Source organism: Danio aesculapii, chromosome 9 (assembly GCF_903798145.1).
Source record: "Danio aesculapii chromosome 9, fDanAes4.1, whole genome shotgun sequence".
In the NCBI taxonomy this organism is placed as follows: domain Eukaryota; kingdom Metazoa; phylum Chordata; class Actinopteri; order Cypriniformes; family Danionidae; genus Danio; species Danio aesculapii.
In genome coordinates this window covers 39,408,468-39,696,825 of record NC_079443.1, presented here as the reverse complement: position 1 = coordinate 39,696,825, position 288,358 = coordinate 39,408,468, and the positions used below count along the sequence as shown (strand labels likewise).

Sequence of the window (288,358 nt, the reverse complement as noted above, 5' to 3'; positions counted from 1 at the left end):
CATAAAGTGGGTTTGCTCTCGTTTACACCAGTTATTTTTTTACAGAGGTTACGTCTTTTTGGAGTTAATAAGAAGCTTATGATGTTGTTTTATAAAGCTGTTCTTGAAAGCATTGTTAGATAGGATTTGATTTGTTTATTTTGAACAGAAATAATATACATAAAAATTCTTTAACAAAAAAATACATTTCAACATGGTCGAAATGGAGCGGGATGAAGCACAAGCTTAATATGGTACCACAATGTGGTTTAGCAACCTATTTGTACAGTGTAAATCTAAGTTGATGCATCTCTTAAAGACCTAAAGAGAATTGGATTATTCTGAATAATCAAACTCATTTTTTGTTTCCTCATTAATAACTGCTTCTCTCTGGTCCCTAAGTGTGGGTTGAACAGATGTAAGAAATCATTTGAACCAGTTTCAGTGGGTTTAATTAACAAGAGTTTACCTTAATTAGCATTATAGTTATTGTAACTACTGTATTTTGTATTTTTATTCATTTATTTCCTTTTGTTTAGCCAGGAGATTTCACATTGAGATGGTACCGTCTCTTCCTCCAGTGAGATCTGGTCAAGAAGGCAGACAGCACATAAAGTTTCACATTAAAATAAATAAATAAATAAATCACAAAAAAAACAATATCGCAAAATTACAAAATCACCATTTGTAAAAAGGTCAGATCATAAGATCAGATCAGATCAGATCATAAACAACAATTACCAGTATCCTTTAAGACGCTGTACAGAAGATGTTTAAAAGTACTCAGAAGTGTGTCAAGATTAAGCTGATTTTGTAGGGCATTCCAAGCCCTAGGAGCATAAAAGGAAAAAGCATGCTTGCCAAGTTCTGACAATACCCTTGGGACTGTTAAATGAATACAGGAACCAAATTTAGTGTGTTGGTCATTTATGTGAAATGTTAGCAAATTAGAAAGATAGGATGGTAGTTTACCTTAAAGAGCCTTTAAAGTAATTAAGTACAAATGTAATTTTCTCTTTTGATATAAAGATAACCAATCTAAGGAATCGTGCAAAATACAGTGATGCGTCCGTTAGTCTGCACCTGAGACAAAGCGTATTGCTGCATGATAAACTGAATCTAGTTTTCTAAGTAGAGTAGCGGCTTCATGCATATATAGACGATCACCATAATCAATTATTAAATTATTTTATTGTAATAAAAATTACAAATTACAAAAATAATTCACATTTTTAAAAATACATTACAAAAAGAATCCAAAAAGACCAACTGTAATATTTCACAACAATGCTCATTTGCTAGATGCTTGAATAAACTTTTAAATACACTATTATTGTGAGAAACACCAAAGTTTTAAAACTATTTATGTTGAGTGATCAAGAAATAAATAATCATTAATAATTCATAAATTATCTATAATGTCAATAATTTCCAGTGTTCAGCAAATCTTTTTAAAATTACATTATAGTCGACGCCAGTGGTGTAGGGGTTAGTGCGTCGGCACATGCACTCCGGTGCTCGCGGCGACCAGAGTTCGATTCCCCTCTTCCACTCTCTCTGCTCCCCACACTTTCCTGTCAATACTTTCTACTGTCCTATCAATTAAAGGTGAAAACCCCCCAAAAATTATTACATTATATATGTATATATACAGTTGAAGTCAGAATTATTAGCCCCCCTGTTTATTTTTAACGGAGAGAATATTTTTTCAACACATTTCTAAACATAATAGTTTTAATAACTCATTTCTAATAACTGATTTATTTCATCTTTGCCATGATGACAGTAAATAATATTTAACTAGATATTTTTCAAGACACTTCTATACAGCTTAAAGTGACATTTAAAGGCTTAACTGGGTTAATTAGGTTAACTAGGCAGGTTAGGGTAATTAGGCAAGTTATTGTATTATGACCGTTTATTCTGTAGACAGTTGAAAAAATATATAGCTTACAGGGCTTATAATTTTGACCCTTAAAATGTTTTTTACAAAATTAAAAACGGCTTTTATTCTAGCCGAAATAAAAAAATAAGACTTTCTCCAGAAGAAAAAAATATTATCAGACATACTGTGAAAATTTCCTTGCTCTGTTAAACATAATTTGGGAAATATTTAAAAAATAAAAAAAATAAAGGTGGGCTTATAATCCTCAACTGTATATGAGTATTTGCACTAACTTAGATTATTCAACAAGTGTATATATTGTGTAATACATTTCTAATTCTACTAGGCTGTCATTTAATTGTAATAATTAAATAAAAATATATATTTATATTCTACTATATTTTCACCGATCTACAAAAACATTTAACAGTAAAATAAAGAGGTCCTATTTTACCCTTTTTAAAAGAAGTAATACAATTCTCGGATGTCCACAGAATACTTAAACCACTAAACATAACATCTGTAGGATTAAGAGGACATTTTTTTATCATGCTCAAACAGCAACATTTCCCACTTAAAGAATAAAAAAGACAGCACTCACTGAAGGGATAGTTCACCTAAAAATGAAATTGTACACACCATTTTCTCACCCTCAAGTGGTTCCAAACTTTTCTGCGTTTCTTGTTTTTGCTAAACACAAAATAAAACATTTTGAAGAATGTTAGAAACCATTGACTTTCTAACAAATACTATGACATTCAATGGTTACCGGTTTCAAACATTTTTCAAAATACCTTCTTTTGTATTCAACAGAAGAAAGAAACTCAAACTGGTTTGTGACAAGTGAAGGGAGAGTAAATAATGACAGGATTATCAGTTTAGGTCTGTAATATAATTAATTTCAAACTAAAATGTATAAATAAACTGCTATATTTTTTATACGAGAGGACTGCACCTTTTTCGTCATCAGTTTTAGCTAGTGATCTCTACCTCAGTGAGAAACAAATAGAAGATCTTGTCCTCGGCTAGGACTGGATGTGAAGCCACTCGCAGCAGGAAGTTCTCTAGTCCTACCCGACGCCTCTCCACAAAGTCAGGATCCATGTTATCTGCCGACAGCTTGTGCCAAACAAATTCCGCCTGTTGCACAAAGTATGAAGTTTCAGCATATGAATGCAAATCACATTTACAAGCGGCAGCGGCCAAAGCATCTTGTTTGCATACCCGTTTTTCAGGCAAAGGAGGAACCACCACAAATGGATAAGTGACTAACAAATAGTTCCTAAGGAGCTCAAACTCGCTGTAACGCCTCCAGAGAGAATCTGGGACAGGACTGGTGCCTTCTGATGCAGCATCCACCGGTCTGAAACACAGAGATTAAATCAGTCAGTCAGAAATTAAATGAAAAGGACTAGTAATGCCTTGCTATCTAGTCAAGAGATAATCTCATTTCGAACTAAACTATTGTATTTTAAGAATACAATGCTAAGCAAGATCAGATTGTGTACGATTTTTATGATTGCTTTAAGGTTATTTTTCTTTTTTCTTACTTGGTGAGGTTTAAAGTTAGTTTTTTCAGGGTTTCTGCAGGTTTCACCAAGTCAAATTTAAGACCTTTTAAGACCATTATGAATGAAATTTCAGACTTATAAAGAGCAAAGGCCTAAGGATGTTTTTTACTTGCCCCACACATAAATGCATGGAGAACTTTTAAACAAATGTTTTTACAAGAATGTAAGGAAGATATTTAAACCATTTTGATAAAAAGAGTTAATAAATTTTACTTTTGTTAAACTTTTTTTTTCTATATGGATTGTTAGTTGTACCAATTAAGTAGCTTTACATGGACAAAGACAAATTAACACAATTTTAATTGTATTTAAGACATACAACACCATTTTTCAGTGAATACAAGACTTTTTAGGGCCTACATTTTAGTTTTTAATTAAGATATTTTAAGACCCCATGGACACCCTGTTTTTACCTGCAAATTTAGCTCAACTAAATTCAGAGACTTTAGTTTACCCAAACTAGAGAACTGGACTAGAGAGCTTCCTGCTGTGAGTGGCTTCACATACAGTAAGACCAGCTTTGTATTTTTAAGACTTTATATTAGCTGTAATAACTTGTTTTAAATTTGCCCATTAAAAAATGCCCAACCTTAGAATATATTTATTCACTAAACTACAGTTATGGTATGTTTTATTGCAGTAAGCTTAAAGCAGCAGGTTATAATTTTGCATTGCAACTACTGTCAAGACTTTTGAATTAAAACATTTGAATGAAAAAAAAATGTGGACAATACATGCAAAAAAAAAAAAACTAACATTGCAATATCAGTTTTTTTCTGCAATTTACATTGAGGAGTATAATTTCACAAGACTTAACTTCAGTAAATATATTTGGAAAAAAAAAATCCAAATTTTACTTTGACTAGAATTTTGTAGGTGAGTGCATCTTCAAAAAAATACACAATATTATCCAGAAATATATGAAATAAACAAATTAAAGCATGGATGAAAACAACAGAAGTACGCTAAAAATAAAATAAACAACACAATATGGTTTTTGGTGGAGTTTAACAGTACTGCAACTTAACAGCATTCAAATTTAAAAACACATTAAAAATAAAAATATATATATATTTCACACTTTGGAACTAGGGAAAAGTTTCCAATCAGATTATGTGCTCTGAACTTTGCGATATTAATGCTGAAACGATATATACAGTATTGTGCAGCCCTAATGTGCATGTATCTGTGATCCTGTTTTAACTCGAACAGTAATCTTGCTTTAAATTTAAATGCTTTGGTTCATTTTAAAATTCATCTAATGTCAATTCTCAAATGAAGAGGAATAATTCTCCTGCTTAGCAAATCTAGTTTCAAGACCATTAACACAAAATAAGACAATAAAGCTCTTTAAAAAGCAATTAAGAAGCTAGTAGTGAGATAATAATAATAATACTTTTAAGACTTTCCTTTCTTTACTAAAGCCTAGGTAAATTTTCTTATTGTGTATAATTATCTTACTGCACTGGCAGATAATTTGATCATTTGCAATCAAATTATGTGCTCTGAACTCTACATTAATTGATTTTCACATTACGATATCAATGCTGAAACGATATATACAGTATTGTGCAGCGCTAATATGCATGTATCTGTGATCCTGTTTGGCTCATTTTAAGACACATCTAATGACAACTCTTAAATGAAAAGGAATTCCTGTTTAGCAAATCTAGTTTCAAGACTATTCACACAAAATAAGACAATCAAACTGTTTAAAAAGGAATTAACAAGCTAGTTGTGAGATAATAAGACTAAATACAATGCTAGGAATAAGTGTTATAATACTTATTTCAAGACTTTCTTTTCCTTACTAAAGCCTATAAGTTTTCTTATTGTGTATAATTATCTTTCTGCACTGACAGATAATTTGACTCATTTCTATGCTGTATCTTCCTAAATAGTTCATTTCTCATATTATAGATGGTTATTGTTTTTTCGCAGTGTGGTACATAGTTTAAACAGTAAATACACTTTTATCTTGAAATGTGGGCTCGACTAACAGTTAAAGCTAATTTCTAAATAAACCCAATCTGAAATAAACATAGCGGAGATCTGCGGTTTCAAGTTGCGGTTCTAGCTAATGGAAAGAGTCATTTTAAGGGCCTTTTCCAACTCATGCCAAGGGTTTAACAGTGCTGGTTGAATTCCCAGTGCATGAAGTTCTGAGTGCTGCTAATTTAGGAGCATTACTCCACTAAATCACACTGCAGTGCAGGAGCATGCATGTGAACTCTCAAACATTAATTAAACATCTCTGCGGGGTCAGCACTCAGCGCTTATTGTGCAATAATAAGATATTCCATTACTTTTTTCTCCAATGAGTTTCAATGACTTTTCCAGCCATGACTTTTTTAGTTAGTTAGTTAGTTAGTTAACTTTATTTGTCCTTCGTAGGGAAGTTTTACACTCTCAGAGACATCTGACATTTTGCATTTGGCATTTCTATAAATAAGACTTATAAAAAACATGGTACCCCTACTCTAAATAAATATCCAGTCTACTAGCCATAAACTGCTACTGAGAGAAATTAAAGGAATTAAAATTAGAGGAATTAAAAAACTTAATTGCTTGAGGTATAAATGATCATTCCATCCTATTCCTTATACATCTGGGAACACAATATCGAAGACCTGATGGTAACAATTGGAAAGTGTATGATAAAGGATGTCTGTCATCATTGACAATCATCATAGCCTTATTTAGTACTCTTTCTTTGTATATACTATCAATGGTCTTCAGTTTTATTCCCAACAACTTACTGGCTCTTGCTACCACCTTCCCCAGTCACCTCTTCTGGGCCTTTCCAAAGCATTGCAATACTTTTGAAAAAGGAATATAAAACATGATCAACAATGTGCTGTCAACATTAAAAGACAATAGATTCTTTAAGTACAAAGTTTTTAGTGGTATACAGTAGTCAGTCAACATTTAAAGTGGATTACAAACTTCATCAAAGTGGTCCTAAAACTTTCGAAGAACACTCATGCTTTTCTTACTGTAGATCCACTTCAAATGCTGACTACACTGTAAAAACAATGTTTCCGAATTTTGTGAATCACAAGTGTTTTGTGTTTCTTTACGGTTGTGAATTGCATTATGGTAGCTTGATCTCTGCTCTATCAACTTTTAATGTTGAAAATTCAACTCTACAATTTAACAAAGTGACTTTTATTGGCATTTTAGTAGTTAAAATAATGTATAAAAATAATATATATAGAAAAAATTGTCTGTTAAATGACAGAAAAAGTACTGGCAGCTTATTACAAGGTTTTTGTACTGTAATATATAACAATACATCACTTAAACTATTAAAAACGTTGATAAAAGTCACATTTTTGTTCTTTTTAAGATTAGATTAGATTTAACTTTATTGCCATTACACATGTACAAGTACAAAGCAACGAAATGCAGTTTAGGTCTAACCAGGAGTGCAATAGCAGCAAGTGCAGCATATAGGTACAAGTTCCATCTATCCAATCATTCACCACCTTCTTAAAAATAAATTAGCTTTCTGTTCTGATCTCAAGCTTCGGCAACTAATGAGAAAGCACCAATCAGAGGCCTCATTTTTAAGATGTCATCATGTACTGTAGACTTCTTGCAAAGTATTTTACAGTATTTTGAAACTACAAAAATATAAGACACTAACGTATTTTGATACAAAATATAAAGCCATTTTCATCAACCCTATCAAATACAAATTACTATTTTGTATTTGAAATACATGTATCATAAATACTGCCCATCCCTGCCTACAGTATATGCAAGATTTTTCTATTGTGTTTTTTTTTTTTTCATTTTTTTAGGACACTTGTATCTCCAACAGAAAAGATATCCCACGATTCTGTTTGAAATTGTAAAGAAATCTGTGTTTTTGAAATAAAGAGAGCAGAAGTCAATGATTCTTTTGAAATATTTAACCTAACATGTTTACTGCTAAACATATTTTAAATGTTTCTAAAATAAAATATATTGTGTTTCAAGGGGGAAAAGTTTTTGTTTTTTACCCAGACATTTCAAAAAAAATATATATTTTAGAGCAGTAAATCACAATACCGTGAAGCTGTGATATTTTTATCCAAGGTTATCATACCGTCAGAATCTTATACCAGCCCATGCTTTATATAAATATTGTTTGACTCTCTGGAAAACCATAAAGAACTGTTTATTTACTTTTTTTGTTGCTCTATTGTAATTATTCTTGCAATATTATTTTTTATACATGATTCAAACCCTTACAAAATCAACCCAACCAAACTAAATGAATGATTTTTCACAAATAGAGCTATTCAAGCCATCTGATGAAATTGTATTCATATTGCAACACTGTACAAAATGGCCGTGATTTCAACGGTAAAAAAACTGTAAAAATGCTACAGTACAAATCCGTAACCTGGTTAACGGTATATTTCCTTAATATATACGCTGAATAACCGTAAATTGACTTACCCAGAATTCCCTGTATGGCACATCACTTTTTATGCTTTTTGTTGACATTATTATGGATCTTTTTAGTTGTTTCCCCATCAGTTATGTATATTAGAGATTTATGTTACATCTAATGTTGATAAACACTGTTTATTTCATGACTTTAATTTTATGCGTGTTACCATACTGCTGTTTAGTAGCTGTGTGAATGACACTGAGCACCTTCTATATATTGATACACTTTTCTGCTTGTGGGAAAAGTTGATTGTGATGAGCATTGGTTTATTATGTAACTTCGTCATCACCACCTGCATATGGGTGTGCTAACATGTCTAACTGTGTAACAAAAGATGTGTAGATATTGGTAATTCAAAATACAGACATATTACCTCTATAAATTAATAAAATACGGTAGTTTACAGTAAAAATTAGAAATTACTTTTACGGTTTGTACTGTATTTTTAACAGTAAAGTACTGGCAACCTCAGCTGCCGCAACAAAACAAAATATCGCAATGTCAAATTTTTCCAATATTGTGCAGCCCCATAAGAGATACAGAGAACGACATGGGGGAAACACTGGAAGAAAAAAAAACAAATGGGGAGACTCTGAAATAAGAGCCTAACTTCCCGAGGCCTCCAAGGAAGAAACAGGAGTACATAATGTGCTCCACGCTAATAATCCATGATGAAATCAAAGCAAAAGAAAGGTGCCTATTGGCTGGAAGGCATTCTCCACTCAGACTGTACAACTTCCCCCAAGATCAGTGGCACCAAACTACTCTCTAAAGCCCAGTGTGTGCGTGTAGAGTAAGCCTTCCACATGCACCTTTCAAAAAACATCTGCTTCCTTTTATGGGAATGAGCAACAATACAGCACTGTTGAGATATCTCTGCATTCACAGCTTCAGGAAATTTTATGCTAATGCAAGCATACCGTTATGTTAAGGTTAGGGATTGATCTTGTATGCTGATCCTAAAACTCGTCACGTACTGTTTGTGCTACACAAATGAACGGTCTCTCAAATCCCTAGGCCTGTTAGCAGAGGCATGCTATTAACTTTTCCAAGCAATCAAACTTGTGATTTGCCTTGTGGGACAATAAAACATGCAAATAAAACCAGAGCCATGGAGAGCATAATATCTTTGCAATGACCCAAAACACTCTAACAACCACAGCGAGGGTTAAAAACTGCAGAGGATAGTGCTAGCAACAACAAGGTCAAGGGTTCAGTTCCCAAGGGATGCATGACATGGATCTTACATGCAATATAAGGCCTCTGTGGTGAAAACTCGAGTCCGCCCCTGCAATAGAGTCTGCTTAGGACCCCAAGGGATCGCCAGTGCCTGATCAAAAGCTATTATCATGATACCTTGTTGTGTGGCTAATTAGAGCCGTGTTAGCTCGTTGTAGCTAACGGTATATGTATGATCATGTTAGCACATACTGTAGGCCAACTGGGCTAACTAAATGATGTGAAAGATAAATGCTCATTTTCATAACCAATGGCTTTAATTATACATCAGTATATGAAAGGGTCAATGAAAGGGTAACACTTATAAATATCATTATAATAGTGAAATGAAATGGTCAAGTGATTAGACAGAATTACCTGTATAATCAGCCGCTACTAACTATAACCATTACAACTTTAGTGAAACAATAGGATGACACAAGGGTCCAATAGGCAGACCTAATTCTCAGGGGGGAACACATGGTTTTAAGGGTGCTTTCACGCTTGGTTTGAATGCCTGGTCCGAACCCCAAGTTCCCCCCTTGGCTGGTTTGTGTTCACATTGTCTTTTTTCCTTCTGAACCCTGGTACACTTGCATCATCAAGCTTCAGTTTTGTGTACAGCTATTGCTAGGTGACGGCCACGAAAGCAAAGTGCCAAAATGGAGACATACGCATATCACGGGCATTCTGCTTTTACTGAATCTTTTGGTTTTGTTATCAACATTATATAGAGAGCCACTGAGAGCGTCTATCTGCCGCAAAAAAAATATTTAAAACGTTCAGAACATCACGCGATGTCTGCAGAAGTCGTTTTTGGTGGAGACAAGCAGACATCATCACTGTTTGCACTGGGTCAGTCCCGCCTGTCACCAAGGTACTGTAGGTGACACGCAGACACACACAGATGACCGTTATGAAAACTAACATTTGTTGTACAGTTGGCGTTTCACTTATTTTTTACTTACATTATTTAGTACTATTGCATTCATATCTGAAGTGAACTGTACCAGAGTTCACACGAACCCTACCCCAGACCACCTCTTTCAGGCAGACTCGGGTGCACACCTGAGTTCAGAAGAAACGTTCACACTAGCTAAACATACCGTACTCTGACATCAAACGAACCCAGGTGCAGACCAAAATTGCTAGTGTGAAAGCACCCTAAGATTTATTTGTCAATCCACTAACAAGTGTGCTGTAAAAGATATTCGTAAATTAGCAGTTTTTCGTATTTTGTGATTCATGTTTATATATTAATTAATATTAATATATTAATAGATAGATTAATTTTCCGTTTATTTGTGCTTTGGAAATTCATTATGAGACCTAAATCCTTCTTCCAACAAAAGTGACTTTTATTAACATTTTTAATAGTTCAGAGTGATATTGGTCTTGTATATTACAGTACAACAAACTTAATAAACTGCCAGTACATTTTCGGTTATTTTGTAGACTTATGTTTCTACAGGTATATTGACTCATTCATTCATTCATTCTTCCTTCAGCTCAGTCCCTTATTTATCAGGGGTCGCCACATCGGAATGAACCGCCAACTATTCCAGCATATGTTTTATGCAACGGATACCCATCTAGCCACAACCCAGTACTGGGAAACAACCATACACTCATTCACACACGCACAGACACGCACAACGGCCAATTTAGTTAATCAAATTCTCTTATAGCGCATGTCTTTGGACTTGTGTGGGAAACCGGAGCACAAGGGTGGAACTTGAGCTCCAAGTGGGCTGTACAAACCTGGAGTTTTTATTTATTTAATGTCTTGTACAAGACACGGAGTCCAATATTGTGCTTTATGAATGTCTACACCTACCCCAACCTCACAGTAAACTGTTGTGTTTTATTAACGTCTACACCTACTCCAACCTCACAGTAACCTGTTGTGTTTTATTAACATCTACACCTACTCCAACCTCACAGTAACCTGATGTGCTCCACGTACACCACCTAAACCCAACCTACTTGCGATGCAATCCCTCCCACTTGGAGGTCTCTGGGCTGCAGCGATACCTACTCCACACAGAAATGCCAACTGGCCCAGCCAGGACTCGAACCAGCGACCTTCTTGCTGTGATGTGGCAGTGCCAACCATTGAGCTGCCCTCTACAGGTATATATTGTTTCTCATACATTATACAATTTCAAACTTTTAAAATGTCAATACAAGTCACTTTGTTCAACTGTAGAGTTAAACTTTTAACATCATACGTCGACAGAGCAGAGATCAACATCCAATAATGCAACTAAAATCAGTAAATACATGGAAAACATTTGTGAATTACAAAATACTGAAACTGATACTGAAACAGATTTTTTTTACAGTGATGATGCTACATAAAGTTTCCAAAATAGTTTAAGCCTTTCCAAAGGTAGCTAGAAATGCCAACACAATCTCACGGCAATTCGTAACTTTTTGATTTAGTGGCTAATTCGTACGAATTTGTACGATCTAATTCGTACAATTTAGTACGATCTGCTCATCCCCCAATGACGATTGGGTTTAGGGGTGGGGTTAGGTGCCACGCCTCCTTTTTGAATCGTACAATTTCGCACAACTGAACTCGTACAAATTCGTGTGAATTAGCCACTAAACTGACAAAACGTAAAATATCTTCGTTTTCTCGTGAGATCAGGCTGGAAATGCACAGGGTTCCCACTAAGCCAAATGTCAAACTCCCTGACTAAAAGCTGATTTTTCATGAACTATCTTTATTTTTTAATAACAGTGAACTACACTGTTCCTATTTACTGTGACCTTTTATGTGAAGCTGCTTTGACACAATCTACATTGTATAAGCGCTATACAAATAAAAGTGAATTGAATTGAATTTTTCATGTAAGAGTGGGGCGATCATTGTAACTTAAATGAGATCTCCGGTCTACCATTCCTTTTTAAATGCTGCTATGCATTTGGTTATGCTGCTTGGTGTTGTAAACTGTAATTTTCTTATCACATTATTTTAACGTTCTGACATAATCACGTTGGTTTAAAGTGCAAGCAGTTTGACCATTTGTTATGCCTATTCATTTACCCACAGGCAAATGCATTGTAGTCTACCACAATCGCAGAAAACAGTCATTTTTTTCACATCCCAAAATAAGGTGACTAATGAACAGAAAAACAGGCGGCTGTTGTGTTTGGCTCTGAGCAGACAAAAAACAGTGTAGTATTTTAACAAGTACAGCCTGCTGACTAAATTTGACTTAAGGGATTGCTGGTTGACAAGGGGGAAAGAATGAAATGGCACTGAAAAGCAGAGCAACCACAATAAACACGTGAAATACTGTGATAAAAAAATACAGTTTGATGAATGGAAAGTAAAATTTAAAACAACAAACAAGAATCCCTGATATCTAAATATGAAATTCTCTGACTTTCAATGTCTGAAATAGACCTTCTAAAATCCCATGATATTCCAGAAATTCCATGACCCATGGCAACCCTAAATGCATAATAATACCTGGTGTAGATGTAACAGTATGAAAAAATCATATCATTATTTTAGTGACCAGAATTATCATGTTTATCAGTATTATCATGGTTTTTAATGCCATGAAAAAGTTCAAAAATAAATGTCACACTCACTTAAGGCTTTTCACCAGGTTTTGTATCTGAAACAACCAAATTTGCAGCTTTATAGCTAAATATCTTGACATGAATGCCTGCATCTTTTATTTGTATAATTATGTTTGTATTATTGTACATTTCTTTGTGCTTTTATATGTACTGTACATTTCAATTCTCTATTCAAGGTATTGTTTGTTTTACCTGTACTTGGAAAACTACCTCACGTGCTTTGTGATGTGATGAAAATATCTTATTTGGATTTTTCTGATTATTTGATTTGCAATTGAATTTTGTAAAGTCAAGCTTCAGCTCATTATTCTCAATAATGTGCAGCACACACTTTAAAAGAAGGAAGTACAACATACTTTAAATTTATTGATTGTCTATATAAACATGCATTTGCATTACAGCTTTTTCCAATTAGCTGAATCACAACATTACAGAATTTCCGGTGAGTTTTCAAAATCACAATAATCAATCACGGTTTTAATAAGAATGAAAATTTGATATGAAAACGGTAATCGTGACTAGGCCTGTCACAATAATCAACATCAACTTATCGAACACATGAACATGACCTCAATCATTTTTAGTGATGCAATATATATAGACCATACATAAAAACCAATGTCAGCAACATTTTAGCTGGAGGTGTCAGTATGGTTAGGAAAACACTAGTATTTTATTTACTATAAAGTATTACAGTATTTAGTCTAAAATGACTTAGTTTGTTATTAAAATAATTACAATTACTATAATTATATAAAATATTCTTAAGAATAAAATCTTATGTGTTCTTTGAAAGAGTGTACTTGCACTATGATGCTCTTATATTGTCATGTATTATTGAATGAGTGACATAATATGGTCTTGAAATGACAATAATATTGTTTATCATGATAAATTGTGGTGCAATAAATCATACAACAACAAAAAATTGATGTCAAGACCGTCCTGATTGTGACAACACTACTCATTTATTATCCTTCGGCTTAGTCCCTGATTTATCAGAAGTTGAAGATGATGATGAACTGCCAATTACTCTGGCATATGTTTTACGCAGCGGATGCTCTTCCAGCCACAACCCAGAACCATGCTTGGGAACACCTATACACACTCTCATTCGCGCACACACTCTTTCACTAGCCAATTTATTTCATCCAAATCATGTCAACACTACCCTGCACTCTCAGAAAAAAATGGTACAATGTTGTACCAAATAAGGTACAAACCCTTGTCACTGGGGCAGTACCTTTTTATGGAACAGAATTGTACCTTAAGACAAAGAAACAAATGTGTACCATTGCAGTTTGTACCCTCATGGACATGATTTGTACCATGGGAAACCAAAATGTACCTTTGGTTTTTAAAACCTGCAGATACAATATTGTACATTCCTAAAAGGTTCAAATCTGACCTATGAAGGTATCACTACAGTGACAAAACACTTTGAACCTTAACAGTGTCAAATGTGTTCCTTCAAGAACTATTAAAAGGCATTTAGCTACTGTATATCCAAAATGTGTCAATTTATTTTCAGTAAATATAAAACATCAAATACATTATTTAAACAATGTCTTTAAAGTTTTATTGTGTAAATGTTTATTTTCCATTTACAATAAGAATAAAAAATACTTTAACATAAATCAAAAGATCTATTTTTGTTAAACATTTAACACTTTTCACAAAAATGTTACAGAAATACATTCTCCCATCTACAATATAAAACTTTTATTCCTCTAATTTTCACACAATACCTTTGTAATCAGTAAAAAGTTAATTTTATTTACTTTCATTTTAAAACAGAAATAGAATTATGCAAAAGTATTGTAACGAGATATGCACAATGTTTAGTTAGTTTTACAAATCTAAAATGTCTGCATGAACACTTTGCATATGCAGGACTTTTGCCAGCTCACGTGCCTAGTGGAAAGCAAACGCCAAAAGGTGCAGATATCAAAAATAAAAATGTATTTAGCAGAAAATGCTTACCAAATGTTTATTAAAAATGCCTTAAATGTTTAGTTTACAATACATATAGTTTTATGTTTTACCAGTTGTTTTGTATTATAGAACTTTATAATTATTGTATCTGAGTTTCATAAAATCACTTTGCCTATCCAGTAACATTTATTTTCATAGATATTGTAATAAAGGAGTTGTTCAACACTTAAGTACCTTTATGTAAACAATTGTGTACCTTTATTTCAGTTGTACCATAAAAGGCATAGAACAGTATCATAAGAGGTCTTTTCTGTACCATATAAGGTACAACTTTTACAAAAGTACAAAAGCTGTTCTGCAAGGAACATTATTCTTACCACTGTGTACCTTTTTTCTAAGAGTGTGGTGTAAAATTGTCTGCCAAATATATAAATGTACAATACAAAAACACAAAAATACAAAGCTTTGATAACCAGCCATGACACTCGAACAACATGGTACAGTAGCAACTATAGAAAAGAGTTTTTAATTGAGAAAAAGCAACAAAAAAATGTTGCTGGGTGCTTTTTTCAGTTACAAGACGGCACCAAAAGCAAGTTTGAAAATGTCTTGGTTCCAGACAGTGATTTTATGATGTTGACCACTAAATACTGTTTGGAATCATGTGATAATATGTTAGTGCACTCTGGCCAGCATGCGTGTTTGGCCCTGCTGAAAACACAGACAAAGCACATCTGCCTAAAGCGCTGACACAACACTCTCACCAGAATGACACGTCCCATTTTCCAACGCAAAAGCTCGGGCAGGATGACAGAGAGGGGTGAAACAGAGAGGTGAAAGTGACACTTCTGCTGCTTGTCACTTCCTTTGCAGTGGGATACTTCTGTTTAGTTTTTATTTGATGTAGAAAGAAGATTTTAACTTGACAGATCCAAACACAGGAAGAAAAGGTCTAGTGTAAACATTCGAGTATGAAGTTGACTAAAAGAGAGGAAATCCGATGGTCTCTAGCAGGACGATTAGTAGTTACTTTTCATTTTCTTCTTTTTTTTTTGGTGATTCAATATTCAATATTAGAAGGAAATATTTACAATCTGCTTTCCAATATAACACTATAAAAATATTGCTGCCTTAAATTTTTTAGTTGAATCAAATTAACTTTTCTAGTCATCTCAACATACATCAATCAAGCTGACTAAAAATATTAAAAGTTAATCTTTGGATAACTTTTGAACCTGATTAACTTGCTAAAGCAACATAAAACTTTTTTTTGTCTTGACTCTTTGTCATTAAATATTTATAAAGTACAATCAGAATTTGACAACAAAAGCAGATAATAAGCAATATGAGCTAGGGATGCACCGATCCCAATACTTGGATCGGATATTGATTCGATACCACATATTTTTGCTGGATTGGGTATCAGCCAGCTGGTACCAACCCAAATCTGATCTTGCCTGTGTGCTATATTCTGTGTAATTTATAAGCCTACAAAAGCCATGAAGGTAGCCTATTATAAGGCACTAGAAAGTTGTTATGTAGGCCTACTATATCCCAAATGTTCCGAACCCATTCAATAGTTTAATATGAAGAACAGATGAATATAGTTAAATTCAGAATATAAAGTGGTTAAATTCATGTTCACTTCAGCACTTCCGCTGCGTCTGACAATTATTCTCCATTGATTTACAACTCAGGCTGCGTGTCGCGCTTGTTTATTACAACACGAAAAACTCTCTAAGACTATTTGTTCCTGTTAATATAAGTAATCAATGGAGAAATGCATCTAGTTTTGCATTAAATGGCTTCATTTTGACCTGCAACAAGGAGTTCATTGCTTTTCTAAATCATGTTGTGCTGTGTCTGTTAGATCAGCAGATCGCACTCACAATACTGGAGTACGGAGGGTTATTACCTGCTTTTCACACACAAAGTAAGCCTACCTGACATTTTAAATGTAAAAAGGCTACTCTGAAACCGTGAATATTTCAATGCAATTTTATTTCAATTATTATATTATTTAACAGACCAGTTTGTGTTTTAATTAGGGTCAATAGTGGAAGCCTATTACAGATTCCAAAGAAATATTTTAATATTAAAAAAAGGAAACATAAGCTGGACCACAACAGATTAATGTCATAATGAATGCTCAAATAATGTAGCCTATTTTACAGTGAGCATCATTTGTAGTTAGATTGTGCTGCCTGTAGGCCTATGACTGTTATTTTTACTAATAAAGATATATTGTTTTTATCACCAGAACTATAGAAGCTGTATTATGCTTATAATAATTAGCATAAAAAATAAAATAAAAAAATAAATTTAAAAGAAATAATAATAAAAAATAAATTTAAAAAAAGAGCACAGTATGGGGATCGGATCTGTATCGGTCGATACTCAGAATTTTGGTATCAGGATCAGATCGGTTCCCCCCCCAAAAAAGGTAGCGGTGTATCCCTAATAAGAGCAAATAAATGCAATAATACACAACAAATAAGTAAATAAATAAACAATTTAAAAAGGAAAATAATTCAAAAATAAATAAATAAAAATAGAAATAAACAAACTAATAAAAAAAAACACACCATCTTATACCATCAATATTAGTGACTAAATAGTCAAAAGTTAAACAGTCACAACATCTGGAGAAGCACACCGCAGTAAAACCCTTTAACGAATTACTAATAATTTAAAAGTACAAACACCATAGATTCTGAGCTGGTACGGTGGGCTGTTACTGTTTTATTTTGTAAGTGTGAGCAGTTTATTTCCACATTAGTCAATGTGTAAACTTGCTTAAGCTATGGTAGATCATCCATATTCACAAAAATGTATGTTATAACAAAGTATAAACTATAGTCTTTGGTTATAATCAATCTTCTGCTGTTGTTACAGACTATAATATATTTACATATACATAAACCTTCATTATCATGTCAGGATAGGAATAGATGCAATATTTGTGACATGGTTGGGTTTATATTTCTACTGCTCTCCCTGAAAGAATGAGTATGTAGTAAACACTTGCATCTAGTATTAGTTAAATGACAGCTTAAATGATATGTCAATAAAAATTCCATACTCATGATAATTTTTTGGGTGGTTAATGCACACAAAATTATTCACATAAGAGAAGTTTGATGATTTACTGGAAGATTTATTGCTCAAGATTAACTGATTAAAAAAAATATAAATACTTAAATGATATTGGACTTGCTAAGCACCTTTCAATCAGTAATTATAGTAAAGATTTTAACTAAATTAACTTAATTGCAGAACAGCTGAAATTATTATTGTACTGTATTTAACATATGGTGTTGTACTGTATTTTTTTTACCATGTATATGGAGCGAACTTCCATTTTATGCTAACATGCAGCGACTACTGTAGAGAATGCTCATTTATGGTCCTACTTTATATTAAGTGTACTTAACTAATATGTTCTTGCATTAAAAAATAAATACAATGTACTTTATGTGTTTATAATGTATTGAAGAATACTTCTGGTGCTATTGAGGTGGCATATGGGTAGGGACAGGTTTGGTGGTATAGGTATGTTTAAGGGTGGTTATGGTGTAAGGGATAGATCAACAGTGTAATTATAAACGTAATTACAGAAATTAATTACAGATGTAATTACATGCATGTATTTAATCAAGCATAAGTACAATGTAGAAACATGCATTTATACAATAAGTACATTTTAACGAATTATTAATTTCAGTGCAAGTACATATTAGTAAGGTCACTTAATATAAAGTAGGACCTTATTAGTAAACATGCACCCTGACAACCTAAGGAGAAAGTGAAAAAACTTGCAAACAAAGTCATTTGTGTTCCAAAAGTGTTCTTGGAGCTTCATATGATTACAATTGAACCACTGAAGTTGACAGTGTTTTCGTTTTTTTTTTCTGGACTCTGAACTGAGGATTCGAGAGCTCGGATTTCATCTAAAATATTTTCAGAAGTTGAGTTCAGAAGATTAACGAAGGTCTCAGGGGATTGGAATGAGATGAGGATGAGTAATTAATAAACAAATGTTCATTTCTGGGTGAACTACTCCTTTAAATGTGAGTAACAACTGAAGTGAAACCTCCTACCTCGTTTCTATAAGATACACTGTATAAGTCTCCTGCATGTTGACTGCATTCTTCCCAGTCCTCTTCTCTGCTTCAGCCACACTGATCTCCATCTTCTTCAGAAGACTTGTCCCTTTTTCAACCATCTGCAAATGTGGGTCCAGAAAAATCACAGTTTTGAACATGTATGTTATCACTGCAGCATGTCAACACACAGGCACAGATTTTTTTAGAAGCACGCTCAGCATTATTGGAAGATAACGGATTTCTCTCCTTTGTTGACACATTTCTGGGTTAAACAGGAAATTTTACTTTAGACATATGGAAGGGCTCATCTTTTTTTAAATAAAAGTAGCCAGGGCGACGCAGTGGCACAATGGGTAGCACATTCGCCTCACAGCAAGAAGGCCGCTGGTTCTAGCCTCGGCTGAGTCAGTTGGCGTTTCTGTGAGGAGTTTGCATGTTCTCCCCGTGTTCGTGTAGGTGTTCTCCAGGTGCTCCGGTTTCCCCCACAAGTCCAAAGACATGTGGTATAGGTGAATTGGGTAAGCTAAATTGTGCGTAGTGTATGTGTGTGTGAATGAGTGTGAATGGGTTAGGCATGGGTCGGTATAAGATTCTGACAGTATAATAAACTTGGATAAAAATATCACGGTTTCACAGTATCAAGGTTTTGTGAATACTACACAAAAATATCTTCTTTTAAATGTCTGAGTAAAAAATAAAAACTTTTTCCCCTTTGAAAACAATATATTTATTTTTTTGAAGATTTATAATATTTTGTAACAGTAAACATGCCAGCCTAAAAATAATTAAAATGAGTTGACTTCTGCTGTCTTCATTAGTTTCAAAAACACAGACTTCACTACAATTTAACAGCATCGCTGGATATTTTTTCTGCTGGAGATATTGTTGTCCTAAAAAAAAAAAAAAAAAAAAAAAAAAGGTGGTATACCTTGAAAACGGTTATCATGCCATGCCTAGTATGGGTGTTTCCCAGTGATGGGTTGCGGCTGGATGGGCATCATCTGCGTAAAACATGTGCTCGATAAGTTGGCGGTTCATTCCGCTGTGGTGACCCCGGATTTGTAAAGGAACTAACCCGAAACAAAATTGAATGAATTAATAAAATTAGCCAATAGTTTTTCATTGACTGGATTAGGATGTACTAGAGAGAACAAATCTTCTAGTTGTAAAAGTTATCCTAAAATAATGTGCCCTTCAGAAGTATTCACGTTCGAGTACTAGTGGTGGAGACAGTACTGAAAAATCATACTCAAGTAAAATTACTATTACTTGCCCAAAAACGTAGTGCGAGTAAAAGTATCTGTTGTAAATATTACTCTAAGTATGAGTAAAAAGTAGACAAAAGTTAAGTACTCAAGAGTAGTGAGTATCATGCTGTAAAAAGCTGATGTGTTTACATGTAGCATGTGCATGTGTGTAAACGTAACATTCTGTGGTGCATTTAGTTATTGCCCAGCAGGCACACAACATCATAAGACAATGTTATTTTGATGTCAACACCGACATTGATATTTGGTTGTTTTTAGGTTGTGTTGGAAAGTGACCAAAATCCTACGTCGAGCCAACATCTTAAACCAACATCATATTCACGTCTGCTGACATTTATACGTCAGGTATGGCAACCAATATTTAACGTCTGATAGACGTCATAGTGGTAACTTCCACACAACTTTAAGTTGTAGCATCATTAGACATTGGTTGGACATTGGCGTCAACCCAATTTTTATTTCAACAAAAATACAATGTCCCCACAACATTAGACAACGTCAATCTGATGTCATGTTGACGTCTTGTGCCGGCTAAGTGTTTAAGGCCATTTCGGTCATCATACAGTAAACATCCGTGATCTTCTCATCAGTGACATGCATCTAAACAGTCTCTGGATCAATGCATGTAAAGGTTTTGGACATCTTCTTGGACACTTTTAATGCTTCCAAATAGTTTGCAGTATTTATAAAGAACATGTCTTGAGGTAGTTCAGTATGATGCAATTCATCTTCTATGCGTGATTTGATTGGACAGGAATCACATGACTGATTTTTCTAATCCTCACAGACAAGAAAAAATAAAGAAGTGACTGCAGTTTGAAGGGAAGTAGTGGAGTAAAAGTACCGATACAGCACTAAAAAATGTACTCAAGGAAAAGTACACATTTTTAAAACTACTTAGTAAATTACAGTTCCTGAGGAAAACTACTCAATTACAGTAGTTGGAGAGTATTTGTAATTTGTTACTTTACACCACTGTCAGTTATATAGCATAATACTAAATGTTTTCCACATGCTCTGCTATGATTATGAGATAAACACTTTTAATAAACACAGGCAATAAGTTAATGAAAGAGTGAATCATTTTCAGTTCCATGACAGGTGATTTTAGGTGTAGTGATGGATACAGGATCATAATTTATAGAGGTAAACCTGGTTTTACATTTGCACATTCGTTCGTGACAACCTCCCTACATTGTTTACCATGGTACTTTGAATAATCGGTCAAATCACATGCAAGTATGACTTTGAAACAACATTAGCACTGTTTATTTGACTTTGAACAACATTGTGCTTTAATGGTTGTTGGCTGACAATACAATTTCAGTAATTAGAATTAGCAAAGAATACTTTTCTGAAATTATATTATTGAGGAGAAAGTCAGAATGTGCCAATATAAAACCAAATTTACCTCAATTTATTTTAAGAACACTGTTGTAATTATTTCATTTCTAAATACTACTTTAATACTGGAAAATACTAAAGACTTTGTACCGTGTTTCAATAATCAACAATAAAATCTAAAAATTTATTTGGAGCAGTGAAAAGATTGGCTAACGCATAGACTATATCAGGGGCTCCCAAACTTTTAAGCCCGCAACCCCCATAATAACAATGCCAGTGACTTGCAACCCCCAAATTCCTGAGAGATGGTCACAAATATACAAACGTTGCACACACAACAATAGGCCTATATAATACTCGAGCATACTGACAACACAAAAGTGTGAAACAGTCTAACAGTCATAGGCTACAGTATAATTGACATTTATTAATTTGTTTAATTTAAAATTAACATCACCTAATGAGACTGGTGGGCACAATGTTTTCAGCACAAGTCTATTCTTGGTTTAATTTTGCCACTCTGAGATCATTCTCAATGTTCAGTAGTGGCCTGTATTTATTTTTAATGTGTTTGATTGCCATAAAGGTGTCAGAAAGTTTACCATGGTGCTATAAAATCAATCTGCTGGATCTGACGCTATTGCGGTGTTGTTGATCTAACTTAAAAACACAATCCTATGAAAAAAATGAAAAGCTGGTGGCTATTTATGTGCATGTTGTCGCTTTTTATGTAACTATTAACTACAGTTTTTACCTTCTGCGGGTTATGGATTAAATATGGTAATTCTAATAGCTTAATAAAATGTATTTGTTTTTTTTTTTTTTGTTTGTATTTGTATTTGTTTTTCTGTTATTGTCCCGCAACCCCCACTTTAACCACTGGACTATATAACCTATAGCTACAGACTTGACCATGTTAAAAGCTTTGGGCTGACACACACATCAGATGAGTGTGTGAGATACTGGGTGTTTACAAACTACGTGGCAAAGGTTTGACAGCATTTAGAAACGCGACTTTCTGCTTACCGTGCTTAATATACAGCCATAATTCAAATAATTCTGAAACACTATAACAAAAAACAACAACACACACGTAACTAGTATAAAATGATCTTAAAATCTAATGATATCTTAGTAGTACTGCTATTGCCATTCATGAGCCAAAACAAAACACTGGGGTGCCGTTCAGATCACGAGCTCATCCGCGCAACATCCACAAAACAGCGCGATATCGGCCACGCAGTTTAAAGAGATTCAGCTACAGGTTTTACCGTGTTCTTTAAGTTGTTCTGCGACTCAGAAGGAGTCAGATCTGTGTTTCCAATCACCGCTATATCCTCGCTTCCTGAATCCGCCATGGTTTACCGTCTCGCGCTTGCGCGTTGCCCACTTTCACCGTTTTCGCTGAGCCCGTGCGCGTGCACGCGTCTGTGACATACAGTTAATCATTAAGAATATAAATACATGAAAAAAAGTGTTATGCTAGCTGATCAGGCCATGGGAAGATGTGAATTAGTGGATTTTTCCACACTTAATAATTTATTTAAAATTAAGTGGTAAAGACGTTTTTAAACAAACCAACATCATGTTATATTTTTATAATTATATGTGTAGCTCGGTTGGAGGTTTAGATTTTTTGTTGCGCTGTAATTTTGACATCTCTAAAATACCATTGAGCTTATCTAGTTTTCACAAGCAAGCTTTAATATGTTGTTCCCTTACATATAATTATAATTTTCTCATTTCATTCATTTTCGGCTTAGTCCCATGGGGCACCACAGCGGAATGAACCGCCAACTTATCCAGCATATGTTTTATGCCGCAACCCATGGGAAACATCCATACACACTCATACACTAAGGTCAATTTTAGCATACGCAATTCACCTGTACCACATGTCTTTGGACTGTGGGGGAAACCGGAGGACCCGGAGGAAACCCACGCGAACACTGGAGAACATACAACTCCGCACAGAAATGCCAACTGACCCAGCCGAGGCTCGAACCAGCGACCTTCTTGCTGTGAGGCGAACATGCTACCCACTGCGCCACCTATAATTAATAGATTTATATTGAATATTAACAAAAAAAATGTGATATAAAAATAAATCTCTTTTTTGAATAACTGGTTTAATAAAAATATACTTTTAGTTAGTGAGCTCTTAGATGACTGTGGTGTCTCTTTCTCATATGAAAAATGTATGTATTAGTTTTCTTTTCCATTTTTCCCCAACATGCCATTGTTTTGGTGCAATCCCTGGTTGTGCTATACCTTTAGTCAAATCTGGCCCCAAAGGCTCTTTAGATTCTTTTATTTTTGACAACACAAACCTTTTTGTTGACCAAAGTCTTCTCAGTTCTATGTCAAACAAATGTATTCGTTTGGTTATTAATAGTTCTCGGATCTCTTTACATGCACGGGTTTTTGGAATAATGTATTAGATGACATTGATTGAGAACAGTTTTGGTTTCTTCGGAAAAAAAAAAATCTTTTTATCTAATAAAGCTGTTGAAGTCTCAATCAAAATCATTCATAATTGCTACCAAACTAGCTCAGCTTACTAACAATATTTCATTTTGTACTCAATATGACGAAACACGAAATCTTTTATTTTGGGAGTGTATTTACTGAAGAGTGTTTTGGGTTGACTTTTCCAATTTCATTAGAAAATTCTTATTTCCACATGTTTGCATTTCCCCAAAAAGTGTATTCTTTAGTTAACCTCTGAATGTAGATCCTTCTCATTGTAAATTTATAATTAATTTATCGATTTTTGGCAAAATTTACATCCATAAATGTACATTTTCAAAACAAAAAAAAAACACCCTTGTTTTTTCATTTTCAGAAAGGTCTTTGGTTTATATGTGAACTCTTTAAGAAATGCTAACAACTATATTGCATGTAAAACCTAAACTTGTAAATCATTTAAACTTGTTTAATTTGCTGGAATTTTATTTATGTTTCTTTTTGTCTCTTTGTACCTTTGTAAATGTTCTTTCTTGCATAATAAAAAAACATGAAAAACACATGAAAATATTAAACTTATTTAACTTTTAAATAAAAAATATACATTTGACTTCTTCAAATAATGTGCAGCAAACTTTATATAAACTAAAAGACTATCTCTTCATGATTTCAGCCACTTGTTATTTGGTTTGTATCACACCAAGTTAAATTTGAATACATTTTTGCATAATTTACATTTAAACACAATATTTGAAAGAAAGAAAAAATGAATTTAAGAAAGAAAAAAGAAAAAAAGGAAAGAAAAAAAGAAAACAATTAATTAAAAAAAGAAAGAAAGAAAGAAAGAAAGAAAGAAAGAACTGAGCTAATTTGTTGATAGATTGCACAAACATTTGAGTACCCGCTGGACTGTATAGCCCGTTGTTCTCTCTGTATACAGTATATTGTGAATCGTGCATTGATAAATGTGAGTTCCTGGGCGGATCCGCTCTCTCACACATCTGGATTAAAAACATCTGGGTCCGCCTACACGGAACTCAGTCACACACACAGAGAGAGAGAGACCCGAACTCTCTCACAGATGAGTTTATCTGGGTCTTTGACACGAGCAGATAAAGAAAATAAGGGCATTACTTCAGTAGTTGTGGATCTTCGGAGGACTGTGTGATATTATGGGTCTGTGGACTCGAACATCTGCTCTTCTGTGCTGCTTCTGTCGTGAGTAAATCCCCACTTCTCTCGATCTGCTTTCATTGTCTGGAGGCTCCACGCATCAGAGCTTTGTCTTTGTGCGCAAAACTTCTTGTGAAACTGATAAGAGAGTTAGTTTAAACAGCACTCACACACATTTGATTTAACTGTAGATGGAAATGGGCACACATAACCGAGTTTTGCATCTAGTTATTCACTGAGAGAGAAATAGATGCATGTGTTGACATTTACAGTGAATTCTATGGCACAGCATTAAAAACAGTTGCTTGGGGTTTTTAAAATACTGCAAATACATTAAATCAAGTTAAATACGTTCAACAAGTAAGTTCAAATGTGTTTGATTTACATGAATAATACAATTTTGTAGTTTTACTATTATGTGCTAGTTGAAAACTCACCCAAAACAATGGTTTTGTCTTCTGACTGTCCTAAATTCATAAAAGTTTTCCTGCACATTTCTTCAAAAGCTTTGACTGATACACTACCTTAGTCAATAATATGTTTAAATAGGAATATTATATGACTGTATAATTAATTTGAAATATTATATATGTACAGTAAATAAAATTTACATTAAAATAAGTATAAATTTTATGTACACTACCAAAACTTTGGGGTCAGTTTTTTTTTTCAAAAGGATTCTGTTTATCAAGGCGGCATGTATTAAAATGTAAAAAAAAAAAAAAAAAAAAAAAAAGGTTAAATATTTATTAAATAACTGCTTTCTTATTGTATTTAGTTTCAAATTAAATTATTTATTCATTCATTATTCCTTTTATTACTATTACCATTATTAATATAAATAATATAAATATAAACAAAATAATAATAATTAATATTAGAGTGATTTCTGAAGGATCATGTGACTCTGAAGACTGGAGTATTGAAGCTGAAAATTTATCTTTAAAATCACTGGGATAAATTATTAAATTAAATTGTAAATCACTATCAACTTTCATAGTGCAATACCATTTCACAATTTGTACTCTATTTTTTTGATTAAATAAATGCAGCCTTGCTGAGCAGGATAAGCTTACATTAAAACATTTAGAAATCGTACGGACCCCAAACTTTTGACCGGTAGTGAACAGTGAATATAAATTGCAAAAAATAATATAGAAATTTAATACTTGAAAAAATGATTTATTTTTTGTAAATTCTTATTTTTTTTTCTTCATACTGAAAATAAATACCAATATTAATAAAAAATGGATACACTGGCGGAAAAACATATTATCTCTATATTTTATAAACATTTCTGCTTATACTTCATTAATTTTATAGATGTTTTTGAAAACTTTATAACACAAATCAATGCACCGATAAACCCAAAACACAGGTAAAATATATCTGTTAAACTTTTACCTATCATCAGTGTTTGGGAAAGTTACTTTTGAAAGTAATGCTTTACGATATTGAGTTACTCTCAAAAAAAGTAACTAGTTGTAGGGCTGGGCGATTTGGTCTAAAATCTAAATCTCGATTAATTAAACATTGTGATGTTGGTGTGCGGGTATACGAAGGCTGCGCAGGACCATACTTGGCAGAAGTATAATATCAGAATAATATAGTAAGTATAAATTAGCTTTGACAAAGCTGGGTCACGTGACTCCACACATGGTAGGGAAAGTAAATGAAAAAAATTGACCTGGAAAAATTAAATGGATTATAGAGTCTGAATATCGATTTCGATTACTATTCGATTAATCGCCCAGCCCCAACGAGTTGCGTTACTTAGTTACTTTTTATGGTAAATAATGCACTACATTACTTTTGAGTTACTTTTTATTGAGTTTTACTTTTTATGAGTTACTTTTTATAGGCTTGATCTCCTTCAGAACTTGATTTCTGTCTCTTTTTTTTTAAATAGAGCAGTTCTGCAACTAACAACGCACTGTATAATCTTCATTTACCTTTAAAAACACGTTAAATATATATATATATACATATATATTTTAGGATAATGTTATCTAAGAACTTCCCGACCGTGATACATGGTGTATATACAAATTAATGAGAGTTGAGAGTTTAAAGCAATGTGTTTGCTACTTTTGTACTATTTGTCTTAAATAAATCATTGAGACAATCCCCTTTTCCTTTTCTTCGTTGCGTTCAGAATAATGAACACATTCTCTCCTTGACTGCATGATTTTTTGTGACTAATTTGATTTCAGCAATTTATTTTTTAAAGCTAATTAACTAAACTAAAAATTAACTCACGTTACATTTTCAAAAAAGTAACTCAAATATTATTACTCATTTTTTAAAAGTAATGCGTTACTTGTTACTTAGAAAGGTATTATTATTACATAACTCAAGTTACTTGTAATACGTTACCCACAACACTGCATATCATATTCATATTATTAGGAGGGCAGAAATGGCTTCTGTGGTGACCAAGAGAATTATTCAGAATTATTAGCCCCCCTTTAAATTTTTCTTTTTTTGTTAAACATCATTTGGCAAATATTTAAAAAGAGCAAGGACATTTTCACAGTATGTCTGATAATATTTTTTTCTTCTGGAGAAAGTCTTATTTGTTTTATTTCGGCTAGAATAAAAGCAGTTTAAATTTTTTTAAACACCATTTTAAGGTTCAAATTATTAGACCCTTTAAGCGTTTTTTTTTTCTACAGAAAAAAAACATAATTATACAATAACTTGCCTAATTACCATAACCTGACTAGTTAACCTAACAAACCTAGTTAAGCCTTTAAATGTCACTTTAAGCTGTATAGAAGTGTCTTGAAAAATATCTAGTCAAATATTATTTACTGTCATCATGGCAAAGATAAAATAAATCAGTTATTAGAAATGAGTTATTAAAACTATTATTGTAGAAATGTGTTGAAAAAAATCTTGAAATTTGTGGAACAAATAAATAGGGGGCCTAATAATTCAGGGGGGCTAATAATTCTGTCTTTAACTGTATATAAAAATACCATCAAATCTATCATATTCATTGTGTTAAGGAAAGAAAATCTTTTCCTTCTCAAACTCACAGCTACAATATAAACCGCAGTTGAACGCAGTTGCTTTTTAACAGTTTAGATCAGTACTATGCTATGAAACTCTGCACCAAACATACTCTTAATTAAAAACAGAATCTCCACAAAAGATGCCACACACTATAACCAAAAAGAAAAAAAACTACGCTAGGAAAGTTCCATCAAGGAAACCAAATCTTGAAAACCCAAATGATCTTTGCCCGGCATAGAGGCCTCCTTAAATGCTTTGGGTGTGTGTGTGTATAGCAGCTCCACTTACAACAACAGTTATGAAATATTACCATGTGGGTGGAGAGAAGCAAACCATCACCTCTCTCAGTCTCACTTATCATTTCACATCTAATGTCTAAAAAAACAGCTGGAAAATATGTGACGACACAGAGACACTGTACATAATAACACACAACAGACACGCATCTTGAATCCCTTGATGCTTCTCTGCTTTGTCATCACAATCGGCCACAATGGCAATATTGTAATGACTTAAACAGAGGGTGCGATGCTGAACGGGGCTAACCCAACACCAGTGACCTCTCGCTGGACACAGACGCTCCTTTTTCTTCTTTGTTTGGCCAAGAAGTTGTTCTTGAGGGCCTGGGTTTGCATGGTACCCGTGGAGGAGAGACATCTTGTTTTGAACTACGATAAATGGTCGATTCTTATTATTTGGCTTGAGATAATAGAAGATTTCATTGGCAATGACGAGAGGTTGCATCTTCTCTGACCTCAACAAAGAAATGGCACTCTTGGAGTCATGGTCAGCTTTAAAAAACAGCAACATCTGTTTGTCATGAATGCCACAGTTATGCCGGTGCTGCGTTCACTGTACTGTTATGCATTTAATATCAGGAAATGCTTTCAGGGATCAAGCTGAGTTTAAAAGAAATTGAAAAAAACCTGGAAATCTGCCACCCAGTGGGGTGGTTTGATTATTGCATACATGGGGCCCCCAAAAATGCTTTTGGCGTATAAAGAGATATGGGAGAAAGAACAAATATATTAGTCCGTTTTGTAAAGGCTTTTTTTTGTGGGTCAGTATATATAATTTTAGTACTAGAAACTTGATAAATTACATTAACATTGCAATTGCATTGCATATGATTTTAAATCAGAATTATTAAACCCCCTTTGAATTTTTTTAAATTTTTTAAATATTTCCCAAATGATGTTTAACAGAGCATGGAAATTTTTACAGTATGTCTGATAATATTTTTTCTTCTAGAGAAAGTCTTATGTGTTTTATTTCGACTAGAATAAAAGCAGTTTTTATTTTTTTTAAAAAACATTTTAAGGTCAAAATTATTAGCCCCTTTAAGCTATATTTTTTCGACTGTCTACAGAATAACAATAACTTGCCTAATTATCCTAACCTGCCTATTTAACCTAATTAACCTAGTTAAGCCTTTAAATGTCACAAGCTGTATAGAAGTGTATTAAAAATATCTGTCATCATGGCAAAGATAAAATTATAAAACTATTATGTTTAGAAATGTGTTGGAAAAAAAATCTTCTCTCCGCTAAACAGAAATTGGGGGGAAAAAATAAACAGGGGGGCTAATAATTCTGACTTCAACTGTATACAGTGTATATATACATACATACATACCATACATACATACATACGTGTGTGTGTGTGTGTGTGTGTGTGTGTGTGTGTGTGTGTGTGTGTGTGTGTGTGTGTGTGTGTGTGTGTGTGTGTGTGTGTGTTATATACTGTATATATTTAGTGCTGGGCAAAGATTAAGAGTTTTGTTTCAATACACTGTAATATATTTGTGTGTGTACATGGATATTTAAATGTATATATAATTTACTCAAATATATGCATGCCTGTGTGTATTTGTACATAATAAATATTCACAGCACTTAAACTGTCAAAACAAGCTTTTATTTTGGATGTGATGTGATTAATCACACTAAATTTTTGCCCAGCTATGCAGGTGTGTGGAAAAAATAGCATAAATAAAAAAATGCTGCATTATATGTATGATTATTTTTAGTATATTATTCATTTAAATAGTTATATTTTATTTAAATAGTAAGTGTATATATAAAAACAAAATGCAGAATAGTATGTTATGCATTATCATTTTATTAAGTATGTTTTTGTTGTATAATATAAAATAATATATTATTAAAATTATATTTCTGTTATACAGTATATATAAATATGTGCCAAATGTATACAATATACAGAATATATATATATATATATATATATATATATATATATATATATATATATATATATATATATATATATATATATATATATATATATATATATATATATATATATATATATATATATATATATATATATATATTTATTTTTTTATTTATTTATTTATTTATTACTGTTGTAGAGGCATCTGTATAAATCTGTTTAATCATGTAAATGTTGATAACCAATTAACATATTATTACAATGTAAAAATGTGAGTAAACCCATTGTAACTGATAAGTTAACATTTTATAATTTTTATAAATATGTTCATAGTTCATTAACTTAATTTAAGGCAGCAGGTTTACTAATTTTTATAGGTAAAGTCAATTAATCATTTTAAAAGCAACAGGTTTACTCACTTATTTTAAGTAAAGTCATCTAATAATTTTTTACAGTGCACTTACCATTTTACACTCTCAGAAATAAAAGGTACAAGAGCTGTCACTGTGGTGGTACCTTTTCAAAAGGTACACATTTGGAGAAGGGTCTGTATTGGTACCTTAAAAGTGCAGTATATATTAGCAGAGTTGGGGAAAGTTACTTTTGAAAGTAATGCATTACAATATTGAGTTACTCCCCCAAAAAGTAATGCATTATGTTACTTTTGAGTTACTTTTGCATTACTATTCATTACCTGATTGAGGCTTGAGCTCTTTCAGAACTTGTTCTTTTTTAAAAGAGTAGCTCTGGAATTAACAGCACAATCTACACCTTCATTTACCTTTAAAAAACACATATAAAATATATATGTTATCTGAGAACTTCCTGACCCCAGAGCTATACATGCCGTATACAGATAATTTCAAGTTTAAAATAAAATGTTATCCATTTCTCGGTAAATATAGGTGTGTTTTGGTGCATTTAAATGAAACAGCTTTATTAAACAGATATATTTATTTAAATAATATTTTAGTCACCAGACATATTTAGAAATCGAAAGACAATACAAATAAATTCAAGCTAAATATTAAAAAAAAAAATATTACAACCTACAAAATTTCAACTTTTTTTTTTTTTTTTGCTTCTCTTGATTTTTTGTCTTTTTAAAATTTGGAATTACTAGTTTTTAGACCGTTATCATAAGTTATTTTGTGATATTAGCTGCAGATTTGGCTTCAGTACTGACTAATCTAATATATATATGCACAAATATAATATTGTATAGCTTCCCTATTAAAAATATTTGTATTTTTAGGCTACCTAAAAATTTCAAGAGGTACACTTTTCGTACATTAATATGTAGTCTTGAGGTATTGATAAAGGCCGTTTAGTTACAAATGTGTTAGGTACCACCCCAGTGACAGCTCTTGTACCATTATTTCTGAGTGTACTTCTACTTATATTGTGCAAAATACTTGGCACAACCTTTCCGTCATTATGTTTTTGAATTACAAATAAGGAACAAGAAGGGAAACTTGCCTGAGCACAAAGCAAATAATTGCAGTCCAGCATCTCCTGTAAACTCACAGCTATTGCTTTCCACATAATCTCAGAGGGGTTGAGCTTCAAAACTTGGCCGCTTTTTGCACTTCTGGCTTTAATTTATTTCTGGAGTGCTTGCTGCAGAGTTTAATTACTTTGAAAGTTTATAGAAGCAGGGCTTTTGTGCTTAGCCTTAAGTTTTCTCTCTCTCTCTCTTTCTGTGTGTCTGTTGTATATTTTGATGGTTGGCATCAGTGGACATCTGGAAGTCTGTGTAAAAGATCTCTGCTCTTTCTTTCGATGCTGTTTACTGTACGGTCGCTGGCGGAACGGCTCCCACCCCTCATCTGCTTTTTATAAACAATTAATATTGTCGTGACGCGGTCGTATCAGGACAGAGGAGAAGGAATTCAGGCTTATCCCACTAAACCACAGGAACTCCTGACACTCTCATGAATACACATGCTTTCAGTGATCTGTGCACCAAAGCAAACACACATACACACATGCGCACAGACACACACCAGGCCATACACTGCATTCATCCAAATCCAATTAGAGATTTATGAACTCCAGCTGGGTCACGTAGCATGAAGATTTGCTCTTAAGCATCGTCTTGATTGCAGCTGTCATTACAGCTTTCATTTGTATAACTTTGCTCTGCAGTCATCAGTAAAAATGTCTTTTGTTATTTGTGTTCTTCATTGTTTTTCTTGCGTGTTCCAAGGGCATCATCTAAAGGTTTTAATATAGGATTTTGTAATATATGATCATGCATCTTGTGCATTTTTTATTACCTCTGTCTTATATTAACTATATTATTTGGAAGTACATCGGCTTCATTATTCTAGGGTTAAACTTTAGGTTAAATTCTACCCCTCCATTTCCTCTAAATGTAACAAATGTGAATTTGCGGAAGGCTCTTTAGGACATCTTTTTTGGTCATGCCCAAAACTTTTTGAGTTTTGGAGCGAAATTTTCAACTTCTACTCTGAGGCTTATTCTTGTGACCTTGCCCCTGATCCAGCAATCGCTGTTTTTGGTTGGTCTGACTCACTTCGTGGGTTTAGTCATCAAATTAAAAAAGCTGTTCAATATGAAATGGTGTTAGCTAAAAAAATTATTCTTTATTTATGGAAAAAGCCATCAAAACCACTTTTTAAATCCTGGCTTTTAGAATTCTCTACCACTTTACATTTAGAGAGGCTAAGACACAATCTTTCTGATAACATTGCCGGCTTTGAAGCCACCTGGAAACCCTTTTTTAATTCTTTATCAAATGCCCAGGATAACAGTTTAAAGGTATAACCCTGTTATCATCTACAAAATCACTATATTGCCTGCGCCCACTGGCCTAGATATAAATGTGTAACATTGTTGACCCATGTATAATATTGGAGAACCTGGTGTAATAATGGTTTAAAATCTTTTTTTCTGTCTTATTTTTTTATAAAAAAAAATTTCCACGTTGCTTCTGTTTTGTCTTTATAATCGTTGTTGCTTTCTGTATCTCTCTGTGTTGTTATAAGAAAATAAAAATATAATATTGAAAAAAAAAACTATATTATTTGGAAAAGTACTACGAAAAATCTTCGCTATCACTAAGTTCAGAAAAAGTGTAAATTAATTGTCATGTCATTTTCCTTCATCTTAGTCCCTTAATTCACAATGGAATTGATCGGCAACTTATCCAGCATATGTTTTACACAGCGGATGCCCTTCCAGCTGTCACCCAGTACTGGAAAACATCCATACACACACATACACTATGGCCAATTTAGTTTATTCAATTCACCTATAGTGCAAACTCCACACAGAAGTGCCAACTGGCCCAGCTGGGACTCCAACCAGCACCAGTGTTAACTACTGAGCCACCGTGTCACATATATATACATATATATATATATATATATATATATATATATATATATATATATATATATATATATATATATATATATATATATATATATATATATATATAACTAAATTGCTAAAACTTTAAAATGACAATGGAAAATACATTTTACATGACATTACAGTGAAATTGTGTGACCTTAATAAATTGCAGACGTGCTGTTAAAAAAAAAATCATTCTGCAGAATCTCCACCAGGGTTGTTGTTAAATGAATCTAAAAACATTGTTACTATTGAAATAATACCAAGAACTTTTGAAATTGAATCTGCGAAACAAAAACTAGAACTAGCATGAACATTTGACATATATGTTTAGTTTTAAAAAATGTAAATAATAAAATTTTAACAAAAACACCAAGACAAGATGGATAGTCCACCTCAAAACTAAAATTCATAATTTGAGAAAAACAGTTGTTGACACACGTTTTGTCAATTGTGGGAACATTCCAAGGGTTTTCATCATTTTTACAAATTGTATTTTCTATCACGCTACCCCAACCCAAAACCAACCCTCACAAGAAAACTGTGCATTTTTACCTTCTTTAAAAAAAATAAATAAATAAAGAAACTCTATTCTGTATGATTTTGAAAATAGTGACATTGTCCACATATACAGCTGAAGTCAGAATTATTCGCCCCCTTTGAATTTTTTTCTTTTTTAAATATAATAATGTTTAACAGTGCAGGGAAATTTTCACAGTATGTCTGATAATAATTTTTATTCTAGAGAAAGTCTCATTTATTTCAGCTAGAATAAAAGCAGTTTTTAATTTTTTAAAAGCCATTTTAAGGTCAATATTATTAGCCACTTTAAGCAATTTTTTTTTTCGACTGTCTACTGAACAGACCATTATTATACAATAACTTGCCTAATTACCCTAACCTGCCTAGTTAACCTAATTAACCTAGTTAAGCCTTTAAATGTCACTTTAAGCTGTATAGAAGTGTCTTGAAAAATATCTAGTCAAATATTATTTACTGTCATCATGGCAAAGAGAAAATAAATAAGTTGTTAGAAATATTATGTTTAGAAATGTGATGAGAAAAATCTTCTCTCTGTAAAAGAGACATTGTGAGAAAAAAAAAAAACAGGGGGGCTAATAATTTTGACTTTAACTGTGCATGTGTGTGTGTGTGTGTGTGTGTGTGAGTGAGTGTGTGTGTATATATATATATATATATGTGTGTGTGTGTGTGTGTGTGTGTGTGTGTGTGTGTGTGTGTGTGTGTGTGTGTGTGTGTGTGTGTGTGTGTGTGTGTGTGTTCTCATAAGTCACCTTTCTAATACCCTTGTCATAGCATTGTGTTTTGATAGGTCATAAAACTAGGGCTAGGTGATATTGCAAAATAAATAAAAATCACAATATCATTTTTCATATCATTCGATATCGATAATTATTGAATATTTTAACAATACATTTAAGAACTTTAGGATTTTTTAAACCACCTTATTTTAATTTACCGACATTACCAAGGCAAATAGTTTTAAGTAAAAAAAAAAAAAAAAATCTCATCTCTGTATAATCAAATAAACATAAGTGTTAAAGAGACTCTTAAACTTGATGCATAAAATGTTACAAAGTGTGTGCAATGGTAAAGCGTAAATACTGAACAAATCAAAGCAAACTTTAAGGTGTGAATAATAACAATACAGTAAACCTCAAAGTCTGTCATGTGTGCATCATGCAAGTCCTGCACCTACATTGGAAATGACAAACTGACACCCCAAGCTTATTGGCACCGCTTCCAGGCCACGCGCTCAGCAGCCACATTTTAATAAAATTATAGCGTTTCATACCAAATCTTTTTTTTCCCGATATCGACAATAGTATTTGGCCAATAAATATCGATACTAATTTTAATCGCCCATCCCTACATAAAACACACTAGTTTTTAACATGTTAGATATATTACTTGTCAGCTATCTATAATTACAATTACTTTAATAACAAACGGATTTAAATTCTGCCTAGTACTATTATACCATTTATACTACCTAATATCTTCTTGTCTGTGTTGTAGTTCTGCAGGTGCAGAGTTTCACCCTCATAAGGACCAACCTGTGTAAGTGGTGTGATCACTCCAGTCCTGTGTGTGAAGACAACGTCTGCATGAGCAACTGCAGTCTGACCTCTTACTGCAATCTGGCTGAAGAAGTGTGTGTAGCCATATGGTAAGTCCATGCTCAAATCATGATCAATGCAGTATATGTGACATGCCTCAGATCTCAGAGCCTCTGCAATACATTAAGATGATTAGACATCGAAAATAATCTCCTTAAAAAAAATTATAAACAAACAAGCGGAAATATTAATTTGTTTATCCACCATATTGTCGCAAAAGGGGTCGGAAGCAGAGACGTTACAGAACAGCAGTTTATTAAGTATGGCAGATATAGTGAAGGCAGATAGATTTAGCTTGGTGTTGGGATAGTGGATTGGGATGTGGCAGATAGAGGAGGATTCAGACTCACACACGGGGACCAGACGAAGACCAGATTGGGAAACCAGGAGCGATGGACACTAGGATAAGCACGGAGGACACAGGAATACTCTGGAGGTAGGACACAGGGTCTTGAGACAGGCTGGAGACTCGGAGTGGAATTGTCACACACACACTGGGGAAAGGATGAGGACCAGATTTGGAACCAGGAGATATCAACAGTAGGAGGAACATGGAAGACACAGGAGGTAACAGGAAACAGAAAGGGTATCTAACTTTTAGAACTGATGTGCATACACTTACCATGTAGCGAGGATCGGACCCAGAGTGAAATGAGACTGCACTATTTATGGGGCTGTGGTGATGAACGGTGATGCAGGGCAGGCGTGAAGCTGATCAGTGCACAGGTGACATTGCTCAGGGTGATAAAGTGAAGGGGGAGCCATGTTTCACTGTCACCAAAGAGCATAGAATCACCAAGAGGCGACACTCTAGTGCGATTTGGGAAACACCCACTAGGTGGCGCGTGGCCATTTTGGAATGAAAATTCTAATAGAGCAACAGCATATCATAAGTCTGTAAAATTAACTATTAAAAGTGCTGATGATTGGGATCGTAAGTGTTGTATTGTCGTCTTTCAGGTTGTATGTCAGCTTTAATGCACTTTTTAAGTAAATGAATAAAAAACAAAGCAGCTGCTTGTCATCGCGACAGCAATAAGATCCATTGGACGGCCGATGGCTTTCACTCCAAAATGGCGGAATCACGGGGCTGTTGCTGGGCGCTGCTGTTGCAATGGAACGTTCTATTGACTGTCGCCTCTTGGTCACTCAAAGCTCTTTGCTGTGAGCTGTTTTAATCGCCAGCAATGTAGCCCTCACGGGTCGCTGGAAAGCAGTCCCTGTTATTCACCTGAACTACATATCCCATTATGCCCTGCAGACACACACTGGTCACTGATTACTACACTGATTATTCTTGTTATACTGCAGTGAACATTTCTAAGTGTTTTCATTGTATTGCCTTGCCGTGTTTTGGCCCTTTGTTTATACCGTTTATTGATTGTTTGCCGCCTGTCTCCACCCCTTTGCCAGTTTCATCATTCACTCTTTGGATTATCTGTCTGCTTCTTTATTGAGCCGTGCCTGCCTGACTACTTCTACCCCTGTTGTCACACCCTCACCATTACACTAGTTTAAGATGCAATAAAAAATAACCTCAGCTTTTATATATTTGATTTAATAAAATTGCTTCGTTGTGTCATTGGTTCGGATTCACTGGTTGTGTTGCATGTTTTTGATTAAAATAATCTCAGTCTGTATATGTTTATACATTAAAAAAAAAAAGTTTGTCGGACTAGTTTCTGAGTCATTAAAGATAACCTTTTGCCATTTTATAATTGGATGACACTATCTGTACTTTCTGTTTCGCAAACTCCGTCCGAGTGTTTTAGCTCAGTGTTTGATTGCAGAAGAAAGCATGTGTGGGAACCCTAATCAGAAACAAATGTGTTCTATAAATTGGGCTTAAAAATGGCATTTTATTTCAATTTCAGGTATACTACAGCACCCAGAATCTGTGGTGTAATTCAGCTTGCTTTTTTATGAGATTTGCTTTTAAGCTGCTTTCATCGCGAAGAGCTTCAGATGGAGGTGACCGAGTGACTGCAGTAACGGGAAGCTGTGTGTAAAAAAAGAGAGGCTCTTCTCTGAGGGGTAAAATAAAGAGTCCTCTAATGCAGAACAAATAGCAAACACATTTATAACCCCCAGGAAAGTTTAGACTTTGGAAAAAAGAACAAAGTGCACCTCCGAGCAGGGATTCCCTGGTTAATTTTTATTCTAGATTATATCAGAGGAATTTTTTCCCTTAAGCCTGATGTGTTTATCTTGCTTTCGTAACAACTGATGTCGTTTTTTTTCTATCATTTGTTTCTCACAGGAAGAAAGACAATGTGAGCGTGAGTGTGCAGACGCTATGTTATAACCCCCAGGATATGCTGGAGAACATAATGCTGGCGAACTACTCGTCCAAAGAGTGTCTGATGAGCCCTCATCCGTCTGAAGATGGCCTGCTCTTCATTTGCAGTTGTGCTGGAGATCATGAGTGTAACGACAGGCTCATCTTTGATAAAGGACCCAATGGTACATTATTCTATTCAAATAGTTGCTTCAATACCGGAAAACTTGTTTTTCTTGACCCTGAAAACCATCATAAGCCATACTGTCCATATACACTGTATTTTTAAACGAAATGCGATTGAGATTTATACATATAAACCATCGGTCTCAAACTCCTGGAAGGCCACAGCCAGGGGCGCCGCTAGAGGGAGAGAGGGAGGGAAGGAGGGAGGGAGGGGGGGGTTAAGTTAGGACGATTCTAAGGGCCCATACATTTTACGGGGCCCCCAGAGACATTGTGAAGGGCCCGCTCCTACAACGCCCGCTCTTCACTTGCATCCACGTTCTCAACCGATTCCTCCCTCCTTCTACACACCTTCAAACGCGATCACAAACCCCCCCCTGAATGAACATGAAAAAAAATGCATCATTTTAACTCAGTGTTGATTTTGATACAATGTAGTTTTGTAAAGCAAGTTATTTTATCAAATACCTGTGCAACTTAAGACTCTTTAATGGTCCAGGGTCACGTTTAGGCATATGTGGGATATACAGGATATAAATGTTGCTGTGGATAAATATATGTATAAAAATTATATAACCTCAGTTTTATTTTATGTCTTTGCAATGACATACCATAATAATGTAAAGTTAAAATGATTCATTTTCTCTTTGCCATGATGACAGTAAATAATATTTGACTAGATATTTTTCAAGACACTTCTATACAGCTTAAAGTGACATTTAAAGGCTTAACTAGGGTAATTAGGCTAACTAGACAGGTTAGGGTAATTAGGTAAGTCATTGTATAATGATGGTTTGTTCTGTAGACTATCAAAAACATATTTAGCTTAAAGGGGCTAATAATTTTGACCTTAAAATGTTTTTTTTTTTTATTAAAAACTGCTTTTATTCTAGCCGAAATAAAACAATTAAGACTTTCTCTAGAAAAAAATATTATCAGACATACTGTGAAAATTTCCCTGCTCTGTTAAACATCATTTAGGAAATATGTAAAGGAGAAAAAAATTCTAAGGGGGCTAATAATTCTGACTTCAACTAAATATATATATATATATATATATATATATATATATATATATATATATATATATATATATATATATACAGTATATATATATATATATATATATATATATATATATATATATATATATATATATATATACATATATATATATACAGTATATATATATATATATATATATATATATATATATATATATATATATATATATATATAATTTGTAATTTTAACCCAAATATCAATACAAATATATTTAATTCAATTCAATAAACTTTGTCTATCCCACAGGGGTTAAAAATTTCTCACACACAGCAACAAAACACTTACACACTTAATAAAAAAAACCTATTAAAAAACTATGGCAGTGGGAATAAATGTCTCCGTGTACTATTAGCCCTTTTTTTTGCTAAAGGAACTTTTTACAGTCTACTAGACGGAAGTAACTTAAAGAAACTATGTAAAGGTTGGGAAGAGTCTTCCACAATAGTGAAGGTTTTTCTTTTTGTCACTGCTATAAATAAATCAGTGAGAGGTGTTTGTCTCACATCAATTTGACCTTGCTTTATTCTAACTCATTCTAATTTTATTTAACAAAATGTTACCAGCAAACTCTATTGAGCTCACATAGGGGAAGTAGTCTCTTTTAATGATTTTGAGAAGGTGACTTTAATTCTGTGGAGACTTGACTATTGCAACTCTTTGTATGTGGGTATCAGTCGGAATGCCCTGAATAGACTGCAATTAGTTCAAAATGCGACTGCAAGGCTTCTGATAGAAACTCATAAGCAGAAACACATATTTCCATGTTCTTTCCTCTCTGGGTTGGCTGCATGCCTGTCAGGATCTGGATTGATTTTAAATGATAAGTTTTTGTCTGTAAATCCTTAAATGGTCTGGTACCTCCCTATTTATCAGATCTCCTACACCTATACAGTCCCGGTAGTTCATTAAGATCATCAGATCAGTCTTTTCTGTCTGTATAAGGGATCAGGCTTTCGCTGTTATCGCTCCAAAATGCTTTACTTGTTTTTTAACAACTTTACTTGTTTTTTAAAAAAACCTTCTAAAATCGCATCTTTTTCTTTTAGCATTTGAGCTTTTTAAATGTTGAGGGGTTTGTTTAAATGTTTTAGCTGTTATTTATGTGCTGTGTGATTTGTTATTTTAGTTAGCATTGATTGTGTTCAGCACTTTGGGCAACGCTGTGTTGTAAACATGTGCAATATGAATAGGCTAGGGAAGCACGGAGCAAAAAGTAACACAGGGTTAAATGTAACAGAGTTTTAAGGTATTTGCTCAGGGTTAACCATGGCATGCTTCCGAGGTTTTCACCACAGTGTCAGCAGATGTCTTCCTGCCAATTATTGAAAGATTTCGGCGAAATTTGGATGAGAAACACAGGAGCAACCATTTTTGCAGCATAAAAGTATTTTTTATTTTTTTTAAATCTGTGAAAGTATGTGTGTGAAATCTTATATTGTTGTGATCACCGTCTTCTAGGCTAAAAGATGAAACCATTTTGAAAGATTTAAGAAACACAGTGACTGCTAGCCGGTTTTGAGGAAAACATGACACAGCGGGGTTAGTTGTAACAGGGTGTTACAAATAAGTCACACACTGTTGGACACCAATTAAACAAACAAAATAATGAATTGAATTTTGAGTGTAATGTTGAGAACTTTTTAAATAAAAATGTTTTTTAATAGTAAATATTGTTTTAATAGAAAAAAAAAATCTTATTGCTAATAATGCAAATAAATGCATTGTGTAATAATAGATAAATGGATAATAATGCAAATTGATTCGAATGTGTTTATCCAATAAACAAATAAAATACATAAACAGACTGTGCTATGTAGAATAAAAAAGAAATGAGCCAACAACTGAGGAAATCTAGCTCCTATTTAAAGTAAACTGAAATTAAATTAACTGTGTGAAATCTGCCTTTGTAAGCATGTGTTACAGCTAACCCCCTGTCTGTTACAACTTGCCCCGCAGGTGGGGTAAATAGTAACATTTTTACTCCTGGCACTTTTGGCAATACTGCACAGAAACCATAGGTCCGGCGATCATAATTCCAGTGCTCATTTGTAGGGGAGGCTTGTGTGTTGTTGGTAAAAAAAAAAAAAATGGTTTGTCTAATTCTATTACTTTGTTCATTATTTGACAAACACCAAAAAGCGTTACTTTGTGCCCCGCTCTCCCCTACTACTACTTATGAAGTAGTAGTTAGAATGCTTTCTTTGACAGCAGCTGCTTATGGAGTTTGAAAAGAGTCTGTGTGTGCTAATGTACTCAATTCCCTTTATCCCCTCAGGATTCTCCAAGCTGAAGTCGAAAGACGTGATTCCAGTCGTGGTCATAAGCTTGGTTCCTCCCCTCCTTGTGGCAGTCATTGCGACCATGGCTTTTTACCTGTACCGCACACGTCAGCCAGGCAAGAAGCCCAAAGAATGGGGACCACGACGGACCCATTACCAGTCTCTGGATCCAGCCGAGGGCCAAGCCAATGGCAGCGACTACCGTGGCAAGCGGCCATCCCTCAGCGATGACGTCAATTCAGAAATGTCATCGACTTGTGCCAATAATCTAAACCACAACACGGAGCAGCTGCCCATCCAGCTGGAGGCGCTGGTGGGTAAAGGGCGCTTTGCGGAGGTATGGCGGGCACGGCTTAGTCATAATGAGAGCGGGCAGTATGAAACTGTGGCTGTGAAGATCTTTCCAGCGGTGGAGTATTCCTCATGGTGCAATGAACGAGCCATATTCTCTGATGCCAACTTGAAACATGAGAATGTAGTGCAGTTTCTGACGGCTGAGGAGCGGGGCGGTATGTCTGCCACCTCCCCGAGGCAATACTGGCTCATCATGGCCTATTATAACATGGGCAACCTTCAGGACTTTCTGGTGGGTCATATTCTGACGTGGGCAGAACTGTGTTCGCTGGCAGGCTCTGTGGCGAGAGGACTGGCACACCTGCACAGTGATACGACGCCCTGCGGCATACCAAAAGTGCCCATCGCCCATAGAGATCTGAAGAGCAGCAACATTGTGTTAAAGAACCAAAACGAATGCGTGCTCTGTGATTTCGGACTGGCTCTGAGACTTGACCTGTCTCTTACTGTAGATGATTTCGCCAACAGTGGACAGGTAGGAAGGACAACATGCTGGCAGTTTGAAAACTACATTATGCAAATGTTTTTTGCAAATTTAAGTAGATTGAATATAAAACAATTAAGCTGAGCCAAAAAAAACTCAAGAATTTTGTTGGTTCAGCTCATTTTAAAGTAGTTTGAATAACCAGCAAAAATCTGTATTTTGAGTAATATGAGCAGGAAAAATGGCACTATCACCCTACTGTATATAATATAATATAATATAATATAATATAATATAATATAATATAATATAATATAATATAATATAACATAACATAACATAACATAACATAACATAACATAACATAACGTAACATATATATAATTAAAAATAATAATTGAAAATATTTTCCAAATAATGTTTAACAGAGCAAGGAAGTTTTCACAGTATGTCTGATAATATTTCTTCTTCTGGAGTAAGTCTTATTTGTTTTATTTCGGCTAGAATAAAAACTATTTAAATTAAAAAAAAAACATTTTAAGGTCAATATTATTAGCCCTTTTAAACTCATTTTTTTTCTTCGACTTCTACAGAACAAACCATCGTTGTACAATAACTTGCCTAATTAACCTAAACTGCCTAGTTAACCTAACTAATCAGTAATCATATAGTCATTTTCACTATCAGAGGGAACTAAATTCACTACACTGATCATTATTGGGCACAATAACTTTTTGTCTATAATCAGTTCTGAACTGCTGAAACGAGTCTTTAGAGTTTGGCTTCTGTAACTGATCTACATAAATCTGTGCAACAGGTTTGCATTTGCAATTGGCTCACAAATAATGTCGGCTTTGGGATGGATCTCAAACTCTTTTCTTAGTTCCTGTTGTCATTTATTTCAGCACACTCTTTTTAGCTGTGATTAGCGCTAAGCTAATCTGCACTGATTGGACCGATGGCCCTGTCTATTGCGATTAGACAACTGTGTTCAGCGTGAGACAGAGAGAACAGGCCACCATGGCTACAGTATGAAGTAGAAGAAAGTATGTGAGAGCCCAATGCAATAAAGCAATGCAGTTAAACACCAGCATATTACTCTACTCTTAACCCTAACCCCAAGTAATAACAACGACACACATTCAGTATTAATCCACACAGTGGCAAAAGTTGAACTATTTTGAAAATTTACTGCGCAGAGTGTGTGAGGAACAGCTGATGGTGGCCATAGCAAAGGCAAACAGCAGAGGATCACGAGTTCAGAAACGCGGTAAAGGAAGCTTGCATCACGTTTTTAACGTAGTTTTGGAAGCGATATGTGAACAGCCCTATAAAGATTTAACCTGAGAGATACAGTACAAGCACTGATCTATAATAGATAAGTGATTACAACTTATAACACACAATTAAACACATATTTTGCAAACTACATTAAACAAGGCAGCAATTTTAATCACACTTACATATGATCTGGAGGAAGAAGAAACTGGTCCATTTGAACTGTAAGAGTTACTGACAAAGTCCCATACATAATGGTCTCTGCTGCTCTTTCAATAGCCAACGGCCAGCAAATCCCATGTTGCAGCGTAGGTTATTGTATCAATCATCAGAAAAATGACAGGAACAAACACAGCACACAGTTGGCTATACTGTGGTGTTGTTGTGAAAATGAACTTTAACCCTTTATTCCCCATCTGTCAGTGATCGTCATCTTCGCCTCATGATCAGTCCCGTGATCCCCCACAACTCCACTAGCGTCTGAAGTGAAAGCTTGTTTTACCAGAACTGGAACTACATATTTGGTGATGTACTGTGTCGATGTCGATGCGATCAAGCAAAAGATCCGAACTCAACTCGATTCGTTTATTTGACTCTGAGTCAACTATCACGCTAAAGAATTAACACTTTTAAACACGGTGCACTTTCAGATTTAAACATCAGCTGGATGTTTTCATTCACTTAGTGCTGTTACATACTGCATTGAAGCTCATTTTCGAAAACCCATAATAGGGGCTCTTTAATGACGGATGTTTCACATGTAGACCAGAAAGTGGATAATTTGTACAAATGTGAGTGATGAGAGTGGGTTTAGAAAGTACAGTCCATTCTGAAGGTCTTACCCTGTGGAACAACAGTATAGGGGTGAGTCCTTTCGACTCAACATGCTGTTCAACAACAAACAACTTCCATGCACAAAGGATCATAGAGGCCTGAAGAGTTCATCAGTTGAACCCTATGGGATCAAAATCCTGCTAAATGTATCTAAATGCACTTAGATGCAACTCTGTATTTAGAAGCACACAAAGCATTCAAATTATTTATAGCAAATAATTTAGAGTGGAAAAAACTGATTTTGTTTGCAATTAGGAAAACTTTGAATTCAGTTTTGTGGAATATAATTCTAAACGCGTTTTCATTTTTGATGATTCATCTTTCGGTACACAACCTCGTTGTTTTTTAATCTGAATTTAGTTTTCACTTTTGCACATAATAATTTTACACACAATGTAAATTTTTTTATTTGCTCTTATTATTTTTTGTTTCACGACTGCGATACATTGGGTAGGATTTTGATCCCATAAGTACCCTTCAAAATCCTTCATTCTGAAGGGCCCTACGCAGAGGCCAGATTTGAGTGTCTCGGTCTGGCGGACTTCAAGGCGGCTATGATAGTTTTCACTTCCAAGTGCCCTTCGGAGTGTGATATATCTAGTTTGGAATGCATTGGTTTATGAATCGTTTGGGACTATTGGAGGTGTGGTATAAAATGTGCATTATAATAAAATCAAAGTGTTTTTTGACACTCCAAAACAAAATGAGAAAGTTTAAAATAGCATAAACGTATACTACATGCAACTAAAAACTAAACTATAACAGCAATTATCGGGGCCATGCAGCCCAGCGGCCACATCATAAACAAGCACGGCAACAGGCTACAGAGCAACTGGAAGATTCTAGAACTTTTTGGCAACATGGTTTGAGCCAAATTTGGAGGAAATTGGGCTAACAATCTATATAGAGTTCAAAACAACAGATTTTCAAACTAATTCAAGATGGTGGACAGGGTGTTATGTCAATTAGGGAATAAATGATCAATGTTCTCTGTGTGATACAAAGAATCTGCAAGATCAGTCTCATGACAAGAGACAAAACTATTCAAAATCATTTGATAAATTCTACCAATAGAAATCAGACAAAATTTAATTGTTTGTCAATATTATTTGTGATATTCTTGACATTTATATTCAACATATTTTGTTTGCTTTCCTCACCATCCTTTAGGGAATATGTTTAGACCACTTTACTCAAGCGGAAATTTAGACCAAAAAGAAAAAAGTTAGAAGCCAGTATAGTCACCCAAAACATCCATGCAATGTCTGCGTAGTTTCCAGAAATAGAGGCATAGCCTTCAAATGTTGTAAACACACAGAAAACACCCATTCCAAAACCAATCATTACTAAAAGTATGATGTGAGTGGGCAGAACTGCTGCAGGCATGGAGATCAATTCTTCAGGCTCTTTCAGTGCAACCTAAAAGCTCTGTGGTTGATTTGTAAAGGTCATGGATTTAATCACATTACACCAATGGTAACTAAATTTGAGGAAGTTTCGAATCACATGGTCTGTCTTCTAGGTGGGAACTGCCCGCTATATGGCCCCTGAAGTTCTGGAGTCCAGGGTGAATCTCGAGGACCTGGAGTCCTTTAAACAGATTGATATCTACTCCATGGCTCTAGTGATGTGGGAAATTGTCTCTAGGTGTGACGTCATAGGAGGCAAGTAAAGCTCTCGATGCACATGTTCTCTTGAGGTTAAAAACACACTGTCAATGTTATGAAGTATTTGTTTGGTTTTCAACAGAGGTAAAGAGCTACGAACCCCCATTTGGCTCCAAAGTGTGTGAGCAGCCGTGTGTGGACAGCATGAGAGACCTGGTGTTAAGAGACAGAGGAAGACCAGATATTCCAGACAGCTGGACCACACATTCAGTGGGTGCACAATTATAACCAAGGATAAGTTTAAAACATCGGGGTATTCGTCTAATTAGAGTTTATGAATGTTATAGATTTAAATGTAATTTTTTTAAGCAGCACTACGTAGATTTTTTATATTAAAATGATGCGTCTAAAATTATATCAGTGTACAATAACTTTTAAATAGGACCTATTATGCAAAAAGCACTTTCATAAGGGGTTTAAATACAGTTTTGTGGCAACAGTCTGTGAATATAAACAGCTTCTAATGTTAAAATATATATTAATTTTATTTCTTTTAATCACATTTGACAAAAACAGTCTGCAGAAACACTTTAATTAACTCTTAATTAATTAACACTTTAATTAATTAATTCTCCCTTTGTACGTCATCAGAGGGGGAAAGCCCCGTCCATTAGTGATGATCTCTCCCTTATTAGTATAGGACAGTCACAAAAATGGCCCAATTTTGACCTTTTTTTAAACCAGAATTCTGAGTTTACATTCAATATTTTTCACTTTTTAAAAAAATCTGAATTAAGAGTTTTCATCTCCCAATCTTTTTTTCCTCAAAATTCAGATTTTTTTTTTGTTTCAAATTGGAAGTTTTATATGAAAGTTCTAGGTAACACGTTATTTTAAGTACCCATTCTGAGTTTACATTTTGCAATTTTGTCTTTTTTAACCAGAATTCTGAATTTATATCAATCATGTTTCACTTAAATAATCTGAATTAGTTTCCATCTTGCAATCCTTTTTTTTCCTCAGAATTCAGACTTTTTTCCTTCAAATAAAAGATTGATATTATAATTCTAGGTAACACAATAGTTCAAGTACCATTCTCACTATTAACTACTGGCTTATTACTTACTCCCAGGGCCATTTATATCAAAGTTGATATTTAGCCGCACCATGTTGGTGTTTCGTAACATCTCATTTTAACGCTCAACCCCCAACCTGGAGGACAAGGACATACAGTTAACGTCCGAATTAGAAGCCCCTGTTTGATTTTTTTTCTTTTATTAAGTATTTCCCAAATGATGTTTAACAGAGCAAAAAAATTTTCACAGTATGTCTGATAATATTTTATCTTCTGTAGTAAGTCTTATTTGTTTTATTTCGGCTAAAATAAATGCAGTTTTTAATTTTTTAAACACCATTTAAATTTCAATATTATTAGCCCCTTTAAGCTGTATGTTTTCGACTGTCTACAGAGCAAACCAACATTATACAATAACTCGCCTAATTACCCTAACTTGCCTGGTTAACCTAATTAACCTAGTTAAGCCTTTAAATGTCACTTTAAGCTGTATAGAAGTGACTTAAAAAATATCTAGTCAAATATTATCTACTGTCATCATGGCAAAGATAAAATAAATCAGTTAATAGAAATGAGTTATTAAAACTATTATGTTTAGAAATGTGTTGAAAAGAATCTCTATGTTAAACAGAAAATGGGCAAAATATAAAAAGGGGGGCTAATACTTCTGACTTCAACTATACACACATACACTACAGACAATTTAGCTTACCCAGTTCAGGAAACTGGAGCACCTGGAGGAAACCCACGCCAACACAGGGAGAACATGCAAACTCCACACAGAAATGCCAACTGATCCAGCAGGGGCTTGAACCGGCAACCTTCTTGTTGTGAGGCGACAGCGCTGCCTATAAATAGGATATTGGCAGTTTATATATACTATACGATCGTATTCTACATCCCTAACCCTACCAGATACCTCAACCCAACTACTACCTTAATAACTATTCATAAGCAGCACATTTGGAGTTTACTAAGCTAAAAAAGTGACAGGTCATAACTTAATAGCGATAATTGTACCTTAAAATAAAGTATGACCCAATTCTTTCGAATTTACATTACAAAATTCCCACTTTCTCTGATAAATTTGGTCAGAACTCTAACTTTCATTCATTTCAATACATCATTATTATGAGTTAATAACTTTTCTCAGCACTCAAACTTATGTCATATTCCTGTCGTAGTTAGTGTGCTTGAAACGTTACACACTTTGTGTTGCCGCTGGTGTTGTTTGTACTTTTAGTGTGACCCAGTTGAGATTGATCTGCAATACATCATATTTTTACGTCATATTCCATACATTTCTATTCACAATCACAAATGTCTGCCTTGTGTTTTAGGGCATGCAGCTGTTGTGCGCGACTATAACAGAGTGCTGGGATCACGACCCGGAGGCTCGACTGACTGCTCACTGCGTAGTGGAGCGCTTTAACACTCTGGCACAGGAAGAGCCAGAGAACTCCATCTGCACTCACACGCCCACAACACCACCTACAGAAGACCAAAGCCCAACCCTGCCCTGCACGGATCACAGCGCTGACATCTGTCCGCATGTTACAGCTGACACCGTTTCCTCCAGACAACCCAGTCAAATGTGACCCATCTGGAAAAATCAGACTTGTTCTTGTAACGCATATCGATTCATTACATGGAGCTGGTCTCCGTTTTTCTTTAAACGCTAATCTAAACTGAAGGACAAAAGAAGAGGTTTTTCATTTGAAAATGCTGTCGTTTTATTGGGTAATGTTGTAAAGCGGTTGTACATTTCTACTTAAAGGGATAGTTCAGTCAAATTTAATGTACTCATCCTTCACTTGTTTAAAACACATTTAAGCTTCTTTTTGTGATGAACACAATATTAAAGGTTTAAAGCCACATAAAGGGAGTTTTTGAGTGAACTATCCTTTAAGGTAAGACACTGCAGGGTAAAAAAAAAACATTATAATCCTCATACACATTTAATAGATTACATTAAGATCTCAAAGCATTTTTTGTATTACGTTTTCTAAAATGTAATAATTAAATAAGCAATTTTTTCATAACACAACTCAGAACATTTGATGAAGCTAGGTTCAAAATTCCTCTTTTATCATTTTTTTTTACTATTACTACATATTAGGGTCAAAGGTTTCACACACTGTATATACACAATATATATATATATATATATATATGGGTACAACTTAGTAGTACCGGGTTGGAGCCCCTTTTGCATTTAGAACTGCCTTAATCCTTCGAGGCATAGATTCAACAAGGTACTGGAAATATTCCTCAGAAATTTTGGTCAATATTGACATGTTAGCATCACGCAGTTGCTGCAGATTTATCAGCTGCACATGATGTGAATCTCCTGTTCCACCACATCCCAAAGGTGCTCTATTGGATTGAGCTCTGATGATTGTGGAGGCCATTGGAGTACAGTGAGTTCATTGTCAGGCTCAAGAAACCTGTCTGAGAGGATTCACCCTTTATGGCATGGAGCGTTATCCTGCTGGAAGTAGCCATCAGAAGATGGGTACGCTGTGGTCATTAAGGGATGGACATGGTCAGCAACAATACTCATGTAGGCTGTGGTGTTGGCATGATGCTTAATTGGTACTAATGGGCCCATAATGTGCCAGGAAAATATGCCCCACACCATTACACCACCACTACTAGCCTGAACCATTAATACAAGACAGGATGGATCCATGCTTTCACGGTGTTGATGCAAAATTCTGACCCTACCATTCGAATGTCGCAACAGAAATCAAGACTCATCAGACCAGGCAAGGTTTTTTTTTTTTTCAATCTTCTATTGTCCAATTTTGGTGAGCCTGTGTGAATTGTAGCCTCAGTTTCCTGTTCTTAGTTGACAGGAGTGGCACCCGGTGTGGTCTTCTGCTACTGTAGCCCATCCGCCTCAAGGTTCGACCTGTTGTGCATTTAGAGATGCTCTTCTGCATACCTCGGTTGTAACGAGTGGCTATTTGAGTTACTGTTGCCTTTCTATCCACCATTCTTCTCTGAGATCTGGCATCAACAAGGCATTTGCACCCACAGATCTGCTGCTCACTGGACCTTTTCTCTTTTCCGGACCATTCTCTGTAAACCCTAAAGATTGTTGTGCGTGAAAATCCCAGTAGATCAGTAGTTTCTGAAATACTCAAGCACCAACAAACATACCACGTTCAAAGTCACTTGAATCACCTTTCTTCCTCATTCTGATGTTCGGTTTGAACATCAGCAGATTGTCTTGACCATGTCTACATGCCTAAATGCATTGAGTTGCCGCCATGTGATTGGCTAATTAGAAATATGTGTTAATAAGCAGTTGGACATGTGTACCTAATAAAGCGGCCGGTGAGTGTATATTAAAATCAGGCTAATTAAGTATGTACATATCCCTCAGCAAAAACCTTCAGAACATAGATATGAATAAACCTGTGAGGGTTAATTTAAGTGCTGCTGAAGTGGAGAATTATGGGAGAAAAAAAAAAACATTTTGAGAAAATGTCCTTATCAATTTTTTTTTTAATAACTATATATATATATATATATATATATATATATATATATATATATATATATATATATATATATATATATATATATACAGTATATATATTTAAAGTGTGATGAAAGCAACTAAAGAGTGTATTTTTAATGTTTTTCTAACATAAAAAAACTCAAAATCTCAAAATTGAAAAACCTGTGAAAAAACACTTAAGAAAAAGGTGTTTTTGCCTGCAGTGTCTTGCCTTAAGGCTGTTTTGTTCCATCAAGCAACAAAAAAAAGTAAAAAAACTAATCGCAGGTGGAAAGAAATTGAGTCTACGTGGCAAAAAAAAGCTGCACCATTCTTACAACACTGTTTTCCCCAAAAATGTTTACCACACATCATTTTCTGATTTAAAATGTTCCATTGCCATTTCTGACTCACTCGGTTATGAAATCCACATGATTTTCCCATAAACTGGATTTTTGGGGGGACTTCAATTTGATTAACCACAGAACCGCAGCTGCAATTACGACTCAAAAAGACAACACATCAGCAATATAACTGCTGTTTTTAGACAAAAAAACAATCAGATGTATTTTTTGTGCTCAATCAGAGTTGTGTTTCATTTCAGCTCTTTTAAAACAGCTACAAAATATTCTTCTTCTCTGAACGTTTCTTTTGCACTGAGCCTTGTTAACCACTGAGCTGATGAATTGAATTAAATGTACATGAAGGCTACACTTTGATCATAATCAGTTCACTTATAATTGAATGAAAAGGGAACTTTTAAAGGATTTAACAAGCTAATGATTAGTTATGTCAATGAGCTCGGGTCCAGACAAAGTGAAAAAGCATGACACTGACTTGTTTAATTACTAAACAACCTGCATTTTTAAAGACTTCTTAGGTTTACTCAGCTGCTTTGAGGAACAGGAGGATTCATTCATACCAGATTGCGCGTTACAAAAAGATCTGATGAACATATGGCAACCTGTTACGCTTTTTCCCCATTTCTGAAGATAAAGATGTGTCAAACCCATTCCTAGTGTGAACTGGCTTCACGACTGTACAGTAATCACTACATAAAATATATATTCATAATGTGTCTGTGCATTCCTTATTATTACATTCTGCAGTACCTGTGTTTGTCTTTTGTCTGTTTGTTAATTTTTTTAATTTCTCAAGTGATGTTTAACGGACCAAGGAAAATTTTTATAGTATTTCCTATATTTTTTCTTATGCAAAAAGATTTAAGGTCAATATTAGTAGCCCAGTATATATATATATATATATATATATATATATATATATATATATATATATATATATATATATATATATATATATATATATATATATATATATATACACACACATATATACACAGTTGAAGTCAGATTTATTAGCCCCCCTTTGAATTTTTTTTTTTTTTTTTTTTTTTAAATATTTCCCAAATGATGTTTAACAGAGCAAGGAAATTTTCACAGTATGTCTGATAATATTATTTCTTCTGGAGAAAGTCTTATTTGTTTTATTTCGGCTAGAATAAAAGCAGTTTTTAATTTTTTTTAAAACATTTTAAGGTCAAAATTATTTTACCACCTGTCTCAAGTCTCACAGAGGAGCTGTGGATGATAAAAGGAGGAGAGACCGGAGTGGAAGTCAAGAGAGGACCAGGCCTTGGCACATTATGTTTTACTTTTGTTTTATTTTTTTCATTAAAAATTGAACTTTAAAAGTTTGTTGGGTCTCCACCTCCTTCTTCCTGGGCATTGAACTTACAGAATTAGAGGAGAAAATAAAATTTTTTCATAAAAAACTCATTTTAAAAGATAATGTTTTTAGCAGAAATATATTTTTGCTTTGGTTACCAACTCATGAGTGGTCTGTCAAAATCAGGTGTTATTTTATATCAATGCGAAACAACTCCAAAATAACTTCACTTCAAACAAAAGCTGCACATTGTTACTTTTGACCCCATTAGCAGGGACGAAAGTAACACACGGGTGGGTGAAGTAACACAACAATATTTGCTAGATTTACTGGCTTAATCTTGTTTATTTAAAATATATCAGACGATGAGCTTGTTAATGCTCCCTCCAAACATATTTATCCTTTATTTTAGCAAAAAATATTAAAGGGCATTTTCATTTTAAATCAAATATTTCAGAAGCAATCCAACAATGCAAAATGTTAACATTTTCTGGAATATTTTTGATTATTATTGGCAATATGCATTAATTTTATAAAAACATATGAATCAAAACACTGCAAACTCTAATGTGGAAGTGAAAAATAAGATAGGTCTATTAGCAGTGAGACATGAATAAGAGTGTTACTTTCGTCCCCACAGGAACTCTTGCCATTTAAACCTGATTTACTTTTAAACTCAAAAACTCAGACATTGCTAACTTCAGGATGTGTTATTGCGCTAAATAACCTGTAGATTGATCATTACTGTGATGCATGAAAAGGGAAACACAACTTGTAATAAGATAAAAAGAACCGCTATAATAATTTACTTTTTGCACTTGTAAACAGAAATTTGGAGCTAAGTGTGGGACACGGTCCCGATATCACATGATTTTTGGCAGCTCCATCAAGGGTTGCATGTTGAATGTGCTGTTATAGCCTGGAAAGCAAATACTGTCAGGGCTTCGAGAAAATCGCTTTGTTACTTTTATCCCCGCTCTCCCCTATGTTAAAAAATGTATTGAAAAATCTCTCTCCACTAAATAATAATTGGGAAATAATCTGAAAAGAATACACATTTTAAAAGAGGGATACACATTGACAAATTGTGCATCTATTGTGACATTCTTAGATCCTGAAATGTCCCAAAGTTTGTTAAAATTAATGCTATACCACAAAGCTGCATGCAGAATTATAATTAGATAAGAGCACAATGACATTCAGCATGACACGAAGCTCAATCATCTTTTTGCATCAAAGAGTCAACAACAACAACAAAAATTTGACTAACACCTGAACTCCTCCAATATATTAACAATTTTATTTGTTCAATCATATCTTGTGAGGCTACAGGGAGTGTCTTTAAAACATCAGTGCAGTCGATGGCTCAGCAGAATGACTTGAGTGTACGTTGCTGACAGGAAAACGAAAGTAGATATGTACAAAGGCTGTGGCTTCGATCGTACTCTTGTTATAATGATTAAGCTGACGGCTGTGTGAAGTGGAACAAGGAAGACGAACACAAATAAGGCACCAAGAGTTTCTCAGCGCAACCAATGCCAAGAGCTTGAAGCAGAGATTTACATGAAAGATGCGAGACTTTCAGCCAGCACCGTCACTCCAACTGTTCCCTGCTGGCAGACCGAACGATGAAGCTGATAAAAACAACTGTTTCAACATCTCTGAATCCTTACATTTCTAAAAAAGAAAAGAAAAAAAGAAACAAAACGTCTCACTAACATGACCGGCCAACTAAAAATATAATCTGTTTTTATTATTTATTTTAAAGGAACGCGTCCTAAATCCGATTCACTCAAAAATGAAAGTTCTGGAATCATTTATTCACCTTCATGCTGTTCCAAAGCTCATCTTCTAGGAAAAGGGTTGCTCTTTTCCCTTATAGGCAAAGTGAATATGTACCACAGACTTCCAAAAACCCACATGATGGTTTTAATAACCTGCTGAAAAACCAGACTAAACTAGTTTGGTGGTCTTAGCTAGTCTTCCAGTGTGAAAGTGGTGAAAACTTTTCTAAAATCAGGCTGGTGTCTTTGGCTGAGCAGGTTTGGAGAACAACTATGATCAAGCAAAACAGCCTTGAAAAAATGCCAGTTGCAGACTCCCATTGACTTCCATAGTATTTTATTTCCAATTGTGTAAATCATTGGGTGCCAGCAACCAGCACTTTTCAAAACATCTTCTTTTGTGTTCAATAGAAGTGCTGAAAAACCAGCCTAAACAAGTTTGATGGTCTTAGCTAGTCTTCCAATCCACCCAGTTGAAAGTGGTGAAAACTTCTCTAAAACCAGGCTGGTGTTTTTGGCTGACCAGGTTTGGAGACCAACTAAGATTAAGCACAACAGGTTAATTTTAGTTTATTATTATTATTATTATTATTATTGTTTGTTTCATTTTATTTTTATTTTTTTATTTTATTTATTTATTTATATTTTATTATTTTTTTGAAGCAGAATAGACCAAAAAAATCAAAGTAGTTACAGACAGATCTTTAAATGATATGAGATAATTGATGAGGTAATTTTTTTATTCTCCCTCATACAGCTTTAAACTTGTATGAGTCTCTTTCTTCTGTTGAACGCAAAAGAAGATATTTTGAAAAATGCTGGACATAAAATACTATGGAGGTCAATGGGTGCCAGCCTTCAAAGTATCTTCTTTTGTGTTTAACAGAAGAAAGAAACTGAAATAGGTTTTGAACAAGTAAAGCTTGTGTAAAATGTCCAAATGTTCATTTTTGAGTGAATTACGGCTTTAAATTTCAATGTCAGAAGACTTTTAATACATCATATGCACTACATAACTTGAAAGTGAGAAAATCATGTCCAGTTTTTTTTAATCTTACCTAGTTTTCCAGTCCACCCAGTTGAAAAGTGCTGAAAACTTTTCTAAAACCGAGCTGGTATTTTTTGCTTACCAGATCGGACACCAAATATGATCAAACAAAACAGGATGATTTTACATTATTCTTATTATTCAGCCGGGTAAACCAAAATCTAAAAATTACATAATTATTTTTTTAACAATAACATAATATAAATTAAAGGAATGATGAAAATGACTTCATTTATTCTCCCTCATATACACTTTTAAATCTTTATGAGTTTCTTTCTTCTATTTAACACAAAAGGAGATATTTTGAAAAATGCTGGTTGCTGGCACCCACTAATCTCCATAATAGGGAAAAATACTATGGAAGTCAATTGATGACAGAAACTGGCATTTTTCAAAACAGAAGAAAATACTCAACTAGGTTTTGAACAAGTAAAGCTTGTGTAAAATGACCAAAACGTTCATTTTTGAGTGAATTATCCCTTTAAATGTCAATGTCAGAAGACTTTTAATATGTCATACAAGCTACATAAGTTAAGAAAGTGAGAAAATCATGTCCAGTTTTTAATTTTGGGGTGAATATACAACTTTAAAAAAGTCTATTATCAATGTCAATCGAGGTAGAATCTAAGTGGAAAGTATAGTGGTCTGAATTCATCAAGAAATTATACCACGCATGACTTTGATAGATCAGATTGCTTTAACATTTCCAATAATACTGTCTGATCAGGTTGCGTTTACAAGAGACTGTGCATATATAGAAGATTAGGCTCTGTTCTAAAGTTTAAAATGTTAAAGTGCTCTATGAAAGCATTGAAGTGACAGTTCAACCAAAAAAATGAAAATTCATTTACATTTAATCACCGCCGTGTCATTTTTTTTAGGATATTGGATGGATATTCTATAAGAATCTACTGCTATGGGAAAAAAAATCCACTTAATTTCCATGATATGGATTTGAGAAAAATGTTTACTTGTTTTATTCTAAAAATCAGTGTTTCTCAACCATGGTCCTGGAGAACTACCAGCTCTGCACATTTTCCCTGTCTCCTTAACCAAACACACTTCATTCAGATCATCAGCTCATTCGCAGAGACTGAAAGACCTGTAATGGGTGTGACAGACAAGGGAGACATCCAAAACATGCAGTGTTGGTGGTCCTCCAGGAACGTGGTTGAGAAACACTGCTATATATGACTGAAAACATCTCTTATAAAGTTCAAATCAAAACATTATCAGTTAGAACACCCTAAATCCAGAGAAAAACATTCAATTAAATGGCCATTTACGTTTCCATAGCAGTAATAGCAACAAAGGTGAGTAAATATGACAGAATTTTGCCATTTTTATGTGAACTATCCCTTTAAAATCTCTCTGAATCAGTAGCCGACACAACCATTCACCAAACATCAAGCAGAAACAAAAGAGCAGGCCATTATTCGAACACTAGACTTCATCTGGCAAGCTTCGACGAGAACAAAAAAAAGACATAATAATACGAAAGCCAAGATGACAGGTTCTCGATCATCAAGACTATAAACTGCGTCTGGCTCCGCTAAGCATTACCAGCTCGCATCTTCACCAGCCTCCACCTTCCTGGATTTCATTTGATATCATATAAATCATGATAAGTCATATACGATTTTAAAAGAATCAGAAAACTTTGACCGCGCCGTGGTCAAAATACAGTACACCACAGTATGGTTAGATTAAGAAGTTCACCTCAAACACCATCGCACGTTAAGAATCGTCACGCTGTACTCAGCGCTCGTTACATACGACACTCGTTAAGGCAACATCAACAAAGAATAACCGGAAAAATCATTGACGGTGTAGGTACTACAAAAAAAAAAAAAAAAGAAATCTTACCATTGAGGGATGCAAAATATAAACATCAGAGTGCAAACCCGCAAGTCCACAAAGCGTGTAAGAAACACTCAAACTGAAGTAATGTTTCAGGAATCATACAACGGAGAGCATATGTCTTCTTCTGTGAGACCAGAGGTTTACATTGCCTGGATGTAGCTCTTAACGGGTCAGAGATCATGGGTTTTGTGGAGGGGGGGCTGAGGAAGAGCTCTGGCCTGCTGTTTTCCACAGTGGTTGGTAATACATCCAGCCTTCACCCTGGAAGAGAGAGAGAGAAAAAAAGAATATATTACTAAAGATTATACATTTAGGGCTCTATTTTAACAATCTAGGCCCAAAGTGTAAAGCACAAATGCATTCAGAGCATGTCCGAATCAACTTTTGCTATTTTAAAAATGGAAAAATATGCTCTGTGCCCCGGTGCATGGTTAAACAGGGTTGTGCTTATTCTCTTAATAAGTTATGGGAGTGTTTTGAGCATAACGTGCATTAAACCAATCAGAGTCTCATCTCACATTCCCTTTAAGAGTCAGTTGCTTTGTGCCATCGCATATTTGCTATTTACATGACGGACTTTGCAAATGGAAAAACTGAACGCTTCACTAGTGAGAAGACAGTTAAACAGACCATCTGCAGCGCGAGGATAAAGAGTGAGTCTTCTCCATTCGGCCTCTTTACTTTCTCTTTACTTTTACTCTCAAACTTTACTCGTTTACTTTCATAGAGTAAGGAAACTCACTCCACTGTAGACATCCATTAGCTTACATATTTAAGCACAAAGATTTGTTTCAAAACTATTTCTAAATTCAGTTCTAATCTCCAGCAAACAAATAAATGAACAATAATAACGAAGTGAGGTAAAACAACGGAGGTTTATCGAAACATACCTCCTATTCATATGCCCCATATGGTGATATATACGCCTCCAAAACCGACAGGTGGACAAAACTAAACTTGTTTTTATTAAAACAAATATAAATATGCATATAATAAATAACACTGCTAATAATAATAACATTGTACAGATGCAAATTGTCATGTATAAACTGAAAAAAAGCCCCCTGGCATGTTGAAGGCCTGGAGGCAGTGGTTTTTATATTTACAGGGTATGTAGAAAATAATAATTTTTGTAAAGTTTTAATCTACAATATGTAAAGATATTTGTGTATTGTTGTACATCCTGTGTGTATTAAGCAACATGACACTTCTGGTCCTACACAGGCACATAACTAACGTGCTCTGCCCTGGACTTTAGACCTGCTTTCAGTTGGTCAATGTTGCGGCCTATTTCAGTTCCTCAAAATAAGGCGTGCCAACAATGCACCTTAACACACCTCCTTTCCAGACCGGAACACCCATGAGTCCACAAAGTGGCACAAATTGATTTGCCATTTAAAAAACGTGGCCCAGAAAGTGAAAATTAGGGTTGCTCTGGTCTGAAAATAGCAACAAATCGCAAGGCAAATGTTGTGCCTTATTGCGCCGGGTGTATAATATGGCCCTTAGAGTGCTGTGTGAATAATGTATTTTTGTAAGCCAAAAATGAGGTTTGCATCACCCTGGTGCCCTTGATAAAAAAGATTTTTTTCTAATGGAAATTGAATTAAATATTGCAGAAAATAAGCTTTGAGAAACTGTATAATGAATGTTTTGATTCCAAAACAATCAGCAGAAGTGGAAAAAGATGCTAGAAGTCTTTCTATAAAATGCTTTCATGTCAAAGTCACTAACACTGAGCTTCAGAAAGCACTTTAATTTATTATAGACAGAGATGCCCAAAGTAGGGCCCGTGGGCCAAAGTTGGCCCATTATAACCTTTGATTTGGCCGCCCACCATCCCAACTGAGAAGAGAGTGAGAATGATGGAGAGAGTTGGGGAAAATGCCTTAACAGAGATCGTCATTTCTAATTTGACATAGCCTTTTTTTTATTAGTTTGTTTTATTGGTGAGCTACAAAAACGCAAACTGAAATTAAATGTTGTAAATGAATCTGATTTTTAAAAATATAAATACGGTCACTCGATGGATATTGGACTATGAAGAAGACAAATCGAGCAAATCGAGGCAAAAACTAGTGTAACTCCAATCTAAATGAGATGTAAAAAATATATACTGTATTAGTTAATATAAAGCTATGTTTTCTAGTTATTTTTAAATATTAATAAATAAATAAGGAAATTACACATGGCAACTATATTTACTTTCGGCCCACTAGCCCCAATCAAGTTTGGCTTTTGGCCCTTCATAAGAAAAAGTTTGGCCATTCCTGATTTAAGATGTAAGAAGTTGAAAAATATGAGTTATAATAATAATATGAAGAAGACTGTAAAATCAGTCTAACATGTTTTTGGAAGCACTCAATTAGTTAATGTTAGTTCATGTGTTTAATGACATGAATAAAGTATGAAAAAATACATTTATGACAGCATTTATTCTCTGTTCATGAAAATAAAGTCATTCATAAGTAGTTCTTGCTAACTCACGGTGCATTAACTAATGTTAACAAGCACAACTCTGTTTTTAAATAATGCATTAGTACAGTGGTTCTCAAACTGTGGTACATGTAACACTAGTAATACGTGGGCTTCCTTCTAGTGGTACTCTGAGGAATCAAATATATCATATGTACATGCTACAAAAATTTAAAAAATTATTTATATATCAATGTGATGACATATAGCCTATATTTATGAGGTCCAAGCAACATCTCCAGGTTTTGATGAATAGGCTACTATATGTTAATACTTTACATTTAATTACACAAGTTTTTTTTTTTACTTTTTCAGAACAGTAGCCTACCATTTTTAACTTTTAAAAGCACATTTCAATTTAAACGTTGATGTTTTATTTTGTTTGTTTATTTGTTTGTTTGTTTTTTTACATACAAGCACAGTACAGTGTTATTGTTCAAAGTATTTATAAGGTTTAAAGTGGCTGATAATAATAAATATTCTTAATAATAGGAATTAATCTGCCATGTTTTGAACTGTACAGTTTACTGGGCCTACTATGCTACTGTATTTCAATACTGCTCATTATGGTGGTATTTGGAGAGACCTTTTTTTTCTGAGGTGGTACTTGGTGAAAAAAGTTTGAGATCCACTGCATTAGTAAATGTTGAACTTACTATGATTAATAAATGATCTACACGTATTGTTCACTCTTGGCCTATGTTAGTAAATACATTAACTAAAATGAACTAATGGAACCTTATTGCAAAGTGTAAAGCACAGTATTTCGAAGAAAAGGCAAAGTTAAAAACCATCATCTTCAGGAAGATATAAACAGAAGTTTCAGATTTTTCAGATCTTAATGCTCAGCATCTGAAGTTAACTCTTTATCTCTTTCACACCCAATTTCCATGTGAAAAATTACAGACAATTTAGGCCCAATGCATCATGGGACTTGATTTTGGCCTTTTTTGTAATTGAGTGATTGTGCAAACTAGCCAAGAGTGGGATATGTTAAAAATTAAGAAAAATCGGATGTAGTATTTGTAACGTACATAAAAACTAACAGTGAAACAAGGCAAGTATGAAGAAATGGATTGATTACTGTAATGTTAACAACTACTGAATGCACTCAATCTGGAACAACGCAATCTCCTCCCTAACTGCAGTTTCTATCCATGATTTTAGAAAACGATACAAGGTTCAGAAGTGCTCTTACTTTGCGTTCAAAATATTTGGTCCTCCATGGTGTCTGTGTCTCAGCACGATGCCTCTCCTCTTTCCTCTGTCTCTCCTCCAGGAAGCGCTTGTGTTCGGTGGCTTTATCCATATCCCGTTCCTTCAGAGACTCGGTCACATGTTGCCAAAGTCGCCTTTAATTAAGAAAAAAAAAATCATCACATGTTAACAGATCCTTTGTTCCATATAAACGTGCTTCTGGTAAACGCTTTTAAATCCAAAGATATCAAGAAAGCATTATTATGACTTTTGCATACAGGAATAGTTCATTCAAAGTAATGGTTACAGTGGTGTAAAAAAGTGTTTGTCCCCTAATGAATTTCGTAATTCTTTGCATGTTTGTCACACTTTATTTCAGATCATCAAACAAATTTAAATATTAATCAACGATAACGGAGGCAACTTAGGCCTATTATCAATTTATAGATGATGGCTCTCACTGTGGTTCACTGGAGTCCCAAAGCTTTAGAAATGGCTTTGTAACAATTTCAAGACTGGTAGATCTCAGCTATTTTCCTTCTCGATTGTTTTTAATTTTCTTTGGATCTCAGAAAGATATCTTAATTTTGAGGATCTTTTGGTCTACTTCACTTTATAAGGCAGGTCCTATTTAAGTGATTTCTTAACCAGAGTTAAGCTGTTTTAACATAGGGGAATAACCAGGGTGCAAACTACAGGGAAGCTAAGGAGAGCTCGACTCCCCTAAATAAGGCATGGGTTCCCCTAAAAACATGATTTGCGCCCCCTAAAAACATGAATTTTGGGGGGTCTCAAAAATATTTACAATGTGTTATTTTGATGTGCGGTTTCCGTATTGTGTAATGTGATCATGGATTTTTATTTGTAAAAGTGCAAAAAAATCCTTCATTCATGCATGATGGCGATTTACACCTCACTTAAAATGCTATTCTTGTCATGAGCATCAAGGTGTGGGGACACTGAGGAGCAAAGTCCAAAGTCATGTTATAGACTGACAGCCAGATGCTTTTATATGGATGCTTAGACACTGCTTATTAATTTTCTGAAACAAATGATGCAACGTTGTGTTTCGTTTTATTTGCTTCATACAGTAGGCCAATGCAATGTTCTTTTTTTTTTTTAAACACCGTGACATTTCTGTAAACATGTTGGACAATTAAGCTGAAAGTAGGTAAACATGACAAAACTGAACCCGTTTCACTGGTGTTGCTTTCATTTTTGCGATTATGTTTTACTGTAGTAAATAGTAAGATCCCATGACGTTCTATATCCCTGAGTAAAATAAAAAAAAAGCATACGCTGTCCTTAATGCCATCATCTAGAGCTTATAAAGCGAATAAAAAAAGGATAGGCTACATGACAAGGTTATTTATTTTGTTGTTGAGTGAAACATATTGGTGATTCTATATAAATGAATGTATTCCTCTCGCAGAAGCACTTCAGGTAAAATTAAACAGTGATGTTCTGTTGTTTAGACTGCTGTTGTTTGTGCATGTAAATCTCTCAAAAGATATTTTCAAGGGTCAAAGAAAGTAATTGATGGGAAAACAAGCGCTTTTAAGAGAGAAAGTAAACCGAAACGATTGTGTTTTGTTCATTTAGCCCACTGTGTAATATTAGATACAATTATATAAATATTTGTTTTATATTTATAGATTTTTTTGTTAATACATTGCTGTTTAATGCAACAGCAACCCCCCTAGAAGAAAAAAGGCCTCCTCCTCCAACGGCCATGGTATAATTCTAACACTTGGGCATGACACTTTTTCACACAGGGCTTTGCAAATTGGATCTATTATCCCCTTAATAATAAAATATTCATTTCAAAACTGCATGATGTGTTTACTCGTGTTATCTTTGACTAATATTTAAATTTGTTTAATGATCTGAAATATGAAAATGTGACAAACTTGCAAAAAAATAAGAAATCAGTAAGGGGCAAATACTCTTTCACACCACTGCAACAAATATTTTACTCAATCTGTTTTTGAAACTACTCCTTTAACTGAGTTATTTTCATTTTGATGTTCATTTTATGCTGCTCTGTTTGCTCATTTTAAAGATATGAGATATCATATTGACATTAAAACACCTTTGACACGTCAATAATGAATATGACAATAACTTCTGTTTGCATGAACTGATTGGCTGGTGTTACCTGGACTCATAGGGTCCTTGCAGCTCATTGGGTCGTACTCTTTTTCTGGTGACGGGGAGTTTGGTAACATCTACGATGCGTGTCTCCCCACTGGTGTAGGCAAACTCCAGCACACCGTTCCACTCGCCCTGCACGCGGCACACCACTGCGTTGGTGGAGTTGTGTTTGACCTCGGCATTCACTCTGAGGAACAAAGCACAGGCTTCGGTTACAGTCCACTGGCTCAACTTTCTGATTCAAGAATTCACGCTGTGAAAAACTCCATATCACTTGATCATTTAAATTCAGCCTTAAAGTAAAATGCATGTTATCGTTTCATGCATGCATATGATTTTCTGCCATTGACGATGTTAATAAAAACAAAACGTCAGAGTCTCTGGGGAAATATTTTGGCTTTAGCTCGCTCCTAATTAATCAACCTTTTTCTATAATCTCTTTCACTCAGATGTACATCACCGTGCAGAAGAAAAGATGTTTGCTTCACACTTTGACTTTTGACAGAAATTGCAATCATGATTATTTAAAAATATTATCAGTAGACTATATTTTTTGTATCCATATATTTTTTTCCTTAATAACAAGGTTTCCATCACAGCTATATATTTCAAAGATCATGAAATTTCACAATTCTGAATATTAAAAGGGACGGGAACAGAGTAACAAACAAACTAAGAACAAATGCTCAAAATGACGGATAGGAATTAAAAAAAAAAACAATAGAATAAAAATTTACAGATTAAACAAACCGTGCTTTAAGCAGTCTTCTCTGGAAGAATGACACTTAATTTGTTTCTTAATAAAACTACAAAATTCCTTCAGTTAAAAGCAGTGAGTGATTTTGTCCTTGTCTTTTGTTGTTTGATTAATAGTAAACAGTCAGCATCAGGAATACTGTATACCATGCTGTCACTTTAAGATCCAATTTACGATTACACATGTCGTTTCATTCTGAACTCCTTATGTTCATTGCAGAAAAACTGAGGATCTATGTGAAAAACCTGTAACCTCTGTGTGCTGATGCATTTTTGCATGTCTTCAGTAATTTATGTGCACACCTTGTGCTAAAACATGGCTTTAGATGTCGAGGTTGCATTCCGTCTTGAACGCATTTATAGAACAGCACGAGTTCTCTTTTGCTCTTTTAAACAGATGAATAAATCTAATACACTTCAATAAATCAGTTTCGGATTTCACTAATCTACATGTGAAATTTGTGGAGGAAAGAATGCCCATATAAGCTGCTGAAAAGGAGGTGAGATATGACACAATATTCATTTAATCTCAATTAATGTTTCTTCATACATGCTGGATGGCAAAATCAAAACTTCAGAATTAATAGCAATACCTTACTAAATAGTCAAAAAAGCCCATTTACTTAACCTACCTAAACTCATTTGCTATTCTGACCAACAGTCGGTTGAGAAAGTTCTGAGAACAAACAAAAAATGCTCTAAATGACAATTTGAATAAATATTACAATTTTACTCAAACCCACAAGTTATAGATCAAACAAATCTAGAGAACCGGAGAACTTTCAAGAGCTTCTTAATCTTAAAATATTTTTATTACCACTTCCAATCAACTTACATTAATACTTGCTGATAAACGACAAAACATTAAGCTCCTTCCACTGAAAACCTAAGGGAGCCATGTAGTGTGATCCTGACCTGTGGAGTTTGCCCCCATAGAAAGGCTTTGTCTGGAAGGTAATGACTGCAGAGTAGCCTGTCTTGGTGCAGTTGACATTGACCTTTCCTCCCAGCTCAACCCAGGGCACGGTGAGGATCGAGCGGGCATAGGCAGAGGGCAGACTGAAAGTGTATTCTTCTCCATGCTCCAGTAGGTTTAGATTACCTGTCAGAACAGGAAGAACATTTCTTAAAGATCCCCATTTCATATACTAAAGCTGTTAAACAGGTGTGGAAGAAAACAAAGCAAATAAATGTTTTTAGTGTTTCGGGAGTTTTAAAACAGCATGCCAAAGTACATTTTTGGGTAAAGTTCATTCTGGGGTGTGTTTCCAAAAACCATTGTTACCCAACTAAGGCTGCAAGTTGTGTTGTTACAAACATAGTTAGTTGATTTGCCGTTTCCCAAATCCATCGTTCCAACGAACATTCACAAACTGCATCGCAAACTTCTTTGCTTGCAACTACACCTCTGGAGCTGTAGTTAGAAACAGTTCCTGGCTGTGTTCTATTCCCAGTTATCCCCCCTTTGCCCTATTCATTTAGAACGCTTCAAAATTTAAACTTGGAATGATTTTTAAGTCAACACTCTTAGGTGTAATTTCCTTTCAAAGTATTTTTACAGTTCAGTTTTAGCGATCTTCATGTTTACAATTGCACTCCCTTTGCAGTGCACTTTGAAAACATTGATGTAATTTTGAACACAACCGTATCTCATGATGAAAGCTATAGGTGACTATACTGTAGGTATTTAAAAGCAGAATTTACGCTACATCTCCAAAGCTTGTGAAAACAAAAAAACATAGCATATGTTAATGCTTTTAATTCATAGTAGGTTATTTATTAAGTGTCTGTACTGTATATGGCATTGGCCTGTTGGTTAGAACATTTCTGCAGTGGTTTGCATGTATCAAGTTTGTAAAAGTAGACTTCTCAAAAAAAAAGAAAAAAGAAAAGAAACAATATCCTACATAATAATAATAATAATAATAATAAAAAAGAAACAATATCCTACATAATAATAATAATAATAATAATAATAAAGAAACAATATCCTATATAATAATAATAATAATAATAATAAAGAAACAATATCCTACATAATAATAATAATAATAATAAAAAGAAACAATATCCTACATAATAATAATAATGATAATTTAAAAAATATTAATAATAAAATAAATAAATAAATAAAAGTCACCATCATCATCAATATCATTTTTAAAGCATGATTTTTTTTTCATTTCTTAATAAATAGTCACATTATTTATTTATTTATTTATATGATTTAAATTTTTTTTACATTTACATTTTTCTATGCATTACTAACATCACTAAACCAGACATTTGTTTTATAAGTTAACCAAATATTCGCAGAGATTCAGCAGTTTTTTTCTGACGCGTTTGCCAGTCAGTGAAAAAAAAGTAACCGTGGCCCTGTTTGCAGGTATTAATATTCGTTTTTTCGTCAATCTGATGCAACTTTTATTATTTATACAGGACGTTAAAATGCAATTAAAAGTTTCAAATCAATTAAACTCAATTTATAGAAAGGCTAGCCTATTTTATGCATTAAATATAACTAATTTCCTTTATTTCTGATTAGACCATGCTGTCACGGATTGGTCAGGCTCTCACGATCCCCACTCACGAAGATCACCATCACCTGACTTCTAATGAGCACACAGCTGCATCACATTCACGAGCACCAGATAAAAGCACAGCACTCCAGTCGCTCATTGTCCGGGCTCGTCTCGACGAAAGCGGACAACTGAGCGACCACTCAGCGTAGTCATCCTCAGCTAAAACAAACGCTTTACTTACCTGTTCTCTTTGTATTCCTCCTAGTCTTCCTGGTCCACCCGAATCGTCCTGTCTTCCAGTCCTTCCAAGTCTGTGTCATCCTCTGTCAGCTGTATCTGGTGTGTGCTGTCCATCCTCGTGTATTCCTGTTACCCAGCCACGGAGGAAAAGACCCCAACATCATTCCTGATCCTCCTGGCTATCCTTCATGTGCTCCTTGTTGTCATTTAATAAACACCCTAACGTTTCCTTACCTCTGTCTCCTGTCCGCTTCATAACAGAAGCCCGGACCAATAACGACGACAACATGAGCACCCCCGATCACTTTCAAGAGCTGGTGGACCAGTTGAAGCGGATTCTACAGCCACCAGCTCCACTTTCCAACGCACCACCAGCACCGAGCACTTCCGCCTCCACAGTTTCTTCTTCGGCCCTTCCTTCCAGTCCCATGGCCCGACCAGCGCCCTACTCAGGCGGAGCGGGGGAGTGCAATGGTTTTCTGTTACAATGTTCCCTCATATTCGAAATGCAACCTTCTCTATATCCCACAGATAAGTCAAAGATCGCCTACATCGTATCACTACTCTCTGGGCCTGCACTTAAATGGGCTGAGACGATCTGGAACCAAGCCGGGCCGGTCATGAATTCCATCACTACCTTCACGGAGTATTTCAAAGAGGTGTTTGGACGTTCTGATGGGGAAGTAGCCGCTGGAGAGCAGCTGTATCATCTAAAGCAAGGTACTCTATCTACACAGGAATATGCTCTCCGGTTTCGCACTCTAGCAGCTGCAAGTGGATGGAATGAGAGATCGTTGTTGACCACTTACTACCACCGTACAAATAACTACTGCCTCTATTTCTCTCCTTGTCACAGCCCTCATCGACTCCGGGTCAGCAGGGAACTTCATCTCCCAATCCCTCTGTCGTCAACTCCACCTACGTACTGAGGCGTCCTCGCATATATACCAGATACAACCGATAACCCAGTGCACTCGATCTTCGACCCGTATCCATCGACAATGCGAAGACATCCTTCTTCAAGTGGGGTTGTTACATCAAGAGAGGATTCAATTTCTGGTTCTGGAGGGTGCAAATATGGACATCATTCTAGGGCGCCCGTGGCTGGTGAAGCACGATCCCATCATCTCTTGGGGCACAGGAGAGATAAAGAAATGGGGATCTGGATGTACACCTACCTGTTTTCCAAATCTCCCTCTTCAAGGTCGGAACCCCATTTCTTTGTTTACAACATCGGTCGAGAGTCCTCCTGAGAAGCAGTCTATCCACATTCCTAAGGAGTACAGCTCCTTTCATGATGTCTTCTGCCCCAAGAGAGCTTCCCAGCTACCGCCGCATCGGCCATGGGACTGCGCGATCGACCTAGTTCCAGATGCCCAGTTGCCAAGAGGTAGGATCTACCCGCTCTCGCTTCCAGAGAATCAGGCAATGGAAGATTACATAAGGGAGGCTCTGAGTCAGGGGTACATACGTCACTCAAAATCACCAGCCGCCTCAAGCTTCTTCTTTGTGGCCAAGAAGGACGGAGGGCTGCGTCCATGCATCGACTACAGGGTCCTAAATAACGGTACAGTAAAATACCGATATCCCCTTCCTCTGGTACCAGCCGCTTTGGAACAGCTCCGAGAAGCTAAAGTCTTCACTAAATTGGACCTCCGCAGCGCGTATAATCTGATAAGAATACGTGAGGGGGACCAATGGAAGACAGCATTCGTGACCCCTACTGGCCACTATGAATATGAGGTCATGCCTTACGGTCTGGTCAACGCCCCCTCCGTATTCCAAAACTTCATTCATGAAGTCCTCCGGGAGTTTCTTCACCACTTTGTAATAGTGTACATAGATGACATCCTCATTTACTCCCGGAGTGAGGCCGAACATCGCCAACACGTTGCGGAGGTCCTACACACATTGAGAGAACATCACCTCTACCTCAAAGCGGAGAAATGCTCATTCCACCAGAAGTCGATTCATTTCTTGGGATACATCATTGACCAAACCGGTATACGTATGGATGGGAAGAAAATTGAGGCTGTTCTATCCTGGTCAGAACCCACTTCCATTAAGGAGCTCCAGAGGTTTCTTGGGTTTGCTAACTTTTATAGACGGTTTATCAAGGACTACAGCAGGATTACATCACCTCTCACTAATCTCCTCAAGGGTAAACCCAAAGGACTGGAGTGGACCAAAGAAGCAGCCGCAGCCTTCCGCCTTCTTAAGAAGGAGTTCACAAGGGCCCCACTCCTGACTCATCCTGACCCAAATCTTCCTTTCGTGGTGGAAGTGGACGCATCCACCACCGGCGTCGGGGCAGTATTATCCCAACATCATGATACACCGCCCCGACTGCATCCCTGTGCCTATTTCTCTCGGAAGTTGAGCCCGGCGGAGCAGAATTACAGCATAGGAGACAGGGAGCTTCTAGCAATCAAGCTAGCCTTGGAGGAGTGGCGTCACTGGTTGGAGGGAGCCAAACATCCGTTCCAGGTGATCACAGATCACAAAAACCTCCAATATATCAAAGAGGCCAAGAGACTATGTCCACGTCAAGCCAGATGGTCACTTTTCTTCTCACGTTTTGATTTCTCCATTTCCTATCGTCCAGGACCCAAGAATCTAAGAGCAGACGCTCTCTCTCGTTTACACGAGCATCACGATCATGAAGAACTCCCAACGAAGATTCTTCCCGAACACATCTCCATTTGTCCGATCACCTGGAACGCTCCTCCAGTCGTTGCCACTCCGGAAGCCCCTGCTCCGCCGGGATGCCCTCCTCATCGGCAGTTCATACCACCTGAACACCGGGTAGATCTGATCCACTCCTTACATACCTCGCTAGGCACTGGACATCCAGGGATCAACAATACTCTCTCGCTAGTATCCCAACGATTCTGGTGGCCAAACATGGCAAGGGATGTGAGGCAATATGTTCAGGGCTGTAAGGACTGTGCCCAATCCAAGAGCCCACGTCATCTACCCGCTGGAAAGCTCCATCCCTTGCCGATTCCGAACCGTCCCTGGTCACACCTAGGAGTGGACTTTATCACTGACCTCCCCTCGTCAGAAGGTAATACCTGTATTCTAGTCATCGTAGATAGATTCTCAAAGTTTGTCAAACTAATCCCTCTGAAAGGTCTTCCCACAGCCTTTGAAACAGCCGACAATATCTTTAATCAAGTCTTCAGGTCATTTGGTATTCCAGAAGATATTGTGTCGGACAGAGGTCCACAGTTCATCTCACGTCTATGGAAAGCCTTCTTCAAGCTCCTAGGTGTGGCCGTCAGCCTCTCTTCTGGATATCATCCCCAAACCAACGGGCAGACAGAGAGGAAGATTCAGGAGGTGGGACGGTTCCTGAGGACCTTCTGCAGTGGTCACCAGAGCTCCTGGAGCCAGTATTTGGGCTGGGCAGAATATGCCCAAAATTCACTGCGGCAACCCTCCACCGGACTCACGCCATTCCAGTGCGTCCTGGGCTTCCAACCACCGCTCTTTCCCTGGGATGGCGAACCATCTGATGTCCCCGCAGTGGATCACTGGTTCCGGGAGAGCGAGAGAGTCTGGGACGAGGCTCATCAACATCTGCAGAGGGCAGTCCGTCGAAGCAAGGTAACCGCCGATAGAAGAAGGTCTGAAGAACCCAGATACACACCCGGACAAAAGGTGTGGCTATCCACCCGGGACATACGCATGCGACTGCCCTCTCGCAAGTTAAGTCCCCGATTTGTTGGTCCCTTCACCATCGTGGAACAGGTTAACCCCGTCACCTACAAACTACAATTACCCTCTCACTACCGTATTCACCCTACATTCCACGTATCACTCCTGAAACCCTATCACGATCCTGTTCTTCCCTCCACAGAGCCTGACCACGAAGAGGAACCCCCTCCTCCACTGCTCCTAGAAGAAGGAGCCGTCTACGCAGTGAAGGAGATCTTGCGTTCCCGACGTCGTGGTGGCCAGTTGGAGTACCTGGTGGACTGGGAAGGGTACGGCCCCGAAGAAAGGACATGGGTTCCCAGAGCTGATATTCTCGATCCTAGTCTCATGGTGGAGTTTCATGAGAGCCACCCTGAGTTCCCAGCGCCTAGAGGCAGAGGGAGACCACCACGGCGTCGGAGGTGTCGGCCCTCAGGAGCGGGCCCTGGGGAGGGGGGTACTGTCACGGATTGGTCAGGCTCTCACGATCCCCACTCACGAAGATCACCATCACCTGACTTCTAATGAGCACACAGCTGCATCACATTCACGAGCACCAGATAAAAGCACAGCACTCCAGTCGCTCATTGTCCGGGCTCGTCTCGACGAAAGCGGACAACTGAGCGACCACTCAGCGTAGTCATCCTCAGCTAAAACAAACGCTTTACTTACCTGTTCTCTTTGTATTCCTCCTAGTCTTCCTGGTCCACCCGAATCGTCCTGTCTTCCAGTCCTTCCAAGTCTGTGTCATCCTCTGTCAGCTGTATCTGGTGTGTGCTGTCCATCCTCGTGTATTCCTGTTACCCAGCCACGGAGGAAAAGACCCCAACATCATTCCTGATCCTCCTGGCTATCCTTCATGTGCTCCTTGTTGTCATTTAATAAACACCCTAACGTTTCCTTACCTCTGTCTCCTGTCCGCTTCATAACACATGCATTTTAGACTATTTTACAATTGTAATATGTGCATATGTATATATATATATATAGAGAGAGAGAGAGAGAGAGAGAGAGAGAGAGAGAGAGAGAGAGAGAGAGAGAGAGAGAGAGAGAGAGAGAGAGAGAGAGAGAGAGAGAGAGAGAGAGAGAGAGAGAGAGAAAAAAATAATTTTTATTATACTTTTAGTGATCTGCTTAAGGTAGGTCAATTTATTTTTTTTGCTTTTGATGAAGCAGCATTCAACTTAAGCTCTTTAGACCATGCCCCTGACCGTTTCTCAGTGTTTCGCCGCAATATCTTTAAATAAATTATTTATTTAGGCATATTTTCATTATTAATTTATTTTCATTATTCGTTTATTATTATGTACAATAATTTAGACATAAAATAAGATAGTAAAATATAATCAACAACGAAAATGTAAATAAAAACATAAATAAAAACATAAATGAAAAAGTCTTGTCTTAGTCCTATCAAAACGGCAAACACTAAAAGCAGGCTAAAAGACTGCTTTATTTATTTATTTAAGACTACTTATTGTACTGAATGTTTGTGCTTTCATGTTAGTTGTCTTTTATTTCTTTAATTCCAAAACGAGTCCTCTTTGCACTTAAAAAGTTTACAATAAAGTGTGTTAACAAATTTTAAATGATTAATGAAGGACTTATAATGCTTTGACCTATTGTTTAATATCATTTACAAGGACAGTAGCATATTTAAAGCTGCTGTAAAGGCTATTTCTTTCCGTTCGCATCCCGTCCCTTTGCGCCCCCTGGCGGCTTTTTCACAAACTGCGGTCCTACACTAAAAACAGAGCAGCAGTTATTTCAAACGGCGGCGGTATAAGGACCGGCGGTAATAGTCACTTTGAACTCTTACCTACTGTATATATGACATTAGAATAAGTGTGAGCTTTTGTAAGTGATTTTATGTTAATTTAGAATAGACTATGGAATATTCTCAATAATATTTGTAAAGTAAACACAGGCCCTATATGTGTCGTTTACATACATTTCAATTAATATGGAAAGCGAGTGCATGTTTTTACCAAAACTAATATTTGAATTTTTTTTTAAATGTGTGTGCGTGTAAAACAATATAATTTGCACAAAGAGATTATAGAGTTCTTCTCTAAAGAATTTGTTACCTCCCCGTTTAGAGCATCATTATGGGCGTTTTACATTAAAACTAACGTGATTCAAACGATGGATCTGCGACAGAGAAACTATGGGTTTTGGGAAACACTCCTCACTACATCATTCTTTTTCCAAACGATGCATCGTACTATGATAGTTCAGCCATGAGTTACGTCGTTGTTTGAGAAACGCACCACTGGTGGGGAAACACCTTTAAACTGTAATGATTATGTAAATAAGTAGATGTGGCTCCTAAGAAATGCAGATCTGATAAGCTGATACATGACAGATTTACAAGCTCCGAAATGAGGCTTATTAATACTTTTTCTGTCAAAATATATGATTTACAGTGACTGGAGTATATACATGGTACTATTTATTTATAGGCGACGCAGTGGCGCAATGGATAGCGCTGTCCCCTCACAGCAAGAAGGTCGCTGGCTCAAACCTCGACTGGGTCAGTTGGCATTTCTGTGTGAAGTTTGCATGTTCTCCCCGTGTTCGGATGGGTTTCACCTGGGTGCTCCGGTTTACCCCACAAGTCCAAAGACATAAGGTGTAGGGGAATTGAGTGAGATAAATTGCGACCCCAGATTAATAAAGGGACTAAGCCCAAAAGAAAATAAATGAATGAATATCTATTTATATATTTATAGTCAAACGTACAATGCATAGTAAACATTTTATATACTATATACAGAAGTATATACATGGTACATTTTACTATAAATATTACATTAAATATTACATGAATATTATATTTATATTACATAAACATTACAATTAATATATTTATACTATTACAATTTTTAATTATTAATAACATAAACATTTTATTTTACCTAAATGTTACATTTGAATTGACATTTTATTCTACTATAATTATTATAGTGGACCGTTTTAAACGAATCTCATGATTTCTGCAAACGAATTTGTGAAATTAGAAGCAGGTTTACAGCAGAACAAGAAAACAGATTATTTTGGTGTTTTTAATGCCGTTATTTTGTGGGGGGGGGGGGGGGGGTGTTTGTTTTTATATAAATGTAACTTTTTTTAATGTAACTAAAAAAGTTGTTCTTTAATGTCGTCTATAATCATTCATGGCTCAATATGTATTGCAAGCATCATTGTAGACAGTAGGCACCAATACAAATTCAAAACTATTATAAGAACACAGACTATTTTTGTGCTATTAATACTGCTTAAATTAATACGTTTCCCGGTTCGTTTGACAAGTGTGAGTGCTCTGAATCGGGCTCAGGAGCTGTTCAGTTGGCTCTACCTGGCCCGGTTGGAAGAGGTGTGCCAGAGAGCGGTTGAATTGAGCTTTGGCGGGGTCTGCTTGTAGGGTGAGTGCAAAGTGCACCTGAGCCCAAAACTGAAGAAGCGACGTCACTTTTAGGGGACTATTTCATGTGGATTTATTAATCATTCTTACTTTTCAAAGAACATGAACTGTCATACTTTATTAAAAGACACAAACCCCTCACTGCACATCAGCTACACCTTCAGCAAACCTCCTAATACCTGCAGCACGAGGACTTTTATGAACATTTATGAGTGTCAAATGCTAACTGTGCGGAACGAGAGCCCTTCTGTTCCTGTTAAATTGAACAGTCGCATCATCGTTGACGTAAGCATGTTCAGGTTCGGAATGCAAACGGCAGTGTGAGTGCAGGCCGTCGGAGGAGAGGAGAGAGGCGACAATCGAGCCTTGGCATGGTTCAAGGCAACTGTACCTATTGTGAGCAAGCCCTTACATTCTATTGCAAATCTGTAATGTAAATTTTTGTATTGCAAGCATCATTGTAGGCAGTAGGCACCAGTACAGATTCAAAACTACTGATCTGACATTGGTGCAGTAAAAAGATAAGCAAGTAATCAGGTGAAACTCACCTTCTCCAATCATAGAGACACCAATAGACATGCCCATGAACTTGCTCTTGGTCCATACATGCGTGTTGACGCACATCTGTCTCTCCTGGCATTCTGCGTAGAAGCCTGACACAGGTGGATGATGGGAAACTTGCTCAGCCACAAAGCGGACATTATAACAGTCTGATGCACACGAGGAGCCCTCTTTGGGGAGGGCTGTTGGAGATGCTGCCTCTTTGGGCACATTCCAAGAGCAGTGAAAAGTCTCTCCGATGATGGGGTTGTAGGGCTTCTTGGCAATGGCACCTTTGCGACCTTCGTGGAAGGAAGTGAGATAATACTCCACAAATCGAACCATGCGGTCCATCGGGCTGGAGCCGTCGGTGATGGCCACGAAAAGGTCAGGATGGGACATGAAGTCTGCATACATTTCCAAAAGAGAGCGCTTCTCCAGGATGAAAGTCGGTAGGACCACCTATACACCCGTGAGAAGTGAAGAAGTACTTTATTTAAAATTTATTTAAATAAAAACTAATCATACTTATTTTGTTAGCTCACATTGCTAGTTTTTTGTTGAACAATTCATTTGGAAATTTGAATTCTCAGATTACATCTGATGTAATGGGGGTGGTTAACATACATAACCACGCCTCTCCAACAGCCAATCTTGAAAACAAACAGTTATGTTGAGGAGGAGGTGTCTGTTAGGTTATAATAACTTTCCAGAAACCCTTTTCCCAATCTTTCTGAATGAAATTCCTACTTGACTGAATGAAATGCCTTGAACCTTTTTACTACATCCAATCACCTCGCAGTTAAAAAAACAAGCCACACCCACTTTTTTCACTAGGAACTGCATCACAACACGGAAAAAAATGGTTGCAGCTTCCGGTTCATGCAGACTTTAAATGTATAAAAGAGTTTTAGTGAGGTTTGAGAAAGACACGAGCTGAAATGAGAGCCATTAATGAGATGGAGCTGATATACCCTGGTGAGGTCCATGCCCAGTTTAAGCTGAGAGAGGAGGTGCAGAATGACGCTGCGCTCCTCTTCCACAGCACCCAGATCCTCCTCCTCTGATGGAGAGGAGTCGTCCACCTCCTGCGTGGCATCAATCTCCTCCTGCTCCTGAAAAACATACAAACACACGCACTCCATTAATTCACCCTACTCAACCAATAAAACATTACAATTTACAAAACTAAAGGCTCAACAAAGTCTCTGCACCGTTTGACAAATAACCATTTGTGGTCTTAAATTTTTTTTAAGTAACCACATTTTTTTCGGTTGTTTTGGTTTAGAATAAACTATAGTAAATTTAGTTAATTAAAACAAATAAAATGATTTAAAAGTTTAAATAAAATGTAATATTATATTCAATACTATTACAATATATTACAAATTTGTAAATATTTGAATTAACATTATATTTTAATTTTAGGGAAATATTTTTGTGATTTTTTTATATTAGAAATATTTATTAGCATATCACATAGATTGAGATTGTTACTGGACACGGCACTCAAAATGTACCTTGAATTACGATGAACAAGAGTGAAGAAGAGGTGGCACTAAAACTGTAATTTGCCCTTTTAACCCACTCAGAGAACGTAATGTGAAGAAATGTTCTCCGCAATTGTATTTGAAATTGACTTAATATTATCACTTAAAATGCATACAGACATTTCTTAATCAAATTTCCATTCAAGTTTTCAAAACTTTTTGTTTTCATGTATTTTACCAAAACATAAAAAAGCCATGTCAAATTACATGACTTTTCCAGGTTTTCCAAGACATATATAAACCTTGAACCTTTTAGACAACTTCTTTGTTTAATTGTTTTTTTAAGGTTGCATAAAAACCTACATACTTCTTCTAGTCTTGGGAATCATTATTTTTTAACATTCTTTGGTCCCAGGTACTGCCTATAATGAACTATTCCTCTCGAGACTATGCATCACCAGTGATGCGATACAAGACCTGTGAAGAGATGATCCCAAGCTATCCATAATCCTGGACCAGGCCGTATCCCAAGCAGATGCTGTGGTGGTCAGAGGAATGGAGTGCATGAGACTGATTCCTGGAAGACCACAGTACAAACGAGTCCCCGCATTAATCCTGTGAGCCAGCCTGACCGACCACCCGCCGGTGCCCTACTCACACCTGCAGTTCTCCAAGATGGACGTCCAGCTTCTCCAGCCTCCGGTGCCTAGACTGCAGCTCCACACAGGAAATTTGTCCAGAGGAATAATGGTCGTGCTCTACAGAGCCTAGTTCCTCTCAAGGTTTATTTTCCCCTTCACTTCGACAATTGGTGATGTTTTTTTCCTCACCACTGTACCACTGGCTTGCTGAGATCTCGGACTTGTGGAGCTGCGCATCGATGAATTTGCTCTTCAGTGTTTGAACTTTCAACAATGAAATTTAAACCACACGGAACTAAACTAAACTGAACTTTAACTCTAAAATATGGACTTTACTAGAACTATATTAACTATATTAATTTGATACAATCTACATTGTAAAGAGCGTTATATAAATAAACATGAATAGAATTGAACTGAATATGATATCGTTCCCTAGATGTGCCCTGGGTTCTTCCTTCAGTGTTAGTCTCTAATTCCTCTCCATTTCCTGAAGAAATATGTAACTCTGACATCTGAAATAACTAACAGCACGCCCATTGCAACAGATTTCACAATTCCAGTCATTATTCGTACATGATACAAGTTTTTCTCGGTTAACCCTTGTGTATTGTCTAAAATTACTACCCTTTGATTATGTTAGTGTCTGTTTTTGCTCTTTATAACGACACTTTTTGATTGCAAAGCCTTGACACTAAATACACATTCTTGATTGGAAAGAAGTCAAACTTTTAACACCATTAACTCTTTGCAAAAAACATTTCTGGCTTTTATATGGAGTTGTACCGAGTATAACAACAAATTATAGTGTGCTATAATATAATTGGGCAGCACAGTGGCGCAGTGGGTAGCACAATCGCCTCACAGCAAGAAGGTCGCTGGTTCGAGCCATGACTGGGTCAGTTGGAATTTCTGTGTGGAGTTTGCATGCTCTCCCCATGTTGGTGTGGGTTTCCTCCGGTCCTCCGGTTTCCCCCACAAGTCCAAAAACATGTGGTATAGGTGAATTGGATAAGCTAAATTGTCTGTAGTGTATGTGTGTGAATGACTGTGTGTGGATGTTTCCCAGTGATGGGTTGCAGCTGGAAGGGCATCCGCTGTGTTAAAAAAAGCTGGATAAGTTAGTGGTTTATTCCGCTGTGGCGACCCCAGATTAATAAAGGGACTAAGCCGAAAAGAAAATGAATGTATGAATTAATTTAATGGTTGGCACGGTGGTGCAGTGGGTAATGCTGTCGCCTCACAGCAAAAAGGTCGCTGGTTCAAGCCTTGGCTGGGTCAGTTGGCATTCCTGTGTGGAGTTTGCATGTTCTCCTCGTGTTGGTATGGGTTTTCTCCTGGTGCTTTGGTTTCCCCCACAAGTCCAAAGACATGCACTATAGGTGAATTTGGTAAGCTAATTGTCCGTGTATAGATGTTTCCCAGACATGCGTGGCAGCTGGAAAGGCATCCACTGCGTAAAACATATGCTGGATAAGTTGGTGGTTCATTCCGCTGTGGCGACCCCTGATTAATAAAGGGACTAAGCCGAAAAGAAAATGAATGAATAATATAATTATAGAAATACATTTACTATGTTTTGAGAGCTGAGGTGCTTATATTGATGTCCTCAGACATATCAATGTATGTGCGAAAAGCTCTCTCTCACGCACAGGTGCACGCACAATACTCTATATAACTCCGTATAAAAGTCAGAAAATAAGCTTTTTTTTTGCACTGCAACTGATGATCAGCAGCAAAAATTACAAATTTTACTTCTTCCCAACAGGAAAAGCCACCAACAAACAAAATGCATCACATAGTGTCATGAACTTGCTATCAAAAAATTTCATTTCAATGGAAGTCAATGGGGCAAAAACAGCTACTAACATAATGAAAGGGTAGTCAATTTACCCATGCATTGTTGAGTTTTCTTCAAAGCCTTTTCCCAAAATATGTGTCAAAATAAGATGTGTCAAAATCATTCCATAGAGAGAAAGAGAAAGTTGTGGTCAAATTAAGACTCAAGTCGTCGGCACCAGTGGTGTAGTGGTTAGTGCATCGACACATGCACTCCGGTGCTAATGGCGACCCGCGTTCGATTCCCGCCTCGTGGTCCTATGCCAATCCTTTCCCTCTCTCTGCTCCCCATGCTTTCCTATCAATACTCTCTACTGTCCTACCCATTAAAGGTAAAAACCTCAAAAAAAGTAATTATTAAAAAAAAAAATTTATTAATTAAATTAAGACTCAAAAATCACCCGAGAGTAGATGAAAACATCCCCAACAGCTCACAAGGGTTAAACTCCAAACCCTAAATAAAAGCAAAAATAATGCTGCTCGCTCCAGCAAACACAACTAATGATACCCACCTAAATCACTGCATTTTTCTGAATATGAGGATTGTTTTTGAGATTAATATCTTTCTGTTATGCTGCTTGTACAGTTAAATGAAGCTAAATATTATGCAACAAGACTCATGTGGAAAAAAATATGCACAGTAAACATTTAACACCGCAGACAAGTTTCCTCAGGTTAATGGGGAGCCCTGTCTACTGTCCGACATTAAGGGAGTCTTTGGTGTTTGTTTACATGAAGGTAACTGAAGCAAAGAATTACTCTTCAGACTGGCAGCTTGAGAGGCTTCTCCAAAACAACAATGTCAGTAATCAGAGATTAACACAAGTGCCAGTTATGAATATAATCATGTCAGCCTGTGTTGTTGTGTTTTATATATATATATATATATTTGGATACTTTTTTGGCAGACTTTGGACAAATGAATTTAAAATTGTATAAACCTCATATTCAACAAAATATAAAGTGTCATTTCTATTATGAACAAGGTTTTTAAGCAAAAATAAAGGCCAAAAGAAGAGTGAAAATCTTATAAAAATGTTAATTCTTTTAAAAAGAAATTCAAACAAATGAAAAAAACTCATTTCAACTTGGCGGCACGGTAGCTCAGTGGTTAGCACTGTCGCCTCACAGCAAGAGGATCGCTGGTTTGAGTCCTGGCTGGACCAGATGGCATTTCTGTGTGGAGTTTGCATGTTTTCCACGTGGGTTTCCTCCGGGGGTTCCGGTTTCCCCCACAGTCCAAAGACATGTGGTATAGGTGAATTGGGTAGACTAAATAGGCTCTATGTGTATGAGTGTGAGTGTGTGTGTGTGTGTGCGTGTGTGTGTGTGTGTGTGTGTGTGTGTGTGTGTGTGTGAATGTGAGCGTGTATGGGTCTTTCCCAGTACTGTATTGCATTGACCTCTGAATAAAGACTAAGCTGAAGGAAAATTAATAAATAAAATTTTCAACTTGCATTACATTAAACTGACTTAAAACATCAAGTTAACAATTGTTAACCTCTTTTAATGAGTTAAAGTAAAATGTCAGAATTACACTTTTTTACAGAGTAAATAAACTGTGAAACAGTTATTTGGAATTCTTACAAACAGTGATATTGTCATAAAAAACCTGGAGACTGTAAGATTATTGTGAAGCTTTTGAAATAAACATCTTTAGCTCACTAAGGCTGTATTTATTTGATCAAAAACACAAAATATGAACAATATCAAATATCAAAATGATAAAAGAGTAAAACAGCTTTGATTCTTGGTCCGTGCATTAGAATATTTAACAGCTTTTTAATTAGTTTCTAAGTCATAACGTTTATTATACTTTTTTTACCAATATTTACAAAAGAGACCCAATAAAATGTCATTCACTGTACAATGTAATACAGTGTAACAGTGATGTTTATTTACCAAAATCTTGTCAGGCATATAGACCCTTTTCCCATTTCCAGGTTTCTCAGCGAAAGTCATCATACAGTAGTTGGGCAAACTTAGAGCGCAGTGAATGGGAAAATACAACAAATATTTTTTTTACAATCTTATTTGCTCAAATAATAATAGAAAAACTCTACGATGATGTTATAAAGACTTTCAGAAAAAGGAAAAAAATTGTGCGAGACTGATAACGGCAGCCAGAGGAGAGAAGAATGTCAAATTTACGGTCCTGCACCATAGACACTGCATTGTAAACACCTCGCAAAAGCGGTAATTTGCTTTTTGTAATTTGAAGCAAAGATTATATAATACATACATAAATAAACGTTCATACATTTTAATAAACGCATCATAACAGGCTTGTGAAAAGAGTCCATTTTGAAGAAAAATTGTTCAATCCTAAATTACAATGTATTGCCATTTTATACTTTGCCACTATCATTCAAACAACTAAATAAACCACTGCCTATTAAAAAAACTATCAATCAATCAACCAATAAAAGTAAAACATTTATTTGCATTTATTTATTTGTGATATGCTTTTAATATATAAAGTCACTTTTGTAAATATATGCAGAAGCCAAAAAAGGGGCTCGTCATTGACCCACACATACTAACCTCACGTTTTTGAACGGTAGTGCAATGAATACATCTGTAGGACCATCTTCAAGTGTAAACACAAAGTTATGAAAACACTGCTGTTTGCTTGAGCATCCTGAAATAATATTCCTCAACTAATTTGGGTGACAGTTCAGGGTGGAACAATTTTGGTTATAACCAATGGTAAATAAGCTGTTTGAGCTTGAGTTGCAACAGAACTTAAATATAGATTACACATCTATATTTAGAAGTTAATTCTGAACAAATAATAATGATAATAATTGTTTGCAGACGCCACATGGTTTTGTTATCTATTTTGTTATCTAACACAATGCCATTCATACATATTTAAGGGCAACTTAAGTGTCCAAACACTTTTTTCCCTCCAAAACTGCTCAATTTCCAAAACCAAATCTCCAATTTTCAATACATTTTTTTTCAGACATTACACTTTTTGATCCACAAGTGTTTAAGACTTTCTTTCGTAAATATTCAAAGAATAATAAAAGATTGTTTGCTAATGAATCAATCTAAATACCAGTTTGTAAAACAAGTGTCAACACACTTAGCAAGAACGGAAAAATGAGTAATAAAGCACATCTTACCAAAACAATATCACAGGAGTCCATTTCTAAAGGTTCCAAAACAGCTCCCTCTGTTTTGCCGTCATCTTTGGTGATGCTGGGTAGCGTCCCTCCATTCTTCAGGATATCGGGAAGTTTCGGCTCCAGCCACTCCAGGGCAGGGCCTACAGGACACACAAAACCCGGCTCAGGGGTGCTCATATCACCGGCACACCAGCGCAATGCCCACAAGCCAACAGCAGCCTCTAACGCCACAGGAATTCTGGTCGTTTAGCGCTCTGAAAACTGACACAGAGCTCTCGGTGGAAACCTGAACCTAGGGTCTCACCGTCTGCACGAAGCCCTGCCCATTGTTGACTTGTTTGCCTGTTGGCAAGAAGACTAATCTGGCGGCTTTTGTTTTGTTCCAATATTTAGAAAGTTCAGAGAGTTCACACGATGTCCCGATACTGTCTACAAGAGTGTAAAATCAGGGTGGTCTTGGAATGGGAGGTTTACTTGCTGTTTCTTTCCAGTTTGAGAGTAATAAAATATGTATGATTCATGACGCGGCTGCGCTAAACTCATGTTTGCAACTAGACTTTTTTTAAAGTTAGTTTAGATGGCCAAGGACTTTAAGCCAATAAGAGTTCAAAACATGCAAATCTGACAAGAGGCATGTTCACTCAAGAACTGACAACAGAATGGCAACACAATTTGGTCAGTCTATCAACTGGTACGCTTGAGTGACGCTAGCAGAGCTCTGGTTACCTGCAGAAGTCTATCAGTGGTGGATACAGTTCCTCATTAATTATAAAACTATATTCCACTCCCCGAGAAGGGCTCTGGGTCATAAATTCTACAGGAACAAACATGACCTGAGATTATTGGATTTGCAGCACCAGAATGCTTCAGGTTTTTTGTAATGGAATGAAAAATTAACAATCACTTTATGTTCTGCTATCGCTTATTTTGATGCACACCAACACTGTGATGCAAGCAGAAAGACTTACAGCGCCGTGTATTTCGATCTTATCGCACTGACCTGGATTACATATAAGGATCAGTGAGTCGCGAGTGAATATGTGATTTAAGGTATTCAATAACTGTCTGATAGCGGATTTGGAAATGTAGAGTTCTCGAAAAGAGCCTACATTATTTATTTTTGGATTGCATTTCGACAGTTAATATATGAGCGGTACATAAACTCGACACTGCAAAGGTATTCAACAAATAGGAGGGCCATACTCACTCCATTTAAACATTAAGACATGATGTTCGTTCTTCTGAAAGGTCTGATGCCAAAAATTAAAGAGTGATCGGAGTGTTAGATAGGTCAGGGATGATTTCCAAAAGCATCCTAATACCTGTTGGAATACTGTAGCAGAAAGTACTTGGAATGCACCTCAAAGAAATAAAAAGCTAATATTTGGCCAGTTTAAAATTATCATCTGATGTCAGACTGATAAACAAAACTGAGCAGTTGTAAAATCTACCAACAGATTTACCAAATTCTTTGTTCGAAATTTTTTGTTACTGAACTGCGGGGTAGAAGAGGCAAATATACTGGCAGTGCTCAAGAACTGATCGTTTTTGGGAAACTGCTATCAATGATATTTTAGATTTTCATACTCCTAGATCATTCAATGTACTTTATCTAGAAGATATTCCTATAAAACCTGAAAAGGAGGATAGATATCTATTAAATATATTATTGGCAACAAGTAAAAAAAGCTATAATCTGGAAATGGTATAAAGAAGACCCACCAACTAAAGACGGATGGATGGATGGATGGATGGATGGATGGATGGATGGATGGATGGATGGATGGATGGATGGATGGATGGATGGATGGATGGATGGATGGATGGATGGATGGATGGATGGATGGATGGATGGATGGATGGATGGATGGATGGATGGATGGAAACAACAGAACGATAGACAGACAGACGGACATAATGCTAGAACGAAAGATAAATAGAACAAAAGAGAAATAGAACAAAAGATAGAACAAAATATAGATAGAATGATAGATAGAACGAAAGCTAGATAGAACGATAGACAGACAGAACAATGTTAGAAGATAGATAGAACAAAAGATAGATAGAACAAAAGATAGATAGAATGAAAGCTAGATAGAACGATTGAACAAAAGCTAGATAGAACGAAAGCTAGATGGAACGATAGATAGAACAAAAGCTAGATAAAACAAAAGATAGACAGAGCAAAAGATAGACAGAGCAAAAGATAGACAGAGCAAAAGATAGACAGAGTAAAGGATAGTTCGAACGATAGACTGATAGATAGAACGAAAGCTAGATAGAACGATAGAACAAAAGCTAGATAGAACGAAAGCTAGATAGAACGAAAGCTAGAACGAAAGTTAGATAGAACAAGATAGATAGGACGATAGATAGAACAAAAGCTAGAATGAAAGCTATATAGAACGAAAGCTAGATAGAACGATACATAGAACGAAAGCTAGAACGATAGATAGACAGACAGACATTTTTTGTTTCCGCTGGTTATATGCTCCTAAAAAACATCTATAAAACTTTAAAAAGTATTTTTTAAAAAGCAAGCGGGATGTTTCTATTTGTTTATTTGCTATAAATCCTCATGTTATTCTGTATATATATATATATATATATATATATATATATATATATATATATATATATATATATATGACTGTGTGTATTAAAGGATAAAATTGTATTACAAATAGTATATAAATATATTTATACATTTTAATACAAGAATTGTTGTGATGTGAAGAAAATATAAATATATTTGTATGGAAAGCATTGTCAATGCACCGTGACGCACTGAGATATCGAATTGAACAGAATCCATGGCATAATAATCATAAACGAACCGAACCGTAAGACCAGTGTAGGTTCACAGCTCTAATGCCCACCCAGTCATGGTGAAGCAATAAAGATGGAGAGATACAGTACTATTGTTCTAAACACCAAATAGGCTAAAAATCTGAAAATCTGTTAAACCCTATGCCTATCACGATTGAGTAAAACACTTTTAGTGTTGTATATTCTTACAAAGCACTTAATGTTAAATACATGAAGCAGTCTTGCTAGGTTTTTCCCCTGCAGAAGCCAGCATATTACTTAAGGTTTTAATCGGAGTGATGCATTTACAGTATAGTGCAAGTAGTGAACATCTATTTTATAGTCAGCATGTTTCTTTCTAGTCACTGAGAAGATAACACTCATCACTGTCACTTTTATCCAGAAATCCATCCATCCGATCAGAGTGAATGAGGGGTGGAGTGAATACCACATTATTCAACTGTCGCACAACATTCTTCTGGCATTTTTTACATTATCAGCAAGAACAGAAATATGAAAACAGAGTAGGAATGAAGCCATCTCTACATTGTGTACTATTTCCTTACGTCGATGTCTCTAATTATAAAAAAACCCGGCAAACTTTAAAAGTGCTCTCAGGCATTCTGAGAAGAGTTGCCAATTTTCAGCAGCCTAAAAACATTTTGGTGGACATAATGTGGTCTAGGCCCAGGGGTCAAAAACATGAGTGGAAAATGGCAATGCAAAACTAAATTATGAGAGTTCAAATCACTTATTAACTTTCGGTTAGTTCACCCAAAAATGAAAATTCTGTCATGAATTACTTCAACCTCATTTCATTCCAATCCCCCCTGACTTTCATTCATCTTCAGAACACTATTTTAGATCAAATCCTCATGATAGTTGAGGTACATAGAGGATTACAGCTCTCGGATTTCATCTAAAACATCTCAGGGGAAGGTGTGGCCTAATGGTTAGAAAGATAGATTTGTGATTGGAAGGTCACGGTGTGTGTGTGTGTGTGTGTTTACTGCTGTGTGTATGCACTTGAATGCAGTGGCAGAGCCAGAGGGGTGGCACTGGACACCCCTGACATCCGATTGGCCACCCTGGGTGCCACTCCAAAATTTTATTTGCTGCTGGCAGTTCCTGATGCTGCTTGACATCACATTTGTCTAACGAAGTTTTTTAATTTTGGCAAAGCTCAAGCTATTTTCAAATCAGTGTAGAGCCGAAGACAAGAGCATGGTTTTAAGTAAGACAAATAATAATGCACCATAACATAATATTTGAAATACATTTTATAGTTTATTATAAGGTTTGTTTGCTGAGGACATTTATTATCTGCTGTGTAAGTTAACGAGGAGAGAGATCAATTCACTCTTTAAACAGTTAACGCTATACTTCATCTGTGCTAGTATTACATGCACATTACATGTATGCAGGGGCGGACTGGCCATCTGGCAGATTTCCCGCTGGGCCGATGTACTTTTTGGGTCAGGCTGATCATCTTCTTATGATCTGATTGGCCCATAAAACACTCAACAGCCTGTTGTTTTTTGACGCTGTGATCTGTAATGCTCTGAAAGTAAGATGGTTTTTTTTTCGGACAGACTGGCCCATATGACATAATCTGCAGCCCATTGGTTCTTTTCTTTATTGATATTGGGCTGACCCAATCACACACTACCATTTTGGGCTCTGCGTGAGCGTGCAACTTCAGTGTGTCAAAATAGTTGAGAGTCACACCTTTTCACATGCACGTATGGAGAGCAGAAGCAGCGCGCAGGCCTTTTGCGTCTGCAGCGCACAGATCAATTTATCCCTGTCTATTATTTCTAGTTACTTGTTATAAGAATAAATTACATTTTTTAAGGTTTTAAATTGGCAAATCAATATTTCCTATATATGGCTTTTGTGCTTTTATAGAATAGGAGTTGGTAAACATATTCAAGGGCGTGCACAGATGGGTAGCATTTAGATTGTATGTAGTGGGCTGCTCTGGCCCAAAATGCCAGGGATTTTTTTGTCCCAGTCCAGCCCTGCATGCAAGTAAGTTATTATATTTAATATATGATGCAACAAAGTGAGTAGATGATGTGTGTGTGTGTGGAGCCCCTAAAAAAGCAGTGGCCACCCCATGTAAAAATTTGTAGCTCCGCCACTGCTTGGATACAGAGCACAATTACCAAGTATGGGTCACCCTACTTGGGTAAAAATCAGAATCTGATTTGATCTTAAATTTGTGTCTGTCTGTCTGTCTGTCTGTCTGTCTGTCTGTCTGTCTGTCTGTCTGTCTGTCTGTCTGTCTGTCTGTCTGTCTGTCTGTCTATCTATCTATCTATCTATCTATCTATCTATCTATCTATATATATATATATATATATATATATATACACACACATATACACACATTTATTTTCCTCCCTCTTAATAAGAAAAGGGAAATAATTACAATAGAATAAAAATATGAAACAAACTGTGCTTTAAGCATCTTCACTGCAAGACAATTTTTTTAATTATAACTACAAAAGTCCTTCAGTCAAGATCAGGGAGTGATTTTGTCCTTTTGTTGTTTGATTAATAATGATAAAAACAGTCGGCAACAGGAATATTGCACACTATCACTTTAAGAGCAGTACCGTTTTGATTTACGGTTTCACTTTCACATGTTTTTTGATTCTCAACTCGTTTGTTTATTACACAAATGAGGGTTGATATGAATAATCACTAAACACCGCGTTTTGACACAAATGTGCATGTATTTGACCATTAAAGCGCTCACATTAAGATGACTAGCTCATTTCTGAAGCTGAGCGCACGCACACACACAACACCATGCGATCTCTGTCGCGCTCAATGTACATCAATGAATGACGCGCATCACATGCTGCAAACGTTACATTACAGTACATGCTTTTAGTCATTTTCACATGAAATTGAGCTTTGCAGAGCAACAAATGCATACAACTGGAAAGGGGGCGATATATGATGCACTAATCTTTTAATTGCGGTTAATGTTTTTTCATAATCGTTAGAAGCCAAAAATCAAAATCGAAACTGAATTTTTGATTAATTGCACAGCCCTAATCTGTTTGCAAATAAAACTTAATAAGAGATAATTTACAGATACTATATTATCAAGAATGGCTCTACAAGAACAAGGTTTACAAGAACAGACTCTCCTGCTGTATGATAATCCTACAGCAGGAGAGTCTGTCACTCCAGTGATGCAGTCAATAACTCCAGTGATGGATGCTGTGTTTATAAATAACCCCCTTTACTGGAAGAGAAAAGCCTTCACTTAAGATGCAAGCACTGCTGTAGCATATGAATATAGCAAAGTCAGGTCTAAAATTAAATGGGGAAAACCAGATTTGCGGCATTATGAACTTCATTAAACTTTTCTTTTTTATTTAAATATCAGCTTCATTTTTGTCTGATGTCCTTTCAATAAAAGGTTTTCTTTTGGCAATTAGCACTTGGTATGCATACAAGTAATGCATTACGTGGAAGGGATGAGATATGGATGGATGTGTGTAAGCATATGTAATGATACAGCCTGCATTAAAGAAGAAAACCACAAGGATCAACATAAATAAAAGATCCATAAAACACTCACCGCTGAGAGGAAATTTCTGCCTAGCGACTTGTTGGAGCTGCAAGATATGCAGGCAGTCACTGAGGCAGGTCATGGTGGCCAAAGATGTGGCTTTCAGCAGCAGCAGGTCTTGGTCCAAGGGAGAGGGTCCCTGGGAGGAGGGCAGACCCTCAATGGTCTGGATCAAGTCTCTGTGCTGGCCCTGGGCCTGGGTCATCATCTGGAACAGGAAAAAAAAAAAACTTGCTGTTTTATTGTTTAACGAACTTCCACTGGCATCTGGGCAAACAACATATAGTAGCATTAAGAGGCTCTAGTTAATTTGGCTGAGAACAGACAGCTCGGGCTCCCAAACACTAAGCGCTCTGGTGGAAAAGAGGTGTCATTCTCACCTCTCTGGCCTCCAGCAAGTGATCGGGCAGCAGTGACTTCCTGCTGGAGTAGAGAGAGGAGCCACGCTGGAGCTGGGACAGGCCCAGCAGAGCGTTTGAGTTCTGGCTGATCCTGTGTTGAGATCCTGGAGAGCTGCCACTGCCCTGAGACGCCATGGAGAGACTGCGAGACTGCAGCGGTGGGTTTGTCTGTGGGATAATGAATATTAGTTCACCCAAATAATGACCATTTTATAAACATTTACCAAATGTTTCATCTCAACCTGTGTTTTTTTTTGCTTCCATAGAGCACAATTAAATATTTTACAGAAAGGATAGAACGTTGGTGATTACTTTTTACAGCAAAGATCCAAAATAATAAAAAAGAAAATGGTCCTTTTTATTTTTATAAAATTTTTTTGTTTGTTTTATAATGTTTTGTGGAAGAAACAGAGCTTTTATATATATCATGATTATATCTCATGATCTACTGATTATCATTATTTGGCTGCATACAACTAAATAGACATCTAAATATATAAAGCCACATCATCACATTTGTTTTATGTTTTTTTATTAGTTATTTTGTTCCACACATGGTCAGCTTGTATAGTTTTGGTTAGTTTCATCAATAACACACAAATTAGCCAATTTTAAAAGAAAATAATAAAAATCTTTATTTTAATATGTTATTTTTGTATATTTTGCGACTCCAATAATAGGTACACTTAATACACTTAATACTAATAAAATATGTAAAATAAGGCTGCACAATATGTCGTTTTAGCATCAAAATCGCAATGTGCATATTCACAAGTCACAATGCAGGGTATGTCATGTTGAGTCTGAAAACATGAAATCTTAAAAAGATCATTTTACTTAACCCAATACATTAGCAGATTGTTTTACTTATGTTTCGTTTAAATAAATTTTGATCTATTACTTCTGAAATTAAAAACTATTATTTATTTATTTATTTATTTATATATATATATATATATTTATTTATATTATTTATATATATATATATATATATATATATATATATATATATATATATATATATATATTTATATATATATATATATATATATGTATATATATATATATATATATATATATATATATATATATATATATATATAGATAGATATATATAGATATAGATATATATAGATATATATAGATAGACTAGAAACAAGACATTTTTATGCATTTTATTTTTGTTTTATAAGGTTTTGTGGCAGAAACAGAGCTTTTATTTATCATGATTATATCTCATGATTCACTGATTATTATTCTTTGGCTGCATATAATTAAAAGACACTTAAATATGCAAAGCCACGTCCTCACATTTGTTTTATATTTCTTCAATGGTCGTTTTTTTCCACACATGGTCAGCTTGTATAGTTTTGGTTAGCTTCATCAATAACATGTTAAAATTAGTTAATTTTAAATTTAAAAAATAACGATTTAATTTTAATATGTTATATTTGTATTTATTGAACTCAAATTACAAGTGGACACGTTCAACAATACTAATAAAATATGTAAAATAAGGCTGCACAATATATCCTTTTAGCATCGAAATCGCAATGTGCGTATTAAGAAGTCACATCGCAGGATATGCCATGTTGAGTCAGAATTATATTTGAGAATTTCTGTCAGGTTTCTATTACAGAAATCTTAAAAAGATTATTTTACTTAACCCATTACATTAGCAGATTGTTTTACTTGTGTTAGTTTAAATTAGTTTTGACTTATTACTTCTGAAATTAAAAACAAAATATTTTTACCTGACTTAAAGTTTACATATATATATATATATAAAAATTCAATTTCTGTACTTGGATACTATTATCTGGTATACTATCTGTATTTGTATCACAATATATATCGCAGAAAAAGTAAATATCGCAATATCAGATTTTTCCATTATGGTGCATCCCTAATGTAAAACATTTTCAGCTTGTGCACGTTCAACAACTTGCTTATGCAGATGAGACGCTTGTGTGGTCAACTGCATTAAACAGCCACAGGAAGACACGTACTGACCTGACACATGAATGTTAAGGAACATGTTGCACAAATGCACCTAAACATTGTATTTACACTTCATTTAAAAGTACAAAAACACACGGATTAGAATCTAAATAATTAATATGGCTTAATTGCCATACACATCAACTTCATTGACTTAACATAGATCAGCTCATTCAATAGTACTTGTGTCACACTGAAAATAAATAATAAAAAATGAGAAGGGTCTCGAAGAAATACGAACACAAGAGATGCGTCTGGATGTATGATAATAGCAGGTGGAGACAACAATGCATTTCAGCTGACAATTTGTGATTGAATTGCTAAAAAAATACATGTTTATACCAGGTGGAAATGGCCTTATAAACTGGATTAAATATTTTTGCAGGAATGTAACTGAATAGGTCATCAGAAAGGCCACTGAGCAAGATGGTAGTGTTAAAGGTGTCTGGTTGTAAGTCTCACCTTGCCCATCGCTTCTGTGTGATGCTGTGCACAGACCTGCAGTCGGCTGACCCAGTGCTGTCTCTCCTTTGCATCTGAGGCTGAAGTTACACAAGCAGGTATTAAGAAGAAGCCATTTAATATAAACTATTATATCAGACCAGCAACGCATACAAATATATTAAGCATTTTAATAGAGCACCATCTACAGTTGTTTTATTTGTATTTACCCACTGTCTTTGAAGAGAACAGAAATAAAGGAAGCGAAACTGCTTTGAAAAGCAGCAAAAGAAATCATGTGACAACCTCTGAGTTTGTATTGCTCTCCGCTGATGGCGTTGACGGTGAAGGTGTGTGAATCTTCATCGCTGGGGGAAATCACTGCGCCGCCTAACGGCAGCGAGCCCCGGGGCTTCTGATTCCTGGACTGCTCATTCACAAAGTACTCTAGCAGACCACCCTCATTGTTAAGCACAAAATATCTGTTATGTGGGGAGGAAAAGTACAGATTAGAAGACTTATTGAGGTTAAGTTTGTTTTATATTCACACATTCAGACTTTCTCCTTAAGAATATAATTTTAGAAAAGTATTCTTTGGAAATTCTAAATAGGGAAATCATATTAGCAGGCAATGACTATCAAAATACAACATTGTTCACAGTCAACTAAATAGTGCAAATGTTTATTTATTTATTTATTTGACACAGACATCACAATTACATTGGACAACCAAATGCATTTGTTTAAGACTTGCAAATTCTCAACACCTGTCCACAGGAGGCTTGACAAAATGAAAATAAAATAGATACATACACACGTTATAATTCTTTACATAAAATTGCTGTAAGGTAAAAGCATAGGCGGCATGCTCAAACAAACATACTAATAGTAGACTATTTGTGCAAACACTGCTGTTTTGGTTTAGACCACTTTTTAAGAACACTACTAAAAATATTTATATTACTTTCTAATTTTAGGCTAGCAGGCAAATCATTCCACAATTTGGTTTCCTTAACAGAAAAAAACAGATTGACCAAAAGAGGTCTTACACTTTGGCACTAGACAGTCACCGTTAGCAGTTGCTCGTGTGACTCTGTGAGAGGTTTAATGCCTACTGATTAGATCTGAAAACACCATTGGAGCATGATTATTCAAACATTTAAAAACCAACTTAAGATAATTCAATTCAAATGTTGCTTAAAGTTTAATGTTGTTTTGAAGTCATACGTGGATGCGATTTCAGAATGATAGTCAAAGCAGCGTGGTAAATAATATAGGGGCCGTGTCACAATTGTCACTGAACGAATGTGGGACTATAAAACCAACTTTACCTTATTAGAAGACTCTTGTTTTGATTAAACAAAAGACGCTCTGAGCACATAAACAGGCCCACATCTATCTGAAATTGAGAAAGAAATAAAGAAATACAGACTCACCGATACTGCCATCCAGTCACCAGATTGGTGTATTTCATCAAATATCCATCCACTTTTTCCATTAGGTCACTGAAGTTGACAAAAAAAGTAATTAAATATCATATTATTAAAAAATGTTTGTCACAACAGCATAACACAAGATATTTTTATTTGTATAACAATAAAGCTGTATTAACTATGCATAGTATTCTCTATTCACTGAGAGAATACTATCCATATATCTGAAGCGCATGATGGTCCACTGTGTATGTGCATATGAATAATATATAACGAAAAGTAAAAGGGAGATGTCATCCTGCCTAATAAACACGTATGTTAAGCATTTAAAAAGTACGATTAGGGAAAGATATGGGTCAAATATGATGACAAAATCATATCCGAATGCCATGCTTAAGTTCTGTTTACTCGGGAAATTGAATATTAAACAATCTCCCATCACATTATTCCTTTCAGCTAATCTATATCGAGTAGTTCTGTAAGTAAACACTACAGGAGGATATCTGTGTGAGGTACCTGTACTGCCAGGATTTGGAGCCCGTCCTGCCTGAACTCTGTGAGCCGCTGTGATGCTCCAGCACGGCTTCAGTCTGCATGATTGGATCCTTCCTATGAACTACAACAGCGATCTAACACTTCACCAGCCACGCAAAAAACCCAACAACCGATTTCATATGGCGAAGCGACCTGTTATGGTAGCGGTTCTAACCATCGCTCTCGTTTGAATTAAAGTCTAAATTAAAGGACCACTGGCATGTTTATGTCTCGTGCAGCCATGACAGAGCGTGAAGTCATTCGCGACCCCGCGTCATGTGACAGGAAAAGCAAATTAATAAAACAGCACAAGCTGAATTATTTAACTCTAATTATGACACATATTACATATCGAACATATAAATATAGTTTATTCCAATACATTTGATATTTCTTGTGATGTTTTACTTTTGAAACGCTACAGAAATCCACTTTTCAAATTAAAAGTCCTAGGCGGAAACAAGAAGGAAGAGCGCTAGCTCAGTCCTCTTTCTGATTGGCTAGATGCGATGACACCACCCTCGTGACGTTCAGAGTCAATTTGTCAATTTATGATATATAGTATGTTTATATGTTCATTTAAAAAAAAATTGGAGAACGAAGCTTATTTATCAATCTTTTGATTATATTTACCAAGTTTCATATCCATCGTTGTAAATTCAGCAGTCAGAAACCTTTTTTCAGTGGTTCAGTGGTTAGATATTAATACCATTAAGGTGAGTACAAAAAAGTTCTAAAAACGGCGTATTTGTTTTGATATGTTTAAGTTATTGTGAGTTAACAAAGCCTAGCATTATTTGTAATATCATTTTATTTGTTATTGTTTTATTTTGTTTTAAATATTGATTTTATGTGGTTTTATATAACTCTAATATGCTTTTCATATATTTTTATGTGTGTATATATATATATATATATATATATATATATATATATATATATATATATATATATATATATATAAAATTATATATGTATATGTGTGTGTGTGTGCGTGTGTGTGTTTAAATTGAAGTACAACTTTTCAAAGCAGTTTCTCTATTTAAAAAATGTTAAGATGTTTTAGATGGCAAGACTTTTTTTGCCCACTAAGTCAAAAACTGCAAAAACTGTTGTATTGTGAAATATTTTTACAATTTAAATTAACTGTTTATTATTGTAATATATCTTTAAACGCTAAAAAGCTTTTGTAACATTATCATTGTCTTAAATGTCACGTTTGATGAATTTCATGGTATACCCTTTTTAAAAAGCATTCATTTCATCTTCCATAACACATACATACAGTTCTTTTGAGATTTATTTTGAAAAAAAAAAATTATATTCAAATATAAAATATAAAATAATAAATCAAAAAAAATTTTGTTTTAAATTAGTTTCAGGTGCAGTACACCACATCGCACAACAAAAGAAGTTTTCCCTGATGACCCATATCTATTTTTTCAAAGATTTGTTTCCAGATTCATCCTCTCAACAATTGTCAACAGGACCATATATTGTCTTAGCTAACATATATATCTCATATATATGACTCATTTTGGTTATAAAGAATCTAAGGCGACGTAGTGGCGCAGTGGGTTGCACAATTGCCTCACAGCAAGAAGGTTGCTGGTTCGAGCCTCGGCAGGGTCAGTTGGCATTTCTGTGTGCAGTTTGCATGTTCTCTTCGTGTTCACGTAGGTTTCCTCCGTGATTCCCTCACAAGTCCAAAGACATGTTATAGGTGAGTTGGGTAAACTAAAATTGTCCGTAGTGTATGTATGAATAAGTGTGTATGGATGTGACACAATGATGGAAGGACATCCGCTGCATAAAATATATGCTGGATAAGTTGGTGGTTCATTCCGCTGTGGCGACCCCGGATTAATAAAGGGACTAAGCCGAAAAAAAAAGAATGAGGAATCTAACTAAGGATCTGAGAATCTTTCTAGCAAACTTATGTGTGCGTTGTTTCAAGAAAACAACCATTCAATTTAATTGTGTTGTTTTATTTTCATTTGTTTATATTCGTTTATTCTTCATTTAATTATTTTATGTAATCATATGATCATTAGTCATTTATATAATTATCATTATATCATTTTATTGATTAATAGTTAATGATTAGATTATTTTTGATTAGTTGTCATTTTATTATGTTAACGGTTTGGATATTGGGTGGCTCTGCTGGCTTGTTTTATTTTTTAACAGGATGTGGCATCCGGGGCTAAGTCTCATTTATCTGGTGTGGAGAGTGTGTTCTAACAGTTATGAAGAACAAAGTAAAACATTGTACATCTTGTGTAATAATGAAAACACCTGTTTTTACATAAATATAAACATAGGTTACTTATTTTAATGCGTTAAGATATAACCACTGAATGTTGACTTTAAAAGTGAAGTACAAACAGATCTAAGTTCAATTCATTTTATTGGGAAAAATAAACAAATGTTGACAATACAAATAATGTCCCAACAGTCAAGGATGTGATAAATAAGTTACGAATTATCATTTCTTTTAATGATGTGTCAGAAACAATGAGAGATTATGTGGTGGATTTTTTTTGTTCTGCATAGACTCGTCTTTGGTCTCGACATCAGTCTCATAGCTTGGCATTTTCAATATTGTCTGTTCCTCCTCTTATTGGCTATATGTTATTCTCTTCCATGCTCGATGTCAATTCAATTTTTATCCACACAGAATAGTTAAACAAGTTCCACACAACATAATTTCCCAGCAAAATATTCTCAAATTATGTGTTAAATAAATTATTAAATAACAAAGAATGATAAAAAAAAGCAAAAAACAGTACAAAGAGAAATCTGTTAAATTGTTTGTCTTATGTACAAATCAAAGCATATCTGAACACAATCAAATTAAGTTATATTTCTTCGGCTAAACTTTTTATTTCATTTTTTTTCAATGTAAACTATGTATTTTAATGTATTTCAATGTAAACTACGCATTGATTTCTCTCAAATGGAATGATGCTAGACAATACATGAGAAATTCAAACAATCATTGTTAAATAAGTTACTATTTGTAGCAAAATGACTATTTATGCAGCAATAACTGAAAAAGCAAGTCCTATCGTGGGTCTCGGTCCTTTTTGACAAACAAAAACAACAAAATAACATACTGTACATTTGAATAACTTCTGTAAATGTTTAACGATACCAAGTCTCAGTTTTAGTAGTCATGATTATATATTTAGGGAAAAAGGGTCTCCTATAAAATATAAAAGCTTGCTTTGAATCTTAGGAAACTCAAAGTTATGTTTGAAATCTGTTAAATCTATGCTCAGGCTGTCCTTGAGTGAATACCATGAAGGAAAGGCATTTCAGTTGAGGTTTGATTAGGAGTACAAATGAGCCTATAAAACTGCACAGCTCACCAGTCAAACATTTCAGGATATAAACTATACGATCCATACGTACACACAGTAAATACAAATCACACCACAAGCCTCACTTCAAAATCCAGAATTGCATTCCTCCACTTGTCGAACAATTAATCTCTTCAAAGGAAATCATCAACATAGCAGCTATCAGTCCTACAATAAAAACACAGATATATTTACACTTTACTTGCGCACAGGCTCTTAAATCAGGGGTACGGTTAAAGCTGCCGTGTTTGTCTCTTATTACATTTGCATTTAAATAACACTGTCCTGAAATGAAAAGCACTGTAAATAAAATGAATATCTCATAACACTAAAAGGTTTACAAATGGTTAAAATCTTGAACTATGAATTGGTGAATTTAGTTACAAGATGACAGAGCAGCATCCACACATGTTGCTCATTAAATATTATAGGATACAAAAAGAACAAGTAAAATACCAGATAATTACATCATAGACACCTTCACTAGTCGTCCAACACCTCAACAATATCAATCCAATCACATATACAGTGTCAACTTCTCGGTATTTCTTCCCAATCTTTTTTCAACAACAAAAAAAATGGCTACATTATAAAAGCATTCATAAATGGTTAAAAGTGCCATACTCATGGCAGCGTGCTACTGTGGTGAATTAAAAAGTCTTTATATTTGCCTTGGGAAATAAAAGATGCATACTTCTTGGTGTAGGCAAACTGACAATCACACAAACGTCATCGGATCTCATATAGAGATCTATGAAAAGCACTTTCCTGATGGGCTTTTGAAGAGTTGATTGTTAGAAGACAAATGATCTGCAGTTTTGGCAGGAAAGCCCTTTGCGACACAAATCTGGCAACACATTTCAAGGTAAACGGATAATCAGTCTTCATCAAAGCGAATGTTTGTGTCAAATAACATTATGGTCAAAGTAAAACGCTTCTATATACAGTGAAAATGTTTTGTTTTTGTTTTTTTGGGGGGGATAACTAAAACACATAATGCTTATATCAGGTACATCTGCAGTCCTTAAGTCCAAAAGGCAATAAATTACATAGACAAAAACAAAAAACAACAACAAAAAAAACTAAATTACTGCAATCTCATCTTATTTTCTGATTACATCAAAAGTGTTAAAATATTAATATAATTATAAATTATTAATCTCCACTCTGGTGAGAGAGTGCAAGAGAGCAAAGCCAGTATCGATACTTAACAAAAGGAAGATTGTATCATTTTAAATACATCAGTATTGATATATTTGACAACACTAATTCCTTGTATCGTAATATCTGAAAATTCTTACAAATATTGATGTTTTTGTAAATAATTAAAAACCCCAATAATATTTATGATGTCAGAATTCTCAGGATTCAACGGTATATTAATTGAACTAAACATACTTACAGTACATAACAGCAACATTCATTTTTATAGAGATTATCAAAAAGAAATTCAATTCAGCACTTGCACCAACCTTGGCCCATTCACATCGAGGAAAACTATAATGACAAGTCGTAAATCATTCTAGATGACGATCAGCTCATACGGCAAATACAATGATAACATCGAAGGAAATTAATACAATGAAAAAAAAATATCACTGGATATTGTTCAAAATATCATTCAAGCTGATGAAAATGATTATAACTAGAGCCAGAATCTATCCTGGATATCAAGCATTTAAATGATCAAATGACAAATCTGAAGAAACGGCACGTTTTTGTGCTTAACATAGTAATGGTTATCTTTATCTTTCTTAAATGTAAACAGGACTCACAGGTTTACTTCATACCAAAATGAAAATTCTGTCATTATTTACTCATGATGATCCAAACCTAGGAAACTTCTGTTTATTCTCAGAACAAAAAGAACAATGAAAATATTTTAATCAAATCTGGGAGATTTTTACCCCTCAATTGAATCACACATGCATGTTTAGACATGCAGTGGGGAAAATAAGTATTGAACACATCACCATTTTTCTCAGAAAACATATTTCTCTAGCTGCTGTTGACTTGACGTTTTCCCCAGATGTTGGTAACAACCAAAGACATCCATATATGCAAGGAAATCTTATTAGTTTACAAATTAAGTTATGCGTAATAAAAAGAAATGACACCAGGAAAAAGTATTGAACACATGAAGAAAGGGAGCTGTAGAAAGGCAGTGAAAGCCCAGGCAGCAGCTGAAATCTGTCAGTAGTTCTTCAGCAATCTTCTGCCCTTAATCATTGTAAATGAACATTAGCTGCTTCAGTCCAAAATCTACATTAGCAAGACAATAAAGATGAAACCAGGGTGGACATTTCAGCAAGACAATGATCCAAAACAGCCAAGCAAACTCTCAAATGCTTTCAGAGAAAGAAAATCAAGCTGTAGAATGGCCCAGCCAATCACCTGGCTAAAATCCAATATAAATTTCAAATGAAAGATCAGATTTTATAAACGAGACCCACAGAACCACAAGATTTTTACACTCTGTTGAAGTCTGTAAAAAAACTCACACCTGCGCAATTCATGTGACTTCTATCTCCATATTAGAGGCGTCTTTAAGCTGCCATCCCCCAAAAAAAGCCTTTTAAATAAAGTATTAAATATGTTATTTCTTTCTCCTTGTGTCATTTGATTGTTATTACACAACTCATTTTTCAGATTTTTTTTTTGTTTTGTTTAATTTTTGTTTGTTTCGTTTCAGTTTTTACCAAGAACTGGTTCAATTCCATATCAACAACTCTTTTAGAAATATTATTCCCGGGAAAAAACATGACAAGTTCAATAATTGATTTCCTGCTGTAGATTGGATGTCCAGGTATCGGATATGTTTGAAATTGGCTCAGATCGGATGTGAAAAAAAAATTGTTTACGAATGTGCATCAAATTCCATTTTTTAGCAATCTTTTAGCTCACACCCGAAGATGTAAATTCTGTCATCATTTACTCAAACCTGTGCAAGTTTCTTCGACTGAACACAAACGAAGAAATTCAGTTACCAACATCCATTAAAATATCTTGTCTTATGTTAAACAGAAAAAAACACACCAAAGGTGAGTAAAATGTAATTTTTGAGTGGACTATTCCTTTAAATGTAACGTAATGTAAAAATGCAGAACAAAAAAAAAATGGGTATGATCAAAAGATCTGATCTGCGCATTATGACTTACAATGTAAACTCAACTAATATTTATATAACCAGTGATGCTTGACCCGCAGGAACAAACCTCATTGGTTCTTGCTGAAACTGAAAACTGAACTTACTTGCTAAAATTTAGGTGTCACATGACACACAAAAATGAATGACATTGGTTCTCACACACCAAGCAAGCCTGCTCGAACTTGTTATCTAATGTGAATGCTGTAAACATTGTTCACTGATCAGTGTTTGCTAAATTAAATCTGTTAATTCCAAACACTGTATCCTCACTACATAATATACTTTGACACATGATAAAAGGTATCTTTTCCATGTTAAAAGGAGTGTTTGTCCTAACTATCCACGAGGGCGACGCACAAAGTTTAGATTTTAGAAATCGTCATGGCTGAACAACGGCATAAACTACCATGACAATGATCACCTCAGATACTGATTATGTGCTTTATTTAGTTTTGAATCTTACTAATTCAGAGTACTACATCCAGAACGCTGCTGCCATGATTCTGACCAGCACCAGAAAATCCGAGCTCATCACACCAGTGCTCAGGTCTTTAAACTGGCTCCCAATTACATTCATTAAAGTATTATTACTAGTCTATAATGATCTGATGTGCTCCAACATTAGGCACATTCAAATCAAGACTGAAAACACATCTGTTTAGCTGTGCCTTTACTGAATTAGCACGGTGCTACGTCCGACAGATCGCACTATTATGTCTTTCTCTTTTTTTTCATTCTTTTATAACCTGTTTTAACACATTTTTATGTTTTTCTAATCTGTTTTAATTCTTTGTATTTATTTCTTATATTGTTTCTTTTATTTCTGTTTATGTGAAGCACTTTGAATTACCACTGTGTATGAAATGTGCTACATAAATGAAGTTGCCATGCTTTTATATGACATTTTAAGCCATACTGAAAGCACCAGCAGAGAGTTAACCTCATATCTCAAAAATAAAATAACTAGCAAACATGTAGTTTACCCAAATCGCTGGTCTCTTTTTTCATGTTGTTAGGACACGAGGTAAAGTACTGATATTGTGTCTTCAATCGCTTGATTTATACAGATTTCTTTTTTATCTCTTCATGAAGGTTCTGGAGCAAGTTATCTGTGAAGAGACTTTCAAGAGGAACAGAAATCTCTCAGGATTGGGTTAAGAACAACATGAGGGTGAGTAAACTATGACAGAATTACCATTTTGTGCTGAACGAACCTTTTTAAACAGAAATCTCACTTGCACTACTTCATGCAAATTCACAAGCATCGTCAGTCACATGACCTGATATTGATACGCTGATTAAAACATTGCCATCAAATAACTTAATGGAACAACCAAGCAGCACCATGAGCCGAACACGAGAGAGAAGACCTCCCATCATCATCCTCAGCCAAACGCCTATTTTAAAATGCTACAGGTCCATCGGAGAGACAAAGAGAATATTAATAGCACCTGCATAACCGTGCTGCGTGACCGCAGCTTGCATGACTATGGCTTCACATTGGATCTACAGCTCGCTGGCACCTGACAGCCAGACAAGGAGGAGTGCAATCAATGGCTTTTGCCCACAGCTCCACACTCAGAGAAAACAGTTATCTGACCGCAGACTACAGTAAGGAAGTGATCAGCCGCAGGATTGCCCTCCACATCAGCTAAACCTCAAGAAAAGCCTGTGGCAGCAAAGGTCGCCATGTTCACCCATTCAGCCAGGACTAAAGTCAGTCCCAGCCACAGAGGAGGAAGCCGATCAGCAGTGGAGTGAGAGTTAACAGGAGCTGCCATAAGTTCACCACTAAAAAGGAAGATCTGGAACAAGGATCTGAGAGAGGAAAAGAGTTAGTTATTATAATAGGAAATGCATGAATCTTTTTTTGCAAGTGTCAGATGGTAACTGACCTATTGGAGCACTCTTGGTGGTGTTTAGAGGAGGGATCAGATGAGGCAGAGGGCAGTTGCTGCAAAAGTCAGAGCAGGCTGGGCAGATGAGCTGACCGCTATAAACCCATTCATTCATCCGAATACTCACACTGATCACCTGACCAGTCCGAAGACATAGAAAGGTCTCGCTCTGCACCCAGACCAGCAACCCTTGAGCTGTGCAAGACACCTGCAGCACAAATCAGTTTCAGTATAGAGTTGAAGTCAAAATGATTAGCCCTCCTGAGAATTTTTTTTCCCTTTTCAAATATTTCCTAAATGATGTTTAACAGAGCAAGGGATTTTTCACAGTATTTCACATATTTGTTCTCCTAGAGAATTGTCACATCAATTATTTAAATAATAATTAAGAGATTTTATATCAATTATTATTTTAATTTGACAAAACCAATTAACCCAAAACATTTGAATGTGTATATACATTTACAGATATCAACAATTAAGAGACCACATTACAATTCTCAGCTTCTTTGAGTTTATGATTTATGCGTTCAATACCAAAATGTTGTTACTTAAACCTTATGTACTGTTGGGGAGGTTTTCATCCACTCTTGGCCATAAGTTTCTCTGTGTATCAGCTAGCAGAATGATTTTCGGCGACAAATCTTATTGACACATATTTTGAAAAAAATGCTTGGATTTTTTTTTTAAAACTCAACAATACACTTTGGGCAAATTTACTAAATGTAATACTTTTGTTATGTTCGGGATGAAAACATCCACAGAATTAAACTGCTGTAAAAAAATGCATCAGATAAATGTTGTTGTTTTTTTGTATAAATCTGTTAATCAACCGCATTCCTGATCAAAACTACTAAATTGCTTAGAAAATACAGAATTTTAACTCTCAATTGCCAAATACATAGTAACAATGTCACTGATTTGGTGAAAAAAAAACACATAAAAAGACGTATTTTCAATTAAAAAGTAGTTGTGGACTGGATTTCTTTTTACCTTTTATCAAAGTATTGGACATGTGAAACAACATTGCCTTTGACACATTGTTTTTAATTAATTTTCAATTTTTCTCTTTACTATTGGTTTGCCCCATTGACTTCCATTATAACCACATTTTTTTTATTGCAAAACCATGACCCCAATATAATCATGTATTTTCCCTGTTGGGAAGAGGTAAAATTTGTCATTTTTACTGTTGATCATCACTTGGCACCATTAACCCTTTAGATAGGCCTGTGCTTAGTTTTTGGATTTTATATGGAGTATAACAAGAAATTAAAGTGTGTGTATGTGTGTCTGGGTGTGTGAGAGTGACCTTTACGCAATTACCTTGATGTGTCTGAGAAAAATTGAAATATGCAGCTCTCAGAACAACAAGAAGTAAATGAAACAAAGACTGTGTATTTATGCACCATCAAATGTGGTTAGAATGAATGTCAAAAGGCCGAAAACAGCCATCAACAGTAAATTAGGGAGGAAAAAATTTAAATCTAACAAAGCATCAAAGCCAATGTTGTTACTAATCGGAAATACTGTGAAAAAAGAAAAAAAAATCCAGTTCAAAACTTTTAATATTAAAATACATCATTTTGTCTGTTTTATGGCCGTCACGGTGGCGCAGTGGGTAGCACGATAGCCTCACAGCCTCACCCTGGCTGGGTCAGTTGGCATTTCTGTGTGGAGTTTGCATGTTCTCACTAGTTGGCTTGGGTTTCCTCCGGGGGCTCCGGTTTCCCCCACAGTCCAAAGACATGGGCTATAGGTGAATTGAATAAGCTAAATTGGCTGTAGTGTGTGAATGAATGTGTATGAACGTTTCCCAGTGATGGGTTGCAGTTGGAAGGGCATCCGCTGCATAAAACATATGCTGGATAAGTTGGCGGTTCATTCCGCTGTGGCGACCCCTGATTAATAAAGGGACTAAGCCGAAAAGAAAATGAAAGATTGAATGTCTTTTTTTTTTTTTCATCATTTGTGAATTTGTCAATTAAAGAGGTAAAATCCTGTAATTTTCTAAGCAATTAGTAGTTTTGATCAGGACTGAGGTTGATAAACAGATTTATGCAAAAAAATAAAAAAATGTATCTGATGCATTTTTTCGGCAGTTTAATTTTCATCCCCATCATAACAAAAGGGTGGTAAATTTGAACAGTGCACAAGGGTTGAAGTATTTTTGTGCATAAAATAACAAAAAAGTGACCTGTTTATAGACATATTTATATTTATTTTAGACAATACAAGTTTTAATTTCAGAAATCTATATTTGATGAAATAACCCTAATTCACAATCACAACAAATATGTTGTTGCAAGATCAAATATGGTTGTGGCTGGAAGTTAACGAAAATTATTTATATTATTTTTTAATATTAGATTTATATTAGTTTTATTAAGAGGCGGTGGCGCAGTGGGTAGCACCATCGCCTCACAACAAGGTCACTGGTTTGAGCCACGGCTGGGTCAGTTGGCATTCATTTTGAATGAATGTTTTATTAACGTCTAACCCAACTCTAAACCCAACCGTCACAGTATTGTAAAAACAGTAGTTGTCCCGAGTATTATTCATGTTAACTATTAAATTACCCAATAAATTGTATTTTTTAACGTCTACCCCAACCGTCACAGTACTGTAAAAATATTAATTATTGTTATACAGTGTCATAAAAAATGCTGCTATATTGATGTGCATATCGCACTTCCGGCCGGCTGCGTATCCAATCTAGACTTTACCTAACAAATGCAACATTTGTTACTCTGAACAATTCTCATTTCCTAAAAATGCTCCAAAGGACCATATTATTATTTGAAATTAATAAGAAATGTTACCATAGATTTACAGATTAAAACAAATATTAACATATTACACACACCTATAAATAAAATATCCAGTAAATCCACAAAACCAAGAATTATTTTTACTTCATTGCCGTATCACTTCTCACATCTATTATTCTTACCTTATAGCATCCACTGCCCCAGTCTGGGTAAGTCATTCGTTTGGTGCACTGCTCCATAACAAATGCTGATTTCTGGTACAGACAGACTGATCCTGGACCATACTGCTCTGCCCCATAGTTTCTCCATGTGGCTAGAAAGAAATCTCCAATGTTATTTACAGTTAATATTATTTACATATATTTTTAACAGTTGTAAAATAATAGAAGAGTTTACATGCAAAAACACTGCAGGAGGGCTTAGAAATGAATGTGAGGGCTGTGCGTCTCACCTGGCTGGTTCTCCTGTATTCTGCAGTAAGAGCTGCGCTGATATTCACCTCCCACATGCCAGCTAAACTCCTGGCTAAAAGGACAGTAGTCTGCGATTTCTACAGCCCCTCCATAATCAGACAAATCCTTCTCAGGGATGCCAGGAATATGGTCAAAGTACTACAAACATACAACATATATATACACATGATACATGACATCATAAAAATAAGATGATTTAATCGTTCTATTGTCAGAATTCTACCACTCTGGTCTTGTTCATTCTCGTCTAGTCCAGACACTAGTCCTGCCATGTCTTGTATGTTGTGCTCGGGTCGAGTTTTCTCGGGTTGAGCACTCCTTTTCTGTGGTGTGTCTTTTGTATGAGCGCCGTCTCGACCGTGCTTGGGCCGTACACGCTCCCACTTAATGCAGGTGCGTTTGCGACACGCGCTCTCATCCTGGTGTTTGTTCTGTCTGCAGCTTGGTGTTTCATTCTCATCACCTTAATCTAGTTGGTTTCGGTTGGCGATGAAATGAAACATGCATGTTGCATGTGTGAGTGCACGGTGAGTTTTTATTTATCGCGTACATGTGTCTATAGTTCAGTCTTCTGTTGGTGTTGCAGATATCCCAAGGTGAGAAAAGTAATGGCGAGCGGGGAGGCGGGGGACATACCTGAAGAGCTGGAAGGGATGCGCAACGTAGTTAAGGACCGGGATATCCAGGATATTATCATTCATTTGTGGGAATCCGGGAGTCTCTATGCATTTGCGGGAGACTCCCGGAACTTCCGGGAGACTTGGGATATCTGGTGTTGTCTTTAACATGTGGTACATGTTTACATGCACCGCATGCTTTAGTGTCTCATGTGAACAAGCGGTTAATGAGTTCTCTCATTGGTTGCGTGTTCTAGTCCCGTTTTGAGCACATGGCTTGTGTTGTGTTGTCATGTGCTTTCCTGTCTACTATCTAGTCCCACCCACCTTGTTAACCCATTATTAGTTATTATGTTCACTTGTTTGTTTGTTAATTATTTCTGCTTATATTCTCTTCATGTCCCATGCCAGTTCGTCGTCGTTTGTTTCCTTGTCCTGTCATGTGCAGCCCTGCTCTTTCCTGCCAGTTAGTTTGTTTTGTAAATGTTTTCCCCTTCAGGGTAGATTTCACTGTCTTTTTGTTTTATTTTTAGTTTTTGTCCTGCACTTGAGTCCTCGCTCCAGGTTGCAGCTGGAAGGGCATCTGCTGTGTAAAACATATGCTGGATAAATTGGCGGTTCATTCCTATGTGGCAGCCCCAGATTAATAAAGGGACTAAGCCGAAAAGAAAATGAATGAATGAATAAATAAAATAGAATAGAAATCGTCAAAAGTGTTACTATTAGAGGACAAGAGCAAGTTTATCTTGTGGCACTCCTCATCCTGACGATTTAAGTATTTATCTTTTTTTGCTTATTTTTCAGCAAATATTTCCAAACATCCTAATTATATTGTGAAACACATTCTTACACGTTTCAGAATCATAATATCAGATGTATTTTCTCATTTAAACAGCTTGATCATATTGTTTCATCTATGATAGGTGCTGCCATGTTAGCCTGCGCTGGAAAGATAAGAGCTGTTGGATTTACAACACGTTAATTCATCAATTTCTACCAAAATACATGAAAGTAAGTAACTGTTTAACTGGCAGGGTAACAGAGTAAATGTTCTAGTAACCTAAACAGTGTATCTAATGTAAATAAAGCACAGTGTATGATTATGTTTAAAAAGAATAATTTGTGCCACCTCCATAGACATCAGAGTATTTTACAAACCATAAAAGTTGTTTTGCTTGTGTATGTAAATGTCTGAAACCTAAAATAAATTTAGTATGAAAACACTGAGAAATGTTGATTTATGACCAGGGCTATGCAGGTCTTTCTCTGGCTCAGCACAAGCCATCATGGGAAAGCAGATTTGAATTTAGTAACTGATTACATGACTGACTGAACATTTTAACATTTAGAACATGTCAAAGAGTTAATGGCAACTGTAGGAGTAAATATTTATTACAGGCACTTGTATTAAAGCATCTGCATTTCTCATGATCTTACCTGATACTCTGCTGGAAGCGCATTAGGAAACTTCTGTAGGTTGCAAACAGCCACTGCCAGCTGGTCCTGCCTGCAGGTGAGCTGCAGAGGTGCGCTTCTCACAGAATCACAGTACGGGCTCAGAGTCGGCCTCCTGGTTCAAAAACACAAGGTCAGTGGCTCAAACGTTTTCAATGACATTGTACAAGTTTAAGAAACTTCAATTCCTCTAGAAAATATACAATAAAATCCATCTGAAATAAAGGACTGGTGTACATTCTGTTTTGGTAACACCCTGTTTTTGGGAGGTTTCTTGATTGTAATTGATTAAATCTTTTTAGTGTTTTTAAGCACTTGGATCCGATGGTGAATAAAACTCTCTGCTGCAAAATATAAAAAAGCAAACATTCATTTGTGAGACATTCATTGCACACTAATATCGATATTAGGGCTGCATGATATTGGAAAAATCAGACACTGCGATATTTTGTTTCCCTGCAATATATATTGCAATATTAATATAATTACACCAGATGAATTGAATAGCTCTATTTTGAAAGATTTCATTAATATAGATCGACTGGGAAGATCAAGTCTTTTTCTATGCAGTGCATCTGCATAAGTTATAATAAATTACAAGCAGGAATAAATAAATAAAGAGTGATTTATGGTTTTCTGGGAAGTCTAACAGTATTCAAGTACAGAAATTGAACAATCAAATATAATATAACATGGTGGTCATTGTATAAATAATAATAAAAAAACCTTTATGTTTTAATTTTTATAATAAATAATCTAATCCTGCGATTTGACTATTGCAGATACACACATTGCGATATCGATGCTCAAACAATATATTGTTCAGCCTTAATCTGTATATTATCATACAGTTTATTCGTGCATCATTTGCATCAAAGCTTACTTATGGCGATGCTGGTCTATCCAGAATTTGCAGCTTTTCATCACAAAGTCACACCCCAAACCTCTTCCCCACTGCAGGTTCTCCGCCATACTGTAATTGGCCCTGTACCACCTTAAAACAAATGACAGCTCAGATTAGACAATTAAAAGCATAACCTTGAAACGTTAGAGCTTTAAATTGATCATTTTATGTCAATGGCCCTTTTTATAAGATGTAAAAAGATGTTTTAAAAAAAACCTTCCCCAGAGTGCCTCTATGAGGTTTTGGCCTAAAATAACTCACTAATTATACTATTCTGTAAATGTCCCCTTTTTGAGCACATAACAGTTTAAACTCCTGACATGCAGCTTTCTAAGTGCACAGACATGCAGTGCGCACAAAGAACTTGTGAAAAGATATACTGAGAAAGAGTATTAAAAATCTTTGACATCAGTTGTCAAATAGACACAAGGTTATGTCAAAAGTACAAAAATAATAATAATAATTCATAAAATGTTGATTATGTCTGTGGAAGTAAACAGTGAGTTTCAGCATATCTGATCTGTGGAACAGCATTTACTGGACATGGTGGCAACATACTAGTAATGCAAATAAACCAAGCATCACCCTCTTGCTTATATTGTGACATCTACATTTCAGGATAAGTTATTTTAAAGTATCAGGTATGATCAAAAAATGAAAATTCTGCCATCTTGCTACAACCACTCTAATTACAAACCAGTTTGAGTTTCTTTCTTCTGTTCAAGGCAAAGGGAAATATGCTGAAGAATGTTGGGGAATAAGCAGCCATTGACTTCCATAGGATTTTTTGTTGCTTTTCCCCATTTTGTTCCATTGTGTGAAACAGAAGAAATAGATTAATTAAAGTTTAGAACCACTTGAGTGAGAGTAAATGGTGAGGAAATTTTCATTTTTGGGGTGAACTATCCCTTTAAGCACATAGAGAATAATTAACTTTGCAATGACCTTTTACCAGATCACTTCCATGCGTAATCAGCAACACTGCACAAGTGTGTCAAGAAAGTTGAAACTTGAGAGCGCAAAAGAACCCCATTAAATTGAACATTCACACCTCCATTAGTTGCATTATCAATTAGCAAAAACATTCCTCTTACCCAGTATCCTCCATTATGGCCAAAGTAATTCTGGAAAACACTCTGTTCTGCGTGTGAGATCCAGTCATTGCCTCGTTCTGTTAAAGCAAAACATACTGGAATCAGTAAAAGCTGTATTTTGACAGTACTGCCCCCTATCATTCAGAGATATTGAATCAGTACCTCCAGCAGGCGTTTTTCCCAGTGGTTAAGCTCAGTTCCAGCACCACCCTGGTTCTCTAGTTCCATGCCCTCTAGAATGGGGCAACTAAAATGTCTTCTAGCTTCTTCCTGATGAAGCATTACAAAAAAAAGAAAGTCATGCAACTAAATTAGATTAGAATTCACTTAAACTTAAAAATACAAAAAATGGGGGCAGCACGGTGGGGCAGTGGCTAGCACAATCGCCTCACAGCAAGAATGTCGCTGGTTTGAGCCCCGGCTGGGCCAGTTGGCATTTCTGTGTGGAGTTTGCATGTTCTCCCCGTGTTTTCATAGGTTTCCTCCGGGTGCTCCGGTTTCCCCCACAAGTCCAAAGACATGCGCTATAGGTGAATTGGGTAAGCTAAATTGTCCGAAGTATATGTGTGTGCATGGGTGTTTCCCATGTGATGGGTTGCAGCTGGAGGGGCATCCACTGCATAAAACATATGCTGGATAAGTTGGCGGTTCATTTCGCTGTGGCGACCCCAGATTAAAAAAGGGACTAAGCAGAAGGAACATGAATGAATGAATATACCAAAAAATACGTACCACTACACGTGGGGTGGCCAGAAGATGGACAGTGTGTCTAACCATTTGGCCTCCTCGGATGTCCCACAGTCGAGATGCTCTTTTAATGACTTTATCACTCCACTGATATAGCCCTAAACTGAGAGAAAGACAGAAAGTAATAAACAAAATACAATAAATGGCTCATTCCGGAATTGCACATACATTTCAAACATTTTCCATGAACTGGAAGCAGTTCTGGCTGACTTTTAAAAATATACTCTAACAGTTGTAACCTGCACTGTTTATGCCGTTTAATGTTTTTATCCCATTTGTACTCTTTTATATGTTTATTTTTTTTTAAAGATTGATTAACAATCCACTTTATTATGTAGGCATGATGCCTCTGTATGTTAATCAAAATATTTTTAACCCTGATAATTGAAAAGCTTTACATTTTATTCCTCATTCCAGCTTCAGAAATGGGTTTGAAAAGTATGCATTGTTTCCAACGTTGAGAAGAAATTTCAGCATTAGACTGTATAAAAAGCACATATACACTGAGAACAGCCCAATCAGAATAAATTATTTGGAATTCATGATTAATAACAGCTTGAAAAATTTCAAAAATGTATTATATAAATATATATTATATATAAAAAATTAATTATGTGAATTCAGAGAATAAAGAATTTAGAAAAATTAGAGAATAAAGAATTTTGAGTGTTACTAAAGTTTGAATGCATTATAAGGATTAAATTACATTTCCAACAAAAAATTTAATATACAATTATAATGATTACCTTTCATTGTATGCAGGAAGACCACTTGCAGAACGTGGCGTCAGAGGTTTTCCACCATCATCATGATAAAAGGCAAAGAGTCCAGCAGAAAACCCCTTAGAAACAGAACATATACAGATGAAGTCAAAATAATTAGCACTTCAGTGATTTTTTTCTTCTTCAAATAATTCCCAAATGATGTTTAACAGCAAGGAATTTCTGACAGTATTTCCTATAATATTTTTCTTCAGAATTTTTTTTTTATTGTGGCTAGAATAAAAGCATTTTTTTTTTAAACCATTTTAAGGTCAATATTATAAGCCCCCTTGAGCAATTGTTTTTTAGATAGTCTGCAGAACAAACTATCATTATACAATAACTTGCCTAATTACCCTAACTTGCTTAGTTAACCTAATTAACCTAGTTAAGCCTTTGCACTTTGCACTAGTTAAACTTGCACTTTAAGCTGAATACCAGTATCTTGAAAAATATTTAGTAAAATAATATTTTCTGTCATCATGGCAAAGATAAAATAAATCAGTTATTAGAAATGAGTTATTAAAACTATTATGTTTAAAAACGTGTTAAAAAAAATCTTTCTGTTAAACAGAAATTGGGGGAAAAAATATACAGGAGGGCTATTAATTCAGGAGGGCTAATAATTCTGACTTCAACTGTTCTTTAATAATTAACTAAACAATATCTAATAAAAAATTATGTTTTTCCCCATTCATTTTATTAGTTTTATGACAATTGTTACCAGGGCATGTATGATCTCATGTTTAACCGTGGACAGCATCCCTTCAAACTCCTGAGGTTGAGTAGAGATCATATTGGGACACAGATTGGCATATCCAGCAATGGGTCTGCATTACGAAATGTCGTTGTTATTTATTATCCATTTCAACAATGAAACAAAAAAGGCAAATCAAAATTCCATTTGATTCATTAATTGTCTCCATTACCTGTCCAGTTCAGACTCAAGCTGACAATACGCTGCATAGGCTACGATGTTCTCCTGTCCACAACGCTCTGTGGTCATCGCACTCACGTACAGCACAAAATCAGCCCTCGCCACCCCCTCACCATCAGGAGGACCGGAGGGGCCACAGGACTTTCCAGACTCACTGCAATTCCTGCATTGCTAAAAAGACAAGAACTGGTTCATTAAAAATACAAATATTATGCATCTGAATGTTTATGTTGATTACATTTAAAAATGTTAATTCCTACACAAACTTAACAATCAGGAGTTGGAAGATATTTACATGTTGTCTAAGTCATTTTAGTCTAGAATAAATGATTAGAATATTATTATATAATAATAATAATAATAATAATAATAATAATAATAATAATAATAATAATAATAATAATAATAATAGATAATAATAATAATATTAAAAAATAATATAATAATAAATTAACAGAAAAATAATGGTTGCTAAGCCAGGGCTCCCATGCTTTCATGAACAGCAAATTCAAGGATTCCTTAAAGCACCATTAATTTTAAATCAAGCACCTTTGTAATTCATACCCCAGCATACTGTATGTAGCACCATGAAGGTCCTTACTGTACTTAACATTTCACATTCATTTAATATTTACATTAAAAATCAGAACAATTTTCAAAGATTCATAACTTTAATCAAATTTGTGAAATTCAATACTGCTGATATTCAAAATTTCTGAAATATTGCTAAAATGTGAATTATTTGTCAGTGTTAGTGTACAAGATTTAAATTTAAGGTTTTTAATTTATGAATTTATCTTAATTTTTTAATTTATGAATTTATCTATAGCACTTGTTCACTGCTGCTCTTATAGTTGTGTGAATTGCTTCCTTGTCCTCATTTGTAAGTCGCTTTGGATAAAAGCGTCTGCTAAATGACTAAATGTAAAATGTAAATGTAAATGTGAATTTCTCTGTTTCTTTGTTCTGTTTTTGACAATTGAGTACAATTGTTGAAATCAAACCATAAACAAATTTAATTTCAAATATAATTCAAGCACTTTCAAGGACCTGTGTTTGTTTTTAAGAACTTTCCAGGTCTTGAATCCATATGTCAGAAATTCAAGTAGTTTTAAGTACTTTCAAGGAGCGTGGGAACCCTATAAGGACTAAAAGGGTCAAATAAATAGGCCTTGGTGAATATTTCAAACCAGATATGTACAATTATGCTCAAATAAACAACCAAAATGAAAACAAGAACAAAAGCACTATGATTTTAAGTACTTACTAATAATTCTTAACTTTGTTAAAACTTAATAGGTATTCTTCTTCAAAGATACATTTTATGTACTAATATATACCTCTATATACGTATCAATATGGACTCTTTGGGTCTTTTGTAAAGGTACTTTTATTTCTGAGAGTGTATAGAAATCAAGGTTAATGTGGAGCAAATTCCGTGTAACCTAAGGCACCTTATTTTGTAACTAATTACACCCGACACTGCACAGAAGCACTCATTGAAATGGTCGTCTGTTCAAAAAAAATTGACAAGATGTTTTCCTGAACAGATCTGAATGAAAAAGAGCTGAGAATAAAATTTCTACAATGAGTTACAGGTAACATTTACTGAATGATACTGCAAAATGCCTCTGTTTTCAACGTGCCTGTAGTAATATGATCATGCTTCTAAATCACACTGTGCAACAAGGCTCTGATACATTTGCGTGTCAGTAGACACAGTTGTGATTTGTTCATCCTAAATTTTTGACACTGAAAGAAAATGTCTGTAGTTTACATTTAACCATAAGACTATCCATGTCTGAACCTCCACCACAGCATGATGCAGAAGACACAGTTTCAAAATAAAGGTACACATTAAATATGCATATCTACAAAACACAACCAAACAAATTGCCATGATTGCTTCAACTCAGTAATCTTTTGACTGGGACATTCCAAATACATAAATTCCTACCAATTGTTAATAATCTATGCAGTTGCTTTTAAACAAAAAACAGCTGAATAAATTATCAACACAAACTGTAATAAAAAGAACTTTTTCCCCAATAACCTTAGAGTGTCCCACCTGCAAATGATGTTCAGGAACAAGAACTGGGCCACATTTGGTTACATCAGCACATGCTCCCTGACAGTAGCGGTGAGGATCGTCTCTTTTCCGAAGGTACTGATTGGTTGCACATTGCCTAATAATTAGGAACATATTTAAGATTTAAATACAGGCTCAAATGAGATTAAGAACCCGCCAAGCTGCCAGAAAAACAGACCCAAGTGCAACTTTAAGAGGATTTGCTGTCAGACAATAGAATCACCTGCTAAGTAATATCGGACCCGACTGTCTGCGAACCCTGAAGGCCTTCTGAAGATAATCAATGGCCTGTGGGAGGAGTTTGTCCTTGAAACAAAGCAGAAAAAGATCAATAGCCCAAGCATGCATCCAATTTAAAGGTGAAAGGCCATTTTTAAGATTTAACAAACATATGAATCATAAAGTACCTTCACAAGGCTGCTTTTGGCTTCATCTAACCTGTGTGAACAACAGAATACATTAAGTCAATGTATATACCCATAATAGATATAATTACTGGATTTAATAACACATAAACTAGTAACTAACCCATCCAAGCTGGAGTCGTACTCTATCTGGATGTTTAACTGCTGGTCAGTGCTTCTTTTGGTCAGTCTATCTGGCTTCAAAAGACTTTATGTATGACCTAAAAGAAAAACAGCAGATTTTAATGTTAAATATCAGGATTATTGGTAAACCAATGTATTAATCATGATTTTAGCTTATGGTATCCTTTGCTTTCCACATTTGTTTCTGAACAAGATAAAGGGTGACCAAACGATGACAGGTTTTTGTTTACAAAAGTGAGCTCTCTCTTTAATGTGACACCATGTTGATACCGCTTAAAAAGACAATTAACCAAAAACTAAACTGTTTTTTTTATCATAATTAAATATAAAACTCTTTTTTATTGGACACAAAAAACACTGACAGAAGATTGACAGCCTCAGATATCGTTCGTTTCGGGGGAAAGCCAAAACAAAACATTATATTAAAAAATCACAGCCATATAATTTAATGCTAATATCATATTTCAGAATAAAAATGTTTTTAAAAAGATATAAGGGCCTGACCTCTGTATGAAGGGGCACTTTGTGGTCACAGGTGTGCGTCTGTGCGCCGGTGCTGATGAAGATGATGATGGCGGTGTTAAAGAGTAAAGCGGCTCTGATAACTGATCGAGGCTGCCGCCATCCTGACGCCATCATTCAACCCGTGCTTTATCATTCATATTTCCGTCCTGTCATGATGCACAAAGACCCTCGATTGCTCGGAAAACCGAAGGATCTTCCGAGATAAATTCAAATGGGCAGTTCATTAAACCGGCTTCACCCATAAACCCAGATCTGCGTGAACGTAGGAATAATGCATCCGCACATATCAAAATAAAAGCCCGCACACCATTTATTAAAAAATAAAAAAAACGACTTTAAATAGGCAACAAAATTTCCACCAAAATATATGTTGCTAGAGTTGTGTAGTAATGCTTACTGCATTTCCAATTCTAAACAGTATATCATTTATATACATAGCAGCGGATTTAGTAATTTGGGGAGCCCCAAGCAGCCCCAGCCATGGGGCCCCAAGTCCACCCTTTCAACTTTTACTTAATTTTTTATGTCACTCAATCTTATTTTCTACGTTTTATCTTAAGGCAAGCTTTACTCTTTAAATGATTAGTTTTCTTTAAAATAATTTACAACTAAAATAATACACATAATTGTTGATAAATTTTCCCAGTGAGGGTTGCAGCTGGAAGGGCATGCGCTGCATGAAGCATATGCTGGATAAATTGGCGGGTTCATTCCGCTGGGGCGACCCCTGATTTATAAAGGGACCAAGCCAAAAAGAAAATCAATAAATGAATGTTTCTAAAATTGAATGCTAGACTGCTCCATGATTGGGGGTGGTGGCTATTTAATATTACATAACATTACATTATTATAATATTGTTTTATTGTATATTAAATAATATTTAATGATGTAAAATTTGTATTTGTTTGACTCTCACTATACAAAATATTATAGAAAACGATGTCATATGTGTAGTTTATAGGTATAATTTACACTTCTAGATATTTATTATGGGCCCTCAGATGTCCGGGGCCCTAAGCAGCCACTTACCTTGCTTATTGGTGAAATCCGCCGATGCATAGCAGATATTCTGTACACTTGGAACTGGAAGCATTTAAAGGGCCCTTCTGGACCCTTGTGCATGACATGTGAATCAGTATTTAAATAATATAAAATGGCATTGCATGTTTGTGTGGGTGTTTATATTGTTCACAATATGTTGAATAAAAATTGTAGAAATATCTACAGTTGAAGTAAGAATTATTAGCCCCCGTGTTAATTTTTTTGCCCTATTTCTGTTTAATGGAGGGAAGATTTTTTCAACACATTACGAAACATAATAGTTTTAATAACTTATTTCTAATAACTAGATATTTTTCAAGACACTTCTATACAGATTAAAGTGACATTTAAAGGCTTAACTAGGTTAATTAGGTTAACTAGGCAGGTTAGGATAATTAGGCAAGTTATTGTATAATGATGGTTTGTTCTTTAGACTATCGAAAAATATAGCTTAAAGGGGCTATTAATATTGACCTTAAAATGGTTCATAAAAAAATTTAAAACTGCTTTTATTCTAGCTGAAATAAATCAAATAAGACTTTCTCCAGAAGAAAACATATTATCAGACATACTGTGAAAATTTCCTTGCTCTGTTAAACATCATTTGGGAAATATTTAAAAAAAAAAAAGAACATTCAAAGGGGGGCTAATAATTCTGACTTCAACTGTATATGTGTGAGTATATGTATATATACAAATAAGCATATATTTGCAATACATGTAAATACATAAAAAATGTATTGCTCAAAAAAATAAAGGGAACACTTGGAGTTACATTGTGTTGTTTAAGTGTTCCCTTTTTTGAGCAGTGTATATTTATATATTTACATTTTTAATTCCATATGAGATTGTTTAAATACATTGATAAGTTCAAAATAAAAGTCTGCAATCTTTAAAATGACTTATTTTTTATATAAAGCATACTACTTATTCCAATGCAGACACATACAGCACAGTCCAATTCATAAACATCTGTACTTTTGCTAACAAGACTATTTGACAATATTAACCAAAACTGATTTCAATGAGGGCAACGCAGTGGCACAGTTGGTAGTGCTGTTGCCTCACAGCAAGAAGGTCGCTGGTTCGAGCCTCGGCTGGGTCAGTTGGCATTTTTGTGTGGAGTTTGCATGTTCTCCCAGCGTTTGCGTGGATTTCCCCCGGGTGCTCCGGTTTTCCCCACAGTCCAAAGACATGCGGTACAGGTGAATTGGGAAGGCTAAATTGTTCATAGTGTATGGACTAGCTGGAAGGGCATCTACTGTGTAAAACATATGCTGGATAAGTTGGCAGTTCATTCCGCTGTGGCGACCCCAGATTAATAAAGGGACTAAGCCAAGAATAAAATGAATGAATGAATGATTTCAATGAGTGAAATACATAAGAGGAATAACAAAACCAATCCGACACGGAGTAAAAACAATACTACAAAACAGTGAGCCGAATATCTACACAATTATTTATTAAAAGAGTACAGAATATCACATTTAAAAACAGAATCATCTACAATCAACGTCTTGCTTCAATAGTTAAATGAGTACAAAAATGAGTCAAATGTTCGAGAGATAATATCCTATTGACTCTCATACATCAGTTCTACTTTTTAAAGAGCAGCAGACAGGTTTGTTTTAAATCGTCTTTGATCAGACTGTGTCAGATATTGCTTATTTGAGACACATTTCCACAGTATCTGACTCACAGCTTGAGTTTTCCAGTCAGAGCGTTGCTGGGATAGAGCCGTGAGAAGCGGCCTAGAGTCCACACTGGAAACACATTCCTGTAAGAGGTGTAGCTGATGGCACAGCTTTTATTGAACACTCCAGAAATGTTCTCCTGAAAACAGGGAAAGAGCCCATTTTTATTAGTCAAACCTAGACACGTTGATTATATTTTGGAAATCTGGCAATACATTTTCTCACCTGTGGCCAGTCTCCATTAGGCAGCTGCTTATCGATCAATACTTGAATGCCTTGCTCAATCACTCTGGTGTCAGGGTACCTAAAAATGACAATTTATTTTGTAATTTAGGCATGGACTCGAATGACTGAGTGTCTAAATAGAAAAATACCTGAATGTGCATCTGTGATTCATTTTGTAATAACATAAATATTTGCAGTTTACCCATCCCTTAAAGGGATAGTTCACCCAAAAATCTAAATTCTGTGATCATTTACTCGCCCTTCACTTCTGTTGAACACAATGAGGATATATTGAAGGATTTTGGAAAGCAGCAGCCATTGACTTGTATATTATTTTTGTTCCTACTATGGCTGCTGGTTTCCAACATCCCTATCTTGTTTTGTGTTCAACAGAATAAAGAATAAAACAGACAGTAATTAGTGTGACCAATATTTGCCTCACACAGTGCAACACATCCAAAGATTTGAACAAATGTGTGAACAATATTTGAGAGAAATGGGCCTTTGGTATACATGGAAAAAGTTGTGGATCTTTGTAGCATGTAGTAGATGATTATTCATTATAAAGTGTTAAGAAAAAACCCTACCACCAGGCATTGATGCTGAAGTTACCTGACAGCCATCAATCCCAGCAAAGCCCAGCAGGTGTTGTGGATCTGAGAGCTATTGCTCTGAACGTAGTGCCGCTGCTCACAGGACTCAAAGTCTTCACCCCAGCCTCCATCCTCCATCTGCTTCGACAGCAGGAACTCACAGGCACGCTTCACCTCCACACAAACAGACCTGCAATACAGAAACAAATGATTTCTTTGATATCTTGACTCTCTAATGTGACATAACAGACCTTAGCACCAGGGCAGCGGAAAACTTTTATTTTAAGACAGAAATACAAACTAGGCTGTGATTCCAAATATACTTGTTAGGTTTGAACTATTTTTCAAATTATTCATGTTAGCTGAAATACATCTGTGAAATCACAATGTGAATATCTGCAATCTGATGGTCCGAACAAATACAAATACTGACAAAATCACATTTAAAGTGTCCAAATAAAGTTGTTTTCAATGCATATTACTAATTAAAATTGAGTTTTGTTATATAATGGTAGGAAATTTACAAAATATCTTGATGGAACATGATCTTTACTTTATATTCGAATGATTTTCGGCATGAAATAAACATAATTAATGACCCATTCAATGGCTATTGGCAAAATTATAATAGTTCAACATAAGACAAATTTATTGTTAAGCTGGTAAAATGTCTGTCCAAAAAACACTTCCAATAAGCAAAAAGTCCACAAGACAGTTTTGAAAGTTGTAGGTTGTGAAAGTAATGTGATTTTGTACAATTTTGTACAAATGTCTGTCCCTCAGAGCCTTTTACATTTATGTTAAATTATCAGTACGTCAAAAACATTTAACTCACCCTTAAATGCTTCCAAAACTATGAGTTTTTATATTCTGTTGAACACAAAAGAAGATATTTTGAAGCTAAATGACTGTAACCACTGACTTTCAAAGTAGGAAAAACAAATAAAATGAAAGTCAATGGTTAGAGGTTTCCAACATTCTTCAAAATATCTTATTTTGTGTTCAATAGAAGAAAAAAAATCTGTCTATGACGAGTGAAGAGTAAATGATGACGGAACTTTCAGTTTTGGGTAAACTATCCCTATAAGTTAAATATGGCGTTTTACCTGACGAAGCTGTGTTTATAACTGAAACAACTTCTTGAAAAAAAAAAAAACATAAGGAGGGACTTCATGCATCAGAAAATGGCTGAATCATCAAGTGGTTTGCTTTTGCTGTGATCACACTACTCATTATGTCCGTAAACATCATCAAAGAAAAGAAGAAACAAACATACCCATTTTGGAAAGTGTGGCCCATACACGCAAATGCCTCCAGACCAAACCAGGCTCCATATGTGAAACAGACTCCCCACGATCTAAGACAAGCAACAAAGGCAGTCAGTGTCTGAAATATAAATAAAAGCAGACTATATAGCAACAGTATAATGTACATATTTTTGTATATTTTTACATTAATATGCCTCGCATAAATTAAATTAATTGTTGAATTTTTTTTTTTAATTGTCAGTAAAACTTTTGACATTGGGCTGCATTTGTTACTCTGGAATATACAGTTGAAATCAGAATTATTAGCCCCCTTTTGAATTGTTTTTCTTTCTAAATATTTCCCAAATAATGTTTAACAGAGCAAGGAAATTTTCATAGTATGTCTGATAATATTTTTTCTTCTGGAGAAAGTCTTATTTGTTTTATTTCGGCTAGAATAAAAGCAGTTTTTAATTTTTTTAAAAACTTTAAGGTCAAAATTATTAGCCCCTTTAGGCTGTATATTTTTTCAATAGTCTACAGAACAAACCATCATTATACAATAACTTGCCTAATTACCCTAACCTGCCTAGTTAACCTAATTAACCTAGTTAAGCCATAAATGTCACTTTAAGCTGTATAGAAGTGTCTTGAAAAATATCTAGTCAAATATTCACTGTCATCATGGCAAAGATAAAAGAAATCAGTTATTAGAAATGAGTTATTAAAACTATTATGTTCAGTAATGTGTTGAAAAAAATCTGCTCTCCGTTAAACAGAAAATGGGGAAAAATAAACGGGGGCTAATAATTCTGACTTCAACTGTATATATATATATATATATATATATATATATATATATATACACACTGTAAGTTGGAATGCATTTAAGTCTGTGTGAAATCAAAACTCCTGGTAACACAGACTTTAACTGAAATCACCGTTAGATTAGGTCATATTAGAATGACTTTTTTTTTTAAGATGCAGGACTGTGTTATAAATGAACCAACGCCTACCCTTCCCATGAGCCATCAGGTCTCTGAATCCTCCTGCAGTAGTCCAGCCCCCGCTGAAGAGTGCTCCTATTTAAACAAGAGACACACTTCAACCAAACCATTCTTCACACCTCATTATACTGAGGTTTTTTTTTTTTGCTTTACTGTAACTTTTGCATGTTTATTTATGAGTCTTTTTCTGTGTACCTGATCTCTTCTGCTCTGTGCTCAGGATATACGCTGTGAAAGTGTTTTAATGCCTGCAATACAGCTGAGGTGCACTCAACATATGTGTAGTCAATCATTATGTCACCTGAAAGAGAAATTTAACAGGACTTTTCCTAACAGGAAATACCCTGACAACTGAATATGATATTTTAATGCACACTTACCAAATACTTCAGACGGGTTCAGCAGCTCCAGCAGTTTCCCACCACGTTTTGTCTCATATGTGGCAAAGCCTCCATCAGGGTTTCTCATGCTCAACAGCTAACACAGAATTTTGCAGAAAAATTAGATTAATGCTCAAAGCTTAAAATTTGTTTTTAAAGAAAATGGTACTATTATTTTAGAAAGTATGCATTACATGTTTATTTTCATTAAAGAGAGGCAATAAAGACACTTTATAATATTTTTACAAATAACTTTATTTCTTTTAAAAACTTTCCAAAGTGCTGTTTAATGGAGAGAAGGTGTTTTTCTGACACATTTCTAAACATAACTGTTTTATTGACTTAGTCATTTCTAATTTCTTTTGTCTTTGCCCTTATGACAGTACATAATATTTTACTAGATATTTTAGAATTTAAAGGCTTAACTAAGTTAATTAGGTTGACTAGACAAGTTAATTAGGCAAGTCAGTGTTTGTTTTTTTCTGTAGCCAAATAAAAAAAATCTTAAGGAGGCTAATAATATTGACCTTTATACAACAGTTTTGTCTGGTTCTTGAATCTGATTGGTTGATAGCCGTGCAATATTCTGCTAGTAACAGCACTCCTATCGCCTCTTCACCCTTGTGTATTACTCCGCCCACATACAGCAACAAGCAGAGGACACTCTACAGTTTGACAAATATTGCTGCTGTTCGGTAACAATGAGGCTTTGCAGTTTATTTATAAGGATAGTGCCTATTTTGAAATATTTGTAATTTCTGAGAGACAGCGCGTTGGCGGCTTTTGACCTGTCTTCGAGCAAAGACGGTTGACAATGTTTATCCACAAGATGGCGACAAAGACCACATAATAAGCCCTGAGAAAAAATAGTGTAATTTCAAACTACAGCTGATCAAATCATTATTAAACAGGTAAATGATATTCTAAGTCGATCTCTCTCTTTTGTATGTTGTAGTGCTGTACCATAGTAATATTGTGATCTCCAGACTGCAACAGAGAAATACTGGGAGATATCTCTGTAGACTGACAGCATTTCATGCTGTTCAGCCTTATAATTTTAAAATAAGAGCAAAATCACCTGTTTTGTCATCACATTAGACATTACGCTGGAGAATGATTCAAATACTAGCTCTGAAATGACGTTTGTGAATTAGTGACGATTTTTGCTGTTCTGATGTCAGCTGCAGATGTGAATGAAAAGCGGAGGAAAGCAGTCCCTCTTACAAAAGGGTTTTCAGACTCTCGTGTTTGATTTTCTTTTTATATAGACGATTGTCCCATCGAGCTGTTGTATAAATGCAATATCACACTCGTAGCAGTATATCGTCACTGGTGGGACACTAAGGCACGAGGCTGCGAATGCCCCCCAGATACAGCCACATCGCACTGCTACTCGTGATATTGCTCATTCAAAATTATCTTCAAATATCAAAAACTGCTCTAATTCCAGTCAAACTAAAAGAAATAAGACTTTCTCCAGAAGTAAAAGTATTATAGGAAATACTGTAAAAAATTCCTTACTCCGTTAAACATGACTGGGGAAATATTTGAAAAATAATAAAAATTTCACAAGAGGGCTAATAATTTTGCTCTCAACTAGATGTATATATATATATATATATATATATATATATATATATATATATATATATATATATATATATATATATATATATATATATATATATATATATATATATATATATATATATATATATATATATATCAATTATCTATTTTAAATGTTCAACAATGCTTTAACTTGATTTTTTCACATTTTTATTTTTTGAGCAGCAAATCAGCATTTTAAAATGATTTCTGACGAATCATGACACTGAAGACTTTACATTTTAAATACATTAATAAAATAAGATTATCTTAATTTCTAACTGCACTATATTCTCGTTCATACTGTATATTAAATTAAAGAATTGCAGTCCAGTCAAGCTCAACAAACTTTAAAAAAGCTGAACATTCAATCTGTCATATAATTTTAGCCTATGGATAAACATTTACCTTTGTTATCTTATATTTAAACTCTCTGTTTGAGTTAAACACAAAGGAAGATCACATTTTTGAGGTACTGAGATTCAACATAGGAACTCTGGACCTGTAAAAATAGGGTCTAACATATGTCTTTATACCAATTGGATAACATTTAACTGTAAATCTAAATATTTCAGCTTTGCAAACAGACAGTATTTGTAAGTAAGGTTATTACCACATTGACGGCATCAAAAAGCCTTTCCCTGGGAATGTTTTCTTTGAGAAAATGGCACTGCTCTTGCAGAAGCATCACAGATTTCAGCCCTTCTGACACACAGTCCGCAACTATCCAACCGCAGTCCCGTGTGCTGAAGGGAAAGCCTCCCTAAATCAGACACATACATCATTTATGTGTTAAAGTGCAAATTAAGAAGGATTAATAGTAAAATTGACATGTAATACACAAATGTTTACCTTGTTCATTTGTCTATAGTATTTCTCATATTCTGGAGGATTATCTTTGACCTACAATAATGACAAACTGGTTAGTTCTTACATAGAGAACAGTAAGAGATAGTTCTTACAAAGGTTACATTTCAGTGCGCTACAAAAGTCTGATACCACAACAAAATGCTTTGAGTATTTATTATTATTATTATTAATATTTCAAATGAGTAAATTAAAATAAAATATAATACAAGTAGATATATTTCTGATTTGTTCAAATTTGATTAGTGACCTTAAATTATGAAATTTTTTTCTTTATCTCTTTGTTGTTTTTGAGAAAGAGGAACAAACAGAACAAACACTTAAATTCAAATTAAATGTATACAATATTACGAAATCAGATTATTTTACATAAGAATTATTTACCCTTTCCCATTTATGCAAAAAAAAAGGTATTAAATAAAATTATAACGTGAATAAATGAATAAACAAATAAAAAAAAGGACGGAGGGGGCCTGTCAGATTATTTTAGAACACCTTTGTCCCATATTTATAATGTTTTAGATGGAAACAAAATCTTGTCACTCTTAACAAAGTCCTTAAAATATCCCCAAGAGCCATGTTTTTTCTACAAATGAAAATGTTGAATAAATTAACAATTAATATGAAACAATAAAAATAATAGCTACATCATTTTTCTCCACTGTGTATCATATAATAAAAACATTTTTGCTCAGCACAGTCAATTCAAAGCTATTTGCAGAAAGAACCTATAATAATGAAGAATGTCATGATTACCCCCACTTTAAAGGCTCTTGGTCTTCATTAAAGGGAACATGTACTTGTTATGATCAATTTTTTATTTTTGTTTTTCAAATGGGTTTCATGAGAACAGAGCATATGTATGTGTTATATGTTTGTATTTGTCTTTAAAGGGGTGGTCCAGAATGTATTTTTAAGGCTTGGTTGTATTTATAAGATGCATAGCAATGTGTGCTCATGTTTTACTTGAAGGAAATCATGTTATTTTGTCATATATCTTACCTTGATTATGTACAGCTACTCAGCTGACATGAAAACGATTGGCATATTTCCTAGTTCCTCTGAAAGGCCCGCCCTCAAGTGACTCTGATCGGTCATATCATGTGTTATAATGTGCTGCGATTCACGGATCGGCTCCACGTCACGCCCGTTCAAGCACCGCGCTTTTTGTGTAAACAGTCAATTAACCTCATGCCGCTCTAAAATAAAATCTGACAAGTGTCTGTAATGAGTGAAAATGGGGTGCGGCTCCTTTAAGAGAGATCGCTGTTTTGTGTGTGTGTGTGTGTGTGTGTGTGTGTGTGTGTGTGTGTGTGGTGTGTGTGTGTGAACTGTCTGTAAATGCGTGTAACATGAGAAATGCATGTGCGCGGGAGCGATGTTTATTTTTATTTTTCTCTACTGCTCGGATTAAGTTATTGTTCTGTAATATACAGTGACGCTGTTGACAGAAGAATAAAGCACAAGATGTGGGATGCGAGCCTTGATTGATTTTTCTGCTGCTACATGAGTTAGGCAAGCTCTCCTGTTTTTTTTTTTACTTAACGCATTACACGACGTCTTTCACATATATCCGGAATATGCATGTGTAAGTAATATGAATCATTCACATATCTTTTGCGAGTTCATTATCTGAGATGTAGAACGCATCTATAACTGCCTATAGAGAGACACGCACGCGCTGGTGAAGAGAGTGTGTGTGTGTGTGTGTGTGTCTGTGTTTAGAGCAGTTTGAGTGATAAATATGAATTTGTAGCTAAATCATTAGCTGTGCCAAACAGCATTTCCCGTTGTTTACGTCTTTGCTACAACATACCATTAAGGCTAGACACAGTACATGTCATGATCAATTTTAACAAATAAAAACTCACAGGCTACAGCTTCTGCTTGTTGGAGCTGCTCCTTCTTTGAGGAGATTTTAACCGAATACAGCCCTGAACTGGGAAAGATTCTGGAAGCTGTTTTTGTCAAATCATGCTTGCTATGTATTTTATAATTATATAATATAATGTATTTTATTTTATATATTATAATTCTGAACTGTAAGCAGTTCTGTCTTTGTGTCATGTCATTTGGAAGCCCAAATACAGAAACAGAAGTAGCTCTGTGGAAATAGCAGCGTTTGGATGGCATTTCAGCTCCCTTTGCTGTAACATTACAGCGCCTCTGGCCACGCCCCTTGGCTGCGCAGTGTGTGTGCGTGGTAAAAGTACGTTTGTGATCTCACAGACCCGGAAGTTTTTGTTTTTTTTTGTAGTACCCAAAATTTGTTCATTGTAGGCTTTGCTAAGCTAACTCTGTAAAAACCAAGGTCTCCCTTTGCATTGAACTTTAAGCGTCTTACATTCAGAGACGCTGTTTATGTTCACACAGCTACATTACACATCAACTAATGTTTAAAATATGATATCGTAGTGGACCACCCCTTTAATCTGAAACTTTTTGTACTGCCACTTTGACCAGAACTCCCAAAAAGAAATGATCCTGTATCTTAATGGGGCTATCCCCATTCCATTTTTTATTTAATCATGCTTACCTGAGTCAGATCCAAGAAATGATGGGCATGTGTGAGGCACTCTGTAAATCTGGGGATGTCCTGAGCTCCTGCCTATTTAGAAAATAAGCACAAGTGGTCAGTGAAATCATCAGTTATGTGTCAGCGCCAGCTTTATTTTTGACAATATGTACCTCAAGAAATGCTTGTACTGCAAATGCAGTGTCCCATAGCTGTGATCCGTTTGTTCCCTGAAAGAATTAAATAAAATAGATTTTCGCTTTTGTTTTATACATATACAGTTAAAGTCAAAATGATTAGCCCTCTGGATACATTTTTTTTCTTTTACAATTTCCCAAATGATGCTTAAAGCAGGATTTTTTCACAATATTTCCTATCATATTTTTTCTTCTGGAGAAGGTCTTATTAGCTTTGTTTCAGCTAGAATAAAAGCAGGTTTTAATTTTTTAAAAACTATTTTCAGGTCAAAATTATAAGCCCCCTTAAGCAATTTTTTCAATTGTCTACAGAACAACCATTGTCATAGAATGACTTGCCTAATTCCCCTATCTTGCCTAATTAACCTAGTTAAGCCTTTAAATGTCACTTTAAGCTGAATACCAATACCTTGAAAAATATGTAGTAAAATATTATATACTGTCATGTCAAAGATGAAACAATTATGGTTAGAAATGTATTGAGTAATGAAGTTTGCACTGCGCGCTCACGTTTTTTTTTTCTCTTTACTTTTTTTGGTGCGGTAATCTTGTTAATAATAATCTAGTAAAGTGTAAGGAATTTTTGAATCCAGCAACAGGTAAAAATATAAAAATAAAAACCTGTATTACCTGCTCTACGCATAATGTGGTCTACATGTTAAAATGTCAGTAAGATATACATAGAGAAGTCATCACGTCAGATGATATTGCGTATTAGTGAACATAAATCAAGAACATATAACTTTAGCAGTAGCAAGACATTTTATAGGTTTTGGACATGACGTAAAACAACTAGAATGTATAGGAGTTGAAGAAGTATTTGAGTCACATAGAGGTAATCTGAGTAAAAGATTATTACAAACAGAAGCGTTCTGGATTCATAAATTAAAATCACATACGTACATCAAGAGGAATGAATGAGGAATTGGACCAGTCTATGTTTCTTTTACGGTTTGTTGTTTATTTATAATATTGTGAATCATGGATTTTGAGCATGTAGTGATACAAATAATGAGATGAAAAGGTATTTTTAATGTTTTAGACCAGGGGTCACCAATCTCGGTCCTGGAGGGCCGGTGTCCTGCAGATTTTAGCTCCAACTTGCCTCAACACACCTGCCTGGATGTTTAAAGTATACCTAGGAAGACCTTGATTAGCTTGTTCAGGTGTGTTTGATTAGGGTTGAAGCTAAAATCTGCAGGACACCGGCCCTCCAGGAACAAATTTGGTGACCCCTGTTTTAGACTGTCGGAATTTCATTGCATTGATGTAGACATGAATAAGTGAATGATGATAATATGTAATTTGCTTGCGCAATGGAGATAGTGTTTTAAAGGTGAAGGCAAATATTTCTTGTGTGATTAATTACAGTATATTGAAATGAAAATGAGACTGTTTTTAACTATTGAGTGGCTGTCTAACTAATGACGTAATGTGATTGACTGTGGGATAAATAGGGTATAGTGAGAAGATTGTGTCACACACTGAGGAAGGCATTGTGCCGAAACGTCTGTGTTTTGTATCACCTAAGAATGTAAAATAAAAACTATACAAATTAGAAATGTGTTAAAAAATATTTCCTTTAAACAGAAATTGGGGAAAAAATTATACGGAGAGGCTTATAATTCAGGAGGGCTAAAAATTCTGACTTCAGAATTATTAATTCAGTAAAATGAATTATCAATTCATTTTATTTACATTAATAATATATTAATGTATATGAAATGTTTGATTCTCTGATCAAAAAAACCATTCTTAATAACTCACCTGCATTTTCATGCCATCCAAACCCAGCCTGGAAAATAGGGCAAAGTGGAAAAAAAAATTTAAATCACAAAAAGGAACACAGAAGGCATTTTTATAATGATATTTTCTTTTATTTACTTTCCTTCGGCCTTTTCCCTTATTTATCAGGGATCGCCACAGCAGAATGAACCGCCAATTATTCCAGCATAAGTTTTACACAGCAGATGCCCTTCCAGCCGCAACCCAGAACTGGGAAACACCCATACACTCTCACATTCACACTCATTCTTTGGACTGTATGGGAAACCGGAGCACCCAGAGGAAACCCACATGAACATGGGGAGAACATGCAAACTCTACACAGAATTGCCAACTGGCCCAGCCTGGACTCGAACTAGCGACCTTCTTGCTGTGAGGCGACAGTTCTAACCACTGAGCCATCGCACCGCCTTATAATGATATAACATACACTGTATATAGTAAATAAATTAGGTTTCTCACCACAGATAGTCAGGAATCCTTGAAACGTGCTTTTGGAAGGCGGGTGAAGTGGGTCCATCTACATACCAGCGTACCAACATGTTAACCATTTTTGAGATCTGGGTAAAAAAAGAGAGACAGAATTATGGTTCAAGAAATAGTGAATATTTTTGACCAAACATGCACAGATTAATTGAACGTGATGAAATCAGGAGCATGCATTGATTTCAAGCTGACTTTACACAGCAAACAATTACTTTTTCACTCACCGGTCCAATGCTGATACATTTTGTGAAGCGATCGTCTGCTTTAATGTGGTCATAAAGCTCCTTCACTGCTTTTTCTCTCAGTATAGTGCTGTGATGAGCTTCATACATATTCAGGAAAACTGCACAATAAAGTTTTAGGCTTTTATATGATATAACAATGAAAACAACTAAACAAAAGGGGTGTATTTTTCCTTTTAAAGTGATATTATACTTCTCTCACAATAAGCGAAAGTAAGCAAGTTGCTGTGTGGCGTGTATAAGTCACAGGCTGCAACGTTGTTCCTCTGAGCTGGCCAGTCAATAGTGGAGTAATCCTGGACGTAGAGCTCCTGTTTCAAACACAAGAACAACATCTGGACTGGTGTGTCTGGACTGGATACTGGAGTCATTTTCATCAGTAGAATATTCAAAATATATTGTGTTTTGCTTTATTTTATAACTTATTTTAAATGTTCTTTCTGTTTGCTAAATGTTGGGGCGGAAGCGTTCATTCTGAAATATTATACAAGTTAATATTCTGTGCCGTTCACTGGGATTTGTAATATAATTAAAATCAATGTAAAACAATGTTGAAAGCACCCTTGTGTGCTGTTGGAGATGTTTTCATCCACTCTGGGGTAATTTGGAGTCTTTAATTTGGCCACAACGTTCTCTGAGCTTTAGCAAATGGAATGATTTGTGCTGACAAATCTTATTTTGACACAAATTTAGGTAAAATGCTTTGAAAATTTTCTAAATTCAACAATGCACTCTGGGAACATTGACTAACCTTTCATTATGTTAGTGGCTGTTTTTGTCCCATTGACTTCTATTATAATGACATTTTTGATTGCAAAGCCATGGGACTATATAATCATGCATTCTTGGTAAATCACAACAATGTATTTTTATACAATTTGGTTAAATGTTAAAATTAATTTTTTTTTAGCAGGAACATGTTTTTAGTTAGATAAAATAAACTGAGAAATCCTTCTGTTTAGTTAAAACAGATAAACAAATGTTTTCCTTTGGGAGCATAGTTGAATAAAAGTTAATAAATAGCAATATATTGCAGATTATCGTAATTCATTCACTCATTCATTTTTTTCGGCGTAGTCCCTTTCTTAATCTAAGGGCCGCCACAGCAGAATGAACCGCCTATCCAGCATATGCATTATACAGCGGATCACTGGGAAACATCCACACACACTCATTCACACACATACACTACGGACAACTTAGCCAACCCAATTCACCTATACCACATGTTTTTGGACTTGTGGGGGAAACCGGAGCACCCGGAGGAAACCCACGCCAACACAAGGAGAAAATGCAAACTCCCCACACAAATGCCAACTGGCCCAGCTGGGGCTTGAACCAGCGACCTTCTTGCTGTGAGGCAATTGTGCTACCCACTGTGCCACCGTGCTGCCGATTATTGTAATATATATTTAAAATGATGCTAATTTTGTATTGTGACTGTGGTGATTCCCACCCCTAGTGGTAAAACTGTGAAACTGCACCTGTCTTAAACTGAGCACCAGAGGATCTTCATCAGCGGAGAGTCTGACCGCGTAGCAGTAGCTCATGGGCAGGTAGACCTGTCGACAGTGGCACCATAATGTGGAGGGATGTGCTGGCATCCAGGATGGCAATAGCCTAATGGAACATACCCCCCAAAAATTATATATACAGTTTAGCCCCGTTTATTTTTTCTGTTTAACGGAGAGAAGATTTTTTCAACAGATTTCTAAACATAATAGTTTTAATAACCCATTTCTATCTTTGCCATGATGACAGTGCATAATATTTTACTAGATATTAGCTTAAAGCTTAATTATATTGACTTTAAAATGGTTCTTAAATAATTAAAAACTGCTTTTATTCTAGCCAAAATAAAACAAATAAAACTTTCTCCAGGAGAAAAAATATTATCAAGCATACTTTGAAAATTTCCTTGCTGAGTTAAACATCATTTGGGAAATATTTAATAAAAGAAACAAAAATTCAAAGGGGGGGCTAATAATTCTGACTTCAACTGTGTATATTTAATACTTTATTTACCACATCTCTGGGAAAAGCGTATTCATTCCTTCCCAGCTGTATACGTTCAGTATGGCAAGCCAAAATTTGCCCCACGATGGTATACCAACAGCACCACCTGTAACAGAGCAGCACCATACTGATGATAAACACAGTTTAATCTAATTTAATGGTTTATATTACGGTGTGTACAGCAATCACAGACCTCTGTTGTGTAAAGCATTTCTTGCCCGAACCATATCTGGATCATCAGGCCCAACTCCCAGAATTCTCAGGGTGGTGTAATTTAAAGCTGTTCCAAACACAGTAGACTTGTCTTCAATGTGCCTGAAAAAAAAAAACATTACTAATATTAGACTGTTTCTTTAATACCAGTTTGACTCTAAATTCTCATTGTTGTAGTACACGTTGACATTTTATTTTCTGTAATTGGCCATATTTCTTTTATTTTTTAAGGTTTGTAATAAGAATTGTCATTACTCTATTTGTACTGTTAACAATAATCATAATAATTCAATTCATGTTTATTTCTATAGCACTTTTACAATGTAGATTGTGTCAAAGAAGCTTAATATAGAAGTTCTAGGAAATTGAAACCATCGATGCGCAGCTCCACAAGTCCCAAACCAAGCAAGCCAGTGGTGACAGTGGCGAGGAACAAAACTTCTAATAATACTAATAGCAATATTTATTATTATTATTATTTCATTGCATTAAAAAAATTAAACATCTAATATGTGTAAATTGGAATTAAGTAATACACAAATTTTGGGATGGCAGTAATATGTAATATGTAATATATATATATATATATATATATTTATTTATTTATTTATTTATTTATTTAGGCAATGACAGAAAATAAATAATAATTTTTGCATAAATATGAATTGCAAGTTATCTTGACAGGTTTAATGAGATTCATATCATATTTAAAGATCATTTTATTAATACACACAGGCCCCAGCCTCCATCAGGCAGCTGCACAGAGCGAAGATATCGAACCATTTCCTTCTTCCCTGCATCTGGTAGAGGGATCTTAGCAATATGACAGGTTATGAGAAGACCTAAGGAATACAAATAGACCAAAAAAAAATAAATAAACATTAGACAAAAGAAGAAATTAATTATCTTACATTTCTATGTTCTCCAGGACCACAGAAACCTTGTATATAACAATGGTTCCATTATATTGAATGGTTTTTCAAAGATACTTGTAACATTTTTAAATTATTTTAAATTATTATTTTATTACTATAAAACCAAAAATATTATATATCTTCTTTTATTGAAATAATAAATAATACATACACATTAATTATGAATAGATATATTATTATTGTAACATCTTTTTTTAAGTTTATATCTTAATGAATCACCTGGAAGTAAGAAAAGAGGTCCACCATAATCCCCCGCCCAATGTCCATCTTCAGCCTGGAGACGGCTATAGAAGTCCATTCCCTTTACTGCAGCCTCTACTGCAGTGTGTGCGGCAGGGGACGCTGAGATGAACTCGCTCTGAAATATTAGAAGTAAAATATAAAAAAATTTTAGTGTACACTTATGCTGACGATACACAGGGTAACTTTTTGAGCAATGTTTGTGGGCAACTTTGGGAAACGATGCCATGAATAAGCAGCCAGGTGAGACACGGGGTAACTAATTAGGACAATGGGTTACAGATACAACAGTGTTTCCCATTCTTAATAGAAAAGTAGGCAAGCAATAGCGCTTTGCAAAGTTGCCCTGTGTATCATCAGCATTAGTGACTGTAATTTTTGCTTACCGTGTCCAGTCCCAGAGAGTGACGTTCCAGCATGCTCTGCTGTCTGTCCAAGCTGTCCGTCTCCTCGATGTACCTCCAGCTCTGTCTGCCGTCCACATTACTCAACCTCCAGCGGCTGAGATCCGTCGCAGGCTCCGTCTTATAGGGGCCTCCCCTTCTCCGCAAACACCTGGTTTAAACCTTTCAGTGTTACACTTAAGGGCATTTTTATTAACAAACTTGTTAATGACCAACAGTACAGCTATGAAAAAAATTAAAAACCATTTGGAAATGTTTTTCTGGATTCACAGGACTTATTAGGTGTGTTTGAGTACAATGTTTATAGCAAGATATTTATTCTATAAAGGTCTGAAAACAATTTTTCTTGTTGTTTTTGTGCCTAAATATGAGAGTCATTCCACCAAATACTGCTCTTTTTAAACTCTTTTGAAATTGATATTGATATTTGGTGTTGAAATTAAATTGATTATTTTGTATTACGTCATTTCAAGTGTCATTTCATGCTCTAAATCAGTGTTTTTCAACCACGTTCCTGAAGAACCACCAACACTGCATGTTTTGGATGTCTCCTTAGTCTTTCACACCCATTCCAGGTCCTTTCAGTCTCTGCTAATGAGCTGGTGATCTGAATCAGGTGTGTTTGGTTAAAGAGACATGGAATATGTGAGGAGCTGGTGGTCCTCCAGGAACGTGGTTGAGAAACACTGATGTAAATTACCATTTTAAGTATAAATTACTACTTTAGAAGTAGTAATAAATGGCAGTATTTTGAACAACAAAATAAAAAAGACGTTTTACTGAAACACATGAAAATTAAATGCATATCCAGAAAAAATGAACATTTACAACTGCTCTAACTTTTTTGTTTAAGACCTGTTGTTAAAGGCCACCTAAATATTTCATGGAAACATGAGAGGAAGTGAAATAACATTTCTGTAATAATAATGAGCTCTTTTCTGCAAGTTTAGCTGTAAAAGAACATCAATAAGCTCCATAAGTACTTTTTTAAAAACAATCACCAGTTTTATACTTGTGTAAGATTTGTCAGTAAAAACAATATATTAGTAGAAAGAAATTTCTATATAATTTCTAGAAAAAATAAATCGTACCGATGCTGGTTGTGGATTATAGGTTATTGATGTATTGTAAAAGAACATCAATAAGTTCCAGAAGTACTTTACACTAACTTGTGTTAGGTTTGTCAGTACAAAAAAACTAAATAATAGTAGAAATATAAAAACTCGTACCGATGCTCGTTTTATGTGGGTATTAATATTTGAACTAAAATAACAACAAACACATTTAACCCAAAATACTGCTTTTTTAAAAATAAAAACATTGATATTTTGTGTTGGAATTAAAATGACGTTGGATTATGTCATTTCAAGTGTCATTTTATGCTCTAAATGACCTTTTTATTTTAGGTCTAGAATAAATGTCAGTATTTTGAACAACAAAATAAAGACATTTTACTCAAACACATGAAAATTAAATGCAAATCCAAAGAAAACGAACATTTCCAACTGCTCTAACTTTTTTGTTCAAAAACTGTTGTTAAAGTGCACCCAAATCTTTCATGGAAACCTGTGAGAGGAAGTGAAATAACATTTCTTTAATGAGTTCATTTCTGCAAGCTTAATGTAAAAGAACATCAATAAGCTTCATAAAATATTTTTTTTTTTATAAAGACCAGTTTTATATTTATGTAGGATCGTTTAAAATTGTACAGATGATCGTTTGTGGATTATAGGTTATTGATATTTGTACAAAAATTACAACAAACAATACTTAAATTGTAAGGGAACATCATTTAGTTTCATATGATTTTTTATAATTATCAGTTTTATACCAACTTGTGTTAGGTTTGTCAGAACAAAAAAAATCTAAATAATAGTAGAAATAGAAAAAATCCTTCAGATGCTCGTTTTATGTGGGTATTGATTTGAACTAAAATAATAAACACATTTACCTCAAAATCGTCATAATTAATGAAATGTCGTTATGTTTGAGGCGTCATGAGGGTAAATGTGTTCATTTCACATCTGCATGATAATTAAAGTCTGTAATAATCCTGCACGATATTGCAAAAATATGATATTGCAGTATTTTATTTTTCTGAGACAAATATTGCGATATGAATAGTTTAGTATTCGAGTATAGAAACTGAATTACAGTGCAAAAAAATGCAATGCAATTATTTTGTCTTGTTTCTAGTCTAAATTTAAAAAAATATCTTAGATTAAGTAAAATATTGTTTAGTTTTCAATATCAGAAAAAAAATAAGTGAAATAAGGGAGCTTGTTTCTTGCTTGTTTTAAGGAAATTATCTGCAGTGGGGTAACGTTAAGTGGAATAATCTTGCTTTCACTTTGAAATGCAGACATTTGGATTAGAAACAGCACAAAAATATAAGACAAAAACTTAAGATTTTTTTTTGCATAAATCTTATAAATATAGTGATTAATATACAATTCTGTAGCTCCTAATCATGATCAGACTGGACATTACATTGCGATGTGACAATTGGATGCGCACATTGAAATATCGATGCTGAAACGTTATATTCTGTAGCCCTAGTCTACAAGTTTAACAAACAATAAACGGAATATACTCACGTTCCCTCCGTCATCTTTGACAGGCTTGAGCAAAACTTGTAAACTGAAAAGAACCGGTCATACTTCAGCTGATCGGGACGCTGAACGCCTCCTTTAAACCTGCCTGGGAAATGTAGTTCTTCATCCCACAGAATCCAGCGAGAGCTTCTACTGCAAACTAGGTTTCCCACAATACTTAGCGCTGCCTTCCGAGCGCGATATCGCATGGAGAGACATGACCAGAGGACAAAGCATCCAATCAAAAGTAAGAAACTTAACGAAATGGGCGTGATTTTCGAGTACACGCCAACCACATGGGAAATGTTATGAATAATTAATCTCATGTTAATACCAGTTTAAACGTAGTAAAGCAGAGATGAAATCACAAATAATTATCGTTAACTTCCAGGCCGTAACCATATCTGATCTAGCAACAACCTAAAGCACAATGATTCTCAGCATAAAGGAATTAATTCAACAAAAAAGCTGGAAATATTTACTAAAAACATCTTTATCTTTGTCAAAAATATACATTTTAAATACAAAATGATTGCAATGAACAAAACACATTTAATATTCAGAAACGCGTACACCTGAAAAAAACAAATGCACAAACTCTAAATTAAATGTTTAAGAACAAGAAAAACACACTTAGCATGCAATTAAACTTAGGGATGAGATGCATGACAAGTATTTTCAATTAATCCAAAATAAAACAAAATAAAAACATCAAAAATAAAACTGCTGACTAATTAAGCAGCCAATAAAAGACATTCTGTTTCAAATAAAGAGACGGGAACTGCCATAAAGCAGCTTTTGTTAAACTAAAACACCTTCAGTTTTCAACAATATCTAAAAGACAGTTCAATTTAAGGCCACACGCACGTTCTTCCTCCCGCTGACTTGATAACTCTCTTTTCAAGTCCTCAAATCGCTGGAATAAAGACACCGGCCTGCTCTTTTCACTACGAGATGCAATCTTGTCCGAATCATCCATTTCCTTCAAATGACACACAGAAACGCATCTTGAAAGCCTTTATAATGAAAGCTTTGTTTGTTATTAGCACTAGTTCACCTGGAATACTGTACCTGTATGTGGACGGCCGCAGAAGGCCTCTTGCTGGTGGTCAACACTAAAGGTGGTGAAGACAGGAGGGTGGAAGGGAGAAAGAGAGGTAAAGAAGCAGAAGACAAAGCATCCGCCTCAATTCGTCGCCGAATCTGCTCTCCAATTCTAGATATGAATGTTAAAGAATGAAATCAGTACAATAACATTTTTTTTAAATCCCATAATGCATGTTAAAAGCAATCAACAAAAAAATAACAATTATTTACTCGCTCACAGACCATCCAAGAGGCAAATGACTCCCTATCTTCAGCAAACAAATTAAACTTTTGAATGACAGCAATCCAGGATTTTTCTCCATCTAATTGACATGATGGGTCTAAATGTAGACTGTCCAAACTTCATATTTAGACAGCTTTTTTAATAATTAAACATTAAGTGTTTTTCTTTGTTCATTCTTTAGCGTAATCAGTCATTCTTTATATAAAATAAAGAACTCTATACTTTGAACTAAAATGCTTGCATTCAGCTATATGCATTCACTGATTGCTTCACGACCTCTTGAGTGACGAATGTGATGGGAGTACATTTTTACTATTGAGTAGGGATGTCCAGATCCAATCACGTGATCGGAAATAGGGCCCGATCACGAGGTTTCAGACTCTGATCAGAATCGGACGTTACCTCCTGATCACGACTAGAATATATAGACTAAAACTCATCTATAGTTATGTGGTGGCACCACTAGACCTCTTTCTTGATTTCACACGGAAACAGCAACGTGTGCGACATGACATCACTTTGTTGCAGAGACGCTATTGGTTAAATGCCAGCAAAGTACAATACGGAAGCAGCTTGAAGCGGAAAGCGTGAGTATGTCAGTGGTCTGGAGATATTACAAAGTTGATGACGACAACATTGCCATAGCTAAACTGTGAGATATGTAAACTTGCGGTATTTGAGGTGGTGTTTATATATTAAATTTTTTTATATTTACTGTTGTACTGAAGTCTAAAAGGGAAGAATTTACGTTATTTATTACTTGATTGTTCAAGCTGCCTCACAGAAGTGCTGTTTGATAACGGAGTTGTTGAATGTTAAAATAAGGTGAATTAAATAGAAAATAAGGAACATCCTGGATCTGTTCCTTCGCTCTTCTTTATTCTTTATGTAATATAGAAGTATCAGATCGGGTTCTGATATCGGTAGATACTCAAAATCAAATGGCTCAGAGGCAAAAAAAAACCTGATCGGGACACCCCTACTATTGAGGAAAATGTAACTATAGAGGATAATTTAGGATGTGAGACACTCTTCACTTGTTTCATACTGGTTAAGAATTTCTTCTGTTGAACACAAAAGATATTTTGAAAAAAGTTGGAAACCTGTAGACATTGACTTGCATTGTATTTTATTGTCCTACTATGATGGTTAATGGCTACTGATATTCTCTGAAATATCTCCTTATGTGTTCTAGAGAAACTCTAAGGTTTGGAATAACTTAACAATGAGTAAATGTTGATTTTTGAATGTATTATCCCTTAAGGTTAAATGAGAGAAAGAAAGAAAGAAAGAAAAGAAAAAGAAAAAGAAAGAAAGAAAGAAAGAAAAGAAAGAAAGAAAGAAAAAGAAAGAAAGAAAGAAAGAAAGAAGAAAGAAAGAAAGAAAGAAAGAAAGAAAGAAAGAAAGAAAGGAAAGAAAGAAAAGAAAAAAGAAAAAATTTGAAGAAAATTAAAAAATAAAGGAAGAAACATTAAAGAAAGAAAGGAGGAAGGAAGAAAAACACGTAAGCAAAAGTCAGAAAAGAAAGAAAGAAAAATTAAAGAAAGAAAGAAAGAAAGAAGGAAAGAAAGAAAGAAAGAAAGAAAGCAAACCTCTGTCCCTCAGCATTCATCTCCTGAACAGTTGAGAGTGTATGTTGAAGTCTCTCCATTATGGGAGACTGTGTGCTGTCTGGAGCAAATATCCTATTCATTTTCTGGCAGATGATACTTTCCCAACCAGGTCAGCTGCATCTGTTTCCTTTAAAAACACAAAAGTTAAGACTTGATGGATTTTTTAAAAAGAAAAAAAAACTTTTTAAAGCTGTCATCTCTGGTATAACTCTACCTGTATGTGTGCAGTGCCAGCAGCAGGATGTTTTCTTGAGGCAAGGGGAAAAGAAGCACGACGCAAAGGATCTTCTCCAATCCGATGCGGTGTCTGCTCTCCAATCCTACAGATAGAAGTAATGGTTAACATCCCAAAAAGGCACCATTCAAAGGGTTAGTTCACCTCAAAATTTAATTCTGTTATGAAGTCACATGGAATGTTTTGACAATGTATTTGGTTCTTTTTCTGTACTTTAAACATTTAGGTACATGCTATTGGATTATCTTAATTGTGTTCAGAAGACGAACAAAGGTCTTGAGGGTTTGCAGCCACTTAAAGTGCAGTGAAGTGCTTTGAAATGTTCAGTTTTATTTCACGATTGATGTAATTTCAAACAAAACATGAACAGAGGGTGGGATATAGTGTAGCCTCCTCTCCTTTTAAAAAAACAGCCAATAGCGTTTTGTTTATCACTGCTCTGCCAGTGGGAGTGGTTGAGCTCAAGCAAATGTGGAGCTTCTTGAAGAGGGCGGGACATGTCAGATACTGGAGAGAATTTGATTGGTCATGATTTGTTAAGAAACTGAAATATGAGGTGACAAATAAAACTCAAAGCGGAAGTGACAAATTAAAAGCTTTACATGCTAATATCAATTTTATATCTCCTAAACGCAAATTTGGTCACAGTTTTGGTGTGCACTAGCTTATAGATATCCTAAAAAATACCAATACTGATACTGACATCTGAAAAACTTTAGTTTAATTTCATGGGACGTTTAAGGGTGAGTAAAATAAACATTTTAGGGTGAATTAACCCTTTAACTCTAATTATCTGTTAAAGCTTACCTCTGGCTCTCAGCATTCATATCACGGATAGAAGAGAGCATCTGTTTAAACTTCTGCTCTATGGGAATCTGTGCAGTGTCTTCAACAGACGGACGTTCCTCTATGTCTATGTGACTCTGAAACAGATTCTGTCTGGGGTAAAGTCTGGTCGCAGAGGAACCCTTGACTTTACACCTATAAAAAAGGTTCAAAATTGTTACTCTTTTATTGTACGTTTGTAATGACATTAATAATACATGCGCATAACCGTGATAGTTACACTTCTGAGGCCTGCTGTTTCTCATGGTACGTCTGTTTCACAGCCTCAATCCAAATATTAGGGGGCTGAAAACTCTTCAGGCTGTCTTTGTTAAAATATACAAGAATCTCGCCATCATCTGTGATAGCATCTGCAGATATAACAAGAACAGCATATATTTTAATAACAAAGAATTAAGCCAAAGGTTATACAGTTGGTTTCCAATCTGTTATTCTCACCTTTGCCACCAGAGTCTCCAAACTCCAGTCCTTCATGCGATGCTCTACACACAGACTTATGATGTCATCCCAAGGAATTTCATGAAAGGACGGTCCAGCCTTCTCATAGTCGTCTTCATCTGCGTATTGGTAGTTCACTCTTCTTAGCAGGTTCTCCAAGCGGGACATTAGAATGGGCTGGCTTAAGGGCGAGGTGGGAATCTGCGATACATACTGGAATATAGAGGCACATAAATGTGGCCAGGAAGCTGTGGAATAATGGAAGAAATTGTTTTATTAGTTTAGTTAATATAGACATTCATAAAATTTATTTAGTTATTTCAGGCTCAACAATATACTGAAATGTACTGGAATCTACACTAAACATACACTATAGGTTCATTGATGACATGCACACTTCAGATGGAGGGCAGGAAGTGGTTCTTCTACAAAGGAATCGCTGTCAGAACATCAAAATGTTTGTTTTATGTTGTTTATAATTAATTAAATCGGGCAAAATAAGAAATGCCGAACAGCTTTTATAGAACTCCAAAGGTTTTGTTCATAAAGGGGGGAAAGTTCAAGAAACTGGCTGAAAAATGCAAGAAAAGGCGGAATGTAATAAACATTTATTCAATAAATCCATGTGTAATAACTTTTTTAGAACACGATAATTCAAATGATAGCACCAATAAAGATTATATACAGGCCTAGCTATGTAAATAAATGTTAATGTGTTACATAAAATAAGATACAAACACCACCACACACACAGAACCTAAGAGAATATAAATAATGTACCCTGCCATGTAATCGCTGCAATGAAATCTCCGTCTTGTTTTGCAATAATCCAAGTCTTTACTGGCGTATTGGCAGAATAAACATCAGTAACGTGAACATCGAGATGCGAAGCAGCATTGAATGATTGTTGATGGTAAGTTTAACGACAGAACAAAAAAGAAAACGTAACCCTTGCAACAAAACTACTCGCTTATTATTGTGGAGCACTTTTCCCCCTTACGAAATTAAATAAATGAATAATAACGTAGACTATGCGTTCACGCTTTAGTCTGCTTTCATCTGCTATTTCGGGAAAAACTATAGTAATTTATAATGTTTTTGAACCACATAGTAAAGTGTATGACATGTACAACTCTTTGCTAATGAATGCTACAGAATACTGCAGCATAGTAAACTGATAAACCTTAATAAATATTGTAACGTTGGTGTAAACCAGGGGTGTCCAAACTCGGTCCTGGAGGGCCGGTGTCCTGCAGATTTTAGCTCCAACTTGCCTCAACACACCTGCACGGATGTTTCTAGAAAGCCTAGTAAGTGCTTGATTAGCTAGCCCAGGTGTGTCTGATTGGGGTTGGAACTAAACTTTGCAGGACACCGGCCCTCCAGGACCGAGCTTGGACATGCCTGGTGTAAACTGTGCATCATTGTGATTATAGCATAGAAAACTGCCTATTAAATAATTTGTTTACTACAGTTTTGTCGTACCACAGCAACAATATAATTCCTACGACAGTTTAATTCAATTAATCTATAGTAGCATCTATAGTATGCTTCCAAACACTATAGTATTTACTATAGTATTTTTAATGTAACGCAATTATACAGTTTGTACCGCATCGATGACTGGCAAATATATATCTGTTAAATCATGACCCATTAAATGCTCTCCAGTATCTGACATGTCAGTCTTGGTGCTGTCATTAAAAATCATGGAGGCGTCGGCGCCAGTGGTGTAGTGGTTAGTGCGTCGACACATGCACTCTGGTGCTCACGGTGACCCGAGTTCGATTCCCGCCTCGTGGTCCTATGCTGATCCTTCCCTCTCTCTGCTCCCCATTCTTTCCTGTCAATACTCTCTACTGTTCTTTACAATAAAAGGTGAAAACCCCGAAAAAAATTATTATAAAAAATAAAAATAAAAAAATCATGGAGGCCATACACACTACAGGATAAAGTAGTTTTTGATGAAAACAAACAAACAAAATCTAAGTTACTTTGTTAACCTTTCATGTTATAAGTTAAACAGATGGTATAGTAAACTTTTAATAAACTACATTAAAGCCTTGTCAACGTTTTGGAAATTGTTTTTGTTGTCATTGAGATATTGTTTAAAATGTTACTTTTCAAAGGGGCTGTACTCATTTATACTCATATAATATATATATATATATATATTATGATAGTATAACTCATATTTTACTCAATATTTTAATTCATTCTGTCTAACGTTAGTTATCCGTGCTGTTGTTTTATTGGAAATTTCATTCCAAAATGGCCACCGCGTGACACTAGTGGCATCTAGAGGCTGTTTCCCAAATAGCACGAGTGTCGCCTCTTGGTGATTCTATGCTCTTTGCCAATATTCAAAGATAAAATTCAGGCAAACTTTAGCATACAACTATACATTGCATAATCAAAAACAGGAAAAAAAATATACCTTGTAAAATTGCATTTAAGACTTTTTCATACCCTTTAAGGGCCTTAAACTTATAATACTTTAAGACCCCACAGACACACTGTAATTATATTAAAATATATAAACTGCTGACTTTCCCTCAAGATTAAATTTAATGTTTAATTTTCTCAAATTCTTTACACTAAAACACACCATAAGTTGTAGCGTCGACTGAGGTCAAATATGGACGTTTTCAAGCACCAAACTGCAAAATAGAAAACATAACCTACCATCAACAGAAGGGAGATCCCACTCAGGAAGCTGCCGACTGAGAATGCTTCTCCTCAGCCATTGCAGGTGTTCTGGAGAGTTCCAGGCCTGGTGAGGAATCAGCTCACTGTTCTCTGGGAGTGAGAATTCAGGAGGTGGCCAGCAGAGAGCGGACAGGTGCTCTGACGAAACCACACCTGCCAGAAAACTCAGCACACTATTGCAGAGCTCCACAATAGGTTCTGCATGCTGAGATGGAAGATCTGCATTCTTTCTGTCCAGCTTGTCTTGTTGTAGTCTGGAGTAGAACTCTCGGCACAGGCCTAATTCAACAACCTGCAGCAGGGTCTGAGAGGAGAGGGCCGGACTGACAGGAGAGCGGGCGGAAAGCCACCTCACAACATGACTCATCTGAAAAACAATGATTATAAAAAAAAAGTTAGTAAGCGCGTAATTGTTTTCAGGTAAAAGTTGCATAAAGGCCTAACAGGAACCTTTCACCAGTAAACATGGCTGAGGCTTTTGATTACTTTTACAACTAATGTTCAATGTCTTGTAGGTCTATGTGATTTTGGGGAAGTGGGGTGAACAAATAATTTTTCCGACTGTTATTTTGATTGTGATTTAATAGAAATCTGTTTATATGAGCCCTTACTAGGGAGATGACATCATTACTCCACACTATTTGTTTGTTTGTTTGTTTTAAAGGTGGGCAGTACTTTTGATTTGAGCAGTGTTAATTGGGCAGAATCAGACTGTGCTAATTCAATTGGCAAGCAAGTGGACAGTTAAGCACTTGCTCTTGGCTGATCATTTGTGGTATATTTATGTTGCCATTTCGCAATTTGCAAATTATGACGCTTCCAATTGCGATTATGATTCAATTTCGATTAATCACACTACATTAGTTTCTTGTACAGACCAATAAAGTAATGTGTAATCATTTTGTATGTAGATTTTTATAACTCAAAGTGGCCAATGACTTGCAACTTATTAATCAACAAACACAATTTGTACACCACAACTTCTGCTAAAAATGTTCTTTGATGTTCTACTGATGATAAATATAAATCACCATCCTGGTTTACCTGATGGTGAGTAAATTAACTGCAAATTAAAATTTTTGGGTAAACTATCCCTATTAACTATATTTACTACAAATAACATTTTTGAAGACCAACCTGCTCAGAGCCTTGCAGGTCATTGAGGGTAGCTGGAATATGGACAAAGATGTATTCAGAGATGAGGCCTTCTTCGACTAACATATCCAGCAAGAGTGCTGTGAAAGAGAGAGAACATAATCATCAAATTGTGTTCTTAACTTTCTTGATTTCGATACTAAACATTTGTATATCAATACTTGCCTTCTTCCAAAACCTGATCACCATCTTGGTTGCCAGTGACCACCACAGCCAGTGGTACAGGAGAGTGCCAGCAACTGGCCTGCTGTACCTGCCTTAGCTGGAGGAGGGCCGAGAGCAGCGGCACATCCTCCTCCTCTTCTTCATCCTCCTGTCCTGCACTGTTCACAGGGGGAAGTAGCATCAGCAGAGCGTTGGTACCATGGAGCTCCTTCTGTTCCTCCAGCAGACACTGGTCTTTTGTACTCAGAGGTCCATGACATGCCTGTGCACATGCACACACATATACATACATGCATGAATTTCAATACTTTTTAAGACTTTTTAAAGACCTTCTTAGAATATTTTAAGACCTCGACGCCACTTCAAGTTCTAATCAGTATCAAACTTAATAAACAGCTGTAGTTAAAGAAATCAATGGAGCGCAACATTGCAACAGAACTCAGGTAAGCTCGGAAGAAACAAAGCTTGAAAGAATAAATTAAACCAAAGGCAAGATTTATTCAAATGTCTGACACATTTACATCTACGAACAAATAAAATACGAATGACAGAGGTTGCTGTCGTAACTGTTTTGACATATTCAGCTGTTGTGTTGGGTAGTGGTGTGGCTGGTGGTGCATAATAACTGGCGATGGACGGCTGCAGCTATTCTCTGTGGCCAACAGCAGCCTTGCAGCTAGCACCCTGCTTGTGTGACTTTACAGTGTTTATGCCCATCGACGATACACTAAATTTATTTTAACAATACGTACAGTAGGCCTTGCGGTTGTTTTCAGCGACAGGCTTTAGCCAGTGTTTAAACTCGTTTTTCTCCAACCAGGAGAACGCAAACTTACATTTTCCCATTTTGCCGTTGGTTTCGCTCTTTGAATTTGCTTCAAACGGAGAGTGTCACATCACTTTCCTGCGTTTGTGGCAAATTACGATTATTTATTTTTATTATAAATATATTTATGCCTATTTGGAGTCAAACACTTTGGACAATGCTTGAATAAAATGTAAGACCACATAAAAACGTGATTATGACTTATTAATACCTTTTAAGGGCCTTCATTTTCTCATAATTGGTCTATCAACTTTTAATACTTTTTAAGACCCCACGGACACTTAATTATTAAAACATTACTCCATGTTTCAATAAAGACTTTAAGAAATGTCAGAAGCTTATTATAGTGACGTTGAAGCCAAGTGACTGAGGTGTAAGACTGATGTAACGGAGTAAATGATAATAGAATTTGTCAAAGAGCCCCTATTTTGCTTTAAAAAATGTCATATTTTGGTTTTGGGGGTCTCCAACAACATGCTGATATGCGTGCAAGGTCAAAAAATACTTTCATTGTCCTATAATATGCATTTTTTTTACCTAATTATCCCAGCGACTCCCATATGATTCGTTCAGCGATTCATTTGTTCCCAAACCCCTCCTTAGCATGAAGCTAATCTGCGCTGATTGGACTGATGACCAAGTCTATTGCGATTGGTTGACTGCGTTCAGCGTGAGACAGAGAGAAAAGCCCACCACGGCTACAGTATTAAGTAGCAGAAAGTATGTGAGAGCCCAATGCAATAAAGCAATGCAGTTAAACACCAGCATATTACTCTACTCTTAACCCTAACCCCAAGTAATAACAACGACACACATTCAGTAATAATCCACACAATAGCAAAAGTTGAACTATTTTGAAAATTGACTGCGCTGTGTGTGTGAGGAACAGCTGATGGTGGCCATAGCAAAGGCAAACAGCAGAGGATCACGAGTTCAAAAACGCGGTAAAGAAGCACGCATCATGTTTTTAACGTAGTTTTGGACGCGATATGTGAACAGCCCTATAAAGATTTTACCTGAGAGATACAGTACTAGCACTAATCTATAATAGATACGTGATTACAACTCATAACACACAATTAAACACATATTTTGCAAACTACACAAAATGAGGCAACAATTTTAATCACACCTACATGTTATGATCCGGAGGAAGAAGAAACTGGTCCATTTAAACTGTACTGACGAAGTCCCTGTCAAAGTCTGTTTTATCTATAGACTGTAAAATATATGGACGTAGTATCCGTGACGTCACCCATAGGTTTCTGAACACTGCAAAAGAAGCAACAAGTAGGCGCGGCCAACCGTCGCCATTTTGTTCGCGCGTCATCGCACCCACGGCGGGATACCAAACAAGGGCAAAGAGGCGGAGAGTGAGCGGAAATACAGACACCTGCTGGCACTCTGCTTAGACCTGGCAGACAGACTTTACTTTGGGAGAAACACTTGATACTTTATTACCTGCGACTCATTTGTGTTCTGACCACATGTGCTTGGCTGTACACTATATCAATAAAGTGTTTAGACTTTTAAAAACACTGTAGTAATACATTGAGCCACTAAGCATTGTTCTTATGACGTTTTTCTACAGGAGGAAAACGCAAATTACTTTCAAACACTTCAGATATAGTCTGTGTTAGTAAATGCAAGACTATTGATGAACTCCAGGCATAACACTGTATGACAACGCTTCAGATGACTGTTCTAGAGCCTACAGCTAATCAATCTGTCACATTTTGGAGTGCTTTACGGGTCTAAAGAAAAATATTAATGATAAATGAGCTTAAATAAAACAAATACATTTATAGAGATGGTATACAAGTATATAACTTTACTCACATGAGAAACGGAGGCCACATGAATGGTTTGTGAGCACAATTAAATGCACACAGCATCCCATATCATCTGATAATTGTAAGAGATAAGTCCAAAAGGCAACTGACTGTGTAAAGCCACATAAAACAAAACAAAAATACGATGAATATGCCGAGATCAGTGGCTAATCTGCCGGATTCAGCTCAGGTGAAGTGATGGCGACCAGCGAGACCTAGCTGTCACTCAAGTGGCCACGCCCGTAATTATGCAAACTTAATATAACCTATTATAAAGGAAATGGATGAGTTATAAAAAAATTCACCCCCCTCACAGTTGTCATGGAGGGTAATAATAGCTATATGAACCAAAATCGTTCTTTGTACCAGGCAGTAAACACCTTTTTTCTGCTGTGCAGTTGGCCATTCTAACAGTGGGCTCAATTGCAATTTGCTCTATTATGGAGCCAGGACTAGCGGAATTTTGATGAATTGCAGTTTCAGTTACTTCCGTATTGGCTTCCCGAGGGAGAGCGGGAGGTTGCCGCTTGGTTTTATCAACCATCAGAAAAATGACAGGAACAAACACAGCACACGATTGGCTATACTGTTGTGTTGTTCACATTTTACAGGAACTGGAACTACATATTTGTTGATGTTTTGCTTGATCACATCGACACAGTACATCCGAACTCAACTCGATTCGTTTATTCGACTCCGAGTCAAATATTTCCCTAAAGAATCAATAGTTTTAAACAGGGTGCACTTTTAGATTTAAACCTCAGCTGGATGTTTTCATTCACTTAGTGCTGTTACACACTGCATGAAAGCTCATTTTCAAAAACCCATAATAGGGGCTCTTTAAAATATTTACTCTATAAACTCACCTTTACAGAAATGTAAACTTCATGAGTCTGTCCCCTAATATTGGTCAGGCTGTGACTGACACACAGCGTTTTCAGCTGCCCTTTTGATTCTTTCTCGCTCTCTTCAGATTCATTTCCTCCACCCAATTTAACCTCAAGCCAATCTGTCAGAATCCTGCATGGAAACAAACACAAGTCAGTTATTATCTCGTATGTTTTAAGAAACTTTCCCACCATTTCATTACTCACCTGCTGGCAAAGGTTATGTCACTATCGCAGCTGCTTGGCATCAAAACCGTAGCTTTCCAGAAGATTGTGTCCGGTGCATTAGGAGTGCTCTCCGCCACAAGTGTGGGCAGGTCAAGAGGCATCCATACACGCTCACTGCAAAATAAGCATACAAAAACATTGATTTAAAATAAGTTATCTGCATTCAGCACATCTATTGCAAATGGTGTCATCACTGAGCCTCACCTCAGTAAGAGATTGTAGTAATAGGACACTTTCATTTGATGAACTGCCTCCTGTCTCATTCTCAGCAAACTATAGTAATAAAGAGCAATGGTTGAGATGCAGTCCAAACAACTTCAAAACAACCAAAACTGAAGTCTCCAATTACAGACCTTGTGCAGGAAACTGCCATGTTGCCAGAGTTGCCAAGATTCACCATGCCCTGAGCCAGGAGGTCCAGACAGTGGTTTGAAGGAGCACTGGGGACGAGCGCCTTCAGTTTAAACTGTGGATCTACACAACCAGGGGCTGCTGGGAAACCACGCATCTGTCTCTTTAGCTGACGACGAACAGCTACCACATCACGCCACCTAGAGTACATGCACACATCTGTTCCTTAAAGGTTTCAAAAATAGTATGAAAAAAGGACAAATATTTCCTCTAGGACACAACTTGCTAAAAATAAAGGGAAATAATAATGTCATTAAACCTCTTGATGAATTTGTGGATGTGCCTCAATCCTTCATCCAGGATCTCTTGTGCTATACAGGCCACCTCCTCGGCTAATGTCTCCTCTATTATGCTTTCACATTCCTCTGCTGTGCAGCGAGCAATATAAGCTGCTTTTTCTTCTAAAGCAAGTCTGGAAGGGAACAACAAAATCACCAATTCTGCACAAGTTCACTAGTGAAGTTTACAAAACTAGTCAAAAACAAGTCATTTCTCAATTGTTGCCATAACATGGGGTTATAATATGATATACTGCATTTAGCACAAATTAAGCCTAACTAAAACTGTGACCCTGTTCATAAAATCTGTCATAAGTAGCAATATCTGGAAATTGAAATTTATGTATAATCTAAAAGCTGAATAAGTAATAATTTCACAGATTTGTGGTATATGTTTAGCCGAGATGCAACAATTTGAAAATCTGGACTCTGAAGCAAATCAAAATACTGAGATAATTCACTTTAAAGTTTGCAAATTAAGTTCTTATCAATGCACATTAATAATCAAAAATTGAGTTTTGATAAACTTACAGTACAGCTAATATGTTCACATCATTAATATTCTAATGATTGTTTGCCAAATAACATACACTAAACAAGGACAATTCCATTAGATGTTTGCTGTGGATTAAGTACCTTATCTCAGCCTCTGCAGTTGCTCTAATGCTCTCTGTTAGTACCTCATCACTGATTTTAGCACACAGCTCAGCACTGAACTGCTGTAGAAACGCTTCCTTTTGCCTGACATCAAACACAAAAATGAGAGTTTGCAACGTGACATAAAAACACAACCATCATATTACAAAAAAGAAAACAAATGCAGAGACTCCCTCACACACCTGGCTTCCTCCTCCTTGCGTTTCTCCTCCGCAATTCTCTCCTTCTCTGCAATGATCTCTGATGTGGACACTTCCCGCAGAAGCTGAAGCAAGACTTCACTCACAACTGTTTCCAGCTCACTGTCACTTGCACTGCAAGACATACAGTTGAAGTCAGAATTATTAACCCCCTTTGAATTTTTTTCTTTTTTAAATATTTCCCAAATGATGTTTAACAGAGAAAGGAAATTTTCACAGTATGTCTGATAATATTTTTTCTTCTGGAGAAAGTCTTATTTGTTTTATTTTGGCTAGAATAAATGCAGTTTTACATTTTTATGAACCATTTTAAGGTCAAAATTATTAGCCCCTTTTAGCTAATTTTTTTTTCGACTGTATACAGAACAGACCATCATTATACAATAACTTGCCTATACAGTAACTTAGTGTGTCTTGAAAAATATCTAGTAAAATATTATTTACTGACATCATGGCAAAGATAAAATAAATCAATTATTAGAAATGAGTAATTAAAACTATTATGTTTAGAAATGTGTTGAAAAAATCTTCTCTTTGTTAAAAAGAAATTGGGGAAAAAATAAACAGGGGGGCTAATAATTCTGACTTCAACTGTATGTTAGATATACATTATGGTAGGTTTATGGGTGTAAAAAAAATTCTGTGCTCAAAAATTCTGAGAGCTTACCTGCAAAGTCTTGCATCTTACTACGAACAACAGGTGATGAGGATGGCACATAGAATAATAGGAGTTATCACATACCCCGTAAACTATCATTTTGATTGGATGCCCCTTGGGATTTCACGAATCGTTATAAACTTACTTTAGTACCTACAGCATTTTGGTTATAAAATAAAAGTGGTGAATTGATGACTTATTAATATTTATGTTTTTGTAATTGACGGTAAGTGTTTGTATTTATTGTGTTAAGTGTCATTTTTGTTATATGTGAATCACCACACCATGTCAGCATGAACTGCACTAAGGAAATTAAAAAGCCTTAAATTTAAAAAAAAAAAGAAATCTCACGATCAAACTGCTTGCTAGACTTTAACCTTCAATAACTTTAAGCCTAAAGCGGCAAGAATACCATCCTACCTGAGGGCCAGAGACACATATTCAGCAGCTGAACGTGTTACATCAGAGACTTCAGCTACAACCACCTCATTAACCACTGCATCCACCTCTGCCATAATATCCTGCAAAAGATGATGTCATCGGTGAGTTTGGTAATGTGAAGGATTGCTTTATTCTGTGGTTAAGACTGTAAAGCATCTCACCTGATCTGTGTAGGTTGGCTCTGGTTTGGGTGGAGGTGATGGGGGTCGGACCGGCTGTGGTGCTAGTATGGGTGGGAAAACCAGCTGTTGCACCACAGGAAGAGTGGACTCTGCCGTTTGAGACTTCTCTCCAGTTTCTTCAGTGTCGTCAGGTTTTACAGGCTCAAGCAAACCCATGAAAAGCCGTGGTTCGGCTAGAAGCCTTGTTTTCACCTGAGGCCTGGGTTCAGGCTCTGCGAAAGTCTTCTGCGCAGGAGCTGCCAAGAACAAAGTAACTTGTAAGCACAAATATACTGATATTTCCTGTAATAAATTAAGCGCTGAAGATCCTCCTCACCTTTCAGAACAGCTGGTGGAGGCTCTGAAGAAAGACCATCTCCAGTGTATTTGTTGTTGGAGTCAAAGCTACAAACAGGACTGTGCTGTGGTGGGTTAGGTAGTGGTCCACCATTCACCACCTCTCCTATTAGTACAGTTCTTTTCTTCTCAATCGCCACAGACTTCTTCTGCGGCAGGGAGTAATCAGGCTCCTGATAGGCTGTCCGGCTAAGTTCTACCATCCTGGATGAAAGATGAACATTAGGAATTAGTTTTCATAAATTCTAAATAGGTATGTGTGATATTTAAGCTCTATGATAACCTTATTACATTGTAATTGTTGTTTTAAGGAAGTGCAAGCTGACATTATCAATTATGTAATTTACTTTGCAAATAAACTAACAAAAATGTGCTTGGAGATTAGTGATGCACCAAAATATCCTGAACCCAAACTTCTGGATGCATTTGGATAATTAAGAAATTAGTAATTTATAGGACTTTTTACATTTAACTCAACTTAAATTATACCAATTTAAAAATATGTATAATTCAGATTTTTATTTTTTATTATATTAATTCTATTAAAACCAGTCAAGAAGCGTCATTTTACCAGAGCTGCCATGACAACAATGTAGCACTATTGCAAGCAGCAGGAACCAGTATAATAAATGTCCTGTTAGCACAGAATTAGTATTTCTAGTAAGCATGTGCGATTCACACATAGTTATCATCGATGGTGTGCTCTGCTGCTCTTGTGCTTTTGTCAGCGCAGCAACAAACTTCCCTACAGAGTACAAGCCACTAAAATGAATGGGTTTCACAGCACAGCAACCTCTGCATCTGGTGGGAAAACTGCATCACACTGTGCAATGACTACTGCTGGTGGGAGAGTAAAACAAGCGCAATGTTTCTGCTCATATCTTCAGCCATTTTTTCCCATTTAGCCAAAAATGCAGAGCATCCTTACTGAAAAATCCAAAAGCATTTACTGTGTGATCAAACCTATTTTAACATTAATATAACATTTTCATATCTTCTATCAAAGAGACGATTATATCTTTTTTAAGTCAACTTCATACACCCCTAGACCTGATATTGTAAAATATTTTAATAAAAGTGATATATTTTTATATTTAGACAAACCACCTGTAGAAAACACACTCTTTTATTGACACTTTAACCGACACGTGCACCAGTTTTACACCAGAAACGCTCTTACAATTACTCAAAAAAAAATTTATTGCATTTATGAAGTGGGCTTTACACAGGTGAGTGGGCTTGACAAACCACCTGTAGAAACACTCTTCTCTCAAAAAAAACCCCACTCACCCCTCCTAACTTCAGCACTTAATTATCTGAGCACAAACAGTTCCTTTGTATGTACCAGTATATAAAAATATATAAAATATTCATATTTTTATATATAGTTGAAGTCATAATTATTAGACCCCCTTTGATTTTTTATTTCTTTTTTTAAATATTTCCCAAATGATTTTTAACAGAGCAATGAAATCTTCACAGTATGTCTGATAATATTTTTTCTTCTGGAGAAAGTCTTGTTTGTTTTATTTCAGCTTTATTTGAGCAAGCATTTGTTTTATTTCAGCTAAAAAAGTATTTTTTTATTTTTTAAAACCATTTTAAGGTCAAAATTATTAGCCCCTTTAAGCTTTTTCCCCCCGATAGTCTGCAGAACAAACCATCATTATACAATAACTTGCCTAATTACCCTAACCTGCCTAGTTAACCTAATTAACCTAGTTAAGCCTTTAAGCTGTATAGGAGTGTCACTGTATAGAAGTGTCACCTGTCACTTTAAGCTGTTTAGAAGTGTCTTGAAAAAAATATTTAGTAAATATATTTTACTGTCACCATGGCAAAGATAAAATCAGTTTTTAGAAGTAAGTGATTAAAACTATTATGTTTAGAAATGTGTTGAAAAAAATCTCTATATTAAACAGAAATTGGGGGAAAAAATAAACAGGGGGGCTAATAATTCTGACCTTAACTGTATATTGATAAAGATTTGTAAAAAAAAAAGGTTATTTTTTTCCTAAATTAATACATTTTTATTGCAAAAATAAGCAGAGAATATAAACATGACATACCCATCACTGATAGTTAGGCCATATTGTTGAATAAATTCTGTTGCTTCAGTGGCATTGCGGAACATGAGCATTCTGACAAAGTCCTCGACTGGAAAGATTGTTGATCTCTGGGATCCAACAGTAAAGGCCACATTGAGAATTTTCAGTGCTTGTCTTCTCACCTAATCATACAGAGACAAAAACAACAAAACATTTGTTTTAATTACAGATTCTGTTAGTTGTGAATTACAAATGACTTTTTAGTTAGTTGTGAATTACAAAAATACTGGCTGCAAACGAAGATGCATTTACCTGATTGAAGTATCTGTGAAGTATGCAGCTGCTTAAATAAGAAGCTGCGCTCACAAGTTTAAAGAACCGGACAAAGTTATTGCTGTTGAGTGCTGCAAAGACCTGCACTGCAAAATCTACTTCCGGAGACTCTCGTACTTCTTTACGGAACTGCTGCACCTCACTGCATTGAGACAAACAAATCCTTTATATTATTTACACTATAAATGCAATCAGAGGATGACTTGAGTGAACTATCCCCTCAAAACCAGATTTAAAAGTCTGAGACACAAAAGAAAAGGTTAGAAATAAACTGTTTTACCGCAGAATGTCTCCATCGTTGAGCTTAACCAGCACATTGTATTGGCGAAACTCTGCCTCTTTCGGGCAGTACACCTCCTTAGTGGCTAAATCTTGATACATCTCCTTTAGACTCTGCAGGCATTTTGTCATATTCTCATTGTTGATCTTGGCGTCGAAAGACATCATAGGTTCCTGGCAGAGGTGATGGGCACAGTGTATGTGGAAACGTGTACATTTCTCAATGAGAGATACTGTTTCTGGATCGCACAGATGCTGCTGGGTAATGTCCTGCAAGAAAAGAAGAAATTGTAACAAACTTAAAGAAAAGTAATTCATATCAGATCAATTAGTTTTCATATTTCAATGAATGATGCAATTAAATCAATAGTAGCTGAAGCAATTAAAGTTAGGCCCACCTTCCTAATGCCTCTGGTTCTGTTCCAGACAAAGTCATACCAGTCACGGCAATTGCCCTCACCCTGGTCCATAATCTGAGTCACCAGGTAGTCCATAGTCATGCTTAGCACAGGAAGGGGTCTAAGCTCATGAGGCAGAGGTTCTTCCTGATCAGCTGAAGACCTGCTATACTCTTTGATGGCAGCATAATGATCCACCTAAGCAGAAGGTGAAAATGTAATCATCTCAAAGGTAACCAATGACATACAAATTGTGTCATACAGAAGTCCAGAAAGCCACTACACTAAAGCAAAACAAAAAAATAAATAAATAAACTTTCTTTAACAGCAGATGAAAGTTGTGGCAGCATGATCGCTTCACAGCAAGAAGGCGCTGGTTAGAGCCTCGGATGGGTCAGTTAGCATTTCTCAGTGGAGTTTGCATGCTCTCCCCGTGATTGTGTAGGTTTCCTCCGGGTGCTCCGGTTTCCCCCACAGTCCAAAAACATGAGGTATAGAGCATTTTAAGGGGTGTAAACAATACCAATGGTCCAAACGTACCTCCTGTTTTATATTTTTCATTTCCATAGCTTCCAAAAATCCAAAAAGGTCCACATATTGATAAGTAATGATATGACAGCTGTTTTAATGTTAGGTCATGATTGAATTGCCTCTTGTTACAGTTATATGGAATAGTTTGACAACAAGGAGGAAATGTTCATGGGCCAATGACATTGCCACATTCAAATGGTCTGTAGATGAATTGGGTAAGCTAAATTGTCCGTAGTGTATGTGTGTGAATTTGTGTGTATGGATGTTTCCCAGTGATGGGTTGCAGCTGGAATGGAATCCGCTGCGTAAAACATATGCTGGATAAGTTGGCTGTTCATTCCGCTGTGGCAAGCCCAGACTAATAAAGGGACTAAGCGGAAAAAAAAATGAATGAATGAATACAAGTTGTAATAGATGCTCTATGTCCCCGGCAGACCATACACACATTTAACACCTGCCCTTAATTCAATTCTTTCTGGTCTTTTTTCTTTGACACACTGTCAAGTGCTCTTAATATTTCTGTGAAACCCTTGTCAATAATTGCAATTTTTTGTTTTACCTCCTGCTGACTGTTTATATAATAAGTGCCATAGCAATATTATTAGCAATATTATCGCTTTTGCCTCATTTTTAGCCAGACTGCAAATATTGCGAAATTGGAAATTTCGTGTGCCCATGCAAATCTGTCCTGGTTGAAAGACCTGATGTCGTTCTTACATTTGGAAAAAAAAATTAAACACTCCCTTAGGAACTCTGTCAGTTTATTTTATAACATGTGGATCCCTGTGATTTCTTTTATCACGACCTTACCTTCTTTGTAAATGAAAAAATTTCCCCCTTCTTTTTCTTTTAGTACTTGGCATAATTTCTTTTTTGTTGGGTAAATTGGTTTGGGATAAGGGTAATGTTTTGGTTGTTCACTTAACTGCATTTCATTATTATTCTGTATGTTCAAAACAAGCAGATTATACTTATTTCGGTAACACTTTATTTTGATGGTCCACTTGTGTATTAGTAGACCGTCTACTTAATATCTGTTGATACTGCTCATTTACCAGACATTTAACTATAAGAAACTTAACAAGTACATGTCAGCACTAACCCTAACCCCAGCCTAACAGTCTACTTATAATCTAATGAGGATTAGTTGCCATGTAGATGCAAAGTAACTTAAATTCAACAAACGGACCATCAAAATAAAGCATGACCTGCATTTCATCTGTCATGCACTCACTGTTATTCAAGTATCTGCTTAATATAATATTTAATGTAATGTTTTTTATTTAATGCCATGTCATCAACCAAGACTATTATCATGGCAAGAACATTTGAACAATAAATATACAATTAAATATCAACAAACAAATGAATACATAAATTAAAGAAGATTTTTAACATTTGTCCCGATGTCACTTTGCTAAAAATGTCCTTAAGAGAGTTCATGTCATAAAAAAGTCTTCTGTAATCGTTAAAAGCAGGGCAGTCCAGTAGAATGCGTTTTACTGTATTTGTGCAGTATAAACAATAGGGTCTTCACCTTTGAGCAATAACATTTTTAAAAAGTCCAGAAACGTAGCAAAAAATACTCTCAAAACATACTAAACGAGTACAGTATTAATACTTTTGTGTGCACATAGAACAAAAATAACTTTATTCAACAGCTTTTTCCCTCTGTGTCAGAATACTGCCTGTTCTTGAAACTAAGCACGAGCACATCGTAGGTAATATGTCAGAGGCATGAAGAAACAGTTGAATAAAATTGTTGTTTTTGTTTAAAGTCCACACAAAAGTATTCTTGTAGCTTGAAAATATTGTACCACTGAAAACAAAAGGACTGTTTTGAGGATGGTTTTTGATTTCTTTTCTAAACTTTGACTGAGATGAGAACCATACTCTCTGGATTACATCTAAATTATCTTAATTTGCTTACTAAAGACAAACAAAGGTCTCAGGGGATTGGAATGACATGAGGGTGAGTAATTTTCATTTTTGGGTCAACTAACACTTTAATTAATATTACCTACTACTTAATAAATGTCCAAACTCTGACACTAAATCTTAATCCTTAGAGAAAAATGTGAATAGAGTCATTATTACACACTGTATATTGTCACAAACCTTTTCAGTGTCTGGAACGACCTCAAAGACACTCAGCTGGTTGCGTGTTTCTCTCATATACCGCTCCTTCTCCGGGCACATATCAGGGCATGTTCCCACAAACACTTTAGACATATCCAGGTCTGTTCTTTTGGGTCGAGCTTCAGAGACAAAAGATTATTATTAGACATTTGTACTCGGCTACAATAAATAAAACACCATCTTACTATTTGCAGTAACAGTTTATACATATTTATGAGATACAATTTTATATTGAAGTTATTATAATAAAATTAAGTATCAAAGCAACTTTAGGCTTTACCTTGACGTAAAATTTTATCTCTCTGCTCAAGGAGGCGATATCTCTCTTCTGCACATTCAGCCACCTGACCAACCAGCGGCTGCAGAACTGAGGGCAAGATATATATGGGTCGTTCTATGCTCCGCTCTTCTGAGACAGACTCAAGCGATCCCTCATTCTCAAACTGGAGAGTTTTAGCAATAGAGGATTTTTTTATCGGAGAGCTATAACAAAAATAAAATAACACGCATCAATAAATCATCATATAAAAAAAGATCATCACGCAGGGATGTTTATTATCATGTTCTACATATTACTTTTTTAAAAGTTACCCTTTAGTAAGAGAACCAGACATGCTGATGGGAATTGCTCTGGGAAGAGGTTTGTGAATAGGGACAGATTGCAGCAATGCAGATGCAGACTCTGGGTCCTCTATGACATCTTTGACCTCCGAGGGTCTAGCAGGTTTATCACCTGGACCTGTAAATTACAAACACTTTAATGAGCATACAGTATGTTTTTTTTTAACACTAGCAAACATTAGGCACCATTTGGTAACGAAAAAAACGTGTACTCATTTTTAAAGTGTGAAAATTAGTTCAGAGTTTTTAATTTAAAAACAGTTGCTGCTTAGAAAATGGATAAAAGACCAGATTAAATCAGCATAAAATCACATTTACTGTTCCCGTGCTTCGAAATGTGCATTTTTATTCAATGTTTGACTTAATCTCAACCGAAACATGGAGGGTGGGACAATGTATAGCTCCTCCCCTTTTTAAAAACAGCCAATAGTGTTTTGTTTTATTACAGCTCTACCAGTGGGAGTGGATGAGCTCAAGCATATCAAATGCAAAGTGTCTTTTAGGGGGCGGGGCATGTGAGATACTAGAGAGCATTTCATTGGTCAAGATTTGATGAGAATCTGAATATGAGGTGACTAATAAAATTGAGGATCCATTAAAGCAGAAGTGACAGACTGCCAACTTTGTATGGTTATATCAGGTGCATATCTTCTAAACGTGAACTGTGTCACTAGCTATGTTTCCATCCACCTATTTTTATGCTCATTTTGAATATGTGCATTAAAAACCGGTTGATGCAAACGGCATGATGCGTATAAATTGTAAAAATTTGCATAAAAAACATAGGCGCATAAGTAGGATAAACTTAGTAGGATAAAGAAAAAGTAAGATAAAGAAAAGATGCACATAAACTGCGATGGAAAAAAAGTTTACCGCACAAAATCCAGTATGCGCATTAAAAAAAGGTCATGTGATTTTGTTATAAGAGATCATGTGATGATAAAAATGTTTGTAAATGGACAAACCAGCAGGCTGAGCACACTGTAAAACATCTGAAATGTGGTTTTGGTCATTCTAAAACGCTTTTATTATTAGTGTTATTATATTAATAATGACCTCTAGAATCAAGAGCATCTGTGCTCCGCGTCTGACACCTTCAAACGCCACCGCGTGTTCACTGCGTGTCTTCTGAAGTCATTTATTAAATTAATAAAAGATTGACGTAGCTTCCCCTACTGCAGCAAATTCGGTTTTTACTGTTGATATTTGGCGCCAGTTAATCAGGAAGTGATGATTTTATTCGCTTTGACTCGTTGGATGGAAACGCTTCTTTTTTCGCACGTCTTTTATGCAATAATCCAGTTTTGAGCATAAAGTTAACTCGCGTTTTTGGATGGAAACATAGCTGCTGTTTGGTGCACATTAGCTCATAGATATCCTATAAACTAACAATACAGATACTAACTACTTCATTTCACTTCATGGGACCTTTAAATGTGATCATCAGCACCATGTGATCATCCTTTAATTAAACCTCTATGTATACATGGAAAAAAAACTTCTTAAAAGTTCTGCTACTCACTTTGTTTTTTTCTTTGCCAAAATATTTGGATTTCATTCCTCTGGAACATCTTTCCTTTCTTTTTGGCTTTGGCTGCTGAAGCCTTGAAGAAGAAGAAGAAAAAAGAATGCTCACTTATTTAATCACAAACACTTTCATCCAGTGTATCCACTTTGCTGGTAATGAACATTTTTTATTAAATATTTAACTGGACATGCTCACATGATCTTGAAAATGCACAATAGCCAGATTCTTCTGAGGCTTAGAATACAATCTGAGCACTTTCCCAAAGTGGCCGAAATGCTGCATAAGGAGGTCTTTCCTGTTGAGGTTGGATGGGATGTTTTTGCACTGTATGACCGTGGCATCAGTAGGAGAGAGACCACCCAAACTGTCTGTGCTCTCCTTTCGAGCAGCTCGTCTACCAGGAGTACGTGTCTGTGGCTCAGGCTGGACTGCTAAAAAGAAATCACACCAATGTTAGCAAGAAAAGTCATTGCAATATTGCAGATGAAAATTAAAGACTCATGATAATTGCATTCATCACACTCTTCCAAATGACTTCCAAATGCTCAGACCTCTATATATTTCTCTATAAAAAGAAAATGTACAAAGAAATGTCTGTAGAGCTCAACAATAAGGACTGCCCAATGGCCCGCGGAGCCAGCATGTGAGATACCCGGTACAGTAGACTGGATTGTTATTGTTATTGGTCCAATCAGGCCAGTGCTGCCTTGTCACTAAAGTTTCATTTGCCTGCGACTGTTTGTCATTTGCGTGCGCATACAACCTTAGAATCAAGAAACAGTTTGTGCTTTTAAGCCTTTAAATGCTACCTTCTCTGTGAAGTCATAAACACCATACTGCTTTCTGGTTCTTTCCTGTCATTTCCAGTGTATTGATTTGTTTAAAAAAAGTCAGCTACTATCTACTACCTATTTTATTTATATATATATATATATATGCTATTTGCTTCATTTAATGACGGTTATACATGTTATGTGTATATATAAATATATATATATATGTGCATATATAATTTTTTTTCCCTTATGTATGTACTCTGACCGGCCACCTAGTTACCTTTGCATGCACGCACACACACACACATTGTTCTTTCATGTTTTTGTTGTTGTTTTGTTTTCTTTGTATGTGATCCCATTTTGTGTACTCGCATATTCAAATAAAAAAAATAGAAAAATAAAAACAATAAAATAAAAAAAGTCTGCTACGTGAGTGAGCTTTTGTTAAATAATTTAGAACTGCAATAAAATACATACACATTTTCCATACTTCTCTTCTTGTTTGCATAACAACACCTTGAATTTTGCTCGTTATACACTACCTGTCAAATGTTTGGGGTCAGTTTTATTTATTTATTCTTGTTTTTTTTTTATTATGTTTTTATTGTTTTTTATTATTATTCTGTTCAAGGCGGCATTTATTAAATGTAAAAAAAAAAAGTAAATTGTTAAATACTTATTCAAATTTTAAATAACTGCTTTCTTATTAGGGCTGAGCAATTAATCTAAAAGTAATTGAAATCGACATTCAGAACCTAAAATCAATCAAATTTTCCCAGGTCAATTTTTTCAACTACTTTAACTACTGTGGAGTCACATGACCCCGCTCTGTTAGCCACACTTTGCAGCCACATCTGATCTCTGGTCAAGTAGGACGATGGACCCATTATTGAGTCTTTGGACGATGATTGAAAGCTGCACCAGAGATGCCTTGAGACGGCATATTTCCATTACATTAAATTATCATTTACATTAAAATATTTGTTTACAGAAGATGTGAGAAACGCACTGATTAAAATATTATTTACAGGATATGCAAGAGATATTTCATTTAGAGGAGATACTGCTTATTTTCTACTTTTAATATGAAAATAATGAAAGTAATTCATATTGTTTTCAGAAGCTATTTATTTTTTTTTTTTTTTAAAGAAAGTGACTTTAAATTGTTTTGATGTTGATGTTCAATAAATAATCATAGATAGTACATAGTGTGTGTTTCCTTTAATTATTTTAAAATCAAGCAATGCAACCTTCATTCAAAAATCTCTCTCTTGTAATATGTGAGCATATCACATTACAAAATCTGTCAGTGACTACGAGGGCAAAAAATAAAAAATAAATAAATAATTGTTTATTAAGTGTAATCAAGTTAAAATGTTCAATTAATCAAGATTTTGGTTTTAGGCCAAATTGCCCAGCCCTATTTCTTATTCTAAGTAGTTTCAAATTAAATTATTAGTCTAGTCATTATTGCTTTTATTACTATTACCATTGATAACAATAATAATAATAATAATTAATATTAGAGTGATTTCTGAAGGATCATGTGACTGAAGACTGGAGTAATTAAGCTGAAAATTCATCTTTAAAGTCACTGGAATAGATTATTAAATTAGATTATCTTTGGGAAATTCAGTTTCATCACAATTGCAATTTTTCAAAATTGTCAGTTGCATTTAAAGAAAAAGTTATGCTGAATAAAAAGCGTATGTATACTGTAGGGCTGCATGATTTTTATTTTTATTTTTGGTTAAAATCAAGATTACAATTTTCTCACGATTCTGTAGATGTAAAATAAAGATTAATATGAGTAGTATTTTTGTTATATTTTCAAACATGGTAAAATTAACAATAATAATATTAGGTTTGTGTGTAAACAGAGCAAACTAGGTCTATGTACAAACAGTGCGTCAGCTCATGCGTGATTTTGGGGTGGTGAATATGTCATTACATTAAGATAGAAATGATATTATAGGGTGAATTATACCTTATAAATAGAGCATGCCACACTTTTAACACAAATTGAAGGTGTTCATGTTGCTGAGCAACATATATAAAACAATGTGAAGACTTGTGCGTCTGCTTTACGCTTCTCTTCTGACCTTGAAAATGTAATTGGCTGAATCGTATAAAAGCTGACTTAAGATCATGTGTAGGGTTGAATCAAGGTCGCAATCTTTTTCTGATTAATTGTTCAACCCTTGTATACAGTTATGTTTGACTTTTGACACATTATTTATAATATGTGGCTAAGAGAGAGATATTAACTTTTCTTTTTTTTTTGATGGGGCCAGTGAAAATTTTGGCAGGGAAAGTAAAAATCTGAACAATTAGCCCGTAGAAAAAATCCTTAGCGTTGATCCCTGATCTGTAATCTAAAAATTAACATTTCTGCAATTTGTCTAAAACAAATAAACCAAAAAATGTGATCCATTTTACATACAGAACATTATAAATTCTGTGATTTGCAAACATTTTTCACAAAAAAACATTCCCCTTAAAAACATAAAATTCCTTATCTTATTCAAAAGGTAAAAAAATGATTTTTTAAATATCCAATGGCATATCAGTGCCATTATATATGATTTTTATTTTTGTCTATGACAGTTGAAATTGATATTATTTAGTTGTGTCTTTTTTATCTTTTTAACATTTAACTTATGTTTACCATCTCCGAAAATGCTTTTTAAGAACTTCTCATTTTTATAAAACAATTGTTATTTGCAATCTGCTGTTAAACATCAAAATTTACATTTAGTTAAATTTAACACCTGAATCACAAGAAAAGACTTACAGACTTCTTCTGCTTTTTTCAAAACTAAGGGAGCCTGAGGTCTCAGAAGTGCAGTGGCCGGATCACTAGATGGACCAGGAGGATCTGGTCTTTCAGGAAGATGATCTTCTCTCTTGACTGGGCTCACTTTGGATTTTAGGACGTCAGACATTGCAACGCGGAAGAGCCCTCCAGCCATGACACGGCTTCTCAGAAGTGGCCGTTTGGCGGGTTGTCTCGGCCCGTCTGCTCCAGTTTCACTTGTATCACTTTTAGCTGCATCTGCTGGCTCCTCTTTACGTTTCATACCAAAACTCACAAAAGCTGTTTCCCCTCCACTGCTCTGCTCTGTTTTATCTTCGGCTCTTTCAGTTTTTGGGACACCAAATGCAAAGGGTCCAATCCCAGTACCACCAAATGCAGGCACTTTGTTGTCTGACTGAGGTTGAAGGCTCTGCGGTGTGAAGCTGAAGGTGGAGGGAGTCGTGGGCTGAGAAGCAGATGTGCTGCTGCTGGACGGGTTGGCAGGTTGAGAGAAGGTGAACTGAATGCTGCCGCCCACACCAACTGTCTCTTTTTGTGAAAAATTAGAATTGGAGAGAGAAACAGAAGGAGCCGCAGCCGGCTGTGAGAAGCTGAAGCCCAGAGGGCTTGGCTTTACACATGAAAACAGTGAACCACCAGAGGAATTATCCATGACTTTGGAGGATCCAGCAGTTTCTGAGGCAGAAGACAAATTTGCGCTTGTTGGTTCTGGAGTGACACTAAAAATAGGCTTGAAGACTGCTTCGTTTGGTGGCTTGAAAGAAAACTGATTTCCACCTGTGGGATTTTCAGCCCTGCTGCCTATTGAGGAGATGGATGTTGCCGCTGGTACAGGAAGACCAGAGAGCTGACCAAAACTAGGCTGACTGGTAACAGTGCTGCTGAAGCTGGTTGAGGAGGACTGCGAAACATTGGAGGAAAGACTGAATGCAGACGGCTGACCGAAAGCTGAGCTTTGGATCTGTCCCGTAGCTTGAGAGTATGAAGGTGGTGGTGGCTGTCCAAATCCAAGTGTGCCCCCCTGACCCAAACTTGACTGCCCAAAGGCAGGGGGTGTTCCCAAAAAGGAGAATGACGATGTTTGCCCCAATCCTTGTGATAACCCGCCGGTTTGGCCAAAAGTGGGTGTTTGAGCGAAGACTGGAGGTTGTGGTGTTGGCTGACCAAAAGCAGGCTGACTAAAAGCAGAGGGTTGGCCAAAACTAACACCCTGTGCTGGGTTCTGTTGGGAAAAGGACTGGAATAGGTTTCCAGACTGATTAGTGTTCGGTGCCTGAAAGGCAGCTTGTGGTCTGCCAAAGATGTTGGAAGGATTCATGATGGATGAAGCAAGAAAAACAATCGTTAAGATATAACGTTACTGATGTGATCGTGAGCTAGTCATGACCAACAAATCCTGTAAACCATGTCCTATGAATCCTGTAAAACAAAGACAGAAAAGTTACCTATGTTTTGATTTTATCTAATAGAAGTTACACGACAGAAGTTCCTAAATATAAATAGTTTTAAAAGCTCAAATGGGGCATCGTTAAAACAAATGGCGATCTGAGTGCTGAGCGGCGCTTACGTGTCCAAATCCAAAATGAACTACCTAAATACATTTAATACGTGTATGTGTTTCAAGTCTATACATTTTGTACACAAAAATCAAGCGCACTTCAAATGGAAAAGGAGTAAAAACTGTAAATACTTTAGCTGTGTCCTCTTCTTACTCAGACCGGATGTTTATTTCTCTTGTTCGTGAATTGGCGCCTCGATTCAACGAGAGTCTCGGGCGACTACGGCCTCTACAGGCAGGCAGGAACATGACAACATTAGCAGACTAGCGCGTTTCTCCATTTCATGATAAAAGGCCACGTGCCAGTAAACCTTTCAGGTATGATAGAAAAAGGCTTCTCTTAATACATTCAATGGCCAATTCCACCTAAAATCAATGAAACGCATTTCAAAATTTGTCATAGGATTTATCCTGTTTCTAATTTTCTACACAAGCGATTTGAATTTGATAAGGCAGTATATATATATATACCTTCTGTGAATCTACGGATGAAACTTTAGAACATCTATTTTGTGCTTGCCCCATTTCATGCAAATTCTGGAGTGATGTTAGAGAATGGCTGGCATTAAAAATGTCAAACAGTTTTTAACATCCACTGTTCTGTTTTATGTTGATGGATTAGATAAATCAATATCAGACATTGTGAATTTTGTTTTCCTATTTGCTAAATATCACAGACACTGCTGTAAGTGGAGAGACTGTCCCCCATACTTTGAACATTTCCAAAACGAACTTAAACTCTATTATCCCTCACTAAAATTACTTAAAAATTTTCGTGCCCAAAAATTATCATCGGACATTCATAAGTTTCTTGTGTTTTGAGCTTTATTTATTTATTTGTTATTATTTCATTGCCTTACCTGTAATATGAACCCCCTAGGTTTATTGCTGAACGTTTTGTAATTGATTTGTTATGTTGTTATGTTGCTATGTTGTTATCTCTACGAGACTTTGTATTATATGTTTTAAAAAATGAAAAAAAGGCGAAATGCACTCAACTTTAAACACACTCAACTTTTAAAATAATTAAATTGAACAATATATACAAACACAACTTTATACTGAGCAAACATGATAGCATAAAAACCACATTGTACTTTTTTTCTGGAAGATACAATGTCATGGCATGCTTAAGCCATTCCATAATAAAATAAGACAAGCTGTGGACAATGAATTTGTGTTTACGCAAGTCTTCAAAAAATATTATTTTGTTTGTCTGATAATCCATTTGCAAAGTACAGTTAATACAAAATAAGCATTGTCAAGAAATGCATGAAATACATGGAAGTATTGCAGTGAAATAAACAAATATCCACAATTCCAGTTTTCTTCAATAATGAACAATAACACAGATATTTTGGATTCATTAAAAAGTTTAATTGATTTTTACATCTATAAAATATATTCATATCTATCTATTATCACAATGAAATAAATATTACTGGATGACAAACAAACAATTTTATGCTTGTGAGTCTTTTATGCATCCTATTACAAAGAACAGAAGAATCATATTCAGTTAAAGTCAGTCTTCTGTCTCTCCACAAAGTGCAGATTAACCTTCTTGTTGGGAACAAGCACTGAACGAAAGTTTGCCTTAACTTCACCTACAGTCGGGTCTGGTCGGATTTCAAACAACTGGATTAGCTGCAATTAAAAAACACAATCACAAACAGCACAATTAATAATGCAATGTCACTGTCTGGCAGAACAGTTTATAATTAATCTGTTGTTCTCTCTCACCCTAGCCAAAGCCAGATGCATTTCCAGTTCAGCAATGCGACGACCGACACAAGCTCTGACTCCAAAACCAAATGGGATTGACCCAAATGGGTTTGGTCTGGTTCTGCCGTCTCGCAGCCAGCGCTCAGGTTTGAACTTCTGTGGTTCTGGAAAGACTTTCTCATCATGGCTGATTGCATAGTGAAACAGATTAAATGTTGTCTTTTTCAACAAACAAAAAAGAAGAAGAAGAATTGGATTTAGTGATGTTAATTTCAAAATGGACAATTTTTTTTACTTCCTATCCTAACAAGAGGCCAATTCACCTTTTTAGGAAAAAAGTATTCACCAATGACAACTTCTGTTTCTGCAATAAGACGGGAATTTACAGGCACCACCGGATACAACCTGTGCAGAAAATTACATATGCAGATCCATTATAAAGTAATAGTACAGTGCATGTGTGCATGTGTGAAATAATTAATTTATGATTTTGACAAAAGTCTTGATAATTTGTTAATTTATTTATTATTTATGTCTTCCCTCAATTATTTGAATTGAGTATATCACTATTTTCATTATAATGTTTTTAATATAGTAAAAAAAATCTTCAGGAATGATAAAATATTTACACAGAGAAACAGTTCTTGTACAAACTAACTGGTTTTACTGTATTTTTGATCAAATAACTGCAGTCATGGTAAGCATAATAGACTTCTTTCAAAATATTTGATAAAATCTGACCATTTTATTAAAGGTATTCCATCAATTTTAAAGCAATATATCACATTCAACAACACCTTAATGTTTCCTTGATGACGGCTTTTAGGAAAGGCATGCTGTTCACTTCTTCTGCTGTTGGGATTCTGTCGTCCTTTAAGACTTTGGTTACCTCCTGATACAAAGTCTCCTGAGCTTCTGGGTCTTTTGAGAGGAGATAAAGAGCCCACAACATGGTGTTGGAGGTCTAGAACATCAATAAAGATAATTTTAAAATCATCTTGAAATGGTAGTTGTGATGACCCTTTCTTCCCTATTATGACTAGCATCAGACTGAAATAGCTTCTCAAATTAGACAAAATGTGCACCAAGATTGGATTTGGTCAATTGTAGTCAATCTCAAAAATAAGAATAGGACTGGCTTGCATATATCAGTATATATCAGTAGTGCTAATATCTTTTTTTATTTTTGAATCTATGCAATATTTCCATTTTGCTGTCAGGGGTGCCTTCTGCACGTAAGTTTGCACTAAACTCAAATGGTTCGTTCTCCCAAAATGACAATTTTGTAATAATTACTCACCCTCACGTGGTTCCAATGCCCTGAGACCTTTATTCATCTTCAGAACACAAATTAAAATATTTTAAACTAAATCTGAGAGCTCTCTTAACTTCTCTATACAGTGGCGGTCATGGGAAGTTCAAAAAAATTAAACAAAAAAAAGGAATCAGGTCCCAGTAACGTACAGTATGTTCCACTGCTGACTATAATGACTAGGGATGTCCCGATCAGGTTTTTTTTGCCCTTGAGTCAAAGTCATTTCATTTTGACTATCTACCAATATCGAAACTTGATCCAATACTTCTATAATACTTAAAAAAAAAAGAATAAAGAAGAGCGAAGAAACAGATCCAGGATGTTTCTTATTTTTTATTTAATCTACCTTATTTAAACATTTAGAGCAAAACAAACAGAGCACTTCTGTGAGGTAGCTTAAACAATCAATTAATAAATTACATCAATCCTTCACTTTTGAACTTTAGCACAACAGTAAATATAAAAATAATCAAATATAAAAACAAATAGCTCCTTAACTTAAAATACCCGACAGGCAATCCCAAGATTACATATCTTAAAGTTTGCTATGGCAATGTTGTTATCATCAACTTTATAATGCCTCCAGACCACAGACATACTCGCAATTTCCGCTTTAAGCTACTTCCGTATTTTACTTTGCCGGCATTTAACCAATAGTGTCTCTGCAACAAAGTGATGTCATGCTGCAAGCGTTGCTGTTTCTGTGTGAAGTCAAGAAAGAGGTCTAACTCTGTGCCACCGCATAACTATAGATGTGTTAAAATAATAAGATATATATATAAACCTCCAAGTGCCAACTGAATTTCCTTCTAAAATTAGCATTTTTCTCAGGCTACTATGTATAAGTTGAGTAATTTCCCTTTGATGTCAATTATTATGTTATTTTCATTGCCTTGAATGTGAAAATAGTCAACATAAATAATAGGAGTCTCAGAAAAATGCAAATTTTAGAAGAAAATTTCAGATGGCACTTAGAGGTTTTTGCATCTGAACTCTTCATATATTCTAGTCCTGATCGGGAGATAATGTCTGATTCTGATCAAGTCTGAAACTGTATGATTGGGTCTGATTTCCTATCATGTGAACGGATCTGGACATACCTAATAATTACAAATACAAAGCCCATAGTACAGTGCATCCGGAAAGTATTCATATCGCTTTACTTTTTTCACATTTTGTATGTTCCAGCCTTATTCCATAATGGATTAAATTAATTTATTTCCTTAAAAATTCTACACACAATACCCCACAATGACAATGTGAAAATGATTTTTTTCTAATTGTTGCAAATTTATTAAAAATAAAAAGCCTCAAGTCTTTTTGAATATGATGCCACAAGCTTGGCACACCTGTCTTTGGGAGTTTTTGCCCATTCCTCTTTGCAGTATCTCTCAAGCTCTATCAGGTTGGATGGGAAGCGACGGTGTACAGCCATTTTCAGATCTCTCCAGAGATGTTCAATAGGATTAAGTCCTGGGCTCTGGCTTGGCCACTCAAGGACATTCTCCGAGTTGTTGTGAAGCCACTCCATTGATATTCTGATGGTGTGCTTTGGGTCATTGTCCTTTTGGAAGATGAACCCTCGCCCCAGTCTGAGGTCAAGAGCACTCTGAAGCAGGTTTTCATTCAGGATGTCTCTGTACATTGCTACATTCATCTTTCCCTCTATCCTGACTAGTCTTCCAGTTCCTGCTGCTGAAAAACATCCCCACAGCATGATACAGCCACCACCATGCTTCACTCTAGGGATGGTTTTAGCCTGGTGATGAGCGGTGCCTGGTTTTCTCCAAACGTAACGCCTGGCATTCACTCCAAAGAGTTCAATTTTAGTCTCATCAGATCAGAGAGTTTTGTTTCTTATGGTCTGAGAGTCCTTCAGGTGACTTTTGGCAAATTCCAGGAGGTGAGTGGCTTCTGTCTGGCCACTCTACCATACAGGCCTGATTGGTGGATTGCTGCACAGATGGTTGTCCTTCTGTAGGTTTCTCCTCTCTCTACAGAAGAACGCTGGAGCTCAGACAGAGTGACCATCGGGTTATTGATCACCTCCCTGACTAAGGCCCTTCTCCCCTGATCACTCAGCTTAGATGGCCGGCCAGCTCTAGGAAGAGTTCTGGTGGTTCCAAACATCTTCCACTTAGGGATGATGAAGGCCAGTGTGCTCATTGAAACTTTCAGAGAAGCAGAATTTTTTCTGTAAACTTCCCCAGCTTTGTGCCTCAAGACAATCCTGTCTCTGAGGTCTACAGACAATTCCTTTGTCTTCATGCTTGGTTTGTGCTTTGACATGCACTCTCAACTCTGGGACCTTATATAGACAGGTGTATGCCTTTTCAAATCATGTCCAATCAACTGAATTTATCACAGGTGAACTCCAATTAAGCTGCTGAAACATCTCAAGAATGATCAGTGGAAACATGTACCTGAGCTCAATTTAGAGCTTCACGGCAAAGGCTGTGAATACTTCTGTACATGTGATTTTTCAGCTTTTTTATTTTTAATAAATTTTCAACAAGTATGGGGTATTGTGTGTAGAATTTTGAGGAAATAAATTAAAAATTAATCCATTTTGGAAGAAGGCTGTAGCAAAAAATGTGCAAAAAGTGAAGTGCTATGAATACTTTCCGGATGCACTGGTAATGTGCACCCTGACCTGAAGTGAAAGACACAGGCAAACAAAGTTGTTGTTTTGTTTTTTTTGTAACACAAAAGTGCTTCCTATGACCACAGTTGAACCCCTGAAGTCACATGGAATGACATTTTGGTTCCTTTCTGGACTTTAAATGTCTCTGGACCATTGCTGTCTACGGAGGATGAGAGAGCTCACTGATTTCATCTAAAATATTTTAATTTGTGTTCTGAAGATGAATGAAGCTCTCAGGGGATTGGAATGACATTGGAATGAGGGTGAGTAATTAATAACAGAATTTTCTTTTTTTTTATTAATTTCAAACTCTTCTCAGTATACGCTTTCTTTAGCAAAGATAATTAGATTTACATTTTCATTTGTCTCTCGTGCTATTGACTAGCTTACTCTTAATGAGAAGAGGTGGTCACTGTTTGAAGTACTATTGATGTTGTGTAAAGTCTTGTATATTTGTTGTGAATTGTCAAAATCTATTAGTCTGCACAACAAATCATCCCAAAAGGGGACAATATAGTTTACATTAACAGCATTTTTGAGTGAATTAAACCTTTTTTAAATGAATGGCTAAAATATTTGTTGTTGGAAAATAAATGCCATATTTTACACCTTCAAGTAAATGTATTGTTATTATAGCAGCAAGTGTACAGTGACAATCGTAACGGGGTAATCAGAGTAATTAAAATTGCGAATAATTCCAATAGAAAGAACTTTACTGTGAGAACACGTTACACATACTGTATGTTACATGTGTACATTTTCTGGAATGAGCGATGTATTTCTGTCAGTTCACCTAATGGCCACAGGTGTTGTTAATGACATGACTTTCTGAATTCTACATATAGCCAATATTTAAAACTCCTACAAATTTTGTTTACTAGTCAAATCTATAGAAGGAGCATCTTACTGTGTCAACGCCAGCCAACAGCAGCTCAGATACACTTCCATAAACTTCTTTGCTGCTTATCTTGCCACTAGAAAGCAGGTATGTGAGATACTCCCCAGCAACCTCCTGATTTGTATCTACACGCTTCTGAATGGCCTCAATCTTCATGTCAATCATTTTTGTGCCTATGAGTAATCCATATGTATCGACATCATCAAACTACACAACAAATCTCTTAAAGTCGGTCTAAAGCCAATGTGTGAAGCTTACCGAACTTGAATATGCCATCCCAGCCATCAATGTACTTCTGCCAGAATGGCAAGTAATTGCGGGTCCAGTTGGGCAGAAGGGGCCACGTGCATGTTGTAGGTGAACATTTGAGCAATGGAATTAATAAACTCTTGTGTCTCAGCAGGAATCTCTTTCTCCAGACAGCCAATGCGTGTCTCAAACAGAATGGATGCAATCCCTGTGAAGAAAAGTATGCTAATTATTATGGGCAAATTAAAACATGTTAAAAAAGGTGTTACATTGGTGTGCAAATTGAGTGTAATAATATAAAGACAAAAATGTATTTATTTATTTAATGTAAGGCTTATAACATGACTCTTAACATTATAACATTATATCAGGGGTCTTACAGCAGAAGGAGGACAATTAATTAACTTTCTCCATAAAACAATAGAAAATATTCTTGGAACACTTAAACTGTGTATATAATTGTGCATATTGGGCAAATGTTAAATCTTTTACATTACTGGAAAATACGAAGAAACAAAAAATACTGACCCTAAAACAAATACACTATGTTTATTTCAAATAAAAAGTCCATATGATTCATGCGATCACAGACACTGGAGAAATGATGATAAATACAGTAATCAGCTTTGCCATCACAGAAATCGTTTACATTTTAAAATACAAGACAGGTATTTTATTTGTAATACTATTTCTGAAGAATATTACTGTTTTTACTTTATTAAAAATCTGATTAAGGTCTTGGAGAGCATAAAAAACGTCTATCAAAAAATGGTACTGATCTTGGATACATACTAAAAAGTTTTGTTAATTTAAATGTAACTAAACATAAGCTATTTCACAACATATTACTATAATTGCTAAAGTTGCATTTGTCCAACAATTGTCACTTTTTTAAAAGAATTACTTGGACTTTGTTTCATGTTGTAATTTCAGGTTGCTCGCTAATTACCCTTCTGGGAATATGTACTTTACTTCTACTTAAGGGAATTAGTTTCACACACAAATGAAGTGGAAATACCTTCAAGAGAGAATCGGTAAAGCTCATTGGTCAGATTAGAGACCAGATCCCCTGTAGGACTCATCTCCCGCAGATAATAAATGCGTTTGATGAAGTCTGTGATCACTGCATTCACCACATCTCCATACTGAACTGAGTCCTTTGGATGCAGCATGCGTTTGTTCAGCACCGCTCGCAGTTTGTACCATTTCTCTCCTTCTCTGTTGAACAACACAGTCTCTTTTCAGATGAGCAACAAAACAGTGGAAATTGATAAGAGTTCATTAACTTATAGAACACGAAACTGCTACATTAGCCAAATGTACTTTGGCCTCATAAAATCTCCAGACTTGATTAGTTCTGCATGTTTGGGCTGTAAAACGTGTTATTTATACAAATCCTTTGTTTTTACTCTGTGAAAGGGCCATAGCTAATGCCTCTTAAGTCCCGATGCTCCGTCCACAGAGTCATGTATCCTCTGCATGGATATTTCTCATCTTTTCGAAGGAGTTCTTCCAGTAGCTCCACACTGCTTATTGAAATGCCTTGGAGGTTTCCAGCATTCATTTTCCACAAGGGGCCATAAACCTGTTTTTGATATAACTGGAGAGATTAAAAAGATGTAAAACATAACCAAGATGTCCGTGTGGTCTTGATACAAATTGCAATTATTACACATCTATTAGCCTACAGATAATTACACATCTCCAAACGGATTTAGAGCAGGTAACAGTACAACTAGCTATTTAAAAGTGTTTAGTTTTACATGACAGTTGTTTCTTTTCGATTCAGTAAAACACCTGACAGTCTGAGCACATAAACAATAACAATAATGTCAAGAGCAGGGATGGGCAGTATTTATGATACATGTGTTTCAAAGACGTATTTCAAATACAAACTAGTATTTTGTCATTTGTATTTTATGGAGTTTATGAAAACGGGTTTATATTTCAAATGCTAGTATATATATATATATATATATATATATATATATATATATATATATATATATATATATATATATATATATATATATATATATATAGTATATATATCAAATTACTTTAGTGTCTTGTATTTTTAAAATACTGTAAAATACTTTGTAAGGAGTCTACATGATGACATTATAATAATGCGGCTTCAGATTGATGCTTTCTCAGTTATTTGCCTAGTCTTGAGATCAGAACAGAAAACTGATTAAGAAGGTGGTCAATGCTTAGAGTCTGGATGGAAATTATGCAACAAACAAAATAACAGACAAAGGGCAACAAAAGTCAACAATCATTGAAAAATAGTATATTGCACAATGCTAAGACCAGTAATATATAAAGGCAGTATAGTGTACAATTCAGCATCAGCATCTTTGCTTAAGAAATGAGATGGAATAAAATCTCAGTCCATAAGAACAGGATGTAAAGCCTTCAACACATAATCATTGTCAGTCTCAGTGCTGCAGGTAGAAATGCAGAGGAAGTTTAGAAATATAAAACACCTAAAGACTGTGTATTGGTGTTCACTAAGGGGGTAAACAGAGACTCTTCCAGTTAAAGAAGAACTGAAAACATCTTGGGAAAATTAGTAAACTGTACAAATAATAGTAGTTTTGGAAGGATTTCTGATGTATATGCCAAGAAAAGACAAAAACATAAATCCGACAGTGGTGATTCCTACAATACTTTGTATCGGCTGTTTCAAATGCCAGTAGATGATCTGCAGATGCAGTGTACAGTTAATGAAGAGATGCCAAAGTGGCACAATACAATATATGAGACACAAATATTTAATAATACTCCAGTCCTTACAGACTGGTCAAAAACTCCAGACTCCCGGTTCAAGGCAGCAGCAGGATATATACTGTATGAAGAGTTTATTTGCAAGGCAAAAACTGATAACTCAATATTTTAGAGATATCATGTTTGAAGAGTACAATTGCAAAAAAAAAAAAAAAAAAACATGATTTATGAAGATGACTAAAACTGGAGATTTTAGAAGTTTTCAGAAATTATGTTTTTACATTAGGTATTAAAGATTTTAATTACAAAAAAAAAAAAAAAAAACATTTATTCAACAACAACAACAAAAATCCCCTCTTCATACATCACCCTTTTAAAATATAAGACTGTTAAGAGATGGTGTTAATTTTACTGGCAACACATTGGATGGAAACACAATAAAGAGATATGTGTTCCAACTCATTATCCACATTATGAGATAATGTACATCATAAAGTCCGTACAATTTAATGGTGAAGGGAATGATCTAATAGGCCTGATTGAAGGTTTGCGAAGAAATATCATGCTCCCTTGTAAAAGTATTTTGTAGTATTTTCAAAATACAGTATTTAATTTTGATACATTTCTGGCTGCTGTATTTTGATACACGTAAAACTGTGGTATTTGGTTTTTTATTTTAAAATACATTTCAATGTACTGGTCAGAGTCCTGCAGATACAATCACATGATAAACAAATACTGCTGCGTTATTGCTTTATACCTGTAGCTCATGTGCGCTATTTAGGTACCCTTTGAAGAGCATTTGATACAACATGGTAAAGATTTTGATCTCTGGAAGGTCAGCCTCAGTCTTCAGCTTTCTGTGGCCATCCTGGACACTGACAGAAGCAGCCGCAGCATTTCCTGCTGCTCTCCTGAAGCCTGTGGACGCTGCCGTGGATCTCAGAAAACTCAATCCGATCCTTTCTGCAGAGCTCAAAGCAAAACAAACGGCCATTATGGACATTGACAGAAGAATGAGGTTAACGAAACCGATCGGGATGGGAGGGAGGGGGAGGTGGGACGAAAAGACTTGCTTGTTAACCCTTCACTAGCTGTTGTACTATAATATAACGTGAGTTGTTGTTTTGAAAATGTTAACTGTTATTGTCATTAATAATGAGGATGACATTTAAAATATTGTCTAACGCACGCCCTGGTGTCGTTACAAACTGTCGGCCTTTTTCTGGAGCACAAAAGTTGAACTTAAAGAAAGTAGTTTTTGTGCTCCAGAAAATAACAAATAGAACATGTAGCTGGGTCATTATCATTATCACATTATCAGCCTGAGACATTAATTTTTTTTTGAGATTTTGATTTAACCTAAAATAGTTGTTGGATTATAAAGGACCTTCGGCTGTAAGAAATTAATGTTGGTCAAGCTCCTGCAGTCTTCACAAATAATCTGCAAGCAGAAAACAGTAAACAAACCTCAAATTGTGTCAGCCCTGTCATAGACAAATTCAAAGTAATATATAAGTATATTTTCATTGCAGTGTGATTATAAAATGTATATTTTCAGAACGGTAATGTGTCCCTTTACCAACCCAACTTTATAGATTATGGAAAAAGTCTATTTATAATAAAGAAATACTGGACAAAACATTTATTTCCCAATTAAATAAGCAATCATTGCACGCTATTTTCAAAATAAATCCCAAAGGCCTAAAATACTTAGTCAAACATTATTAACTGGCCCTTATTGGTTAATTAAGAAATCACACAAGATTTTGCTGAAGTTATAAATTATTTGTTTATTTTCATAAATGTTGAACATGACGGTGGAAAACAAGATGTCGGGGTGGACATTGGCATGACAGGGTGGACAAAGGCCTAAATCACTGAACTAAATGGAGGAGCATTTGAAAAACAACAGGTACAACAAGAAATATTTAAGGGTTAATATAAAAGGGTTATAAAACTTTTCAAGAATTCAAATTCTGTTTTCACTATAACTACTGCAAACACTGAGCCACCATGCTGCCTCTTCTGTTATCAATTAGGTTTTATTAATATGCAAATTAATGGGAAAATAAACAATGATTGTCCTACAAATAAAACAAAATCTGCTAATGAATTTAAATCTTTACATTGTATTGGAGGAGTGAAGGGAATGGTGGAAGCAACTCAAATTAAACACCTTGATAATGCTGTTTTTTTCAGAATAAGGTAAATAATTAGATTACAGATGTTCACATAAATGTACAAATACTTTATTTCAAACAGTCAATGAGCTCTATTATATATACTTTAAAAGGATATTCTTTATGTTTACTCAGACAGATATGGCCAAAGGGTTTGTAGTGCTGTAACAAAAAAACAATAACTAATTAACAATAAAATATTAAATAAATAAAGTGTCAATAACAATGCATATGTCCACCCTGTCAATGGACGATTTGTGACAGGGTGGATATTTATACAACACAGGTTGTACCTGTAGCTGGTAAAGTGTTTTTTTCTATTTTTGTTAATATGTTGTTAATATTTTTCTTTTTATGTTAATAAATATTTCACTACGACAGGGTGGACATGTTAAACTTGACAACATTCAGTTTCAAACACAATATGAGGAAAAATAGGAAACATAAGTGTAGATACTTAATGTGTGCTCATCAAATATTTTAACCTCCTCTGAAGAAAGGCAAAATGGGCATGGGGATACCAATGAGTACATCAGAGGGTTTCTTAAAGGGGCATTTACCACATCATGACAGGGTGGACAGCAATTTAAAGGACACATGCAAAAGGATTAAAATTACGAAAACAAAATAAAAGTTATTAAAATGACTTTTTTGTCAAATAACTTGTTAAGACAATAAGAATATTTAAAAATCTTTTTAATTTTATCTCATTTTTTAGACTCACTGAAGCTGGCTGAGCAGTGTGTGGAACATGGCAAAATCACATCAATTTAATTAAAGAATATGTTAAAAATTGACAAAAACATTTCAAAACACTTATAATCCTACCTGCATGTGTGTAAAGGTTTAACCAACTATATTAAAACATCAGAATTTCATTATTTAATGAATGACCCAGTTACGACTGATGGATGTGCACGTATTCATTTGTAATACGTCGTATAGACCTCCTTGTGAGGCATTCAGTTGACGTCTATGCGACGCATAATCACAAAGGTTTAATATTAAAGTATGTCTGTGTGAGACATCTGATTTATACAACATGGGTGTCGTTTTAATTTGTGTTATGACAGGCTGAGAAAACAAAGGCAGCTTTTAAACTAACACAATACTTATAATGTTTGTATGTGTTTCAAAATGTATTATTTTATATGTGTATCATATTAAAAAAAAGGAATAAAAACTGTAAATTATTTAGTGCTGTCACATGACAATGAATTTGTGTTTACGCAAGTCTTCAAAAAATATTATTTTGTTTGTTTGATAATGCATTTGCAAAGTACAGTTAATACAAAATGAGCAGATTGTCAAGAACGTAAGAAATGAAATTATTGCAGTGAAATAAACAAATATCCACAATTCCTGCTTCTCCAATTATGAACAATAACACAGATATTTTGAATTCATTATAAAGTTTAATTGACTTTTACATCTATAAAATATATTTATATCTATCTATTATCACAATGAAATAAATATTATTGGGTGACAAAATATATTATTCATCCTCTTGTACAGGGTTTTTTTACAGCGCATATCACAAAGAACAGAAGAATCATATTTAGTTAAAGCCATTGACAAATTCACATGGGTCACTTCACCTTATAATTCCTTATGTACATATACAGCTTATGTCTAGTTGAGCTATGCTTCAGTCTTCTGTCTCTCCACAAAGTGCAGATTAACCTTCTTGTTGGGAACAAGCACTGAACGAAAGTTTGCCTTAACTTCACCTACAGTCGGGTCTGGTCGGATTTCAAACAACTGGATTAGCTGCAAATAAAAAACACAATCACAAACAGCACAATTAATAATGCAATGTCACTGTCTGGCAGAACAGTTTATAATTAATCTGTTGTTCTCTCTCACCCTAGCCAAAGCCAGATGCATTTCCAGTTCAGCAATGCGACGACCGACACAAGCTCTGACTCCAAAACCAAATGGGATTGACCCAAATGGGTTTGGTCTGGTTCTGCCGTCTCGCAGCCAGCGCTCAGGTTTGAACTTCTGTGGTTCTTGAAAGACTTTGTCATCATGGCTGATTGCATAGTGGCACAGATTGAATGCGGTCTTTAAGAAAAAGAAAAAAAAAAAAGAAGAAGAAGAAGAAGAATTGGATTTAGTGATGTTAATTTCAAAATAGACAACTCTCTTTTTTTAGTTCCTATCCTAACAAGAGGCCAATTCACCTTTTTAGGAAAAAAGTATTCACCAATGATGACATCACTTTCTGCAATAAGACGGGAATTTACAGGCACCACCGGATACAACCTGCACAGAAAATTACATATGCAGATCCATTATAAAGTAATAGTACAGTGCATGTGAGCATGTGTTTATGTGTGAAATAATTAATTCATGATTTTGACAAAAGTCTTGATAAAAATGTTAATTTATTTATTATTTATGTCTTCCTCAATTATTTGAATTGTAGTATATCACTATTTTCATTATAATGTTTTTAATATAGTAAAATTAAATATCTTTAGGAATGATAAAATATTTACACAGAGAAACAGTTCTTGTACAAACTAACTGGTTTTACTGTATTTTTGATCAAATAACTGCAGCCATGGTAAGCATAATAGACTTCTTTCAAATTTTATATTTTATAACATTTAACTATTTTATAATAGATAGATCCTAGACTGTAAAACAATACATCACATTCAACAACATAATCATCCACCTTAATGTTTCCTTGATGACGGCTTTGAGGAAAGGCATGCTGTTCACTTCTTCTGCTGTTGGGATTCTGTCATCCTTTAAGACTTTGGTTACCTCCTGATACAAAGTCTCCTGAGCTGCTGGGTCTTTAGAGAGGAGATAAAGAGCCCACAACATGGTGTTGGAGGTCTAGAACATCAATAAAGATCATTTTAAAATAATCTTGAAATTGTAGTTGTGATGACCTTTTCTTCCCTATTATTTATGACTAGCATTAGACTGAAATAGCTTCTCAACCAAGACAAAATATGTGCCAAGATTGCACGTTGTCTGATGTAATCAGGACTGGGTGGCGTATATTAGTGTATTTTAGTAGTAAGTATGTTGTGTAAATATAATCTATTATGAATATAAAAAATCTTTCACATTTGCTATCAGTGGTCCCTTCTGCATGCATGTTTGCTCTAAACCTAAAGGGTTAGTTCACTCAAAAACAACAATTGCGTTATTGATGAATCACCCTCATGCCATTCCAATCTCTGTTCATCTTCAGAACCCAAATTTTAGATGAAATCTGAGAGCCCTCTCATCCTCCATAGACAGCAATAAACTGTCAACTATCATAGGAAACAAAAACCGTCAAACTATTCCATGTGACTTCAGTGGCTCACGACGTCACCCATAGGTTTCTGAAGAACCCAAAAGAAACTACCAGTAGGCATGGCAAACTGTCGCCATTTCGCACGTCATCGCACCAACCGGGGGATACCAAACAAGGGCAAAGAGGCGGAGCGTGAGTGGAGCTACACACACCTGCTATCATTTTGCTTAGATGGGCTTTCCTATGCGAGAAACGCTTAATACTTCATTACCTGCTTTCACGTTTATGTTCTGACCACATGTGCTTGGTTGTACACTATATCAATAAATTGTTTAGTCTTTTAAAAACACTGCTGTAATACATTGAGCCACTAAACATTGTTCTTATGATGATTTTCTACAGGAGGAAAACGCAAATCACTTCTAAACACTTAAAATATAGTCTGTGTTGTAAATGCAAGGCTATTTACGAAATCCAGGCATAAAACTGTATGACAACATTTCAGATGACTGTTCTAGAGCCTACAGCTAATTAATCTGTCAGATTCTGGAGCAAATTACAGCTCTAAAGAAAAATGTAACTGATAAATGACCTTAAAACAAATACATTTATAGATATGGTATACAAGTATATAACTTTACTCACATGAGAAATGGAGGCCACGTGAATGGTTTGTGAGCACAATTAAGTGCACACAGCATGCTATAGTATCTGATAATTGTAAGAAATAATTCCAAAAGGCAGCTGACTGTGTAAAGTGCCACATAAAACAAAACAAAAATGTACAGTTGAAGTCAGAATTATTAGCCCCTGTTTGAATTTTTTTTTTATATTTCCCAAATGATGTTTAACACAGCAAGGAAATTTTCACAGTATGTCTGATAATATTTTATCTTCTGACAAAAGTCTTATTTCGGCCAGAATAAAAGCGTTTTTTAATTTTATAAAAACCATTTTAAGGTCAATATTATTAGCCCCTTTAAGCTATATTTTTTTCGATAGTCTGCAGAACAAACCATCATTATACAAAAACTTGCCTAATTTCTCTAACCTGCCTAGTTAACCTAATTAACCTAGTTAAGCCTTTAAATGTCACTTTAAGCTGTATAGAAGCGTCTTGAAAAATATCTAGTCAAATATTATTTACTGTCATCATGGCAAAATAAATCATTTATTAGTTATGAGTTATTAAAACTGTTATGTTTAGAAATGTGTTGAAAAAATCTGCTCTCTGTTAAACAGAAATAGGGAAAAAAAATAAACAGGAGGGCTAATAATTCTGACTTCAACTGTATATGCCAAGTTCAGCGGCTAATCAGCTGAAATAAGCTGAGGTGAAGTGATGGTGACCAGCGAGACCTAGCTGTCACTCAAGTGGCCACGTCCTTAATTATGCAAACTTAATAAAATCTAATACAAAGGAAACGGAGGAGTTCTAAAAAATTCACCGCCTCACAGTTGACATGAAAGGTTATATTAGCTATATGATCCAAAATCGTTCTTTGTACCAGGCTGTAAACACCTTTTCTCTGCTGTTGGGACAATCGTGCCTTGGCACGGTTCAAGACAATTGTGCCTAGGGTGAGTACACATGTCTCTGGACCATTGCTGTCTACGGAGGATGAGAGAGCTCTTTAAATTTGAGTTAGGATTTGAATTAAAATTGAGTTAAAGTTACTCAAGTTAATGAGACAATGAAAGGATTAATTAGGAGATGATTGAGCACTGATGATGAACACCTGCTGTTAATACATTGCAGCAGATCACTTAATGGCCACAGGTGTTGTTAATAACACAGCTTTCTGAATTCTACATATGACCAATACTTAAAACTCCTACAATTTTGGTTTAAATGTTCAAAGTTATAGCAGAAGTGTCTTACTGTGTCGACTCCAGCCAACAGCAGCTCAGATACACTTCCATAAACCTCTTTGCTGCTCATCTTGCCACTAGAAAGCAGGTATGTGAGATACTCTCCAGCAACCTCCTGATTCGCATCTACACGCTTCTGAATGGCCTCCATCTTCATGTCAATCATTTTTGTGCCTATGAATAATCCATTAGATCAAACAACATTATTAAACTACACAACAAATCTAGAGAAGTCAGTCTGAAGCTGATGTGTGAAGCTTACCAAACTTGAATATGCCATCCCAGCCATCAATGTACTTCTGCCAGAAGGGGAAGTAATTGCGGGTCCAGTTGGGCAGAAGGGCCACGTGCATGCTGTAGGTGAACATTTGAGCAATAGAATTAATAAACTCTTGTGTCTCAGCAGGAATCTCTTTCTCCAGACAGCCAATGCGTGTCTCAAACAGAATGGACGCAATCCCTGTGAAGAAAAGTATCCTAATTATTGTGGGCAAATTAAAACATGTTAAAAATGGTGATACATTGGTGTGCAAATTGACCACAATAATATAAAGATAAAATTGTTTTATTAAACATAAGGCTTATAAAATGACTCGGGGATCTTACAGCAGAAGGATGCCACTTGATTAACTTTCTCAATAAATAATATCAAACATTCTTGTAACTTAAATATATTACATTTTAACAAATACATTGTGTACATTAGGCAAATGTTAGATCTTTTACATTGCAGCAAAATACGAAGAAACAAAAAAAAAAACTGACCCTACAGTAAGTTGTTTTTTTTTCTTCTTTATTCTTTTATTCATATTTATATGCCATCACATGGATATTTTAAAATACAAAACTGTTATTTTATTTTGTAATACTATTTCAGAATGTTACTGTTTTATTATATTTTAAAAAAGGTCTTGGAGAGCATAAAAGACTTCTATCAAAAACAAATGGTACTGATCTTGCATACGTGGTACTAAAATTGTTTGAAATTTTAAATGTAACTAAACATAAGCTATTTCACAACATATTACTATATTTGCTAATGTTGCATTTGTCCAACAATTGTCACTTTTTTAAATATGACTCATTTTAATTACTTGCACTTTGCTTCATGTTGTAATATCAGGATGCTTCCCAATTTCTCTTTTGGGAATATGTACTTCTGCTTAAGAATTTAATTTCACACACAAATGAAGTGGAAATACCTTCAAGAGAGAATCGGTAAAGCTCATTGGTCAGATTAGAGACCAGATCCCCTGTAGGACTCATCTCCCGCAGATAGTAAATGTGTTTGATGAAGTCTGTGATCACTGCATTCACCACATCTCCATACTGAACTGAGTCCTTTGGATGCAGCATGCGTTTGTTCAGCACCGCTCGCAGTTTGTACCACTTCTCTCCTTCTCTGTTGAACAACACAGTCTCTTTTCAGATGAGCAACAAAACAGTGGAAATTGATAAGAGTTCATTAACTTATAGAACACGAAACTGCTACATTAGCCAAATGTACTTTGGCCTCATAAAATCTCCAGACTTGATTAGTTCTGCATATTTGGGCTGTAAAACGTGTGTTATTTATACAAATCCTTTGTTTTTACTCTGTGAAAGGGCCATAGCTAATGCCTCTTAAGTCCCGATGGTCTGTCCACAGAGTCATGTATCCTCTGCATGGATATTTCTCATCTTTTCGAAGGAGTTCTTCCAGTAGCTCCACACTGCTTATTGAAATGCCTTGGAGGTTTCCAGAATTGATTTTGCACAAGGGGCCATAAACCTGTTTTTGATATAACTGGAGAGATAAAAAGATGTAAAACATAACCAAGATGTCCGTGTGGTCTTGATACAAATTGCAATTATTACACATCTATTAGCCTTCAGATAATTACACATCTCCAACCGGATTCAGAGCAGGTAACAAACAAGTACAACTAGCTATTTAAAAGTGTTCAGTTTTACATGACAGTTGTTTCTTTTCGATTCAGTAAAACACCTGACAGTCTGAGCACATAAACAATAACAATAATGTCAAGAGTCCTGCAGCTACATGATAAACAAATACAGCTGCATTCTTTACCTGCAGCTCATGTACCCTATTTAGGTACCCTTTAAATAGCATTTGATACAAGATGGTAAAGATTTTGATCTCTGGAAGGTCAGCCTCAGTCTTCAGCTTTCTGTGGCCGTCCTGGACACTGACAGAAGCAGCCGCAGCATTTCCTGCTGCTCTCCTGAAGCCCGTGGACGCTGCCGTGGGTCTCAGAAAACCCAATCCGATCCTTTCTGCAGAGCTCAAAGCAAAACAAACAGCCATTATGGACATTGAAAGAAGAATGAGGTTAACGACACCGATCGGAACGGAAGGGAGAAGGAGGTGGGACGAAAAGACTCACTAGTTAACCCTTCACTAGCTGTTGTAATAAAAATTCAATAAAAATTTTTGTAATTCAAAATTGTTTTGAAAATGTGAATTGTTAGTACCATTAATAATAGAGGATGACATTTAAAATACTGTCTAGCACATGCCCTTATGTCGTTACAAACTGTCGGGCTTTTTCTGGCGCACAAAAGTTGAAAATAAAAAATGTTTTTGTGCTCAAGAAAATAAATAAAACACGTAGATGTGACTGCAGGATGTGCGCGTTTTCATTTGGGAGACGTTCAGGGCGTTTGCTCATTTGTAATACCGCATAGTATAGACGTCCCGAGACATTCAGTCGACGAGTAGCCTATTCGACGCATCATCACAGACTTTTAATAAATATGTCTGTGTGAGACTGATTTACAGCATAGATGTCGTTTTAATTTGCGTTATTGACTGAGAAAACAAAAGCAGTTTTTAAACTAATATATATGTTTGTATGTGTTTCAAAATATATTCATTTTAAAATGAAAAGAAATAAAAACTGTAAATTAGTGCTGTCCCTTAACAATAAATTTGTGTTCAAGCAAGTCTTCAAAAATATCATTTTGTTTTATAATGCATTTGCAAAGTACAGTTAATAGCAGATTGTCGAGAACGTAAATGAAATTATTGCAGTGAAATAAACAAATATCCACAAATCCTGCTTCTCCAATAATGAACAATAACAGATATTTTGAATTCATTATAAAGTTTAATTGACTTTTACATCTATAAAATATATTCATATCTATCTATTATCACAATGAAATAAATATTATTGGGTGACAAAATATATTATTCATCCTCTTGTACAGGTTTTTTACACAGCATATCACAAAGAACAGAAGAATCATATTCAGTTAAAGCCATTGACAAATTCACATGAGTCACTTCAGCTGATAATTCCTTATGTACATATACAGCTTATGTCTAGTTGAGGTTAGCTTCAGTCTTCTGTCTCTCCACAAAGTGCAGATTAACCTTCTTGTTGGGAACAAGCACTGAACGAAAGTTTGCCTTAACTTCACCTACAGTCGGGTCTGGTCGGATTTCAAACAACTGGATTAGCTGCAATTAAAAAACACAATCACAAACAGCACAATTAATAATGCAATGTCACTGTCTGCCAGAACAGTTTATAATTAATCTGTTGTTCTCTCTCACCCTAGCCAAAGCCAGATGCATTTCCAGTTCAGCAATGCGACGACCGACACAAGCTCTGACTCCAAAACCAAATGGGATTGACCCAAATGGGTTTGGTCTGGTTCTGCCGTCTCGCAGCCAGCGCTCAGGTTTAAACTTCTGTGGTTCTGGAAAGACTTTCTCATCACGGCTGATTACATAGTGGCACAGAGTGAATGTTGTCTTTTGCAAAAAAAAAAAAAAAAAGAAAAAAGAAGAATTGGATTTAGTGATGTTAATTTCAAAATAGACAAATGTTTTTTTTTACTTCCTATCCTAACAAGAGGCCAATTCACCTTTTTAGGAAAAAAGTATTCACCAATGATGACTTCATTTTCTGCAATAAGACGGGAATTTACAGGCACCACCGGATACAACCTGCACAAAAAATTACATATGCAAACACATTATACCATGTAATTTGACAGTACATGTACAAATAATTAACTTTTTAAAATTATTTTTACAGATGTCTCTTATGATCCCTAATGATATGTTTATTCAAGCTGAATAAAATATTTATTTTAAATATTCATCATTTATTCATTAATTTTTTTTCGGCTTATTAATCTGGGGTCGCCACAGCGGAATGAACCGCCAACTTATCCAGCATATGTTTTACACAGCGGATGCCCTTCCAGCTGCAACTCATCAGTGGGAAACATCCATACTGAAGGATTAAAATTACAATTCAATACTTCTTAGGAATTATATATACAGTTGATGTCAGAATTTTAGGGCTAAATGCCGGGGGTTGATAGCCCTTCAAACAGAGATTCCAGAGAGATCAGGACCACACTCGAAACCAACGGGTAAAAATTTTTCGCGATCTATAATCCCTAACAATAACTCCTGTATAGCAGTCCCACAACATTCCCCCCCTACACCACATGTTTTTGGACTGTGGGGGAAACCGGAGCACCCAAAGGAAACCCACATGAACACGGGGAGAACATGCAAATTCCACACAGAAATGCCAACTGACTCAGCCGGGGCTTGAACCAGCGACCTTCTTGCTGTGAGGCAATTGTGCTACCCACTGTGCTGCCATTATGTTTTCAATACAATAAAAAATATCTTCAGCATAGACAAAATATTTACACAGAGAAACAGTTCTTGTACAAACTAACTGGTTTTACTGTATTTTTGATCAAATAACTGCAGCCATGGTAAGCATAATACCCTTCTTTCAAAATATTTTAGAAAATCTGACCATTTTATTAAAGGTATTCCATCAATTTTAAAGCAATATATCACATTCAACAACACCTTAATGTTTCCTTGATGACGGCTTTGAGGAAAGGCATGCTGTTCACTTCTTCTGCAGTTGGGATTCTGTCATCCTTTAAGACTTTGATTACCTCCTGATACAAAGTCTCCTGAGCTGCTGGGTCTTTAGAGAGGAGATAAAGAGCCCACAACATGGAGTTGGAGGTCTAGAACATCAATAAAGATCATTTTAAAATCAAAAATCATCTTGAAATGGTAGTTGTGATGACCTTTTCATCCCTATTATGACTAGCATCAGACTGAAATAGCTTCTCAAGCAAGACAAAATGTGCACCAAGATTGAATTTTGTCAAGTGTACATTCAAGGCTGAAATTATTCATAGTCCTGGGGAATATATATAGGACTGAGTGACATATGTGTGTGTGTTTTTTGTAACTGATGTGGTGTGAAAATATAATCTATTATAAATATACCCATTATTAGTTAGTTTTGTTTACCTGTTTGTCTGCTAATTTTTCTCCTTTAAAGCTCCCTTATGTCCGCTGTCCTGTGCCAGTTCATACGTCATTCTCCTAGTATCCAGTCCTGTCCTGTTGTGTTGTGTTTATCCCTGCTCTTCCCTGCCAGCCCAGCCAATTTTGTTTTTGTTAATGGTTTCCCCCTTTGGGGTTGTTTTTGCTGCATTTTATATAATTTTTTATTTAATAATCTCATCTTTTAGTCCTGCGTTTGAATCCTCATCCTTCCCTAACCCAAACCTTGACAATTACCAATATTTAAAACTCTTACACATTTTTTTTACATAGTCAAATCTATAGCTGAAGTGTCTTACTGAGTCGACTCCAGCCAACAGCAGCTCAGATACACTTCCATAAACCTCTTTGCTGCTCATCTTGCCATTAGAAAGCAGGTATGTAAGATACTCCCCAGCAACCTCTTGATTCACATCTACACGCTTCTGAATGGCCTCCATCTTCATGTCAATCATTTTTGTGCCTATGAATAGTCCATTAGATCAAACAACATTATTAAACTACACAACAAATCTGGTGAAGTCAGTCTGAAGCTGATGTGTGAAGCTTACCAAACTTGAATATGCCATCCCAGCCATCAATGTACTTCTGCCAGAATGGGAAGTAATTGCGTGTCCAGTTGGGCAGAAGGGCCGCATGTATGCTGTAGGTGAACATTTGAGCAATAGAATTAATAAACTCTTGTGTCTCAGCAGGAATCTCTTTTTCCAGACAGCCAATGCGTGTCTCAAACAGAATGGACGCAATCCCTGTGAAGAAAAGTATCCTAATTATTGTGGGCAAATTAAAACATGTTAAAAATGGGGATAAATTGATATGCAACAGACCAATATTATTATGGTAATTTGCATACCAATTTTATAATATAAAGACAAAAATTTGTTTCATTTAATGGAGGGCTTATAACATGACTCATAACATTATACAACCCCAAATCAGCACAAGTTGGGACAGTAAGGAAACCGCAAATAAAAAAAAAGTAGTGATTTTCCAAATTTACTTTGACTTGTTTTTCATTGCAGATAATATAAACACAAAATATTACATGTTTTGTCTGGTCAACTTCACTATGTCAATATGGATCCTTTCCTGTCATTCAGATCTGCAACACATTTAAAAAAATATTGGGACAGGAGCAGTTTAGGGCTAATAATCAGGTAAACTGGTTAAAAAATTATGTGATTTGAAACAGGTGATTGTAATTATGATTTGGTACAAAAGCAGCATCTAAGAAAGGTCTAGTCCTTTAGGAGCAAAGATCGGCCAAGGGTCGCCAGTTTGCCAACAAATATGTATAAAAACAATGTTCCTCAAAGAAAGATAGGAATATACTTGGATATTTCAGTGCATAACATCTTTAAAATATTCAAGGAAATTTCCGTTCGTAAAGGACAAGGGTGCAAGCCAAAGCTGAACTACAGTGATCTCTGATCCTTCAGGTGGCACTGCATCTAGAATCGTCATTCATCTATAAGCGATATCAGCACATGGGCTCAGGACTACTTTAGCAAACCTTTGTCAAGTACCACATTACGTAGTTACATCCATAAATGCCATTAAAACTGTATTGTGCCAAAAGGAAGCTCTATGTTAACAGTGTCCAGAAGTGCTGACAACTTCTCTGGGCTCGGAGACATCTATGATGGACCATCACACAGTGGAAACCTGTACTGTGGTCAGATGAATCAGTATTTCAGGTATTTTTTGAGAGAAATGGATGCCATGTGCTCCGCACCAAAGAAGAAAAGGATCATCGAGATTGTTACCAGCAACAAGTCTAAAAGCCAGGGTCTGTCATCGTATGGGGTTGTGTCAGTGCCCTTGGCAAAGGTAACTTGCACTTCTGTGATGGCACCATTAATGCTGAAAAGTACATGGAGATTTTAGAGCACAATATGCTGCTTTCTTTCCCAGGGACACCCATGCATTTTTCAACAACACAATGCAAGACCACATTCTGCACACATTATAGTCCTGGCTGCAGAGAAAGAGGATGCAGGTACTTGACTGGGCTGCCTGCAGTCCCGACCTGTCTCTGAAAGAGAATGTGTGGCGTATTTTTAAGTGCGAAATGCAACAACGAAGACCCCTACTGTTGCCCGCCTTAAGGTTTATTTGAAAGAAGAATGGGACAAAATTATATGCTAAATATCTGTTAAATGTTGTGAAAAGAAATGGCAAAATTACAAATTGGTAAATGCTTTACTGCTGTGGCAAATGCTTTACTTTTAGTAAAAAGTAAAGTGGCAAATGCTTTACTTTTTAAAAAATGTTTTCCAAGAACCAAAATTGGATATTGAATGTGTTAATTTTGAAAAAAAAAAATCATATCATAAAATAAAACATTACAGGTTGCTCGCTAATTACCCTTTTGGAATATGTACTTCTACTTAAGGGAATTAGTTTAATGAAGTGTACCTTCAAGAGAGAATCGGTAAAGCTCGTTGGTCACATTAGAGACCAGATCCCCTGTAGGACTCATCTCCCGCAGATAGTAAATGCGTTTGATGAAGTCTGTGATCACTGAATTCACCACATCTGCATACTGAACTGAGTCCTTTGGATGCAGCATGCGTTTGTTCAGCACCGCTCGCAGTTTGTACCATTTCTCTTCTTCTCTGTTGAACAACACAGTCTCTTTTCAGATGAGCAACAAAACAGCGGAAATTGATAAGAGTTCATAACTTTATAGAACACGAAACTGCCTCATTAGCCAAATGTACTTTGGCCTCATAAAATCTCCAGACTTGATTAGTTCTGCATGTTTGGACTGTAAAACATGTGTTATTTATACAAATCCTTTGTTTTTACTCTGTGAAAGGGCCATAGCTAATGCCTCTTAAGTCCCGATGCTCTGTCCACAGAGTCATGTATCCTCTGCATGGATATTTCTCATCTTTTCGAAGGAGTTCTTCCAGTAGCTCCACACTGCTTATTGAAATGCCTTGGAGGTTTCCAGCATTAATTTTCCACAAGGGGCCATAAACCTGTTTTTGATATAACTGGAGAGATTAAATGACAGTTGTTTCTTTTCAATTCAGTTAAACACCTGACAGTCTGAGGACATAAACAATAACAATAATGTCAAGAGTCCTGCAGATACAATCACATGATAAACAAATACTGCTGCGTTATTTCTTTACCTGCAGCTCATGTACCCTATTTAGGTACCCTTTGAAGAGCATTGGATACAACATGGTAAAGATTTTGATCTCTGGAAGGTCAGCCTCAGTCTTCAGCTTTCTGTGGCCATCCTGGACACTGACAGAAGCAGCCGCAGCATTTCCTGCTGCTCTCCTGAAGCCTGTGGACGCTGCCGTGGGTCTTAGAAAACCCAATCCAAACCTTTCTGCAGAGCTCAAAGCAAAACAGACAGCCATTATGGACATAGAAAGAAGAATGAGGTTAACGACACCAGAATGGGAGGGAGGGAAAGGTTGGACAAAAAGGCTCACTAGTTAACCCTTTCACTATCTGTTGAAATAACATAGTGTGAGGAGTTTGAAAAGGTGCATGGTATTATTATTGATAATAAAGTTATGTCAAATATTTGACATTTAAAATAATTGTCCATATTCAACTTTATTCTTTTCTGGAGCACAAAGTTGAACTTAAAATAAAAAAAAAAGTGTAATTTTTGTGCTCCAAAAACGGACAAATAGCACACGTAGCAGAGATGTCTGCTGGATGTGTGCATTTTCATTTGAGACTAGGAGATGTCCTGTTTAGGGCATATGCTCATCTTTAATACATCGTATAGATGTCCTTGTCAAACGTTGAAACAACATCTGTCCGACACATCATAACAGATGTTTAATATTATAATATTATATCAGTGAGACATCTGATTTTTAGCCTAGATGTTGTTTTTAATTTGTCTTTTTAGACGTTCCCTCATGCCATTTATGTATTTTTGTTTGTGTTATGACAAGCTTAGAAAACAGGCTAAAACTAGCATAACGTTTTTAAACTAACATAAAGGCTTCTTATGTTTGTATGTTTCAAAATCTAACATACGAAATTCAAACACAAAAAAAAAAAGGAGGGTCGCACGGTGGTTAGCACTGTCGCCTCACAGCAAGAAGGTCTCTGGATCGAGTCCCGGCTGGGTTAGTTGGCATTTCTATGTGGAATTTGCATGTTCTCCCCATGTTTGCATGGGTTTCCTCCGAGTGCTCCGGTTTCCCCTAAAGTCCAAAGACATGTGCTGTAGGTGAATTGGGTAAACTAAATTGTCCGCAGTGTACGTGTGTGAATGAGAGTGTATGGGTGTTTCCCAGTGATAGGTTGCAGCTGGAAGGGCATCCACTGTGTAAAATATATGCTGGATAAGTTGGCGGTTCATTCCGCTGTGGTGACCTGTAATGAATAACCCGAAGGAAAATGAATGAAAAGAAACAGAATAAAAAAAGTCAATTGTTTTGCGCAGTCATATTCAGGCTACAGAATAAACTACAGTCATAGATCCATTGAGTGTTTCTAAAAAATAGTGCTAAAAATGCAGTGCTAAATTAGAAATATTAACAATTCCCATTCATAATCTGACCAACAATACACAACACTGATACTGGATTCATTAAAAAGTTTAATTGATGTTTAGCTTTATAAAATAGGCTACATTATTGCACAATGGAATAAAATGCACAGTAACAATTTAAAATAAATCTTAAATCTGGATGAGGAAAAAAGGATTTTTTTTCACAGTGTTATATATACATGGTCCTTCATGTTGCATATTTCAAAAGCACAACGCAATCATAATTAGACAGTGGTACCCTTAAGAAAAATCAACCATGGTTTCATTACTACTACTACAAAAATATGGTTTTTGATGTTAAACCATGGTGACTACTAATTACCCATGGTATTTTAGTTAAATGGTTGTTAAACATATAATAATAATAAAATAAAAAAAACATGATTACAGCATGTTTACTACACTGTAAATAGTGATTAGTTACTTAAAGTGAGTAAAACAATTGCCTTAAAGCAACAAGTTGACTTTACAAAAATAATGTAAGTAAACCATATGTAACTTGGAACTGTTAAGTTGACTGTGTTTTGTAGTTAAAAACAAAAGTAAACTAATCAGTCCCAATACACCCTTATTATATTTGTTTTTTTTTTTCTTTTCTGTTCTTTTGCTTTTCTGTATCTAGCAAAATGACATACAGCTAAATAAATCTGCTCTTCCAGACTCCAGTGTGTCTTCTAACTCAATACAGGCTATAATTCTAGATTTTATAGACGTAATAAAGCACCAAATATGCAATACTGTGATAATTAGAGTAATTATTAGAAAACAGACGAGCTAAAATAGTCTGACACTGTAAAAAGGCATTAATTGACTTAAGAAAAAGTACAATTTGCATATTTATAAAAAATTAAGTCAACTTAAAAGTTCTAAGTTACAATGGGTTTACTTACAGTACATTATTTTTGTAAATTCAACTTGTTGCTTTTAAGGCAACTGGCAATTGGCTTTAAGTAAATAATCACTTTCCACAGTGTACACTGTTCAAAAACTAATCCTAATGAGTACTGTGAACTTAATCCATTTAAGAAAATGAAGCAATTTAAGCACAGTTAAACCCAATAAATGAAGAGAACTCAAATCAATTGAGTACTGTAAAACCCAATAAGGCAACTCAAACTGTTTGAGGAAATCGATTGCTACAAAACATTTGAGTTAAAAACTAATCTATATGAGTACTGTGAACTTACTTCATTTAAGTTGAAGTAATGAGATATTTAAATAACTCATTACCTTCAACAATACGTTAAAAACTTTCAAATGAGTAGAATTAACTTTCAGTCAGTGTTGAGTTAACTACACTCATTTGATACAGGTGACTGTTGGGTTTTACAATGTAAAATAAAACCAAGGATAATTTTTGTAAGAGTGAATATTACGTGACATTCACATAATTCACTTCAGCAGATTGCTTTTCAAATGTACATGCAGCTTGTTGAAACATGATGTCTTCTTTAGCTATGCTTCAGTCTTCTTTCTTTCAACAAAATGCAGATTAACTTTTCTGTCTGGAGCAAGCACTGTACGATTCAGTGACCTCACCTCACCTACAGTCGGGTCTGGTCTAATTTCAAACAACTTGATTAGCTGGAATGAAAAGATGATATTACAAAAACACAGTTATTTATGTCATATATTAGTCTGGCACAAAACGACAAACAAAACGGTCTTACCCTAGCCAAAGCCAGATACATTTCCAATTCAGCAATACGACGACCGACACAGCCTCTGACTCCAAATCCAAATGGGATTGACCCAAATGGGTTTGGTCTGGTTCTGCCGTCTCGCAGCCAGCGCTCAGGTTTGAACTTCTGTGGTTCTGGGAAGACTTTCTCATCACGGCTGATTGCATAGTGGCACAGAGTGAATGTTGTCTGTTCATAAAAAGCATCTGATTAAGTGAATAAGCTGATTAAAAAGTTTTCTTTTAACTTCCTTATAGTATGAGGCCAGCTTACGTTTTTAGGGAATAGGTGTCCACCAATAACAACTTCATTTTCTGCAATAAGCCGAGCATTCATGGGCACCACAGGATACAACCTGCTCAGGAAATTACATATGCAAACAGATTAGAATATGCACTATAAAGCTAAAAAAGATTCCCAAAGAGGCTAAATTCCTATTTAAATACACTGAAATATGTATTTTATTCTTGCACTGGCAGGCTACTTTCAACTTCCATTACTCAATCTTTAATGTCAGATGATGTTTCTGAAATTATTCTAATATGGAAATGTTCTGCTCAACTGTTACAAATTTATATACAGCGGGGAAAATAAGTATTGAACACGTCATGTTTCTTTCCTGGGAATAATATTTCTAAAGGAGCTGTTGACATGGAATTGAACCAGATTTTAGTAAAATCCCAAGTAATCCAAACATAAAAATAAAACAAAACAAATCTGAAAAATTAGTTATGTGTAATATGTGAAATGACACAAGGAGAAAGCACTGAACGGTCACACTTTATTTTGATGGTCCGTTTGTTGAATTTAAGTTACATTGCATCTACATGCCAACTAATCCTCATTAGATTATAAGTAGACTGTTAGGTTGGGGTAAGGGTTAATGTAAGTTGACATTATTGTCAGTTAAATGTCTGTTGAAGGAGCCGTATCAACAGATATAAAGCAGACAGTCTACTAATACTCAAATGGACCATCAAACATCAAAATAAAGGTGTTACCCACTGAACTACTGAAATATATTTAATACTTAAAAATATAAAAAGGTTTTTTTTTTGGTGATGGCAGCTTAAACACGCCTCTCTTATGGAGAAAGAAGTCACATGCATTGCTCAGGTGAATTTTATTACAGACTTCAACAGAGTGATAAAATCTTGATGGTTCTGTGGGTCTCGTCTTTCAAATCTGGTATTTAATTTGTATTTTTTTATTGGATTCAAGTCAGGTGATTGGCTGGGCCATTCTACAGCTTGATTTTCTTTCTCTGAAAGCGTTTGAGAGATTCCTTGGCTGTGTTTTGGATCATTGTCTTGCTGAAATGTCCACCCTGGTTTCATCTTTATCATCCTGCTAATGTAGATGTTGGACTGAAGCAGCTAATGTTCATTTACAATGATGAAGGGCAGAGGGTTGCTGAAGAACTACTGAGAGATTTCAGCTGCTGCCTGGGCTTTCACTGCCTTTCTGCACCTCCCTTTCTTCATGTGTTCAATACTTTTACCATGCGCCATTTCATTTTTTTATTACGCATAACTTAATTGCAAACTAATTATATTTGTTTTCTTTGCATATAAGGATTTCTATGGTGGTTACCAACATCCGGGAAAAATTTCAAGTCAACAGCACCTTGAGAAATATGTTTTCTGATAAAAATGGTGATGTGTTCAATACTTATTTTTCCCGCTGTATTGTAATAAATATAATTGTTATAAACTTATATATAAGAATTATACAGTTCTTATTCTTATTATTAGTTTTTTTGGGGCTCTGAACAGCACCACAAAGATGTGGTCGCTGCTGTCACCTGGAGGCAACTGGGAGCTGAGAGCAGATCTTGAGCATCAGTTGAAGTTACCACAGCAAATTGCTGGACCTGCCTTGCAGGTAGTTCCACCTGTGCTTACATCTGGTAAAATGTTACACTTTAATATTTGATGATTTGAAAGTTTTTAAAAATACATTATTTATTTTACATTTTTATAAGATTGCAAATGTCTTTATGATTACTTTTGATCAATTTAATGTCTCCTTGATCAATAAAAGTTTGATTAATCTATTTATTTATAAATCTTACACCAAGTATATGAATTTATATTATATTACAGGTTTCCACTAAATATTAAGCAGCACGCTCTTCAAAATGACTAACAATTAGAAATGTATTGAGACCCAAATAAATGACTTTTTGAAGCATATTCAAATATTGTATGTAATAGTATTTCACAATCTTACTGGTTTTGCTGTAATTTTGATAAAATAATTGACAATTCTTTCTTTCTCTCCATAATACATTTTTCAAAGATTTGACAATTGTATGGTAGAGCAGAATTTGCCCTTTGGGTTGGCCACTGTCAGTTTTTGTTAGGTTTTTCAAAGATCACATTACACAACCTTAATGTTTCCTTGATGACAGCTTTGAGGTAGGACATGCCATTCACTTCTTGTGCTGTTGGGATTCTGTCATCGTTTAAGACTTTGGCTACCTCCTGATACAAAATGTCTTGAGTTTCTGGGTCTTTTGAGAGGTGATACAGTGCAAACAACATGGTGTTGGAGGTCTAGAACATAGAACAGAACAAATATAGAAAACATATGTAAATATAGATCTTTTTAAACATTTTTGCCTTTATTTGATTAGACAATAGGATGACAGTAAATTAAGTGAGACAGGATCGGGAAAGGTACACGAGCTGAGATTCGAACTCAGAACACCCAGAATAAATAATTAAAATATTCATTTTAAGTTCAGCAATCTCAAGCTTCAAATCCAAAGGTGAGACATTTTTTTCTATTTCAACTACTGACTGTTGCCATTTGCTGCTGTTGTATCTTAAACAGTGTTGGGAGTAATGCGTTACAAAAGTAATGTATTACAGTAATGTATTACATTTTCCAGTAACGCAGTAGTGTAAGGCATTACTTATACATTTTCAGTAATATTTTACTCGGTACATGTTCAGTAACGCGTGCGTTACAACAAACTTTTCGCCCCCAAGACATTACCAAATAAAAAATACCGCAAGTAAGTTCTATTTTCTGTTCGTGGTTAGTGAATAAATGCGCGTGTTGTCATTAATATCCCTCTGGCTATTGGAACTTTTTTACTTTGAACGCGGAATGATTTCAGCCTCTGAGCTCGAGGTCCGAGGCTATTGGCTCAGCCCGGTTCACAGTAAGGTCAAGCCCTGACGTGCAGCGGAAGAGCGGCAAAATAGATGAGCAGAAGACAGTACATTCGCGAGATGGACGTATGTGCATATGGCGTTATTTCATTGACAACAGTCGTAAGCGCAATTTTACAAGAACGCATTCATGTAATTCTCTCTTCGTGGACAATTCGACCGCAATTGTTTTTTTCGCAGTCGCATGCACTCAAAACACGGCTGCTCACGTGCGAATGATCTGCTCTGGCTCCGTCAGATGATGCAGACTCACAATTTGTACCTCGTGTTTCCTCTTCTTTTCGTGCTTTTGCTCTCCAGAGATCCTCCTGTTCAATTGCTTATCCCAAGAATGTTGATATGGTTTATATATTGCTACGGTATTTATTAGCAATACACGAAACACTAAAAGGTTATGATAAATTCTATAATAAATACTTGTGTTTTTGAGTGTTAGATATACTGCCTATGTTTTAGGCTAGTATTAATTACAATTAGTTAATGAATGCTTCAGCATACTGTAGTATTAAGAATAGTGAACTGATAAAATTAAATACAAAGTGTAGTTTTACTACAGTAAAGTGTGGTGAATTGTAATATAGTATACCCTATATTAAAAAAAAAACTACAGCACTGGGTAATTTGTTTATATTACGCTTGTGTTACCATAGCAACTAGTATTAGCACAACTGATTAATTGAAGTACTTTACTGTAGAACTGTTCAAAACACTGTACATGACAGGGAAAATGTCCTCCACAATCTCATCAGCAATGTGGAAGACAACAGAGACGTGTTCAATTTATTTTAGTTGCCATGATAAAATGGGATTGATAGTGAGATTTATTTGAGGAGTGAATAGTTCAGTAGGCTATAATACCTCATCAAGTTTTCCCCTATTTTTATCGGTTACATTTCTGCTTGCATTCGTTATATTTTTGTTTAAATGTTGTTTTATTTGATTAGTATGGTGCACCTTTTGGATGTTTAATAAATGTTTTTTAAAAATGTATTCTTTGCATTCAACTTCTTTTCTCTGTGTCTTAAGTGTTTGAAATTGAAAATATTTCATCATATAACAAACAACAAAAAAGGTTATAGTGGATTAGATTAAAAATTTTATATGTAAGTCTATTTTAGTATTTTGGTTATTGTTAATAAATAGTGTACAAATATAAATTATATCAAAAAGCATGAAAGGAAGAGGGAACACAAGACACAAATTGTGAGTCTGCATATAATCTCACTGAGCGAGTAGTGTACTGTGAGCGCACAAGAAATTTTGTGCGTGAGCAGTGCATATTTGAGAGAGCATGAGAATTTGCACGCGAGCAGCGTATATTTGAGAGCTCACAAGCAGTTTTGTCTACAGAGGAAATCGGTGCACGAGCATTATATTGAGAAAGCTATGTTCATCATGCTCACTTTGAACATGACAGTTTTGTGTTGTGAACCTGAATTTAAAGTGAATAGAATAATGGCAAGATTAAGAAAAAAATGCATCTCGTCATGGCATTGGAGTTTACATATAGGCCTGTTGTGTCTAATATGAAAATAGCCAAGCTATTCACAGATATTGCCAGATAATCACTTTACCTTTACCATACTTTCAACAGACTTTGATCATTTGTGATTCTGGCTCTTATCCTTTCTTGCATTGTCTTGAGCCTTCACGTTGCCAAATATATACTATATTGTTAGTAGCCTGGATAGGTCACCGTCATTCTGCTACATCATATCGCTTTCTACTGGATGTAAAATGCTCTGCAGTACATTTAGTCATTTTAGAATGTTAAGTTCTAGTTCTGTAGTTATTTTGGTGAAAGTAACTAAAAAGTAATATAAGAGTAATGTAACATATTACAATTTTGAGACAGTAATATTGTAAGGTAAGGGATTACTTTTAAATAACAGTAATAAGTAATCTGTAACGTATTACAGTTTGAAAGTAACTTGCACAACACTGATCTTAAAGGCATAGTTCACCCCAAAAAAAGTAAATATACTGACCATTTACTTTCAACCTCAAGTGGTTTCAAATGTTTATGAGTTTACTTTTATTGTTTAACACAAAAGTAAGATCATTTGAGTAACCACTGACTTTCATAGAACGAAAAACAAATACCATGTAATTCAAAGGTTTCAGCATTTTTCAAAACAACTTCTTTTACATTTAACAGAAGAAAGAAACAGGTTTGGGACAAGTGAAGAGGGGAGTAAATGATGACAGAATTTTCAGTTTTGGGTAAAATATCAGTAAGTGATTTATCAAGGAGGGAAGTTATTTTGAAAAGATTATGGGACATTCTACCAGAAACCAGAAACGAACATTTTCACTCATAAACACTGTGACAGGGCCTGACTTAAGCTTGTCGTCCTCAAAAAAATCATACAAAAACAAGCATAAAGTCATACGATTCAATGATAGAATGCATCCTTGATCAATGTCAGCTTCTTCTCCGTCAAATGATGTAATTTCCGAGTCAGCCTTTGCATGTATTTTAAGTTAACATGGGCACAGTTGTAAATTTATTTGTATTATATATTTGTAGAATTTATTTATAATTTCATCTTTTTAATCAATTGATGTGAATGATAACGACTTAAACGACTGATAACAAAACTATTAAAGGTGTAGTTTCAATTGAGCTGAGGACAAGGACAATGACAGAGTTTGTATATTCCTTTACAGAACAACTCACAGAATTCAACCATCAGTCCATTTTAGATATTTTTGGGATGAAATACTTTTTATTCACTGTATTAATGTTTTTATTTCAGGGGCAGATAATGCTTCTGGTAGAATGTCTCTTATATGAGAGCAAAAAAATATATGTGCACAAATAAATTATTTATTAAAATTACTATAATTTTCCATAAAATACTAAGAATTGTGATTTTTATTTTAAAGTAGCTCTATTAATGAATGGAAATTCGTTGCAAATGTGTGAACAGCTAATAAACATCCCAGGTTGTGTATGGAAGCCTAATTTGTAACCCATTATAACTAGACTGATTTATAAATTATATAAATCATTTTTTCTAGGAAAAATCTGAAGAATGTTCAAGATTATTACAAAAAAGTAAATATATATAATAATATTCATTAATCATCAAATAAACATTGCAGTAGGCTGCTTCTGTAAATGAAAAAAAAAACTAAGAGTATATTATGAGTATATCACATTCTGACTGAAAAACTTAATCACATTGAGTCTAGGCATGGGACGATAACCAATTTCAAGATTTATCACGGTTTGGAAAAGTCAAGGTTTTAAAACAGCCAAAGTTATCTGTTATATCGTTCCTAAGGTATATGTATGTTTTTTTTTTGTTTTGTTTTTTACATGTTTTTCACAATTATTTTATTTATTATTTATTATTTTTAAGGGCAACAGTATCATCAGCAGAAAAGGGAAATTTACAGTACATCAAAAGCTACTGGTCCAAAATATTTTAAATGTTTCTTAAAATAAAATATATAGTGTTTAATGGGGAAAAATTTGTTGGTTTTTACCCAGACATTTAAAAAGAACTTATTTGGGAGCAGTAATAACAATAGCGTGATACCGTGAAACCGTGATATTTTTATCCAAGGTTATCATACCATTAGAATCTTATACCGGCCCATGCCTAACTGAGTCTCATGTTATGTGTGCATATCTGCAAGAAAAAGTTGCTGGCTGCATTGAAATCCAAATTTACCAAGTTTATTCTGCTAGCTCACATTGTTAGTCTTAAAATGAATAATTAGTTTTTAAACTAAAATGAAATATTTCTTTTGGTGATCTTCAATTTTAGCTTTTGCATTTGGAGTAGCGGTTCTTCTGTTGACGACTAACATAGCAACTGTGTATCAATATCCTTAGCCACGCACCACTTACCATTAGTTTGCCATGAGAGAATGGCAAACTAATGGCCATTACAAATCCGACCCCCTACTTAATATTCAGTTTCTGTTGGAAATACATCAACATACTAAGATAAAAGTCTCAGTAATTTCCGGTTACACAGAAAACTACAGAAAAGTTGTCTTACTGTGTCGACTCCAGCCAACAGCAGCTCAGATACACTTCCATAAACGTCTTTGCTGCTCATCTTGCCATTAGAAAGCAGGTATGTGAGATACTCCCCAGCAACCTCCTGATTCGCATCTACACGCTTCTGAAGGGCCTCCATCTTCATGTCAATCATTTTTCCAGCTATGCATAATCCAGAGGTACAATCAACAACATTATAGAACACATCATGCATGTATCTCTTGTAGTCTGCAAGACAACGTAAGAACTAACAAGCTTACCGAACTTGAATATGCCATCCCAGCCACCAATGTACCTCTGCCAGAATGGCAAGTAATTGCGGGTCCAGTTGGGCATGAACACTACGGGCATGCTGTAGGTGAGCATTTGTGCAATAGAATTAATGAAATGTTGCGTTTCAGCAGGAATCTCTTTCTCCAGGCAGCCAATGCGTGTCTCAAACAGAATGGAGGAGATTCCTGTGAATAAAATGGTTGCAAATGGAGTACATGTTAAATATTAGTGATGAATTAGTATGAGCATTAACTTTTATGACAAAATAAAACTCACACATGAATTTAGCCATGTTAAAATTTATGATACAGTCACTGATTTATAAGAGAGCACAGAATAAGAGAATAGAATAGTATAATAATAACAATAATATAAATAATTTTCAGTTGTTCTCTATAGATCAGTTGATGCTATACTTTTATTATAAACATCATCAACTGCTTGAAAGTTATATATAGCAACATCAATAGCAGATTATTGTTTTTAAACACCTAGTCGTTTTCCGGTGACTAGACTGCAGCTCTGCATAAGAAGTTTGGCTAGAGGAGAAATAGTCATGCCCAACTAAGCCTGATTTCTCTCAAGGTTTTTTTTTTTCCTTCATTTTCGTCAATTGGTGAAGTTTGTTCCTCACCACTGTCACCACTGGCTTGCTTGGTTTAGGACTTGTGGAGCTGCACATTAATGGATTTGGTCTTTAGTGTTTGTTTGGACTTTCAGCAGTGAAAATTAAACCACACTGAACTGAACTTCAACTTTGAAAACTGGACTGACACAGTTTCAATTTACTATAATCTTCTATGGTAAGCTGCTTTGACACAATCTACATTGTAAAATGGCTATAGAAATAAACATGAATTGAATAGAATTTTTGAGATCTTATAACTTATTTACTATTTATTGCTTGATTCTGATTGGTTGATCAAACTTTCAAGTTGTGCCATTATTTTAAGATAACCTCATAGCTAAAGTAGGTTCAGGCATCATTTCATATCATTACTTTAAATGATTTCGGTTATTTCACAACTACAACAATCAAATAAAATCACCTTGATTGTGCGTTATTTTGTAATGTAAAGTATTCATAGCGCTTCACTTTTTCCATATTTTTTATGCTACAGCCTTATTGCAAAATGGATTAAATTTATTTTTTTCTCAAAATTCTACACACAATACACCATAATGACAATGCGAAAAAGAGCTTTTGAAATTGTTGCAATTTATTAAAATTGAATGAAAAACCTGAAAAATCACATGTACAGAAGCATTCACAGCCTTTACTGTGAAGCTCTAAATTGAGCTCAGGTACATTCTGTTTCCACTGATCATTATTGAGATGTTTCAGCAGCTTAATTGGTGTTTACCTGTGGTCAATTCAGTTGATTGGACATGATTTAAAAAGGCATACAGCTGTCTATATAAGGTCCCAGGGTTGACAGTGCATGCCAAAGCACAAACCAAGCATCAAGACAAAGGAATTGTCTGTAGACAGGATTGTCTTGAGGCACAGGTTTGATATTTTTAATATATTTGCAACAATTTCCAAAAAATCTTTTCACATTGTCATTGTGGGGTATTGTGTGTAGAATTTTGAGTCTATTCATGAATTTAATCCATTTTGGAATAAGGCTGGAACATTAAAAAAAAAAAAGTAGAAAAAGTGAATACTTTCCAGATGCACTGTATATTACGGTTACCACACCTAATGACACTGTTTGATTTTGTATTTTAAGCCATTTGTCAGGTTTTCCCTTGTGTGTAGGACTAATTTCTTACACATCTGATTCAAAGACCTTCATAGGTCGAGGTGGAAACCCATGACATGTGGATGTCCCACAAGGCTCAATTCTGGCACCTCTCCTGTTCAAAATTAATATGCTCATACGGAGTCATAAAATGAGAGAATAAAATATCCTACCACAGCTATGCTGATGACATTCAGATCTACTTATTGCCTCCTTATTGGTTAAGGACTACATTCAGTCAGATCTGAGTTTCAGTATATGCCAAAGCAGTAAGCAAATCAGCACACTATCACCTCAAAAACATATCAGGAATTTAATGCTTTGTTTCTAGTGAGGGCTTAGAGAAACTTGCTCATGCTTTTATCACCAGCAGAGTGGATTATTGTTATGGACTTCTCACTGGCCTTCCAAAACAGACAGTCAGACAGCTGCAGCTCATCCAGGACGCTGCTGCCAGGATTCTGACCAGCACCAGGAAATCAGAGCACATCACACCTGTCTTCGAGTCTTTAAACTGACTCCGAGTTACATTCAGAATAGATTTTAAAGTATTATTACTGGTCTATAAATCACTAAATGGCCTAGGACCTCAATACATTACAGATATGCTCACTGAATACAAACCCAACAGATCACTCAGATCTTTAGAATCATATAAACTAGAAATTCCTTTCTTATTTCTTTTATTCCTGTTTATGTAAAGCATTTTGAATTACGATTGTGTATGAAATGTGCTATATAAATAAACTTGCCTTGTCTAAACTTCTGTTTTGTTTTGACAGATGTAGCTGTGAACGGAAATCATTCAGCAGGATAATTTTCTAATAACTCAACACCTCGTTGTCAATTATTCCTTACATATTTACTCTGTAATAAAGAGTTTCTTAATACCAACTAGGTTTGGCAAAATTAGCTTAGTGCACCTTTAAAAATGCACCATTTGTTTACAGAGAGAATTTTAGAGCGTGTGTGCATTTTTTTAATTTTTAAAAAAATAGCGATCACCAATGCATGGCTTCAGCACAAGACTGAGCTACACCTTCTTGGAAAGAAATCATTTAAGCTCCTTGAAGTCAAATTGCTCATACTCAAGGTGTACTACATGCAAGATACCTTTGTGTTTCATTCATTAATTTTCCTTCAGCTTAGTCCCTTTATTAATCCGGGGTCGCCACAGCGGAATGAACCACCAACTTATGCAGCATGTTTTACACAGCGGATGCCCTTCCAGCTGCAACCCAGTACTGGAAAACATGCATACACACATTCACACACATACACTACGGACAATTTAGTTTATTCAATTCACCTGTACCACATGTTTTTGGACTGTGGGGGAAACCGGGGCACCAGGAGGAAACCCACACGAACACAGGGGTACATGCAAACTCCACACAGAAATGCCAACTGGCCCAGCCTGGATTCGAACCAACAACCTTTTTACTGTGAGGCGACAGTGCCAACCACTGAGCCACCATGCTGACCCCTTTTGAGTTTCAAAGAAGGGGAATTTCTTTTGGAAATATAAATTTTAAAAAAGGCTAAAATAGTTCCAAAAAGGCTACATTTCCAAGATGCATACACTACACTTACAGTAAGGTGGTAGCGTCAGTCATAATTCCAAAGTTGACTTTGGTATTTTATTTGAAATTTTTATAATTTTAGATATTACATTATGGTTCCATTTCACACTGTAGTGGACGCGTAATATCTTTAAAATAAAATATTTTTTTCTCCAAAAAATGTTTCCAGTATGATCATTGCCTTTCAAGCAATTGTGGAAATTAAGAATAAAAGCAATTGTACAAAATTTAAGTGGAAAACTGGAGTGGAAATACCTTCAAGGGAGAACCGGTAAAGCTCATTGGTCAGATTAGAGACCAGATCCCCTGTAGGACTCATCTCCCGCAGATAGTAAATGCGTTTGATGAAGTCCGTGATCACTGCATTCACCACATCTGCATACTGAACTGAGTCCTTTGGATGCAGCATGCGTTTGTTCAGCACCGCTCGCAGTTTGTACCATTTCTCTCCTTCTCTGTTAAACAACACAGTCTCTTTTCAGATGAGCAACAAAAACGCTGTATGTTGATAAGAGTTCATAAGTTTACATAACATGCTACTGTACATTAGCCAAATGTACTTTGTCCTCATAAAATCTCCAGACTTTTGACAAGTCTTACATAAAGTTGCAAAACATATTACAAAACCATTATGCCAAATGCTTTTACTCTGTGAAAGGGCCATAGCCGATGCCTTTCATGTCCCGATATTCTGTCCACAGAGTCATGTCTCCCCTGGAAGGAAACTTCTCATCTTTTCGAAGGAGTTCCTCCAGTAAGTCCACACTGTTTAATGCAACGGATTGGAAGTTTCCAGCATTGATTTTGTACAAGGGGCCATAAAGCTGTTTTTCATATAACTGGGGAGACGAAAAACAAAGGGTTAAGAACATAGTGTGCTAGTAAAGACAAAACCTTGCATTGCATCCCTTAAAAAAATTGTTTACCAAAATTGCCATAATTTACTACTTTCAAACCTTTATGGGTTTCTTTTTTGTGTTGAACACTAAAGAAGATGTTTTGAAAAATGTTGAAAACTTGTAACCATTGACTTCCATAGTATTTCTTTTTCCCACTATGGAAGTCAATGAAAACATGTTTTCAGCTTTCTTCATCATTTACTACTTTCAAACCACTAGTAGTTTCTTTCCTCTGTTGAACACAAAAGAAGATCTTTTAAAAAATGTTGGAACATACAACCATTGATTTCCATAGTATTTATTTTTCCTACTATTGAAGTCAATGATTACAGGTTTTCAGCTTTCTTCGTCATTTACTTCTTTCAAACCTTTATGAGTTTCTTTCCTCTGTTGAACACAAAAGAAGATCTTTTAAAAAATGTTGGAACATACAACCATTGATTTCCATAGTATTTATTTTTCCTACTATTGAAGTCAATGATTACAGGTTTTCAGCTTTCTTCGTCATTTACTTCTTTCAAACCTTTATGAGTTTCTTTCTTCTGTTGAACACAAAATAAGACATTTTGAAAAATGCTGGAAACCTGTAACCATTGACTTTCATTGTATTTCTGTTTCCTGCAATGGAAGTCAGTGCTTACTGGTTTTCAGCCTTCTTAAACATTTACTTCTTTTTAATCTTTAGAAGTTACTTTCTTTTGTTGAACAGAAAAGAAGATATTCTGAAAAATGCTGGAAACATGTAACCATTGACTTCTATAGAAGGAAATAGAAATACCATGGAAGTCAATGGTTACAGGTTTCCAACATTTTTCAAAATATCTTCTTCATCCTTTACTTCATTCAGACCCTCATGAGTTTATTTCTTCTGTTGAACACACAAGAAGATATTTAGAAAAATGTTGGAAAGCTGTAACCATTGACTTCCATGGTATTTTTCCCTACTATGGAAGTCAATGGTTACAGGTTTTCAGTTTTCTTCATCATTTACTTCTTTCAAACCTTCACGAGTTTCTTTCTTCTGTTGAACACAAAAGAAGATATTTGGAAAAAATGTTGGAAACCTGTAACCATTGACTTCCACTGTATTTCTGTTTCCTACTATGTAAGTCAATGGTTACAGTTTTTCAGTTTTCTTCATCATTTACTTCTTTCAAACCTTTATGAGTTTCCTTCTTCTGTTGAACACATAAGAAGATATTTTGAAACATGCTGGAAACCTGTAACCATTAACTTCCACTGTATTTCTGTTTCCTGCTATGGAAGTCAATGGTTACTGGTCAGCCTTCTTAAACATTTACTTCTTTCTAATCTTTAGAAGTTACTTTCTTTTGATGAACACAAAAGAAGATATTTAGAAAAATGTTGGAAACCTGTAACCATTGACTTCAATAGAAGGAACTAGAAATACCATGGAAGTCAGTGGTTACAGGTTTTCAGCTTTCTTCATCATTTACTTCTTTCAAACATTTATGACTTTCTTTCCTCTTTTGAACCCAAAAGAAGATACTTTGAAACATGTTGGAAACCTGTAACCATTGACCAAGAACGAAAATAAACAACACTTCTGAATTATTCAAAAATGTTCAATTATACAAGACAACCGTTTCCTTTCTACTCAGTGTCTTTAAATCGAACACCACCTGACAGTCTGAGAAAATAAAAGAGGTGAAAAATAATATCAAGAGCTGTTAAAGTCACACAGTAAACAAACTACAGCTTTGGTTTCTCTCTGTACCTGTAGCTCATGCATGCGACTCAAGTAGCCTTTAAAAAGCAGTCTGTACAACATGGTAAAGATTTTGATCTCTGGAAGGTCAGCCTCAGTCTTCAGCTTTCTGTGGCCGTCCTGGACACTGACAGAAGCAGCCGCAGCATTTCCTGTTGCTCTCCTGAAGCCTGTGGTCGCTGCTGTGGGTCTCAGAAAACCCAATCCGAGCCTTTCTGCAGAGCTCAAAGCAAAACAAACAGCCATTATGAAGGCAGGGCGAACAGTGAGGGAAACCGATCCGGTTTCACATGGGAGGGAGAGGGAGGTGGGGCAAAAACACTGTCTAGTTAACTCTTCACTATCTGATGTTATGTTGTATAGCGTGTGGGTCGGTTTTGAAAGGTGAAAGTCCATTATCATGCACAAAATGACACTGTAGGAATTTTAATATTAAAAGGATAGTTCACCCAAAAATGTACATTTACTCTTTATTTACTAACCGTCAAGTGTATTCAAACCTCTATGAGTTTGTTTCTTCTGTTGAACACAAAATGTTATTCTGAGAAATACTGGAAACCTGTAACCATTGACTTCCATACAGCAACCTGATTTCACCAAGTAGGACATGTTTCTGGATTAAAATCTATGTTGATCCTGGACCAACATTACAATCAGCCAATCAGTTTATGCTTATGCAATTCTATATGATCATTATCCAGCTATTATATACAGTTATGCTTGAGTTTAGGGGTAGGGAATAGGTATGGATTGCATTTTTCAACAAAAATGATGTTCCAGGATCAACATAGATGTTAATCCAAGATCACATCATACTTGGCAAAATCATGACGTGCGACTTCCATAGTAGGAAAAACAAATAAGGAGGTCAATGGTTGCAGATTTTCAGCTTTTTTCTAAATATCTTCTTTTTGTGTTTAACAGAAGAAAGAAACTCTAACAGGTTGGTGGCAAGTGACAGGAAATGATAGTTGAATTTTCAGTTTTGGATGAACTATGCCTTTAATCAGAAGATACTATTTCATAATCTTCTTGCGTCACTTCTTGCGTCAAACATTCTGTTATATTTCTGGTATAGCACTAAGTACAGGCTTGGAATGAGATGGGGACGATAAAAATAAGGGCCATTTTCAACCTGTGCGAACTCTGCCTTTAACATTCACCTTTCATCCAGTTCCTACAGGGTGGAAGGAAAAGACTTCAAAACAAAACAAAACAAAAAATGATACAAAACCACATTCTCTTGTTCAGAAAAACAAAATTCTGAACGTTAAGAATTTAAGCATTAATAACTGTATAAATATTAATAATGAGCAAAAAATGAGGGAAATAGTACACTACCTGACAAAAGTCTTGTTATTGATCCCAGTTGTAATAGCAACAAATAGTAACTTGACTTCTAGTTGATCATTTGTGGCAGAATCATATGTTGAACTGCATCCCAATCATCACAACCTGCATGGACCCAAGATTCTTACAGAAATCAGTCAAGTTTGGTGAAGGAAGAATCATGGTTTGGGGTTACATTCAGTATGGGGGCATGTGAGAGATCTATAGAGTGGATGGCAACATCAACAGCCTGAGGTATCAAGACATTTGTGCTGCCCATTACATTACAAACCACAGGAGAGAGATCATTCTTCAGCAGGATAGCGCTCCTTCTCATACTTCAAACTTTTGTTTAAGCAAAGTCAGACCTTACAGTCCTAATTAAATAATTAAAAATCAAGGCATTATATAATAGTCATATTTTATTTTGGGAAAATAAGCATAGTCTAGAGGCCTTTGGCTTTCATATAAGCCACTTCTAATAGCAAATGATCAACTTGGAGTCCACATATTATTTGCTGTTCCTAAAACTTGGATAGGCGACAAGACTTTTTTCAGGTAGTTTATGTCCCACTCACGAAATAATAAGGCATAATTCAATATACACAAAACAAATCACCGATATAGAGCCATAATAACCAAGCAAAGTACACAAATATTCCACAAGTCTGATTTTATTACTCCAATTTGTGAGCATTAATTTCTGCGCATTAACTGTTGTTCTTCATTGCGCATCATCCAAAAGTCTAAGAAATTCTTCAGTCCTTAATCTCTGCAACGTTTTTGATAGCACCGGCTGGGTCAGTCTTGTAGAGCATGAAGTGTCCTTGTACCTGAGCGGCGCTGAGATCTGTGTGAGCTGCCAGTGCTTGTTCAGAGAAGTGATCTGCCTCGGCTGCAGACCCCTGAGGGTAAAACCTCCTAAACATCTGAGTCAGCTGCCAGTGCGAACAGTGGCCAACATACTGCTTCAGATCAACACGGCCAGGACGGACGAGAGCCGGATCGAGTCTTTACATCGAGGAGAAGATAATGAGAAAGAAAAGAAAACAATACCATTTTACCAATATCAAAGACTGTTCAGAGTCCCAAGTCTTAATGACCACTGGGTACTTAATTGATTATTAATGGAGTTTATATTGATTATTAACTGATAATTAATGAACTAATTAATAAGCATTGCACTTAGAAAGAGTAATTATGTAATTACGATTGAATAGAAGTTATAATGACTGAAAATATATTTTATGAATTGATAATATTTAATTTTATTTATTATCTTTAAATAATATAAAGAAAATATTGAGCTTGAAAAATGGTTGAAGAAAACTAAGATTAATATTTAGTACAGATTTTTTTTAATCACAGAATATCTCTTTTAGAAATTAAATTTGATATGCATTATATATTAAGAGATTAAAAAAAACAGATTTTGCAATAGCACAATTTTATTTTAGGGGAAAAAATATAATATACAAATATATGCAGAATCATTTGACAAATACATATACATATATGTATATGTGTGTATATATATATGTATATGTGTATATATATATATATATATATATATATATATATATATATATATATATATGTGTGTGTGTGTGTGTGTGTGTGTGTGTGTGTGTGTGTGTGTGTGTGTGTGTGTGTATATTTATATATATATTTATATATATATATATATATATATATAAATAAATATAAATAACTTTATGGAAGTCTTTAGGCCATGCGTTATCTCAACCTAAAAAGAGTTAATTTCTCAAGTTTATGACCTATTTTTCAACATAAACGAGCATTAAGTTACATGAGGAAGACAAAAAGCCAAAAAAATTAAGTCCTGATCACGAGAAACAAAATAGAAAAAATATTTGAACCCATGGACTCTTAGGACTTTTGTAGTACTATGTGATGACTGAAAAAAAATATTTAGAAATATTTAATATTTGTTTAATACAGAAAGACCAGTAAAATGTGATTTTAAGAGAAACTTGATCATTATATGCAGTTTTTTTATGCAAGTATGTTCATTGAGAATACACATGACAGTATGTAGGATGTAAAAGTACAATGAAAATCAGGATATTCCTTTTTTTAACAATAAAATATTATAAAATACAATAAAAAAACATCTACACTGTATGTCATTAAATACTTTAAATAGCATTTTCATTTTATGAAATGTTGATATTTTATTTATTGAATATAATAAACACAAAGTATATTTAATGAACATTTGAATAATATTCAAACATCTGCCAGGATCTGACCATCATCGCACTGTAAAACACACTTTATTGTCACTAATCTTCAGATTCCTTGTGTTATTATAGGAAAAAGCTCAAGACAGCCAGGATTTCACATTCTAAAGTTCAAAAACCAAAAACATCATGGGGAAAAACAAGTCTTACCTCTCAATGAAATTAGTAGTCATAAACACAATTCGGGCCTCTGAAGATGCCACTCCATCCAGAGCATTCAGAAGTCCACTAAATGTAAGCCGTCCCATGCCTTGATAGGCCAGTGGATCTGTGAGAACACATGGAAAGAAGATTAAAATCGCGTCATCAAGATTAGTTACAGTATAATTCAGAAGTACAACGGAAAGACATACTCTCAGTGGGCAGCAGCTCCCGGCTGACGAACGCTGCGTCCACGTCCTCCAGCAGGATGATGCTCTGCTGCGGAGCGACACTCAGCAGGTGATTGAGGCGATCGTCAGACAGGCTGCGGTCACTCAGGCTCATCAGACAGATGCTGTAGCCCAACTCACCTGCCAGAGCAGTTCTGAAAATATAAAAATCATACAAGTACAATAAGTATATAGAGATCTGAGACTCTGAATGGGCTGTATGCACAGTTAGAGTTCTTCAGCCAACGATAAATTTACAGTGAAAGGTAACGGGACTGTTTTCAATTTCTTGAGGGTTCTTTTACAGCACTGATGTTGTAATGTACTTAAAATCCATTCAGTTAAATAGACTTAAGCATTCATTTTGTTGTTCAAGCATAACATGAGATAAAAGCAGTAGGCTAGAGCAGAAACTCCATTAAAGATATTGGGGTAAAAAACATTTTTATATTTTAAAGACATGGCAAGGAAAAAAGGACTTTAATGCAGTGCTTCATGTCTAGTCTGAAACCAACGTTATATCGTATATCAATCAGGCCGTAAAGATCACTTATTTTTAAAGAAATCAGATCTTAAATGTGGCGATTTTGTAATGGCAGGACAGCTCACTGAGAAGCGCTTGGGCTGGCTGACTAAAAATGAAAAGTCTGTGTGCATATACCCCATTGTACTTTATGTTAAATTAAAGGATTAGTTCACCCAAAAATGAACCCATAACATGGTGTGTATATGACTTTCTACTTTATTAGCTATTTTATTAATTATCTTGTGCTTTTCCAGCTCTACAAGGAAGAGGGGTGTTTTTCTGAAAGGGTCCAAAACAAGTGCAATAAAGTGCATACATCCAGAATAAAAAGCATCTTCTCACATGGCTAAATAATGGTCTCCAGTTGCAAACTGGTGCATTTATTATTTTATTTTAAGAAAGATATCTATATTTGAAACTTTTAGATACATTTTTGCGGAACTTCTGTGAGAGATAAATTTTTCTTCTTTAGATTGCAGGGTTTTTTTGTGCATTCAGCACCACCAGCTGTACAGCAACATGAAGCGTTACAGATGACATAGGGACATTGAAGTAGAGTAGTGACATAATTTGTTAAAAAACAATTAATAATAAAAATAATAATAATAATTTGTATTTTTAATACGATTTCTTTTAATAAGAAAAAATAAGATTTTATATAAAATGAGAAGACTTGTTTCAATTATGTTTTTTGCATCTTTCTATTTTTTTATAATTATTTTTTGGGGGGTTTTCACCTTTATTGTAATAGGACAGTGGAGATTTAGAGACAGGAAAGTATTGGGGGCAGAGATAGAGGAAGGGTCGGCAAAGGACCCAGAGCCCGGAATCGAACTCGGGTCGCCATGTGTCTACGCACTAACCACAAGGGTATTGGCGCCGACTTCTCTCTATTTTTTTTCTCAATAGCAAATGTGCATCACAAGCTCCTGTCAAGCTGCCGGTGCACCAAAATATGTACGTGTGAAGAAGAGGAAGAAGAACAAGAAGAAGAAAGAAGAACAAGAGGAAGAAGAAGACGACGAAAAAAAAGAAAACAGAACAGTTGCCATTGTAGAGCAGAAAAAAACACAAAATAATTATTACAATAACTCTGGTTGCCTTTAAGGTGAGTAAATTGTGGGCTAATTCATTTTTTTTCATAGAGCGGTGCAGGATTAATGTCATAAGTAGATGAGTTTACTGTGGATTCCTTCTGGATTTCTCTATAAAGTTTTATAATGGGGATTTTCAATCAATGAGTAAAATAAGGTCTGATCTAGACATGACTTGAAAATACCACATGGAATATCTACATCAACATAAAACTTCCACAAACTTGCATATCTAATTACTGAATGTAAAATCTGGTTTTGTAAAAAACAAACAACAGCCTCGAATTCATGTCTTCGTGTGAATAATTTAAGTTAAAGAGCAAAACGTTAAAGTGTTGTCAAGTAATGTTTACCACAGAAGTTATATAAACTGTGAATAGATCATGGATCAACTTTACAACCCTAATTCATAGTAAGATAAACTATAAAGAAAGCTTACATGAAGCTGCTCTTTCCACAGCCTGGTGGGCCATACAGCAAATACCCCCTCCTGTATGGAATGCCTGATTAAAACACATTCATCAACAGAACAAACAACAATCCTTTAATTTATTATGATATTTTTTCAAGCTGATAAATATGTAAAAAATTTTGATATTTATCTCACCTCTGTCAGTGTACCACTTAGGATTGCCTATGAACTCCTTCACATCATCCACAATCCTCTCTGCCACTCCAATCTCCAGCACTACTGAGGACAGAGGCCGTCTTCGCCTTGGAAAGCCAAAGGGCCTCCACTCCGCTCCCATTGCAGTGTACATCACTGTCCGGCCCTCTTCCTGCTTTAAAGCAAGTTCACGGGCTGCACAGAGACAGAAATCAATCAGGCTGCAAAACAGTTCATCTGCCGTCCCTCTTTAACCCATTTAATCCCGCCTCATTTCTCTTATTTCTGAAAGTTTTAAAAGAGTTCTTAACCATTCAAACTTTAAATGAAAAATGTTTGCTTTGATTAAATTGTTTCAATGTCAAATGACCAGGGGTCTCATTTATAAATGTGGTGTATGCACAAATGGGGTGGAAACACGCGTATGCTACTTTTTTGCCATAATATTTTTATTTTCAGTTTGTACACATTAAAATAAAACACTTTACATACATTTTTCTACAACAAGCGTATGCCACAAACTTGCGAGTGCTTTTTAAAGTTCTGTTATAATTCTGCTGTGTGTAGTCTAATAAAACTTAAGCATCTTTAGTGTTTCCTGTTTTCAATAAAACCTGACCAGCGATTGAGGGTGTGTGATCATTAGCATGGTGGTACAGTCTATGTCATTAGTTAAAATTGCTTATTTCCCTGGATTTGAACATACTTCAAAACATTTGTGATAAAGCAAGTACATTCAATCATTCATTTTTCTTCGGCTTAGTCTCTTTATTCATCAGGGGTCGCCACAACGGAACGAATTGCCAACTTATTCAGCATATGTTTTACATAGCGGATGCCCTTCCAGCAGCAACCCAGTACTGGGAAACATCCATACACACTCACTCATTCACACACATACACTACGGACAATTTAGCTCATTCAATTCACCTATAGCGTATGTCTTTGGACTTGGGGGGGAAACTTGAAACTTGAAAAAGTACATAGGTCTGCAAAATAAATAACACTGTTCTAGTGGTATTTGGATATTTTAATGACAATATTCTTACATACTGTCCCTTTGACCAACATAACTTCAGAGGAGGCTTAAAGTTTGTATATTAGGGAGTTCTAGGAAATAAAATGTTTATTCTCAAACAGCAAGGAAAGAAAATTTGGCATTAAATGGGTTAATACTGCACACTTGAGTTGAAGGGATAGTTCACCCCAAAATTTTAAATGTCCTCCTCACTACTTACTAATCCTAACACTTATCCTCAAGTGGTTATAAATCTTTCTCAGTTGAACACAAAGGGGGTGTCACGGTGGCACAGTGGGTAGCACAACCACCTCACAACTAGAAGGTCGCTAGTTCGAGCCTCGGCTGGGTCAGTTGGCATTTCTGTGAGGAGTTTGCATGTTCTCCCTGTGGGTTTCCCCCAGATGCTCCAGTTTTCCCCACAAGTCCAAAGACATGTGGTACAGGTGAATTGGGTAAGCATTGGGTAAGCTTAATTGTCCTTGGTGTATGTGTCTGAATGAGTGTGTATAGGTGTTTCCCAGTGATGGGTTGCAGCTGGAAGGGCATCAACTGTGTAAAACATATGCTGGATAAGCTGGTGGTTCATTCCGCTGTAATGACCACTGAATTATAAAGGGACTAAATAAAAAAAATGAATGAGTGAATGAATAAACACAAAGGAAGATATTCAGAAAAAAAGCTGAAACCTTGTAACCATTGACTTCCATAGTAGAAAAAAAAGGTTATAATCTTCTAAAATATCTTCTATTGTGTTCAGCAGAAGAAAGAAACGCAGAGTTTTAAAATAATTAAAGGGAGAGTGAATAATAAACTATTCATTTAATATACAACTGACAGCAGGCACATGGTGAAGAACAAACGAGCAAAAACAAACCTTCCTGAAGTATGTTGAAGAATGTCTGTCGGTCTCTGCCCAGAGCGGTAAAAGTAACAGACTCCCAGGGTGTTCCAGTGTGCAGGTCCATCATCTGCTTCTCCCTGACCCGCTCCACTCTGATCCACTTCCTTCCATACCTGAAAACACAAGAGCCTCAATTAAAGAGATGACAAACTGGGTGAGCATCAATGGCGATTGATGCTTACCAAATCTTACCAAATGATGTGGTTGCCTGGGCTTGGGTGGAAGTCAAACTGTGTGTGGACTTTTCCACTCTCGTGCTGCATGTATGAGGTCTCTACACTCAGATGCTGTGTGTGTTTGGCATGTTTGGTGATCCAGCTTAAAAGCCAATGGTAACTTTTATCTTTGCTTGGAACCTCCAGAGTGATCATGTAATGTCTCCGAAAGAAAATCATGCCAACCTGTGCCCCTTTTCTGGCAACTGCAAGTGCTGTGCCAACACCAACTAGTCCAAATCCTGCCCCAAAATAAGGGTTGTCCTTCAGGGCTCCAATAAAATCTGACAGGGTCATGATGAAGGTGTCTTCAGGTACTCTTTTTCAGTCAGGAAAAATATGCATCCTGCTTTCACAGCAAAGGCGAACACGTTTTTATCTTCATTTTCAAGAGATTCTTAAGACTGGCAGAACTACACATCAAGCTGTCAACGATGATGTATTTCTTATCAGTTAAATGAACACAGAATTAAACAGCACTATACTTACGATAGTGTAAATATTGTCACGCATTTACAAACAACCTTTTTTTCTGTTAACTTAAAACAAACGAAAAAGATGCCATTAAAACAGAAGTGCATGTCAGTGAGCGTTCTCTATCGTTGGAGCGCAAATGAATGACTTAAGTGAGTCAAATCTTCACAATGACTCGGTTGAACCGATTCAGACGTGAATCCTACGTTAAAGAGGTAGTTCACACAAAAAATACAATTTACTCATCGTCCGCATGTGGTTCCAACCTTTTATCAGTTTCTTGTTTCTCCATTAAACTCAAAAGAAGATATTTTGAAAGACTTTGGATACCAGAAGCCATTGACTTTCATCGGCAACTAGTTTCCCGTTTTTCTTCAATACACTGTATCTTTTTTGTTTACCAAAAGATGAAAACTCAAATATGTTTCGAACAAGTGAAGGGTCAGTAAACGATAACAGAACTTTCAGTTCTGGGTGAATACAGCTTTAACTGCGGTTCGTGTTGAAAGAGTTCATTTAGGCGAACTGTTCAAAAGAATCGATTCGCTGAAATCAAATGGGCAAATCACATGGCGACCTCTGTGTGTTTCCGTTGTTCAGAAAAATAGTTCCGTATTAAATGCTTCACATTGATAGTTCCGCTGTCACTGTTTACGACGGGGTGGCGTTATGACACTTTTACGTATTATCATAAACCGCTTTCTGTATATTTGGGGTATTTCAGAATAATAATCATCCACCGTGTATACAAATGTGTGGTTTCTATACAAAATTAACTTCCTCTTTGAACAGAAAGAGCCTCGAACTCTCGCTATTTTCATCCTCACAAGTGAAGGTAATTTCTTATATAATTTAAGTGTAAACATGCAAGCTTTTAACTTACGGTGTTATTTCTATTATTGGGATTTTGGTGATATTCATTCGCAGGCATTTTGTTTAATATGAACACATCTCCTGCTCCTTGAGAATGCGCTGTTTATTTGTTTATCAGAGCAAATGAAGCACGGATTTAAGCGCAGGAGGTCTAATAGGCACAAACAGTTAATAGAAACTGATTTTCCGACTAACAAAAATATTTCTAAACCTTTGGTATTATAAACTACATAAGCCGTTAACCCCTTCTTTATGCTGTTAGCAGGCGAGAGCCCTGATTTATAAGCTATTTGAATTAGAGGTCTTAATTATTTCCAGAAATGAATTAGACATTTTCGTCACATTGATGTTGCAGTGTCATTTCGCCTTAGGGAACAGAATACTTCATGGTCCTGATGCTGTAATAGAGTTTAGTCCCTTATGAGAGTTCACATTATCCCTCACTGACTGCTCCTGTGGAGTTCAAACACAATTAAAACATGGATCAGCAAGAGTCTGGATGTGCTGCAAAACAACTCGAGCATTTGAAAAACGATGCAACAGATACGCCTGAAGGTAAAATAAAATAATACTCATAAAACTCAGCTTATATATTCTAGCATAGATATTTAGACATTCAGACATCTCTGAAATATTTCATTTTAATTGGTTAGTTGCTAGATCAGGGTTGACCAAACTCGGTCCTGGAGTGCTGGTGTCCTGCATATTTTAGTTCCCACCCCAATTAAACACACCTGAACCAGCTAATAAAGCTCTTTCCACGTATACTAGAAACATTCAGGCAGGGGTGTTAGGGAAGTTGGAGCTAAACTATGCAGGACACCGGCCCTCCAGGAACGAGTTTGGACACCCCTGTGCTAGATTGATAACTCATGTCACTTTGTGTTACTTTTTTCCTCCTAATGAAATAATTAGAACTCAGATCAATGTGTCATGATTGTGTGTTTGTATATAAATGTAACTTCTAATCAGTTGTTACAGCAGAAATCCCAGATTAAATTTTCTATGACACGAAGGGGCTTAATAAAAGGCTTACAGTATACACTCACCAGCCACTTTATTATGTACACCTTACTAGTACTAGGTTGTACCCACTTTTTGCCTTCCAAATTGCCTTAATCCTTTGTGGCATCAATTCAACAAGGTACTGGAAATATTTCTCAGAGATTTTGGTCCATATTGACATGTTAGCATCACGCAGTTGCAGCAGATTTGTCAGCTGCACATCCATGATATGAATCTCCCGTTCCAGCACATACCAATGTGCTCTACTGGATTGAGCTCTGGTGACTGTGGGGGCCAGTGAACTCATTGTTAAGTTCAAGAAACCAGTCTGAGATTATTTGCGCTTTATAACATGGCACGTTATCCTGCTGGAAGTAGCCATCAGAAGATGGCTACACTGTGGTCATAAAGGGATGAACATGGTCAGCAACAATACTCAGGTAGGCTGTGGAGTTGACACGATGCTCAATTGGTACTAATGGGCTCAAAGTGTGCCAAGGAAATATCCCCCACACCATTACACCACCACTACCAGCCTGAATCGTTGATACAAGGGCAGGATGGATCAATGCTTTCATGGTGCTAATGCCAAATTCTAACCCTACCATTCGAATGTTGCAGCAGAAATCGAGACTCATCGGACCAGGCAACGTTTTTCCAATCTTCTATTGTCCACTTTTGGTGAGCCTGTGCGAATTGTAGCCTCAGTTTCCTGTTCTAGTGGCACCCGGTGGGTTTTCTGCTGCTGCTGCCCATTTGCCTCAAGGTTCAATGTGTTGTGCGTTCAGAGATGCTCTTCTGCATACCTCAGTTGTAACAAGTGATTATTTGAGTTACTATCTAACATGTCTACATGCCTAAATGCATTGAGCTGCTGCCATGTGATTGGCTGATTAGAAATTTGCATTAATGGGCAGTTGGACAGGTGTACCTAATAAAGTGGCTGGTGAGTGTATTATCCCAGTAATATCAGTTATTATAAAGTCATATTCACATATATAACAAGTGTATTACATTCTGTTGCAGTTTTGTCTCAGTTTAAGGGAATGGACACGCCTGTGCAACCTAGAGGCAAGAAAAATAGAAAAAAATGTGAAGCATCAGCAAAAAAGGAAAAGGGGAAAATATCCATTACTAGTAGTCAAGTAAAGTCTCCATCTAAAGGTAAATACGATTAATGTTTCAAAATATTATGATTAATTCTAATGCCAGGTCTGACTTGTGCCATTTTCCATTTAGTGGGACATGTCGAGAAGGGCACTGAACACATATTTCGCACACACATATGCTCCGAATGCAGGCGCTGCTTCAAGACTCGCTCCCATCTGATAGAACACACACGAATCCATTTTCCTGACCCCACTCTGCAATGTCCCACCTGTAAACACCACTTCACCAGCAAAAGTAAGCTACGTGTCCACATGCTAAGAGAAATGGGACAGAAGCTGCACCAGTGTCATCTATGTGAGTATAGAGCAGTGGAACGCAACTCTTTACGTCGGCACCTTGCCAGTGTGCATGGACATCAAGAGGACGATGCTCCTAAGGGAGAGCCGTTCAAGTGTCCAACTTGCCAAAAAACATTTGGTCAGAGTCAGGCATTAAAGAGCCATATGAAGTCTCATAACAAGACACAAGATGGACAGCCATTGCTTTGCTTCCATAAAGGCTGCTCATATCAGTGTACAGAAAAGAAGCAGCTTTACAAGCATGCATTAGATGCTCACAAAATTGAGGCCACAGAGTGCCGCCATCACGCCTGTGGGGCATTTTTTGGCAGCCAAGAAGACATGGAGAAGCATTTTCGTACTCATCAGGCTTATCACTGCCCTCACTGTGACTTCTCGTGCTCAAATAAGAGCAGTTTTCTGAAGCACAAAAGACAAGGACATCCAGGGAAGCAAGATTTGAACTGTAGCTTTTGCCCTTTTTCCACTCTCAACCCTGTAGAGTTCGATCAACATGTCGGCCACTTTCATGCCAGTGAGAAAACACATCAATGTTCACAGTGCGGCTTTGTAACCGCTCACAAAAGAGTCCTAAAAAGACACATGCTTATGCATACTGGTAAGATATTCACTTTTTTTTACATTGTTCTTTATGTAGGTAAAGTTAAAGCAGAAATGAAGTAAAGCAGAATTATTCACACATTGGTCATCTCAACCATGTACACAACCTGAAAAAAGTTGTCGCATATCCAAGTTTTAGGAACAACAAGTAATAACTTGACTTCTAGTTGATCATTTGGTATCTGAAGTGGCTTATATGAAAGGCAAAGGCCTCTAGATTACGCTTATTTTACCAGAATAAAATATGATCATGCCTTGATTTTTTATTATTTAATTAGGACAGTAAGGTCTGACTTTGCTTAAACAAAAGTCTTGTCACTTAACAGAAATAATGTACGGTATAGAATATAAAGTTATTGTGCAGTGGAATAAGAATGACTATTGTGTATGACTCCCATGAGCTTAGAGGACGGCATCCATACATCTCTGCAATGACTCAAATCATTTATTAATAAAGTCATCTGGAATGGCAAAGAAAGCGTTCTTGCAGGACTCCCAGAGTTCATCAAGATTATTTGGATTCATCTTCAATGCCTCCTCCATCTTACCCCAGACATGATCAATAATGTTTATTTCTGGTAACTGGGCTGGCCAGTCCTGGACCACCTTGACCTTCTTTGCTTTTAGGAACTTTGATGTGGAGGCTGAAGTATGAGGAGCGCTCTCCTGCTGAAGAATTTGCCCTCTCCTGTGGTTTGTAATGTAATGGGCAGCACAAATGTCTTGATACCTCAGGCTGTTGATGTTGCCATCCACTCTATAGATCTCTCTCACGCCCCCATGCTGAATGTAACCCAAAACCATGATGTTTCCTTCACCAAACTTGAATGGTTCTGTGAGAATCTTGGGTCCATGCAGGTTCCAATAGGTATTCTGCAGTGTTTGTGATTGGGATGCAGTTCAACAGATGATTCATCATTCATACCTTCTGCCACTTTTCCAAATGATCAACTAGAGGTCAAGTTATTATTTGTTGCTCCTACAACTGGAATCGACAACAAGACTTTTGTCAGGTATAGTTTAGTTTTTTGCCATTAAAAAGAACACATCAGGAAATTTTCCATGCACAAACAATTGAATGATGATTTAATTTTTACTGCTTTAAAAATGACAAAAATCAGTCAATATTTATTTCTTTTTTGTTATTGTTGTTAATATATTATTGTTATTTTTAGCTTGCAGTAAAAGTGCAGCTTAGATTTTCTATGTTACGTCTTTGTTTCACAGAAAAAATACTATAGCATATAAAAACTTTATTTTCATTTCTGAACGAGTGATTTCTTGAGCATTCTCATTGCCCATGGGTAGACTAGTTAAACACTTGTATTTACAGGTGAAAAGCCCCACAAATGTACGCTATGTGAGTTCAGATGTCGTGATGAAACATACCTTTCAAAGCACATGCTGACGCACTCCAGTGACAAGCAACACATGTGCTCAGAATGTGGATATGTTACAAAATGGAAACACTATCTCAGTGTCCACATGCGTAAACATGCAGGAGATTTAAGGTATGTACCTTGAATGGAATTTAAATGTTATTTACAAGAAACATTTTGGTTTACTGACCTGCCTCTCATCTCTCTCAGGTACAAATGTAATCAGTGTTCATATCGTTGTCACCGCATGGACCAGCTGAACAGCCATAGACTCCGTCACCAAGAGAAATCCCTGATTTGTGAGGTGTGTGCATATTCCTGCAAGAGAAAGACTGAACTACGCAGCCATATGCAGCTCAAGCACTCCACAAATGCAGATGCCCAACCTCCTGTTTACCAGTGCAAGTTTTGCCCATACACCACAAAGTATCGGCAAGCCCTGCACAGCCATGAGAACTGCAGGCACACACGGACACGCATGTTTCGCTGTGCGCTCTGTCGATACACCACATTTAGCAACACTGGCCTCTTCTTGCACAAAAAGAAGTCCCATGGATATGTGCCCGGAGATGTGGGATGGCTTGAGAAGTATGCAGAGAAAGAAAAAGAGCAAAGCTCTGCGGATCTGACACACAACTTCTTCTCTAAGACAGCAGCACCTCAAACTTCAAATTCAGAATATAGAGAAGAAACGGGTCAAACAGAAGAGTCTAATAAGACAATAGGTGACTCACACAATGTATCTCTAAATGATAATGAAGATGAAGAAAAACAAGCCACTATTGGACAAAATGATAAAATGACAGCCAATCTTTCTGAAAGACATCCAAATAATGAAGAAGACTGCAACACCCTGCTTTATAGTTCCCAAACCAGCATGGAAAGCACACAGATGATACTTGCTGAGACAGTAAACATACACAACACTGCATTTTCTGGATCTTACACATTACATTCAATTCACCAGAATATTCCAGAACCATCAGATGAGGAAGATGATGATGATGGAGTTTATTGTAGGGCTCAGAGTGACTCTGAAGACCTCACACAATTGACAGGAATTGAACTTCACCAGGACAGCTTTGTAGAGCCCTCAACTTCTGAGACTTGTCTGCAGGTCTTGAGAAAACAGGATAAAGACCAGGCTAAAGCCCTCGTATTAGAAGGCAAAGTACAGATGCTTGTTGTCCAGACGCAGGACAATATGTATCAATGTAGCCGCTGTTCCTATGTGACCAGAAAGCAGGCAGCATTAATTCGGCACTCCAAGACATCCTGCCGCGTCATGAAAACTGGAATACACTGCCAGGACTGCGGTATGCATTTTAAACAGCAACGTTCTCTGCACACCCATCGTCTCAGGAAGTGCCGGTCACTCCTGAGTGGCAGAAAGAAGTCTGATTTCACAAATGCCATAGGAAAATCAGGGAGTCGTGTAGGTCATTCCTGGAGTACGAATCTTAAATCAGGAACCCCCACAATTCAAACTAAATCTCTTGAAGTCACAGATTCAAGATTACAGGGTTTAGCTGAACCTCAAGGGTCATTGTCTCCAATCATTACTGATGAAATAAATGAGACTGACTCGCTGCCAAGCACTTCTGAAGAAGGGCAGGCAACTATCAGGAGTATAAACAAGTTAGCGGAAGTGGAGGTATCTATAAATGATCAGATCTCTGGCTACACTGAAGAAGGTGGCAGGTTTACTTGCAGAAAATGTTCTTTCTCATCAGTCAGGAAAGTCACAATAGATCGTCATTGTGCCACGTGCAGTGGAAGTGCACCAAAGATATATCTGGCTGAAATGGCAGGGCAGTTTGAGCAAGAGGATACTCTTAGTGACTCAGACCAGGAAGATAAGGATGTGAATGAGGCAAATGACTCAAAAGGGGATTCGACAGAAGAAGAGAGATCTCCAAACTCCAAACCCCGATTCTCCTGTCCCAACTGTCCTTTTCTGTGCCACCAAAAAAGAGCTCTAGCAAGCCATGAGCTAAAGGGCTGTTTAAAACAAGGTGAAATACAGTGTCCACACTGTTCATTTGTTGCCAAATCAGACAAATCTCTCAGCCATCATATCCTAGGTCACAAGAAAGATAAGGCTACCAAAGGTAAAAGGTCAAGTAACCTTCAGTGCGATCTTTGTTCCTTTACCTGTAAACAAGAGCGGTGCCTGATGCAGCATGTTGCTGTGAAGCATGAGGGAGTTCGTCCTCATCAGTGCCGCTTCTGTTCATTCAGCACAGTCCGTCGCTACCGGCTAGAAGCCCATGAGTCCATGCACACAGGTGTTGGGAGGCATAGCTGTGAACTCTGTGGCCAAACCTTCGGTACCACATCTAGACTACGATTGCACCACCAACGCATTCATGACAAGCAGGCAACACACTTCTGTTCAGTTTGTGATTACCGAGCCTATAACCTCAACGACATCAACCGCCACAACCTGAGCTGCCACACTGGTGAACTCCGCTACCATTGTAGCCAATGCGATGCACGTTTCAGCTCTGATGGTGCCTTGAAGCAGCACTGCCACAGAGTGCATTCAGATGCTAATAGTCTATCTTGCACCCAGTGTAGCTTCACTTGCAGAGGCCAAGCTGCCCTGAAAGCACATATACAGAGTGACCATTCTGAAAAGACAAACGATCTCAAAGATTGTCTGGAAAAAAGAAGTAAGAAGTCCATCATCCACAAGTGCATGGTTTGTTCCTTCAACACCAATAAAAGGCTCCTTCTGGTCCAGCACATGTTAGATGAGCATGAAGATGGGCCAGCAGAGGAGAAAACTTTGAAGTGTGATGTCTGTGGTTTCTCCTGCACCCACCAAGTGGTGTTTGACCAGCATATACGATCACATGGAGGAACTTGCCTTTTTAAGTGCACTGAATGCGAGTTTTCCACAAGAAACAAACAGAAGATCACTTGGCACATTCGAATCCATACAGGAGAGAAGCCTTACCGCTGTGGGAAGTGCAATTATGCATGTGCAGATCCTTCAAGATTAAAGGTATGAAATAGCTGAGATGGTGATTCAAGATTTGTTTATTCCAGTTCTGACATTCGGTTCTGCTGGTGCTCTCTTTTAGTATCACATGAGGATTCATATGGATGAACGCAAATATCTCTGCCCAGAATGTGGCTATAAATGCAAATGGGTCAACCAGCTTAAATATCACATGACGAAACATACAGGTATGTTTACTCTAACTTGCGCTAACTAGAAAGTTCCCACACATCAAGATGTGTTTATTCTCTTTTCCAACAGGTGCCAAACCATATGCATGTGAGGACTGTGAGTACCGCACCAATCGTGCCGATGCTCTGCATATCCATCGTGAGACACGCCACAGGGATGTACGATCCTTCATATGCGAGAAATGCGGAAAGGCTTTTAAGACACGCTTCCTGCTTAAGACACATCAGAGAAAGCACAGTGAAGCAAGGCCTTATGTTTGCTCAGTGTGCCAAAAAGCATTTCGCTGGCCTGCAGGTCTCCGCCACCATTATCTATCCCACACCAATCAGCTGCCATTTTACTGCTTGCATTGTCCCTACCGGGCCAAACAAAAGTTTCAGGTTGTGAAGCACCTTCACAGGCACCATCCAGACTTGCCTATCCAAAATGGTGTGGGTAAAAACCAAGAAGCCTCTAGCGCCGGTACAAAGAAGACCTGGAATGGGGAAGGAGGAAGACAAGAGGATGACCAAACTGCTTTAGAGCACATGCAAACTGCAGGGGACATGTAGTTACACTTTAAACATTTATATTGACTTGTGATACATATTATATGTCATTGCGATCACAATTCTCATCAAACCACAGTGAATAAACATGTTTTACAGTACATTTATTCTGATTTATTTCTTTTTAAAGGTATTTTGCCTGGACATAGTCATACATACATAAGGACTCATTCACCATGAACACTTGCTTTTGGGTTAGTAATAAAAGGCACTTTAACATGCTTAATTTGACTAATTTAGATAATGCATAGATATTTACATTAGATGTCACATTGGATTTGTTGTCTATTGGAAGGAATGCATCAATAGAGCCGCCATTTTAGTACAGGGTAGCGCTCCTTTGAAATAAATGTGGGACCAAGGTGTAGTGGAGGACTGGCCATCCAGAGCCATAGATATGTAAACATTTATACATATATCTCTGATCGGGAGTTTGCCCGGTGGTCAGATCACAAATATTTTTTTAAATTACAAAAATTATAATTTTATTTCACTTTTCTATAGCGATGGATAAGTGGCCCCACGGGTATTGCAGACAAAGAGCATATGATTGTGTGCATGTAAATGTATTATCCTCCCTCCCTGTTAAATTTGGCCTAATCCATGTCCTGAAACACACCTCCTCTCCTGCTTTCACTTCTCAACAGAGGGAGCGATTCGTTTGTGAATGAATCGCCGTTATGAACGACTCGTGTAAACCATCGATATCCCGATCATTGATGTCTCAATGTGCATATCCACCTTTCTGATCTAATGGTATATAACATTTGTAATGTTCAATAATTTAGGGTGGAGAGTATGCACATTGAAGCGCAGGCACTGTTATGTTATCAGGCACCCTTATAAGTTACGTCAAAAAATAGCCGTTACTTCACTTAGCTGACAATAATACAAATATCTGGCACAGCAGCGTCTTGTCATATTTCATTTACATTGTTTGCTGATGTTATTCAACAAAACTAGCATAAGCCTAAAATTTTTTGCAAGTTGGGGCTACTTTGTCTTATGGTGAATGCAGTAAGTGACTGTATTATCATCAGTAACATTACTTGTTTAGCACAAAAGTTCGTAAGATACAAAAACTTAAAAAACGAAATCTTACATATGAAATGTCATGCCTTCATGCTTTGTTTGCTCATTACACCCATACACAGCATTAAAGTCCAGCATCTTCAGATTGCTTTAGTCTTGACTATTGCGGTTGAATGACATTTATCCTGGGAGCACTGTACAAGCGTGGCAGCCCTATTGATGCATGTTCGGGGTCCGTATGCGGCATCTAGTCAATGTATCGATGTAGATAATGTACAACCTTAAGGATGCATTATACCCTGATTGTGTAACCTTCAAACAAAAAAATGCAATCAAGTTGACTTAATATTGCATAGATTAAATGATTATATTAGTAAATATCTGCATTTACAAGAATGCTCTTTTTCTCATGAGAAGGCACATCTAAAACCATGCAGCTACTATAGAGGTACTTTTTAAAAATAATGGCAGTTGCTACACTTTTTGTTTTAATGCAAGATGGAGGAATATATGTTTAAATTATGGCTTGACTTTTTTCAAATCTCTTCAAGTATTTTTGAGCAAAGCACAAGACAAAATGTTCTCTGCCTTTTTACAGTAATATACAGATTTGTCTGAGAAACAGAAGCTCTTCAGAACAAGCTTCAAGCATGGACATTAGAACTGTGATTCAGCTCTGTGATTTTGATGTGAACGAATATGGAAGATGGACGGATAGTCGTTCCATCCTTGGACAACAGATGGACGTGGCGATAGCCTGGAAAGAGAAAAATAAATTGATTTGCAATGCTTTTAGAGCATAAGCCTGGAGACAGTGGGTCTCCCACACTAATAATTGCATACAAGCATTCATATATGAGAAGAAAAATCATTCACGACACATTCACCGCAACTGCATATGAACACAATTTGTTTTTACCTTTAAGGCTAATTAATCTAAATTACTCTTAATGAAAGAGTTGAAAATGACATTTTGAAAAAGAGTTAAGAGCATTGTTTGCATTGTTTTTATAAATATTGTTTTCTTTTGTTAAAGAGCCCCTATTATGGGTTTTTGAAAATGACCTTCCATGCAGTGTGTAACACAGCTCTAAGTGAATGAAAACATTCAGCTGAGGGTTATATCTGAAAATGCACCCGGTTTAAAAATATATTTATTTTAATAACAGATTAGACTCAGAGTCGTTTAAATGATTCGTCGTTCGTCCGGATCTTCTGCCTGTTTGTATCGACGTCGACACGAAGCAATACCAAATATGCAGTGCCGGTTCCAGTAAAACATGAACGCGGTCTTCCCTTCAAACACTAGTGGAATGCAAGTGATCATGGGATTGATCATGAAGATTACTATCACGAAGAGATGGCCAGACATGCGGCTGTGGGGAATAAAGGGTTAAAGTTCATTTTCTCAACAACACCATAGTTTAGCCAACAGTGCACTGCGTTTGTTTCTGTCATTTTTCTGATGATTAATACAATGACCTACCCTGCAGCGGGATTCGCCGGCCATTTGTTATTAAAGAAAGAATCAGCAAAGACTACTAATGTATGGGACTGTCAGTACCTGTTACACAGTTTATATGGACCAGTTTCTTCTTCCTTTAGAACCTGTAAGTGTTTCTCCTTAATACAAAATGTGAAGTGTGATTAAAATGGTTACCTCGTTTTCTGTAGTTTGCAAAATATATATTGAATAGATAACTTGTAATTGCTCAGCATGGCTTTTATCATTTATAATATCTGTTATAGATCAGTGCTTGCAATGTATCTTTCAGGTAAATCTTTATGGGGCTATTTCACATATAGCGTCCAAAACCACGTTGAAAACACGACGCGTGCTTCTTCCTTTACCGATTTAAATGCGTTTTGTGCTTGCGATCTCCTGCTGTTTGTTGCTATGAACACCATCGGCTGTTACTACACACACGCGGCGCGGTCAATTTTCAAAATAGTTCAACTTTTGCACTGTTTGGATTAATTCTTAATGTGTATTGTTATTATTATTTAGGGTTGTAGTTAAGAATAGAGTATATGCTGGTGTTTGACTGTGTTGCTTTAATGCATCCCTGCATCAAGCAGATTAGGAGGGGTTTGCAAACAAAATTATTTGCTGAACGAATCATATGGGAGTCGTTGGGATAATCTGGTAAAATAAATGCATATTATAACACAATGAAAGTGTTTTTTGACCTTGCACGCATATCAGACTGTTGTTGGAGACCCCCAAAACCAAAATATGACCTTTTATAATGCATAATAGGGGCTCTTTAAATTAGCTTACAGTCTTTTTTCAGGCTATGCTCACCTGGCTGAATACAGGACAATGGAAGAGTGTACTGCCCTATAAAGTCGTTCCTTGAGGTTTTGTCATGGTCTTCAACTACAAAACGCACCAGTGCAAGCTCAGGGGTGTGGACGATGAACTGTACACTTTCATTCCAATATGGGTTGAAACCTGCCCAGATGAGCAATAAAGATAAACCAGAAAGAGTGGAATTTAGGTTCTCATAGTCTGTAAATTATAAAGATGAATCATAATACAGTAAGTCTATATCTGTTGTCACATTAAAGATGCATCCACCTTAAACTGAACTCTTTGTAGCACACAATCTCTCTCACCTGTAGTGGTTTGGCAACACTTAAGACCATTTAATCCTTGCTTTCTTACCATTGTTGTCGATGTATTTGGTCTCCTGTTTGGCTTGGTCCAAAGGAACGCCATAAATCTCCACCCTTACAAAGGGATCTACAATGGACCATTCATTTTGCTTTAGTTTAGGCAGCTGTTGTCCACTGATAACCTAAAATAGAGAACAGAAGCTACCATCAACAAATGAAATCTCGAAGCAAACAGACAAAAAGAAAGACAATACTGTTTAATACCTTAACAGAGAAGACTAAAGGGTTGTAATCCTCACGTTCCTCTGGTTTTTCAGGATCAAAATGTCTCTCTCTGTTGCGCAGCATCTCGGGTTTTAAAACATATCCACTGCAGCCATTCTGACTAAACAGCCCATCATTAAGATCCATTTCCATTCCTGCTGTCTGGAAGTTTAATGCCACTATGAATCATAAACACATTACAGTAAATACACTGCCCACTTTACAACACATTATCTGTATATCCCTGCTCCACAGAGAGTGTTTTATGAGGTTTTTCGGCCATGCCTATATTTTTCCACTCTATAGTATGCACATAATGGTGTGTAATACAATATGTGTTAAACTAACCAATCTGGCATCCCATGTTCCACATGTCTACTGGAGAGTAATTTGATGAATCAGTCCTCATTCCACTTGGATACACTCTTATCAGCTGCCTGGTGTTATGCAGAACAAAATCTGAACCTGACAGACAAAAAAAGAGACATTATTTATTAATGTACATTATTTTTGTGTAAAAGATCAAATGACTTTGTGTATCACATAGTAACTAACAGTATAGATGTTTGGAAAAACATGAGGTTGTCCAAAAAAAGTCATCACCCGGATTTAACTAAGCAAATAAGCAAGAGCCTCTCATTGGATAAATACTGCATGGATGATTATGTTTCAGATGATAGTAAGTTATTCATTCCTACTGTAACTGATGCAGAGAGTAGCTGCTTATTTCTTAAACAACCATGTTAGGAAGACATCCTGTGGTCGTGGAAAAGATCTGTTTCTGAAGGGTCAAATTATTGGCATGCATCAAGCAAAGATCAATACCATTCAAGCCTGTGGAGGCAGTGTTAGGATCTGGGCATGCTGCAGTTGGTCAGGTTTAGTTTCAGCAAAATTATGTGCTCAATGAATGAGGTCATTCAGCACAGTGGCGCAGTGGGTAGCACAATCGCCTCACAGCAAGAAGGTCCCTGGTTCAAGCCCCAGCTGGGTCAGTTGGCGTTTCTCTGTGGAGTTTGCATGTTCTCCCCTTGTTTGCATGGGTTTCCTCCGGGTGCTCCAGTTTCCCTTACAAGTCCAAAGACATGCGCTATAGGTGAATTGGGTAAGCTAAATTGTCCATAGTGTATGTGTGTGTATGAATGTTTCCCATGGGCTGGAAGGGCATCCGCTGCGTAAAACATATACTGGATAAGTTGGTGGTTCATTCAGGCGACCCCTGATTAATAAAGGGACTAAGCCAAAAAAAGCATGAATGAATGAATGAAGTCAGCTGACTACATGAATATATACTGAAAACCAGGTTAGTCTATCAAGGATTTTTTTCTTCCCTGATGGCATAGGTATAGTCCAAGATTACAATGCCAGGATTCATCGGGCTCAAATACTGAATAAGTTGTTCACAGTGAAACTACATTTTTTTGCATGGATTGGCTACCACAGAGTCCAGACCTTAACCCTATTGAGAATCTTTGCAATGTGCTGGAGAAGACTTTGCCCAAAAGTCCCACTCTTTATCAGTCATACTCTTTGATCTAGGTAAAAAATAAGTACAACTCTGGATGAGAATAAATGTTGAGAGACACTGCCAAATTTGCATACTGAAATATGTATGTACATATTACTATACCACATAGTGTATGTAAATCTAAAGGTGGTCCAACGTAATATTGGAGTGTGTTACTTGGCAGTGCATCATTTTTGAAGAACTATCCCATTAAAAACACTTTCTGACCTGCTTCCTTTGAATATTTTCTGGCTTTAGACTCAGAGAACGATGACATCTCATAAGGCTTAGCAGAGATTCTGGAATGTTCAAAGCTGTGGAAATGTACACTCTTACAGAACATAATGTCCGAGAGCTCCTTGCATAGATTTTGCTTCGATTTCTACAGAGAGGAAAAGGCAAACAATAAAAAAACAAGGAAGTGGGAAACACTGACTAACATTTTTCTTTTGTTTCTCAGTATTTCCACTGGTACCTTGCCATCTGCTGGCAGACTCTCAGATGCCGAACTCTCCTTATTCATTTCTGCTGCCTCGTCTTCATCGCTGACTTCAGCTGTGGGGCTCTCTGACTCGTGTCCAATCTTCTTCCCTTTTAACAGGATTTTCCTCTTAAGTGCCTGAAAGAAATGAGACATCTGCTTAACATTCCTACTGTAAAATATTATATTGAATATATAATTACATAGTACATTACATCATTAAAATGTTATGATGATTTTTATGTAAATAATAATAATAATAATAAATATGAATAAATAATTAATTAAACACAATTACACACCAGAGGCCATTTTTCTTTTTTTGTAATTTTAATTATTTTTCAAATATTTCTCAAGCGATGCTTAACAGAGCAAGGACATTTTCACTGTATTTCTAATATATTTTTCTTCTGGATAATGTCTTATTTCTTTTAGTTTGGCTGGAATATATATATATATATATATATATATATATGTGTGTGTGTGTGTGTGTGTGTGTGTGTGTGTGTGTGTGTGTGCGTGTGTGTGTGTGTGTGTGTGTGTGTGTGTGTGTTAAAAGGTACTGTTGTCGTATGACTTTTCTAATTAACCTAACTTGCCTAGTTAACCTTATTAACCTGGTGAAGCCTTTAAATTGCACTTTCAGCTATAAATTAGTATCTTGCAGATTTTTTTTTTATATTTTGTATTGTCATCATGCCAAAGATCAAAGAGAATAGTTATTAGAAATTGGCTATTACTACTACTTCTGTTAAACAGCACTTTGGAAATCTTTAAAATATAATACAAAATAATTTCATTCATTCATTCATCCAAGTGGATGCTGCACACTCTGGTGGTGGTATGGAAAGACCCCTCTCATGATTGTGAAGCACTTTGGGTGTATGGCCATACACAATAAATGCATTATATAAATACACGTTACATTAAATAACATTACAACTGAAAAGTTTAATCACAATGGAGTGAAAGTTTACCATTTGCATGTGTTTTTAAGGCCTGTGATTTTGTAAGCATTCAGTTGTATTCAGGTGCATGAAATATTTTGTACTGTTTGTAACTCTAATAAAGATGTATTTATTGAATGATTTATTCAATGTAGACACTGTTATTTTACATTTGGTTATTACATTTCTGTACCTGAATACTGTGATGTAAAATTTTTCACTCCTATCTTTCAAATAATAATCCAGAAAAATCCACATAATCTTCCAGAATAATCAGTCTACAATAAACAATTATTTATAAATAGAGCTATTCAAGCTATCTGGTGAGGGTGTATTCATATCGCAATATAAATCGCAGCAAAATAAAATGTCAAAATTTTCCAATATCGCACAACCCTAGTGACAATTAAAAGAAAAGGTCCATTACAGTATAAGTATTATGAATATAAGGGCATACAGTATTATAAAGTCCTTCGTCCAGTCATCGATGTTTTTCCATCAGAAGTCATTATGAGCAATTAAGTTAAGTGCACCTCTATCTGTGAGGCACTGAAGAGCTAACCTGAGCTCACCTCTGGGGACGGCAGTTCAGTGGAAACCTCAGTGTCTGCTGTGCTGGTCAGCAACATATCGCCCAGAATTTCTCTGAACTGTTGAGCCATGACTTTCTGTTGCTCTACAGTGCAGTGGTTCTCAATAGACACGATGAGCGGATACTCAGAAGCCTGGAAATAGTAAGAATGGAAAGATTGAGAAATCTGAAAACAGTTTAGCACATATATACTGTATATATCTGTAAACATAATGGTTATTAAAGGAAGAGTTCACCCATGATAAATATGCTGTGTGAAAGTTGTGAACTTGTGAATGTGCATCACATGACTGGATCGAGGGGGGTGGGGTTGTAATTTAAATGCATTTTTCCTTAAAAGTACAGATTTATTTTAAAATAGGAGACCCTTATTTGTCTACTGGGGTCAAGGGGATTATACCTGAAGCATCCAGAGTATTTTTTGGTCAGTTTACTTGCTTTGGATAAAGAAAAATCCAGAAACACTTAAGAAGGTAGCGCAAGAAAGGCAGCCATGTATATAAAGGAGCGCCTGAAGTTAAATAACTATTCCTTTAATAACAGTCAACAACAGTATTATATTAATAACAATAAGAATAGTAATATTTGTTGTTAATAATTAATAATACAGCCATGGAAAATTGAGAGACCACCATGTAACATATAGTCCAAAGGTGAAATTTCATGGTTACGCCTAAAAGGGTCTGGGTTTGTTCTACATGAGAGTTTATGACACTTTGTGCCAGCGAGTCTGCCAGTAAAAGTCACTTGGTGACATCTTATCTACCAAGATGCTTAGAAATGTGTTGAAGAAATCTTCTCTCTGTTAAACAGAAATTGGGGGAAAAATAAACAGGGGGGCTAATAATTCTGACTTTAACTGTATGTATGCACCAATAGACCTGTTATGATGATTTATAATGTAGAAATGCATAATTCCTGCTTAATGTAGATTTAAATAATCATGTTTGGTATCATTCTGCTCTGTACATAATTCTACAGCTTATGATCTAGGACATAATGTGTATGCCTGGTGTAATTTAAAATTACAAGTTAAAGTTTTGTCTGTCTGTTTCGGGACTGTACAGACCACCGAGGAGGAACAAAGAAAGTTTCCCCGTGCGACTTTTCCTCTCACACCATTGGTCATTCAGGAGAGACTGTGAGTGACCTGACCAATACCTTTAAATACCTGCTACACCCTCAAATCCTCGCAGATGGTACCCGACACAAGGGAAGGCCCGTTTCTGTACAATGTGATTTGTCCACGTTTCTTATTTCCAGCAAATTATACTTTGGTTTAAAGTCCTCCGACCTGCATCGCAAACTCCACGCAGATGACAAAGGACTTCTTAAAAGGACTTCCCTACTTCCAAGTATCAGAGAAAATCACAGGAAGAGAGAGACCCAGAAATGCAGGTATTAGTGTTTTTAAGGCTGTGCCCCTTTATCAAAAAGGTGTTTTTTAAAGTCTTGGTGGTATTCAATAGTTGTGTGGGACTAAGTGAAATTTGCCATCCTTTCATCTAAATTCTCTATTTTCCTCTATTTTATGTTGTGTATGGTGGTTCATTAGATGTTAGACTAGTCAATAAATCACGCTATATAACCACATTGGATTGACTTTGTCTGCCTCACAGAAATGGTCACTTTTAAGGTAAAAGATCCTTGCTACCAGCTTATTAAGTTTAATAAAACTTCTAATCTATTTATCTGTTTCATAAGAAGCAGCTGTAATTCTCTTTCTAAATAACTAAATAACAATTAAAAGTCTGCTCAGACGAGCAGGCAAAGTCATTGTTTTATTTACTTTGTTAAATTAACTAGAAGTCTGAATATTCGTAATTATTAATAACTAATTATTATTATCATTAATGTTCATATATTGAGCTAATTTCGCTACAACCAATTAAACCTAATTTTTGTTTTATTCTGTAAACTACTGATGACATTTCTTCTCAATTTATATTTTATTTGTAACGTAAATGTAGGAGAAATTTTCTCAAACCTTCACAGAATAGAACAAATATTTGTATTACTCAAACCCAAACCTAATACATCCAGTAAATTCCGAGAAACAAGTGTTCTCCTGATGTCTTCCATAGCTGTTTATATTAAAATCTATATATTAAATGAATAATTAATGAAAATAATATTGTATTTACTGAAGCATAAAGATCACCTTAAAGGCATAATTTGCAATAGTAGTGATCACGTCTTTGAGAAGAATCTTGGATGTGAATGTGTGTCCATGATAAACTACCGGCTCCCCGTTGGCTCCATTCCAGCAGTCCACCTCTACACACCTGCAGCCACGCTTCAGAGCCCTTCAGGACACATGAACAAGCACAGGCATGAACACACGGCATAAGCACAACACAGTCAACTGGGCAGACTGCAAACTGCTTTTTTTTAAACGACTATGGGTAGTTACATTACATTTAAGTCATTACTATTTGTTATAGTTTGCTTGTACTCTGGTTAGTTCTAAAAGACAGTAAATGTGTCTGTGGAGGAGTTGAAAACAGAAATGAAGTCTGGTTTCACAGACAAGGAATAAAATTGAATGTTTGAGCAGTATAAACTGAAAATAACTGACAGTTGGATATCTTAAAATACGTCAGAGCCATAGATTTTTCTCATGTTGAGCACTGGTAATGTGTTTTTCTAAATGATTTCTATAAAAGATGGTAAAATACTCATTTAATAAGGCCTGGTCCTTGTTGAAGCTAAGCACTATTTGTGAAACCTTCACACAGCGACTCCTGCTCAGTGTTTGTATACTTTAACACATATGAAGTGGATGTTAGATTTATTTTTATCAGACACACAGCCACTTCAGACAGCTTCATGAAACAACACCTATACACGTTTCATTCATTCATTTTCCTACGGCTTAGTCCCTTTATTCATCAGGAGTTACCCCAGTGGAATGAACCACCAACTTATACAGCATGTTTTACACAGCGGATGCCCTTCCAGCTGCAACCCATCACTAAGAAACAGCCATACACACTCATTTACACACATACACTACGGCCAACTTAGTTTACCCAATTCACCTATAGCGCAAAAAGTATATTTGGACTGTGGGGGAAACAGGAGCACCCGGAGGAAACCCACGTGAACACGGGGAGAACATGCAAACTCCACACAGAAATGCCAACTGGCCCAGCCGGGACTCGAGCCAGCGACCTTCTTGCTGTGAGGCGACTTGCTGTGAGTGCTTAGCACTGAGCCACCATGTCGCCCACACATTCAATTCACTAATAAATCTTACTGCTCAATATAGTGCAATTTGTATAAAAATAAAATTCAACATAAGCCTTTAAAATTTAAATACAGGTAAAGAAAAAAACACTTCATTGTAAATAACAGATTCTGTGATGTTAATGCACCCATTTCAGGACTGAGATATGCTGCTTTACCTCAAATGTAGTTTTTATATCATATAAACAGAACAGACAGACTTTCAAGTCCCAATGTAGTCTAAAATTCTGGATTTTATCTTCATTTTAATTAGAAGTAACTTTATTACACTTTAGTAACACTTTATTTTAAGGTATCCTTGTTACATATGCATTTACTTTAGTAATTAAAACTAATTATGCATAATTACATGCAGCTAACTCTTAAGCCCCGGTCAGATCAAATGATTTTTATTTTCAGTAACGAAAGTCACCATTTCAGATTATGCGATTTTTTTCTTCTTGATTGAATCTTGACTTGTCGTGGGTAACAAATGTGCCAGACTACATGTTCCTTCACGACCAGTCATCCCGTGATGTCTACGACCAGCGGTATTTCCCAAAGAAGTCATTAGTGTTGCTATAACAATATTTCTCATCTCAATTTCAATTTTTTTCATCTTAATTCAATCTCAGTAAAGACTGATGCTTGTAGACAACTAATAACTACATTATTTAAAGGCATTCGTTACGACATTGATAGGATCAAACTTATGATTCTTTTAATATTAAGATATTTTCTTTGAAGTCTAAATGTATATTTTCCAGCCATGGGTTACTTATTAAACACTCTCTCGCCTGAACTTGCCGCGACTGAGACAGAGAAAATGAAAGCACATAAGCAGCAGCAAGAAGAAATCAGATGGTCGAGACATAATCTTTACAATAATGACATATTAAAAAAGAGCAAATATGTAACTGAGATTTGTGATCAGAGTAAAGCATTCATTAAATCCTTATTTTCCTCAGAGCAAAACAAATCATCCACCCGTATAGTTGAGTAGTGGAGGAGCACAAACAAAAATATAATTCGTATATTTCTCTTGGAAAAAAATATCTTTTTGAAACAAACTTCGTTTGCTATTATTTTTAACTTAATATTAATTTCTTTTGTATCTTTTGTTCGTCAATTATCTATAAACAAGAATAACGAATAACATTTGAGGTGATGCGCTTCAAAACAAGTCCGCTATATGCGCCAAAACACAAATTGCTGTGAGATTGTGTTAGTTTGTTAAATAAAATAATAATCTATCTTAAATTAAATTAAAGTGAAATATTCAGTTTCAGAGAAGCCTATATTAAACTGTTTTCACTATTAATCACAAATTTGATTAAGCAGGAAATGATGTATTCGCAGCACTGAACATGTTCCCAGATTACCTCGGAGGAACAAACTCTGCTGGAAGGATGAAAGAACTCAGAAACTCGTTGTGAGAATGGAGATGTCTGCATATTTGTGCCAGTCTGTCAGATGAAGTTGCTTAAAACACCATAATATTTTAGAAAAGGTAGTTAAAGTTTGCATAACCAATGACTGATCTTATCCACCCGTGACCCACCCATAAGTAAATATGCAGCCTATTTTTGGATTACCTGACCAGCACATTAACGGCAGCACCCGCTGAGATAACTGAGAAATGATGTGCTCCTGTTACACAGTGTCACCCACATGATGGAACTCATCGTGAAGAACGAGAAAAAAATTAAACATGCTACACTTTCTGTGATGGTGTCGTGAGACGTCACAGGCATGGTTATCGGTTATCGTGAACTATGCCAAACTATACAAGAAGAAACGATTAAATCTTGTGTCACGATGCTCATTTGTCATTTATGAATCCCCATGACACCCTACGTTGAGGAAATCGTGCTGAAATCATCACAAATTCATGTGATCTGCCCGGGGCTTTACACTTATAATAAAGTAAGTACATGTAATTAATTAATATTACTCAGTAGTAGTTTCACTGTACCAAGGACACCTTAAAATAAAGTATTTTTTCAGAAGATTAACTAATTTTGGCTACTCTACCCTTTAAATCTGTGAATTGACGTCGTATTTAATAATCATAATTCTTCAGCATAAATAAGCAGAACTCACTGGATGTAGGCCTCAATGCTGCTTGGTCCCTTTAGTTGGTCCTCCATCAGGTAAGTGTTGTGTGAGGACGAGATGTAATAGTGGGCAAGAGATTGGCTCATGTCCTGATAGATGCCCTGCCGCTCTGGATTGAAGATGGATCCCTCAGGGGACGTCAGGTACATTAGGAACCCATCGACTGACATCGAGTGATTCATTCTGGCTGTAGGAAAACAACATGAGCTCTCGCATCGCATCAATTTTCAGTCATTACTCAGTAATCTTGATGAATAAACGACCACTTCACTGTTGCCCAGCAATCCAGATGAAGTGCTCAGCTACTCTATTATTAAAAGAGCATCCAGAAATATGTTCTCATTTATTTTCTTCATAGTCATGCAAATGCTTCCTCAGTTAACAACCAGTTTTCATGTTTCAATGCTGTTTCATATAAAATGATGCATGTCTGTACATCTGTAAATTAAAACATGGTCACACTTTACAATAACAGGATTTCTGCAGGTTTCACCAAGTTAAATTTAAGACATTTTTAAGACCATTATGAATCAAATTTTAGACTTATACAGGGCTAAATGCTAGGAATTATTTTGTGATTATTACTATACAAAAATGATTAAAACTTAATACATTGAATATATTTTAATAATTATAATATATTTAATAATAACTTTGTTTGAATATATATATATATATATATATATATATATATATATATATATATATATATATATATATATATATATATATTCATATATATATATACACACTGAAGTCATTGACAGCTAAAATATTGTTCTATTCTGGGTAAAGGTTATATATGTTAAATAAAATTTTAATAAACAGGAGAAAAAAAAAATCTACAGAAACATAAAAAAAATATAAAATGTAGTTGAAGTGTTGTAGTTTGTATTTGTTTTGTTTGGAATAAGTTACTTTTTAATACATTTCAATATATTATCATTCTATTCTTGAAGACGTTTGGCTAGTTTCCCAGTATAAGCTGCCAGAGTAACTGAGATTGAACTATCGTATATTTGATGCACTCATTTTTCATATTAATTGAAATTTATGTAAATGGCACATATAGGGCCTGTGTTAACTTTACAAATATTATTGAGAATATTCCATAATATATTCTAAAACATAAAATCAATTACAACAGCTAAAACGTATTCTAATCTCATATATAAATCATATAAATAAATAAATAAATAAATAAATAAATAAATAAATAAATAAATAAATAATGAGGCTATTTATTAAGAAATAGTTTTATTATTTATTAGGAAATGAAAAAAATCCTACTTTAATAATAATAATATCAAAAATATTAATGATGATGATGATTATCATTATTATAAGGATTATTATTATTATAGGATATTATTATTATTGGGGCAACGCAGTGGCGCAGTAGGTAGTGCTGTCGCCTCACAGCAAGAAGGTCGCTGGTTCGAGCCTCGGCTGGGTCAGTTGGCGTTTCTGTGTGGAGTTTGCATGTTCTCCCTGTGTTCACGTGGGTTTCCTCCGGGTGCTCCGGTTTCCCCCACAGTCCAAAGACATGCGGTACAGGTAAATTGGGTAGGCTGAATTGTCCGTAGTGTATGTGTGTGTGAATAAGTGTGTATGTGTTTCCCAGTGATGGGTTACAGCTGGAAGGGCTTCTGTTGCATAAAACAAATGCTGGATAAGTTGGCAGTTCATACCGCTGTGGCGACCCCAGATTAATAAAGGGACTAAGCCGAAAAGAAAATGAATGAATGAATGAATGTTTTTTTTTTAAGTCTACTTTTACAATTTGACACATGCAAACCACTGCAGAAATGTTCTAACAGGCCCATGTCATACAGTACAGATACTTAATAAATAACCTACTATAAATGAAAAGTATTAACGTATGCTATGTTTTTTGTTTTCACAAGCTTTGGAGACGTAACATAAATTCCGCTTTTAAATAATAGGTCACCTATAGGTTTCATCATGAGCCATGGCTGTGTTCAAATTGACATCAATGTTTTTAAAGTGCACTGCAAAGGGAGCGCAATTGTAAACATGAAGATCGCTAAAACTGAACTGTAAAAATACTTTAAAAGCAAATTACACCTAAGAGAGCTGACTTATGTTTTTTTTTAATAACTCCGAGTTTAAATGTTAGAACGTTCTAAATGAATAGGGCATAGGGGGGAGAAGTGGGAATAGAACACAGCCAGGAACTATGTTTCTAACTACAGCTCCATAGGTGTAGTTGTAAGCGTACAAGCATACAAGTTTGCGAATGTTCGTTGAAACAATGGATTTTGGAAACGCCAAATCAATGCCAAATCTATAGGTTTCTATAGTTAAGTTAATGTATTTACTAACATGAACTAAGCGTGAACAATACTTGTATAGCATTTATTAATCACAGTTCAGCATTTAGCATCACAGTTCACAGAATTCATGCATGCTGACATTAGTTAATGCACTGTGAGTTAATATGAACTAACAATTAACAACTCAATTTCCATTAACTAAGGTTAACAAACATAAACAAATACTGCAAATGTATTGTTCATGTTAGTAAACGCATTAACTAAGATCAACCAACACAACCTTATTACACACACGTCATTACCTGAAACACTTTTAGCTAGTTTCCAAAGAAATATGTATTATTCTTTCATTTATTCATTCTTCCTTCAGCATAGTCCCTTATTTATCAGGGGTTGCCACAGCAGAATGAACCACCAACTATTACGGCATATGTTTTACGAAGCATATGCCCTGTACTGGGAAACACCTGTACATGCTCTCATTCACACACTCACTCGTACAATATAGCCAATTTAGTTAATCCAAATCACTTATAGAGCAAAACCCAAGTGAACACAGGGAAATATGTATTATTTTGTATATAATTACATTTATATTATATCATTCCAAATAACCAAAAATGTTAAAACTGTAGATTAATTAATAACACTAAATACTATTACTAATAACAGTTAATAATACAAAAAAATACAAAACACTCAACAAAAAATACTAATATTGTACCTAAAATTAAAATGCAAAGCTTGTTACAAAAATATATAGACTAAATGTTGCAGTCAATGGTGAACTGTTACCCGTTTCTGATGGCTCATAGCGATCAATAAGCTGAAGGGCATGTTCATAACTACTCTCCCCCTCGAGCTGCTCCTCTCTCAGGAACTCCTCCAGATCACACTGGGACAGTATCTGTCCGTCACTGGAATATTCCTGGAACAAATCCAGCACTTCCCTTCTCTCAGTGAGCATCTTATAGAACTCCACAAACTCCTGATCCTCCAGGGTTCCTGACCGAGACTTATCTGCCATCTGAAAGAAACCTCATTAAATCACCACAAGGTTTAACACGGTGAACATGAATAATATAAGAAGCACACAATCACCATGAATAGACAGCATGCGTGTTCTTCATTCATGTCGATGTTCATCATTTTCAGCAGTTTTTTAGCTTCTTTAAAATTGATTCGGCCATCCTTGTTTCGGTCTGCTTTGGAAAACCAGTCTGAGATCCATCTGAACAGAGTGGTTTAGGTTGATCATTTAAGTTCATAGATGACATATGTTTGAAGCTAAAACAGAGGGAGATGTTATGATTTCTATAAAATGGATACTGGTCAAGTTTGGTGCTCTCGTCCATGTTCTCCATGTTCTCCATGAGGCCTCGGACGCCCTGGATCCAGGCCTGAGCTTCCTCCGCAGACTCGGCCACCAGGTCCAGGTTTCCTTTACGGCCGCGAAACACCAGCGTGAAGCAGCGGTCTGGAGGAAACTCGTCTGCCACACCGAGGAGAGCCTCGGACTGATGACCCTCACGAACAGCCTCCACATCACTGATGGAGACTGAAAAAACAAACACATTATTATTATTATTATTTTGGTTCTTTTTTAGAGCTTTTTTTTTTTTTATTAAACACTATATTTAGTGTTTAAAAAGACAACCTTTGTTACTACTAAGTATTTCATACCTTATTACACTACCTGACAAAATCTTGTCGCCTATCCAAGTTTTAGAAACAACAAACAATAACTTGACTTTTAGTTGATCATTTGGTATCAGAAGTGGCTTATATGAAAGTCGAAGGCCTCTAGATTATGCTTATTTTCCAAAATAAAATATGATCATGCCTTGATTTTTAATTATTCAATTTGGGCAGTAAGGTTTGACTTAGACAAAAGCCTTGTCACTTAACAGAAATAATGTACAGTATAGAATATAAAGTGCAGTGGAAAAATAATTAATATTGTGTATGACTCCCATGAGCTTGGAGGACTGCATCCATACATCTCTGCAATGACTCAAATAACTTAATAATAAAGTCATCTGGAATGGCAAAGAAAGTGTTCTTGCAGGACTTCCAGAGTTCATCAAGATTCTTTGGATTCATCTTAAATGCCTCCTCCATCTTACCCCAAACATGCTCAATAATGTTAATGTCTGATTGCATCTGGCCAATGACTGGGCTGGCCAATTCAACAGATGATTCATCAGAAAAATCTACCTTCTGCCACTTTTCCCAATGATCAACGAAGTTATTATTTGTTGCTCTTACAACTGGTATCGATGACAAGACTTTTGTCAGGTAGTGTATTTATAGTAAACTAACGGAGCTCTTAAAAGAAAAGTGCACTACCCCAAAATAATTGAATCATCGTTTATGGATGTTTGTGTTATGACAATAGGGTATATGGCGAAGTATGCTAATAGGACTTTTAATATGCCAGTAACTTGGGTTAAGCGCTTCCGGTGAACTGTATGCCATTGCAAAATCAGCATGTTTTAAGGTCTGTTTTCTTTAAAAATCAGGGATCGACGCTGGCTGAGTGATATCCGATATAAAGTGGATCTCAGATTGTACAAGAAGCACTGCATTAAATTACATTTTTCCCCGCCATGTCTTTATAATATGAGCATTTATTTTACCCCAGTATATTTAATGGGGCTTCTGCGCTAGATACTGATACCTGCCGATACTGACGGGTGTGTGCGAGTAAACAGCTTTTTGTCTCGTTTTACGCTTGAGCAACTAAATCAATGGCAAAGTCTATTTAACTGATTGTATTGTAATTACATTACAACATCGATGCTGTAAAAGGAATCATATAAAATGGAAAAAAACACAATAACAGGTCACCGGAAGTTTATCTGTATGGGAACAACACTAGCTCGGCATATACCCTATAATGTATTATTTTTTTCAGATCACAAAAGCAGCTATTTTTTTTTAAACTGCTATGGCTTTACTCATTCACATGAGGGTAGTAAGTAGTAAAAAGCTTTAAAATGTTTAATATATAAGCAATAGTATCTACGAATGAACCATTAACATTAGGTAAGTTACATTTGATGTTGTTTAACAAAAATTTTACCATGTCAATTAATACTTTATGCTTCAACTAAAAGTACACTTCAAAAAATTATGTTTGGTGTTTGGTTAAACTATCTATTTAAACAAAGCTAAAACAGCTCAATCCTAGGGTTTTATTGAGACAACTTAACTGTTTTATGTTCAAGCCACTTACATTTGTAAAATCTTATAAGTTAACTTAATTCCTCTATCTTGTCCCAACACAAATTCTTTGTTTGGAACAAAGCATTTTTTACAGTGTATTATGTACAGAGCTCAGCATTATAGAGTACACCCCATTCTGAAAATGATTATTTACATCCATTTCTCAGTAAATATAGGCAATGTATTTTGGGCAGTGCATTTAAACAAAACAGATTTATTAAACAGATATATTTATTAAAATAATATTTTAGTCACCAAACATAATTAGAAATTGAAAAATAATACTATTAAATTCAAGCAAATTATTGAAAATAAATTTACAGCCTACAAAATATCAACTACATTTTTCAATTTCTTTGCTTCTCTTGATTTTTTCTCTTTTATAAATTTGTATTTAATATTTTTCTATAACATATAAATTTGGGTTTACTAGTTTCTGGACCGTTATAGTAAGGTATTTTGTTAGATTAGCTCCAGATTTGGCTTCAGTACTGACTAATCTAATGCATATGCACAAATATAATATTGTATAGCTTCCTATTAAAAATTTGAATATAAAAGATAAATTTGTGAGGGGTGTACTCATATATGCTGAGCACTGTAAGCATTTAAAGGGACATTTCATCAAAAAAGAAGATTCTGTCATCAAATTCTCACTCTCAGCATGTTTATGTTTAGGTGAACTATCCCCTTAAAAGATAAACAGTGAAACAGGACGTACATGTTGAATATGAGTTTATTGCCCAGCTGGATTTATATGCGATAGTCTTGCAGTCCTCCTGAAGTTTATAGTGTCGCTGGCGCCTCCACATACGAGACTTCACCTTACGAAAAAACATCCCTGCCTTCATGGCTTCAAGATTCTGTTGGCCCTGTTGACCTATCAGAACAAAAAAATGGGGGTATTAGTAATGCTTAGAAATACTATGCTTACTTTAAATTGGCAAATTATCTTTATACATAAAAGTTATAGGGAAAAAAAGAGACAACTTGAAAATTCCCAGCTTGAGTAAAATGTTAATGTAAGTCTTATAACATCTGTCCCACATTTCAAGTAAAAATGCTGTTATTTGGAGCATTTTTTAACCGAATACATTTAGTTTTAATTTGCTGTGACTGAAAATAATGCATATTCTATGAAATATTGCTTTTGTGATTCTTTCTGGTATTTTTTCTTTCTGTGTACAAATGGACAAATACCTGCAATATTGGAAAAAATGGAGTAAATGCCTTCACACTGTGTAAACTGATCTGTGTATGTATTTGTTAGTGTGACCTGTAAGGAAATATGTGACCAGTCAACTGTTCATTTAAGTTCTGATGTTAATGTATTTTTATTTGTATTTTTATTATGTTTCTTCTTTCTTCCATAAAAACGTGTTTTAAAAAGTTGCTATTACAACTATTATAACAAAAAGTTGTTATTATACATTTTTTAATATCTCTTATTAAAAAAGAAAGAACAAATAATTAGAAGTCCCATAAATAATAAAACAAAAATGTCATTTTACTCAAACCCAACTCAAACTCAAACAAATGAACTGTGAATAGGTGGTCTCTATATAATATAAAAAGCACATAATCACTGTAAAAGGAAAGCACATGTATAAACGTGTATCAAACAGACTGACTTACGGCATGCGTGAGGTGATTCCATTTTCTACAGTGCAACTTTTCTGTAACAAACAATAAAAACAATATCATTAACAGTAATAATAATAATCCATGGCATCTTAAATTTAACACATCACTACATTAATAATAAAGACTAAATGAAAATCAGACATTCTGCACAGAGAGTGGATTCACTGACTGTAAACATCTCTTTTTAACATATTGCATGAATATGTACAGTTGAAGTCTGAATTATTAGCCACCCTGTATATTTTTTCTCCCAATTTCTGTTCAACAGAAAGAAGATTTTTTTCAACAGATTTCTAAACATAATAGTTTTAATAAGTAATTTCTAATAATCGATTCCTTTATTCTTTATGATGACTGTACATAATATTTTACATGATATTTTTTCAAGATACAAGTATTCAGTTTACAGTGCAATTTAAACACTTAACTAGGTTAATTAAGTTAGGGAAATTAGGCAAGTCATTGTATAACAGTGATTTTTTCTGTAGACAATAAAAAATATTGCTTAATAATATTGACCTTAAAATGGTTTAAAAACTGCTTTTATTCTAGCCTAAATAAAACAAATAATACTTTCTCCTGAAGAAAAAATGTTGTAGGAAATACTGTGAAAAATTCCTTGCTCTGTTGAACATTGTTTGGGAAATATTTGAAAAAATAAAATAAAATTCACAGGAGGGATAATAATTGTGACTTAACTGTATATTATGCATTTATTAGCTTTCAACAGCTTCTGTTTAATGGTTTCACTGATTTGATTCCTTATGAGCGCTGTCCCGATTGTGATGCAGGAGCACATAAACTCCCTTTAAATTATTACAGCATGTTGCCAGATTTTTTTTTTTTAGAAGCTCAAAACATCCTGCAACAAGATGATTGCCCAACCCAGCGTGCCCTATTTTATGGGAAAGAAAACATTCTGGTAAAAAAAAAGAAAAAAAGGGAAATGCAAGTTCATTCAGGCGAAGTAAAGCAGTGCGGTGGGGCGTCACATACACAGTCATGAGTCATGGCTAAATATGCCTCTGAGATCCACACGATCCTCTACTGGCACCATCATTAGTCTCTGTTATATTGAATAAAGCAGAATCTAATTTAGAAGATTTTGCTTCCTGCGTTTATTCTGGATTAAGTAAATGCATGTTAGCATTACTAGACTTTAATTTAAAGCCTAAATGATGTACATTGCAAAATAAAAAACAGCCTTTATTTCTGTATAATCATAAATGCTGCAGTTACAGAGTTGAATGAAGACCATCCGCTCGCATGTGAGCCACTAGCACAAGTAAATGCTGACAAAGTAATCCTCTTAACACACAGAATAAACAACAGTCTAGAGGAGTCTGAAGCAAATGCTGAGGGAAAAATAGAAAACTCACCAGACTGAAGGAAGCCTGATATAAACATCTGATAAAGAGGATGGGCTCTGTGTCTTTGCTGGCGCGTGTGAAGGGCTGAGTAAACAGAGTCACGGTCCGGGCTGCTTCCACTGTGATGCAGAGCCAGCCTCCTTCCTACACCCCTTCCTTTGCCACAATCCTTCCTGGACACTCCCACTCTTGCCTTCTTTCTCCTGCCTTATTAGGAGCAACCATTCTGGTTTCTGCTCCTGTTATATTTACATACTTTATTATAAATAATTCTACATTAAATGCATATATATATATATATATATATATATATATATATATATATATATATATATATATATATATATATATATATATATATATATATACATACATACAGTCGAAGTTATAATTAAAAGCCCCCCTGTCTATTTTTCCCTGAATTTCTGTTCAACAGAGAGAAGATTTTTTTTTCAACACTTTTCTAATCATAATAGTTTTAATAACTCATTTTTATTAACGGATTTATTTTATCTTTGCCATGATGACAGTAAATAATATTTGACTAGATATTTTTCAAGATACTGGTATTCATCTTTAAGTGCAATTTAAAGGCTTAACTAGGTTAATTAGGCAAGTTATGGTAATCAGGCAAATCATTGCATAATGATGGTTTGATTTGTAGACAATAGAAAACAAATATTGCTTAAGAGGACTAATAATATTGACCTAAAATGGTTTTAAAAGTGTTTAAACTACTTTTATTCTAGGCCAAAATACAACGAATAAGACTTTCCCTAGAAGAAAAAATATTATAGGAATACTATGAAAATTTCCTTGCTCTGTTAAACATAATTTGGGAAATATTTGAAAAAGAAAAATCATTCACAGGAGGGATAATAATTCTGACTTCAACTATATATAAATGAATGATAAACTTTTATATTAGATTATATAAATTGTACACATACAAGAACACGCAGTTAAAGACATAATTATTTGCTCTCCTGTGAAATTTTTATCATTTTAAATATTTAAATATTTCCTGTAATATTTTCTTCTGTGTAAGTCTGCATTTTTTTTAATTTAGCTGATTATAATATAATTGAAATATAATTTTAAAAAAAGAATTTTTTTCCTGATTGGCTACAGAACAAACTGTATACAGGGTCTTGCCTAGTAAACCTAATAACCTAGTTAAGCCTTTAAATATTATGTGCTGTCATCATGTCAAAAACAAAAGAAATTAGTTGCTAGAAATTAATAATATAACTATTATGTATAAAAATGTGTTAAAATGTTTGATATGGTTTTCATTTTTGCAGAAACATCAATTAAATTAAATTAAATTTACGTTTATTTGTATAGCGCTTTTCACAATAACTATTGTTTCAAGCACGTTTACAAAAGGTGCACATTATTGCATTACAGTCAAAATCAGAAAAGTTAGGGAGTTGTAAATAGACAGACATTATACATAAACAAAATACATCACTTGGGAAATATTTGAAAAATAAACTTACATGGTGGCACGGTGGCACAGTGGGTAGCACTGTCGCCTCACAGCAAGAAGGTCACAGGTTCGAGCCTTGGCTGGGTCAGTTCACATTTCTGTGTGGAGTTTGAATGTTCCCCCCATGTTTGTGTGGGTTTTTTGCGGGTGCTCCGGTTTCCCTCACAGTCCAAAGACATGAGCAATAGGTGAAATGAATAAGCTAAATTGTTCATAGTGTATTTGTGTGAATAAGAGTGTATGGGTGTTTCCCAGTGATAGGTTGCAGCTGGAAGGGCATCCGCTGCGTAAAACATATGCTGGATAAGTTGGCGATTCATTCCGCTGTGGCGACCTCTGATTAATAAAGGGACTAAGCCGAAAAGAAATGAATGAATGAACTTATATTTCACAGGAGGGATAATAATAATAATAATAATAATAATAATAATAATAATAATAATAACAGCATACAATATGGATAATGTCCACAATAATTACACAGATAAAGAAAATTACACATTATAAACAAGAGCTATTCTTATGCACAGTTTTTTATTTTGTAACCCAGTGACATTACAATGAATTAACATGAATTAAAGAGTGTTTGTTCAGTTTTTGAATTTTAAATTCAAGCATTTAAACAAACTAAATATCAGCAGAATATATGGAAAGGCGAAGTTGTTACCAAGAACAACCTACATTTACATTTATATTTACATAAATTCATTTGGCAGAGGCGACTTTCAAATGAGGAAAGATACAAATATAAGCAAAGCATTGAAATTAAAAAGCTAAATACTCACTTAAGACTGCAGTTGTGTATTGACTTACAATAGTATTAGATGTTTTATTGTTGTGAAAGACGTATAATAATAATATATTATTATAATAATATAATATCTCCACAATGTTTTAAAAAGGCTGAATTTTCATGGTTTTCAGAGTACATTGAGATTTTTTATTGGTATCAAAGAAATTCTATAAGTTTTTTATATTTTAAATAAATGATATGGCTAGAGTTCTATAGACTCTTTAATTAAATTGAGTGGCACAGATGAAATCACAGCTGATTTGTGCAACAGAATATAAAAATGTATTGTCTTTACAAATCAGCTTTTACATTTATTTTATTAAAGGTGCTCTTGTCGTAATGACTCAAAGTTATGGCACGTTGCATAATTAATCAAAACCTAAACTTAGATTTTGGGATTATTTCATCAACATACAGTAAATATTTTGTGCTTAATATCCAAACGAATAATATTTTTGTCACACTACAGGTACTTCATGAGTTGCTTAAACTATTGGATTCAGCAGTGCAGGCATACAAAGCATCCTTTTTGGTTTTGAGGCTGAAATTAAGTCTTCACGTCAAAGACGGCATCCACCCGGCATTTTAACATTGAAACTGAAATGGAAATTTCAACGTTGAAGGTCGGTCATGTGCAGGCAGGGCAACTAATGGTCAACTCACAACAAACAAACAACCAACAGACATGACAGTAACTTTAAAATGTCCTCCAGATATAGTCTGTTTACATCAAATCAAAAGCAGTGTAGGGCTACACAGCATTTATCCCACACATAAGAATTCAAATGCGTTTAAAGAGATAGTTCACCCAAAATTTCTGTCAATGGGCTAAATGCACAGCTAATGGTGAAAACTTTATGTGACTATTTTTAAATAATTTTATAAACTTCCTTTTACAGCATTGATGTTGTAATGCAATTCAAATATAATCAGTTAAATAGACTTAAGCATCCATTTAGTTGTTAAAGCGTAAAAAGAGACGAAAGAACGTTTAAACGCAGGCGGTGTCATTAGCAGCAGGTTAACACAGAAACTCCAAACATGAAAATACTAGAGTAAAATTAATTTCCATATTTTAAAGACATGGCGTGGAAAAATAGAAGTTAATGCTGTGCTTCTTGTTTGGTCTGATACCCACTTTATATCATATCTCAGCCAGGCAGTGAAGATTGCTGTATTTTAAAGAAATCAGACCTCAAACATGGCAATTTTGTAGGGGTTGACAATTAATCGGAAGCACTGAGGCTGGCTGACTGAAATTAAAAGTCTGTGTGCATTTATCCTATTACTCACCAGTCACTTGTTCAAAACCTATTCGCCTTTAACACACACACACACACACACTTTGAAAAATCCTGGTTGTTAGGAACCATTGCCTTCATTGTTTTCTTACTATAACAAGAGTCAATGGGTCCCAGCAACCAGCATACTTTATCTTTTGTGTGTGTGTGTGTTTGTTTGTGTGTGTGTGTGCACAGAATAAATAAACTCATAAAGGATTAAAACCACATGAGAGTAAATGATGAGGGAACTATCCCTTTAATATACTGAAAACATACAACAACAGAAGAATAATATTACAATAGGAAACGGTTTCAATGATTAGTCTTACCAGCACTTTCCGCAATTGGTTCTGGAGTTTTATCTATTCGGAGATGTTACATTTCGGAGCTCCTGCCACAAAAACAAACATTAAAACTGATACAAGACTAAAAGAATAAGTGACACTTAAACTTTCTGTAACAAATGATACGTCTTGATGATTTAGCGGAACAAATTTCTTACTCCTTGCTATTATTCTATTCAAAATGTACTATTTTCTTCTGGAATATGTAATATATTATACTATTGTATTTTGCCAAACACACAAAAAAGGGTTTGAACCGCTTAAAGACACCAGATTTGCGTCACGTTATTCTCCTCACGTGACACATCGTGATCATCATGGCGGCCACCTCTGTCTTTCAGAGAGTGAGAACGGGCTCGAAAATAGGAGCACAGTATGATCAGGAAGGCAATCTCATTAAGGTAAACAATTCATATTAAATATTCAAACCTTTATATCAGTACGGTTGTGTTTATCGCAGTTATTTATATTGTTTTTAAGGTTGTGCATTCTGTCAGGGAAGCCAGCCACCTACGGATCGGTTAAATATAAATATACATGTTGTGTTTTTCAATGGTCCTCGTTTATATTGAATCGAGGATGAACGCATATGCCAAGTTTGTGGTTTTTACAATGGTGAAACTGCAGCAAAATGTATACAAAGATATTGTGCATAACCAAGAAATTAAATAACGTGTAATAACATGTATACGCGGTGTCTTCTACTGTAATGCGTTTTTTAATTCAGTTGCTGCTGAATTACCTTACAAAAATGAATCATGTTTTTATTATAGCAAAGTTGAACACACTTTAAAGTAAATGTTCATTAGTTGTAATGTTAGTTTATGTATTTACGATCATTAACTAAATATGAACAACATTTTATGGCATTTATTAACCATAGTTCAGCATTTACATAATAATATTACATAGATATTACGTTTGTTGACATTAGTTAATGCACCGTGAGTTAACAAGAGCATTTAACAACTTTATTTTAATGAACTAATGTTAACAAAAATTAATAAATACTGTTTTATAATTGCATTGTTCATCTTTTCTTCATGTTACTAAAACATTAACATTACCTACTGGACCATTATTATAAAGTGCTACAGTAAAGTATTTTCCCCCTGTGATTTTTATTTATACATTATTTTATTTGCTACAGATACCACTGGTTGATTATGTTTTGTGTAGCAAAATCATGGTTAATTTGTGGATATAATGGTTTATCTACAACAACCATGCTTTTTGTTGTTGTTTTTTTGTAGTAAAATCATGGATACCTTTCATAAGGGTTGTTTGGATATTTATTTTTTAACTTTCAGTTTTTTTTCGGTGACAAGTGACAGTAAAAGCTTAACAATAAAATGTCTTTTATTTAAAAGGTCTGTTTAAATTTGCTGAGTCACATACTGAGTTATTGACAGGTGGAGACCCGCGAGGATGAGGAGCAGAATGTCAAGCTTGCAGAGATTTTGGAGCTGTTGCTCGCGGCTGGTTATTTCAGAGCTCGCATTAAAGGGCTGACACCATTTGACAAGGTAATACTTTACACATCTGCTCCAACTACTTGTTTTACTCACCATTCGTTTAATTCTGAACTGTCTCTGCTTTTACATTAGGTGGTTGGGGGACTGACCTGGTGTATAACCACATGCAATTTTGACATAGACGTTGATCTGCTCTTCCAAGAAAATTCCACCATTGGTCAGAAAATGTGAGTGATAGGATAAACAACATTATACTACCAAGTATAGTAACATAAACTGATTCTGCTTTAACTGAACTCAATGTTTCTTCTGTATTTTTCCCCCTATATTAAGTGCTCTGACTGAGAGGATTGTGTCAGTTCTGCCCAAAATGAAATGTCCTCACCGTCTGGAGCCTCATCAGATCCAAGGGTTGGATTTTATCCACATCTTCCCTGTTGTACAGGTATGGACTATTGTACATCTATGCCAAACTTTTCAGCCTGCGACCCCTAAAATAATGTCAGTGACTCACAATCCCCACATTCCTCAGAGGTGGTCATAAATATGCAAACGTTGCACACACAACAATAGGCCTATATAAACACAAGCATATTGACAACGCAAAAAGTGCAACAGTCTAACAATCATATAATTTATTAATTTGTTTAATTTAAAATGAACCTCAGCTAATGAGACAGGTGGACACAATGTTTACAGCACAAGTCTATTCTTGGTCTAATTTTGGAGACACTGCTAATCAGAGATCATTCTTAATATTCAATAGTGGCCTGTATTTATTTTGAATGTGTTTGATTGCCATAAAGATGTCAGAAAGTTTAACCTGGTGCTATAAAATCAATCTGCTGCAGCTGACGCTATTGCGGTGTTGTAAATTTAACGTAAACACTCCAATCCTATGGAAAAAAAGATCATTTAAAGGCTGATGGCTATTTATTTGCACATTGTTTTTACTATTAAAAACTACTATTTTTATTTTCTGTGGGTTATGCTTAAAATATTGTAATTATAAGTTTAATAAAATTTATTTGATTTTGGAAGTGACCCTCTGTCATTGTCCCGCGACCCCCACTTTGGGAACCACTGATCTATGGCACCTAAATGAGTTTCTCTTATGTGCGTCAAGGATTTCATGTGATCAAACATAGTAAAAAAAGACAGATGATCCTATAGAAATTATACTTATATGCTGATTTGGTGCTCAATAAAAAATATCTTGTTATTATCAATGATTCTTTTGCTAATTAATTTTGTGGAAACTGTGAAACACTGTTCTCAGGGTTCTTTTGAATGCTGAAATTGGTGAAAAAGTTCTGTTGTGACTTTTGATAAATTTTATACAAAAAAAAGCTATTAACCTCCAACTTATAATGGTGTTTTTAGTTTAAATTACTTTAAGGGGCTTTACTATGCAAAAATCACTTTTATAAGGGGTTTATACACAGTTGTGTGGCAGCAGTCTGTGAAAATAACCAGCTTCTAATGGTAAAAATGTATTCATTTAGTTTTTATAATCACAATTAATATAAATAGTCTGCAGAAACACTTTGATTCATATTCTCCCTTTGTATGTGTCATCAGAGGGGGAAAGCCCTGTCCATTAGTGATGATCGCTCCCTCATTAGCATAGGACGTTTTGAATATATATTCTAATATCTTTGAATCTGCCACTATGCTGACATATAGGCGTTTGTAGCTCCGCCCTCTTTTGAAAAGAGCCCAATCTCATTTGAATTTAAAGCAACAGTCACCAAAACCGTACAATTAGGATCAAAGCCTAAAAGGTGCCATTTCAAAGAGTTATAAAACATTATTTGTGTGGTACTTTGAGCTGAAACTTCACATACACACTCTTGGGACATCAGAGACTTATTTTACATCTTGTAAAAAAGTGCATAATAGGTGCCTTTTAATGTCAATACTTACAAAGCATCTTTTGTGGGGTCTGTAGTGGCTGGTAAAGAAGGCGATTGAGACGCGTGAGGAGATGGGAGATTACGTCCGGTCATATTCCATCTCCCAGTTCCAGAAAACACATGCATTTCCTGAGGTGAGAGACAACACTGCAATACATCAAACCAATATTTGACATATTCTGAGTCTCAGTGATGGTCTGTGTTTCAGGATGAGGAGTTTGCATCGAAGAAGGATAGAGCCATCAGCACGGTGGTGAATGTGTGTGTAAGTGTCCGGTTACCTTTTATTCATCATCACCATGAGATTTGAAGAGCGATGTTTTGCTGAACTGAATATTCCTGCAGTATTGTGGCATCAGTTCCTCTCTCTAATGTAAATTTGATGAGAATGTAACGAGGTGTGGAGTAATTTGTGTATTGTGTGTTCGGGTGCAGGAAGTGTATGCTCCTCAAAGGCGTTATAAAAGACAAGTAGATGCTGGTGAGCTGTTGGACGAAGAGTCTAGAGTTCACTCCACCCTGCTGGAGTTTGGCAGGTACTCCTTTTAATTTCCTTAACAGGGGAAAAAGAACTTCCCAATTTCTTCTTGAATCACAAATCTAAATAAACCAAACATTGTCACTGTGTTGTGTACTTGCAGTAGGGTTACTGTGGAGACATAAGGGGTTGTTTATAAAGGTTTGGGGACAGTAATGTCCTGAGGTCTATTTTTCGTAGACCTCACTTAAATAATCTAAGATGAGTTGGCAGATCCTGGATCTTTTAATCTTGATAACTGATCTCTGGCTAATTTGATTCTTCATACAAGTTCTCGAATCAGATTTAAATATCAGGATGAACTGATTTGAGATTGCCTTGTGTAATTGTGCTTGTTGTGAAGGACAGATCTATCGTTCCTCGAAAACATGATCAGCAATGCAGCGGTTGGCTGATGGCACAGCAGCGTAATGACATCATCTGATAATATTCAATTATCCATGTGATCAAAATGACATAAAATTCATAGTAAACGTTTTGTTAATTATGATTCGCAATGGCTTTGGTCATTTGTTGTTCCCTGCAGGCTTTACACTTTCTTGTGTCAAGAGTAATTAGCCATTTATTTAGTTTTACTTTTAAATGGATTTTCTTGAGGATGGTATTCAAGTTTCTCCAAGTTTCACTGGCTGTTTAAATTCATTTTATAATGACATTTTGTCATTCCAATCATAAAAAAAGATTGTCCATTTCTGACCACTTCCTAATGTTGTTGAAAACACAGCCCAGATTGCTTTTATAGTGTATAAGCTCATCAAATAATCTAATATGTGATTTTAAAACATTTCATATTAGTGTTGAAAAAAGCTGGGCTTAATGTATTTGTGAAGATATTTTTTTCATAAGTCTATGCACATTATATGAAATCGAAATTTTTGTAACACTTTATATTAATGGTCAATTAATTAATGTTAGTACATGTATTTATTAACATCATAAACATTTAATTAATGTTAGTTCATGCATTTACTGATGAACAAGCAATGAACAATGCATTTATTACAGTATTTTAAATCTTTGTTAACGAAAATAAAGTCATTCATTGTTAGTCCTTGTTAACTCCCAACTAATGCTATCAAGCACAACTCTGGATTTTAATATAGCATTAGTAAACGTTAAACTATGATTAATAAATGCTGTACAAAGTATTGTTCATGCTTAGTTCATGTTAGTAATTACTATTACTAACATTAACTAATGGACCATTGTTTTAAAGTGCTACCGAAATCTTTTAATATTATAAATGCCTCCAATTTCTGAATAAAAGTATAACATTTCTTTAATGCATTAAATACAATTTTGAACAATAATGTATGACAACATTAAATTGGATATAAACACTGAAAATTGTTGATCCTGGTATATTCATCATCAAATTTAATACCAATTTCTATCCTGATTCTCTATTTCTCATTCATTTCCTTCACTCGTTTCAGATGTAATCTCCATTAACAACATCTATTAATTCACACAATTTCTATAGTCTTCATCTTATTCTTCACTTCCTTCCTTTTTCTTTCTATCTGCCTCTTTCATTTCACTCATCACCAGTCCATGCCTTCTCATATCCCAGTATATGCAGTGAGTATGATTGAGTTTCTGGGAATGGGAGTGAGGCAGATTGGCTTTGCATCAGCTGCATTAATCTCTTTCATTTTGCATCTGCCCAAGTGCTGTTTTTACTTTCACGTGTTCAATGCATCTGAACGTTTGGTCAATTTGTAATTTCCTGTCATGTGGTTGTGTGCTGCCTGTATTCTTGTGTTTTGAAAGAAACTTGCCGTGGGCCACATGCTGTGTTTAATTTCAATATGAAGCATTCGTTTTCTGTTTTTCCAGGCGCTATGGATTCAGCAAACAGTCTAAATCAGGCACAGTGAGTATCAGATTTTTTTCCTTCATGGCACATTAAAAAGTCTAGACAAAAAGGTCATGATATAGCAGCTGACTCATTGGTCCATGGATGAAATGGATTCCAGTTTAGCCCAAAACTAGCCTACTACAGTTCAAGTCAAATTTTGCCCAATGGCAGGCAAAACTAGCCCACTTGGCAGTCAAAACTAGCCCAAAGTCAGCCCATTTGGCAGTCAAAACTAGCCCAATCGCAAGTCAAAACTACCTAAATGGTAATTAAAACTAGCTTAATCGTCAATCAAACCTAGCTCAATGTCAGTGAAAACTAGCCTAAAACTAGCCAATGCCAGTCATACTTACTCAAAGGTATTCAAAACTAGCCAAAAGCTAGCCTATTTAGCAATCAAAACTAGCCCAATCGCCAGTTAAAACTAGCTGAATGCAACTACAACTAGCTTAATCGTCAATTAAAACTAACCAATGCCAGTCATAACTAGGCCCACACGGAATCTGCGCAGGCAGAAATCCACAGATTTTTAGCCCATCACTGAGTCTATTTATTTACTTGTGTAAATTTATATTTATCCAGTTTTTAAATTAGTTTTAGTAATATTATTGACTGATATGAAAGTGTTCACTTTAACTGTATTTAACAATACAGTTTGTAAAGTAATATTTTCTGTCTTTTAGTAGAGATATTATATAAAAGACTTGCTTTTACCAAAAAAGTAGATCTAATTTGGATTGCATTGTAAACATTATGTAAAAGTTAAAAAGGTATTATTTTATTAATTTTCATAAATATAAAGTTAATATAAAGTTTTTAGTTATGATACTCCCGAAATCATTCCGCATAAATTCGAAGACTTTACAAAATTATCCACAGAAATAGCAAAAATTGTCCGCAGATTCTGTCTGGCCCTAGTCGTAACAATCAAAGGCAGTCAAAACTAGCTCAACCAGCTAGCCCAGTTGGCAGTCAAAACTACCCCAATGGCAGTTAAAACTAGCCCAAGACTAGCTTAATCGCCTTATTAGCCCAGTGACAGTTAGAGCAGCATGATATTGGAAAAAACTGACATCGAGTTATTTAGTTGTTTTGTTTTTCTGTTATATATATATATATGCATGCAATTGAGCAAAGACACAATAAATGAAATAAACAGTGCTTTAATCAACTGGAAAATAACACTGTATATAGTAGTTAACATTTGAAGTGGATCAAAACCTTTCATTAAATTTGTCCTGAAACTACTGAACAACACCCATACTTGTTTTTTGAAAAACTTGTTTGATCCACTTTAAATATTGACTACTGTAGTCTTTGTTGTAGAAATAATTCAATGCAATTATCCTTAGTTAAAGCCTAACACTAAGAAATGACCTTCAATATCTTTAGGGTTAAACTTTGCATTTGTTCTGAACTGTGTAGTTTCTGGTCAACTATATTTGCCAACACGACATTGCAGATCCTGAGATGTGACTATTGCAGGATGCTAAAACTATATCTTGTGCTGCAGCACTAGATAGAAATATATTTTCTATCCATGGTGGATTTGGTTTTCTAGTTCAACTATAATTAGCTAGAATCAGTCCAGACGTACAACCAATTTGTATCGGCAACAATCAAACGGCATTTGGTCAGTGTTTTGGTTAACTGGTGTATATTTGTAATAAAGAGCTGTGGAGCAAATTAATACATTTTGTCCAAAACAAAATAGATGCACTTTCAGGGTTTCCATTCAAATTCCACGACTTTCAATTTCTAAGAAGCTGAATTTACAACAATTTACATAATTAACAGTATTATTAATCAATTGGCCGGTTGTTCTTTGCGTACTATTAAAATGGTTTTAGCTTGAATATCGTGACTTTAACAGCAACTATGACAACAATGGATACTTTACTATTTGCCTGGCTGTGAACAGCCTCTTCCATATTTGATAGTTCGATAGTAGTTTTACAAATGAAGAGTTCAGATCCAAAAACCTCTAAATGCCGTCTGAAATTTCCATCGAAAAAGAACAGTTTTCTTAGCCTCCATTGTTTATGTTGAGATATTTTACTTTAAAGACCAGGAAAAGAACTTATTCTTTGCCATAAAAGTGATATACATGCATATATAAAGTAAACATACACACAGAAGCCTTAAAAAATGCTAATTTTAGAGGGAAATTCAGACGGCATTTAGAGGCTTTTGCATCTGAACTCTTCAAATGTTTTATTTAGTTTTTCTGTCATCATTTTTTAGCACCCACTGTTTGCAGTGGTTATTTTGAAGCCAAAGCTCAGACACGCAACAATGCAATAAAAAAAAAAAGATAAGGTATTGAAAATTTTACTTTTTGATTAATGGATACTAAAATTTTATAAAGTGACAAACAAAAATCCTTGGTCAAAATAAAAATTCCCTGACTTTCCCGGCATGGAATAGACCTTTTAAAATTCTGTGATATTTCAGAATTTGTATGTTCCGAGATAAAGTCCTTCAAGCAAAACATTCGAGTGAAAATGCTGACAGACTTTGAAGGTTTTTGTATGCGCTGACCCTGGAACAGCCCCTGTGGTGTCCATCTGGGTGTAATAGATCACAGATGGAGAGAAGCGCAGTCTTGTGTTTGATTGGATGTTAGTGTGATCATGTGATGGTATTTCTAACAGGCAGTGGAGCAGAAGCAGGTGTCTGCTCCGGGAACACAAGGTGTGCCTCAGGGAATGACCCAGGTGTCTGAAGAGGAGGATCTGCAGGCTGCAGAGGAGGTCAGTAAGGGTCATATGAACCTTCACTTGTTTCTAATGACTCACTCTTCATCTGACTAATGTTCATTTTCCATCAACCAATCAGAAGCTCTGTTTATGTCTCTTACAGCTTCGAATTAAGGCTCTGATGACTGGAATGGCTGCTATGGCAACAGAGGAGGTACATTTCTAATTCACAGCAAACATTATAAATAACTATAATGATAACTACATAATCACCCATACAAGCGTACAATATTGTTATGCCACACACTGCAGCTTTAAATGCTTGAGCAAAGAGGAAGCAGGAAGGATTCTGATTGGCTGTAAGTGTTTTTAGCTGTCAGATGGATTAAATCCTTCTTAAAATGATTCCATCTATCATTATTGATGTGAAGTCAGCTATTCTTTTATATTTAGAACTGTATAGTTTCGCTTTTTGTTAATCGTTGTGTACTGTTCAAATTGACTACCCTTTTGTTGTGTTCGTGGCTGTTTTTGCCCCATTGACTTCTCCATTATAACGACTTTTCTGGATTGCAAAGTCATGACAGCATAAAATCATGCATTCTTGATTGTTGCTGGTTTTCCCTGTTGGGAAAAGGTTAAACTTTTAATTATTACTATTGATCATCAGTTGGCACCATTAAACCTTTAGATAGGCCTGTGCAAAAACGTTTCTGGCTTTGAGTTCTAAGGAGTAAAACCACAAACTATAGTGTGCATGCATAAATACACTTACTGTGTTTACTATGTTTTGAAAACTGAGCTGCTTATTTTTTATTTTGTCAAACATATCAGGGTAAGTGTGCAAAGGTCTCTCACACACACTATATTCCATATAATCATATAATTTGAAGCCAGAAACTAAGCTTTATTGCACTGCAACTGATGATTAATAGTAAAAATTAAAAACTTTACCTCTTCAAAACAGGGATTATTGGGTGAATTGTTGAGTTTTTGAAAATTTTCAAAGCATTTTCCCAAAATGTGTGTCAAAATAAGATTGGTCATTAAAAATCAGTCTACTTGGTGAAACACTGAGATAGTTGTGGTTAAATAAAGACTCAAAGGCTGTATTTACACTGCATGATTTAAGTGACCCAATTACGATTTTTGTTTCTCCTATGTGGCTCTGATCGGATATGGGCCATATACATGTACGCAGGAAAAAACACTCACATAGATCACGATTTACTCAAATCAGATTCAGGCCTTGTTCATGTTGAAATTTATCCAAAATGAATTGGATCTGTGCTCTTGTGTCTGCAGTGTAACCAGGCATATCAGATTTTTACCTAGTCGTGCGTCATTAAAAACTGTAGCTAATGACATCAACTCTGGTGAAGTCAGTTCTGAAATGAAAGTGTCAGAGTCCCAAACCTTAAGTCTTGTATAATAGGACCAAAAAAGCTTTTAGCACAAGTATTTAAGAATGTTAACGAGAGGGTGCGAGCACAAAATCTGCCACGTAAACAATTTAAACTAATATAAAACTATTGCATACAAAACGTGCAAAAATCACGCCATGGACATGACATTAAAATCCTTACTGGTTTAAAAAAAGCCTCAGTTAAAAGAATATGGTCAAATGATAACTTTTGTCATAAACTATAGCAAAACAACTTGACAAAAACAAACCCTGTGAACAGATAATGGAGAAAAGAGCATTCTTATTATCAGCAGTCAGTTCCTGCTCATTGCACCTTTTGTCTTTTGAGTCACTTTTAAAAGAGGATATAAGCGGGTCATCAAAATAAATAAATAAATTTATAAAAAAATCGGATACAGTCACAAAATGGGAATTGACTCTCAAGAACTGCAGTGTAAATGCAGCCTAAATCACCTCAGAGTGGATGAAAACATCCCCAAGAGCACACAAGTGTTTAAAGGCCTTTACAATGGAAGAGTTTAAAAGGATGCCTTACCCAAAAAATCTCAATTCAATCTGTATAAATCTCATTCTCCTGTGAAACATGATGTAAAATGTGATTTTAAATGATGTAGAATGTAGAAGATGTCATGGTAGCATTTGTTCGTACAGCGGGAGTCAAACTCCAGTGCTGGTTGGTTCCCAGCATTCTTCAGAATCCATTTATGTGTTCTGCTAATTGATAATGACATGAGGATGTAGCATTTATTCTGAGTGAACTAATCTTTTAAAATCAATAGCTTGGGCATATGGGGCCTGAATGATTTTAGACACTTTTTCTGTGTATTTTCTAGGGCAAGTTGTCGGCGAGCACAGTTGGCCACATTGTTGGACTGCAGTCTGAGGAGATCAAGCAAATTGCTACAGAGTATGCAGAAAAAGTAAGCAGCATATTACTCATACAACAATGTTTTCAGTAATAGTATATTAAACAATTGAACTGATTATTGCTCTGGTCTGCAGTCGCTTATTCTCAACAGGACAAGAGGGAAAATCTTGTCGCACACGATGGGCTTATATTTAAGATTTTATTCACTTAAGACTGTCCAATGCGACTGCATATGTTTTTATTGTTTACAGTTGAAGTCATAATTAATAGCCCCCCTGTTTATTTTTTCCCCCAATTTCTGTTTAACGGAGAGATTTTTTTTTTTTCCAACATATTTCTAAACATAAAAGTTTTAATAACTCATTTCTAATAACTGAATTATTTTCTCTTTGCCATGATGACAGTAAATAATATTTGACTAGATATTTTTCAAGACACTTCTATACAGCTTAAAGTGACATTTAAAGGCTTAATTAGGTTAATTAGGCAGGTTAGGGTAATTAGGCAAGTTATTGTATAATGATGGTTTGTTCTGTCGATTATCGGGAAAAAATATAGCTTACAGGGGCTTATAATTTTGACCTTAAAATGGATTTAAGAAAATTTGAAACTGCTTTTATTCTAGCCGAAATAAAACAAATAAGACTTTCTCCAGAAGAAAAAATATTATCAGACATGCTGTGAAAATTTCCTTGCTCTGTTAAACATCATTTGGGAAATATAAAAATAATAATAATTGAAAGTGGGGCTAATAATTCTGACTTCAACTGTATATTTTGGCCTATATCAGAACATTGTTCTCATTTCTCCAACAAGGCAAATGTTTTGTGAACATATTGAAAGTATGGTAGGGTGTTATCCTCAGTCAATTACTCTGTACGCATTTATTAACCAGTTATTAGGATGTCTGTGTTATAAAATCTTACTGTATGTGTGTTTTTGGACAGGCAGAGCGCTCTGTGGAGGATCGGCCAGAGAGATTTGGGCCTGTGCAACAACACCGGCGTCAGCTAGCATCACTCAATAAACAAATCACTCAAAAGACTAAAGAACTGGAAGAGGTAAGACACTCATCATTTTCTGTTGATATGACAGTTTGTTTCTTCTGTTTGTTTGTTTGTGTCATTATTTCTTTTCTCCCCCTAGCTTCAATCCAAGCAGCAGGAGGTCAGATCGGCATGTGAGGATGCTAAAATTAAACTAGCTGAGGTGAGGCAGGTAGACACAAACATATACTGACTGATAATGGTTGACTCGGATAGTTAATGTATGTGTTATTCTAGGCCACAGTGCAGTCAGAAAAGCTAGAGAAAGAACTGAGCTCACTGGAGGACATCGAGTCTCAGGCAGATTCAGTGTAAGTAAAGCACAAAGCCTACTTTCTAGTGTGCATGTGTCAAGCTTTGTGTGCTTATCTTGATTTTCACCACAGAGGGTGTTTTAAAGGGATAGTTCACACAAAACTGAAAATTCTGCCATCATTTAGTCACCCTCCAAATTTTCCAAACCGGTTTAACTTTCTTCTGTTGAACACTTAAAAAGAGAAGATATTTTGAAGAATGCTGAAAACCTGTAACCATTGAATTCCATAGTATTTGTTTTGCCTACTATGGAAGTCTATGGTTACAAGTTTTCAGCATTCTTCAAAATATCTTCTTTTTTAGTGTTCAACAAAAGAAAGGTTTTTAAACATTTGAGGGTGAGTAAATTTCGCATGAACTATCCCTTTAAATCTTCATCCTGCTTCATTTTGAAGAGGTTAAAATCATCTCGTTTAGCTGATTATGATAAAATATACTCGTTTGTATTATTGTTTGAGTGTATGATTATTCTGTACTAAATAAATGAAACAAATCAGAAAATCAAAACTAATAGTGTGTTTTGGTCTTTTAGGTTGTTGGACAAGCTTCGTGCTCTGGTTGCCATGAATGAAAAACTGAAACATCAAGAGCAAACATTCCGATCACACTGTCGCGTACGTTACCAATTGATTTGTTCAGTGATAGCCAGTAAAGATGGAAGTGCTTCATTAACGGTTATGTGTCTGCACAGGAGGAAATGACCCGTCTGCAGCAGAATATTGAAGAGCTGAAATTAGAGTCTGGAGACGACGGAGATGATAAGAAGGTGCACATGACTGTCACACAGTAATACACTGATGCTTTTTGCAAATGAATTTGCTGCTATTGTCTACACGGTCATCTCAACTGATTTTAAGTTTTTTTATAAACTAATTTCGAGAGGTTCGCGTGCTTATTGATTCACCAATCAGATGATTCCTAACTCACTATAAATAAGCTGAGTTTCTTATCTCAGTATCTTCGTCTTGAAGTACCCACCCGTACTCCCCCTCATTTCCAGATGGGTGACATGGCAGTCCAGTGATTAGCACTGTTGCTTCACAGCAAGAAGGTCTCTGGTTAAAGTCCCTACTAAACTAGTTGACATTTCTGTGCGGAGTTTGCTCGTTCTCCTCTTGCTCGCATGGGTTTTCTCCGGTTTTCTCCCACAGTCCAAAAACACGCAACCTAAGTACGGTAAATTGAATGTACCAAATTGATACCATAGCCAAGCTCTTAGCAAGTGTACATCTCTTCTTAGCCATCCTATATCTCCCATTAACCAGAAATAAGTCACGGGAGTTCATCAAGATCTACCTGAGCTCAAACTCCCCTTGCCCTGCAAAAGGGAAGGAGCCCAGGGCTCAAGGATCTCATAAGCTCAGGGCTCTCTTCCGGGACAGCATGCTAAACAAGCTTAATAATCAATCATCAGCTAAGTGTGAAATGGTCTTGTTTTAAGAAATAATGTTAAAATTGAGTCTTTCCTTAAAACAAGCAAAAGTATCTAAAAACAAAAGATAAAAAAAAAAAAAACATCAAAAACTGAAGAATTATTTAGCTTACCCCATTGGCAGATTATTTAGCTTGTTTTAAGGAAAAACTCACTTAATTTTGGCATAGTATTTCTTAAAAACAAGATGATTATTTAGAAAAACTTCTTGATTTAATAAGTTTTTGATATTTGGACTAGAATTAAGACAAAGCTAAGTATGAAAGGGATTTTATTGCAGTGAAGGAAGCAAATCTTTTAGGTGTTAAAATGATAATGTTATGATGTTAATTAGCATAAACGGTTAGGTAAAGGTTAATTAGATACAGGTTTATATCTGTGTTTTGCTCTTTCCATCTTGGATACAATTCCATTACCTTTTTCAGCAGTTTTGAAAGCAAGCGCAAATCATTTTAAGAAATAATATGCCAAAATTAGGTGAGTTTTTCCTTAAAACAAGCAAAATAAACGACAAACAAGATTACCCCATTGGCAGAGTATTTTGCTTGTTTTAAGGAAAAACTCACTTAATTTGGGCCTATTATTTCTTAAAAACAAGACAATAGTTTTTGCTTATTTAGAAAAAGCTTCTTGATTAAGAAATTTTTAAACATTTGGACTAGAAACGAGGCAAGAAAGGGATTATTGCAGTAAAGGAAGCAACTCTTTCTTGGTCTTCAAATGTTATCCTAATAGTGTGATGTGCTAATTAGCATAAACCCCAAAAGCTGCAGATTTATATCAGTGCTTTGCTCTTTCCACCATTTTGGATACAATTCCATAACCTTTTTCTGCAGTTTTGAAGTAAGCTTAAATAATTAAGAAATAATATGCCAAAATTAGGTGAGTTTTTCCTTAAACTAAATGATAAACGACAAACAAGATTACCCCATTGGCGAGTATTTTGCTCGTTTTCAGGAAAAACTAACTTGATTTGGGCATAGTATTTTTTAAAACAATACAGTAGTTTAAGGAATTTTTAAACATTTGGACTAGAAACAATGCAAGAAAAGTATTTTTTGCAGTAAAGGAAGCAACTTTTTTTTTTTTGGTCTTCAAATGTTATGCTAATAGTGTAATGTGTTAATTAGCACAAGCCCAAAAAGTTTAGTCAGGATCTGTGTTTTGCTTTTTCCACCATTTTGGATGCAATTCAAAACAGATTTTAAAATAAGTGTGGATAATCTCTTAGACTCACCCTCTGTATATGTGTTTGCAGGAGATGAACATGTTGATTGATCAGCAATACACTGCGGACAGAGAGAAGCTACAGAAGATCCGTCTACTCATGGTAGGTCAAAGTTAAACTGATTGTTTTACTCAGCAAATGCCTTTTAAAAATTCCTCTAACAAATTCTGTTCTACTGCCCCCTGCAGGCTCGGAGGAACCGTGAGATCGCCATCCTGCAGAGAAAGATTGATGAAGTTCCCAGCAGAGCCGAGCTGACGCAGTATCAGAAACGCTTCATTGAACTGTACAGCCAAGGTGTGTGGTTGTTATTTAAAGTTGATGTGAAATCAAAATAATCTTTATTTTAATCTGTGCAAGTTAATACACTGAAAAAATATGAAAGATTTTGGTTCTGCATTTGGAGTGGTGGTCATTTTATGTTAGTTTGATGCCTTCAGCCTCAATATTCTTAACCACGCCCCTCTTACTGTTAGTTTGCTACAAGGGAATGATGTGCAAAAAGAAAGCCCCGCCCCCTATTCAAGATTCCATCTCAGTTGGAAGTTCATCAACATACTTAAAAGTCTCAGTAACTTTGGGTTCACTTTAAAGGCTGACTGAAAATTCACCAGATCAGTTCTGAAAACCCATGTTTCTTTTTTGACTTTGTTATATATTTTTCTTTCACAAATTGGTTGCTCTTAGGCTTCTGCAGGTATCAAAAGTTCTTGTTGCAATTATTTGCCAAGCTTTTATTATGGTATGTGGTATTGAATAAAGGGCTCGCAAAATCACTCTGGACACCTCACACCCAGCACACTACCTGTTCGAACTGTTACCGTCTGGTCGGCGCTTCAGAGCACCAAGCACAAAAACAGCCAGACACAGGAAAAGTTTCTTTCCTCAGGCTGTCTACCTTATGAACAGTTAAATATTCTCCTACTGTGCAATAAATATGTACAATACTCTCTCATACGCACTTGTACACAGCACCTTATAACCTGTATATTTATAACAATCTGTACATACAACTCAACATCCAGGTTTCTTCACTAACCGCATCTGTTTAATGTTCATCATTTTTTATTATTATTATTTTATTTTTTCAGATTTATTTTGTGTTGTCACTTGTCACTTTATGTACACTGGAAGCTTCTGTAGCCAAAACAAATTCCTTGTGTGTGTGAAGCACACTTGGCAATAAAACTGATTCTGATTCTGATATTATCACAATATTGACTTAAGCAGAAAAAATGATTACTTCTAAGTGTTCTAATAATCAAAAAATACTTTGTAGCTTTATTGTATCTACATGTTCAGAGTAAATAAATGTTTTAAATTAAATTGCAAAAGGATTATAAAGTACAATAGGTACCACTTTATAATAACAATGTCAGTTAGTGCATTAAAATATACAGTTAGAAAGTCATGAGTTGTTAAAGTTAATGAAAATAAAACTGAATTTAATAAAACGGTTGACTTTAAATGCATTAAGAAATGAACAATCTAAGGTTAATAAATGTTGTTGTTGTCATTAAATTGACTGTAGTTAAACCTGTTAACAAACAGCACCTTACTGTAAAGTTATCTAACTAAAGACCTATAAATAGTTGCAGGATTTTCAATTTTCATGTCTGAAAATCAGTCGCCTATTAAGTCTTAAACATTTGGTGCTGTGATGAATATTCTATAAAAGTTGAAATAATAAATGCCAATGATATTGTTCATGTTTTTTATCATGATTTATTGAATATCAGCATATGGCTAGTTCATCTCTTTTGTTTTTGCTGTTTTTCAGTCTCTGCAACACACAAGGAAACAAAACAGTTCTTCACACTTTACAACACCTTAGATGACAAGAAGGTTTACTTGGAGAAAGAGGTATCAGTTTTGTGTTTAGCAGTGCTGTTAGCTTTTTTCTTATCTTTAGTGTAGAACCTTATTAATTACAGTATATATTTTAATTCATAAAAGTCTAACCACCAGCAACACTCCAGGGTTTTTCATTGAGTGAGTTCAAAATCAAATTATGTTCCCTATAAATAAGATATTCTCTTTACTTTAACAGGTCAATCTGCTGAACTCCATCCATGATCATTTCCAGCAGTGAGTATCCAATAGAGTGCTAGGATCCATGTGAAAACGTAGGTCAAAACGTAGGATGTTTTGACCTCTTTTCTAATGGCTCGGGCAAATGTAGATAAGATGTGCACTTGTGTTTTTTAGGGCCATGGCTTCATCAGGAGGTAAAGAACAATTCCTCAGACAGATGGAGCAAATTGTGGAAGGAATCAAACAGAGTCGCATAAAGGTACGAAATCATGCCATGGAGGATTCGCTTCATCTGAGGAATCTGCTTCTGTACCTCATTTCCATTTTGCACACGAGTCAGTTTAATTCCAACTAGTTTTACCTCTTCAGACTGATCATTTGCTTTTCTAACACATATTTGTGCTCTTAAAGATGGAAAAGAAAAGACAGGAGAATAAAATGCGCAGAGATCAGCTGAATGATGAATACCTTGAGCTGCTGGACAAACAGAGGCTCTACTTTAAAACGGTCAAGGACTTTAAAGAGGTAAACACACAGATCCATAGCTTTATAATAGTACCCCTTCCTCTACACCTTACATCAATATTCTGAATTGAGAAAACTGATTTCCATTCTTGTTTGTTCAGGAGTGCCGTAAGAATGAGATGCTGTTGTCTAAACTGAGAGCTAAAGGAGCTTCATAACTGCTGGAGGTCAAAACACAAGTACTCTCCCATGTAGCACTTCAAAACACACTCTCATTCCCTGATGTTTATATTTCAATCTACTGAAGCCTCATATTGATATCACATCTGCTTTCCGACAGAAACACCCCCTGCTGTTCAGTATATGTGTGTTAACCTGAATTGTTCTAGGTTCAGAGACTATTATACTGTTAAACATTTGTGCCATGATGCTGTATTCTTTAAACTCATGATGTACATAGGAAATCCGCTTACTAATCAGTTTTCCTTTTGTATTTGTGATCAAAATTTGCTGCCATAAGACTAAAATGCATTAAAAGAGAAATGAACTTGCTGAGACTTGCATTTACTAAATGAACAGTCGCCTTCAAAAGGTAATATATAGAAGACATACAAATTTAGCAAAATACTGAACATAAAAACAATCCAATTCCTGTATTTAGAATAATGTCAGTATTTATATACTGCTTTTTAATTCAGAAGTGGTGGATGAAGTACACATTTCAAGCACTTGGGTAAAAGTACAAATGCCCTAATAAAACTCCTAATGTTTTTTCACTACACGAGTAAATGTTAGGTTGTTTTGCACAGTTTACACGAATAAATCCTAATGTTTGACATTGATAACTTGCTCTTGCTCTTTCACACAATTGGCCAAATAAGCATAATTTGCTATTTTTTATTAAACCTCAATGGCAATATCACACCAAAAAGGTGTTAAACTGAACAGGAGTTATTAAACATTATTGCTATAATAACAATACAGTCTACTATGCTGCATATTCCTTTGATTCCGGAAAAAAATGGTTTCATTTCATAAATATGCACCACATTAAAATATTTAGCTGGATTTAATAAACCATTTAACGAGCCAGAGCAAATGCGCAAATTAAAATTCAAAGGCTGATTCAAGGAGTTCATTCACTCCTAGTCATGATTCATGGACAACACGGATACTATTTATAACATACATCTGCATGTTTAATAAGGCCAGTAACAATAGAAATTCAGCATCATATAACAATATAACAGCCTCTGAAAACGGATTTCTGTACAGACATGGAATGCGGACTGATCAGAGCTCCTCTCACACAACTGAGGTAGCCTGACAGTTACTCCATATAAGCTGAAAGAGGTGCATATCTGGAAATTATTCTCAGCGTGAAAACTGTCTGCCGTCTCCCTTGCCTTTGTTGACATGTTTGAAGATCTTGGCCTTGTGGACGTTTTTAGATTTCTGGTATCCGAAGCCGCCGCCTCCACCTCTCTTATGTAGCTTCACTCCTTTACTGCTGTGAACATCTGAGAGTGCAAAACGGTTAAGGAACAAACACTGCAGCTAAATCTAAAACCCTACAATAAATGAACTTTAATGGCTTCATTAAAGTATAAAAGTATGATCTTTAACATTGTTATTCAGCATGGATGCACAGAATTGATAAAAACTGATTTGAAAAATACTTTGAATTCATGTAACCATATTAAACTATTTATTTTTAAATAGTGGTTGTGGATTAACTTGCATGGGTTAATTGTTTACCCAAAGACTAACAATGTGTGCTAGCATAACAGGCAGATCTCACTTAAGTTAAGTTTGCAAAGGTGTTGTGTTAAAAATGTCAAGTTTACCCAATTACTCCAATCAAATAGAGCACTCCTAACTGATACCAATAACAAATAATTCAAACTGTATGTAAATTATACGTTTAAGAAAACAGGGTAAAACTGTGACAAAATTTATTGCTTGTAATGTAATAATGACTAGCAATGCACTTTTTAAAACTATTAAGCTTTTTTTGTGTTGAAAGGCGACAAATGTTGGCTACATATGCAGACAACCTATATTAGTCCATGACATCAACCTAGTTCTAGTAAATCTGAAAATTTTAGTTTCTACCGATGACAGAATCCCAGTTTTTTTTTTTTGACTCTAGTACAGCCATAATTTTCAAAACAAACTCATTATGTTTAAGTTCCACAAGTGAGAGAACTGACACATTGATGGAAGGATACTGAGGTCCACAAAAGGTGGCACTTTAAATCCAAAGGACACTGCCACTTTCGGGAGGTCCAGCGTCTCTACATTATAGATCTGCTTGAGGGAATGAGAATCATAAGCTCTGACGTAGGATTTGTAGGCCTCCTGAGCTGATTTGTGAAGGTAGTAGTTCTTCTCGATCAGTTTATCCAACTGAAAAAGATGAAAGCAGATACCATATTCCAATGAGGAAACTGTTTTACATCAGAGAGGTTAAAGTGTAAAGTTCAATTGAACTGAATATGAATTCTCACCTGAGATTGAATATCTGAGATTTTTGTCCAGGAGAACTCAAACTCACTCAGGGGAACCTGTAGAGAAAAAAACATTTAGTTTAAAGACAAATCTTAATAACAGCTTAATTACTAACATATAAAAAAATATTGAGTATTTCAATGGTGTATTCATACACAAAGCCAGCGCTTGACATTAACACTCGCAAGCCTGACAACTGCGGGTAGATTTCAGCTGTGGCAGGTTAGACAGTCACTCCCACTTGCCACTTTGACTGGTTGAAAATATATTTTAAAAGTAAATTTTTTACATTTTTTTCTACTAGTGGCAGGTGATCTAAAAGTTGATCAAGCCCTGCACAGGGCTATTGGGAAAAAACCTTTAAGATGCCACTTGACAATCCTCTGTTTCTCTGTATTTTATTTGATGACCTTTCTTCCAGTAGTAAAAATGTTGTCATTTAGAGCATTTTATGTTGCACAAAATAAACAAGTGCACGATTTAGATGTCCATTTTCAATTTAAACACTACAAAACCAGTGTTGAAGAAATTAAGGTTTCATGGAACAATCCAGATTTTTTAAAACAAAAAAATACAAGAAACAAAACATCTGCAATGCTGACCAATAATCCATAAAAATGATTCAAGATGAAAACATTTTTATTTGAATTTGGGAACCAGTGGTTTTTGGCCTTTATATTAATAATTATTCATTTATATATTATAATAAATAATTTAACATTAACAACTTTGTTATTTTTTCTCAAACTCATATGTAGTAAATTAAATATTTAAAGAAAAAATATTTACAAGGGGTTTGTTTACATTTTTTTCATAGCTGTAAAAAAAAAAATGACACTGCAGACATTGTTTTTTTTTACCCCTGAACAAAGTAGTATTTTCCAAGTATATATGTGCCTTAATCATGACAAATGTCCTACTTTGGCCTGCTTGAGGAATCGTAAAAAGCCGAGTTCCTCTGGCCTCAGGATCAGCAGTGCATGTCCTCTTCCGTTAATACCACGAGCTGTTCGCCCAACACGATGGATGTACTCCTAAAATATCAACAACAACAACAACAAAAAAAAAAAAGTCACATATAAATCTAAAAAATAAACCCAAGCTTCTTCAGATGAGACCAGGGCCTAAGAGCTGTACCTTAGGATCATCAGGAGGGTCAAACTGAACAATCCAGTCCACCTCTGGGATATCCAGACCTCTGGCAGCCACATCCGTACAGAGGAGAATGCCAGAATCTGCATTACAGAACTGGAAAAATGTTGTGGTTCTCTTTGTCTGTTTCTGCTTCCCCTGTAAAAACAAAACCATCAGCACACTGCATAAACGGTGCTTTACATGCGCGTTTGTGTGTCTATGCTTATTGACTCACGTGAATAGCCATGACGGGCAGATCGATGTAATTGAGCAACTCATAGTGGAACTTCACTGACATGCAAGATGAGAAAAACACCATCAGCTTCTTCTTGCGATTCTTCTTCAGAAACGTAAACAGCAGCAGGAAACGCTTCTCCGAAGGACACACAACATATCCCTACAAATAACACAAGCAAATTAAATTCATTAAGATATTACCCAAACAACACGCGTGAGGAACTGATACTGATAGAGCAGCAGTTTACCTGTTCTAGCCCTTCAACAGTGGCTGTGTCTTTATTATCGTCCACTCCCACATACAGTGGCTCCTTCTTGAGGGAGATTCGTGCAAGATCTTCCACCTTACGAGTCTGTGTTGCTGAAAACAACATGGACTGTCTTTTTTCTGGAGAAGATAAGAAACATTTATCAGTATTGCACCGTAAAGAAAAGACAGTCATTAAGACATTTTCTGTGATCCAATAACAAGTGAGCTGAGACACATTACTGTTTTTACCAGCTATTAACATGCATCTACATACTCTTAATCCACTTGTGTTTAAACATGTGGGAATTAATAAATGAACAAAGTAATGGTTGCATAGCTGTGAATGAAAAAGCAAATAAAAGGATGTGGATGGCAGTTACAATTTTAATCACATTCTGTATATTTTGGTATAACAAAGCTAAGCACAAATGACTTATTTTATACCACATTTCTCAAAATGATAGCTTTTTGAAGTTTCACAGAAGCTTGTTTTTGCTACTGAAACACAAGTAAAAGGTAATAGTTTGTTTACAAATGGTATCATTGTGGCAGCATGAAATTCAGGTGGGCAGAAAGTGAGTCTTCTATACTGGAAACGCTAGCAGAATTTTCATTGTTTATAGTTGTTCATATTTGATCGGACAGAGAAAGACTAAGAGCTTTATAAAGTTCCAAAAGTTGTTGCTCGTAAAGGGGAAGAGTTCAAGAAACTGACTGAAAAACAGTGGAAGTGTGGCCAGAAATATTTTGTCAAATATATCCATCCATGCATATGTACAAACCTTTTTTATGTGATTGTTTGACAGAATTTATACATTTATTTATTGCCAGTCAACTTACAGTTGAAGTCAGAATTATAAGCCCCCCTGTTTATTTTTTCCCAAATTTCTGTTTAACGGAGAGAAGATTTTTTTTCAGCGTATTTCTGAACATAATAGTTTTAATAACTAATTTCTAATAACTGATTTATTTTATCTTTGTCATGATGACAGTAAATAATATTTTACTAGATATTTTTCAAGACACTTCTATACAGCTTAAAGTGACATTTAAAGGCTTAACTAGGTTAACTAGGCAGAATGGGGTAATTAGGCAAGATATTGTATAGACCTCTTTCTTAGAATGCAAAATTACCCATTATGCTTTGCGTGTACGCGCAAGGAGAATGCTAAGAACTTCCGGTTGGCAGCTTTTGCGTATAAACAGTCACATTTGGACAGCTTTGAAATGATAGTTTTGATCTATTTTACCATCTTTGAACTAACACTGTTGTCAATCAGCGCCACCTCCTGGACTGATCATTTAAAAATGCGGTCTAATAGGATGGAAAACAACTGCTGTGAGGCATTTTCCGCAGTTTAACGTTAAATGAAGCTTCGTCATCGCTAAAGTCAACATTTTCTCTTTCTTTCAAATATATAACCAACCCAAACAAATGTAGTTCACCATCATGTTTGACACACACACGTAGCCTGTACTGTCCCACTAATACACTGATTTAATAACTGTGACAAAGTGAAAATAAAATAACAGTGAAATACAAACCGTGGTAAATACAACACATTAAATAAAACATAAACGGCTCACGATTAAAATGAACATGCAAATCAGCCAGCAGAGAATCAGTAACGGACTTTTATTGGTCATTTTAGTAAATTGCATGACTTGCATACCTGTTAAGTTTCATGCCAGTAATCTAGTTAAATCGCAATCTGCCAGTAATCGCAGTGAATTTTTGCATGTGTGTGTTTGTGTGTTTTGAAGAGCCGCTGAGCTAACAGCTGACAGGCCGGGAACACACACACTCAGAAATAAATAAAATTCACACAAAAATATATTCAAAGTTAAATATGATTTTTCAGATCCTTCCTGGTGGTACATTTTTTAAAAATATCCATCAAAGTACTCTCCTTATAAAAATCTTCTCTAATGGTATTCAAACTTTCACATTCCAACAAAATATGTTTCATGGTAAGAGCAGCCTGGCAGTAATTACATTTAGGTGGAGCTTAGTTATTCAGTAAATACAAATGAGTCAACCTAGAATGTCCAATTCGACATCTAGTATAGACAGTTTGATCAAGCCTGGTCTCAAAATTATAATTTGCTAGGTGCCTTTCATTTATTTTGGGATTAATTTCATGTAATCTATTATTTATGCAGTTTTCCCATTCTTTTTGCCATGTTTTGTTTATATACAAATTAATTGTAGGTTTCAAGTCTTCAGGATATATTAATATTAAAAATAAAGAGAATAACAAGATGCAAAGTTAGTTTAATGACTGCTTCTTACTAGGAAGTAGTTTGATGATCTGCTTCAGTTCTTCTTCAAATCCCACCTCCAGAATCCTGTCAGCCTCATCAATGATCAGACACTGAAGGTTTTTAAACATGAAGCCAGGAGTGTTCTGCAGGAGGACAAACAGTGGTCAAGTACACAGTAGAGCTGCATGATTCTGGCTAAAATGAGAATCACAATTTTTTTTGTGCTTAAAATCAAGATCACGATTTTCTCACGATTCTGTAGACGTAAAATAAAGGTTAATGTGAGTAGGCTATTATTATTGTTATTTCTCAAACATATATTGTAAAACAACAATAATATTATGTGTAGGTCTACTGTTGGTTAAAATGCTACATTGGGTATAGACTTGAAATGGTGGACTTGAAGAGACTTTAAAAATGTCCTGGTCATTAATGCACAGAGCACAGTAAAGTGATGACATCAGAATACAACTATTCATAATTCTGATGTTGAATTATTATGTTTGAGACATGTGCTTGCAATCTGTCATTGACAATATTATTAGATCATTTTCTTCTACTGGTAAAATAAAACATTTGTCCTCATCAGGTTTCCTGATATATTCAACATCATTTAAGCTAGAGTGGTTTTTCTGACCCAGTAAACATTTATTCTCATGCACAACACTCTGTTATCGTAATCATAAAATGCGATATGATCATTTAAATGATTAAAAATATTATAGGCTGAATCGTAGAAATGCTGGATTAAGATCGTGTAAGGGGTCAAATCGAGATCACAATTTTTTTTTGATTAATCGTGCAGCTCTAGTACACAGTATAGTCCCATGTGGAAAAGCTGATCACTGTACAGAACCGCACCTGCAGATGATCCAAAAGTCTGCCAGGTGTTGCTACCAAGATATTAACTCCATTAGCGAGTTTCTGGGCTTCAGCAGAGCGATTGCTGCCACCCATGATGAGGCCGTATGTGTGGACGTGATGGGTCATCAGTTCCTTCAGCACACCGTACGTCTGCATGGCCAACTCACGTGTAGGAGACAAAACGATCACTCCAGTGCCTGACAGAAACACACAGACATCTCATATACTTACAGGCTTGACTGGGATCTCCATTATAAAGCATCTCTAAATGTTAGAGAATTCACTTACCATTTCTAGGCATGAATTTCAGTTTGTAGATAAGCTCAATTGAGGGAATCAGGAAAGCCAGAGTTTTACCACTTCCTGTTTTAGCTGCTGCCAACACGTCTCTGATGAAAAGAACAGCGCACATGCTTTAATATGGAAAAACAAACAAATGTTGGAGACATTGTTGATGGATAGCAGACTCACCTCCCCTCTAGCAGAGGGCGTATGGTCTTGTGCTGGATTTCAGTCATGGTGTCAAAGCCCATTTCCTTCACTCCCTTCAGCGTGTTCTCACTGACCACTTCTGACAAGGATGCAAATGACCGGTCCTCAAACGCACCTGAAGAAATCTCCGGTCAATCAACCAATAAACATACTTTTAAAATTGCTATTTTGCATTTCACAAAACCCAAAGGGAAATACAATTGTCTTAAACAGCTAGCTGAATAAAGATAATATAGATTAGATTTTAGATTTTGGGATCTTATTATAATATTATTAGCATGTTTACAGTGAAATTTTGTTAAATGCTCTAATAAAAAAACAAAACAAAAAAAAAAAACATTTCAAATCTGAACTAACAGGCGTATTTCTTCATTTCAGAGTAAATTGTAATTAGTTTTTCAGAGAAAACACACTGCAAATTATACGGCCCAGTTTCATATACCTACAGTAACTTGTCAAATAAATAGTTTACATAAAGAAAAATACAAAAGAATAAGTAACTTCTGTGAATTTAATAGTGCATAAAAAGTTTTAACATCTCTATTACATACATACAACACTTTTTTTGCAAATGTAATGCACCATCAAATTTACAAAGTGTATATTACGTATAATTTGGGTAGCAGCTGTAATAAAACATAAGCCAGAAAAATTGGGCGGTTCGTTCCACTGTGGCGACCCCTGATAAATCAGTAACTAATCCAAAGTGAGATTACACATATGTCCAATGTTTTCATGTGCAAGCCAAAAAAATAACAATCCTAAAAATGGCCAAACTGATTGGACATTACAATATTTTGTCCAGGCAAATGTGTCCAACAACAACAAAACCCCTCACTAGGCATGGGACAATAACAGTTTTCAAGGTATACCGCAGTTTGGAAAAGTCAAGGTCTCAAAACCGCCAAAATTTTCTGTAATACCGTTCCAAAGGCATGAGTGAGATTTTTTTATTTACGCTTTTTACATTTTTAAAAAATTTTTTAGGACAACAGTATCTCCAGCAGAAAAGATATCCAAATATACCGTTTAAATGGTAAAGAAATCTGTTTTTAAAAAAATGTAGACAGAAGTTAAAGATTCATTTTTATTATTTAGCCTGACGTTTACTTTTCCAAAATATGTAAAAGTTTCTCAAAATAAAAGATATTGTGTTCAAAAGGAAAAAGGTTTTAGTTTTTTACCCAGTCATTTAAAAATAATATATTTTAGAGCGGTAATCACAATACCGTGGTACCGTGAAATTTTTATTACATTTACATTTAGCAGACGCTTTTATCCAAAGCGACTTACAAATGAGGACAAGGAAGCAATTTACACAACTATAAGAGCAGCAGTGAACAAGTGCTATATCCAAGGTTATCATACCGTCCGAATCTTATACCGGCCCATGCCTACCCCTCATCATAAACATTTAATTTAGAGTGCATTTAACATAACAAAAGTCAGGTTCAGCCAACTTTACCTGTCAGACCAGAAGGAAGTTGTGGTCCATCTTCATCACTATCCTCCTCAGCCGATCCCTCTTTTTCATTATTTCCATTCTCTGCACACTTCACAGTCTCTGCATTTTCTTCCTCCTCTTGTTCTTCCTCTCCTGCAGATGCTTGTGTTGTCTCTACACCCTGCTTTTTAGCCTTTTTTACACCTAAAGATACATATTGATAACGTTTATTTAAATGTTACAATCAAAATGCAATCAGAGTAGGGCTGCACGATACTGGAAAAATCTGACATTAATATATTTAGTTTTTCTGCAATATTTATTGCGATATAAATACCACTTTACCAGACTTTAATAGCTCTATTTGGAAATAATTCATTCATTTAGTTTAATTATCATGTGCATAAAATTTAATAAACAAATTTCAATCATTTATAAATACAACAGATCAGAGACACAAGTGAAGTAACCAGTGCTTTACAATTTTCTTAGGTCTCCTGATAGCATTCAGCTACAGAAATTGAATAATCAAATGTAAAATAGCACTGGGTAGTCTTCATCATATTAATATTTCTATAGATTTAACCTTCATTTAGTTTCAAAATATAAAAAATTATGGTTTCTTTAATGCTTTATACTCTCCTGAAATCCTCACACAATCACAGGCCTTAAAAAAACATGCAAATGCGAAAACTGAACTCTATTATGGTTATACTTTGCAACTGTGGCTCTTGTGAACGTTGCGATTTCGATGCTAAAACGATATAATGTGCAGCCCTAAATCAGTCACATCTATAGTTACCCATCACAAGCCCATAGTGACCAACACAAACTATACTAAAACATACACAACAGCATTATTAAACACTCACTGGATGTTGTTGATTCTCCTGTAGCATCTAATTTTCGTTTCTTTTTCTTCTTCTTGGGTTTCTGTGAGGTTTCGTTCGCCTCATCTGAGACACTTTGCTGCAGCTCTTCGGTAACTTTTGGAGCAGAATCACTGGCCACATCAGACTCTTCCAAAACATCCTTCACCTCTGCCACATGAGAAACACAGACAGCACATTTCAACAACTTTACCAAAGGGAAAAAGTTATGCAACTACAGTCTATTTCAGAAAGAGCTTTATTGCCAGGTATGTTTGCACATACGAGGAATTTGTTTTAGTGACAGAGCTTCTACAGTGCAACAGAATTACAGAAACAGGACAATAAACAGATAATAAATATATTTAAAATAGAAGTTGTGAATGCAAATACACAAATAGACAAATGTATGTAGAGCTATATTACTGTATACAGCGTTATACATGCAGCTGTTATGTGCAAATTGACATGTAAAGTGTGATGTAAAGTCCAAACTATTCGACTTTGTCTTTGGAGATCGTATTTAGTAGCTGACTGATAGTAGATGACTGATTCAATGATGGAGGTGGAGAACTGTTTCAGCAGCTCCTTTGGGAGGTTAAACTTCCTCAGCTGACGAAGAAAGTACAACCTCTGTTGAACTTTTTTGACAATGGAGTCAATTTGAGTTTATCAGTGAAGTTGTGTATTAAGGTAGTTACAGTTGGTTTAATATTCGCACATTCGTTCAATGAACTTGCGACAATGTGACTTGCTCGTTTACCATGGTACTTAGAATATTCGATGTGAAATCACATGCAAGTATGATAAAAAACAACAGTAGCACTATTTAATCGACTGTGAACAATGAACAACGTTGTACTCTGATAGTCATTGGATGCTATTATAATTTCACCATTTATAATAGGCAAATAAGTTTTCTAAAATTTTATTATTAAGGAAAAAAGTCCAAACGTGTGAATAAAAAACAAACTTTACAGTAATAAAGTGTGTCGGAAATATATTCCTGAAGAAAAACAATAAATCACACAATCACGATTAGAGTAACCATTACTATTAAACAAAACACATAACAAGGGGTTTAAGATTAAGATTCTGGAATAAGATTAAAGAAATCTAATCTAAGAGTAAAATATAAGACAAAACTTAATCAACGCGCTTAAGACCAGCGTGTTTGTTGTATGCCACAGAACACTTACACGGACTTCTTTATGATCAGAGTAAATAAATTACCTTCGCTGTTTTCTACTTCTTCTTTCTGAGATTGCAGCAGTTTACGTTGTTTATTTTTTTCGCTTCGCTTCTGAATTTTCTTGCGAAGAATCTTCATCTGCATGTCCGCCATGGCTGTAGACAAACACGTGTGCGCGTGCTGCGTGGGGTCCTTCACTCTGCAGACTGACTGATATTCTGCCTGACTTAAAATGTTCAAGGCATTTAAAAACAGAAATCGTGCGGCTCAGTTGATGCCAGCAGCGACTTTTACTTTAAATAAAAAACGTTTATTAATTTTTGATCTTAAGAGAAATTAGGCTCGAATTTTGATCATTTATTTACTGTCAGAGATGCGACAGCTGGATTTATGTATTTTTTTCCGTATGGAACACAAACAATAAATAAATGCGCGCCATTCTAACGCTTTTACATTACGTTAACATCTTATATTTCCTACAATAATTAACCGCATTTTTATTTTAGTAAAAGTGTTGTTTTTAGCGCTAAACCTTACATTAATGGGTGTTTATAATTTTTTTTAAACGACATTGTGAAGAAAGAAAACCGGTAACCATTGACTTCCATAGATAATTTACATTTCTTATTTCTTCATGATTTACTAGCTGTTTTCCCTTATAGGAACCAGATAACTCTGGAAAAAAAGAGTAAAATAGAAAAGAGCAATAAATAAATAAATAAAAACATGTTTTGGGAATTTAGAAGCCTTCTTTATTAGTGAGTACTAGCAAAACTAGGTTGCCAAAAGGCTTCAATATATAACTAATAATAACATTTGTCCCTCACAGTAGATATAGCTAAACTAGTATACACCAATGGTATACTACACACACATCTGAAATGTGTAACTACAAAAAAAAAGCATTTCTGCTCTCTAGTGGTGAAATGAAGGAAATATTCTTTCGATATTCACACAGATCGTTGTCATTGGTTGTGGTTTGTTGCCATATTTGTAGTTTTTACTTAGAGCAGGAGTGTGCAAACTCGGTCCTGGAAGTCCAGTGTCCTGAATAGTTTAGCTCCAACACTAATCAAACACACCGAACATGCTAATCAGTGTCTCCAAGATCACCAGAAATCTATAAGCAGGTGAGCTAAACTGTTCAGGACACCGGCCCTCCAGGACCGAGTTTGCCCACCCCAGACTTAGAATGACTTTAATGAAGTCATTTCAAATCTGTGAAAGTTGATTATAAAAATACATAATGTTCTAATCAGCTAAAAAAATTAACAATTTCAGCTGTATTCACTGTAAATATTAGGGTTGCATGATATTGAGAAGAAAATACATGGTGATATTACCTTTTCTGCCATATATATTGCGATATGAAATCTGTTTTACTAGATTATATAGAGAATCTGCATAGAATATAATAAACTAGATAAATAAAAAACAAAGGACACAAAAGAGAAACACATTGTGATTTATAGTTTTTTTTTTTTTACATCTTTAGTAACCAGACATATTGAATAATTAAATGTAAAATCTTTGTTAAAGATAAGATTCTATTGTTTATGGCACCTGCTTGCTTTAAACTTACTCATGTACTGTCTTGGCATTGATTATAATTCTACTATGTATCCTTAATTGTACACACCACACTATTGTAATATTGTTTTGAATTACACCACACTGCTGTTTTTAATTTAATTTATTTTTATTTATTAATTTTTGTTTTATTTTTTTATCTTATAATTTGTATTTATTTATTTTTCTTTTCTATTTTCTCTTTTTGTCCCCTTAAAATAATGTATACTGTTCATGTTCTACTAAGTACTGTGTACATACAACTAATTTAGAAAAATCCAAAAAAAAAAAAAAAAAAAAAAACTTCCTCATGTTAACACAGTAACAGACATAAATACATGCAAATTATGAACTTTAATTCCACAATTTGCAATTAATAAAAACAAAAATACATACATTTCAAATTGTGGCACCCTTGCACTTGATATTGCGCGTCCTGCAATGTGACTATTGCGCATGTCGATGCTGAAACTGTCAGATCTATATTGTGCAGCTCTAGTAAAAATCAAGAGAATAATTAAAAGGTCTGCATTTAAATCTCTGCTTGTGTTGCTAAGCAATTTGTCAGTGGCACACTGAAATAGAGCACAAGAACACAGTGGTGCTGTTCAGTGAACTGTTTTGAAGTGAAGTGTGTTACACACACAAGTTCACTCAGCGGCACTGACCTCATGACTACAGAGGAATTGGAGTCTTTTAAAAAGTCAATAAAAACATTTCACAAGCTGAACCCTCACAAACTGCTGAGACATAATCAGGGTTTCTGCAGGTTTCACCAAGTTAAATTTAAGACTTTTAAAGACATTTTAAAGATCATTATGAATTCAATTTTAGACTTATACACTCTCAGAAAAAAAGGTACGTGAGCTGTCCTGGGGTGGTACCTTTTCAAAAGGTACACATTTGTACTTAAAGGGTTCATATTGGTACCTCAAAAATGTTATTAGAAACACTTTTGTACTTTTTAGGCACCAACATGTACCCTTGAGTTATTAATTTGGACCTTTTAGGTACAAATGTGTACCTTTCGAAAAGGTACCACCCCAGTGACAGCTCGCGTACTTTTATTTCTAAGAGTGTACAGGGCAAAATGCTAAGGATTTTTTATTTTTTTTCGAATATCCCAGTTAGGAAAGATTTTCACCCACCCTATCAAAACATGATTAAAATTTAATACATGTAATAATACAATAATAATAATTTTGTTTGAATATTTTTTTATTAATTTTCAAAGATATTCATTTACAAACCCTATAACCCTTAACGGCAATAGAACAAAACGTAGCTGTCAGTTACTTCAGTCTACAATAATTATAATTTAATAATAAAAACATAAGTCAGGTCAGCATCCTCAGCAGTAAATAAATGGAGATTTTATAAGCGAATGTTACTGTAAGGAAAATAATTAAATGCTATTTTTAAATAAAAAGTTAAAAGTTCCATTGAGGTGGATTGTTGGTGATTGTATGGGTGTTAATGGCCAGCTATACGTAAACAAAGGAAAATTTAGACCTGTTAAAAAAAGATTTAAGACCTACAACACAATATTTCAGTAGATTTAAGACTTTTTAATGCCTAAAATTGACCTTTTGGGATTTATGACATTTTAAGACTTTTTAAGACCCCGTGGATACTCTGATAATATAACCCTGGGAGAAGATTTGTACAATGACAACCAAAAAAAAAAAAATGATGCCAACTTTTATTCTTCATGTGATGGATGTAAACACACGTCTGATAGTGGGTAGGGCTGGGTTATATGGCAAAAATGCAATCTCGATTAAGTATTTTCCATATTGAACAAAAATGATATGTATTTCGATATCAGTTGTTAATGCTTCCATATTTTTAAGAGTATCCCATCAATAAAATGACTGAAGCCACAAAAATTAGAGGGTCCACTCTAATTAAATAGCCTATTTTTAGATGGGCGACAATATTTGGCAGCCGAAAATTCGCTGCATCTCTAATATCAACACACTTTTAGATTCCCATTGATGCACATTTCTGCTTTGTGACTGGCTCTTAGACTAATATAGAGCAAAGATGCCCAAACTAGGGCCCATGGTAACCTTTGATTTGGCCCGCCATCCCATGTAAGAATGGTTTAGAGATTGTCATTTCAAATTCAATTTTTCAATTGTAATGGTGTGAAGAATCAGATTTAATATGTATTAATAGTTATTTAATACATACGACGAATAGAGGACAGTGCAGAGACTTTGGTGAGTGAATCAAGGCAAAGGCAGTTTCTGCTTGACTAGTGTATTCAGCATTGAACTCCACTGTGTTATAAATGTTATTGTTTGTTTTTATTGGAATAAGTTATCATTTAAAAAGTTATACTGCATTAGTTACGATACAATTCGATACAAAGTAAATTTTTCTATTTATTTTTTTAATATTATGAAAAAAATTAGGAAACTACCCATGGCAACTTTAAAGTAAAATAGTTTGGTATATTTATCTTCAGCCCATGGCTATCAATGAGATTTGGTTTTTGGCCCTTCATGCGAAACAGTTTGGGCACCCTTGATATAGAGTAAAAAGTCCAGAGCTTATCATTGTTATTGACATAAATTTTATTGCGATTCAATATAAAACTGGACTGACTGTTTCAATTTACTATAACTTCTATGTCAAGCTGCTTTGACACAATTTACATTATAAAAGCGCAATAGAAATAAAGATGAATTGAATTAAATAATATTGTTTATTGGCCCAGCCCTTACAGTGGTTTAATCAAAAATATAGTAAATACATAAATATAAAAAAAAAAATAAGTAAAACATGTTCCTTTGTTTAACATTTACCGTTCAAGAGTTTATAAAATGAAGGCATAAACATTTCTCAACATTTTTAAAGGTTCTCTAGCAACAAAGCTCATCATGATAATTTCATATAAATAGATAATATTGGTGAGATAATATCATGTCGTACAAAAATACATAATCATTTATCTGTTAGAAAAACTCAACTTCAAAATGCAAAGCAGGAAAACATCCTGAGCAAAGACTTTTATTTAAATATCCTCATTCTGATCAACAGAACCAGTCCAATATGAAACAGAGATTATTTCTAGTTAGAGGTGACTATCAACATTTTAAAATGCTACATTTTAAGTGTTTTTTAAGAAACAAATGACATACAAAAAAATTCAATATACGCATATTTACAGAGCTCAGCGTAGAGTACACCTCATTTTGAAAATGAATATTTTTGTCCATTTCTCAGTGAATATAGACAATGTATTTTAAACAAAAACGATAGATTTATTAAAATAATATTTTAGTCACAGAACATATTTAGAAATTGAAAGATAATACAATTAAATTCAAGCAAAACAATTACAAACTGCAAAATTTCAACTATATTTTTTATTTTTTCTGCTTCTCTTGATTTCCCCCTTCTTTAAAATTTGTATTTAATATTTTTCTATAACATGTATTTGGGTGTACTAGTTTTTGGATCATTATCGTGAGTTATTTTGTTAGATTAGCTCCAGATTTGGCTTCAGTACTGACTAATCTAATGTATATGCACAAATATAATATTGTATAGCTTCCTACTAAACATATGAATTTAAAAGATAGTATAGTGAGGGGTGTACTTATATATGCAGAGCAATGTAAATGAAATGTTGAGTTTTGTTTTTGGTAAGGCCACTTGCATGATAAATCACACCTTTTACTATTTTGAAAACTATAAAATAGGAAATAAACGTCAGATTATGTTTTGAAAAGAATTCAAGAATTTAATTTTACATGATAAAAACAATTACTATAAAACACATAGAAACAAAAATATGTAAAAAAAAAAAAAAAAAAAGAAAAAAAAAAAAAGAGCATAACTTACACAATTAATATATTAATTAGTTACCAGTAAAACCTTCCAGAAGATTCTCTCTCTTTATAGTGAGGCACAGTCATCATACAAAAATCATCCATATTCATTTGTTTCACATTCCACCAGGTGATATTTAGCTGAAAAACAGTCCAGTATTACGAAGAGAAGCTACAGACCATGCTTCAGTCAAGTCACTTCAGGACAACATGATATCCTTCATTCCTTTCATCTTTCATCACACAGGAAGAAAAAAGCAGCATTAAACACATATGACTGCAAAGTGTAGATTCATAGTGACTTTTTATAGTATTTAGTATCAGATTTATATAGATGTATATTAGATGTATATAGTAACCCATTTTTGACATTCATTCATGTTTCTTTGGCTTAATCATTTTATTCATCAGGGGTAGTCACAGCAGAATGAACGACCAACTTATTCAGTAATTGTTTTACACAGCGGATACCTTTCCAGCTGCAACCCAGTACTGGGAAACACCCATACACTCTCACATGCACACGCATACACTATGGCCCATGCGAACACAGACTCGAACCAGCGGCCTTCTTGCTGTGAGGCGACAGTGCTAACCACTGAGCCACTGTGTCAGCCTATATTTTACACATATAGATATATTTATATATAGTAACCTGTTTTTGACAAATACATTCCTAGAAGTCTGAAAACTTCTGAACTATTGCCTGATCAGTGAACCATTAAGACCAGAATGTTGACACAACCATATATAGCATTGCTGCTTTTGTTTGCGTTTGAAGTCAGCAAATATGTAGGCAATTTTTGCCCCATAACTCCTGTTAGATAACCAGACGGCCTAATCAGTATAGTTAAGATAAAAACAGCATGTCCGTGAAGTTACCTTTTACAGTGCTGATAGTGAAGCTCGTCTCCTCTGTAAAGTTCTGCACCATCTGAAAAAGCCAAATACTCGTAATCACACCAACACTTTTGAATACTGTATGAATGGATTAATGAATCTATTCTCTTTATATAGTCAATAACTGATTTTGGTTATAAATGTTAGGCAATTTATGACACCTAAAATAAAGCACTTTCAAACTAGAGATAAAAAATGGTGAATGCTGGAGAAAATGTGGAAATGTATGGGCTGATCATTTCCACATATTTTGGGATTGTAATATTATACACACCTATTGGCAGGATTTAAATAAAGAGATAAATGCAATAATGTGATTGAATCTGGAATGTAATTTTAAAGCTATGTACCTGGGAATTTACTCTTCAAAAATGCCAACAAATGATGCATATCTTCTCAATACACTACTAACATCTAGCAAAAAGGCCATTACAAAGAAATGGTTCAAGGAAGATCCTCCATCTGTAGGTGAATGGCATGATATAGTAAAAGAGGTGTATGATATGGAAGTACTGACACTTGACCTTGAGACAACAATGCTATAAAATTTCTGCATACTGGGATAAATGGCTGAGAAGAAATGTAATGTTTTAATTTTATTGTGGTGCTTTCATTTATATACATCTGAAGCCTGTTGATCTTTTGATATGCAACCCTCAACAACATTTTATATAGCAACATTTTATCAACCATAAATACAAATGTAAATAAGATTGTATTGGGTGACCCTTGAAACTTGTATTGTATGGTTTCTGTTCTGTTTAATTTAATTGTTTTGTTTTTTGTTTTGTTCTGAATTTTTTTTTTATATATAATAAATAAATAAATGTTAGGTTAAGAGCGCTGTTTTAGATACAGATAGTTATATACAGCTGACCGCAAAATTATTAGCCCCCTGTACAATATTTATTCTTTTCTTCTTATTCTTTATTCATTTCTCAAGTGATATTTAGCAGATTAAGAACATTTTCACAGTATTTTTTTTCTGGAGAAAGTCTTATTTGCTTTATTTCAGCTAGAATAAAAGCTGTTTTTATTTTTTTAAAGGTCAATATTATTAGCCCCCATTTTTTTGATTGGCTACAGAACAAACCATTGGTATACATTGACTTGCCTTACCCTAACGTGCCTAGTTAACCTAAATAAGCCTTTAATTTGCACTTTAAGCTGAATACTAATATCTTGAAATATATCTAGTAAAATATGATGTACTGTTTATCATGGTAAAGATAAAACAAATCAGTTATTAGAAAATAGTTATTAAAACTATTATGTTTAGAAATGTGTTGAAAAAAATATTTTCACCATTAAACAGGAATTGGGGAAAAACATAAGAGAATTAAAATATAACTGGAGGGCTAATAATTCTGACTTCAACTGTACATACATATAAAGTAAAACATTGTTCCAGTTTCATTTGGAATAAATAGGTATATTTATGTAAGAATTAAACAACATACTTATTCTAAGCTCTACTTAGTAAAATATGAAAGCCACAAGACATTTGGCCACAGGAGAAATGGTCGTGCCCAACTGAGCCTGGTTTCTCTCGAGGTTTTTTAATTCTTCACTTTCGCCAACTGGTGAAGATTTTTCAGTGGAGTGAGTTTCCACTATTTCCTTACTCTACAAAAGTAAAGGAGTAAAGTTTAAGAGTAAAAGTAAAGTAATGAGAAAGTAATGAGGCCGAATTGAGGAGGCTCGTTCTTTAGCCTTGCGCTGCAGATGTTCTGTTAAACTGTTTTCTCACTAGTGAAGCATTCAGTTTTTCCACTTGCAAAGTCTGCCATGTAAATAGCAAATGCACCATGGCGCGACGCAACTGACTCTTAAAGGGAATGTGAGATGACACTCTGAATGGTTTGATGCACGTTATGCTCAAAACACACCTAGAACTCATTAAGAGAATAAGCACAACCCTGTTAGACCATGCGCCGGGGAGCAGAGCATATTTTTCGGTCCTTAAAATAGCAAAAGTGGATTCAGTCACGCCCTTAATGCTTTGCACTTAGATTGTTAAAATAGAACCCAAAGTGGTCATATTAAATATGATTACATTTTAATTTATTTAAAACTTATTGTTGACAAAACTGTGATTCTTAAAAAGAGTATTTTAATATCATCAAACAATTCTTGATCTAAATATCCCTGAAAAAATGTTTGAAAACCCCTTCTCACATTCAAGCCATGCACATTTTCTGAAGAAGCCATCCTGATGCCAAGGTCTTGCCAACTTTGTAAACATGCAACACTTTGTCCTTTGGAAGAACTAGTCATTGTACAGGTTATATAACCAACAGTTTCTGAATGATCTGCAAATCTCTGGATTCTCCCGACTCGACTTTAGACGTTCTTACCTCATCTGAAACCAAGACATAGATCCCCTTCGGCCCTTGTCTATATACACCATGTATTTGCTGTGAGGGAACATTATATAGATTGGCTATCTTCTCAGTGAGCTCAAGGACAGTTAGGTCCTCTAGGTAGAGTGCATGGTAGACTACAAACAAAAACAATTACAGTATTAAGAATAAATGCTCATTCTGCATGTCAGGAAATCCTATAAATAGCACTGTTTCCTACCGCCATCACCCACTGCTTTTGTGTGCGGCTGGATCCTGTTCTGCAGCTGGGAGACATAGACAGTGAGACGCGGCTGGATGCACCTGAGAAACATCGACACAGAGAGTGTAAATAACATGTTTAGACACAGGTTTGAATGATTTGTTTGGTAAGTGAGGCGACTCACCTTCCTTTGATTGCATTGAAAAGACGAATGCCGTCAGCAGGACCACAGATCTGAATGAAGTCTTCTCGACCCATTTTTAGCAGATCGGAACCTGAAATCATAACAAATATTTCTTGTGTGTTTATTATGTTATCCAAGCAGAAAGTATACATTTTTGTCGACATGTTGCTCTCAGCACTGTGAGGAGTGTCTGTATGTCTCTAATCAGAATGAAAAAATGAATTTGCAAGTGCAAGTACATCATTCAGGGCACTGAATCACATTTAGTCTCTTGTATGTTAACCGTGCACAAATAGGAATAAGTTGCTGGCTGCAGATGACTTAACCTAACTGCAATTCACTGGTGTTGCTAATAACAAGGGTTTAGAATGTTGTTGATTTTTATGCTTACTGTATTCTTTTCGGCTTAGTCCCTTTATTAATCTGGGGTCGCCACAGCGGAATGAACCGCCAACTTATCCAGCATATGTTTTTACACAAAAGCAACCCAACACTGGGAAACACCCACACACTCATACACAAACTCACATACACTACGGCCAGTTTAGCTTATTCAATTTACCTATACCACATGTCTCTGGACTTGTTGGGGAAGCAGGAGCACCCGGAGGAAACCCACGCAAACATTGGGAGAACATGCAAACTCCACACAGAAATGCCAGCTGACCCAACTGAGGCTCGAACCAGCGACCTTCTAGCTGTGAGGGGAACTTGCTACCCACTGCGCCACCGCTCACTTCTTTAGATCTCAAATGTCTTGCATGAGTGCCATTCGCTTCTGCTGTTCTCATGTAAGTCCACCAGAGGGCGCTCTGTACACTTTTTAAGATCTCAAATTTCTCGCGTGAGAGCCATTCGCTCCTGCTGTTTTCATGTAAATCCACCAAAAACCACTGAGTACACTTTTTAAGATCTCAAAATTCTTGCGTGAGTGCCATTCGCTCCTGCTGTTCTCACGTAAATCCACCAGAGGGTGCTGTGTACACATTTTAAGATCTAAAATTTCACCCTTGAGTGCCATTCGCTCCTGCTGTTCTCACATAAATCTATCAGAGGCCGCTGTCGACTGACTGACTGACCAACCGACCGATCAGCTGCTCACGTGAAAAGGAACGGTGTCATACCGCCCCGTCTCATTAATTTAAAAACAGAATGCAGCCATACATACTTCTGACTACATAATTCGCGATCTCCAGAAATGTATATAGGGCTACGTTTTCAGAATGAACCTATATAATGTTTTAATAACAGCCTATATAACATAATGTTTTGTCAGTGTGCAACCACTTTATCAAATGATTTTTAGTAATGTATAACTAAAACTAAGTATACTTTTGGCTTTAATCTGTCCATCACAGCCTGAATTTGATCCATGATTAAACCAGTACGATGTCTAACAACATGATTTTCTGAGAGAATTCTTCAGCCCACCTGAGAAGCCAGAGAAGAGCCTGCAGAAAGAGGAGAACCTGTTACGATGAAGCCACTGCTGCGTGTCCTGTGTGGAGGACGATGGCAACAGGTGCTAATGGCAAAAAGAAGAAGAATAGCATCATCCATGTCCTCAAACACAAACCTATAAAGATAAGAGAGCACGGTATTAATGTTTTTACCAGCCTGCCGTACTTACATCAGAGCAGATGGGCAGAAGTAGCTCCCCCTGCTGGTCTGGAGAGCAGTTTCTATAATTGCAACAAAACAGGATTGTGATTGTGTTTATGTATTCATAAGGTGATTTCAACCTCAATAAGGACTCACTCCTCTGGAAAGCTGTAGGAAGTGTGAGCGCTGTGATAAGCAGGTGATGGAGTGTTGCTCGTGCTGCTGATAGATGGGGCTTCAGGCCAAGGGGAGCACTGAAAGAAAAAGAAATGTACTTGTTACAAAGAATATTGACCTTATTTTCAATATGGATTGCTTGGGTCCAACAAACAAGCATGTGAATTCCATACAGTGTATGTTTGTGTGTGTGAGAGGGCTAAATGTCCAGTCAATTTAAGAAAACACTCAAAGGAGACATGGAAAATTCAACAGAGTGATGCCAGCTTGAAAGATCTCAATAATTAACATGTGCACAGAAGTGAACATTTGATGAAAAATATGCTCTTTTCAAAATCCACTTAAAAAAAAAGACTACCTCTGTCATTAGCATTATATTTAAAACAACAATGACTCCGTTTACATGGACTACAGAAATCAAATTATTCACCTTAATCTGAATAAGACAATAATAAGGTGTATACATGAGTTACTTTTTGAATGTTCCTTTTATGATCCCGTTTTACATAGTATAGCACATAATTCAATTAACGTCATTGCTTCACTGCGCTATCCACGTTTCCTCTGGAGTTTTATGTTATTTCAGGTGTTTCCCTTTAACTGCAGTTTGGCCCTTTCACTTTCATTCAGGAACATTCCATGCATGCCCTCCGTGACAAACGAGATATTGGATGCAAGTATGAACTGCTGGACGAGTGTTGTTTTAATGGAATTTGATACCATACGTCGTATGGGGAAAAAAACTCTGCATCCGCGAAAATCCTTCACAACGGTTAGAGTTTGATTAAGGTGTTTACATGTCTGTACTGCACTTCAATAATGCCACTAAAATCGGCATACTCCACATATCTTAATCCAATTTCTGTTTTGTTTGATTATGACCTTAATCAGATCAAATTAATCAAAATCACTGTTTACATGGTAGACTCCTAATCAGAGTGAATGTGTCTGTAAAGTTTCAGCTCAAAACACCCATCAGATTTTTCATTATACCTTTGACAAGGTTCTATTTTATAAATTTTTTCACTAGGGGGCTGTTTTGTCATACTGCGCCTTTAAGGCTAGTCCTCCCCGCCCACCGTTTCTACGTGCCTTTCTGCGTGCCTTAATCTCCTCCCTCGGCTGCGTCAGACAACAGACAGACTTAAAGGAAGCAGACCTCACAAAGCGTTTGTGAGAAATACTACTGTAAGAACTTTAACATTGAGTATTTGTTGTGCAGTTGCATCGACGAGTCACACACAATGTCGCTACAAAGGTCAAGCGCGCATACACAGATACACAGCGCAGTCACACACACACACACACACACACACACACACACACACACACACACACACACACACACACACACACACAGAGAATGAGAGACAGACAAAGCGCGTCTAGTTTTGCACTGACTTTGCACGCATATGTGATAGGATACAGGTTAATCTCCACTGCTGTATGGATATCTTTTATGTGAATGTACAAAATAACCCTGATTTAATGTCCACAAACCGGGATTGAAGCGTCTTCTTTTATAATTGTTCTGACACGTGGCTGTGCTGATGAAGTAAAGCTAAGCTAAATCG

At 35.5% G+C, this 288,358-nt stretch overlaps 16 protein-coding genes across 20 annotated transcripts in view; 3 read left to right on the top strand and 13 right to left on the bottom strand.

Annotated features, from left to right (window-relative positions):
* The window catches only part of snx4 (sorting nexin 4), a 38,538-nt gene extending 15,797 nt beyond the window's left edge, over positions 1-22,741 (bottom strand). The window contains exons 1-5 of one of the 2 annotated variants that reach the window (XM_056465685.1): positions 22,622-22,741; positions 18,733-18,857; positions 3,089-3,227; positions 2,855-3,004; positions 2,504-2,554 (exon numbers count right to left, since the gene is read on the bottom strand). In XM_056465685.1, the coding sequence (XP_056321660.1) occupies positions 2,504-2,554; positions 2,855-3,004; positions 3,089-3,227; positions 18,733-18,857; positions 22,622-22,708 (552 nt within the window). In that variant the 5' untranslated portion in view covers positions 22,709-22,741. The remainder of the gene's footprint in view (positions 1-2,503; positions 2,555-2,854; positions 3,005-3,088; positions 3,228-18,732; positions 18,858-22,621) is intronic. The other variant, XM_056465686.1, reaches the window with a different exon arrangement.
* Positions 22,742-24,843: 2,102 nt separating this feature from the next.
* On the top strand, positions 24,844-50,610 carry tgfbr2l (transforming growth factor beta receptor-like). Its single transcript, XM_056465684.1, has 7 exons — positions 24,844-25,034; positions 35,625-35,775; positions 37,986-38,188; positions 41,530-42,362; positions 45,946-46,087; positions 46,173-46,300; positions 48,446-50,610. Exons 1-7 carry the CDS (start codon positions 24,989-24,991, stop codon positions 48,701-48,703), a joined length of 1,761 nt encoding a protein of 586 aa, XP_056321659.1. The 5' UTR covers positions 24,844-24,988; the 3' UTR covers positions 48,704-50,610.
* A 2,202-nt stretch (positions 50,611-52,812) lies between these two features.
* On the bottom strand, positions 52,813-92,583 carry osbpl11 (oxysterol binding protein-like 11). Its single transcript, XM_056465683.1, has 13 exons — positions 92,298-92,583; positions 91,785-91,853; positions 90,655-90,830; positions 90,370-90,449; positions 87,886-88,074; positions 87,515-87,713; positions 81,103-81,245; positions 74,976-75,116; positions 74,010-74,463; positions 64,492-64,678; positions 62,825-63,007; positions 60,668-60,821; positions 52,813-57,255 (listed from the first exon to the last, which is right to left on the bottom strand). Exons 1-13 carry the CDS (start codon positions 92,375-92,377, stop codon positions 57,172-57,174), a joined length of 2,139 nt encoding a protein of 712 aa, XP_056321658.1. The 5' UTR covers positions 92,378-92,583; the 3' UTR covers positions 52,813-57,171.
* A 2,152-nt stretch (positions 92,584-94,735) lies between these two features.
* lmln (leishmanolysin-like (metallopeptidase M8 family)) lies at positions 94,736-113,887 on the bottom strand. The gene is given in 18 exon segments (XM_056465682.1): positions 94,736-100,646; positions 100,724-100,934; positions 103,680-103,810; positions 103,949-104,108; positions 106,025-106,157; positions 106,926-107,036; positions 108,041-108,117; positions 108,203-108,310; positions 108,773-108,890; positions 109,534-109,628; positions 110,273-110,378; positions 110,478-110,656; positions 112,554-112,671; positions 112,798-112,880; positions 112,982-113,012; positions 113,103-113,181; positions 113,184-113,199; positions 113,627-113,887. Coding segments are annotated over 18 exon segments (1,992 nt in total). The 5' UTR covers positions 113,762-113,887; the 3' UTR covers positions 94,736-100,545.
* A 2,249-nt stretch (positions 113,888-116,136) lies between these two features.
* Positions 116,137-134,046, bottom strand: lss (lanosterol synthase (2,3-oxidosqualene-lanosterol cyclase)). The gene is made up of 22 exons (XM_056465681.1): positions 133,941-134,046; positions 131,326-131,494; positions 130,919-131,057; positions 130,498-130,606; positions 129,745-129,866; positions 129,561-129,657; positions 129,020-129,155; positions 127,738-127,846; positions 127,518-127,636; positions 127,270-127,367; positions 126,790-126,817; positions 124,999-125,055; positions 124,847-124,918; positions 122,296-122,346; positions 122,057-122,206; positions 119,836-119,932; positions 119,651-119,756; positions 119,465-119,530; positions 118,478-118,558; positions 117,221-117,391; positions 116,609-116,687; positions 116,137-116,522 (listed from the first exon to the last, which is right to left on the bottom strand). Exons 1-22 carry the CDS (start codon positions 133,952-133,954, stop codon positions 116,385-116,387), a joined length of 2,208 nt encoding a protein of 735 aa, XP_056321656.1. The 5' UTR covers positions 133,955-134,046; the 3' UTR covers positions 116,137-116,384.
* Positions 134,047-134,494: 448 nt separating this feature from the next.
* Positions 134,495-162,598, bottom strand: mcm3ap (minichromosome maintenance complex component 3 associated protein). The gene is given in 31 exon segments (XM_056465680.1): positions 134,495-134,919; positions 135,009-135,153; positions 136,860-136,968; positions 136,971-137,007; positions 137,095-137,200; positions 137,923-138,096; positions 138,182-138,647; positions 141,085-141,475; positions 142,246-142,343; positions 142,429-142,690; positions 145,953-146,106; positions 146,181-146,315; positions 146,406-146,474; positions 146,555-146,752; positions 146,872-147,024; positions 147,527-147,631; positions 147,730-147,861; positions 148,826-148,926; positions 149,008-149,264; positions 149,345-149,568; positions 151,434-151,594; positions 151,725-151,887; positions 152,026-152,294; positions 152,423-152,620; positions 155,072-155,211; positions 155,373-155,575; positions 155,684-155,831; positions 157,236-157,317; positions 157,437-157,672; positions 160,812-162,254; positions 162,526-162,598. Coding segments are annotated over 30 exon segments (6,423 nt in total). The 5' UTR covers positions 162,154-162,254; positions 162,526-162,598; the 3' UTR covers positions 134,495-134,754.
* Positions 162,599-163,798: 1,200 nt separating this feature from the next.
* On the bottom strand, positions 163,799-173,335 carry LOC130235210 (sterol 26-hydroxylase, mitochondrial-like). The gene is given in 10 exon segments (XM_056465675.1): positions 163,799-164,040; positions 164,137-164,337; positions 164,442-164,523; positions 164,916-165,082; positions 168,985-169,148; positions 169,234-169,312; positions 169,314-169,432; positions 170,243-170,442; positions 170,634-170,824; positions 172,715-173,335. Coding segments are annotated over 10 exon segments (1,581 nt in total). The 5' UTR covers positions 172,961-173,335; the 3' UTR covers positions 163,799-163,908.
* A 2,232-nt stretch (positions 173,336-175,567) lies between these two features.
* Positions 175,568-181,652, bottom strand: LOC130235211 (sterol 26-hydroxylase, mitochondrial-like). The gene is made up of 9 exons (XM_056465678.1): positions 181,349-181,652; positions 180,873-181,063; positions 180,480-180,679; positions 179,540-179,737; positions 179,288-179,451; positions 176,827-176,993; positions 176,327-176,408; positions 176,007-176,207; positions 175,568-175,910 (listed from the first exon to the last, which is right to left on the bottom strand). Exons 1-9 carry the CDS (start codon positions 181,592-181,594, stop codon positions 175,782-175,784), a joined length of 1,578 nt encoding a protein of 525 aa, XP_056321653.1. The 5' UTR covers positions 181,595-181,652; the 3' UTR covers positions 175,568-175,781.
* A 715-nt stretch (positions 181,653-182,367) lies between these two features.
* LOC130235209 (sterol 26-hydroxylase, mitochondrial-like) lies at positions 182,368-188,112 on the bottom strand. Of its 2 annotated transcripts, none has more exons than XM_056465673.1 (9): positions 187,765-188,112; positions 187,433-187,623; positions 187,040-187,239; positions 185,173-185,370; positions 184,921-185,084; positions 184,127-184,293; positions 183,154-183,235; positions 182,840-183,040; positions 182,368-182,743 (listed from the first exon to the last, which is right to left on the bottom strand). In XM_056465673.1, exons 1-9 carry the CDS (start codon positions 188,008-188,010, stop codon positions 182,606-182,608), a joined length of 1,587 nt encoding a protein of 528 aa, XP_056321648.1. In that variant the 5' UTR covers positions 188,011-188,112; the 3' UTR covers positions 182,368-182,605. The 2 variants fall into 2 exon arrangements, with proteins under 2 accessions (XP_056321648.1, XP_056321649.1); XM_056465674.1 differs by having other exon boundaries at positions 187,433-187,608.
* Positions 188,113-190,058: 1,946 nt separating this feature from the next.
* On the bottom strand, positions 190,059-204,552 carry LOC130235212 (sterol 26-hydroxylase, mitochondrial-like). The gene is made up of 9 exons (XM_056465679.1): positions 204,279-204,552; positions 202,290-202,480; positions 201,897-202,096; positions 198,301-198,498; positions 198,039-198,202; positions 193,232-193,398; positions 191,114-191,195; positions 190,829-191,029; positions 190,059-190,742 (listed from the first exon to the last, which is right to left on the bottom strand). The coding sequence occupies exons 1-9, from the start codon at positions 204,513-204,515 to the stop codon at positions 190,614-190,616; spliced, it is 1,569 nt and encodes a 522-aa protein (XP_056321654.1). The 5' UTR covers positions 204,516-204,552; the 3' UTR covers positions 190,059-190,613.
* A 1,704-nt stretch (positions 204,553-206,256) lies between these two features.
* Positions 206,257-213,222, bottom strand: LOC130234571 (mitochondrial chaperone BCS1). The gene is made up of 7 exons (XM_056464806.1): positions 212,576-213,222; positions 212,357-212,496; positions 210,461-210,655; positions 210,293-210,356; positions 208,216-208,388; positions 208,013-208,130; positions 206,257-206,609 (listed from the first exon to the last, which is right to left on the bottom strand). The coding sequence occupies exons 1-7, from the start codon at positions 212,893-212,895 to the stop codon at positions 206,357-206,359; spliced, it is 1,263 nt and encodes a 420-aa protein (XP_056320781.1). The 5' UTR covers positions 212,896-213,222; the 3' UTR covers positions 206,257-206,356.
* A 499-nt stretch (positions 213,223-213,721) lies between these two features.
* On the top strand, positions 213,722-222,246 carry znf142 (zinc finger protein 142). 2 transcript variants are annotated; one of them, XM_056465670.1, is made up of 8 exons: positions 213,722-213,907; positions 214,317-214,500; positions 215,977-216,114; positions 216,190-217,017; positions 218,353-218,530; positions 218,609-221,408; positions 221,488-221,593; positions 221,667-222,246. In XM_056465670.1, exons 2-8 carry the CDS (start codon positions 214,425-214,427, stop codon positions 222,146-222,148), a joined length of 4,608 nt encoding a protein of 1,535 aa, XP_056321645.1. In that variant the 5' UTR covers positions 213,722-213,907; positions 214,317-214,424; the 3' UTR covers positions 222,149-222,246. The 2 variants fall into 2 exon arrangements, with proteins under 2 accessions (XP_056321645.1, XP_056321646.1); XM_056465671.1 differs by lacking the exon at positions 214,317-214,500.
* On the bottom strand, positions 222,237-243,623 carry plcd4b (phospholipase C, delta 4b). Its single transcript, XM_056465672.1, has 16 exons — positions 243,482-243,623; positions 242,094-242,134; positions 241,180-241,338; positions 238,560-238,788; positions 238,332-238,461; positions 238,026-238,257; positions 234,919-235,120; positions 231,749-231,893; positions 229,568-229,720; positions 228,043-228,186; positions 227,796-227,949; positions 226,409-226,525; positions 226,061-226,239; positions 225,846-225,978; positions 225,483-225,632; positions 222,237-223,934 (listed from the first exon to the last, which is right to left on the bottom strand). Exons 2-16 carry the CDS (start codon positions 242,113-242,115, stop codon positions 223,822-223,824), a joined length of 2,262 nt encoding a protein of 753 aa, XP_056321647.1. The 5' UTR covers positions 242,116-242,134; positions 243,482-243,623; the 3' UTR covers positions 222,237-223,821.
* Positions 243,624-247,691: 4,068 nt separating this feature from the next.
* ccdc93 (coiled-coil domain containing 93) lies at positions 247,692-265,263 on the top strand. The gene is made up of 23 exons (XM_056465669.1): positions 247,692-247,785; positions 248,797-248,910; positions 248,992-249,086; positions 249,193-249,304; positions 250,811-250,909; positions 250,984-251,040; positions 251,211-251,311; positions 253,153-253,189; positions 255,829-255,927; positions 256,037-256,087; positions 258,133-258,219; positions 259,115-259,228; positions 259,314-259,376; positions 259,451-259,524; positions 260,061-260,142; positions 260,220-260,294; positions 262,219-262,290; positions 262,377-262,485; positions 263,969-264,051; positions 264,239-264,276; positions 264,397-264,481; positions 264,634-264,747; positions 264,849-265,263. The coding sequence occupies exons 1-23, from the start codon at positions 247,702-247,704 to the stop codon at positions 264,903-264,905; spliced, it is 1,902 nt and encodes a 633-aa protein (XP_056321644.1). The 5' UTR covers positions 247,692-247,701; the 3' UTR covers positions 264,906-265,263.
* Positions 265,264-265,859: 596 nt separating this feature from the next.
* Positions 265,860-276,134, bottom strand: ddx18 (DEAD (Asp-Glu-Ala-Asp) box polypeptide 18). The gene is made up of 14 exons (XM_056465668.1): positions 275,987-276,134; positions 274,757-274,924; positions 273,906-274,088; positions 272,420-272,555; positions 272,237-272,337; positions 271,946-272,145; positions 271,113-271,227; positions 268,818-268,957; positions 268,568-268,729; positions 268,336-268,488; positions 268,119-268,232; positions 267,198-267,254; positions 266,919-267,096; positions 265,860-266,207 (listed from the first exon to the last, which is right to left on the bottom strand). The coding sequence occupies exons 1-14, from the start codon at positions 276,096-276,098 to the stop codon at positions 266,062-266,064; spliced, it is 1,965 nt and encodes a 654-aa protein (XP_056321643.1). The 5' UTR covers positions 276,099-276,134; the 3' UTR covers positions 265,860-266,061.
* A 4,382-nt stretch (positions 276,135-280,516) lies between these two features.
* Positions 280,517-288,358, bottom strand: part of tfcp2l1 (transcription factor CP2-like 1) — an 18,749-nt gene continuing 10,907 nt past the window's right edge. The window contains exons 8-15 of one of the 2 annotated variants that reach the window (XM_056465666.1): positions 286,764-286,861; positions 286,636-286,687; positions 286,437-286,530; positions 285,006-285,096; positions 284,840-284,922; positions 284,614-284,756; positions 282,239-282,290; positions 280,517-281,589 (exon numbers count right to left, since the gene is read on the bottom strand). In XM_056465666.1, the coding sequence (XP_056321641.1) occupies positions 281,552-281,589; positions 282,239-282,290; positions 284,614-284,756; positions 284,840-284,922; positions 285,006-285,096; positions 286,437-286,530; positions 286,636-286,687; positions 286,764-286,861 (651 nt within the window). In that variant the 3' untranslated portion in view covers positions 280,517-281,551. Of the gene's footprint in view, positions 281,590-282,238; positions 282,291-284,613; positions 284,757-284,839; positions 284,923-285,005; positions 285,097-286,436; positions 286,531-286,635; positions 286,688-286,763; positions 286,862-288,358 lie in introns of those variants that run through there. The other variant, XM_056465667.1, reaches the window with a different exon arrangement.

Coding starts and splice junctions, on each gene's coding strand:
- tgfbr2l (XM_056465684.1), top strand. CDS start 24,989: ATGGGTCTGTGGACTCGAACATCTGCTCTTCTGTGCTGCTTCTGTC. Junction 46,088..46,172: donor TAGGTGTGACGTCATAGGAG/GCAAGTAAAGCT, acceptor GGTTTTCAACAG/AGGTAAAGAGCTACGAACCC. Junction 46,301..48,445: donor ACAGCTGGACCACACATTCA/GTGGGTGCACAA, acceptor CTTGTGTTTTAG/GGCATGCAGCTGTTGTGCGC.
- osbpl11 (XM_056465683.1), bottom strand. CDS start 92,377: ATGCAGACTGAAGCCGTGCTGGAGCATCACAGCGGCTCACAGAGTTCA. Junction 87,714..87,885: donor ACTTGCTGGAGGCCAGAGAG/GTGAGAATGACA, acceptor TTCCTGTTCCAG/ATGATGACCCAGGCCCAGGG. Junction 63,008..64,491: donor TATGGGGGCAAACTCCACAG/GTCAGGATCACA, acceptor TTTGTTCCTCAG/AGTGAATGCCGAGGTCAAAC.
- lss (XM_056465681.1), bottom strand. Junction 131,058..131,325: donor ACTCTCTGGGACTGGACACG/GTAAGCAAAAAT, acceptor CTAATATTTCAG/AGCGAGTTCATCTCAGCGTC. Junction 126,818..127,269: donor AGGATTCCTGACTATCTGTG/GTGAGAAACCTA, acceptor CCTATTTTCCAG/GCTGGGTTTGGATGGCATGA.
- LOC130235211 (XM_056465678.1), bottom strand. CDS start 181,594: ATGTCCATAATGGCTGTTTGTTTTGCTTTGAGCTCTGCAGAAAGGATC. Junction 180,680..180,872: donor AGCTATGGCCCTTTCACAGA/GTAAAAACAAAG, acceptor GTTGTTCAACAG/AGAAGGAGAGAAGTGGTACA. Junction 176,994..179,287: donor TGTTGGCTGGAGTCGACACA/GTAAGACACTTC, acceptor TTGATGTTCTAG/ACCTCCAACACCATGTTGTG.
- LOC130235209 (XM_056465673.1), bottom strand. CDS start 188,010: ATGTCCATAATGGCTGTCTGTTTTGCTTTGAGCTCTGCAGAAAGGTTT. Junction 187,624..187,764: donor ATAGGGTACATGAGCTGCAG/GTAAAGAAATAA, acceptor TAATCTCTCCAG/TTATATCAAAAACAGGTTTA. Junction 185,085..185,172: donor GGATGGCATATTCAAGTTTG/GTAAGCTTCACA, acceptor GACTATTCATAG/GCACAAAAATGATTGACATG.
- LOC130235212 (XM_056465679.1), bottom strand. CDS start 204,515: ATGGCTGTTTGTTTTGCTTTGAGCTCTGCAGAAAGGCTCGGATTGGGT. Junction 198,203..198,300: donor GGATGGCATATTCAAGTTCG/GTAAGCTTGTTA, acceptor GATTATGCATAG/CTGGAAAAATGATTGACATG. Junction 190,743..190,828: donor TGTATCTGGCTTTGGCTAGG/GTAAGACCGTTT, acceptor TTTTCATTCCAG/CTAATCAAGTTGTTTGAAAT.
- LOC130234571 (XM_056464806.1), bottom strand. CDS start 212,895: ATGACCCTGTCAGATTTTATTGGAGCCCTGAAGGACAACCCTTATTTT. Junction 208,389..210,292: donor TGTGGAAAGAGCAGCTTCAT/GTAAGCTTTCTT, acceptor TTATATTTTCAG/AACTGCTCTGGCAGGTGAGT. Junction 208,131..208,215: donor GGAGCTGCTGCCCACTGAGA/GTATGTCTTTCC, acceptor GTGTTCTCACAG/ATCCACTGGCCTATCAAGGC.
- znf142 (XM_056465670.1), top strand. CDS start 214,425: ATGGATCAGCAAGAGTCTGGATGTGCTGCAAAACAACTCGAGCATTTG. Junction 214,501..215,976: donor TGCAACAGATACGCCTGAAG/GTAAAATAAAAT, acceptor ATTCTGTTGCAG/TTTTGTCTCAGTTTAAGGGA. Junction 218,531..218,608: donor AAACATGCAGGAGATTTAAG/GTATGTACCTTG, acceptor CATCTCTCTCAG/GTACAAATGTAATCAGTGTT.
- plcd4b (XM_056465672.1), bottom strand. CDS start 242,115: ATGGAATCACCTCACGCATGCC. Junction 225,979..226,060: donor CTTTAGTCTTCTCTGTTAAG/GTATTAAACAGT, acceptor TCTCTATTTTAG/GTTATCAGTGGACAACAGCT. Junction 225,633..225,845: donor CAAATACATCGACAACAATG/GTAAGAAAGCAA, acceptor TCATCTGGGCAG/GTTTCAACCCATATTGGAAT.
- ccdc93 (XM_056465669.1), top strand. CDS start 247,702: ATGGCGGCCACCTCTGTCTTTCAGAGAGTGAGAACGGGCTCGAAAATA. Junction 255,928..256,036: donor ATCTGCAGGCTGCAGAGGAG/GTCAGTAAGGGT, acceptor TGTCTCTTACAG/CTTCGAATTAAGGCTCTGAT. Junction 264,277..264,396: donor ATCCATGATCATTTCCAGCA/GTGAGTATCCAA, acceptor TGTGTTTTTTAG/GGCCATGGCTTCATCAGGAG.
- ddx18 (XM_056465668.1), bottom strand. CDS start 276,098: ATGGCGGACATGCAGATGAAGATTCTTCGCAAGAAAATTCAGAAGCGA. Junction 274,089..274,756: donor AGGAGAATCAACAACATCCA/GTGAGTGTTTAA, acceptor ATGTATCTTTAG/GTGTAAAAAAGGCTAAAAAG. Junction 266,208..266,918: donor GCCACCTTTTGTGGACCTCA/GTATCCTTCCAT, acceptor TTGCACTCTCAG/ATGTTCACAGCAGTAAAGGA.